This window comes from Amblyraja radiata, chromosome 13, assembly GCF_010909765.2.
Source record: "Amblyraja radiata isolate CabotCenter1 chromosome 13, sAmbRad1.1.pri, whole genome shotgun sequence".
Lineage (NCBI taxonomy): Eukaryota > Metazoa > Chordata > Chondrichthyes > Rajiformes > Rajidae > Amblyraja > Amblyraja radiata.
Window position 1 is genome coordinate 56,005,987 of NC_045968.1, and position 220,951 is coordinate 56,226,937.

At 42.1% G+C, this 220,951-nt stretch overlaps 3 protein-coding genes across 16 annotated transcripts; 1 reads left to right on the forward strand and 2 right to left on the reverse strand.

Moving 5' to 3' along the window:
- Positions 1 to 822: 822 nt before the first annotated feature.
- On the reverse strand, positions 823 to 67,275 carry rnpepl1 (arginyl aminopeptidase like 1). Of its 2 annotated transcripts, XM_033032135.1 has the most exons (11): positions 66,504 to 67,275; positions 50,368 to 50,508; positions 23,975 to 24,126; positions 22,917 to 23,033; positions 20,234 to 20,469; positions 13,754 to 13,867; positions 13,079 to 13,191; positions 12,037 to 12,145; positions 9,078 to 9,302; positions 5,070 to 5,212; positions 823 to 4,050 (listed from the first exon to the last, which is right to left on the reverse strand). In XM_033032135.1, the coding sequence occupies exons 1-11, from the start codon at positions 66,957 to 66,959 to the stop codon at positions 3,814 to 3,816; spliced, it is 2,043 nt and encodes a 680-aa protein (XP_032888026.1). In that variant the 5' UTR covers positions 66,960 to 67,275; the 3' UTR covers positions 823 to 3,813. The 2 variants fall into 2 exon arrangements, with proteins under 2 accessions (XP_032888026.1, XP_032888027.1); XM_033032136.1 differs by lacking the exon at positions 13,754 to 13,867 and having other exon boundaries at positions 66,504 to 67,248.
- A 5,456-nt stretch (positions 67,276 to 72,731) lies between these two features.
- abcc5 (ATP binding cassette subfamily C member 5) lies at positions 72,732 to 176,580 on the reverse strand. Of its 10 annotated transcripts, none has more exons than XM_033032140.1 (30): positions 176,170 to 176,580; positions 166,256 to 166,411; positions 159,804 to 159,967; positions 157,883 to 158,038; positions 150,161 to 150,308; positions 141,813 to 142,046; positions 140,997 to 141,170; positions 139,876 to 140,023; positions 137,673 to 137,821; positions 130,678 to 130,785; positions 124,781 to 125,125; positions 122,431 to 122,502; positions 115,800 to 115,924; positions 113,136 to 113,208; positions 112,609 to 112,812; positions 110,430 to 110,573; positions 107,625 to 107,724; positions 99,826 to 100,010; positions 99,287 to 99,433; positions 96,869 to 96,998; positions 96,553 to 96,706; positions 82,965 to 83,093; positions 81,518 to 81,704; positions 81,237 to 81,326; positions 80,239 to 80,428; positions 79,908 to 80,067; positions 78,932 to 79,010; positions 77,879 to 77,992; positions 75,785 to 75,949; positions 72,732 to 73,706 (listed from the first exon to the last, which is right to left on the reverse strand). In XM_033032140.1, exons 2-30 carry the CDS (start codon positions 166,364 to 166,366, stop codon positions 73,605 to 73,607), a joined length of 4,287 nt encoding a protein of 1,428 aa, XP_032888031.1. In that variant the 5' UTR covers positions 166,367 to 166,411; positions 176,170 to 176,580; the 3' UTR covers positions 72,732 to 73,604. The 10 variants fall into 10 exon arrangements, with proteins under 10 accessions (XP_032888031.1, XP_032888029.1, XP_032888032.1 ...); XM_033032138.1 differs by having other exon boundaries at positions 166,256 to 166,416; XM_033032141.1 differs by having other exon boundaries at positions 176,119 to 176,580.
- A 10,039-nt stretch (positions 176,581 to 186,619) lies between these two features.
- Positions 186,620 to 216,272, forward strand: ttc14 (tetratricopeptide repeat domain 14). Of its 4 annotated transcripts, none has more exons than XM_033032150.1 (12): positions 186,620 to 186,860; positions 193,942 to 194,063; positions 194,939 to 195,138; positions 195,679 to 195,763; positions 195,866 to 195,995; positions 199,938 to 200,093; positions 202,007 to 202,078; positions 203,693 to 203,812; positions 209,506 to 209,628; positions 210,284 to 210,401; positions 212,909 to 213,012; positions 213,842 to 216,272. In XM_033032150.1, exons 1-12 carry the CDS (start codon positions 186,715 to 186,717, stop codon positions 214,812 to 214,814), a joined length of 2,349 nt encoding a protein of 782 aa, XP_032888041.1. In that variant the 5' UTR covers positions 186,620 to 186,714; the 3' UTR covers positions 214,815 to 216,272. The 4 variants fall into 4 exon arrangements, with proteins under 4 accessions (XP_032888041.1, XP_032888038.1, XP_032888040.1 ...); XM_033032147.1 differs by having other exon boundaries at positions 213,872 to 216,272; XM_033032149.1 differs by having other exon boundaries at positions 186,620 to 186,750; positions 213,872 to 216,272.
- The last annotated feature ends 4,679 nt before the right edge of the window (positions 216,273 to 220,951 follow it).

Here is a 220,951-nt window from a genome sequence, read left to right on the forward strand (position 1 = left end):
TCAGCACAAACAAAACTACAATCAATGTAAAAGGAAGGTGATACTGGAACATTCCAAACTAAATTAACAAATTGTGTGGGATATTTTTAGACCATTTCTTCAAATGAATTGTGCAGAATGAATAGATTCTATCACTACAAGGCGATTAAATAGTTTAGTTTTTTAGTTTAGAGATACAGCGCGGAAACAGGCCCTTCGGCCCACCGAGTCAGCACTGACCAGCGATCCCCCCACATTAATATGATCCTACACGCACTTGGGACAATTTTACATTTATACCAAGCCAATTAACTTACAAACCTGTACGTCTTTGGAGTGTGGGAGGAAACCGAAGATCTCGGAGAAAACCCACACGGTGACGAGAACGTACAAACTCCGTACAGACAACACCCATAATCAGTATTGAACCTGGATCTCTGACGCCACAGTGCCGTGGTACATTGCCCTTCACCAGTCAGGGTACTGAGTATAGGTGTTGGGATGTTATGTTATGTTACTGCTGCACACGACGTCGGTGTGCTTGCATTCCGAGTATTACGTTCAGTTTTGGTTACCCTGTTTTATGAGAGATGCCTTTAAGCTGGAAGTGCAGAGAATATTTACAAGTGCGTTGTCGAGTCTTCAGGGAAATGTCAAAGAGATATTACCTTAGTCATTTTAATGTGGCAATAATGGACCAAGCCTAAGGCACAAAGAGTGTGAGAATAAAGATCCAATGTTTTCCAAGTCCACAAATTGTATGTACATATCTATCGACATCAACATGAGAAATATCTATTCACATCAACATGAGAAATAAAAATAAAATCTCGTACCATATTAAATTGCTCAATATACAGAATTTATACATTTAATGCATACATGTTTGTGCTCTCCACTTTTCAGATCTTGTGCCCATTGTCTAGTTTCATTTCTACTGAACATTCACTTCCAACACAAGTAGTTCTGCTGAAAGGCCTGTTAAAACATTTTAGCTTTGCTAATACATTTGAACTCAACAAGTATTCACATGTTCTCTTACAATTACTTTTCAAGTACTTAGTTGCAGGGTTTTTTTCCAATGCCAAGTTTCAACGAATGTTCAGTCCCAGTTTTATTACTTCCTAGTCAGAATAACTTCCCATTCTCCATTGTACTACTTTACTGACATATATAAACATTTGAATCAATCCTGGTAACATTGTTAAAACAAGAAAAGGCATCAGACCAATCTGTTCACACATTGTTTAAATACTGGCCCAATAAATCATGGTTACCTTGTTTATTTTTGCACATATTCATATTCTTTACAATATTAGTACTTGCAATGTATTGGATAATCATCAGCCCTTTGCTATAAAGTCTAACATTCTGTTTAAAAATATTTGCAGACATAAGAACACTTCAAATTTTTAGTTGGTTTATAGAAATATTTTCATCTGTAAAAAAACAAGTCGAAACCGAATTCTGGAAATAGGAAGGAACAACAGAAGATGCTGGAGTAGACATTCGGTCAGCTGGCAACTGAGGGTAATGACATTTTATGATGTTTTGGATAGATGCTCTTGATTGGAATTTCACTCTGCATCCATAATCAATTATCATTATTTATTTTTTTTAAACATAAGTCTGAAAACATCATCCACACAAACTGTTTGGCAAATAGCTTCTTCAGTCTCAGGAAAAAATATCTGTGACATAAGCCATTTTAACACCATGAAAAATATTGCTATTTATAAAAAGAACAAAGCTAAACCATTTGTGTTACTAAGTGTATTATTCGGGACATAATAAAATAGTTCTGACTTACAAAACATTTTTGTAAACAAATTAACAATATATTTTCTGAGGATGTGTTTTGTTTCATTTTTGTAATAAAGCTTCTGTTAAAAAGATCAGAGGCTTATGATCATAGACTCAGTAGAATACTGTTGAGAAAGGCATCACTGGTTGCACTTCCTGAGAAAGGTACAGTCACAAAGTTTTTGTGCAAATCCATTACACAGTTGTTGGCCCCTTAACAATATTTTTTGCATACACTTGTGAAACACATTTAAACAAAAAACAGGAAAAAGTACAAAAATTGCATCAGATCATTAATATTTTTGTTAGTGTGCTTATAGTGTTGATAAATTGTACATCTCATAGTCATCTTCATCAACTGGATCTTGTCTAATGAAATGCTGACTCTAACCTTCCCATGACAAAGCAAATAACATATCATCAAAGTGAGAAACAGAGGCATTCTATCCAAATTGAAACATTGCACTAAGGAACTGAAAATACAGAAACTGGAGAACAGTCAAGAACACCAAGTTAATGTGGCATTAGCCATTACCAGCTGCACAATGTCCCTTTTTTGGAGTTCCGAACTACATCTGAGAATTTAAATAAGCAATCAGTGATGGCAACAATCAACAATGAACTCAAATACGTTTCATCCCAGCTCCTTAACATCCTGTCCGTCATGGAACACCAGCCAAATACTCCAGTTTGTCTACCAACACACCTTGTTGTCTAAATGGTTACACTTGAAACAGAAATACAATGGAATTGAAAAAGAAAAGCAGGTGGATGAACAATGCGAGTATCTTTAAGTCCACAATACAAAGAGCAAATTAACAACAAATATTTGTCCTGTGGATTAAAACTAAAATGACTCATTGAAACTTAAGTCCTTTTTAAAATAGACTGTAATTCTGATGATACGCTTCTACATAATACTAACAAAAAAGCCAATCATTTGGCTAAAATAAACATGTTCTAATTCCATGAGTTTTCATTTTCAAGATACCACAAGTGAATTCTAAGAATTCAGAAGTGATTCACTATTCCAAAAATATTCTTCGCAATAATTTTTGGAAAAAATATATTCTATAAGAATATGGTGGATAACAGAAATAAACTCATATTGTCCATTGTAAAGGTAAAAGAAAACATTAAATTATGTTTGGAGAAAATGCAATGGTTAACGGAAAACATTTTGAAACATAGATGTGAAACATTTTAGTCATTAGCTTCACATCTCTATCTTGATTGAATCCTGGTGTGAGCCAGATTAATCAAAATATGTGTAATGAATTTGAAAGTTCACTTTGTTACAGATGAAACTTTAGGAAACCCAGGAAGAAACAACTTTACACTAACTAATGAACTTACAAACTTTGCCTCGAGAAAAATGTTGTTGCTAACAAACAAAATTAAATTTGCACTGTAAAACCCATGTGAACTAACCAAACTTATTTGTTCCGAACACACTTTGTACAGATGTGTTCATCAGAAATTTGTTCTTGTTAACTCCTGCTCTATTCAACTGAGTATAATTAGTAGGCACGGCGCAACCAGCTCAACAGCACCAACCAATCGTTTTGGATCGTTTAATTAAAATTTACAATTTGGCTGAATCTTCTTTCCTGATTACTTAGTTAGCACCAACTGTTCTGTACTATATCAACTATTCTATTAGAGTTGAGAAAAAGTTTTTTTTTCAAGCATCTCCTCACCGAAGAGTCCGAGTGCCCGGATTAGCAAAAATGGTACTCAAAATATGATTCTAGAATCTACATTTTACATGTGTATCAAACATACAAGTGTGACAAGATTTCTGCAACACGGCCCGTGTTTCAACAAAATTCTATCTTGTATGAAGCACTTATGGAATGCTGGTTTAGGCTTCTCCATTCCCTGGAAGAGGTCCTTAAGGTAACCAACATAAATCCTGTGAAGAGGACTGAATTAGAAAGTCACAACTTGGAAACTTTTTCGTCCACCCTTCCTCAAGCAATGACCCGAATATGTAGTCACAGCCATTATACAATAGCATTGGTTGATCAGCTACGCGGAGACATTCACATTCCTGAGTGAGATGGGGGTGGTTGTATCTGATGGTTTATCTTCAAGCAGTGTCATAACAGCAGCAGGGTTCGCACTGTGTGCAAAAATCTGTTGGATTGCTCTCCTCAAGTTCACATGCAGTCTGTTCTGCGTCAGGTAAAATGTCTCCATGGCAATAGCCTTCATTGTTCCGGCACACAGATCCTCATACAAAGGACCCGTGTACATTCGTGAGGTCTAGAAGAGATGCAATGCAGGGAGTTAATGGGCTTCTTGGTTATCAAATTAAATACTAAAAAAAAGACTATAGGTAGGATACAAAGTAAACCAAGCTTTTTGCTTTTAGTACAAATAGTTCATAGAATTAACCTAATGGCTTGAATACATTATTTTGTTGTCTGGAATTTAATATTTGGTTCAGTGCTGTAAAAATGCAAAAAGATTGTTTGCGACCCCTGCAGAATTTAGGTAAGTGAAGGTGCAGTTTATTAGACTAGAGGAAATCTTTCTGAGAAGATTTGGCATGACCGCAACGATTCTCTCATACTTCTACAGTTGGGTTATGTGTGTTAGATTGTATTCTGACTGGATACATCTCAGCCTAGAATGGCAAGTGTACTGCTCTCATCTGCCTAAACCTGGAGAACGGTGAATACAGACTCACTTCCTTCCATCCGATCCATATCCAGTGTGGTACATCAGGTAGGCTGGAAGTATGATTAAGACTGCCTGCCACCCTGGCCATTCCCTTTACTGTCTTCTACTTTCTTGGAGATGATATAGGAGTTTGAATGTTCAGCTGTCCAGACTTAAGAATTGTTTCTTCCCCACTGCTATCAGATTCTGTACCAATCACCTCTTTCATACCCCATTCCATGAAGTTCTGCCATGTACTCGTAATTCCTCCTCATTGATGAATCCATCAATTACTTTAATATTCTTTTGCACTCCTTGTTTTTTGCATTATAATTCTGTGCCATTCTGCTGTTTTGTACTCATTGATGTATTTATTGTTGCATTTATCATTATGTATACTCTATCAGCGTAATGTGAACAAGGATTTTCATTGCACCCTGGAGTTTAATGACATTAAACCAATTTATATACATTATTGTCATTGAGCTGAATGTTTTTCATTAGTATGCAATAGAAAAATGGTCAACAGCATCTCCAGTAATGTTAATAACTGGATACTTATTAAGATCAGGTTAACCTTCACCCAAATCAACCCATAGCTTCAAATATTAGTATCTTACATGGTTTTCCAGGAATCGTCGTACTTTGTAAAAGTCAGGTAAATAGTTATTTCGGACTACAATCTGTAACCATCTAATTCTTATTTCAGCATTCATTGAGTTGAGCAGCGCAGAGTAGCACTTCGAGAGCTTCATCATGACTTCTGACGAGACATAAAAGAAGAAATCTAGGCATCAAAAGGCATGATTTCAGGCATTTCAATTGATATAACTAAGCTATATAACAATGGAGCAGGCAGACCTTAGGAAGGGGATCCTCTAAGCTAGGTTTTGTCTCTATCTACAAACAACTTTTAAAGATTGGGCGGAAATACTGCACCAAACAACACCAATTGAAAGCCTGGTGTGTTGATTCATCTTGAATCAAATCTTCTCCCAAGCATCAGCACAATAATGAACCAGGAATGTTTTTAAGTGAATGAAACAAAAACCTATGCTTTTTAGTTTGATTGTAGCTAAAATTCATCTTAATTTTGCTGCTCAATATCCACACATTTATCCGTTTACTTTCCAAGACTAACATACTAATAAAGTGAGTCAGCATGATCCAACCGTCCAAATCCCAGAAGAACAATGAATAAATATCAAGGTGTTAAAAACTTGCCTATCAAATGATAAGTTTCAGTTTATTATTGACTTTTATTGGAACTAAATCAAACTCAGCAACTATTAGTGAAATAATGAAATGTAGTTAAGCAAGTTTCACTACACAATATGATCAGCATGTTTAGTTTTAGTTTAGTTTAGAGATACAGCGTGGAAACAAGCCCTTCGGCCCACCGGGTCAGTGGCGACCAGCGATCCACGATATTAACACTATCCTACACACACCAGGGACAATTTACATTTATACCAAGCCAATTTACCAACAGACATGTATGTCTTTGGAGTGTGGGAGGAAACCAAAGATCTCGGAGAAAACCCATGCAGGTCGCGGGGAGAACGTACAAACTCCGTACAGACAGCACCAGTAGTCGGGATCGAACCCGGGTCTCTGGCGCTGCATTCGCTGTAAGACTGCAACTCTGCAGCTGCGCCACCGTTAATTTGACAAACTTCTGAGTTTTTCCTGATACATATTAACTGGTGTACGACAATTTGAATACTTCAAAGCTTTAAACAATTATTTTACCATTTCCCTTGAGAATAACTTTAATTTTAACTAACACAGTTTTGTTTGTTTCTCTGTCAATCTAATCATTAAAATGGAGACAATTACAAAGAGATTCAATTACAAAAGCCTCCCCCATTCAATATTATGCACTCCCTCACAATATTCAAGCAGACTGTACGTGTGTTTGTCCAGAGTCATAACCCTAAAATATAATTAGATTGCATTGCAACATTAGGCTTGCAAAATAAATACAAATTTTGGCCTGGATTTACAGTTAGCGGTGAAACAACTTTGTTTGTTGCTGACTCGCCGAAAGTTGACCACAAAGATCTATAGATTCCTGTAGTATGAACGTTCTCATTTTAAGCGAAGATTTTTGTCAAGAGTCAGTTGAAGGAGACCCCTGGCATCTTGTAATTCACGTTACCTTCAGTGTAATGGTGGTAAAAGTTGCCCTTTAGCTATTATTGCTACCACAAAAATCTGTACTATAACTTGACTAATTCATGCTCAAAGTATATCTTTGTTTATTTTGATTTTAGGGATTTATTTACAGTGCCCTCCATAATGTTTGGGACAAAGACCCATCATTTATTTATTTGCCTCTGTACTCCACAATTTGAGATTTGTAATAGAAAAAATCACATGCGGTTAAAGTGCACATTGTCAGATTTTAATTTTAGGCCATTTTTATACATTTTGGTTTCACCATGTAGACATTACAGCTGTGTTTATACATAGTCCCCCCCATTTCAGGGCACCATAATGTTTGAACTTGAGCAGATAGGATGTGTCCATACACTTCAGAATTAATTATGCTACTACCATCAGCGGTTGTATCATCAATGAAGATAAGTGAGCCAGTACCTGACTCCTGAAGAGTGTTTCTGATCTGTCGGACAGGTGTTTGGGGATTTTTCTGTATTATGGAGAGAATTCTTCTGTCATCAGCTGTGGAGGTCTTCCTTGGCCTGCCAGTCCCTTTGCAATTAGTAAGCTCACCATTGCCCTTTTTCTTCTTAAAGATGTTCCAAACAGTTGATTTTGGTAAGCCAACGGTTTAGCTGATGTCTCAGTTTTATTCCTGTTTCTCAGTCTCATAATGGCTTATTTGACTTTCATTGACACAGCTTTGGTCCTCGTGTTGATAAACAGCAATAAAAGTTTCCAAAGGTGATGGAAAGACTGGAGGAAAGACTAGGTGCTGAGAACTCTCTTATACCTGCATTGAGGAGGCATTTAAACACACCTGAGCAATTACAAACACCTGTGAAGCCACGTGTCCCAAACATTATGATGCCCTGAAATAGGGGCACAATGTATAAACACAGCTGTAATTTCTACATGGCGAAACCAAAATGTATAAAAATACCCTTTAATAAAATCTGACAATGTGCACTTTAACCACATGTGCTTTTTTCTATTACAAATCTCAAATTGTGGAGTGCAGAGGCAAATAAATAAATGATGGGTCTTTGTCCCAAACATTATGGAGGGCACCATAATTGGCACATATTAAATATATATATATATATATAATTTCTGTTGCTGTTTTGTGAAATCTTGTTATCTACGTTAGCATACTTGTTTCATACTTTACAAAATGTCAAAGTTACAAAATAGCATTCAAAAGTATATCAGGACACCTTAAGGTTGTGATAAACACCATGTAATTGCAAATATAGACACAAAAAGCTGGATTAACTCAGCGGGACAGGCGGCATCTCCGGAGAGAAGGAATGGGTGACGTTTCGGGTTGAGGCCCTTCTTCAGATTAAATATTTATTTATTTACATGGTGCTTACATTGTAGAAGATATGTTAATGAAATTATATCTTAGCGATAACAGGTATGTAATACCTTGCCAGGGACAAAATTTAAAAGGACTACTTAAAGTTTAAACACAATTATGAGTTTTGTGGGAGTATTTAATGTGGGAATATAAAAGTGGTGGATTTACTGAAGGAATTCTAAAAATTATTCACAAGGTAGCTTAAATCAATTATGGGGCAATGAAAATGATTGTAAATGCATCTGCATGCAATGATATGGAAGAATATGAAGATTATACCAAGGATTTTAGACATATAGACATGGTGACTGAGAGGGTAGAGTGCAAACCAGAATAAGGAAAGCTTCATTTTTGTTGGTGGAATATTTAAGAGCATGGCAGTTCGGAGAGTTTTGGAATAATCAAGGCTGGAGTTTGCAGAAGCATTATCAACACGTTCAGTGTCAGCATAGAGAAGGAAACAACACCCATTGGTGTTAGGGAGGATCACTCCATCGGGGTCCTGATTTTAGATGATCAGCCATGATCATATCGACTCGAAGGGCCAAATTGCCTACTCCTGCACCTATTTTCTATATGGACAATGTATTCCACTGATTTCAGAGCTCATGTTAATCAAGGGAAAAATAAATTAGATTAAAAAAAATAAGGTCAGTTATCCAGTGAAACCTGTTATTCTGGGTGGCCTGGAATAGAATAAGCCTTCCTCTATGGAATATTTAAAATCATTGTAACCTACTAATATGTTTCGGAACCACATTTTTTGCTGTTTCACAACCCATGCAGTGTCAGATTAGGTCAGAGTTGTAACGACATGTTTTGAATTCACTACACAAAGGCAATGTGGTTTTTCAATACTGTACTGTTCCCGACAGTTACAGGGCAAAAAGATCTACAGCACTAAAATTGTCTCACTTTGAAACAAAGTCACTGTCAGATTTTAACAATAGAGAGATTTATAAAACATTTACACAAGCAATACACTGGTTTTGAATTAAAGTGAAAACTCTTCAAACTCAGATGTACAGCTACTAATGAAATTACTGATATTTAACAGTGAGCTTTAATAAAAAAATAGGGTAATGCCAGCATGTCATCATACCAGGGGGCAATGGCGATCTGTCGAGGAGTTTGTCCAACAAATGAACTATTTGGAATGTTTTCCATTTGGATATATCAATGTCTGTAATATGGTTTCCATCGAGCGTTTCCGAACTCCAGAGCTGGTACAGAGTTTCCACCGGTTTGATCAAACTGGATCCCTGAGACAAATCTGGTTCCAACAGCGGGGGCCCAGACGCATTCAGCCAGCGCTCAAACTCTAGACCTAGAAGCAGAAGGCAAAATAATCTGGCTGAAATCAATCTCTAATCATATAAATCTTGAGCTGAATCACGTGTAGTGTTTTCTACCTTGTTAAAGAAAAACAAGGTAATATGTGAGAATGTAATAAGCTATTCAATATGAATAGAAAGATTGAAATGAATAAAAAGAGTTAATGCATAGCTTAAAACTTGCAGCTTTACCTGCTGCCTTTGAACCTCACCAGAGTACAGAAGGACCACAGATTTTCAGTAGCCATACAGGGGAGAGAATAGGGGCTGACCTGATTTATTCAGCAGAGTGTCTTGCCCAACACAAGGGAAGGCAGGTTAGAATCATAGAATCATAGAAAGTAGGTGCGAGAGTAGACCACCAGGTCCGTCGAGCCCGCACCGCCATTCACTCATGGCTGAACACTAAACAGACACACTTACCCACAAACAGTAGACACAAGACACAGAACACAAGACACTACCCTCCCCTTTATACCGCTATCACCCCTCTCCACCCCAAGAACCGAGTCAACTTGGGGTGACAAATTGTCTCCATCATGTATACACAGCATGCTTCTGCGAGGGTTCTCTCACAGGCACAACATTGCTGATAATTTTCAAAGCAATAATCACATTGAATTTCATGCTTTATAATTATGGACTGTACCAAGTCAAATTATTACATAATTACACCCTTTTTGCCCTCTTGCAAAAAAATCCTAAGTAAAGGCAACATGCATTCGACTTTCCGGTTATGTTGGTGATGGCAATGCGCACTTAGCTCATACATCTGTATGGGCAGAGCCCACATTCTGCTTGTTAAGGTACTTTTCTATTCAATAAATTGTACAACTGTTGTTATTTGTCCACATTATAGGAAACTTCTTGCTTCGACAAAAAAAACGCATCAGCAATCTGCCTTACAAAAGACAACTGTTTATCTATTGTTGCTGATGTCCGAAGCAGCATTCTGAAAAGATTGCAAAACGGGAAATTCAATATGGTGTTCAAAAGGGAACTGCAGATGCTGGAATATCGAAGGTACACAAAATTGCTGGGGAAACTCAGCGGGTGCAGCAGCATCTATGGAGCGAAGGAAATAGGCGACGTTTCGGGCAGAAACCCTTCTTCAGAGTCTGAAGAAGGGTTTCGGCCCGAAACGTCGCCTATTTCCTTCGCTCCATAGATGCTGCTGCACCCGCTGAGTTTCCCCAGCAATTTTGTGTAAATTCAATGTGGTTATTGCTTTGTGGACTACTAGCAGTGCAATCATATCGAAAGAGTCCTGTTTGATGCACGCAGAGCATTCATTATGTGTCCCCTTCTTCAATCACCATTTTTGGGCATTGTTCTTCCAGTCATGAAGGAATGGATAGCTATTCTGCTTTGGATGTGATAGCAAGTGATACAAGAGAACCTCTGATGCAATTAAACTGCCTTACATCCCTCCATTTGCACAATTGATGTATCAATAGAATTCCTTACAGAGTCTGGCGGGGCACATAGGAACTGATCATAAGGATAACACCTCAATAATTGATGCAAAAGGTTCCTAAAAATCATTCACTGCCAAGTCAGTATTATTGTCACAGGTTATGAAAGTTATGGTCAATGCCTGGGAGAGGTTCATTAGATGCCAATGTGCATCCGTAGAATGTGCATCAAAATGCAACTTTTGTGACTGAATTTTTTTGTATTATGTTCAATGTCAAATGATTCTTGCTGGATGCAAAACTGTTCTAAATTAACAGATGCAATTACATCTAGATAGACCGACTTGTACTCGCTAGAATTTAGTAGATTGAGGGGGGATCTTATAGAAACGTACAAAATTCTTAAGGGGTTGGACAGGCTAGATGCAGGAAGATTGTTCCCGATGTTGGGGAAGTCCAGAACAAGGGGTCACAGTTTAAGGATAAGGGGGAAATCTTTTAGGACCGAGATGAGAAAAACATTTTTCACACAGAGAGTGGTGAATCTCTGGAATTCTCTGCCACAGAAGGTAGTTGAGGCCAGTTCATTGGCTATATGTGGCCCTTGTGGTTAAAGGGATCAGGGGGTATGGAGAGAAGGCAGGTACGGGATACTGAGTTGGATGATCAGCCACGATCATATTGAATGGCGGTGCAGGTTCGAAGGGCCGAATGGCCTACTCCTGCACCTATTTTCTATGTTTCTACACACATAGCTTAGAAGGTCTCTGGAGAATATGGCTGGGTGACCTTTCGGATCGAGACCCTGGTTCAAACATACATAGCTTGTTTGTTTTTCATTCTAAATATGTAAAAATACTATTTTGTAATGTTAAAATATTACCATTAATATTTAACCCAAGTGTTCTAGATTAATGATAAACCAACACTGTAATTTAATAAGAAGAAATATAGAAAAATGTGTTTTAGAAACCAAGAATAAGACTTGCATTTATGGGTCACTTGCTTGAACCTTTCCTTGAAGAGTAGTTGGAATGCTAAGCCAAGAAATGAAAAGCCTAAGGCTAATAGACTAGGAAATGCACCCACCCTAGTAAAACAGCACATTATACCTGTAACAATTGAATATCATATCAGCAAGCAATTCAATGTCAGATCAAATAATAAGTAAATATGGGTTTACATGAGACAACATAAAAGTATGCTCCACCACCATTTTGTTACATGGTAGTCTCTGTATGTACTTCAGTCGAATGTTATTCACGGTTAACGAAAGGATACTTAGAAAATGTATTTCAAACATCTCACCAACCTTTCTTGTTGTCCACACATTTCTCCCTCAGCTCAGGAAAAAAGCCCAAGAAGAATTCCAATAAATCACCTGCAACCACACTTGTAAACTTGAACTTCTCCACATAGGCCTAAGGAGGAAGTTATTAACATTAGCACATCGAGTCTCATGTTATTCATTTGTGCTTCTTAGTAACCAATTAAGTCAGAGGATGCTTTGCATATTTACATTAACGTGATTATGAATAGACACTATGGCCTAAAAAACGAAGGCCGTACACTGCAGGATGAACTTCAGGAATTTGTGCTGAGTTGTGTATAAGGTAGACAAAATTGCTGAAAATATTTGCTTTTATTAATTAATTTACAAAGAAATTAGAAGGCATGTTTACTTTTTTGGATAAAGTGTAGTGTAAAGCTTATACTACACATTGCACTTATTTAAAAAACAAAAACATTTCAATGATACAGTTGAATCGTGTCAGATGATATTTGATCTTGTCATTATTGCTTATAAATAGAACTCCTGGCTGCACTGCAGTTCACTGGAACAATCTGAGGATGAGTGTTTGTTTCTCAGGCACAGCCGTGGAAACTGAGGAGCCTGGGTGTTGGGAGGGGAGGCACAGGACAAGGCTTGGGCACAGCGAGATGGATGCCACAAACACCGGATATGGGAGTGAGATAGCCAGCTGAGGTCAGATACTGCGGGTTCCACAATATCACAGTTCAGGTAGAGCCTGATACAAAAGATATGTTGATAGCAACAGAGCTCCATGTGTGGGAGGAATTGCCTTCAGCAGCACAATATTCTGAAGTATTCCACTTCTGAATAAAGCCACAGAATAAAGCTGCCCATATGAATCAATCATCTGTGCAACAGAAAATGCATCTCTGAATCAGGGGTTATGGCATTTTATTAGGATACGCAGGTGGCAGTTCACTCTTGATGTTACAGTGATTAATAAAAATGAGATCAAACTGTTACTAACATGTTTTTGTTTGCTATTCATAAGGTAGACTATAAAAATAAAGTGAAAAATTAAAGATGCTTCTAAACTTACTCTGAGAAAAGAGTCAAAGCACTTTGTATCACCACAGAGCTGTGAAAGGTAGTATACAAAGCAAAATCCTTTTTCATATGTGAAGAGGTTCATCAGACTGCTGGGATTGACGCCTGTATAGGAATGTTGAAGAAATATTACTTATAGCTACACTTCATCACCAAAACATATTACAATCAAACTATTTATATGTTGGCCGAGTGGCTCAATAATGTTTCCTCCACATCAAAGACTAGTTTACAACAGCTGTGTGCTTGGCTGTATTACAAACTCGTATACAATTTCACACAGTTTTGACTCAGATTACAAACTTCAGTTTACAGCATCTCTTGAAACCTGTTGTAATGAAAGCAAAAGTAAATACAGGCATCCTAATGAGAAAATCCAATTTGATTAACAATTATATCAACACAATGAGGACTGCAATTCACTGAAGATCCATTCATCAACAATTCAAGACTATGAATCTACCAAGCAAGTTTATTAACCATTACTGTCTCTCTTTATTTACAGGAGCTAGACTGAAAGTGCCACACCGTATCACACAGAAACTGCCAAATACCAGTGTTTTTCACATAAATTATCAGTTATTAAAAATCAAAGAGTTGGTTTAGTTTAGTTAGTCAATGGAGCAGCAGATTTTATTTTAATTGCAAACAGAGGTAAAATGGAGACCTGGCTCAAACTTCACTTGTAGTCTGCTGACAGGACTCTCATCTCCGAGCAGTTTCAGCTGACGATGTAGTGCTTCCAGTCGGAAAGTGGTTTCAAGACAAGTAAAAGCAGCCCCTGAAAGAAAAAAGGGAAACCAGTTTTTTTTTCCCCCACCCTGAATAATATTTTCTTTCCTTGTGCTACCCTTTGGATTTTCTGCATCTGGTATCATTCCTTGAATGGGTTGACAGGTCTAGAGCCCATCCTACATCATGGATCTGGCCATTTGGAGACATATAGTGGTTAATCTCTTCACTGTTTACTTTCACTCTGCAACACAGAACCTTCCCTCACTTTGACATGTTCGGTGGCACGGACTAGTGTATAAAATGTGCATGAATGCCACTTGAATGAAGTGCAATAAGTTGCACCAAAAGCGTCTTTAAACCTGCAAATAAATGGCTTATTCATTAACAATATCCTGCATCAAATAGCATAACATTTCAGATTGTATTTGAAGGCGAGTTACCAATGAAGCAGTAAAATGAAATGAATTATATTTACCTCAGAAACAAAATGTGGTGGAATTTAAACCTCAGTGCAATTGCTGCTGCCTCATAATGCAAGTACTTTCAATAAGAGTTTAACATTTTTTAGTCAGAAACATGCCAGCCTATTATAATGAACAAAACAGTGAAAACATACCATAAAACCAGAAGCCTTTAGCCCTATTTAAAACGTTATATTTTCAACATTATTACCTCCACATAAAGAGCAAAATTGAAGATAAATAAGATTCCTCCTCAGCAGTCATCATTCCCAGCATACCAAGCTCCGTAAATAGTTCTACCATAACAACAGAGACAAACACCAGCCGGTAATCTATCCGCTTGGGATTTGAGATAAAACGAAAGCCTGCAAGTATGCCAGCGTCTGCACATTTCCCACTGACTTCCAGCTGACAGCAAAAAAAATCTCCTGAAATGGGCAGTGACTTTAAACGAAGCATCACATTGAATACTATTCATGCCATGTATTCTTCTCTTCTGCTGATTTGCCAGTGATGCTGGAATAAAATACATCCCCAATGTTGTCAGATGTTTAGGTAAAACGTTAATGTTGATTGAAAGGGACTTACAACTATTTCAAAAGGATTTATAGTGAGCATGTTTTGCATTTGATTTGGATTTCTTACATTTTTTATCACGGACAACAATTGATTTCCTTTTGCCTTCAAAGATATTTCCCAACCACCTTCTGACTCACATATTTTAAAGTCCATGCCACAGGTTTTCCTTTGGAAATGTCCCCTTTACTGTTTGATAGAAATAAGAGCTATTGGTGGATCAGCCATTATCGTGTTGAATGGTGGAGAAGGCCCAAAGGCCTAATATTGTTTCTATTTTCCATTTTTGTATGGCCCAACACTGCTCCTATTTTCCATGTTTATATGGCCTAATACGGCTCCTATTTCTATGAGGCTAGACCCATTCGGCAACAAATACATTAGTTAGCACACAGCTGCCAATTTCCCTACAACAAGAATAGAAATAATTAAGTATTTTTGCCAGCTTCTGGAAGAATAAGACATTCCTCTGCAGTCATGATTTAGGGCAGTTGGTTAGTTTATTTTAATTTAGAGATACAGTACGGAAACAGACACTTCGGCCCACCGGGTCGGCGCCGACCAGCGATCTCCGCATATTAACACTATCCTACGCACACTCGGGACAATTTACAATTATATCAAGCCAATTAACCTACAAACTTGTACGTCTTTGTAGTGTGAGAGGATACCGGAGATCCCAGAAAAAATCCACACAGGTCACGAGGAGAATGTACAAACTCCGTACAGACAGCACCCATAGTCAGGATCAAACCTGGGTCTCTCTCCCTGCAATGCAGCAACTCTACCATTGCGCTGCCCAGTGATGGCAATGTAGGAAGAAAAATAATTTAGGACAGTATAAATGGGTGGTTGATAGTTGGCAATAAACGCAATGGGACGAACGGTCGGTTTCCTGTTGTATCCCTCATTCCCCTATATAACTTAATCTTTAAAAGATGGTCACAATACGCTGGAATAACTCAGCGGGACAAATAGCATCTCTGGTTGAGAAGGAATGGGTGACGTTTCGGGTTGAGACCCTTCTTCAGACTGAGAGTCAGTGGAGAGGGAGACGAGAGATATAGATGGGTAAGGTGTGAAAACGACAGATCAAAGTGGATGGTGATTAGTTCATTGTTAGCTGAAATATGGTTACTCTGTGAAGATGCTGGAGGAGGATGGCAGAATCATCAACCTAAAGGGTAGAAAGATATTCATGCTGTTGAATACTGTACCTTTTGAGCATTGTGTTTACAAACAAGTTGTGCTGCTGCAGGTAAGAAGTTCATTAGTCTGTTTCTGTACATACGACAATAAAACACTCATGACGCTGGCTAATCTGATGTGATAAACCATCGATTTATGGATATATCTGGCCAGTTTATGAACAGTGCAGTTACATCAACTGCCTTTCCACAGCTGTCACAGTTATTATATTTACCAGTCACATTGCTTATAACCTAGTACCTCTGAGTAATGTTTGATCTGAATTTCTTTTTACGTGCGAGGTATATGGCCTCAGAGCATGTATGGCTGCCTGTTTTATCACAAAGAAATTTCCTGTGACTTAGCAGGGTGCAGGCATTTGAGAGAGACAATGGGAGCAGATATATGTACCAACATCCTGAGTGACAGCACCATCCTCATTCTGAGCATTCCATTATCTCCATGCTCGGCATGACTATGCCCCAAGGTTAAATAGACAATGATATTTATAACGTCAGTGAAACCCTTAAAGTCACAATATCAAGTGACTGGAGGATGGAGACCAGAAGTGAATGCCCTGTTCATTGCAGCAGACGACAGCAATATGAGCATGTGATGTCAAAGGAGAATAAATTCCCATCATCCTCTGGATCAGCTGACCCTGCCATGCAATGGGCCATTAGTAGTTCAGCGAAGCCCAATTTATTGGATATTTTTAAAATCTGCAGATGCTAGAAATTTAAAACAAAAGCAGAATATGCTGGAATCCTTTGCTTTCTCTCACTTCCCAGATGCAGCCTCTCACCTGTTACGTATATGTCGGGCATTTTCTGTTTATGACCCAGTTTGTTAAATAAGGGCCTGTCCTACTATGGCAACCATATTGGCGAGTTTAGGAGACTCTGCGCTCGCCACAAGCTCGCAACATGGCCGACACATGGTCGTAGGTGAGTCTCCTCCATAGTCGAGAGTAGTTCCCACATAGTAGTCACTTCTCGCGTGCTCAGTATGGTCGCGGAAAATACTGTTGAAAATTTTTCTGTGACCAAAAAGTGGTCGGCATGGAGAAAATTAATACATTTGTAGTCGTAGGTTTAGTCAAAGTAGGTCATAGTAGGCCAGCATGTTATCGTAGGTAATCGAAGGTAGTCGAGATAGTCGTAGATAGTGTTAGTATATCGCCTTTGCTCGTTTCAATGGCTCGTTGATAGTCAAAGCTAGTCTTCTACATAGTCGAAGGAGGTCGTAGGAGGTCTTCTACATAGTTGTAGGAGGTCTTCTAATAGTCGTAGGAGGTCGTAGAGGTCTTCTACATAGTCGAAGGATGCCAACTTTTCGGCGATTCAACAAGACCATGACAGTCTCCTAAACTCGCCAATAAGGTCGCCATAGTGGGACAGGCCCTTTACGGTGACAGCAGATTCTTGCATTTAACCAGATGCATGCACATCATTGAAGATGTTGACGTGAAAGGCTTGGATAGAGTGGATGTGGAGAGGATGTTTCCACGAGTAGGAGAGTCTAGGGCCGAAGGTCACCGCTTCAGAATTAATGGATTCTTTTCGGAAGGAGATGAGGAGGAAGATGAGGAGGAAGATGAGAAGGAAGGAGATGAGGATGAAGAAGTTGAGGAGGAAGGAGATGAGGAGGGCTAACCAAATTGGTAACAACACTGAAGAGGAGGATTTCCTGGAGTGTATATGGGATGGTTTTCTAAGCAAATATGTAGAGGAACCAACTGGAGGGCAGGCCATCCTAGACTAGGTATTGTGCAATGAGGAGGGATTAGTTGGCAATCTTGTTGTTAAGATTGAGCAACGGTGACCATAATATGGTAGAATTCTGCATTAAGATGGAAACACAGTTAATTCAGAGACAAGGGTCCTGAACTTAAAGAAAGATAACTTTGGTAGCATGAGATGGGAATTGGCTAAGATAGACTGGCAAATGACACTGAAAGGGTTGACAGTGGAAATGCAATGAAAAAAATTTAACGATTGTATGGATGAATTACAACAATTGTTCATCCCTGGTACAGACAAAATGCTGGAGTAACTCAGCGGGACAGGCAGCATCTCTGGAGAGAATGCGTGATGTTTCGGGTCGAGACCCTTCTTCAGACTTGTTTATCCCTGTCTGGCGTAAAAATAAACCAGGGAATGTGACTCAACTGTGGATAACGAGGGAAATTAGGGATAGTGTTAAATCCAAGGAAGAAGCATATAAATTGGGCAGAGGAAACAGCAAATCAGACGATTAGGAGAAATTTAGAATTCAACAGAGGAGGACAAAGTGGTTAATTAAGAGGGGGAAAATAGAGCATGAAAGAAAGCTTGCAGGGAATATAAAAATTGACTGTAAAAGCTTCTACAGATATGTGAAGAGAAAGAGATTAGTGAAGCCAAATGTAGGTCCCTTACAGTCAGAAACAGGTGAATTTATAATGGCAAACAAGGAAATGGCAGACAAGTACTTTGGTTCTCTCTTTACTAAGGAGGACACAAACAATCTCCCATAAATACTAGGGGACCGAGGATCTAGTGGGAAGGAGGAACTGAAGGAAATCTACATTACTCAGGAAATGGTGTTAGGTAAACTATTGGGACTGAAGGCAGATAAATCCCCAGGGCCTGATGGTCTGCATCCCACAGTACTCAAGGAGGTGGCCCTAGAAATAGTGGATGCATTGGAGATCATTTTCCAAAGTTCTATACACTCTACGGATGGGTAGCTAATGTAACCTCATGTTTTAAGAAAGGAGGGAGAGGGAAAACAGGGGATTATAGACCAGTTAGCCTGACATCGGTATTGGGAAGATGCTTGAGTCGATTATTAAAGAAGTAATAACAGCGCATTTGGAAAGCAGTCCAAATCGGTCTGACAGGATCGGTCAAAATCAGCATGGATTTATGAAGGGGAAATCATGCTTGACTAATCTTCTGCAATTTTTTGAGGATGTAACAAGTAGAATGAATAAGGGAGAGCCAGTGGATGTGGTATATCTGGACTTTCAAAAAGCCTTTGACAAGGTCCAGAGCACATGATATTGGGGGTAAGGTATTGACATGGATAGAGCACATAGGAAGCAAAGAGAAGGAATTAACGGGTTATTTTCAGAATGGCAGGCAGTGACTAGTGGGGTGCCGCAAGGTTCGGTGCTGGGACCCCAGTTATTTACAATATATATTAAAGAATTAGACAAAGGCCTAATTCTGCTCCTATCCCTTATGACATCTGGAAGAATCCAAAAAGTCCATCTTTTTAAAGCAGGACCCTCAGCATCTGAAGCAAAGGCACTTGTTCTAGAGGAAGTGTATGGTACGATGTATAGGGCATACAAGCAGCAGTCTAATTCTATTAGAAACTGTTTTATAGATGCACCTGATAAAATCATTAAACTTGGTACTGCCTGTGTAGAGTTTGCACATTATCCCTGTGACTATGTGGGTTTTCTCCGGGTTTCCTCCCACCTTCCAAAAACGTGCAGGTTTGTAGGTTAATTGGTATCTGTTAACTGGCCCATTGTGTGTAGTATGTGAAAATGGGACAGCATAGAACTACATCTAGTGTTCGGCTGATCGATGGTCAGCATGGACTTGGTGGGTCAAGATTTCAGGACCGCATGCTGACACAGCGGTAGAGTTGCTGTCTTACAGCGTCACAGACCCAGGTTCGATCCTGACTATGGGTGCTGTTTGTACGGAGTTTGTATGTTCTCTCCATGACCCTGTGGGTTTTCTCTGGGTGCTCTGGTTTCCTCCCACAATACAAAGATGTACAGGTTTCTAAGTTAATTGGCTTTGTTAAAAATTATGAATTCTCCCTAGTGTGTAGGATAGTGCTAGTGTATATGGATCGCTGGTCGTGTAGACTCGGTGGGCCGAATGGCCCGTCTCCATGCGGTATCTCTAAACTAAACTAAACTTTCAGTTTCTTGGCTTAGATGGTGCAGTACCCCTTCCACGATTCCTGGCAACCTTGGATCTTTGTAACCCAAAAGGTTTCCAGTTCAGTGTGCCCCTAAAAGGGTTGAACAATGAGTGACTGCAAGACATTCTTCTTTAAATGCTCTCTTCCTGGAAGGTTTCTCCAGAGAATAGAGGGGTACCATGTCTTAATGTGTATTATTGGGAATTAGATCCAACAATATTAGAAATAGTTGGAGATAATAAAAAATGTGTTCTCACCATAGGTTTCTGTGGTGATACGCCGCTGCGCATACGTTGCCAGCCCCTCGCTCAGCCACATTTCTTCCCACGTAGCATTGGTGACTGCATTTCCAAACCAGCTATGCGCGATCTCATGGATGACATCAATAATGAGAAACTCATCACTTTCCAATATGCAGGAAATAATGAAGGTCAAACAAGGATTTTCCATGGCAACAATTGGAAAGGAGGGCGGAAGGAACACAACATCATACCTGAAGCAAAAACACACGGTCACGTTCTACAAAATATTATTTGCTGATTTTGAAACAGCCTACAAAAACAAATTAACTCCAAAATTCTGTGGAGTTAATCTAAATATGGTTAGGATATTAGATTGATTAATTCAGCTTAATAATATCTAATCAAACATATGGTTACTCCATTCCCATACAAGAGAACAAATTGATTGTAATGGACTGTAATCATGTATTGTCTTTCCACTGACTGGTTAGCACACAACAAAAGCTTTTCACTGTACCTCGGTACACGTGACTATAAACTGAAGTAAAAACAAAATTAACCAGGCTTCAACCTCCTCATCAATATCCTGTGATCTTTGCTCGTAATGGATGGATTCTAAGGACAAAAAATAATTCTGCCTTTTGATGCTTCAATTGTGTCAGTCAAACCACACTGTCTGGAGTCCCAAGTGATGGATTATCACATGGATACACAACTGAATGTTTATCAGGCAACCGTTGAATCATACTAAATAACTAAATACTAAATCGGTGATCAGGGGGGAAAATAAATGGAGGAGATGGCAACAGCATCTTTTGTTCTTCTGCAAATCATTTTGCTTTGCATATCTTGCTGAGTTCTGGCAAAAGGTTGCTTTATTGCATGTATATTTCTCCTGTGGTTAGTCAATGGGGAAATGCCCCGTTGCACCTAATCATCCAGCCAAGAATTACATTCAAATATAGCAAATCTCTTTGGAGCTCAAACCAATGACCATCTGGTCAGGAAACAAACTATTCCTTTTGGCCAGAAAAACAAACATTATTCATGGTTTAGGTTTATTTTACTTGCAATGAATTTGTTATCTACAGGAAATATGAGAGGACTTGTTCCCAGGAAGCTCTGGTTCTACATTGTAAGCAACTGTCTGGATTTTGTCGCCATTTCATGCCCTGCTCTGATGCTAGACGTCATGGAGACCTCAAGGTCTCAGTGAGAAACCCTTGTTATTTAATCTGGAAAATCTGCTCTCGGATCATATGCCAGGTCAGACAAGGCATGGGATATTCAAGTACATTCATTTTCATTATTAGTAGTGCTTTCGCAAAGGGAAAAATAAGCTGATACTTTTAAAATTGTTGCGTTTATTACCTATAATTATTTAACTATGTTTCAGAGGTCAGTTAATTGTTGAAAATTAGTTTCAAGAAAATGTATATTTTTAAATAGTCTTTAATGGTTCTGAAAAGTTAGAAATATTGCCATACTTGAGAATTTTGATATTGGCTCAACGCTTTCAGAAATGTTTTGAGGGGACGATTGTTCTAGCTCCCTCTCATCTTCTATAGTGATGTTCCAAGCTCTGCAGAAGCATAGGGCCTTGCCACTCATCTCCAAGACCATACAACCAACAAATCAGCCCTTCAGACCTTAGTGTTCTGGTAGAGGAGCGATGAGAAAAAGAATTGTCTCTCAACTACTACTACCAACACTGGATTATGCTGATATTGTCTATCAGAATACATTTGATATACATCTTCAACCTCTCAATGTAGTTTATAATAGTCTTTGCAGATTTATTTTAAGGTGTCCATATATAACTCACCACTGTTCTATGTACGAAACTCTAAACTGGTTATCCCCCCACGCTCGAAGATGCTACCACTGGTTCCAGTTCATCTTTAAATGCATCCATCTCAATTACCCTTCTTATTTAAAACAAGACCTATTACCATACACACCCTCATACTCACTAAGACATATTCAGCAACCCTTCTTTTTCATTCCAAGAACTAACAAAGAAATTGGGAGACGTGCATTTAAATTCAAAGCTCCTTCTGACTGGAACACTCTGCCTAGTACTATAAGAACTATTAGCTCATTTCGTCTATTTAAAAATACACTTTTACGCTTCCTTATAAAACCATGTACCTGTTTCTAGTATTGGAGTCTTCAAGCTCCATTATCTAGCTTGCTCTGTGTGTGATCATTTGTGCTGTAACATATAACTGTTATTATTATTGGATATGTAAAGTCAATTGACAATTGTTATAAACTGTAACAAGTGGGGATGGAGGGGTTATGGGATTGGTGTGTGGGTAGGTGGGTCAATGAGAGCCTTTATGTATGTTATGTCTTGTGCTGTATGTTCTATGTTGGACCCCCTCGAAAACGAGATGACTGTCCATCTCAAGGGGTTATCCATGAATAAACTTGTTGAAACTTGTTGAAGTACACATGGAGAGTGCAGACAATAGGTCGCACTCAGAAACACGAAGGGCATTATATTCTTTGTGAGAAGTGCCCACTATCCACACCAACATCTTGGGCAGAGGGTACACCTCAAAAGTATTTTTAGATCTTGGAAGTAAGCCCTTATATCTTGGGATTGATGTCTTGGTATACTAATTTCCATCACACAGCTTCTGCCCCACATTCAAACATCTAAAAACATTCAAACTTTAGTTTCCTTTATTACCTTTCCCACATATAAGGTCCAAAGAGGTTCTCTGCAGCACTCAGCCACTGCTCCACTGTGCCATTGAGTTTTGCAGTTGCCATTTTTAATAAACAAGGTTCAGCCCAAACTCTGCTTCTGTAAATGTAAATTGTGTGATTTATAAATGTAAAAGGATGAAAAATCAGAAAAACCTAGGCACACTGTTAATTAATTCATAGAAAACTAAGGAAGATAAACCACAATTTAAACATAAAAATAACTTAGTTGGTAGGAAATTCCTAGAACTTCACCTAATTTTTATTACAAAATAATTGATGCAACTTATCACAGAAATAATCTCCGCACCACGCAGACCGTTGAGCCATTCATGCAGTATTGGTGGTCTGGCGTAGTTGTCAATGCTCTGGCCGGAGTTATCGTTCTTTGGGTGAAGACCCAGTCTATACTTGAGATCATAACTGGGCTGAGACTTTACTGCCGTGATCAGGTAGCTTGTCCGTAAACAATATCCATGTTCTATCAAAATTCACAATCTCACAAATGGGGGATTGAACTCAAGGGCCAACCAAAACTAGCAGTAGCACCCTATACACCAATTGCAAGGTTTGAGGAACCTGGCTATTGGGTATTGGAGCTATATGGCAAATGCAGCATTAGGAAGTTGTACTGTGAACTGTTGGAAGAGAGTTACTTGACCACTAACATGCAATTATGGATGAATGTGAAAGAATTAAGACCAATATCTTCATTAAAACCTGTGGAATATTCTGGTTGCAGTTCACAAAGACAGTCAGCACCAAACAGCTGTTGCAGCAGTGGTGCATGTGATAAATCCTAAGCCAATACGTCAGGTGGCATACTGTACATCCACATGAAAGTGTGTACAAAACATATTTAAAATATGCAGTATACCATTATGAACAATGCAGAATGATTCAATACATCCAGCTTCCTCAGGATTGTAAATTTCAATTAGAGTAGATATGGGTTTAGGGATTAGATTTAAATCTATAGTTAATTAATTGCAAATACGCTACTAAAATTAATCCTGAGTCCTAGAATGACAAAACACTTACCGTGGACCGATATCTGCAGAAATGAGATCTCCAGCTACCAGGGCCAGCAAGTAAGCAGGAACTGGATATTCCATTTGGAATCGGTAAATGTTCTCCTGTTCATCAAATGTACTCTGCGTTGCACTCATTAGTACTTTGATACCAGGTGGAACCTAAAAAACAAAAGAGAATAAATAGGGCTACTTATTCACCTCTGGCACTATGTTACATATAATCTGGGGATGAGAAGGACGATAAATGAACAGTTTAATAACATGGAGGGCCAGCATAAACTACAGAAACAAACAATGCAGCAAAAGAAACCACTTCACTTTCATCAACATTCCACACGAGAAAACATGCCAAGAACTATGTCAGCACCAGAACATACAGAATAGGCAAATTTGTTTGTATATTCAGCAAAAAACATTTAGCATGGCAGTTTAAGTAAGATACTTAGGGAAAGGCTCAATCACCAAGAGTCATCAAGATTGAGACAAGAATGTAAGGCCAAACTTGCTTTATTTTTCTTTATGGTTTGACAGTCATGTTGTCCTCAGTACTGCTGCTCTGTTAATATTGTATAAATTCATTACAAAATCCGCATTCCCAATTGGAGAAAGCAGGTACCAGCAGATTCAATTACAGCTCTTTCTCTGCTATTATCAAACTTGTGGAGGATGAATTCCCGATGTCCCAATCTACCTCTTTGCGGGCTTTGTACTTTTATTATCTGAACTTTCTCTGTAGCTTTAACATTATATTATGCATTCTGTTTCTTTTTCCCTCTTGCAGGACCTTGATATACTTATGCATGGTATGATTTGCCTGGATAACATGCAAACTACATTTTTCACTGCATTCACAGAAAGTTAGATATACTGTAGTCCTTAGGGCGAACAGAATCAAGGGATATGGGGAGAAAGCAGGAACGGGGCACTGATTTTGGATGATCAGCCATGATCATATTGAATTGCGGTGCTGGTTCGAAGGGCCAAATGGCCTACTCCTACACCTATTTTCTATGTTTCTATTTCAGTACACATGACAATATTAAACTATGACCTATTCTTCACTTTCAACGCCCATTAAATTGGGCTCTTGTAGGTTCGAAATGGGCTTCTTTTAAGCTTTGTGACAACTTATTTCAGACATGTATATTGTGCTTTGCATGGCTTTGCATTTGGCTTTGTCACCATGCTGATTTTTCTAATACAGGTGCACAACCTTTTATCCGAAAGCCTTGGGACCAGACACTTTTCGTAATTCAGAATTTGTCGGTCTTCGGAATGGAATTTTTTTAGCGTAGATTTTAATGGCTGGCTCAGTGGTAGGGTGCTCGGCTCATATCCGCAAGGTCGCGAGTTTGCGCCTTGATCCTGGCAGTTACTCGATCGCGAGTTTGAGTCTTCAATGTCGTTTTTTCTTGCAGAATAAATGTTTGTATGAAATACAGTGTAGGAGAAGTGTACTGACTGTGTGGGCAGAACTTTGGAAGTGATTGCCCACCAGTCTAAAAAGCCGCTGTGTCTCCCTGTCCCTGGGATAGCAGGGGGCGATCAAACAGCACAATACCCCCCTCCCCCAACTCCAGAGGAATCCGCTCCCCGATGGGCCGCTACCAAAGATCATAGAGGAGCTCCTCTATGATCTTTGGCCGCTACAGCGACAAGTGGCAGTTCGCCCACAGCCCGAGCTGCGCCCCCTCATCCGCCACCCCAAGAACAAGACGTACCTTGCACACCATCAGCTTCTGCCCCTACGTGTTCCTCTGGAGTTGGAGCGGGGCTGGGCTGGAGTTGCTGCTGGCTGTGGGTCTCTGGGATCTCCGTGCTTGCAGTGGGCCTGGGGGTCGGTGGGAGCTGTGGACCTATGGACCTACCTCCGTGGAGCTAGCCAGCTTCGGAGCGTGGAGAGCTGCGGGGGCGAGCTGCTGCGACCCGACTCCGGTGGATGGTGACACCGGGAGCTCGCGGGTCTCCGGTGGGAGACTGCTTTGCGGGGCACCGGCAGCGGCGACTTCTCCCGCCCGAATTACGGGGTTGAGAGCAAAGATCATAGAGGTTGAGAGTGACCTGGAGGGGGGCCTTACAACGCCCGGCGCGGCTGTAAATTGCCGCGGACTTGCTAGCGCCCGCCGGGGGCTCCAACATCAAGACCGGGGCAGGGCCCTACATCTCCCGGCGTGGCTTTGAGTGGCCGCTCCCCGATGGGCCCCTACGACGCCCCGAGCTGCGCCTCGTCATCCGCAACCCAGGTTCCTCTGTAGTTGGAGTGGGGCTGGGCTGGGCTGCTGTTGGCTGTGGGTCTCTGGGATCTCCGTGCTTGCGGTGGGCCTGGTGGTCGGTGTCCAATTGGTCCTGACGTCTCCGGTGACTGGCACGGTTCTGCTGCAAACGCCGACGTGAAGACAGTGCAAAGCCCCCGCGCCGGTGCAATGGGCGGGGAGCTGGAGAGGGGAGGGAAGGGGTCACACACATGGCCGGGAAGCAGAGGGGTGTAGGTGGGGTGATACTGAAGGGAGCGACAATCTGCTGCTGCCTGGCCCGCTGAGTTAAAAAGTTCCCACGCAAGACTCACGAAAGACTGTGTATCGTGAGTCTACCGTGGGAACTTTTTAACTCAGCGGACAGGCAGCAGCATATTGTCAATTATTAACCCTCCCGCGCAATATACCCTCATCTTCTCTTTTATGAATGGGGATTTAGTTCCCCTTTCTTCGAGGACCGACCGGAGGTTCCGCTGTCACCTCTGCGGGCCGCCCTCGGTGAACGTTTTCAAGGACCTTTCTTCAAGGACCGAAAAAATGGCCGCTATTCGGAGGTTTTCGTTATTTGGATCTTCGGATAAAAGGTTGTGCACCTGTATCTATATTGGCTTTGATCCTCCTTGTCCCACCAGACATGGCAAGCTGTTGATAAAATGTACCAGTTCTGCTTGTACAAGGAAACAAAGACACCAAGTTACAGATGCAATTTCCAAGACTTTGAATTTCCCTCCTGTGTACCACCAGAGAAATTTAACCAACTTCACTTTCATGGGGTGCCGACATTATTCGAGATGGTAGGTGATGAGATGTGAACCAAGTATTTTACAGTCTGAAATGCTCCAATATCAACTACAGCTGCTGAATTCTTGTTGCATACTTTGCAGGAATACCCCAGAAATTCTTTGACCCCTGACCCAAGTACAAACAAGTTTTTGGAGTTTTGTGTATGTAAATATGGAAGTCATCAACATTCCTCTCATATGAAGGACTTTCGAACACTGCCCAAAGCAACATCTCACCATTGAGTCGCAGGGCTGCCAACTCTCACGCTTTGAGCGTGAGAATCACGCCCTCAAGCAAACTCTCACGCCCTCACGCTGATCAGAAATTTCTCACGCTCTGCGGTGAGAAATTCTGTGACCAACCAAAATTTCAAAACTCAGATAAACTGCATGGTCCGCGGGTGTTGGAGAGCCGGGGCTGAGGGAGGGATGGAAGCAGCGGGCGGATACAGATGCGGGGAGCCGGGGCTGGTGAGTTTGCGGGGCTGATGAGTATTTGCGCGGCTAGCGAGTTGCTCGCTGCAGCTTCGGCCATGGAGCACTCCGGACAGTGCGAGTGTCCCGGGCCGTCGGAGGCGTCGGAAGCGCCGCTGCCGCGAGAGTCTCTGTGCCGAAGGGACAGACTATCAAAGGGAGGTGGAGAGAGAGAGGGGGGAAGGAGACAGGGAGACAGGGGGGAGAGAGAGGGGAGAGACAGAGGGGGGAGGGGGGGGGGGGGGTGAATGGAGAGAGCGAAGAGGGAGAGGAGGAAAGAGGTAGGGGAGAGAGAGGGGGGGACAGTGAGGTGGGAGAGGGGGGAAGGGAGAGAGGGGTGAGAGGGACGAAAGAGGGAAGAGAAAGAGGGGGTGGAGAGGGAGGAGAGGGTAGGAGAGAATGGGAGAGAGAGGGGGAAGAGAGAGGGGTGGTAAAAGAGAGGGGGGAAGAGGGAGAGAGGAGGAAAGAGAGAAACGGGGAAAGAGAGAGAGATGGGGGGGGCAAAGAGAAAGAGGAGATAAGAGACAGAGGAGAAAGAGAGGGGAGAGAGAGCAAGGGGGAGTGAGGTGGGAGGGAGATATGGGGGTGAGAGAGGGAGAGAGAGGAGGAGAGAGGAAAGGGAGATGAGAGAGAGACAGAGAGAGAGGGGGGAGAGAGAGGGGAGAGTGTGTGGAGAGGGAGAGGGAGAGAGGGGGAGATAGAGAGGGAGGGAGAAAGAGAGAGAGAGGGGGGGAGAGAGGGGGGAGCGAGAGGAGAGAGAGAGAGAGGGGGAGGGAGAGAAGAAGGGGAGAGAGAGAAGAAAGAGAGGGGGGAAAGAGAGTTAGGGGAAAGAGAGGGGAGAGAGTTAGGGGAAAGAGAGGGGAGAGTTAGGGGAAAGAGAGGGGAGAGAGAGGGAGAGAGGAGAGAGGGGACGAGAGAGAGGGGGGAGAGTGAGGCGGGACGGAGAGAGGGGGAAGAGAGAGAGAGGGGGGAGAGAGAGGGGAGAGAGAGGGGAAGAGAGGAGAGAGAGAGAGGGGGGAGAGAGAGAGAGAGAGAGAAGAGAGAGGGGATAGGGTGAGAGAGGGGTGAGACGAGCGACAGAGAGGGAGAGAGGAGAGAGAGGGAAAAGAGAGATGGAGGGGAGAGATAGAGGGGAGAGATAGATGGGGAGAGAGAGAGGGGGGTTGAGAGGAGAGAGAGTGCATACTGGAGGACAACCAGTGGCTGCTGGAAGTAAGTACCAAGCACTGGGTAGAAACGGTGGAGGATAGTGAACTTCAAATGGGGGTGTTTGTAGAAAGCATCCTGCTTGCCTGCTAGATTTTCACTTACTGTAACTGCAGGAAAAATGTTCCCGATGTTGGGGGCGTTCAGAACCATGGGTCACAGTTTAAGAATAAAGGACTGAGAAGGAGGACAAACTTTCTTCACGCAGAGAGTTGTGAATCTGTGGAATTCTCTGCCACAGAAGGCAGTGCAGGCCAATTCACTGGATGTTTTCAAGAGAGAGTTAGATTTAGTTCTTGGGGCTAACAACATCAAGGGATATGGGGAAAAAACAGGAGAGAGGTACTGATTTTAGATGAATAGTCATGATCATATTGAATGGCAGTGCTGGCTCGAAGGGCCGATGGCCTATTCCTGCACCTATTTTCTATGTTTCTATGCTTGAGTATATGGCAATAAAACTCGATCACTTGATTTTGAAGCATTCATGCATGGTGGAGGTATAATGTAGTCATAGAGTGATACAGTGTGAAAACAGGCCCTTCGGTGCAACTTGCCCGCACCCGCCAACATGTCCCAGCAATGCTACCTTTTGGTCCATACCTCCAAACCTGGCCTATCCATGTATCAGTCTAACTTTTTCTTAAATGTTGGGATGGTCCCTGCCTCAACTACCTCCTCTGGCAGCTTGTTCCATACACCCATCACCCTTTGTGTGGATAAAGTTGCCCCATAAAAAGTTACCTCTTAAAAATACTTCATACAAAAAACATTGAAATCATACTTCTACAGTACACTAAAACATGATTTTAATACATCAAATTTCAAAAAGTTCCTACCCTTGTAGGGGGGACCCCCTTCTACCACACCCTCTCCCCACTCGGTTGCTCCACTCCCTCACCAGGTACCCCCAAGGCCAGTGAACAGTGATCGCACAGCCTCCCCCCTTTCAAAAATGCTCCAATCCAATTTAAAGCATATATTTTGTATTCAAGTGTAAGTTAAAAGACTCGCTGCAGTATGCACCATATTGCACAATTCCAATGGGAGGGGGACACCCCCCTCCCACCCACCCCCCTCCTCCCACCCATTCTGGGCCATTGTCTGTCTCGTTGCATAGAACCCTAGAGGCTCATGAACATTGATTTTTATTTTGTATCAAATTGTTATGATTGGCACTGTCAGCCTATGTAATAAACACCACCACATGGTTCCTCCAGTAAACTATTGCAAATGAAATTGGATACATTCCTGATTCAGTGATTAATTTTTCAAGACATGGACACCCTTTACCGAATTCTTACAAGGATAATATGGCGCAACACAAATTTGGATTTAAATCCAACTATGGGTTGGGTGAGGTGGGCGGGGGGGGGGGGAAACGGGGGGCAGGTATATCTCCACTTTTTTCTTCTTTTTTTTCCTTTTCCTCTCTTATATCTTTATTCACTCTTGGGCCACACTACTTTGGTAGTCTAGGGGTCCTATCTTTTCACTTTTTACCTCTCTTGTTCTTTCTCTCTTCATTTCCCTCATTTTCAGGTTAAAAGGTCAAAATTGAAGCTGTACAATAATTGTATAATTTTACATGCCGAATGTTTTATTCTTGTACAACTGCTTCTAATAAAAATAATTTAAAAAAATTTATTTTTTAATTTTTTTAAAGCATTGTTGCCTAGTTAAAATGAAAATAGCCTGCACATAGCCTGTTTATATTGAAGGTGAATTAGGGGACTCAAGGACTATTTGACCTTAAAACGTATACTTTTAATGTTTAATGTTATAATTTTTATTGCAATTTTTTTATTCAGTGCTTTCGTTTGAAACCTGGTTGGATGTATGGGCTGGGGGTGTGGGGGACAGTGGTGGGCTGTGGTTATATTAAAATATTTTACATTTATCACTGGACAGCTACAGAAAATAAGAACTTGCTGCTTGGTCATTTGGTGTAGTAAACAACCAAGCAGTGATACTGAAGAGAACAGACCAAAGTATTGTCAGAACCTGTACTCTCATTTTATTGGTGATTTTCCACAACTTAAACCAACTTTCAGTCAACCTGCAGGGTTTCTGTCTAAATGCTAAAAAGGCTGACCTTGATTTGGAACCACTACAGAAGATTATCAATTGCGCTCATTATAATCCTCTTCAGCTAGATGAGGTGGCTAAAATGTCATAAATATTGTGGAATTATCTAGCTACCTCTTGTGAAGGCTTTAATGAGAACTTTCATTTTACACCTGCTAAAATTCCACCATTTCCTATTTTTTCATCAATTACTTAACTTTATTTATGTCCATTTAATATAACAAATATTTCAGAGATAAAAAAGGGACAATTTTGACTTGGCCTACCCAGTGGAACAAATGAGATCAGGTAAAATACTCCACATCAGACATCACTCTCCAATAAGTTAATAAAAATATTTCTTGTGCAGGGAAGAAAACCAACATTTTGCTTGATCCTCTGGTTTCCCAAGATGCAAATTAGGCTGGTAATGATAATAATAAAAGCAGTGAGTTTGAATTAATTTGCAGTTTATTCAAGACCAGACAGCATATGTCACAAAGAACAGAGAAAATGGAGCCGTGAGAAATGGTAGAGAGCAGAACCAATTGCGTGGATATGAAACTTTAATCAAGTACATGATGGCATTAAGGAGCAGTTAGTGTGACTGATTGTGCTCTGTATAAAATTAAGAGGCAATGATGGTGCAGCACATCCTATGGAAACCATTTGTGGAAGAATCTATATCTACACATTAAAAATGTGAACTATTCTCATTTTTATTTTAAAATAGAAAATTACTTTTTTGCTTCTTGCTGCATCAGATCTACTGACTAAAAATCCCCTTCTTTGATCAACTGGGTTTCTCGTTCCAGTTGCCATTGATCTAAATAGGATTCTGTGGGTGTCTAAATTCACTGATGCCTTCTCAAAGGAAGGCAAGGCAAAATGTAATCCTTATTTGAAGCAGGGTTAGAGATCAGAGTGCCAAATAACATGCACTGGCCAAATTCTGTTTAAATCATATATTGTCATTATTATAGATTACTTATATTTAATGGTTAGTCAAAGTTAAATACAAAACATGCAACAGAGCTTGTGATGTTAATATTATCATTCTACTCCAGACTAAAGGGGAGCAAAATGCAGAATTAAGATGAATTTCATGTTTCTTGTACTAAAAACGTACACAAATAATGTTTCAAGTACAACTTCACCAGAACTAGAAAAACTGATGATGAACAGTATGTAAAAATAAAATAAAGAAAATGGAAAGGCAAAACATACAGTGCCCTCCATAATGTTTGGGACAAATTTATTTATTTACTTGCCTCTGTACTCCACAATTTGAGATTTGTAATTGAAAAAAACACATGTGGTTAAAGTGCACATTGTCAGATTTTATTAAAGGCCATTTTTATACATTTTGGTTTCACAATGTAGAAATTGCAGCTGTGTTTATACATAGCACCCCCCCATTTCAGGGCACCATAATGTTTGGGACACATGACCTTACAGGTGTTTGTAATTGCTCATGTGTGTTTAATTGCCTCCTTAATGCAGGTGTAAGAGAGCTCTCAGAACCTAGTCTTTCCTCCAGTCTTTCCATCACCTTTGGAAACTTATTGCTGTTTATCAACATGAGGACCAGAGTTGTGCCAATGAAAGTCAAATAAGCCATTATGAGACTGAGAAACAAGAATAAAACTGTTAAGAGACATCAGCCAAACCTTAGTTTTACCGAAATCAACTGTTTGGAACATCATTAAGAAGAAAGAGAACGCTGGTGAGCTTACTAATCACAAAAGGATTGGCAGGCCAAGGAAGACCTCCACAGCTGATGACAGAAGAATTCTCTCAATAATAAAGAAAAATCCCCAAACACCTCTCTGACAGATCAGAAACACTTCAGCAGTCAGGTGTGGTTTTGTCAATGACTACTGTCCGCAGAATCTATTACTGGGCAACTAATATTAAAATTTTAATCTATTGGATGGATGATACATGTCAACAAGTAAACTGGTTAAAAATGGAGGGTCTTGGTGAGACCACACCTGGAGTATTGCGTACAGTTTTGGTCTCCTAATCTAAGGAAAGACATTCTTGCCATAGAGGGAGGACAGAGAAGGTTCACCAGACTGATTCCTGGGATGGCAGAACTTTCATATGAAGAAAGACTGGATAGACTCGGCTTGTACACGCTAGAATTTAGAAGATTGAGGGGGGATCTTATAGAAACTTACAAAATTCTTAAGGGGTTGGACAGGCTAGATGCAGGAAGATTATTCCCGATGTTGGGGAAGTCCAGAACTAGGGGTCACAGTTTAAGGATAAGAGGGAAGTCTTTTAGGACCGAGATAAGAAAATCATTTTTTACACAGAGAGTGGTGAATCTGTGGAATTCTCTGCCACAGTAGATAGTTGAGGCCAGTTCATTGGCTATATTTAAGAGGGAGTTAGATGGGGCCCTTGTGGCTAAAGGGATCAGGGGGTATGGAGAGAAGGCAGGGATGGGATACTGAGTTGGATGATCAGCCATGATCATATCGAATGGCGGTGCAGGCTCGAAGGGCCGAATGGCCTACTCCTGCACCTATTTTCTATGTTTCTATGTAGGATTGTTCGCCTTTCAATATAGGCGCGATTCTTCTTTCTCCAATACATCTGAATAAATCAATGTATGAGAAAAATCTGATAATTCATAGCACCCTACGAATTTGGAAACAGTTAAAATTAACCATCAAATTGAGAAATTTAACTCTCCTCTTACCATCGCCAACAATCCCTCGTTTAAACCGTCTACTTTAGATAAGGCATTTGTACAACGGGAAAATCTAGGAATTAAATCGCTTGGAGATCTTTATGAGAAGTCTTCCTCTCGTTTCAAGAATTACGGGTGAAATATCATTTGAAAGTTAGTAATTTTTTTAGATATCTGCAAATCCGAGACTATGTGAAAACACACACGCAAGACTGTCACTTTATAGACCCAGATATCTTAGACAAATGCATGAATAGAAAGGCGGATACAAGTAAGTTAATATCCTATATTTACAATACCCTTTTAACTGCACACATCCCATCTTCTGAAATAATTAGGCGAGCATGGGAAGATGAATTGGATTTATCAATTTCAAAGGATAGTTGGGAGGAATGCCTTTTATACATACATTACTGTTCTCTTAATGTTAGGCACTCCCTGATACAATTTAAAATACTGCACAGACTTTATTATTCAAAGTCTAAATTGAACAAGATCTTCCCAAATGCCTCTCCTATTTGTGATAAATGTCTCCTCCACGAAGCGACTATAACCCACTCTTTTGCTTCCTGTACAAAATTACAAAACTTCTGGAGGGGAATTTTTTATATTTTTTCCAAAATACTTAAAACTAAATTGGACCCCGATATAAAATTGATCACATTAGGTATGTCAGAGGCCTGTTCCAAGTTAACGATATTTCAAAGACGTTTCCTCAACTATGGCCTAATAACGGCGATAAAATTAATACTTAAATTTTGGAAACAGACAACAGTCCCTACAGTGAAGATGTGGATTGCAGATATGTCCGAGACACATTTGGAAAACATTAGGCTTGTCTTGGCGGAAAAACCAGATCAATTTCTTAAGACATGGACACCCTTTACTGAATGTTTACAATAGTATGGTGAAACACAAATTTAAATTTAAATCCGATACTATGTTGGATGATGCGGGGGGGGAGGGGCAAGGTATATCTCAATTTTTCTTATTCCTCTATCTTTCTGCTACACTGCTTTGGTAGTTTAGGGGACTTTTTTCTCGTTCTTCTCTACTCTATCCTTTCACTTTTTCCTTTCGTCCATTCTTGCTTTCCCTTTCTTTTCTTTTTTTCATTTTCACAATTTAGGTTATACGGTTAAAAATGAAGCTGTACAATAATTGTATAATTCTAGATGCCAAACGTTTTATCTTGGTACAATTGCTTCTAAAAAAAATAAAATAAAAATAAATAAAGACTGCTGTCCGCAGAAGACTTCATGAACAGAAATACAGAGGTTACACTGCAGGATGCAAACCATTGGTTAGCCTCAAAAATAGGACGGCCAGTTTGCCAAGAAGTACATAAAAGAGCAACCACAGTTCTGGAAAAAGGTCTTGTGAATAGATGAGACGAAGATTAACTTATATCAGAGTGATGGCAAGAGCAAAGTATGGAGAAGAGAAGGAACTGCCCAAGATCCAAAGCACCTGAAACACGGTGGTGGGGGTGTTATGACCTGGGCATGTATGGCTGCTGAAGGTACTGGCTCACTTATCGCCATTGATCATACAAATGCTGATGGTAGTAGCATAATGAATTCTGAAGCGTATGGACCAAAGATCATAGAGCGGAGCAAGATACTTCACTCAGCGAAAAAGCCGTAGTACGTCATGGCTAATTTTTCGTGCGTTCTTGATGTGCTCGCGATTACCGTCATGGTGTCCACATCTACATCTGCAGCTCACTGACTGAATGATACAGACGTCCTGACTGAAAATCACACCCTTCCAATCAATTATTTTAGGATAAGCCTTTCGAGAAAACATGCTACTTTTTGCTTCGCCCATTTTCAAAATATAGAATTTTGAATTTGGTGTTTGATTGGTACAAGTAGACTACAAAGCTTGTAATATCTATTTTTTTTACACTGTAACTTTCTACATTTCTACTTTTGGGTATGTATGTGGCAATTATGGCTCATGGAATTTTCTCCCACACTACTAGTTATATTCCTAACAACATATTTAAATACAAGTGAAATTTTCGATCTTTCCGAACCCCTTAAAAAATGCTCTTAAAATAAATTTGTGGTCAGCTGAAGAAACTACACGATAGACCACTCTGGAAGTGCACGTTTTGCTGTACACTTCATACAGTAGAGCACATTTTATACAGTGAATTAATGAGGTTAAATTATTATTTTAATCTAGAATTTAATCTAGAATTAATCGATACCCACCCTATGTATCTTATATCAGCATTATTGTATGAAACGTTGATAAATGCGGCGGCGCAGATGTCATTTACAATTATCCATATTGTTTATGGGTGTGTGTTTTCAATAGCTGCTGTTTCCAACTCTGACCAGATGTGACAGCAGTGATTGAAAACCAGGACTTAAATGTGTGCATCATAAACAGAGGATAGTTCGGGAAGCGGTAGAGACGAGGGACGTAAAGCGGTGGTCCGATCAGTCAGAGGCCATGCTGCAAGATGCACTGAGTGATGTCGACTGGAATATGTTCGGAGCAAGTTCCAGTGACGTCAGTGAGTTCGCGGAAGCAGTCACGGACTTCATCGCAACAGTAACCGACAACATCGTCTCCACGGTAAGGGTAAGCACCTTTCCGGACCAAAAACCGTGGGTAGACAGGTCTGTTCGTGTGGCCCTGAATGCTCGCACCGCTGCCCACAACTCGGGCCTGGCATCAGGAAACATGGACGTCTACAAGGCAGAGTCCTACCGACTGCGAAGGGCGGTGAAGGACGCAAAGAGAAGGTACAGAGACAAGATGGAGTTACAGATGGAGCAGCAGGACACCAGAAGCCTGTGGCAGGGGCTACGGATTGTAACCAACTACCGGAGCACCCCTCCCTCATCCGCAAGTGCCGGCACCTCCCTAGCTGATGACCTGAACTCCTTTTACGCTCGTTTCGAGAGGGGCAACACCACTCCAGGTCTGCCGACTATCGACAATACCGCCAGCGGGCTGGCTACCGAAGCTGAAGGGAGGAATGTGCACACATTCTCGCTGTCCGAGCACGACGTGAGGAGGGCTCTGACATGGGTGAACACGAGAAAAGCTGCATCTCGGGGCGAGTACTCAAGTCCTGTGCTACGCAGCTAGCTCCAGAGCTCACTACATTATTCAACCTCTCCCTGGACAAGTCCGTGGTCCCTGCCTGCTTCAAAATATCCATCATTGTACCGGTACCAAAAAATGCCTCCCCAGCCTGTCTGAATGACTACCGTCCGGTGGCCCTTACCTCGGTAGTCATGAAATGCTTTGAGAGGCTGGTGAAGAAACACATCTGCGCCTTCCTCCCTCGGAACATGGACCCGTTGCAGTTCGCATACCGTCCGAACAGATCCACGGACGATGCGGTCTCCCAGGTCTTGCACACCGCTCTCTCCCATCTGGACAGCCAGAAGGGGGGCTACGTGAGGATGCTGTTCATAGACTACAGTTCAGCCTTCAACACGATAGTCCCCACCAGACTGGCCGGGAAGCTAATGGAATTGGGGCTCAACACCTCCGTGTGCCTGGGTCCTGGACTTTCTCACCACCAGGCCCCAGGTAGTCAAGATGGGAGGGAATACATCGAAGTCCCTCACCCTGAGCACAGGATCGCCCCAGGGTTGCGTCCTCAGCCCCCTATTGTACTCCCTGTACACACATGACTGTGTGGCTAGGTTCAGCTCCAACTCATTAATTAAGTTTGCTGATGACACTGTTGTGGTGGGCCTGATCTCAGACAACGACGAGAAGGCCTACCGGGAGGAGGTGGCTGGTCTAGCACTCTGGTGCCAGGATAACAGCCTCCTCTTGAACATCAAAAAAACGAAGGAGCTGATCATGGACTTTAGGAGGGCACATCATCCGAGGACGTACACTCCATTGAGGATAAATGGGGATCCTGTGGATAGGGTGAACTGTTTTAAATATCTGGGAGTCCACATCTCCGAGGATATGACATGGGCATCACACGCCTCAGCACTCGTGAGTAAGACAAGGCAGCGCCTTTACCACCTCAGGCAATTGAGGAAATTCAGAGTGTCTCCGAGGATCCTCCAGTGCTTCTACGCAGCGGCGGTGGAAAGCATCTTGTCCGGGAACATTACCATCTGGTTTGGGAATTGCTCTGCCAAGGACAAGAAGGCTCTGCAGAGAGTAGTGCGTTCGGCCGAACGCACTATGGGAACTTCACTTGCCCCCCTGCAGGAACTATACATCAGGAGGTGCAACTCCAGAGCCAACAATATCATGAGAGACCCCTTCCACCCCTGCAACGGACTGTTCCAGCTGCTACGGTCAGGCAAACGCCTCCGTTGCCATGCGGTGAGAACGGAGAGGTTGAGAAGGAGTTTCTTCCCAGAGGCCATTCGGACTGTAAACGCCTATCTTACCAGGGACTAACCTCACTGAACGTTTTTCCTTCCATTATTTATTATGTAAAAGAATATGTGTGTTATGATTGTGTTTATAGTTTGTTTGGTTGTTTGGTTGTTTGTCTTTTTGCACAAAAGTCCGCGAGCATTGCCACTTTCATTTCACTGCACATCTCGTATGTGTATGTAACAAATAAACTTGACTTGACTTGACTACATATTGTAAAAGAGAAACAATGCTTTGCCAGCTTTGTTCTCAGCAAAGATCATAGAGCGGAGTACTCAGAGCGCAGCGCCACATCAGAGAACAAAATAATTTTGTTCAATGTTGCCATTTGACATCAATTTATGTTCAAACCCGTCCAGAGAAGACTACACGGGTACAATATTTCTTCGTTTTATGGGAAAATATGAGGCAAATGTTCAGTCTACAACAACCTGATTATGTTGTTAATATTAATTAGAAGCTAATGGCAAATGTAAATGGTAATGTATATGTAGCATGTAGGAATCGAAGTAGAATTCATAAACTCTGTTCAGTCCTATTTATTTTTAATCCAACCTAAGAACAAATAAAGGTGGAACTACAACTATCATGTTGTTCTTGTCAGAGATGTCTCAAAATAATTAATAATTATATTTTTATTCACCTAGTCACAATAGGTTATTGGATTTCACAGTTTACAGCTGAATTGGTTTAGGCATTTTTAGCTATTGAATGGATAGGATTATTATTTATTATATGGTAATAAGGGGGAGGGAGACTTTTTGCTGTCTCTTAAGATGTTTTTTCTAATCTCCTGGCGACTAATTTCATGCTTCATTGCAAGTTTGCATGACCATTTCCAATTCTACAGGATTATTAAGTTATATATAGTTTTATTTAGAGATATCCACTGACTTGGCCTCCACAGCCTTCGGTGGCAAAGAATTCCACAGATTCACCACTGACGAAATAAATGTATTCTCATCTCCTTCCTATAATAGCGTTCTTTAATTCTGACGCTATGACCTCCAGTCTTAGACTCTCCCACTAGTGGAAACATCCTCTCCACATCCACTCTATCCAAGCCTTTCAGTATTCTGTATGTTTCAATTAGGCCTCCACCTCATACTTCTAAACTCCAGCGAGTACAGGCCCAGCGCCGACAAATGCTCATCATAGGTTAACCTACTGATTCCTGGGATCATTCTTGGAAACCTCCTCAGGACCCTTTCCAGAGCCAGCACATCCTTCCTCATATATAGTGCCCAAAATTGCTCACAATATTCCAAATGTGGTCTTTCCAGCACCTTATAGAGCCGCAGCATTACATCCCTGTTTTTGTATACAAGCCCTCTTGAAATAAATGCTAGCATTGAGTTTGCTTTCTTTACTACCGATTCAACTTGCAGATTAACTTTTTGGGAATCCTGCACCAGCACTCCCAAGTCCATTTGCACCTCCGATTTCTGGATTCTCTCCCCATTTAGAAAATAGTCTACGCCTTTATTCCTACTACCAAAATGCATGACTCCACACTTTGCCACACTATATTCCATTGCCACATCTCTGCCCACTCTCCCAACCTGTCCAAGTTCTGCAGAGTCCCTGCTTTCTCTACACTACCAACCCTTCCACCTATTTTCGTATCATCTGCAAACTTGGCCAGAAAATCTTCAATCCCCCCCATCCAATTCATTCTTCTAAACTCCAGCGAGTACAGGCCCAGTGGTGACAAACGCTCATCTTACCTTCCACAGTTACATGAGTAAACTGAAACTGCCAGCTTTTATTTGGATAGTCAGGATTAAAGTTATGCAGGTAGATGCAAAATGCTGGAGTAACTCAGCGGGTGAGGCAGCATCTCTGGAGAGAAGAAATGGGCGAAACACTTCTTCAGGCTGATGTCAGGGGAGTGGGCGGGACAAAGATAGAATGTAGGCGGAGACAGTAAGACGAATGGGAGAACTGGGAAGGGGATGGAGAGAGAAAGCAAGGGCTATCTGAAGTTAGAGGTCAATGTTCATACTGCTGGGGTGTAAACTACCCAATCGAAATATGAGGTGCTGTTCCTCCAATTTGTGCTGGCCCTCACTCTGACAATGGAGGAGGCCCAGAACAGAAAGGTCAGATTGGGAATGGCAGGGGGAGTTGAAGTGCTGAGCCACCGGGAGATCAGGTAGGTTAAGACGGACTGAGCGGAGGTGTTCAGCAGTTCAGAAGTTATGCAGAACGACCTATAAAATAATTAAAAGAATAGCAAAGACTAATGTTGTATTTGTCCTATAGTATTAACATTATCTCTGTAAATCTCTACCATTCTCAAAACTTTTATATCGTAACGCTGAGTCAGGACCCAAAACCAACTATCCCTTTACGTGATTGGAGGTCTTATTCTGACTGGAGGTCTATAACCAGTGTTATTCCATGGGGATCAGGGCAGAGACCTCTATTATCTGTGATATACATTAATGATTTGAACAAAAATGTAGATGGGCTGATTAGTAGGTTTGCAGATAACATACACATTGGCAGAATTGCAGATAGGGAAGAAGATTGTCAAAGAATACAGCAAGCAAGTCTACCTACCTGTGATTTGAGCTTATGTGCCTGTAATGCTGCTGCAAGCAAAATTGTCATTGTGTCTGTTCCTCATTGTACTTTTGCATATGGCAATAAATGCTAGACAACAGGATATTGATCAGTTTGGTGTAGAAATGGCAATGTGACATTTAGTCTAGACAATTGTGAGTGTTTCACAATGGGAGATCAAATGTAAGACATTTAATGCAGGACTGAGGAGCAATGATATACAGTGATCTTGGGCTTCAAATACATAGCTTCTGAAAATGGGAACACAAGTAAAGAAAATGTATGGCGTACTTGCCTTCATTAGTTGGGACATTGAGTATTAGTGTTCAAAAGTCACGTTGCAGCTGTATTAACGTTTGGTCTGGCCACATTTGGAGTACTGTGTGCAGATCTGGACACCACACAAAAGAAACAACGTGGAGGTTTGGGAGAGGGTGCAGAAATGATTTACCAGGTTGATGCCTGGATTGTAGTGTATTAACTATCAGGAAACTATCGGGGGGCGGCACGGTGGCGCAGCAGTAGTGTTGCTGCCTTACACGCTTGCAGCGCCAGAGACCCGGGTTCGATCCCGACTACGGGTGCTGTCTGTACAGTTTGTATGTTCTCCCCGTGACTGCATGGGGTTTCTACGAGATCTTCAGTTTCCTCCCACACTCCAAATACGTACAGGTTTGTAGGTTAACTGGCTTGGTATAAGTGTAAATTGTCCCTAGAGTGTGTAGGATAGCGTTAATGTGCGTGGATCGCTAATCGGTGCGGACTCGGTGGGCCAAAGGGCCTGCTTCTGCGCTGTATCTGTAAACTAAAACTAAACTAAATTAAATGAATGTAGAATGTTTTGTCCTGTGCGTCAGAGGCGGTGCAAAGTATACAGTATAAATGTATGAAGAAAGTCAGTCTGTTTCCTTAGGTGGAAGTATCAAAGTCCTGTGGGCATAGTCAGAGGGGCCCACAGCATGGAAACCGGCTCTTTGATCAAACCTGTCCATGCTGACCAAGTTGCCTACCTCAGCTAGTCTTATTAGCTGGTGTTCTGTCCAGAGACCTCTAAACTTCTGCACACGTACCTAACTAAATGTCTTTTAAATTCTGTAATTGTACCTCCCTTAACTCCTTCCCCTGGCAGCTCATTCCATCAACCACACTATAAGAAAACATTGCCCTTCAGGCCCTCTAATTCTGTCCCTCCTCTCCACGTCTACTTTTAGACTGCCCTATCCGGGGCAAAAGACTGACCATTCACCTTATCGATGCCCCTCATGATTTTATATACCTCTATAAGGTCACCCCACAGTCTCCTTAGCACCATGGACAAATGTCCAGCCTCTCTTTATAATTCAAGCCCTCCAGCCCTTGCAAATCTTTTCTGTGCCCTTTCTAGCTTAAGATCCATCCGAGAACTTGACACGGTACCCTAAATGATTTATCACACAAGTATTTTTGTTACAGAGTGCCTGAAAAGCAGAAGAGGGAGAAGTGGATACAATAGCAACTTTAAGGGGCATTTAGACAGACATGTGAACAGGCAAGGAATAGAGGGAAATGGTGCACGTACAGGCAGATGGGAATAATGTAGATTGCCATCATTTTTGCTGCAGACATGGTGGGCAGTGGGGCCTGTTCCTGTATTATAGACACAAAATGCTGGATTAACTCAGCAGGACAGGCAGCATCTCTGGAGAGAAGGAATGGGTGATGTTTCGGGTCGAGGCCCTTCTTAAGACTCCTTCCTGTATTCTTTGTTCTATGCTTTCTTCAGGAATGACCCAAAGTACTTTTCTGGCCATTGTTTTTAGTTTAAATTGTTGGCTCAGCTAAAGTAGGTAAAAATAATTTTTTGTGGCATGATATTACATGGCAGAATTTCAGTGCCTATCCAAATTTAAATTTAATGTTGCTTCTTCAACCGTGAAATCAGACCTGAAACTAATGAAGCTTGTACAAAAATATTTAAATTGCTGTAAAATAATAATATCCATGAATAAGATGCACAAGGTTTACTCACTGAACAAATTTAACCATTGTGCTTTTTAGGATTGTTGAAAGGGCAGCAATATAAAAAAAAAAAAAGTAGAATCAGAGATCAGGATTCCATTACACAGAGATAATACTTTAATTCATTCATCATCGTTGAAAACATTAGCGACGCAGTGGTGCTGGTTTCCGATGGAAACGGTGACGGACGCACCACACATCTCTGTCCTCCAGTTCCTGCGGACTTCCGCCGCTGGAAGTATAGGAATTTGGTATGTGTGTGCTTTATCATCATTCCTTGCAATGCTATGTACGACAGTGATCGCAACTGAAGTGTGGATGGCCGTTGGCTCGCTAGAAGCTCATCCGCTCTTTGACAGGTCTTGTTTTTGGTCCTGCTGGGGGTCCACAGCCCCCTCTTCACCTAGCAAACCAGGTGGGGGAGACGGTTTAGTTGCCGACTATCCGACCATGGAGCAGGTAGCACGGGATTACAGGGTACCCGTGGCGGGGGGAACCCCCCCCCGACCTGACACTTTAATGACTACAGCAATGTTCCTGCACTTCTAAACATGACATGCAAGTTGGGATACTGGACGTTGTTCATTGGAAAATGTAGACCAAACACTGCATTCTGCACCAATGTGTTGACAATATTAAAGCTTCCGCACAAATTGGGAGTAAACCTCTTGTTTACAGTTTGGTCAAGGTTACTGCATACTTGGCTTTTTTCAGTACCAGTTCCATCCAATGCCATCCGTTTATGGACTGCATTCTTCTGTACCCAGCGATCATTCTTTTGATCTTTAAAATCACACATTGGGAGAAGGATAATTTTCAATTTGCAGTAACATTAGCTCATCCCGCAATGCCAACTGCCATGTATGACTGCTATTTGAAGTTGTTCCAGCTGCTACATATCAGAGTCGGGAATTTTTATAAGAACAAAAAATCCTGCTCATTGTAGACAGCAGCTGAGGTGGATTCACCAGGATATCAACTGAGGTGCCAAGTGAGGGAAAACAAGGCCAAGGCAAAACTAGGAAATTAAAGGACAGGTGTGGAGGAAAGCAAATGACAAGGGATGTTTGGAGCAAAGGCAGGAAGGAAAGTGGGACGTGAATGAGAATAAAGCCTAAAGTGTAGGGAAGAAAAGGCTTGGCCTTGAATAACATTTGTTAATTTATTCATTAGTGATTGATTCTATCCCACGCTTCTTGCAGCAGCAGTTTCACTATATTCCAAATTGGGATTTCATTTGTGATCTCTCGACACAGCTCACTTTTTTTCTCCTGTTCTAACTTTGCTCAATTTTGATGCTGCTTAATATTTTTAGTCTACATTTTAGTTCGTACATTTCTCTTGGACAAAACTGGCTTCCCACTTTGACTACACCTCAGGATTAGACTTCTCCATAACTGTCTGCTTCCTTTTCATTTTTATCCCACTTTCGTTGTTCTCCATCAAATTTGTCTAGCAATCTTTAGTCACATGCACTGCTTATGAATTTTGAGTGAGGAAGGCTTTGTTTCCACACCAGGTAAAGCAAAGGTATGTCAACAAGAACACAAATTGGAAAAGTTTTGGAACATTTCGGAGGATCCACAACATTGTGTAACCTGAAGTATTCTTCCGTACTAGTCAAAATCAACTATTCTGCACCGAAGGCTTCTCCCATTCACTTTTATTTTGGTTGTGTATCTAACTAAGATAGTTCAACTGAAGAAGGGTCTCGACCCGAAACGTCGCCTATTCCTTCGCCCCATAGATGCTGCCTCACCCGCTGAGTTTCTCCAGCATTTTTGTCTACCTAAGATAGTTCATTTGGTGTCTATCTTAGTTCATTTGGTGAGTGGGAAGGAGCCAGTCTAGATTAAACAACCTCTGTAAAAAATCACTGAACAGAAGCCGTCAATGCAATCTGTAATCTTTGTAATAATCAATGAAATGGCCAGGATAAACAACATGAAACATTGCTTACGTCAACTAGTGTTGCTAATTAAGTGTATTAAGCTAACATGACATTGTCAAACAACAGATGTATAGTGTTTTACCATTGCCAGCGGGCAGACACACACTGTAAAACTGGAATGTCAATACACAAGGGCACAGACAAACACCACAATGTCCGAATGTCATTACTAGAGGCCACTGAACAGCCAAAGGCACGGACATGTGAATGACATGTGCAATATTAGAAGCAAAACAATTTGGTGAATCGCAATTTGATGAGACACAAATCATTTACTGAGCAACTTTAATACAATAAACCCTTGTTATAACGGGCCAAAGTGTGGGGGGAGGAGGGGGGAATGGTGTCCGTTATTGCCAGTTGTCTGCTATAATTGCGTAAGGGATTACTGAGTATGTGACTATCATTGTACAAGTAGTAGGAACATAGAACTGCAGGTGCTGGTTAATACACAAAAGGACAAAGTGTTGGAGTAACAGCAGATCAGGCAGCATCACTGAAGAACATGGCTAGGCGACATTTTGGGTCAAAACCCTTCTTCAGACTCTCAGTCTGGAACTGTGCCTGGAATCGAGGTGAATTGAGGTGAGGATCAGTGGAGTATTTGGTGCAGTAAGGGTCGGCGATGGTGGCGACAGCAGCCGCGGCCTAGGAAGCTGTGAGGGTCGGTAGTGGCGATGGTGGATCTGGTCTGGAAGCAGCCGGGGAGGTGGTGTGGGCCGGCGTCGACAACTCCCACCTGGTGGTGAAGGTTCGCAGGTCCGACCTCGAAGTGACCTGGCTAGCGGTGGAGGCCAGGGGTGGTGTCGGCAGCCCAGCCTGGAAGCGGTCATGGAGGAGGCGTCAGCTTGGGGTGCCGACAGCCCCCCGGCTGGGAAACAACCAGGGAGGAAGTGGGGATCAGGGTAGCTTTGGCAGCCCGGCCAGCGGTGAAAGCCAGTCCGCTATAACCAAATTCCATTTTAAAGCGGTCTGTCATAACAAGGGTTTACTGTATATAGCACAAACAAGGTGCAGTACTGGAATGTTTCACTAGATGGCACAGAATGCAATGGAATGGTAGACATTATAAATTAAGCGGTGAACTTGGGAATCTTCTTTACCCAAAGATAACTAGTATGGACAAGCAGTTCAATCCTAAAATTGTTATGTAGATGGTAGCACCTCTACTTTAAAAATGATTCAGCATGGAACTGACTCTAACAAACTTCTACAGATGTTCTGTAAAAAGTATCCTGACTGGTTGCATCATGGCCTGATAAAGCATATTCCACAGCACAGGAATTCAAGAAGGAGCAAAGAGTAATGGACTTAGCCTGGTCCACTATCAAAAGCATCCACATGAGACGCTGCCTGAAGAAGATGGCATCCATCGTCAAAGATAACGACCGTCCGTAATCTGCCATGCCTTCTCCTGCTGCGACCACTGGGCAAGATGTAGAGAGGCCTGACGTCCCACACCACCAGGCTCAGGAACGGATACTTTCCCATAACTATCAGGCTCTTGAACAACCTGCACAACCCTAATCCTACTTCAACAAAAGAACATTACAGACCACCTCTTGCACTATTATGAACTTGTTTTCTAATTGTTTTGCACTAATGCCTTGTTATTTGCACACTTTATTCTTTTTGTTGTTTATGCGTAATTTCTGTATAATGTGTGTTTTTCTGTGTTGTCTGCATCTGTGTGCCCGTGATACTGCTGCACGCAAGATATCCACTGTATTGCACCTCACCATACTTGTGCATGTGACGCAACATAACGAGCAGAACACCGTACTGGAGGAACTCAGCGGTCCAGGCAGTATCTGTGGAGGGAATGAACAGATGACGTTTCAGATCACGACCCTTCTTCAGACTGATGGAGTAGGGGGCTCAAAGCTGGAAAAGAGAGGTGGGGATGGGACAAAGTCTGGCAAGTGATAGGTGGATGCAGGTGAGGTGAGGGTTTGAATGGCAGATGGGTGGAGTATGTGACAAAGGCTAGAGGTGGGAAAAATGGCAAAAGGTTATCAGATAAGGAGGAGAGAAATGTAAAGCTGGAGTGAGGGGCATGGTGGAAGGGGCCAGGGGAAAGGAAAGGGGTGGATAAAAGATGAGACGGGGGCTCGGAGATGGGAGATAAGTGTACAAAGGAAGGGAAAGGGCGACGGTGGGACTGTTGGGAGATGGTGGGAGAAATAGGTGTGCACCTGGGTGTGTGGTGGGAGAGCAGTATTACTTAACATTGGAGAAAGTAATGTTCATACCGTTGGATTGTAAACTACCCAAGTAGAATATGTTTGCGTATGGCCTCACTCTGGCAATGGCGGCAGCCAAGCCAAAACAATCGGTGTGTGAATGAGAAAGTAGGGATAAAATGGTTGGCAATCAGGAGATCCAGCAGGCCTAGGTGGATAAAGTGCGTGTTCAGCGCAATGGTCGCCTAGCCTATGCTTGGTCTCACTGATATAATGGAACCAATGTCCAAACTCGAAATGTTGTCTGATGATGACTGATGTCTGAGGAAGGGTCCTGGCCTGAAACATCATCTGTCCATCCCCTCCTCAGATGCTGCTTGACTCGCTGAATTCATCCAACACTTTGTGCTTTTGCTCAAGATTTCAGCATCTTGTGTCTCAACGTGACTAATATCATGCTGAACACAGCCCACTACCTTTTTCACTATCTGCCCTTCCCACCACCTGCACCTGCATTCCCCTGCTTTTGAAGCCCAAATAAGCCGATTCCACTCATCTGGCAAATATATGTGACGAGCAGAGAGGGCACTGAACGCAAGTAGGCCTTGTGTCCAGAGAGGCCCAAGAGCCTCTGACAGTTCATTACCTGGCAATTGTAGCAAAAGGCTTTATTATACTTTTAAATATTTTTGATAGAGACATTTGTTAAAAAATAATGTTAAATTAATTTTTAAGTATGCCAAGAATACGTTGAGAACAGATTAACTCGAAATACTAAAATAAAAAACAAAGTAAAGCATTCAGCCACTTCCACCAACTGAATGGTCTCATGTTAAATGAAAGGGATGACCTTTCATGTACCAGATATCTCTGGCATGAAGCTCAGTGTCAAATAGTGCCAGCACACTTCTGGGATTCTCTGTTCCACCAATGACGAGTTCAGCAACAATGGAAAATCAGTTGAGCAATCGTATCTAATCTTGTTTTTCTAGAACTTCTAGGTTTGGTGGAGAATGCAAACAGCTGAGAGCCGGCACTCGGCAGGATAATTGGGCCTATAATCATTTTTGTCAGAGTCATTCAATTAATATTGCAATAAGACATGCAGATAAAAGCAGAATGTTTTCATGACTGTGGCTTCTTCACACCTATGAACAGGTTGAGTAACTTTTCATGAAGACTATCAATGCACCTCAAGAATTACCAACTCAGCACACAAACTAGACAATGAATTTATTGTCTGCTGTCATTGTCTCACCAGCATTGGGAGCTGTAACTCGCTCAAGGATGATGCCAGATGCACCATATATTATGCAGGGTGACCACATTGATATGGGTGATGGAAAAAGGAGAGCTTATTCACATTTAATGATTTTAATTGCACATTGGCTTTTAAATGTGTTTCTAATAATTCTTGCAATAAATGAATATTTCTTCTTAAAATTATCGCCCATGCAAAAGTTTCATCTTCTTGCCAGCTGTTCATTCAAGCTGAACATGGCTATATGCAACTATTTGATAAAACCCCAACTCTAATTTCTTAGAAGTTTAAAGAGATTCAGCATGTCATCATAATATTAATTTATTAACCAAGTGTGTTTTACAACATATGAGGGATTTGATCTGCCACAGTCATACCAATAAAGAGCAACAAGACAACCAAATACATTTTTAACATGAACATCCACCACAGCGACCCCCCCCCACCCCCCCACATTCCTCACTGTGAGGGACGGCAAAAAATAGTTCAATCTTCTTCCCTTCTTTGTTCTCCCGCACTCGGGGCACTCGAACCTTCGATTGTCGGGGCGATTTTGGCTCCCGCAGCCGGTGGTCGAGCCCTCCCGCTGCGAGGGGACTTCCGAGTCGGGGCTGGTCAAACATCCTGCGGCTTGGAGCTTCCCGACATCAGTCTCTATCCGAGACTGCGAGCTCATCGATGTTGGAATCCGCAGGCCACGGTTGGAGCGTCGATCCCAGGCAAGGGATCGCAGGCTCCGATGGTAAGTCCACAGCCCCGCGGTGGGGCTCAAAGTCAGTCTCGAGCAAGGCCGCCAGCTCCATGATGTTAGGCCGCAGAGCGACCGGAGATACGATCCGGAAAAAAAATATCACTTCTCCGGCAAGGTAAAAGATAGAAAAAAGTTTTCCCCCGACCCCCCCCCCCCCACCTAAAACAAACCAGAGAACATTAACACATACTCTTTAAAACACACTAAAAATAACAAAAAAGACCAAAGACAAACAGACTGTTGACGCAATTCCAACACATAGAAACACAAAAGGCTGCCGAGAGTGCAGGACTTAGCCCAGTCCATTACGGGCACAGCCCCCCACACCATCTAAGAAATCTAATACGAGGAGATCCTCAAGACAACGGCAACTTTCATCAAGGATCCCTACCATCCAGACCATACTCCATTTTCATTGCTAACATCGGGCAGGAATTACAGAAGTCCCACACCACCAGATTCAGGATCAGCTAGTTTTCTACAACCATCAGGTTCTTGAACCAATCTGCATTGCCCTAGTCCGACCTTGGCAATGGAGTACTATGGACAGTATCATGGACTTGCTTTCCTATTGTGCTCTACATGAATGTTTTCTTTTTAGCATAGTCTTTGTCTTTTCAGACGTAGAATTTAAGTGCAATTCAAACGTAATTTATGTTTTGGTGCGTCTAGGTCTATGTCTATGTTCCTGCGATGCTTTTGCAAGTGAGATTTTCATTGTAATTATACTCAACGTTAAATTAAACAAATTTAATTTATTTCTTTCAACCTGCCGAAATGTTGAACAAAGTATTTCTCGCTTTCAAGCTCGATTACGCCACTCCACTCATTGCCATTAAACGTCCTATTAAACCTATAAAAACTTAAACTCAACCAAATCTTTATCTATCTTGACATGTTTTCATCTGCCAATCAACTGATTTTTGACAAGCACACAAAAACTCAATTCCCCAACTGATGACTTTTTGGCTCTCATTCATTTCTCAACTTCAACCTTGCAGTGCCATTAAACGTCCGCCATTGCATGCTCTTCCATTATGTCCATTTAGAAATTAATTTGCTTCGCTGTTACTCGCCATCCTATGGCAAAGCCTCGGCCATCTTTGACCCATCCTCACAAAATCTTCCTCCAAATCTTTCCATATGTTCCCCTTTTCCCATCCGAAGCTTTCCTCAAAGCCAATCTTTGTGATCATAATTATTTCAACTTTGTTAACATTTCACCTTTTACCACCACATATTTTCTACCTTTGCAAAGGCATTCTACTATTTATGGACAGTTCCTTGTCAGGTGATTTTAAATATTGGAGATTGTGCGGATAGGTTGGAGATGAATAGAAGTGCACAAATTGATAAATTAAAATGCAGCAAGATCAATGCAAGTCACTTCGTTCTTTGAAGACTATTTGTAATAAATTGTCTGCACACATTCTACACTGCTGAAATCAAACTGTCACAAATGCCAAGTAGGACTTCCACAACACACACTGTGAAGCAGAACACAGGAAGTGAAGAGCATCATCACCAGTTCAACAATAATTGAACCAGAAGGATTGCACAAACATTCTGATGAAAATCCCAACTTCAGCAGCTGGACCACACTGCACATCTCTGCTACTGGGGCAGATTACATGGTGTTTATGAACAAAGGAGTTGAATCAGGTTATAGCTTCTCTCTTTACACAGTCCAGATGCAAACTACCAGGCAGAAAATAAACGGATTTGTTGTCTGCAGGAAATCTTGCAGCATCAAGAATATGTTTTTCATACAAAACAGCATGTGGTAGCAATAATCAAAATTAAGTCAACAGCAACTTTCCTACCATGACTGTAGCAGAGTAGGTACTCTTGACTGCAGGTGTATCGAAACAGGGGAAGAAAGATCTGTTACACACTGAGTGACCATGAGTGAAGAGGAATGGTTTGGAGTTTCCACTTGTTAATTCTGGATCCAGCCACCAGATCTGTGTGAAAGAAACATAAAACTTAATCACAGACCACTTTAATGTCTTTTCAGCACAAGTCATTTACTAAAACTCAAATTCATGCTTAAAAGAGTCAGAAACACACTAGATATTTGACAGTCGCTCCTCAAACCTGCTGCTGTTATTACGGAGAGTCGGCATGTCAAGTAGGACTCTCTCTAACTTCTACAGGTGCATAGTAGAGAGCATGCTGACCGGTTGCATTGTGGCTTGGTTCGGCAACTTGAGTGCCCAGGAGCGGAAAAGGCTACAAAAAGTTGTAAACACTGCCCAGTCCATCATCGGCTCTGATTTCCCTACCATCGAGGGGATCTATTGCAGTCGCTGCCTCAAAAAGGCTGGCAGCATCATCAAGGACCCACACCATCCTGGCCACACACTCAATTCTCCGCTATCTTCAGGTAGAAGGTACAGGAGCCTGAAGACTGCAACATCCAGGTTCAGAAATAGCTACTTCCCCACAGCCATCAGGCTATTAAACTCCTGAAACAAATCTCTGAACACTAATAGACCATTATCTGTTTATTTGCACTTTATCTGCTTATTTATTGATGTGTGTATATATTTATATAATGGTGTATGGACACACTGATATGATATGTTCTGTATTCGTGCCTACTATATTCCGTTGTGCTGATGCAAAGCAAGAATTTCATTGTCCTATCTGGGACATATGACATAAACTCTCTTGACTTGACTTGGTCTTGACTGTTCAGAGTCAGACCTGAAACCCATAATTTTATGTACGCATCAGTAGTATGATAGAGACCAAATGCTCAGCCAGACAGGCAGCATCTCTGGATAGAAGGAATGGGTGATGTTTCGGGTCGAGACCCTTTTTTCAGACTGGAAGATTTCAGTTACGCCAGCATTTTGTGTCTATCTTCAATGTAAACCAACATCTGCAGTTCCTTCCTACATACTAATCAGTCTTTTTCTGTTTGTGTGCTTTTCATTGTCATTTCTTTGTGCTGTTGCATCATTTTCTTTGCATCAATAATCAGCCAGTGGAAATAAGCTTACATGAAATGATGCTTTGAATGCCAGCAGCAGACACTATTAAGAGAGAACTGGTACTGTAACATATTGTCTGAAGTGAACAGTGATTCACGCTCTTTACCTCATCTTTAAACAAAACCAAAAGCATGAATAGCAGATGTCAAAGATTAATATTTTATATGACATTGGGAGATATACTTCAGTTGCAGGCACACAAACATCAGCTGTGACATGCTGGAAAACCTGAGTCAATAAAGTATACACCAAGAGAACTAAATTCTGAATTATATCTTTTCCTTTGCTCTACCCATTATACTCGAGTTCGACGATTGTATCTATGTATGGTATATATGATATATGATCTGTTTTACATGTAAAACAAAGCTTTCCACTGTACCCCGGTACATGAGAAATAATAAAGTTAAACCTATAAGCAATTAGTTCAAAATGAACAGGTGTTACCCTAGTAACAAGGTTAAATATCTAATTATTACACGGTCCAAATTAAAAGATAAATTCATATTTTGAAAAAGGGTTTCTAGTTAAATCCGCTACTATTCGTGAGTATGTTTCATGTTTCCTGCGAAGTTTAGTAGCATTAACTAAGGCAGATTTCTTACACCATCAACTTCCAATTATATTTTTGTTTAACATAGCAAATATGCTAAAAGCAATACAGACAGGAACAATCAAACAAAATATGGTACAACTATTTGTAAAGAATATCTTAGATTTTCCTGCAAGATACCAAGACATGCAATGGCTACTGCCATTAGTTCTCACTGTACCTGTCAAGAAGGCCAGAATTCACCCTTGAAAATAGAACTCCCATATTTTTTACTGCCTCGCAGCGCTGGAGACCTGGGTCCTGTGTGGAGTTTAGGGCCTGTCCCACTTACGCATTTTTTCGGTGACTTGCCGGCACCCGTCATAGTCGCAACCAGAAAAACGTACGACTACTTTGGGCGACTACTCACGACATAGTCGCGGGGTGACGCCTGTATGGTCGTGAGTAGTCGCCTAAAGAGTCGCCGAAAAAAAATCACGTAAGTGGGACAGGCCCTTTTGTATGTTCTCTCTGTGATCGTGTGGGTTTCCTCCCACATCCCAAAGACATGCGGGTTTGTAGGTTAATTGGCCTCTGTAAATTGCCACGGGTGTTTAGGGAGTTGGTGGGATATCATGGAACTAGTGTGAACGGGTGATCGATGGTTGGTGTGGACTCGGTGGGCCGAGTAGTCTGTTTCCATGCTGTATCTCTAAACAAAACTAAATGTTTAAATGGTGGCACAATGGTAGAGATGCTGCAGAGACCCAGGTTGAATCCTAACTATCTGTTTGCTGACACAATGTGCACACTGTCTGTACAAAGCTTGGACGTTCTCCCTCGGGACCGCGTGGGTCTTCTCTGGGTTCTCTGGTTTACTGCCACATTATAAAGATTTGCAGGTTTGTAAGTTAATTGGCTTCTATAAAATTGTCTCTAATGTATAGAACTAGTGTACAGGTGATCATTGGTCAGCATGGACTCGGTGGGGCGAAGGGCCTGTTTACACTCTGTATCTCAAAACTAAACTAAATTTCCCAGTATTTAGTGGGAGATTTGTCCACTGAACCTGCTTCAGGATAGAAACAGGACCCACCTACTTTGGTTTAGCTTTAACATGGTGCAGGTTAAGACTACACTAATTTAAATGGCAAGGACTCTCTACGAGGCAATTGTTTTACACACTTTTGATACATTGTGTTCATTTAAATTTAACGCAATCTTGTTGAAGTTTTCTATTGTTTTCAAGCATTTTGTTTTTAATTTTAATTGTGAGATTAATTTTTTGTGGGTTTTGAAAGTGTATGAAAGTCAGGTATATTGACAGTTCTGACAGCTGCTAAACGTGTGAGAAAGACTTGGCTCTCAAGGGATTTCTATGGACGTTGTGCCATTTAAAATTGAAAGAACTAATCACTATGGAGGTGTCTTAATTCTGGAATATGCCATCAAAAAATTAATTCCAGGTAAGTGTGGGCCAAATTATAAAATATGGTTACGTGGTTTAAAAAAATGAGGAGCACTTTTGTTACGCTTTAAAACAGAAATGTATCAAAGCAGGTAGGTCTTGTAGAATTGTCTCAGTTCCTCTCAAGAAGTTGTGAATGTGTGCTCCACCCACACCAGACAGCACCATTGGTGGTTGCATTATACATAAAGAACATTGGAGTTTGATAAAAACTAATAGCCCTGTCCCACAGTACGAGCTCATTCCAAGAACTCTCCCGAGTTTAAAAAAAATCAAACTCGGGGTAAGCACGGAGAATGAACGTAGCAGGTACGTCAGAGCTCGGGGACGTCTCTTAGCGGCTAGTAACGCTAACGGCAGGTAGTCGGGAAGACTCGCTAACGGCAGGTAAGCACGGTAAGACTTGTGAAGATTTTTCAACATGTTGAAAAATGTCCACGAGAGCCCCGAGTACTGACAAGTGGCCATTACCGTAAATCTCCGAGTTCGAATCAGGGCAAACTCGGGAGAGCTCTTGGAATGAACTCGTACCGTGGGACAGGGGTTTATGGCTGCAATTCAGAAACGTGTATATGCTTGAATGAGTGCGGAGTGTTATAACGTCAACCAAGTGCCTTGCTTAAAAAAGGTGTCATTGGGTGACTGACATTATTAACTACTCCAAGACAAGAAAATAAAGAATATCACACAAAAATGTTTTCAGCACAAGCCTATAATCGTAACAATTACTCAAAAGCAAGGATCGCTTTTGAGTATTTTTATCATTATCAACTTACAAAAAACTGGAATAAATTGAAATTTGAATTACTCCACTTTGTCAAGAAATAGACAATAGACAATAGGTGCAGGAGTAGGCTATTTGGCCCTTCGAGCCAGCACCGCCACTCAATGTGATCATGGCTGATCATCCCCAATCAGTACCCCGTTCCTGCCTTCTCCCCATATCCCCAAACTCCGCTATCTTTAAGAGCCCTATCTAGCTCTCTCTTGAAAGTATCCAGAGAACCGGCCTCCACCACCCACAGACTCACAACTCTCTGAAGCTCTTCTTGTACAAAGGAAAAACAGCGCAAATAAATCAAATGCAACATTTCTATCAAATAGATCAAATTTACTTTGATGGATAATTATGCCACATTACCAGAGACAAATTGTCTGATCTCACAATTTTCATCCTATTTGCCCCAGAAAAGTTACAGAATGTATACATTTGCAATGAATGAGTATAGTAACTACATGTGCAACTCCAGAAATTCCCAGTGTTAGCGATCATGTCTTGTAAATGCTTACATCAAATCTGAATTTAATAACAAAGTAAAGCCCATTTTCTGCAACCTGTCATTAATTATAATTCTACACAAAGTGGATCAATCTGTCACTGGGATCTGTTTCACCATTGAGTTAGGCCATGCGAAATGCATCTCTTCTTCATTTAGCCAACTGATTATGTATCAGGCAGCATGATTTCTGCTTTCTACCCTTAATTAAAACAGAAGGGTCACAATCTGAACACAGTGTGTAATCAATCAGCAGTTTATAATTATAATGATGATATCATTAGGAAGATTTATGCTATCAGTCCCCATCATAAACTTTATTCCCAAGACATCATCCCTCTCCAAGGCAACCACCTGAAAATTAAGAAGATTATCTGCAACCTTCATATCATATTTAGTCAGAGCTGAGTTTCTGTCTACATTTGTTAATTGTACAGGAAGGAACTGCAGATGCTGGTTTAAACTGAAGATTTAAATTAAAGTGTTTGGCAACCGGGAGATCAGGTTGGTCCAGGCGGACTGAGCGAACGTGTTCAGCGATATGATCGCCCAATCTATGTTTGGTCTCACTGCTGTATAACAGTCCACATCTTGAACAACGGATATTAGAGTAGGTATGTTGCAAAGCCTACCTGAAGCGTCGCTGAAAATCTGTCGCTGCGGGTGTGCGCGATTTTGGCGCCGTTTAGAGGGGGGCGGGTTTAAAACGCGATTTTCTCTAGGCTGTTCAAATCGAAGATGTTCAGCCTAGTTAATTATTAACGAAAAATCGCTGGAAGACCCCGTCGCAAAAGCTATTATTAGTTTTAAAGGCCTCGTATAATAGTTATAGTAGTTTAAAAATCAATCTCTAAACCCGCGACCACCAGCAACCGCAGGGTCTCATAAAGCAAATAACTGAAGGTAGGCTGCATATTTTTACATTAAAAAGGGCTTCTAAAGATCCATTTATACAAAGTTTAATATTGCGAGTAGCTCATTTTGGGCCCATTATATCCCGCAGTATTTTTCTCGGCATTTGAGGGCACAAATCTACCGCAATGTGAACGTTCTAAACCAGCGCGTTCCACAGGGACCCACTGGAAAGCTGATTTAAATGGGCATTTATTTACAGCAATTGAACACTAAATTCCTTCCATTTGGTCTATAAATTAATGTAAATGAGATTTAAAAATCATGTTTTATTGTGAATTATTTGTGAATATTATTTGGACATTTAGGCTATTTAAAAATGTTAATCATTTATTAAGAAATGGATAGATGTTTAGATCTAGTAATTGAAGTCTGAAATTAGCTACAATTAGGTAACTAACTAATTATATGCTTTAATTTCAGGTCATCCAAGTAAGACTATTTTATATTTCTTTCAGAATGCTTCAATGTATGATAACTGAAAATTTCATTCAGTTCTCTTAATTTTTAAGAAAGTTATGGGTTTTTGACTGTTCACGATCACAGCTTTTTTGTTATGTCCATAGAAAATCAATAGGGAACAAGATGCTCATTTCCCAGTATGAAAATGGCCATAACTTTTTAAATACTTGAGATATGAAAGTGAATTAGGTGTCAAATTAAACTTCTTTTTATGCTTTATCTGATGGGATAAATTACAGACTTGATTTTTTAAATCTCAAAATTTTGTAACATTGCTAATTAGAGTCCAACGCATACAGTAGATGAGGTTGGAGGCAAGTGAACCTCTGCCTAACCTGAAAGAACTGTCGAGGTCCCTAGACAGAGTCGATGGAGGAGGTATAGGGACAGGTGTTGCATCTCATGCGGTTTCAGGTGTACCTTCCATTTGCACATCCTCCACCCTCATCTACTGTATGCGTTGGACTCTTATACACCGGCGAGACCAAACGTAAACCGGGTGATTGTTTCGCGAACACCTTCGCTCAGACTGTCTGAACCTACCTAATCTCCCGGTTGCCAAACATTAATTCACCTTCCCATTCCCACAATGACCTTTCTGTACTGGGCCTCCTCCATTTTCAGAGTGAGGTTAAATGCAAATTGGAGGAACAGCATCTCATATTTTGCTTGGGCAGCTTACAACCCAGTGGTATGAATATGGATTTCTCCAACTTCAAGTAACCCCTGCATTCCCTCTCCCTCCATCTCTCCCCCACCTAAGTCAGACTAGCTTCAAAGTCGTCTTGTTGAGTCTCATTGTCTGTACTCATTCTCACCTAACAAACAGCTAACAATATCCTGTTTCCTTTATCATCATTACTTTTTTCCATATCTTTCATTCATTCGTTCTATATATCTCTACATCACCATCTATATCTATCGTTTTCTTCCCCCTCCCACCCCCCGAATCTGAAGAAGGGTCTCGACCCAAAACGTCACCCAAACGTCCATTTCTCCAGAGATGCTGTGTGAACTGCTGAGTTACTCCAGTTACTTGTGTCTATTTTTGTTAATTGTACACCAGAGGACTCCAATAAATTCCTTAAACAAGGAACTGCAGATGCTGGAATACAAAAAAAAGACACAAAGTGTGTCTCAGTGGATCAGGCAGCATCTCTGAAGAACATGGATGCGTGATGTTTTAGGTCTGAAGAAGAGTCCCGACCCAAAACATCACCTATCCATGTTCTCCCAAGATGCTGCCTGGCTCTGGCACTTTGTGTCTTTTTTCCCCCCAGTGAATCCCTTATTCTACTTTTAATAAACTTGAGATCACCCAAAACTGTCATGGTCACATCATTCCGTTCATCTATCACCTACATTGGCTCCTAGTTAAGTAACACTCCTTTTTTTCAAATTCTTCCATGCTCTTGGCCATCCGAACTCCAATCTCCTTCAAATATAACGCTCCAAAATAATTCTGCTCAGAATTTAATCAGCCCACTATTGGCAGTCTTCCACTCAGTAATTTCCTCTCTGACCTTGTTACCACTTTGTTCCACTTTTTTTTCCCTTTAAGATTGTCATTTTTCCCAAAGCTGCATTTTCTAACTTCCATTTGTATGATAAATGTTATGGCACAGTAGGAGTCTGATTTAGCCCTTGTGTGCCTTCCCCCATAACCCTGCTAATTATTTTCCTGGTGCTAATCCAATTTCCTTTCCGTAGCTTTAACTGACTGTTTCCATCATCAGCCTGCCAAAGATCTCCATAATCAATGATGGCAGACAATGGATGGTGTCTGCTTGTATTTTAACAAAGTATATGATAAAGTTCCCAAGGTAGGCTGATTGAAAAGAGTAAGATGCACAGGATTTACCGTAACTTGGTCATATGGATTCAGAGATAGACACAAAAAGCTGGAGTAATTCAGTGGGCCAGGCAGCATCTCTGGAGAGAAGGAGTGGTTGACGTTTCGGGTCGAGACCTTTCTTCAGACTCGGTCTCGACCAGAAACGTCACCCATTCCTTCTCTCCAGAGATGCTGCCTGTCCCGTTGAATTACTCCAGCTTTTTGTGTCTATCTTTGGTTTAAACCAGCATCTGCAGTTCTTTCTTACACACATGGTTTCAGATGTTGTTTCTAACAGACAATAGAGGGTTTTGATAGAAGAAAGTTATTATCGCTGGAGGTCTGTGACCAGTGGAATTCCGCAAACATCTGTGCTGGGATTTCTGTTGTATGTGATGTATATGAATGACTTGCATGTAAATATAGGTGAGTTAGTTTGTACGTTTGCAGATGACACCAAGGTTGCTGAAGTTGTGGACAATAAGGAAGGCTGTCAAAGTATACAGTGGGATATAGATCAAATGCCAAAATGGACAGACTTGGTAGACTTTAATCTGAGCAAGTGTAAGGTATTGCACTTCGAGAGGTTGAATGTTCGGGGAAGGTACAAGTTTGATGGTTAGACCCTTAATAGCACTGATATGCAGAAAGATCTTGGGTTCCAGGTCCATAACTCCCTGGAAGTAGCCACACACATAGATAGTGTTAAAGAGCCTTGTGGTACGCTCAAGGCACAAGGAACTGCAGATACTGGATGAAATCTTGAGTAAAACACAAGTGTTGGAGTAGCTCAGTGGATCAGGCAGCGTTTTACCCAAGAACATGGACAAGCAACATTTCAGATCGGGATTCTTCTTAAACTGATTTTAGTAGGAGGGAGAAAGTTGGAAAAGAGGAGGGGCAGTCAAGTGATACAGTGGTACAGTGGATACAGGCGAGGGGGGCATAATTGGCAGATGGGTGGACAAAGGCGAAGAAGAGAGAAATGTAAAGCTAGAGGAAGGGATATGTGGAAGAGTCAGGCTGGGAGGGTTAAGAGGAGCAGATCGCGGGAAAAATGAGTGCGTACCTGGGTGGGGTGAGGAGGGGGGGGGAGGAAACAGGAAAGAGAGGGGGAAAAAAAGGGAGGTGCTACCTAAAATTGGAGAATTCAATGGTCATACTGTTAGGTTATAAGCTACCCAAGCAGAACATGAGGTGCTGTTCTTCCAGCTAGCATGTGGCCTCATTCTGGCAATAGATGAGGTCCAGGACAGAAAGGTCAAGATGAGAATTTGAAGGGGGGTTATAATGGTTAGCACCCAGAAGATCCAGCAAGCCTCCGTGGACCAAACGCAAGTGTTCGACAACACAGTCGCCTAATTTACGCTTCATTTCGACAATGTAAAGGAGGCCACATCAGGAACACCTGAGCAGGCATATGTGAACCTCTGCCTCATCTGGAACGACTGATGGGGTCCCTGGATGGATGCGAGGGAGGAGGTATAAGGACTGATGTCACATCTCCTGTGGTTGCCGGGGAAGTAACTGGGAACGAGGGGGTTGAATGGAAAAGGATAATGAACCAAGGAGATGCAGAGGGATTGATCTCTGCCGAAAGTGGAAAGGGGTGAGAGTGGGAAGATGTGACTGGTGGTGGGATCACGTTGAAGGTGGTGAAAATGTCGGAGAATGATGTGTCGGATGCAGAGGCTGGGGGAATGTGAGGACCTGGGGAACTCTATCCACGTTCTGTCTAGGGGCAGCAAGACCAGGAGCTGAAATGTAGTATACAAAGGCGACACGAATGGGAGGTCCAACTACAACGACGGTGGCAAAACCATGTTCACTGGTGAAAGAGGACCGGAGACAGAGAAATTGAGAGTGGGATGGTGTCCTTGAAGAGGCAGGTGGGAGGAGATGTAGTTCAGATACCTGTGGGAATCAGTGGTTTATAGTTTAGTCTAGGATGGAGACGAAGAGATCAAGAAAAGCCATTGAATATAAGAGTTAGGAAGACATGATTCGACTCAAAAATACTTTGGTTAGATTGCATTTAGAGTATTGCATCCAGTTTTGGCTGCCCATGAGGAGATGAGGAGAGCGCGCTAGAAGAGGTTTGCTAGAAAGCTGTCTGGATTAGGGGATATAAATTAAAAGGAGAGAATGGACACACGGATTGTTTTCTCCAGAATGTCAGAGTTTGAGGGGAGACCTGATAGAAGTAACTACAATTATGAGTGGCATAGATAGGATAGACAGACAGAATCTTTTTCCCAGGATGGAAAGGTCAAAGACTAGAGGGGAAATGTTTAAGGTAAAAGGGGCAATGTTTAATGGAGATGTGCAGGGCAAGTTTTTTTTCACAGGTACCTGGAACACACAGCCAGAGATGGTTGTGGTGGTAGATACGATAATGATATTTAGGAAGCTTTTAGATTGGCACATGGATATGCAGGGAATGGAGTGATATGGATCATATGCAAGCATTAGGTTATCTTGGCATCGTGTTTATCACACATATTGTGGGCCAAAGAGCCTATTCTTGTGCTGTACTTTTCTATAAGCGCTTCAAATATAATAGTAATTTTCCTCTCTGACCTTTCACCAAACACCTTGCATTTGTGCCTCTTTGTCCGCGGATAATTAGCTGATGGGAATATCTTCTCTGTACAGTTATCCTATCAGAACCCATGTACTTCCTCTGTAGCTGTAACACTAGATTCTGGCTTCTGCCTATTTTCTCTATTGCGCTGGTACACAAAAAAGCTGGAGAAACTCAGTGGGTGCAGCAGTATCTATGGAGCGAAGGAAATAGGCAACGTTTCGGGCCGAAACCCTTCTTCAGACTGATAGGGGGTGGCGGGGAGAAGGAAGGAAAAAGGAGGAGGAGGAGCCCGAGGGCTGGGGGATGGGAGGAGACAGCCCGAGGGCTAAGGAAGGGGAGGAGACAACAAGGGCTAACAAAATTGGGAGAATTCAATGTTCAAGCCCGCAGGCTGCAGACTCCCCAAGCGGAATATAAGGTGCTGTTCCTCCAATTTCCGGTGTTGCTCGCTCTGGCCATGGAGGAGACCCAGGACAGAGAGGTCGGATTCGGAGTGGGAGGGGGAGTTGAAGTGCTGAGCCACCGGGAGGTCAGGTAGGTTCTTGCGGACCGAGCGGAGGTGTTCGGCGAAACGATCGCCCAACCTCCGCTTGGTCTCACCGATGTAGATCAGCTGACATCTAGAGCAGCGGATGCAGTAGATGAGGTTGGAGGAGATACAGGTGAACCTCTGTCGCACCTGGAACGGCTGCTTGGGTCCTTGAATGGAGTCGAGGGGGGAGGTAAAGGGACAGGTGTTGCATTTCTTGCGGTTGCAACGGAAAGTGCCCGGGGAGGGGGTGGTACGGGAGGGAAGGGAAGAATTGACAAGGGAGTTACGGAGGGAGCGGTCTTTGCGGAAGGCAGACATAGGGGGAGATGGGAAGATGTGGCGAGTGGTGGGGTCACGTTGGAGGTGGCGAAAATGACGGAGGATTATTTGTTGTATGTGACGGCTGGTGGGGTGAAAGGTGAGGACTAGGGGGACTCTGCCCTTGTTGCGAGTGCGGGGATGGGGAGAGAGAGCAGTGTTGCGGGGTATGGGAGAGACCCTGGTGCGAGCCTCATCTATGGTAGAGGAGGGGAACCCCCGTTCCCTGAAGAATGAGGACATTTCAGATGCCCTGGTGTGGAACACCTCATCCTGGGAGCAGATGCGGCGTAGGCGGAGGAATTGGGAGTAGGGGATGGAGTCCTTACAGGAAGCAGGGTGGGAAGAAGTGTAGTCCAGATAGCCATGGGAGTCAGTGGGTTTATAGTGGATGTCGGTCAGAAGTCTATAACCTGCGATGGAGATCGTGAGGTCAAGGAATGGTAGGGAAGTGTCGGAAATAGTCCAGGTGTATTTGAATGCCGGATGGAAGTTGGTGGTGAAGTGGATGAAGTCAGTCAGTTGTGTGTGGGTGCAGGAGGTGGCACCAAAGCAGTCGTTGATTTAACGGAGGTAGAGGTCGGGGATGGGGCCCTAGTACGTATTGAACAAGGATTCTCTATTGTGCTTCCTGATGAACTGTATGATTTGCCAGGATAGCATTAAATTATAGTTTATCTCTGTCTCAGCGCAATAAACGAATGAACCATCATGATCCTGTGCACATTATCAGATCTCCTCTCAACTTTCTTTACTCCAACTAGACGATCACCACCCTCTCCTGCCTCACCTTCCTAAATTAAATCCGTCATCCCAGCAAACATTTTTATTCATCTTTTCTGCATCATTTCTGGGACTTCCATATCGTGTAGTCACCAGAATTACCCCTGCTGTGATCTAACTAGTGATGTGAAGGTTTGACATTGTTGTTCTTCTTGCCTTATGTGGAGCAAAATAAGTTAAGGAAAATGTACAATCAAATCATACGTCAAAAATTAATCTCAGGGCAGCTGGAATATAAAGGGGAGGAAGTTAAATCTGAAGAATGGTCCCAACCCGAAACGCTGCCTATCTATGTTCTCCAGAGAAGCTGCCTGACCCACTGAGTTACTCCAGCACTTTGTGTCCTTTTGTGTAAACCAACATCTGCAGTTTCTTGTTTCTAAGATCTATTTCATTTGGGTTGAGCCTTGTCAGGCCCCACGTGAAATTTCACATTTTCCGTATTAAAACCATGGAGTAAGTGGGTACAATGCAGATTCATCAAAATAATGGATATAATGGAAGAGAGGTATTTACAATGCTATAAGAATTAGACAGGATGTATATTGAACAAAAAATGTTCTCTAGAGCAAATGACAGGGTAATCTATATTACTAAAAGTCTGATCTTGACCACTTCCTGTTGTTCTGTATATTGATTTTAGAAAAATCGCTGTCACTTATGGCTGTGATTTGTGGCCATCTTACTCAGAGTCCCCCTCCGCTGCGCAGGACAAGAGGATTTTTCCCATCGATGAAAAATAAAAGAGTTATTAGTGTTTAAAAAATGTTAAGGTTCTCTCTCCTGAAGGCCACGCCCCTTCCGGAGGGACTATAAAACTCAGAAGCGTTGAGTGCCTCAGTCAGTCTCTGCAAGATGGGGGAGTGAGAGGGTCACGTCTCTCAGTCTGAACTGTGAATAACACTGAACACATGCCTACTAAACTGTGAGCGGTTTTACTGAACTGTCAGTGTGCACAATGTGGTTTGAAAATATAGCTTGGAAATGCTAAAGCTGTGTTGCCTTTGGTTTGGAAATGCTAAAGCTGTGTTTCCTTTGGTTTGGAAATGCTAAAGCTGTGTTGCCTTTGGTTTTCGAAATGCTAAAGCTGTGTTGCCTTTGGTTTTCGAAATGCTAAAGCTGTGTTGCCTAATTAAAGTTGCCTGGCCTAATTAAAGTTGCCTTGCCTAATTAAAGTTGCCTTGCCTTTTATATAATTAAAAGTCTGATCTTGACCACTTCCTGTTTGCGCTTTATATTGATTTTAGAAAAAACGCTACCACGTACGGCTGTGATTTTTGGCCATCTTACTCAGAGTCCCCATCCGCTCATCAGGTGCCGAGGATTTTTCCCATCGATGAAAAATAAATGAGTTATTAGTGTTTAAAAAATATGTGATTCTCTCTCCTGTCAATCACACCATTATAGTCCCTCCCCCCCCCTTCTGGTGGGAGGGGGGGAGGGACTATAAAACCCAGAAGTGTGGGCGTGGCTCAGCCTCTGCAAGATGGAGGAGGGGGAGGTCACGACTCGCTGTCTTTAGTGGCCTTGCACCCTGCTTGAAATGGTATGAAACTGCACTTGAATTTGGTGGCCTTGCACCCCGTTTGAAATGGAATTTCAAGGAATAGCCGTGAGTCAACTGCCAGCCCACCAGCCGTGAGTGAGAGAGCTGCCAGCACAACAGGCTTGAGCGACTGAGCCTCCAGCCCAAGAATCCATTTGCCCCACAATGTCCATTCTAGCCCTCTGGAAACCAGTCCCTTCAGCCCACAACACCCATACTAGCGCTCCAGAAAGCCCCCCCACTGGCCACCAATATTGGAATTGGTGGAGAGGTGGAATATTGCGTTGGGGGACCAGCCCTCCCGTGTGATGCTGGGACCCAACGGGTCCCACTTAGTCTAGTGTATTTTAAAATTAGAGATAGACCAATGAAGAACAAAATTTGGGACCCCTTACTCACGCAAAGACTAACAAATTGGAATCCTTTCTATAACCCCGAGACAAGACCAGCATATGACGATATTAGAAGCTTTTGTCCAAGATTTGTTGCTAGGTTAGAATAACCAGAAAATGAATCAAAGTTGGGCAAACAGAATTCAAGCAGAAATACACTGATATACTAATAAAGCAGGTTCGAGGGGCAGTCCATTCCCCTACTCTAGTTATTTCAAGAATTTGAATAGAATTGTTTGTCAGTGTTGTTGCACGGCAAGACTCACACATGGAGCTCAGTGTATTATAAATTAGCACAATTGAGCCATGAAGGGGAGTTGGATAGTAGGCAGTTTGATTGGTTGTATTTCAATTTTAATATCAAACTAGTTTTCTAGGATGGTTAGTGAAGTAGGGAAGAGATGTCCATAGGATATCCTGATACAGGTGGGAACATTTTGAGTAATAGTCAATTTTCCCACCGCACTTAGTCAGAGCTTCTGGGTGTGGACTTCATGCTCCCCACAGTACAACACATCAGAATGAGGCCTCTAGTCTGGAAATATTACAATTAAAAGTGTTTTATTTAAGTCAATAGTTCAGATCGATTTCCAGTTTCAACATAATAAAATTCAAAGACAGAATTACTTTAGGATCACAAGAACCAAAGAAATATAATCAATAGACCATTTCCCCCCCTTCCACCTGCTCCACTATTCAATAAGGATTGCTGGTCTTTTATCTCAGCCATACTGCTATATTTCTAACTATATTCTCTCACTATCCAAAAACAGTAGAGCGCTGACACACTCATTGTGGATTTTTTTTAATGCACTTTCTTTGTACTTTAGCATAAAGTGTTAGTTGAACATGCAAATTCATCTTCACCAGGGGAATTTTGTTGTTGTCAAAAGCTTCAGAAGTTACCCATATTTAGATCTTTAAAAGTGTGATGTGAAGACAGCCTAATAAACTGGCCAAAATATTAAAAGGAATGCTAGGTTTTAGACACTGGATACAAAAGACAAATGCAAAAGGCATACACATCACTGATGAAGCAACAGATATAACCGCAAACATTTTGGGCATCGTGTTAGAAAATAAGGCAAGGCCTTACACATAGAACAAAAGGGAATTACTACAATGATACCAAGCCTACAAAACAAAAGAAACTGGGTTATTCCACTAGAATAGAGAAAGTTAAAAGGAGATTCAGTACAGATATTCAAAGTTGAGTAAAGAAAGACAATGTTCATCAACCAGGGGATAAAGGAGGGATTATAAATGGTATCATGCATAGGGCATGCAATCCCTGTAGCAGAATTGATAATAGCTGTCAAAGTAGATGTGGGTAAGGGTCTTCCAGGTTAAAAATAAAAAAGGAACTTTTCAAAAAGCTGACTGCAAGTGCGGCAGGCCCAGGGGTGCATATGGAAGAGTGCCCATTGGTCAGCATTGATGAGTAGGACCAAATGGTTTGTTTCAATGTTCCCAGGCTAAATAATTTTGCTCTTTCGTTGATGTAGCAAATTATGTTACTGAATAGCTGTAAAACTTATGAATTTGTGTTCTGACATAATTTAAAAATTACACCCAGCTATAAAACAAAGTGCCATCATTATGAAATATTAATGCTGCTGATAAAATATAATTGTATTCCCTCATGAAGTACTCCATCACGACGCAAATGTGTTTTTTAATTTATATAAAGGTAAATAATGGTTATAACTTGAAGAAAGATTATTTATTCTTTTCTGTTTGTTTTCAAATGTCAGTTGATGTTGCAAGTGCTACTACAGAAATGAATCTTCATAAGACTTATCTGCTTATTTATTGATGTGTATATATATTTATATAATGGTGTATGGACACACTGATATGATATGTTCTGTATTCGTGCCTACTATATTCCGTTGTGCTGATGCAAAGCAAGAATTTCATTGTCCTATCAGGGACATATGACAATAAACTCTCTCGACTCTTGACTTGACTGGGTATCGCACACTTGCCAAACTATAGAACTCAATAATGTGATAACATTGTACCGCAAGACATATTTTGGCATCCCGAGTTAATGTAACAAGTCATGCAAAAAGCAAGACAAGTTCCAGGCACAATTATACCTCATAGATAATATCTTAAAAGTTTTGTAAAAAATTGTCTTAGTACTAATTTTCCGTATTTTGGATGGGGTTTGGTGAAATTTGTTGCCACATCTCCAGAGTGTGAACGATAAGCAGTTATTTTTGTCCCTTTGGAGACTGGCTGGTGCTGGCTTGTTGAACAACCTGGTGTAAAGTGTAAAGTGTGCGCCTGGGGAAGTTGTGCACTGACTTACCGCCGGCCCGTCCGCCGTCGTGTACTTGATGATGATCTGGAAGTTGGTGTGCGCTTTGATGGCAGCCGGCAGCGTTATGACCAGCGACGAGCCATAGTCGGTGAAGGGGTCGAGCCTGTGGATGAGCGGCCAGCTGTTGTGCGCCGAGTTACACGAGCACTTGGCGCTGACGGAGCGGATGAGCAGCGACTGGTGGGAGTCGAGGACCAGGCTCCGTGTGGCGGGCTCCAGGCTCACCAGGTCCAGCACCTCCACCGCCTCGATCTGCCGCCGCACGAAGTTCACCTCCAGCTCCAGGTGCAAGTGCCGCAGCTCGAAATGCTGGAAGTTGGAGGAGGACGCGATGTCCACGGGGCAGGGGGGTCCACGGGGCCGGCTCCGCTCCTCGCTCTTACTCGAGCCCGTCACAACTTTGCGGCAGCAACAGAAAGTTGGCCGCTCGAAGGCAGCAGCCATGGTCCCTCCCGGAGAGAACAACAAGCAGAGAGAGGGAAGGAGGGAGGGAGACACCGGCGGGGGAGAGGAGTGTGTGGGGGGGGGAGGGAGAGCCGCCCCCGGCGCCGCTAACACACAACTCTGCAAAAATGGCGTCGGCGCCTCCACTACGTGAAATCCATCAGATCACCGAGTCCCGGAGACAAAGAGCGGCGGCAGCGACAGCGAGAGACGAGGAGAGGAGACGAGGAGATCCAAGGGGCGCTGCACCGAGTCCCGGCCCCACTAAAACAGGAAGTAAAGGGCAAGGCTGCAGCTGGCAGGGCAACCTCTAGAGGGCAGCAGCGGCGGCGGGACCTCACACTCCTCTAGTGGTGGCAGAGGGGCAATGGGCAGGGAGGGGGGTGGAGGGCAATGGGCAAGGCCAGTAACAGGGAGAGGGCAATGGGGAGAGGGGTGGGGGGGGTACCAGGGGCAGGGGTACCAGTGATGGGTGGGGGGCAATTGGCAAGGCCAGGGGGGCAGGGTGGGGGACACCAGTGATGGGTGAAGGGCAATGGGGGCAAGGCCAATGACAGGGAGAGAGTGGAGGAGAGCAATGGGACAGGGAGGAGGTCACCAGTGACCAGGAGCAATGAGAGGAGGAGGGCAACGGGGAAGAGCAGGGAGAAGTGAAGAGGGCAACAGTGAGCGAAGGGAGGCGGGCAATGGGGCAAGACCAGTGACCAGGATCAGAGAATCGCAAGGAGGGCAAGGGAGATAATGTTATCACAATAATGGGTTCTATAGCTTGGCAAGTGTGCGATACCAGAAGCCCAGTGATGGAGGTGGGAGGAGGACAATAGGGAAGACCCGTCGCCATGTCCTGGGAGAGGCGAGGAAGGAAATGGTGCAAGGCCAGTGATCAGAACGAGGCAAGGAGGGAAATAGAACAATACCAATGAACAGGAGCACAAAGAGGAATGGCAGGCAGCTGGGTGATTGTGTGTGGCTTTGAACCATTCTTTATATACATTATTTTTCAACATTCTATAAGTATTCTGTAACATTTTATGAGCCATTAAATCTCCAATGCGCCAATGCTATTGAAATCTGGAAAGAAAAGGGATGTTCAAACAATCAATGGATTACAAAATGTTGTTAACTTTAATTTAAGGACTCTTGCTTGGAATGTTTAACGACTGCATGTTCTATTTTGTCTTAATCCAGAGATATCAGGATCAGTAACAACGTCTCCTCACTGGAGACACAAGAAACTATTTTCTGCACAAGATTCCAGTATCTGCAAAGTGCTGAAGGAACTCAGCCGATCAGGCAGCATCTGCAAAGGGAATGGACAGACGTTTCGGGTTGGGGCCCTTCTTCAGACTGATGGAGCAGGTGTGGGGTGGGGGGGAGAAGCTGGAGAAGCGAGAGATGGGGGGACGGCAAAACCTGGCAAGTGATTGGCACATCCTGGTGAGGAGGAGATTGGCAGATGGGTGGAGTAAGTGTCAAAGGCTAAAGATAAAAAGGGGTGTCAGTTAAGGAAAGAAAGGAGGAATGAAATGTAAAGCATGAGGAAAGGATATGATGGAGGCTTTTTCTTTTCAGTCATATAGAATTTATGATTTTGTGTGTAGTCTGAGTCTGCTGCGAGTCGGTGCTGCTGCGAGATTTTCATTGTACCTGTACCTCACTGTACATACTTAAGCATGATAATAAACTCAACAGTAAATAATCATATCAATTTGCATAAAACAAACATAACATAACGTACATGCAGAGCAGAACATAAGAAATATAGCCATAACCATATCTGAAAATTAAAATTGATTCTTTTATCGATGTAATTTCTATCAGGTGGGTCTGTCCATCTGAGTTTCCAGACAATGCCAGATCCACATCCATTAGATTCATTAAATATATTTTCTGGTTGAAGTCTTGGAGGAAGGCCACTATACTTATTCATATTACTGCATTATTGGTTTATCAGTGTGACAGTACAAATTCATAAATGCCAGTGGTATTCACCAAGTGAAGTAGGGAGCCCACAATTAAATCAAGAGCACTTTATGCTGCACTGATGACTGGACTGAATATTTTCACTGCATCCTAAAAATAGGAAATGTCTGCATCCTAAAGCATGTCAGTATTTTGAACAGTGGGTCAGGCAGCACCCCTTGAGGACATGGGACGGGTGATGTTCCGAGTGGGGACCTTTCTTCAGATTGGTTGTGGTGGAGAGGAGAAAGCTGGAAGAGGAGAAAGGCAGGACAAAGCTTAGCTAGTAATAGGTAGAGGGAGGAAGGTGTGAGGTTGCTAGGCAGATGGTTGGCCAAAGGCCAGAGATGAAAAGACAAAAGCTAAAATAAGGATAGAAGTGTGAATTGTGAAGCCAGTGGAGGGAATATAAATGGAGGGAGAAACAGGTGCACGTCCAGGTGGGGCATAGGGAACAGCGGGTGATGGGAGAAGGGGAGGTTTGTAGGCAAGTTAAATAAAATTGGCGAATTCAATGCTCATACCATTAGGTTGTAAGCCACCCAAACGGAACATGAGGTGTTGTTCCTCCAGTTTCCATGTGGGCTCACTCTGACAATGATGGAGGCCTGGGACAGTTTGGGAGGGGGAGTTAAAATGGTTAGCACCCAGTAGATCCCGTAGGCCTTGTCGGAACGAGCGCAAGTGTTCGGCAAAATTATTGCCTAGTCTACCCTTAGTCTCGTCAATGAACAGGAAGCCGCATCAGGAACATTGGATGCAGTTGATAAGGTTAGAAGATGTGTACATGAACCTCTGACTTATTTGGAAAACCTGCTGGGGTTGTTGGATGAGAGTGAGGGGGCAGGTGTCCCATCTCTAGTGGCTTCAGGGGAATGTTACAGGGGAAGGGGTGGTTTGGGTGAAAAAGGAAAAGTAGACCAAGGTGTTGAGGGACGGCCTTTGCTGAACACGGAAAGGGGTGGGGGATGGGAAGATGTGACTGTTGATAGGATCACTTTGGAGGTGATGGAAATGTCACATGGCGTGAAGACTGATGGGGTAAAGGCGATCTCTATCCTTGTTGCAACGGGGGTCGGGGGAGCCACAGCAGACTTGTCTTTTCATCCATGACTTTTGCTCAGTCATCTGCCTTTCAATCCCTCCCCCCCCCCCCCATATTCTGTATCCACCTATGACTTGCCAGGCATTGTCCTGCCTCTCTTCTCTTCAAGCTTTCTTACCCCCCCCCCCCCCATCATGAGCCTGCAGAAGGTTCCCAACTCAAAACATAATTTAACCATGTTTTCCAGAGATGCTGCCTAACCCAGAGTTTCTTCAGCACTTTGTGTCTATTCTTGTAAATCAGCATCTGCAGTTTCTTGTATTTTCATGAAGTGAAGCCAATCCCATTGGAACAATTAAAATTGTTGCCAGTACCCCAGGAATCCTATGTCTCATCCTGTGCCAATTTACACGTGACCTTGATGGCAATCTAGGGACAACTATCTTTAGGATTTTGCTCCTTAGCACGATCCTTCTCCCCACCAGTGATGTCCTTCACTCTGCTATTGAGTAGGCAACAAACTTTGGGCTCATACTTGTTGCTGCAAAGAACTCTATCCTCCTGTCTATATTGGCCATCCACACCACCATTTTCTTTTTTATGCACCTTCTCCTGAATAGCCTGAATCACAGTGCATTTGATGGCCCATTTGATGAAGAAAGACTGGATTCATAGGAAGAAAGACTGGATAGACTCGGCTTGTACTCGCTAGAATTTAGAAGATTGAGGGGGGATCTTATAGAAACTTACAAAATTCTTAAGGGGTTGGACAGGCTAGATGCAGGAAGATTGTTCCCGATGTTGGGGAAGTCCAGAACAAGGGGTCACAGTTTAAGGATAAAGGGGAAGTCTTTTAGGACCGAGATGAGAAAAACATTTTTCACACAGATAGTGGTGAATCTGTGGAATTCTCTGCCACAGAAGGTAGTTGTGGCCAGTTCATTGGCTATATTTAAGAGAGAGTTAGATGTGGCCCTTGTGGCTAAAGGGATCAGGGGTTATGGAGAGAAGGCACACTCCAGAAGTGGCGGCGCTGTGATACGGCTGCAGCTCACCTGCAGTCTGTCTGTTTTTACTTTTTTGTGTTGTTTTTTTTTGTCAAGTTTAGTAAATTTTTTGGTTATTAGGTGGTGTTATGTGTGTGGGGGTGAAACAGGGCTTTCTGTCTCTCCCTTCGGGGGAATGCCACTTTTTTGTCGTATCCCCCTTCTCTTCCCCCGTATGCGCTGAGGCCTAATGGCGGAGCTGGCGGCCTCCAACCTGCGACCGACCTCGAGGGTCCGTAGGTAGAGCCAGCCAGGACTCACCAACGCGAGGCTGGCCGTCTTCGAGCTGTGGTGACTTCTGGGCAGCGGCACGACTCGGCGCTCCGGTGAGGGCGGACGGCGCGGGGCTGAGACACTCCCGTGCGGGTGGCACGGCTACCGGCTGTAAGGCGCTCCCGTGTGAGCGGCCTGGGTCCCGGCTGGAAGGCGCTCCCGTGGGGGCAGCCCGGTGCGGGGCTGAGACGCTGCCGTGTGGGTGGCCTGGCTACTGGCTGGAAGGCGCTCCGGTGAGGGCGGACCGGCTCCCGGCTGGAAGGCGCTCCCGTGGGGGCAGCCCGGTGCGGGGCTGAGACGCTGCCGTGTGGGTGGCCCGATGCGGGGCAGAGACGGTGCTCCGGCGGCTGAGGCGGCGTTCTGGCGGCGGCGACCTGGAGCTCCCGTTGCAACAGCTGCGTCCGCTGGACTGGAGGGCGGCAGCTTCGACCACCCCCGGGCCGCGGAGCTTGAACCGCGGGACTGATACCATCGCCCGGTGGGGTATCGCCTCGGCGCAGAGGGAGAAGAGGAGGGAAGAGACAGTAACTCTAAGACGTTTGCCTCCATCACAGTGAGGAGGTGTTTGGTGAACTCACTGTGGTGGATGTTAATTTGTGTTTATTGTGTTATTATTACATGTATGGCTGCAGGCAACAGCATTTCGTTCAGACCGAAAGGTCTGAATGACAATAAAGGAAATCTAATCTAATCTAATCTAATCTACAGGATACCGAGTTGGATGATCAGCCATGATAATATTGAATGGCGGTGCAGGCTCGAAGGGCCGAATGGCCTACTCCTGCACTTATTTTCTATGTTTCTATTCTTCTTACAACCTTTGTTCATGTAATTCAGAAAACAAATGACTTATACCCATTGGGTTTGCATCACACTATCTTGAGTTCTCACATGTTTTTGTAGTTTGTTTAAGCAGAAAATAAGGCCATATTTGTGATTCCCCACTGAAACAATCAAAATCTGCAGAGACTTTCTTTTCCCCTCACATTCCCAGCCCTTGCAATGAGAGCCGAAACGCTGGCTTGCTGATTAATTTCAATTTTCTGTAGGCCTGGAGTGGAATGTTTTTGGAGTGTTTTCCTCAGTTATGTGCAATATTGATCATTCCTATCAAGATGAATATTTTGGCAAACATGTTTTCACCAAATTTCACATATCCTGCAAGTATAGAGATGTTGACAGACATATCTAACAGATTCAAATCTTGCATGTTTAATGACAAGCTCTTGCATTAAAGGAATCGCTTTCACAAAGCCAACATTGCTGATCTACCTATTGCACTGGTGTTTGCACAACTATAATAATGAACACTGATTATTTGTGCAAGATTAATAATAACCAAGATGAAAGAAAGACTTCCTTTCAGTTTTATTATCCACTCTTAATACAAGTATTGTAGAAGTCTTATTGGCAATATTTATTGAGGCACAATAAATCTAAAAGGTATTAGGCGGAAAATAGTTTATTTATATTTAAAGATTTGACAAGGCATGTTTGCTTAGTTTGCAAAATCATGCTAAGGCTCTGACAAATACATGCAACAATAGTCTGGACAGGTAAAACAAGCTTCTATGGCATCAGGAATTACCACTTTCATGTGGACTTCAGAAAGTAACTTTTTACTCACTGTACAAATTGACAATAATTGGCAACAGTGCAAACCATACAGTAAAATGCACGTTGAACCTGAGGTATATTTTTACTCAATAACAAAAACTCAAAGAAACTAGTGCCATTCTAAAATCAGAATTCTATTAAATATATCCATTCAATACCATTACCCAAGCAACACTCAATGCTGTATGGATAAAACAGTCATGTATTTTAATCTGTTGATTTATGAATAGATGCACTCTTTATTCTATAGAAATATAGCTTGACATCAACAACTGTCTCACAGTTAAATAGCAGACTGATACAGTGCAAAACTGTACAGGATAGAATATAAAATAAAGCACAATATTAATAGTGCAAAAATAGAATACAAAGTAAAGTACAGCATGTAGTATGCATTTCAAATATTCTATGTACTGATTTATAGATCTGTAATGTGTAAAGCTTGACTATAGGCATATGGAACAATAGAATATCTAAGGCTCTCTGAACCCTACAAGTGCATTTAAAGTTAAGATAATTAACTCCATATGTTGTGAAAATATGAAAGGTGGTTTGACAGAGCCGCTAGAAGCACTCCGAATGTACATGGATGGTGCAAGGTGCTGTAAAACAACTGAGGTTGCATTGTCCCTGGATAGAGAAATGGAGGCAACTGCCACAGTTATCAAGTACTTGATTCTGGAGAAATTCCTGTAGATTGTATTAGCCCTTTACAGCAACTTTATTTTCAGCAGCGGCAAATATTGCACAAAATCTTGAGTTCTCATTGGCAAGAAGTACAGACGGCTTATCAAACTCCAGAACCTGAAAGAGAACAAATACTACTTTATTAAATTATGACTTGACACTAAAATATGCTCACAAACTGTATGTATTCCCTTCATAACTCAATTCTCTCTTAAACTTAAACAAAAAGAATAAATGTAGCTGTGTAGGAAAGAACTGCAGATGCTGGTTTAAATCAAAAGTCGACACAAAATGCTGGAGTAACTCAGCGGGACAAACAGCATTTTTGGAAAGAAGGAATGGGTGACGTTTCGGGTTGAGACCCTTCTTCAGACTGATGTCGGGAATGGGCGGTACAGAGATAAAATGTAGTCAGAGACAGTAAGACTGGTGGGAGAACTGGGAAGGGGATGGAGAGAGGGAAAGCAAGGACCACCTGATTCTAGAGAAGTCAATGTTCATACCGCTGGGGTGTAAGCTACCCAAGCAAAATATGAGGTGCTGTTCCTCCAATTTACGCTGGGCTTCACTCTGACAATGGAGGAGGCCCAGGACAGAAAGGTCAGATTGGGAATGGGAGGGGGAAGTTAAAGTGCTGAGCAACCAGGAAATCAGGTAGGTTTAGGCGGACTTAGTGGACGTGTTCAGAGAAACGATCGCCGAGCCTGCGCTTGGTCTCGCCGATATGCAAGAGTTGACACCTGAAACAGCGGATACAGTAGATGAGGTTGGAGGAGGTGCAAGTGAACCTCTGCCTCACCTGAAGACTGTCGGGATCCTTGGACGAAGTCGAGGAGGGAGGTAAAGGGACAGGTGTTGCATCTCCTGCGGTTGCTAGCGAAAGTACCTGGGGAGAGGGTGGTTTGGGTGGGAAGCGACAAGTTGACCAGGGAGTTGCGGAGGGAACGGTCTCTGCAGAAAGGGGTGGAGATGAGAAGATATGGCCAGAAGTGGGATCCCGTTGGAGTGGCAAAAATGTCGGAGGATTATATGCTGTATGCGACGGCTGATAGGGTGGAAGGTGACAAGGAGGACTCTGTCCTTGTTACGAATAGAGGGAGGGGGAGCAAGAGCGAAGCTATGGGATATTGAGGAGACCCGAGTGAGAGCCTCATCTATAATAGAAGAGGGGAACACCCGTTCCCTAAAGAATAAGGACATCTCCGATGACCTGGTATGGGAAACCTCATCCTGGGCGCAGATGGAGGAATTGGGAGTAGGAGATGGAGTCTTTACAGGAAGCGGGGTGGTAAGTTGTCTAGATATCTATAGGAGTCAGTGGGTTTGTAATAGATGTCAGTCGATAGTCTGTCTCCTGTGATGGAGACGGTGAGATCTAGAAACAGTCGGGAGATGTTGGAGAAGGTCCAAGTGAATTTGAGTACAGGATGGAAATTAGTTGTGAAGTTGAAGTGAGTTCTGCATGGGTGCAGGAGGTAGCACCGATGCAGTTGTCATTGTTGCGGAGGTTGAGTTCGGGTATAAGGCCAGTGTAAATAAATTTAGCTGATTACAAGTATACTAGAAAATATCCACTGTATCCAAAGAAAAATGTTAAATACGATAACTTTGGCACGTGTTCTGTATTGATCAACTCAGTGGGATTTTTGTATTTCCTTAAATATTCACTTAAGCACAAGGTCAAAATTACTAACTTTCCCCTGATGAAAGCCCTATTTGAATGTTAGCTGTGGCTCGTCAATCGTACTTTTGTTCGTCAAAATATGGTGGCTCGTTGTACGACAGAGACTTGAGTATAAAATAACACAAGTTGACATGCCACAGACTCAGTGTGCATTGAAAGAGAAACTCATATCGCTCAGACATGTAAACTGTGTCTCATCTACTCTCTTAGATGGATACAGATTATAACAAGATGATTCAAAGAAGGGCATAGAAATTGTCCCTGATCAATACTTAGCATTCTATCAACATCATAATACCCGATTATCTGGCCATTGTCACACTGCTGTTTGGAGTAGCACACTATGTGGAAACTGGCTGCTGGATTTCCTGTCACAGTGAATGCATTTCAAAGATCTACGTTATTGCCTGTAAAGTGATTTGGCACATCCTGAAGCAGAAAAAGCTCATCATAAATACAAGTATTTTTCATAATTCTCTTGGATGAATTCAAAGGTAGATATTTCTATTACCTGGCCCTGACTTAACACCATAACACGATCACAAGTGAGTACTGCATTCAAACGATGCGCAATGGTTAACATTGTACAGCCAGCAAATGATTCCCGGATTGTCTCTTGCACCAAAGAATCAGTTTCTGTATCCATGGCAGCTGTAGCTTCATCTAATACCAAAATCTGTAACATTGGGAAACAGAATTTTACACACAGACTGAAACACTTCAAGATTATTGTTCACCTTATTGTGGACAAGACATTCCACAAACAATCGATGGCTAAGTGTTGATTGGTGGAGCTGTACTTTTTGCATTGATTTGACCTGCATTTATTGGGACAAGACATATCCCAGCAATTTCCCACATTATTGGGTACTTGGCTTGGTGCATTACTGATTCTGGAATACAAGTTTACAGCAGTTCATCCAATATACTCTTAACTGTTTACGTGTGTTCCCCAACCATGGATGAACCATGAAGTGCACTCCCACGTTAAATCCAAGTCTGCAGTGTTCACGTTTAACCATGCCGAGCGGTATAAGAAACTAGACTAAGTGGGGCCCGTTGGGTCCCAGTCACACGGGGGGCCTGGTTCCCCAACGCAACCCATCCCCCAACGCAATATTCCACCACTCACCCACAGCCCCTAACTGCGCAGGCGCGGCTCATTTCCCCTCATCCCCAAGCACTCCCTACCCCACCTCTTCATGAGTGGGAGGGGAGGAGGGGAGGGAAGTGGGGTGTGTGGCGGGGGTAGGGTGTGGGGTGGGAGGGGAGGAGGGGTGTGTGTGGCCGGGGAGGTGTGTGGCCGGGGGGGGTGCGGGGGAGATGTGTATGTGGGGGAGGGTGTGTGTGTGTGGGGGGGAGGGTGTTGGTGTGGGAGGGGGGGGGGTGTTGGTGTGGGAGGGGGGGGGTGTGGGTGGGGAGGGTGTGCGGGCGGAGGGGTTGTGGGGGCGGGGGGTTGTGGAGGCGGGGGGGGTTTTGGAAGCGGGGGGGATGTGGGAGCAGGGGGGGATTGTGGGGAAAAGGGTTGGAGGAGGATAGGGGTAGGAAGAGGGATGGCGAGGTAATGGAAGAGGGGAGGGGGGAGAGGAGGTAGGGGGTGAGGGGAGGAAGCAGGATTGGTGGAGGGTGGGGAGAGGGAGAATAATGGAGGACAGGAATAGGGGACTGAAGAGGGAGAGTGAGATGCGTTCACATTGATCCTATATTTTACAGGTTATTGCCATTTTGAACTTTAAAAACCTCGCAGTCGCGTTCCCACTTGCCGGCCGTGCCTGCGCAGTTGGTGGAGGGTTGCCGTCACTCACGTCACAACGGGAACCCGTCAGCCACGCCTGCACAGCAGGGGGCTATGGGTGAGTGGTGGAATATTGCCTGGGTCCGCACCTGGTCTAGTAAAAATAAATCTGTTGATTCCAAATATTCTTGACACAAATCAACATGGCATGTTTGCTCCCATTTGTAGTCATCAAGGGAAGAGGTTAAATATGGTTGAAAATACAATCTGGGACAATTCCAGGAGCAAAAGAAAAAAAAAATTCTCCTAACTCCTGAAGACAAAAGAAAGTTTCAGGATCTAAGTGACCACGAGGTAAAATTCTAAAACATTTTGTTCTTGTGCAGCTTCACAGTGGGTGGGTAATGAGCAGTACATATATCATGGGCTGAATAGCCCATTTACAGAGTAATATAAGTGTATGGCACAGAAATGGACCCTTTGACCCATCACATCAAATTTGTCATATAAACAAACCCTCTTTTGCCTACATTACGTCCGTATCCCTCACTGCTTTGCCTATTTAAGTGCCTAGATAAATATCTGTTAATGCTGTGATTGTGACTCACCATCTCCTCTGGCAACGAATTCAAAATCTCAACCACGCTCAGGGTAAAAAAAAAACCTTCCCCTCAACTCCCTTTTCTCACCTTAAACCTACGTCTGCTTGTTTTTGTGCTCCATCTCTGCATGATTTTAGACCAAATTTTTCAATTCACTTTCAACTTCATTTTAGGAGAAAGACCTTGCAAAATTACTGCCCTGTAGAATATGGAATGATTAGGATACATATTCGTCCATCTAGATTCTGTCCTGCCCATCAGCTTTTACCTTACACCTTCGTAGTAGTGCTCTTGCCACACATATTAGCTGTCTTTCTCCAACTGAAAAATTCTCTCCATTTTCCACCACTTCAGATTCTAGTTTCAAAGGCAGTTGAGAAATCTATATTGTAGGTAAAACAGAAGGTTAGTAAGTTTGAAGCCACCTTACGACCAGGGCAATCTACTTTGAAATGGTTTTTTCCTACTTGCCATTTAAATGTGCAAGTGCTCTTTGCAGCTACAAGCTTCATAAAAGCTAGCTGTATTAAAAACAAAATCTTGAAATTTAGCTGTACTCCCGACGTGCCGTGGCTGTGGACTGGGTAGGCGGCCGGAGGACTTTATCGATGCGCCCAGGTCTCGATGCCTCCACGTAGAAGCCCAGGTCGGGGCCTCACGGGTAGAAGTCTGGGTCCGGTGAAGTGGCCGATGGAGCACGCGGATGGGGCCCGAGTCGGCACCATGGAGGCATGATGTGGGGCGTCGACGGTGGTGAGATATTGGCGGCGGCAGCGGTGAAGTCTCGCTGCGATGGGGCCACGGCGGTGGTGAAGCCTAGCGGTGGTGGCGATGCCTCACGGGTCGACCAATGGTCGACGGTCGATGAGAGCGTGGAGGACCACCGTGAAGGGGGAGAGGAAGAACAATGGAGGACTTGGGGTGGGGGGGAGCCGTGAGGGAGGTGGGGGGAGAACAATGGGCAATGGGGGGAGGGGGCCAAAAGGAGGATCCGGCGTACTTTGTAACTTTGTCAGTGCCGTACGTGGCTGCTATTTATATACATTGTGTATGCAAGCAAATAATCTCACTGTGCCTAGTCACATGACAATAAAGTATTCCTATTCCTCCTATATGCACTTATCAAAGCCAGTTAAAAATAGTACTTCATGAACATGTATTAAAAATCCCTGTACTTTGCCTCAAACTGACAGAAAACTAATCTGAAACTTAATTGCTGCAGATCTGTTACCTGTAGGTTAGCTGCATATTTACAGTGCTTCAGATTGTATGCATTTTCTTTTATAACCATTGCCAAAACAAAATTCTTAGATGTACTTACACATTCTTTCATGTGTGTTCTCTCCAGTGCATCCCATACCTGCTCCTCAGAGTACTGCTGGAAAGGATCTAGATTATATCTGCCAAAAACAAATTGTACGTGTTTTTTCAAGGCCTGTTCACAACTATGGTTAAATAACAGTGTGACAATATGCTTAACAAGTTATAAAGATTCTCAGTCCAATTCCAATTCATTCTATTATGAATTATCCTTTCTCAGTTGTGAAACTTGTGTGCTAGTCAGTTCAATTAGACTGTCTGTAACTAGAAATAACAGTGCTGTTTTCAGGACAATGAAAATGAAATTGGACAGTTGACATTTTCATGAAGGATCTCAACCTAAAGCGTCCACTGTCCATTACCTTCCCCAGATGCTGCCTGGCCCACTGAGTTCCTGCAGCAGCTTTCTTGTTTTGAAACAAAATGGAACCCATAATATCCTTGGAGTGCTTGATCAGAATGATTAAGCCAGTATACAGAAGGGTTCCGACTCAAAACTTCACCTATCCATTCCCTCCATTCATGCTGCTTGACTCATCACTTGGTGATTTGCTTAAGATTCCAGCATCTGCAGTTCCTTGTATGATCAGAAGGAGTAGCATGTTAATCCTTTCACTATTGTGGCATGCACATTTGTCATCCAATTGTCACTTTATATAGATGTCCTAATTAAATTGATTCTGTGGTGTTTGATTAAGATTTACTTTTGTTCGACCCTGGTTTATAAAAACATATTAATGTTCCAATGACATTAATGGAATTTAAATTGAATTTTCCAGCATTTTATTTTTTTGTTTTAGATTCAAGCATTTGCAATTTTATTTTGTTTTACGCAAGCCTGTTAAATCCGTTAAAACATTAGTAAACATGTTGTCATATAACAGCTCTGTAATGCAAAGATGCATTAAATTACTGAGTCTCTTTGCAGAAATGAAGATATAATTATGTAAAAAATCTGCAAATCAGGTGGACCTTACCTCACGGTACCTGTGAATAAAACAGGTTCTTGTGGAATAATGGATAGTTTACTGCGAAGATCAGCCAAACCAATTTCAGTAATGTTCACCCCATCAATGACTATTGAGCCACCCGAGAGTTCAACCAATCTAAACAGTGCTATTCCTAGCGATGACTTTCCTGCCACAAATAAAATAATGCAGATTTATTAGATAGCTGGTTACAAATTTAACCTAAACTCAGAGCGAAAACTCTTGAAGCCAACTTGAAAAAGTTCATTTACTGATCAGCCATGTCAGTCCAACTGAAAACCTCGTTTTATCTTGCTCTCGTTGGTAATACATTTCTTACCTGATCCAGTTCTCCCCACTATACCAATTTTTTCTTGAGGTTTTATAGTGAAGGACACTTTCTTTAGCACCAGAGGTAGATTCTCTCGATATCTCATCTCTACATTTCCAAATGTTATTTGTCCATGCTGAGGCCAGTCAGCAGGTGGAGTTTTATCCTTAACGCGAGCTGAAGCTTCCAATTCTAGAATCTAATTGAAAATTACAACATTGTAAGATTTCTTACATCTTAAATAAGCAAGGATGAGAATAGCTTCTTAGAAGGTCGTCAAAGTAAAGTTCATTAGGACAGGAATCTCAAATGCTTTGTTTCTCATTCCAACCTGGACAGCGGATACAGTGGACTGCAATATCCGTGCAGTTGTCATTAATATATTTTCCCAAGGAAATCAGAAGCATACTTCTGTTTGTGCTTTCTTTTGTTTGTTAACAAACAGTTAATGAATTTTATTTTTCTGGCAACTTTTTTCTCCTCACTATCGACCGAGCAAACATGGGAGAGGGAAAATACGTCATAGGTTTCATCCACATGGCTGCCTGGATATTTTTAAACTGTGCTACAACCCACATCTCATTTCTGTTTGCTATGTGGTCCTATCTCTAGAGCATTTTAATTTCATGAATAATTTCACTATTTTGAAAAGGTCTTGTAAAGCTAATAAGCATTTAAATATTCTTTCTCCAGCCAGTTCTAACAAGCAAAACTGAGGATAAAACATATATGCTGACATACATAAACATACATAAGCTTACCCCAACATCTTACCCCAACAGTGGTACAAATTTGTAAAACATTTTCTAAACACCACTTTAAATAATTAGTAACAAATTTAGACATAAGTTAGATATACATAGTACCGTATATACATAGTAGAATTAGGCCATTTGGCACACCGAGTCTACTCCATTAAATCATGGCTGATCTACCTTTCCCTCTCAACCCCATTCTCCTGTCTTCTCCCCATAACTTTTGACGGCCTTACCAATCAAGAATCGTACCTTTACATAATGATGAATTCTTTCAACAGAAGTGAACCTTGCCTCAGTCTCAGATGCAAGTCGGACAGTAAACTGAAATAAACCAGTCAGCTGCAAGAAAAACATCATAATTGTAAACAGGATTAAAAATCTAATTTTCTTAATAAACTATGGTGATATTGAAAGAATTAACTTTTTGTTACATTGCTGATTACTTTGCAAGCACAACCAACACAATTCAAACCATAATTCAACTTGACATATCAAAGAATGGTGAGACAATTTCATTGACTGGTACAAACCTGGACAGCGTACGAAATTGCAAGTCCTGCATAAGCTGGAGGAATATGACCATGCATTAAAACTATTATCACTGCAGTTATCCCAATAAGAACAATACTGACTACGTCCAGTCGCACAGCAAGCCAGCGCATTGCACAGGTAAACAAAAAGAACGGAGCCTGATTAGTATCCAGCAGTTCTTGGTATCTGAAAAGAAACACACTATTTCAGATTAATCATTAATGCACAAGCAATCATTAATACACATATGTTTAAGAAGGAACTGCAGATGCTGGAAAATCGAAGGTAGACATAAATGCTGGAGAAACTCAGCGGGTGAGGCAGCATCTATGGAGCGAAGGAAATAGGCAACGTTTTAGGTCGAGACCCTTCTTCACACTGATGTGGGGGGGTAGGGGGGGGCGGAAACAAAATAAGGAAGAGGCGGAGACAGTGGGCTGAGGGAGAGCTGAGAAGGGGAGGTAAAGCAAGGACTACCTGAAATTAGAGAAGTCAATGTTCATACCGCTGGGGTGTAAACTGCCCAGGCGAAATATGAGGTGTTGCTCCTCCAATTTACGGTGGTCCTTACTCTGGTCATGGAGGAGGCCCAGGACAGAAAGGTCGGATTCGGAATGGGAGGGGGAGTTGAAGTGCTGAGCCACCGGGAGATCAGGTAGGTTAATGCGAACCGACCGGAGGTGTTGGGCGAAGCGATCGCCAAGCCTACGCTTGTTCTCACCGATGTAGAGCAGCTGACATCTAGAGCAGCGGATGCAATAGATGAGGTTGGAGGAGGTGCAGGTGAACCTCTGCCGCACCTGGAAAGACTGCTTGGGTCCTTGAATGGAGTCAAGAGTCAAGGGGAATGGAGTATATATCCATATGTTAATACACACATGGATATATACAATTTTAATTTTAAATTTATTATAATTTAGAATGTTTATAGTTTGCAGCAACAATAAGATTCAACTGATGAGTCATTGTCAAATAAATTAAGTGTTGTGTTGATCATGTTACATAGAAACATAGAAAATAGGTGCAGGAGGAGGCCATTCAGCCCTTCGAGCTAGCACCGCCATTCATTGTGATCATGGCTGATCGTCCCCTATCAATAACCCGTGCCTGCCTTCTCCCCAGATCCCTTGACTCCACTAGCCTCGAGAGCTCTATCTAACTCTCTCTTAAATCCATCCAGTGACTTGGCCTCCACTGCCCTCTGTGGCAGGGAATTCCCTTTAGTTTATGTTCAAAATGCAATTAAAAAAATGTAACAACATATAATGTAGAAGTTATTTTCTGCAATGAACAAGGTGACCAATTTTCTTGTCATTGTAATGCTTTAAAACAAAATGTGATCGAGCAATCCATGCAAGAGTTGGACATTATCATATAATTGAGGTATCTTAAATGATGCTTTATTCCTCCTTTGCCATATACTGTTTTTTGATGTTTATTACATACCTGAGTCGGTATTCTGCTGTCTTGTTGTAGGCATGGATTGTGGTTAACCCCTGGATACTGGATGTGACATGTGACAGGAAAGGAGACTGAGTGATGTTGTCCAAACGCTTCAATTCTCTGATGAAAACCCTGCAGAGATTTTCAACAATACAAAATATTAAATATGGACTCAAGTTCCTTCCATTTACCCTGTTCAATGTCAAGATTCTTTTTCACTTGTATACTCTGACCTGAGTATGCTCAATGGTGGCACCGAACAGGTTAAGCTTTACATGGACTAACAAAATTGCATGTTCTTATTAATTATTCCATATCAAGAATGCTCAGCTATGTATAAATTAACTCAGTATTTTATGAGATATCGATCACTATCATAACCAAGTTATGTTCTTTTTTGACCTCTTTAATTTCAATTTATTTCATTATCAAAACACTAAGATTTAGTTTCAATCTTCAAAACTCAAAAAGAGGTAAAGGAAACTACTCGCAATATTTTGTCTTTCAATATCAATCTAATGAATCTGCACAATACTTAATTATCAACATTTCCTCCTTGAGTTATAGAAACATAGAAACATAGAAAATAGGTGCAGGAGTAGGCCATTCGGCCCTTCGAGCCTGCACCGCCATTCAATATGATCATGGCCGATCATCCAACTCAGTGTCCCGTACCTGCCTTCTCTCCATACCCCATGATCCCTCTAGCCACAAGGGCCACATCTAACTCCCTCTTAAATATAGCCAATGAACTGGCCTCAACTACCTTCTGTGGCAGAGAGTTCCAGAGATTCACCACTCTCTGCGTGAAAAATGTTTTTCTCATCTCGGTCCTAAAGGATTTCCCCTCTATCCTTAAGCTGTGACCCCTTGTCCTGGACTTCCCCAACATCGGGAACAATCTTCCTGCATCTAGCCTGTCCAATCCCTTAAGAATTTTGTAAGTTTCTATAAGATCCCCCCCTCAATCTCCTAAATTCTAGCGAGTACAATCCGAGTCTATCGAGTCTTTCTTCATAAGAAAGTCCTGACATCCCAGGAATCAGTCTGGTGAACCTTCTCTGCACTCCCTCTATGGCAAGAATGTCCTTCCTCAGATTTGGAGACCAAAATTGTACACAATACTCCAGGTGTGGTCTCACCAAGACCCTGTACAACAGCAGTAGAACCTCCCTGCTCCTAGCAGAAAAATGAATGTACTTTTCTCAATGAGGCCCTAAGAGCACTTCCAACTGAAGGAAAGGTTCCTCATGTTTTTAATCCATACCCGAGGTTATAATTTGTACCCATGCACTCTTTTTAGTGATCCATGCAGTCAGTAAAACTACAACCCATAGTTCTTATTCCCCAATTTCTCATAGCTGCGTAGCTTTCATGATAAGCACATTTGTGTTATGAAACAGATCACACAGGAAAGGTGTTGACCAACCTCCAGATTTTGGTTTGTCATTGGGCTCAAATATTGATGTTATAATAACCAGTTGCACAATTCCGGCCTGTATACCATGAACTGACTAACACGATGCACTATGTACAGTCACATACCCAGGTAGACTTTCAGGAACTTGAGTACCCTTTTGATTGCAATAAATAAGGGTCATAAGTGATCGGAGTAGAATTAGGCCATTCGGCCTATCAAGTCTACCATGCCATTCAATCATGGCTGATCTTTCTCTCCCTCCGAACCCCGTTCCCATCCCCGTAATCTCTGACACCTGTACTAATCAAAAATCTATCTATCTCTACCTTAAAACTATCCACTGACTTGGCCTCCACAGCCTTCTGTGGCAAATAATTCCACAGATTCACCACCTTCTGACGAAATAAATGTATTCTCCTTCCTTTAAAATAACGTCCTTTAATTCTGAGGCTACAACCTCTAGTTCTAGACTCTCCCACTAGCGGAAACATCCTCTCCACATCGACTCTATCCAAGCTTTTCACTATTCTGTATGTTTCAATTAGGTCTCCCCTCATTCTTCTAAACTCCAGCGAGTACAGGCCCAGTGCCAACAAACGCTCATCATAGGTTAACCTACTAATTCCTGGGATCACTCTTGTAAACCTCCTCTGGACCCTCTCCAGAGCCAGCACATCCTTCTTCAGATATGGTGCCCAAAATTGCTCACAATATTCCAAATGTGGCCTGACCAGCACCTTACAGAGTCTCAGCACCACATCTCTGTTTTTGTATACAAGCCCTCTTGAAATAAATAAGTTTGCTTTCTTTACTACCAATTAAACTTGCAGATTAACATTTTGGGAATCCTGCACCGGCACTCCCAAGTCCCTTCACACCTTCGATTTCTGGATTTACGCCCCATTTAGAAAATAGCCGACGCCTTTATTCCTACTATCAAAATGCATGACTCCACACTTTGCTGCACTATATTCCATCTGCCACTTCTCTGCCCACTCTCCCAACCTGTACAAGCCCTGCAGAATCCCTGCTTTCTCCACACTGCCCTTCCACCAACAGTGCCCTCCATGTTTGGGACAAAGACCCATAATTTATTTATTTGCCTCTGTACTTCACAATTTGAGATTTGTAATAGAAAACAATCACATGTGGTTAAAGTGCACATTGTCAGATTTTATTAAAGGGTATTTTTATACATTTTGGTTTCACCATGTAGAAATTACAGCTGTGTTTATACATAGTCCCCCCATTTCAGGGCACCATAATGTTTGGGACACATGGCTTCACAGGTGTTTGTAATTGCTCAGGTGTGTTTAATTGCCTCCTTAAAGCAAGTGTAAGAGAGCTCTCAGCACCGAGTCTTTCCTCCAGCCTTTCCATCACATTTGGAAACTTATTGCTGTTTATCAACATGAGGACCAAAGTTGTGCCAATGAAAGTCAAAGAACCCATTATGAGACTGAGAAACAAGAATAAAACTGTTAGAGACATCAGCCAAATCTTAGGCTTACCAAAATTAACTGTTTGGAACATCATTAAGAAGAAAGAGCGCACTGGTGAGCTTACTAATCGCAAAGGGTCTGGCAGGTCAAGGAAGACCTCCACAGCTGATGACAGAAGAATTCTCACTATAATAAAGAAAAATCACCAAACACCTGTCTGACAGATCAGAAACACTCTTCATGAGTCAGGTGTGGATTTGTCAATGACCACTGTCTGCAGAAGACTTCATGAACAGAAATACAGAGGCTACACTGCAAGATGCAAACCATTGATTAGCCGCAAAAATAGGATGGCTGGGTTACAGTTTGCCAAGGGGTGGGAGATTGCAACCTTCATGTGATCCGCCCTGTTTCAACTAATGCAATCAACCTGGCGTGCACAATCAAATAAGATCAAATAGAACAAGTTGTCCTCCAACTTTAGGCTGTGCACGCCATACGCAAGAAGAACTTTGCCAAGAAGTACATAAAAGAGCAACCACTGTTTGGGAAAAAGGTCTTGTGGATAGAGGAGACGAAGATTAACTTATATCAGTGATGGCAAGAACAAAGTATGGAGGAGAGAAGGAACTACCCAAGATTCAAAGCATTACCACCTCATCTGTCAAACACGGTGGTGGGGGTGTTATGGCCTGGGCATGTATGGCTGCTGAAGGTACTGGATAACTTATTTTCATTGATGATACAACTGCTGATGGTGGGAGTATAATTAATTCTGAAGTGTATAGACTCATCCTATCTGCTCAAGTTCAAACAAATGCCTCAAAACTCATTGGCCGGCAGTTCATTCTACAGCAAGACAATGATCCCAAACATACTGCGAAAGCAACAAAGGAGTTTTTCAAAGCTAAAAAATGGTCAATTCATGAGTGGCCAAGTCAATCACCTGATCTGAACCCAATTGAGCATGCCTTTTATATGCTGAAGAGAAAACTGAAGGGGACTAGCCCCCAAAACAAGCATAAGTTAAAGATGGCTGCAATACAGGCCTGGCAGAGCATCACCAGAGAAGACACCCAGCAACTGGTAATGTCCATGAATCGCAGACTTCAAGCAGTCATTGCATGCAAACGATATGTAACAAAATACTAAACATGACCAATATAATTTACATGACATTGCTGTGTCCCAAACATTATCGTGCCCTGAAATGGGGGGAACTATGTATAAACACTGCTGTAATTTCTACATGGTGAAACCAAAATGTATAAAATTGACCTTTATTAAAATCTGACAATGTGCACTTTAACCACATGTGATTTTTTTCTATTACAAATCTCAAACTGTGGAGTACAGAGGCCAATAAATAAATGATGGGGCTTTGTCCCAAACATTATGGAGGGTACTGTATTTTTGTATCATCCGCTAACTTGGCCACAAAGTCTTCAACCCCTCATCCAAATCATCAATATACAACTTGAAGAGTAGCGGCATCAGCACCGACCCCTGCGGAACTCTGTTAGTTACTGGCAGCCAACCAGAAAAAGTCCCATTTATTGCCACTCTTTGTCTTCTGCCTGCTATCCATCTCCAAATTGACTTTAATGCCATCTTACAATGCAAGTGGAATCAACATTCAGCAGCTCTGGGAAGCTTGCAGTCTAGGCAAATACATGAGCACACACTACTTGCTGTTCTTCCTTGCAGCGAGGAATGGCCATCAAACAAGCTCTTGTCAACAAACAAAACTGGTAGGGGAGAAGTCTTGAGATCATTACAACCCGAACACCAGATACATCATTCACAGTAGATTAGCTGCATTGCAGATGTAAAAATAAATTATGCTGGTGTTACATCACTGTTGCATGCAAACAGACATCATGACATGCCTGTTCTGCACAATTCCAATGGGAAAGAGTACTGCATGGGCCTCTGCCCTTCCTAATATTAGAGTTGATGCAATTAGGCAACAAGTATACATCTGTGCAACACATGCCTAACTGAAAACATATTGTGCATCTATATAGATTAAATAATTAGTCCTAGGCACTTTGGTCTCCAGCCAATATGTGGTTACAGATAGAGATTAATTTGATTAGAGCACATAGACACAAGTAAAATCTTCATGCTATAATTACACCCTACAATTAGACAATGCATGCAGGATCATTAAACAATTAACAGGGGATGGGATCAGTTAGGAGGAAAATAAATCAATGGTTGGAGGAAGGATGAAATATTATAAAACAATGTGAACACTGCATATATCACAGCATTAACTACTATTTGGTTGAGTCACAGCTGGCAGTGGCCGTAAACCTGAAATCAGAACTAAAATCATTTTAAAAATGATATTATTAAAACTATCATCTTGTTTGTTTGGCGAAATTCCGCCAAAACGGTACACAATAGCGCTACAATTTTAGGCCCACCTTACTCACCATTGTCCTGTAATGTGCATTAGTCAAGTTTCGTTCAGATTGATGTTATATTTTTCAAGTTATTGACATTTTAAACTTAAATTACCTGCGCAGTTGGGGCCTTTGACGATTTTCAGTTTGCCTTTTTTTTCTTTTCCCGTGTACTTGCCTGGCCTCACAACGGCAACACAACGGCTCCACGGGTAAGTTTTGTTCTATTTTACAAACGCCTCCATGGGTCCACTTTAACTTGATTTCTGCCGTCAACGGCACAACTTTGAACACGGCAGTCGGGTATGCGCAGTGTGGGTCCATCAGCCATGCATGTCCAATTTGGTGGACTATTGCGTTGGGGGAATGGGATCCAACGGGTCCGCACTTGGTTTAGTAAGAGCTAAAAGGTTCACAGAGTGGAGCATTGTAGATGATGATGATGGGGCTTGCAATCAGGAAGAGGATTGGCACGAGAGATGCAACTGTAAATCCGCCTTAGATCACAATTCTTTTGTAAATATCAGCAAATTCTTAGCCTGAAATTCTACTCCAGCTATTGCTCGCCATAGACCAGGATAGATCTCAGACTGCAGCATTTGTGGCGCTGCTCTGATTAAAAGTGCAAACAGAAAGCATAGACAAAAATACTGGAGAAACTCAGCGGGTAAGGCAACATCTATGGAGCGAAGGAATAGGTGACGTCTCGGGACTTTTCTTTCTTAAACGTGTCTGAACGTGTCCAAGAAATCCTGAAATGGGAGGGAGAGGAGCCTGAGGTTGTGGTACATATAGGTACCAACGACATAGGTAAAAAAAGAGAAGAGGTCCTGAAAGAAGAATTTAGGGAGTTAGGTAGAGAGTTAAGGAGAAGGACTGCAAAGGTAACAATCTCAGGATTACTGCCTGTGCCATGCGACAGTGAGAGTAGGAATGGAGCGAGATGGAGGATAAATGAGTGGATGAGGGACTGGTGCAGGTGGTATGGATTCAAGTTTCTGGATCATTGGGACCTCTTTTGGGGAAGGTGCGACCTGTACAGAAAGGACGGGTTGCACTTGAACTCGAGTGGGACCAATATCCTGGCGGGGAGATTTGCAAAGGCTACTGGGGAGACTTTAAACTAGTATGGTTGGGGGGAGGGACTCAAATTGGGAAAGCTAGCAGTCAGTGTGTGAGGCAGGAGGCAGAGAATGGTAGCACTCTGACCCAAAATGTAGGGGAGAGAGAAGAAAAAGACAATAAACAGAGAATAAGAGAGGGTGGGTTTCTTAAATGTGTATATTTTAATGCTAGGAGCATTGTAAGAAAGGTGGATAAACTTAGAGCCTGGATTGACACCTGGAAGTATGATGTTGTGGCGATCAGTGAAACATGGTTGCAGGAGGGCTGTGATTGGAAACTAAATATTCCAGGATTTCGTTGCTTCAGGTGTGATAGAATTATAGAAACATAGAAAATAGGTGCAGAAGTAGGCCATTCGGCCCTTCGAGCCTGCACCGCCATTCAATATGATCATGGCTGATCATCCAACTCAGTATCCTGTACCTGCCTTCTCTCCATACCCCCTGATCCCTTTAGCCACAAGGGCCACATCTAACTCATTCTTAAATATAGCCAATGAACTGGCCTCAACTACCTTCTGCGGGAGAGAATTCCAGAGATTCACCACTCTCTGTGTGAAAAATGTTTTCCTCATCTCGGTCCTAAAATATTTCCCCCTTATCCTTAAACTGTGACCCTTTGTTCTGGACTTCCCCAACATCGGGAACAATCTTCCTGCATCTAGCCTGTCCAACCCCTTAAGAATTTTGTAAGTTTCTATAAGACCCCCCCTCAATCTTCTAAATTCTAGCGAGTACAAACCGAGTCTATCCAGTCTTTCTTCATATGAAAGTCCTGACATCCCAGGAATCAGTCTGGCGAACCTTCTCTGTACTCCCTCTATGGCAAGAATGTCTTTCCTCAGATTAGGAGACCAAAACTGTACGCAATACTCCAGGTGTGGTCTCACCAAGACCCTGTACAACTGCAGTAGAACCTCCCTGCTCCTATACTCAAATCCTTTTGCTATGAATGCTAACATACCATTCGCCTTCTTCACTGCCTGCTGCACCTGCATGCCTACTTTTAATGACTGGTGTACCATGACACCCAGGTCTCGTTGCATCTCCCCCTTTCCTAATCGGCCACCATTCAGATAATAATCTACTTTCCTGTTTTTGCCAGCAAAGTGGATAACCTCACATTTATCCACATTATACTACATCTGCCATGCATTAGCCCACTCACCCAGCCTATCCAAGTCACCTTGCAGCCTCCTAGCATCCTCTTCACAACTAACACTGCCCCCCAGCTTCGTGTCATCCGCAAACTTGGAGATGTTGCATTCAATTCCCTCGTCCAAATCATTAATATATATCGTAAATAGCTGGGGTCCCAGAACTGAGCCTTGCGGTACCCCACTAGTCACTGCCTGCCATTGTGAAAAGGACCCGTTTACTCCTACTCTTTGCTTCCTGTCTGCCAGCCAGTTCTCTATCCACATCAATACTGAACCCCCAATACCGTGTGCTTTAAGTTTGTATACTAATCTCTTATGTGGGACCTTGTCGAAAGTCTTCTGAAAGTCCAGATATAACACATCCACTGGTTCTCCCTTATCCACTCTACTAGTTACATCCTCGAAAAATTCTATAAGATTCGTCAGACATGATTTACCCTTCATAAATCCATGCTGACTTTGTCCAATGATTTCACCACTTTCCAAATGTGCTGCTATCCCATCTTTAATAACTGATTCTAGCAGTTTCCCCACTACCGACGTTAGACTAACTGGTCTGTAATTCCCCATTTTCTCTCTCCCTCCCTTTTTTAAAAAGTGGTGTTACATTAGCTACCCTCCAATCCTCAGGAACTACTCCAGAATCTAAAGAGTTTTGAAAAATTATCACTAATGCATCCACTATTTCTGGGGCTACTTCCTTAAGTACTCTGGGATGCAGCCTATCTGGCCCTGGGGATTTATCGGCCTTTAATCCATTCAATTTACCTAACACCACTTCCTGGCTAACCTGGATTGCACTCAGTTCCTCCATCTCATTTGACCCCCGGTCCCCTGCTATTTCCGGCAGATTATTTATGTCTTCCTTAGTGAAGACAGAACCAAAGTAGTTATTCAATTGGTCTGCCATGTCCTTGTTCCCCATGATCAATTCACCCGTTTCTGACTGCAAGGGACCTACATTTGTTTTAACTAATCTTCTTTTCCTCTTCACATATCTATAAAAGCTTTTGCAGTCAGTTTTTATGTTCCCTGCCAGTTTTCTTTCATAATCTATTTTCCCTTTCCTAATTAAGCCCTTTGTCCTCCTCTGCTGGTCTCTGAATTTCTCCCAGTCCTCTGGTAGGCTGCTTTTTATGGCTAATTTGTACGCTTCATCTTTTGTTTTGATACTATCCCTGATTTCCCTTGTTATCCACGGATGCACTACCTTCCCTGATTTATTTTTTTGCCAAACTGGGATGAACAATTGTTGTAGTTCATCCATGCAGTCTTTAAATGCCTTCCATTGCATATCCACCGTCAACCCATTAAGAATCAATCGCCAGTCTATCTTGGCCAATTCACGTCTCATACCCTCAAAGTTACCTTTCTTTAAGTTCAGGACCCTTGTTTCTGAATTAACGATGTCACTCTTCATCCTAATGAAGAACTCAACCATATTATGGTCACTCTTGCCAAAGGGGCCATGCACAACAAGATGCTAACTAACCCTTCCTCATTACTCAATACCCAGTCTAGAATAGCCTGCTCTCTCGTTGGTTCCTCTACATGTTGGTTTAGAAAACTATCCCGCATACATTCCAAGAAATCCTCTTCCTCAGCACCCATGCCAATTTGATTCACCCAATCTATATGTAGATTGAAGTCACCCATTATAACTGTTTTACCTTTGTTGCACGCATTTCTAATTTCCTGTTTGATGCCATCCCCGACTCCACTACTACCGTTAGGTGGCCTGTACACAACTCCCACTAGCGTTTTCTGCCCCTTAGTGTTTCGCAGCTCTACCCATATTGATTCCACATCCTCAAAGCTAATGTCCTTCCTTTCTATTGCGTTAATCTGCTCTCTAACCAGCAACGCTACCCCACCTCCTTTCCCTTTCTGTCTATCCCTCCTGAATATTGAATATCCCTGGATGTTCAGCTCCCAGCCTTGGTCACCCTGAAGCCATGTCTCCGTGATCCCAACTATATCATAGTCATTAATAGCTATCTGCACATTCAACTCATCCACCTTATTACGAATGCTCCTTGCATTGAGACACAAAGCCTTCAGGCTTGTTTTTACAACACTCTTACCCCTTATACTATTATGCTGAAAAGTGGCCCTTTTTGATTTTTGCCCTGGATTTGCCGGCCTGCCACTTTTACTTTTCACCTTGCTACCTATTGCTTCTACCCTCATTTTACACTCCTCTGTCTCTACGCTCACACATTTAAGAAACCCTTTCCCTTTAACTCCATCCTCCACTATCCCATTCGACACCCCACCCCCCTTATTCAGTTTAAAACCACCCGTGTAGCAGTGGCAAACCTGCCTGCCAGAATGCTGGTCCCACACCTGTTAAGATGCAATCCGTCCCTTTTGTACAGTTCCCCCTTACCCCAAAACAGATCCCAGTGATCTAAGAATCTAAATCCCTGCCCCGTGCAACAGTTCCTCAGCCACACGTTCAGGTCCCGTATCTCCCTGTTCCTGCTCTCGCCAGCACGAGGAACTGGAAGCAAACCGGAGATAACAACGGAGATAAATCCTGGAGGTCCTGCTTTTCAGCATTTTTCCGAGCTCTCTAATTGGAGGGACAAGAAGTGGAGGTGTTGCATTGCTTATCAGGGAAGATATTATAGCAGTGCTTTGGCAGGATAGATTAGAGGGCTCGTCTAGGGAGGCTATTTGGATGGAACTGAGAAATGGGAAAGGGGTAGCAACACTTATAGACCGCCAAATGGGGAGCGAGAATTGGAAGAGCAAATATGTAAGGAGATTGCAGATATTAGTAGTAACCACAAGGTAGTGATTGTGGGAGATTTCAATTTTCCACACAAAGACTGGAAAACACATTCTGTAAATGGGCTGGATGGGTTGGAGTTTGTAAAATGTGTGCAGGATAGTTTTTTGCAGGAATACATAGAAGTACCTACTAGAGAAGGGGCTGTGCTGGACCTCCTGTTAGGAAATGAGATGGGTCAGGTGGCAGAGGTATGTTTTGGGGAACAGTTTGGGACCAGTGATCACAATACCATTAGTTTCAATATAATTATGGAGAGGGTCAGAACTGGACCTAGGGTTGAGATTTTTGATTGGAGAAAGGCTAACTTTGAGGAGATGCGAAAGGATTTAAAAGGAGTAAATTGGGACAGTTTGTTTTATGGGAAAGATGTGGAAGAGAAATGGAGGACATTTAAAGGTGACATTTTAAGAGTACAGAATCTTTATGTCCCTGTTCGGTTGAAAGGAAATAGTAAAAATTGGAAAGAGCCATGGTTTTCAAGGGAAATTGGACACTTGTTTCGGGAAAAAGAGAGAGATCTACAATAATTATAGGCAGCATGGAGTAAATGAGGTGCTTGAGGAGTATAAAGAATGTAAAAAGAATCTTAAGAAATAAATTAGAAAAGCTAAAAGAAGATATGAGGTTGCTTTGGCAAGTAAGGTGAAAGTAAATCCAAAGGGTTTCTACAGCTATATTAATAGCAAAAGGATAACGAGGGATAAAATTGGTCCATTAGAGAGTCAGAGTGGACAGCTATCTGCAGAGCCAAAAGAGATGGGGGAGATATTGAACAATTTCTTTTCTTCGGTATTCACCAAGGAGAAGGATATTGAATTATGTGAGGTAAGGGAAACAAGTAGTGTAGCTATGGAAACTATGAGATTCAAAGAAGAGATTCAAAGTACTGACACTTTTGAGAAATATAAAAGTGGATAAGTCACCAGGTCCGGACAGGATATTCCCTAGGACATTGAAGGAAGTTAGTGTAGAAATAGCAGGGGCTATGACAGAAATATTTCAAATGTCATTAGAAACGGGAATAGTACCGGAGGATTGGCGTACTGCGCATGTTGTTCCATTGTTTAAAAAGGGGTCTAAGAGTAAACCTAGCAATTATAGACCTGTTAGTTTGACGTCAGTGGTGGGCAAATTAATGGAAAGGATACTTAGAGATAATATATATAAGCATCTGGATAAACAGGGTCTGATTAGGAACAGTCAACATGGAAGGTCATGTTTGACTAATCTTCTTCTTGAATTTTTTGAAGAGGTTACTCGGGAAATTGATGAGGGTAAAGCAGTGGATGTTGTATATATGGACTTCAGTAAGGCCTTTGACAAGGTTCCTCACGGAAGGTTGGTTAAGAAGGTTCAATGGTTGGGTATTAATGGTGGAGTAGCAAGATGGATTCAACAGTGGCTGAATGGGAGATGCCAGAGAGTAATGGTGGATGGTTGTTTGTCAGGTTGGAGGCCAGTGACTAGTGGGGTGCCACAGGGATCTGGGTCCACTGTTGTTTGTCATGTACATCAATGATCTGGATGATGGTGTGGTAAATTGGATTAGTAAGTATGCAGATGATACTAAGATAGGTGGGGTTGTGGATAATGAAGTAGATTTTCAAAGTCTACAGAGAGATTTATGCCAGTTGGAAGAGTGGGCTGAAAGATGGCAGATGGAGTTTAATGCTGATAAGTGTGAGGTGCTACATCTTGGCAGGACAAATCAAAATAGGACGTACATGGTAAATGGTAGGGAATTGAAGAATGCAGGTGAACAGAGGGATCTGGGAATAACTGTGCACAGTTCCATGAAAGTGGAATCTCATGTAGATAGGGTGGTAAAGAAAGCTTTTGGTGTGCTGGCCTTTATAAATCAGAGCATTGAGTATAGAAGTTGGGATGTAATGTTAAAATTGTAGAAGGCATTGGTGAGGCCAATTCTGGAGTATGGTGTACAATTTTGGTCGCCTAATTATAGGAAGGATGTCAACAAAATAGAGAGAGTACAGAGGAGATTTACTAGAATGTTGCCTGGGTTTCAGCAACTAAGTTACAGAGAAAGGTTGAACAAGTTAGGGCTTTATTCTTTGGAGCGCAGAAGGTTAAGGGGGGACTTGATAGAGGTCTTTAAAATGATGAGAGGGATAGACAGAGTTGACGTGGATAAGCTTTTCCCACTGAGAGTAGGGAAGATTCAAACAAGGGGACATGACTTGAGAATTAAGGGACAGAAGTTTAGGGGTAACATGAGGGGGAACTTCTTTACTCAGAGAGTGGTGGCTGTGTGGAATGAGCTTCCAGTGAAGGTGGTGGAGGCAGGTTCGTTTTTATCATTTAAAAATAAATTGGATAGTTATATGGACGGGCAAGGAATGGAGGGTTATGGTCTGAGCGCAGGTATATGGGACTAGGGGAGAATACGTGTTCGGCACGGACTAGAAGGGTCGAGATGGCCTGTTTCCGTGCTGTAATTGTTATATGGTTATATGGTTATATGGTTAAACATAAAGCATGATCACTTTTTAATACAATCTGAAGAACACTCTGAACATTCCTGACTATCTTCCACTCGACTGATTTTGCAATTTAGGGCATGAACAAAATATATTGAATTATGAACGCAACATATGTGAACAGTGACCATCAGAATTTCATTTAATTTGGAAAGAGGAATAATAACATGGAACGATTGCACTTTACAGGACATTTTATCGTTAACTAAATCAATCATGGATATCAACATCATAATTCTGACACTCAAAAATAAAATCTTTACTGTATTGTAAATTTTCAGGAGTAAGGAAGAATAAATAACATACGTATCTTTCAAATTAATGTTACATTTATTGTCACATGCACCAATTGGTACAGTGAGATTTGAGTTAGCATACAGCCATGCGAATAAAAAGAACATAATACACGATAGAGTTTAACATAAACATCCCCACACAGCGGAATCAATGTTTCCCACTGTGAGGGAAGGTAATAAAGTTCAGTCATCTTTAACGCTGAATGCATATATTATTAATTAATTAAACGCAACATTTATTCTTACCCATACTCAATCTTTAGGCAAAGCTCAAGTAAACCTTTTGGTGTAGTCTAATTGTCATTGGCAGTAATTCCACTTTATGGCAAGTGGATGAGAAATAATCTGAAGATCTGCCCACTGCTTTATTCTGACCATAAGGGATGGTAACAGAAGGAAACAATTATCAAGTGCATTAATAAAAAACTTAAAGTTATTATTACCTTGACACCTGGTTGAGAATAATGAAAAGAATGACAAGAGGACCAAATGCAACCAGAAACCATGGGAAGACCGAACCAATGACGCCAATGCAGCAGAACACCAGGATGATGTTTTGAATAAGCATTTCTGCTTGTAAAGGAAGCCGTGTATCCACTAAAAAAATGAGGAAAAAAACATTTCAGATGTGGAGAAACATAATTGAGTTATAACTGGTTTATGCTAGTCTATGTTAGTTTTCATGACAGTATTATAAGACAATGGCTTAGCTACATGAGATTTACAAACAAGCTTTCTAAAATATCAACATATTTTTACCTTCATCCATATCTTTTGAGAATCTATTGAGTATTCGGCCAGCAGGAGTAATGTCAAAGAATTTCATGGGACCCCTGAGGATTTTGCGAAAGAGCTCATCATGAAGACTGGATGAAGCTTTGAGTGTTCCCTTCAACAAAAACATAGAAGCCATGAAGCCGATAATTATCTGTATTTTCACGTACTTCAAATATAATATATCTTTTCGCGGCTTTTTAGGAAAAGATTGTTGTGCCACAGTACACGTTTTCATCACAGACATCAATCAATGCACAAGATATTTTCTTAAGTTAATGAAAAAATCTATTTCAAATCAAATTCTGAGCAAAACAAATTTAAGTATTACATCTACTTGCACAGAATTGAATATGCCTCAAAAGTGAGAGACTGTCAAATTCTATTTCCTTCCCACCAATACTATTCTTTAATGGCAAAAATAGAACCAGATTGCAATCTTCCACCTAACCTCACCAAGACACATTGCAGCTGCAGCTGCATGGCTGTATCGTATCCAAAACCACTTGATTCCAGCTCCATAAATTGCCTAACTTTGCTCTGCCTCAGTTCAACTGACAGTGAAACAAACCCTTATCCATCCTCATGAAACTTCTAGATTTGATAATTCCAATGTACTTCATCTGTTCTCTATTCTTCAATTCTACAAACTTTTTATCCAAAGGTTTGGTGCCTAGGTCCCAAATAGCACAATATTTTATTCACTCATCACTCCCGGGCATTAGTTTTCAGTAGGAGAGAGGGGGTGGAAGAAAGGTCAAGAACAAAGGCAAAATCACTGATTGGGTGAATGCAGGCAGTTTAGATTAGTTTAGTTTAGAGATACAGCGCAGATACAGGCCCTTCGGCCCACTGCGTCCACACCGACCAGCGATCCTCGCACATTAACACTGCCCAACACACAATAGGGACAATTTTAGATTTATACCAAGCCAGTTAATTTACAAGGCTGTATGTCTTTGGAGTGTGGGAGGAAACCAAAGATCTTGGAGAAAACCCACACAAGTCACTGGGAGAACGTACAAAGACCGTACAGACAAGCACCCGTAGTCAGAATCGAACCTAGGCCTCTGGTGCTGTGAGGCAGTAGCTCAATCGCAAAGCCACCGTGCAGCTTAAAGATTTTAAAGATTACCGGCACTTAAAGATTTTATGTCTTTGTAATTGCTGGAAATAGTGAGAATGTGGAAACATGCCCAGCAGGCCACGTTACTCGGTAGAATAAGAACTAGGCCAAAATGACGAAAGGCAATAAAACCCAGTTCTGATATGGACAAAAAGAGAGCGTTACCTTGAGTTGGAGAATTTTGTATCGTGTCTAGAAGGCCACAAAGTCTACACATCATACAGTAGTTTCTCTTGCAACCATAGGAAATGCAACATCTATCTTTCCACATCTTCCCTTTCCACTATCTAGGACCTAACAGTTTTTCTAGAGCAAGCAGGAAATTCACTTGCTCTTCTTCCAATGTGGCACTGTATATTCGATATTCATAGTGCGGTTTCTTTAGTCGAGAAACCAAATGGAGGTTGGGTGAACACTTTGCGGATTAAAGGGGCTGTCCCACTGCGGCGACCTAATCCGCGAGTTCAGAAGAGTTTGCCCTCGACATACTCGCAGCATGGTCGACACGAGGTCCTAGGAGGTTTTTGTAACACTCCTTCATGCTCGAGAGTAGCCCCCGCATACTCGAGGCCTCAGCTAGGTCGAGGCATATTTTTCAACATGCTGAAAAATGCCCGCAAGTAAAAAAAGATCGCCATGGAAACAAAATCAATATATTTTTTTACTCGTAGGTTTAGTCGAGGTAGGTCGTAGCAGGTTGGCATGTTATTCGTAGGTAATCGAGGGTAGTCGAAGGTAATCAAAGGTAGTCGTAGATAGTCTTCAACATAGTCGAAGATAGGTCGAAGGAGATCGAAGGAGGTCGTCTTCACTCTCCACTATTTGGTTTCCAATTTCCTGAAGCTAGTCGAAGCTAGTCTTCCACATAGTCGATGGAGGTCTTCAACATGACACTTTTTCAAACTCTCCTAAACTCGCCAATTAGGCCGCCGCAGTGGGACCTGTGTTCGGTCCACAGGGGTGACTCTAATTTTCTGGTTGCCTTCCATCTAATTCACCATTTCACTACGACTGATCTTTTTGCCTGTGATCTCCTCCACTGTTACTACGAGGCCCAAGGCAAGCTTGAAGAGCAATATCTCATTTATTGTCTGGGAATACAGCAGTCATGTGTGTCAATAAAAATGAGAGCAGTCTTAATGCAAATTCACTATTTATCACAAAACAAATCTGAGGTATATCTTGAAGAGCTAACTAAGAATTCCTAATGCTAAGATTTCAGAAAAAGTATTAAAAGTACTTAATTACACCTTAATATCGTAAAATTACTATCGTACCTTAACAAATACAATGCCACGCACTGCCTTGATGATCAGAATTGCTACCATTGAAATTGCATAGATCCCTGCATAGTAATGCATATGTGGATTGTCCTTCATAGTCTGAACCACATAAGTTGTATTCTCTTTAATCAAAGACATATTCTGCAAAAAAGAGTAAGAGTCAACATTTTTGAAAATATTTCTAATACAAGAAGGGTGCTAGAATAATAATTTCTATAATTTATAGAAAAATAACAACGCTGAATGTGCTATTTAATGAAAAAGCCATCTTGTTTTACTTTGAAGCAATAGGAGACCTCCAGACAAATTAATCATGGATGGATAACACCACATCAAATTTGTAGATTGCACGATCGATCTTTAACTGCCTGTTTGCTACTTGATGACTAGCAAGAGAATTCGTTACTTTAAGAACAGCTATTATTATTATTATTTCAACGGTGCTGAAATGACTAAAATAATGATTAATGTCATCAATTTAAAGTTTGCTATAGAATGAAGTATATTGGCTTTATGATAATTCCAGTTCTTACCCCACTTCCTGCTTTGATCCAATAGCTAAGCCACCAGTTGTTAAAGGCAACACTTCCTACATTCATTATAAAAAGGATCATTATAAAGAAAAATGCCAGTGGGCCTCCTGCTGCTTGGATGTAGACTCCATATACAGACCATGGTAGAGAACCTTTCCCTTTTTCCTCTGATTGTCCAAGCTGATCTGGAGACAGAATAAAAGAAACAGATTATCCATTGTCAAGTATAGTACCAGCATATTCTCAGCCAGGGAAAAATAGCTTCACAGAACACAATATTTTTGGTGAGATTGTGTAATTCTGATGAAAGGTCACTGACCTGAAATGTTAACTGTTTCTCCCTCCATAGCTGCTGTCTGACCTGGCCAATACGCCCAGCATTATTTAAATTATATTTAACATTTCCCAATCTATAATGCTGTGTGTTTTGTTTCCTTGTGACATTATTGCCCATCAAATATGTTGCATTCCAATGTAACCTTTCAATATTTCATATTCTTACATACAAAATAGCTTTATGTAATACACCCTTATGTAGGACACCAGGTCAATAATGAATGATGAGCCACCAAAGTTTAAAAAATGACAACAGCAACAATATTTTTTATTGGATTCCTAAGATTACAGCTAACAAGTTTTACATTCAAAATAATGCTGGATCTGACAAGCAGAGAATTGTTGGGGAGAACCCAAGTGTCATATTTTGAGAAAAACACATAATCTGCTTTAAAATTTTACAGAATAATATGATTGAAACGAAGATAAGAGGGTAGAAATTCATTGGTGTGAGAAGCAATGCCTTAACATAAACATTGGGACAAAGTTGTGGGGAAGAAGATCTTAAACGCTTGTACCAATGGCATTTCCACCAGAAACCTCCACAGCAATGATCAGGGTGTTTAAACAACTTCACCGGCACTGCATTTTACATTCCAGCACAATAAGCAGAAGTAACCGTTAGCATCTAAATATAGGCAGTTACTTAGTTCAATCCTGCATCTTTGGATTTATAAGATTCAGATAATGTAAACCTATTCTCTGACCTACTCTCTTCATTAATCAAAATGTTGAGTTATCAATATCTCACACCATGCCTTTCACTTATCAGAAATTATACCTGACCTCATCCCGATAATTCGCAATATCCAGCCAGGTAAGTTTTAGTTTAGTTTATTATTGTCACGTGTACCGACATACAGTGAAAAGCATTATTTGCATGCTATTCAGTCAAAAAGACTATACATGATAACAATCAAGAGTACAATCAGTGTACAGATAAAGGATACAACATTTAGCGCAAGATAAAGTCTTATAAAGTCTGATTAAAGGTCTCCAATGAGGTAGATAGGAGGTCAGGACATCACTCTAGCTGGTGAAATGACCGTTCATTTGCCTGATTACAGATGGGAAGAAACTGTCCCTAAATCTGGAGGTATGCGTTTTCAAACTTCTGTAACTCATACATGATGGGAGAGGGGAGAAGTGGGAATAACCGGGGTTAGACTTGTCCTAGATTATGCTGGTGGCCTTGCCAAGACAGCGTGAAATGTAGTTGGAGTCAATGGAGGGGAGGTTGATTTGTGTGATGATCTGGGCCAGGTCAACAACTCTGTAATGTCTTGTGATCTTGGATGGAGCTTTTCCCAAACCATGCTGTGATACATCTCGATAACATTCTTTCTATGGCACATCTGTAAACATTGATGAGAGTTGTTGGGGACATGCCAAACTTCCTAAGCCTTATAAGGAAGTAGAGGTATTAGTGTGCATTCTTGGCCATAACTGATGTGGCTGGTCGAGGACAAATTGCTGGTGATATTTATCCCGAAGAACTTGAAGCTTTTGACCACTTCTACTTCGGCACAATCCATGTATAATGGGATGTGTGTACTACTTCACTTCCTGAAGTCAATCCCAATCTCCCTTGTCTTGCTGACAATGAAGGAGAGATTGTTGGCTTGGCATCAGGTTACAAGGTACTTCATTGTCTTCCTGTACTCCATCTCAACATTATTTGATATCCGGCCCACAACTGTGCGAAATTATAAATTGAGTTGGATTGGTATTTGGCTGCACAGTCATGAGAGTGCATTAAGAGTAAAGTTAGGGGCTGAGAACGCATACTTGCCAGGCACCAGTGTTGAGGATTATCGTAGAGGATGATTTGTCACCTCTCCTCACTGATTGTGGTCTGTTGGTCAGGAAGTTGAGGATCCAGTTGCGGTGCTGACGCCAAGCTCCACGAGTTTGGAGATGAGCTTGGTTGGGATAATAGTATTGATAGCAGAGCTGTAGTTCATGAATAGAAGTCTGACGTATGTGTCCTTCTTATCCAGTTGTTCCAGGGATGAGTTTAGTGCCAGGGAGATGGCATCAGCCCTGGACCTGTTGTGGTGGTAGATGAATTGCAACGGATCAAGGCTGCTTGGATTTAATGTGTGCCATAACTAGCCTCTAGAAGCTAGTGTCAAATTGAGTAATGTAAAATTGGCATAATGTTGTTAATATTTCATTACTCAATTTGACACTAGCAGCAACCAGTGAAGAGACTACTAAATCACATAGTAGAGCATAGGACATCAAGTGTCATCGAATGCAAGTTAAGAAGTAGGACAGTCATATTTCAGAGCCCAGGCGGGTGCAGCCGATCAAATGCAACAGAGGGGACTCGATCAAATTACAATAGGATAGGCTAGAATGGAAAGTCGATTTCTAGCAAAATCAAAAAGCATCATCAGGCCAACATGAAAGCCTACATCAGACATCCAAAAGCATGTGGCGTCTGTTGCAGTCATGCACATCAGCTCCACGTCAGAACCCAAAGATCCAATCATGGCGCAACTCACATGGATAATATGTCAAATGCTGAACCTTAGTCATTCTACGAGTACTGCAGTAGAAGTGAAGACCTCTGAGATCCAATCTCCGAGTGTTATCACCATAGCTCTGATTTCCACTGTTAGAATGAGCTCTGATGGTATTAGGGCATCCCAACCATTTGTCTTCCATCGGAATAATAGGATTGTTGATGTTCCATGCCGGGATACAAATCTGCTGCCTTCTCACTATCCGAAAATGTTATCACAGCAATAGTATCCCCAGTTACCCACCAAGCAGCTAGTCCAGACAGTTGTGGCTCAATGGCAAGGTGATTGTGAATTGCACTGGAATACACATCTACATTTTAAAAAATCATCTGCTATGTGGATGGATTTCTAACGATATCCATAATATGCCTATAAAAGTTTTGGGGGTGGGAGAAGAAGGGTATGAAAGCTTACAATCTTATCAAATCGCACCTCCAGCAGCTAATTCCAATTACAAGCAGGATCGGTGGCTGTTGCATTTGACCATCTAGTTATCTTAATCTCTTGGACCTGTCCTGAGCCCAACACAGAGATGTAATTACAAAGAAGGCACAACAACGCTTTCTCAAAAGTTTAAAGAGATTCAGTGTGTCACCAAAGATCTATCTCCTACAGATGTAGAAAGTATCCTGACGACTTGCATCATGGTCTGCTATGGCCATTCCAACGCACAGGAACACAAGAAGGTGCATAGACTGGTACCCTCAGCCCAGTTCATCACAGGCACAGCTCTCCTCATCATCAAAAGCAATTACGAGGCGCTGCCTCAAGACGATGGCATCTATCATCAAGGATTCCCATCGTCTGAGCCATGGCCTCTTCTCACTGCTACTCTTGGCAGGGAGGTACAGAAGCCTGAAATATCACTCTTGCATGTTAAGGAACAGTTACTTTCCTGTAATGTGTAGAAACAATGAACTGCAAATGCTGGTTAACAAAAAAGGACAAAGTGTCAGATTAACTCCTTGCTCGCGCCCTCACCCTCTCCACGAAGCAAGGATAGAATTTCCCTGGTCCTCATCTTTCACATCACCAGCTTTTGCATCCGACATATCATCCTCATACATTCCTGCCCCCACCAATGTGGTGATCCCACCAGCAGTTACATCTTTCCATTCCCCATCACTTTCTGCCATCCGCAGAGACCTCTCCCAATACAACTCTTTGGTTCACTCTTCCCTTTCCACCCAAACTACCCCATCCCCAGGTACTTTCCCCTGCAACCGCAGGAGATGCAACACCTGTCCCTATACCTAGTCTCTCACATCCATCCAGGGACCCCAGCAGTCCGTTCAGGTGAGGCAGAGGTTCATGTTCACCTCTTCTAACCTCATTTACTGCAACTGGTGTTCCTGGTGCCCTCCTTTACAACGGTGAGACCAAACGTAGACTTGACCACTATTTCGCTGAAAACTTGCACTGAGTCCACCAAGATCTACTGGATCTTCCTAATGCTAACCATTTTAACTCATCTCATTCCCTTACTGACCTTTATGTCCTTGGCTTCCTCCATTGATTGGGTGAGGTCACATGCAAATTGGAGGAAAAGCACTTCATATTGCACTTGGGTAGCTTGAAACTCAACGGTATGAACATTGAATTCTCTGATTTTGATTAACATACCAATACCTCCACCCCACCAAGTTCTCCCCTCCCTTTCTCCCTACATTCCTTCCTCTGGTTTCACAATTCGCAGCTCTTTTATCCTAATTTCAGACCTTCAGTCTTATCATCTCTGGCCTTTGTCCAACCATCTACCTATCCAAACCCGCCTCACTGGAATCCATCTATAACTTGTCAGGCTATGTCCTGCCCCTCCTCTTTTCCAGCTTTCTTTCCCACTCACCCCATCACTATCAATCTGAAGAAGGGTCCTGACCTGAAACGTCACCTATCCACATTCTCCAGAGGTGCTGCCTGACACACTGAGTTACTCCAACCTTTGTGTCTATTTTTCTGCAATGATCAGTTTCTTGAACTGAGCGGCATAACCCTAATCTTCCCTCGGCAACTGAACACTGTGGACCACCACATGCATTACCATGGTCTTTGTTTTCTTTCTCATTTCAACTTCTGTAAGTTGTGTATGATTTATGTTTCTGTGTGTTTTCTATGTACCTGTGATGCTGCTATAATCAAGATTTTCATTGTATCTGTACCTCACTGAACTGTAGAAATGACAGTCAACTCAACTTGATTTATTTTGAAATTCCAAAGCAAGATGGAAATTCATGCCTCGTCTTCAAAGTAATATTAACCTATGATCTGGACTTCACTGTTTCAATGATTTACTGCTGCAACCACTTTTTTTCACATAAACCTCCGAAAGAATGTTCAGCAGATCACTTTCCATTTGCTGTAATAAATTATTTTAAAATAAATCAGTTTTAAAAATTAGGATAAATCTACTACCTAAAGTGGTTGTTTAATATATTTGAGCAAATGTTTGTTACCGAATATATAATCAACCAATACAATAGTAACTAACCACCAAAGGACTTAACTTTGTGAAACCAGAAATATTTTGACACATTCTCCTAGGGTCGCCACCTTGTCGTGGTGGAGAGACTAGCGTGTGCCTAAGATCCTCAGAGCTAAACCATCTGCAGCTATGTTCCTAGCAGGGTCAGCCATGACAGGCAGGTCAAGGGGGAGGTGCCTGACATGTGTGGGCCAAGCATCACAACAACTAAGAATGCTGAAGCAGGTGAGACTCCCATCCATTGTGGAGTCTATGCCCTTGGACATGGGCCTGTCTTTGCCAAGGACTTTGTGCTGGCCATCCATGCATCACTCTCCCCATGTTAAATTGTCATGCACAGTGTCCACCAAGAAGGACATATCATCTCAAGACCCAACAGGAGGACAATCCAACTCCACTTTGATTGATCTCTGATGATAATTTTGACACCTTTTAAAAACAGTAATCGTTCATTCCAAAATCTTCATTCTGCAGCTCCATCTCTGGACAAAACTAATTTCAACTGATATGATTGATTGGCAGGAAACAAAGAGTAGGGATTAACGGGTCCCTTTCAGAATAGCAGGCAGTGACGAGTGGGGTACCGCAAGGCTCGGTGCTGGGACCGCAGCTATTTACAATATACATCAATGATTTAGATGAAGGGATTAAAAGTAACATTAGAAAAATTGCAGATGACACAAAGCTGGGTGGCAGTGTGAAGTGGATGCTATGAGGATGCAGGGTGACTCGGACAGGTTGGGTGAGTGGGCAGATGCATGGCAGATACAGTTTAATGTGAATAAATGTGAGCTTATCCACTTTGGTGGCAAAAACAGGAAGGCAGATTATTATCTGGATGGTGTCAGGTTAGGAAAAGGGATTTGGGGGTCCTTGTTCATCAGTCAATGAAAGTAAGCATGCAGGTACAGCAAGCAGTGAAGAAAGCTAATGGCATGTTGGCCTTCATAACAAAAGGCGTTGAAGCAAAGAAGTCCTTCTGCAGTTGTACAGGGCCCTAGTGAGACCACACCTGGGGTACTGTGTGCAGCTTTGGTCTCCAAATTTGAGGAAAGATATTCTTGCTATTACAATTACATTACAATTACAATTACTATTTATTTGTTGTCATTTGAACCTCATTGAGGTTCAAACAAAATTTGGTTTCTGCAGTCATACACACAAGAAAAAGAACCAAGACACAACACAATTCACACAAACATCCATCACAGTGAATCTCCTCCTCACTGTGATGGAAGGCAAAGTCTTATCTCTCCCCTGCACTCCTCATTCTCCTCCCGATGTCAGAGTCAAAGCCCCCGGCGGGCGATGGTATGTGTCCCGCGGCCATTAAAGCCGTGCCGGGTGATGCAAGTCCACGCTCCGGGTCTTGATGTTGGAGCCCCCGGCGGGAGCTAGCAAGTCCCGCGGCCATTTAAAGCCGTGCCGGGTGATGTAAGGCCCCGCTCCAGGTCATTCTCAACCCCGCAACTCGGGCGGGAGAAGTCGCCATTGCGGAAGCCCCAAAAAGCGGTCTCCCTGCAGGGACCCGCGGGCTCCTGGTGTTACTGTCCACCAGACCTGCGGTTGGAGCCTTCGAATCTCCGGAGTCGGGCCGCAGCAGTTCGCCACCACAGCTCCTCCCGCTCCGAACTCGGCCAGCTACGCGATGGTGGGTAAGTCCGCAGCTCCGTGACTGGAGCCCCAGGTCGTTCCGGTTGGAGGCCGCTCCATGGTGCTAGGCCCCAACGACAACGGAGACACGACAGAGAAAAGGTCGGGTTCTCCGTGCAGGGGAAAGATTTTAAAAGTACCCCCCCCCCACCCTCACACACATACCCAGTTTTTAAAAAAAGCACTTTAAACTACATTCAAACGAGACAAAAAATAAAAAAACGACAGACGGACTGCAGAGGCCGTTGCGATTGAGGGGGTGCAGGTAGGTTCACAAGGTTAATTCCCGGGATGGCGGGACTGTCATATGTTGATAGAATGGAGTGGCTGGGCTTGTATACTCTAGAATTTAGAAGGATGACAGGATATATTATTTAAACATAAAAGATTATTAAGGGATTGGACACACTAGAGGCAGGAGATATGTTCCCGGTGTTGGGGAAATCCAGAACCAGGGGCCACAGTTTAAGAATTAGGGGTAGGCCATTTAGAAATGATATGAGGAAAAACGTTTTCACCCAGAGAGTTGTGAATCTGTCGAATTCTCTGCCTCAGAAGGGAGTGGAGGCCAATTCTCTGTATGCTTTCAAGAGTTAGATGGAGCTCTTAAAGATAGCGGAGTCAGGGGATATGGCGGGAAGGCAGGAACGGGATACTGATTGTGGATGATCAGCCATGATCATATTGAATGGCGGTGCTGGCTTGAAGGGCCGAATGGCCTACTCCTGCACCTATTGTCTATTGACTGAGATGTACTTCTACATTAATTACATTAAATAGCTGTCGTTTCGAAGTACCTGTGGCTTCATTTGTGTTTCTTTCCTTCTTTACTGATCCAGTCTGGCCTTTGTCTTGGGCTTTCTTAAAGGAACTATTGGCGGTTTTTTTGTTGTTTGCCTGAAAAATAACCAAAATTCAGAAGAGAAACAAGTTAAGGCTCTCTTCAGGCACACTGCTATTAAATCCTCCTATTAAATCAGAACAAGTTACCTACAATTTAGTTTCACTATCATTGCAACATGATCAGTGTTCAAAGTCATTAGTTATGAAGATTATAGCATATTCCAGCATGACCCCACATGGAGTTTAATGTGGAAATCTAGTAATTGATGCCCAGTAACTCACATACACACTTGGGGAAATATATGATTTTACTGAAGCCAATTAACTAACAAACCTGTACGTCATTGGAGTGTGGGAGGAAACCGGAGCACCCGGAGAAAACCCACCCAAGTCACGGGGAGAACGTACAAACTTTCAACTCTGCACAGACAGCACCCCTAGTCAGGATCAAACCCAGGTCTCTGGCGCTGTAAGGCAGCAACTCTACTGCTGTGCCCCAATGACTGTTGTGCATTTTGTAGATGATAGCTAATAAAGTAATGATATGTTAGAGTGGAATTAATGATATGGTAGTGAATGGCCACTAATCAAGTGGACTCAACCAGATCCTGATGTGTCTTATTAATGTCAAAAGGCAAATCATTTGCTCCATAATATCCAGCTTCTGACCTGTTTTTGAAGACACTATATTTATGTGAGCTTCTGGTCATGCTGAGCTACGGGAGATCAGGTTAGTTAATGCGGACCGAGCGGAGGTGTTCGGCGAAACTATCACCAAGCCTACTCTTGGTCTCACCAATGTATATAAGCTGACATCTAGAGCGGCGGATGCAATAGATGAGGTTGGAGGAGGTGCAGGTGAACCTCTGTCGTACCTGGAACGAGTGCTTGGGTCCTTGAATGGAGTCGAGGGAGGAGGTAAAGCGACAAGTGTACCATTTTTTGCGGCTGCAAGGGAAAGTGCCCTGGGAGGGGGTGGTACGGGTGGGAAGGGAAGAATTGACCAGAGAGTTACGGAGGGAGCGGTCTTTGCGGAAAGCAGACAGGGGGGGAGATGGGAAGATGTGGCGAGTGGTGGGGTCACGTTGGAGGTGGCGAAAATGACGGAGGATTATTTGTTGTATGTGACGGCTGGTGGGGTGGAAGGTGAGGACTAGGGGGACTCTGCCCTTGTTACGAGTGGGGGGATGGGGAGAGAGAGCAGTGTTACGGGCTATTGAAGAAACCCTGGTGAGAGTCTCATTTATAGTGGGGGAGGGGAACCCCCGTTCCCTGAAGAATGAGGACATTTCCGATGCCCAGGTGTGGAACACCTCATACTAGGAGCAGATGCGGCGTAGACGGAGGAGTTGGGAGTAGGGGATGGAGTCCTTTCAGGAAGCAGGGTGAGAAGAAGTGTAGTCTAGATAGCCATGGGAGTCAGTGGGTTTATAGTGGATGTCGGTCAGAAGTCTATCACCTGAGATGGAGATAGTGAGGTCAAGAAAAGGTAAGGAAGTGTCAGAGATGGTCCAGGTGTATTTGAGTGCCGGATGGAAGTTGGTGGTGAAATGGATGAAGTCAGTGAGTTGTGTGTGGGTGCAGGAGGTAGCACCAATGCAGTCGTCGATGTAGCGGAGGTAGAGGTCGGGGATGGGGGCCTGATACGTCTCGAACAAGGATTGTTCGACGTACCCTACAAAGAGGCAGGCATAGCTAGGGCCCATGCGCGTGCCCATAGCTAAGCCTTGTATTTGGAGGAAATGGGAAGAGTCAAACGAAAAGTTATTAAGGGTGAGGACCAGCTCCGCTGGGCGGAGGAGAGTATCTGTCGACGGGGATTGGTTGGTTCTCCGGTCGAGGAAGAAACGGAGGGCTTTGAGACCCTCCTGGTGATGGATGGAGGTGTAGAGTGACTGGACTGAATGGCAGTGCTGGCTCGAAGGGCCAAATGGCCAACTCCTGCACCTATTGTCTATTGTCCAAGGTGAAGATGAGGGGATGGGGGCCTAGAGAACGGAAGTCCCGGAGACGACGGAGAGTGTCTGAGGTGTCTTGAACATAGGTAGGGAGGGATTTAACCAGGGGGGATAGGATGGAGTCAAGGTATGTGGAAATAAGTTTGGTAGGGCACGAACAGGCAGAGACACAATGGGTCTACCAGGACAGTCAGGTTTGTGGATTTTGGGGAGAAGATAAAATCGGGCCAGGCGGGGTTGGGGAACGATGAGGTTGGAGGCTTGGGGGGGCAGGTAACCGGAGTGGATGAAGTCAGTGATGGTGCTCGAGATAGTGGCCTGGTGCTCGTCTGTGGGGTCTAGGTCCAGGAATAAGTAGGCGGAGGTGTCTGAGAGTTGGCACGGAGCCTCAACCTTGTAGAGATCAACGCAGATATAGGTAGGTTTTCTTCTATTCTGCTACAGCTTATCTCAAATGTTGAATGCTGGGAATGATTTATCACTGTAGTGGATAGGTTTGTTTGCTTGAAATCTTGTCAAATTTACCGCATGTTATCTTCTTTCAGCCACAGATTTATTTTCAATTTGTCTGGCTTGAAGGATTTATTCTCACATGTAAACACATCGATCTTAATTTATTTCCTAAATATGATGCATTATAACATTATTTACCACGTTACCATACTCTCCTCAAATTAGTCAAGTTATGATCACTGTATCTTCCATCAACATTAGAATCTGCAAGATAACTTATTTATGGTATAATAAATAAAGAGATCCTGTACACATATTACGCTCTATTAGGTGATACTATACAATTACCTCAATATGCGGAGTGTCTCCCAACTGTAGATTATTGAACATTGCTGCATAATCCCCATTCAAGATCATTAACTCTTCATGAGAACCTCTCTCGGTTATACAGCCATCTTTCATTAACACCACTTCATCACAGTTGACCAAATACTGCTCAAAATAGGCAAACAATCAATCAGTTTATTTTTGCATTTTACATTTCACTTCACATTCTTTGAACAATCTTCTTTGCAACAATATTTTAGAGTGCAAAAGTATAATACCATAGTCTGTCAACACAATGCTATCAGAACTATCAGAAACCATCTTTGCAAAATAAAAAAACAGAAATTTACCAGTGTTGGTAAGTTTACTCTTGAAGTGTAAAACAAACATTTTCTGTTTTCTTGCCTTCCACCTCCATTTGGCCTAAGGTACAATTTTCACTTGACAAGCACCATCACTATACTGCAATACATATTCTTGAAAACAAACTTTTCTAATTAACATGCAAACTATATTTTAATGTTAATTTACCATTTTTGAAGACTGATTAATATAGTAGATAACTTTCCACTGTAAATTTTCACCCACTAAACTAATTTTGGCCATAACATAACAGTGGGATTTGATGGGAAAAAAATGGACTCAACACGCACTTAAAAATAAATGAACAACTGGCAGCCTTATCAGGAAGAAAACGCCTATTTAAAAAAATAACCATCAAAGTTAAAGCTAAAAGGGAAAGAAATGTTACAAAAAACAATAATACATTGTCAATTATATCAGAATTAACCAAATAAGGAAGCCGCTTCAGTGAAGGTTTAACTGTTATATTACATTGCTAATAATCAACATTCGTCCAAACTGCTCGCATAAACAAGTACAAAATGGGAATTCAGTTGAAAAGACTTACATTTCAAGTCAGCTTCCAGCCATCATGTTTCTGTCAGAGTGGGCAATCAAGGAAAAACTGCAATGCTTAACAATAGCAAGCAGTATGTTTTAAGTCACTACTCTGCAAATTGTATGAAGTTGAACCTGGCATTTAAGAATGTCACTGGTCCAAATATTAGGTGCTACACGAATTAAGTAAGTCTTATTTTACATATTTCTGAAGGAATTAGCTGTATCAGGAGATAAAGAAAGATGCACTTTATCATTTAACCAAAGGCACAAGTCCAAAGAAGAAATGTATAATAACAAAGATACTTTTCTAAAAATATAAGCTCATTTTCCAGTTCACGCCAACTAATTGATATTATTTCTTAAATCACTAAGTAACAGAATGCTTCTTGGGTATAATATCCTTCCAATGTTACTTTCTTGATGCAGAAGATCCAAATGATTCGAAACAGTGGGTATTTTGGTGTTCAGCAACATTCATTGTGGATATCAGTTACCTGAAGAAAATCTAGCTCCATTACACTACATCTAGGCTTGCAAAGTTTAACCACATATTTGAAAGTACAACAGTCCATGGTCATTTTATATGCTGAAAACAATCATCTAAGGACTTTTTGTCCATTTTCTCCATTCTTTGAAAATATTGAGACAAATTATATAACAGTGATCACATTTTAAAAATATCTTTACTACAACCAATGTTGTTGGGGAAAATAATTCTGCTAATGAAATAACATTTGGTAGTGTCTCCTGGCATTCTTATATGAAAAATCCCTTACCAGGCTTTTTGGATTAATTGTTAAAAATAAATGGTTATTCTCATCCCCCAGTAGAGATGGCGAATGTCTAGTTCAAACTTAAATTACTATTGCGTTTCAATTGCCATTCTTTTCATCGTAATGTCCTTCTGTGTCTTCTCTGGTTTCTCTTCAATATCAAACATATGCTTTTCATTCAATGAATGTCCCTATCATGCTCAACCTCCCAAAATAAAATTATATTCCTGTGTTTTAAGAGTCTGTCTGTAATTTCCCCTATTGCTTAATTATCAACTAACCGCTAATGCCTTATGAACAACCTACTTGATCTTTGTTTCCATTTTGTTTGGGTAAAATTTGCGAAATAGCAAACAGATAAAAGTAAGCAGCATTGTTGTACTCAGTGAAAATCACACTGTTAAAATCTTAATCTTCAATTGATCCAGTAGTAACAATCAGAAAGGGAAATTTTAAGTTCCAAGTGCCGGATTTGAAAATTAAATTTTCAGTAAATATACATACATATCCATAATTCAACGCACCTGAAGTTGGTGGGTGATAAAGAGAACAGTCTTCAAATTCAGTTGCTTTTTAATTACATTATTAAAGATGTAATTTCCAACATGAGCATCTAATGCACTGAGTGGATCATCCAAGATATAGATACTTCTGTCACTGTATAAAGCACGTGCCAAACTTATCCTCTGCCGTTGTCCTCCACTTAAGTTAGCCCCTCGTTCGCCTACCTGTGTGCCAGCAAATGGAGGAAAGCTATTAGGATTAGGTTTTTTTACATTATCTTTCAATTCTGAGACAGCTGTTTGGGGTGACGCAAGAGATTGCAGATGCTGGAATCTGGAGCAACAAACTATCTGAGAACTTCAAGTTTGGGATGGGGGTCACGTCCTTAAAAATGAACTTTTCAAGTCAAATACTTCATAAACTGCCAAACCAAATGTGTTCTGTTTTTAATTTCAGATTACCTGCATCAGCAGATTGTTTGATCTTCAAGTAACTCTGCAGTGAAACACAATACAGTTACAGTAAATTAAAACAGCACTTTTCATACCTGTGTCATATCTCCATTAGGCAATGTTGCAAGATCGGGCCTTAGGCAACACACAGCAAGAACATTATTATATCTGTGTTGAAATAGAGGACAGATTTAACATTGTTAAATAAGTCACAACTTTAAAAACATTTCAGATCTTCCCAAAAATGGTTGTTCCATATTCACCAATAAATTGGCACAAATATTAACAAATATTGCATGTATTAAAAGGGCTAATTGAACAAGCACTTTGTGAATTACTGTATACAAAATTCAGTGGAATTAAATACAATATAGGATGTTATAATATTTTATTACTTTCTTGCATCAAGTTTAAAGGTAACTTTTTCTAGCCCATGACTGGTCATCCAATTATTGTTGTTATCTGCTAAGTACCTGGAAATCTCAGCTTTATTTTCATGCTGAGACAAAATAGAAATCCACCTTCTGAAAAAGCAAAATACTGCAGCTCCAAATCCTAAATGAAACAAAAATTGCTGGTAATACTTAGCAGGCGAGGTGACATTTGTGGAGAGTGCCAATCAAAGGTCAATTACTTGAAAGTTTACTATTCCCTCTCGACAGATGTTGCCTGACCTGCTAAGTGTTTCCAGCATTTTCTGTTTGCTCATTCTGGGCTATCTCCAGGCTGATTTTTGGGAAAACTATTGTCTGCTGGAACTTTGATTTCACTATCTGGTCTGCTGCCTGTCCTTTGCTTTTTAGTCCTGCCGCCAGGAAAATTTCACTATGCTATCAGACAGATCTTATTTACTTGCTTATTCGCATTCAACTCTGCTTTATGGCCCATTCTACAAAATGCCAGTTGTTCTTCCGAAATGAGCCAACTCTCACCATCTCTATTCATCCCTCTTCCGGTGTGTTTTATCCATTTTTGACACTTAGTGATGGAACTATTTATCAACCTGCACAGCCTCACAATGACTCACTGTTCTCTGCTCTCCATGGTTTATGGAAAACATCCAGCATCTAAGTAATCATCTCAGTTTGTTCCTGGAGTCACTGAGGCGCAACAATCTCTAAACCTGTACATTGGCTAAATGGTACTCAGAATTAATTCCAACCATGAATTTCATTCCACATGGGGCCTTACTTTCAACTTTGGATTTTCGCTCATTATTTCCACCCTATGTTCCATTTACAAATTGATCCAATTACCTGGATCACTCATCCATTTTCACTCCAATCTACATGCAAACATTGGACTTCCATCTCCATTGCTTTTGTTTCATAATATAATATCACTTCTCTGCTCCTATCTCTTTCACTTGGTCATGGCTTCATTTATTTATTTCTTGTTGGATGCCTTGCACAATCCACTCATCCTCACCACACAGATCTGTGCTTGAAAGGCAACAGAGTAAACTGCTGTTTTTATTCCTCTTCCTAACCATTCTGACATGCAGATTTAATGGGGAGACAATAGTTTCAACTCACTCCAGTAAGTGCATATTATGGGCTCAACCAGTTGATCATCAAATGCTATCACCCTCTGTCCAGATTGGCTACCAGGAATACATTTGAATATCTCCTTAACATCTGGATCTTGCAGATTCCACATACTATCAATGCCTTCAAGGTGATGGTGTGCTCATCATTAAATCTCACCTCCATTACATCCAATGCTCCGATGACACCTCAATTTTTCTGTGAAAACCACTGCTTTCCATCAATGCCCAAATCCTCAGCAGCTATTTCTCTGTGTGAAAGCTAGGATCTTTCACATTTAGACACTGGCTGGAGTAGCTCAGCTGGTCAGGCAGTATCTCTGTAGAACATGATAGGTGACACTTGGAGTTGGGACCCTTTTTTAGACTGATTATGAGGGGGGGGGGGGAAAGCTGGAAGCAATGTCCTTTCATCTCTAGCCGTTGTCCAACCATCTGCTTATCAAAACACCCTCTCGCCTGTGTTCACCTGTCAACTTCCATACTTTGTCCTGCACCTCCTCTCTTCCAGCCTTCCTCCCCTTCCCCCCATCTCCAGGGATGCAGGCCTGACCTGCTGAGCTACTCCATCAATTTGTGTCTTTTTGTAAACTGGCATCTGCAGTTCCTCGTTTCTGCTATTTCACATTGTTGGATTCTGCACCAAGTAAGTTGCACATTCTTAGGCTATATGACTACTGACAAAGCGCAATTATAGTGCAGCTTTAAATTTGCAAAGAGACCTCATTGCACAAGAGCATCATAAGATAAAATATCCAGAGAGGGTGCAGAGCGAGGAACAGGGAGGGACTGTGCAAGGCAGAAGAAGGTAGTGGAGTGAAATTGGAGAGAGAGAAAAAGGATACACAGATACTTTTAAAAAGCATGATGTCTTTCCAGAGTATGCCGACTTGCTGTTCCCACATTGACCCTCCTTCATCTTGGAGTCTAGTGGTGTGGTCCACTGACTGCAGATGCAGAGGCCCCAACCCCAAGTTACCCTGGCAGCCAATAATACTGGGCAGAATGGCAGGCCTGGTGCTTTTCCACTGTGAAGCCTGTTGGTTTTAATAGCATTTATGTGTCAATGCTAATCAAATATTAGCATTGACTTTTGCACAGTTGCAACCATAACAACTGATTATATATAGCAATTTCTGCATTTAGCCAATTGATACAATACGAAATACTTCAATTTGACTAACAATTTCCTTATTAATTCCAAAATTGTTACCTTTCTTCAATGTACGCGTAGTTAAACAGAATATTCTCTCTAATTGTGGCACTCTGAATCCATGCTTGTTGAGCCACATAGGCAAAATTTCCATCAACTGCAATACTTCCTTCCATCAGGGTCATCTGGATAATCAATGAAAAAGCATATTTTCAATGGTGATGTTAAAGTGAAGGAGTAAGAAAAGACACATCTCATTCTTTTCCCCTGGTTTCTTTACCATTCCTGAAGTAGCTATAAAGAACATGAGAAATCCATTTCCAAAATGGTATTGATACTTTTCAAAACCAATCACACCACAATTTTTCATACTTGCTAAAATTTAAAATCGCGGCACTTAGTTTAGGATTATTATTGTCAGATGTACCAAGGTCCAGTGAAAAGCTTTGTTTTGCAAGCTGCCCAAACAGTTCAGATATACCATACAATCAGTTCAAACTGGGGTCAAGGAAGGAGCATTCACGTCGCTCTTTCCACCACTACGCACAAGAAGCGCAATAAATGCAAGACGCCATTGTATGCAGATGCCGAGAAGTGTGTTCAGCTCTGGCTGAACAATTTCTAATCTTGTTATGTGGGCTCGATAAGAAGTTCAAACTCGAGTACAATAGATAGAGCAAAGGGTAGATAGAGAATATAGTTCTCAGCATTGTAGCGCATCAGTTCCTTGGACATAGTCCACTGCCTTCACTGGGTAGAGGTGAACCAAATAGTACCCTAGCTTATGGAAGGTTCATTCAGAAGCCTGATAATGGAGGGGGAAAAAGCTGTTCCTGGGACAGTGGTGTGAACTTTCAAGCTGCTGTACCTTCTGCAGAGGGGAGAGCAGGGAAAATGAGGAATGACCAGGGTGGGACAAGTCTTTGATTACTATATAGGAAGGAACTGCAGATGCAGGTTTACACCGAAGATAAACATAAAATGATGGATTAACTCAGCGGGACAGGCAGCATCTCTGGATACAAAGAATGAGTGACGTTTGGGGTCGAGACGTCGTCAGCCTGAAGAAGGGTCTCAACCCGAAATGTCATCCATTCCTTCTATTCAAAGATGGTGCCTGTCCTGCTCCAGCATTTTGTGTCTATCTTAAATCTTTGATTACGTTGGCTGCTTTTCCAAGGCAGCGTGAAGAGTAGATGGAGTCAATGGTGGAGAGTCTGGTTTGTGTAATGCACTGGGTACATCTACAACTCACTATGCAATTCACCAACATTAACTAACTCCAATGATTTCTGGAAATGCTAATTGTAGCTCCTAGTTTCTCTGAGCTAGAGATCTATTAACAATTAGACAGGAAATTCAAGCTTTTCTCATCCTCCTACTTTCTCCAGCCACACAATTCACAACGTTTCTATCCCCGAGCTTCACTCTTCACACCTGTTGTCACCTCTGGCCTGTGACCTACAATCTGCCTATCAAAGAAAAACCCTTGCCCGTGTTCAAGTATTAAAAGCCATGCTTTGTCCTGCTCCTCCTCTCTTCTAGCTTTATTTATCCAACCCCCCCCACCTCAAATCAGTTTGAAGAAGGGTCCTGATCCTTCAATGTCATCCATCCATGTTCTCCAGTGAAGCTGGCTGACCCACTGAGTTACTCCAGCACTTTAACATGTATATCAATATCTTTTCTTGAATACAGCTACAAGAACTGCATCATATTTCAGTTTTTTCATAAATGTTTTGACATGTCAATTCCAGAATTGCCATCTCACACTACCTAGATACTTTCAAAGGGTTAATCTACAATCATATCATCCTTACTCAGTGCCACCACCCAATTTGTCTTGGTCTATATCCATTGATAATACTTTCACATTATGTGTTTGTATTTATTATCTGATTCATTTTTTTTCTCATTGCCATCTGACTGTCCTGGAATGATCTGGAACATCTGTGGAATCTAAGTTCCTTGGAACCATCATCTCCAAGGCTCAGCACTTCAACTCCCCCTCCCATTCCGACCTTTCTGTCTTGGGCCTCCTCCATGGCCAGAGTGAGGTCCTCTGCATCATCACTAATTCATTACTCTTGTAACCCCATCACCACCACCGACCAAGAGAACTAGATACTTTCTAGTTACTCTAACTAGGCCCCTTATAATTTTATACAATTGAAATAAAATTGAATACTCTTTACTCTCCCTACACCACCGACTCCTCTGTTAAGCTTCATGTTTGCGGACGACACAACCCTGATTGGACTGATCCAGGATGGGGAGGAATTTGCCTACAGACAGGAAGTGACACAGCTGGCATCCTGGTGCCTTTGCAACAACCTGGAGCTCAATGCTCTTAAGACAGTGGAATTGAAAGTAGACTTTAGAAGAGCTCCCCCTCCTCTCCTCCCACTCACCAGCCACATCTGTGGAGTCTTTTAAGTTCCTTGGAACCATCATCTCCAAGGATCTGGAACATCTGTGGAATCTAAGTTCCTTGGAACCATCATCTCCAAGGCTCAGCACTTCAACTCCCCCTCCCATTCTGACCTTTCTGTCTTGGGCCTCCTCCATGGCCAGAGTGAGTCCCATCGTAAATTGGAGGAGCAGCACCTCATATTTTGCTTGGGTAGTTTACACCCCAGTGTATGAACATTGACTTCTCCAAATTCAGGTAGTCCTCCATCCTTCCCCTCCCCCCCACAGCCCACTGTCTCCGCCTCTTCCTTTCTTCTTTCGGCTCCCCCCACCCCCACATCAGTCTGAAGAAGGGTCTCGACCCGAAACTTCACCTATTCCTTCACTCCATAGATGCTGCCTCACCCGCTGAGTTTCTCCATCATTTTTGTCTATCTCCAAGGACCTTAAATGGGGAGCCACCATCGACCACAGTCAAAAAGGCACAATAGAGGATGTACCTCCTGCGGCAGCTGAGGAAACACAATCTGCCACAGGCAATGATGATCCAATTCTATACTGCCATCATAGAGTCTGTCCTCACCTTCTCCATCATAGTTTGATTTGGCCCAGCCACCAAGCACGATACCAGAGGCTGCAGCAAATCGTTCGATCAGCTGAGCAAGTTGTTGGCTGCAACCTTGACAAGCTGTGCACTGCAAGGGCCAGGAAGCGAGCGGGTAAGATCATCACTGACCCCTCACCCTGGCCACAAACTCTTTGAAGCACTTCCCTCTGGAAGGCGACTCCGAACTGTCAAAGCCGCCACAGCCAGACATAAAAAGCTTTTTTTCCACGAGCAGTAGCTGTAATCATCAACCAAACGTCTGTAGCCTCATTTTGCTCTGGTATTTTATTTCATTCACATGTTTAAACTATAATACAATACAATACAATTTATTTGTGTCATTTGAACCTCTTTGAGGTTCAAACGAAATTTGGTTTCTGCAGTCATACACACAAGAAAAAGAACCAAGACACAACACAATTTACACAAACATCCATCACAGTGAATCTCCTCCTCACTGTGATGGAAGGCAAAGTCTTATCTCTCCCCTGCACTCCTCATTCTCCTCCCGATGTCAGAGTCAAAGCCCCCGGCGGGCGATGGTATGTGTCCCGCGGCCATTAAAGCCGTGCCGGGCGATGCAAGTCCACGCTCCGGGTCTTGATGTTGGAGCCCCCGGCGGGCGCTAGCAAGTCCCGTGGCCATTTAAAGCCGCGCCGGGCCATGTAAGGCCCCGCTCCAGGTAATGTTTTATTCTTAATGTTTCATGTTTTATTTTTAATTGTTTACTGTATGTCGTGTTGTTAATAGCGAGCGGAGCACCAAGGCAAATTCCTTGTATGTGTACATACTTGACCAACTTATTCATTCGTTCATTCAGGTCTTCTCTCACCCTCCTCCATTCATAAAAAACAGCTAAGTACAATTTTAAAGTAATCAACAAACTGATTGTTATCATGTACTTTCTGTGTTCTACCATAGATAAATATGATCTATCCAAAAACATAAAGACCTCAGCTGTATCCACCTATCACTTGCCAGATTTTGTCCTGCCCCTCCTCTCTTCCAGCTTTCTTCCCTCTCTCCCCACCACAATCAGTCTGAAGAAGGATCCCGACCCAAAACGTCACCTATCCATGTTCTCCAGAAATGCTGCCTGACCCACTGAGTTACTCCAGCATGTTGTTTCTAAGTATGGTCTGCAATGTTTTTGAAACTCCAGCTACTCTCAGATTGAATAGTTTAGTTTGGACTCTTATCAAGTATTTGAGCTAACTTTTGAAAGGATTGCCATAGGCTTAAGAATGACTTAGATAACTTCAAAGTCTGCTGAATTTTCCATGTTGCCTTTGTACTTTAGACATTTAATTAGATCCCTTTAATTGCCCGAACCATGGTGAATGCTAGTAAACCAATAACAGTGCAAATGAAGTGGAGTGGGATCTAAGTGGTGATTAAACACTCCTGTAATATTCAGACACCCTTAGAGTCTTAGAGGGAAGGGAGCAAATGGGAGCCGAGGGGGAGAGAAAGCTGAAACTTGATAGAAATCAGAAACCAGCACAGTTGACTGTGGCTGTTCAATTGCTAAACTCACCATTGACCCAGTAATGGAGCAGCAACATGAAAAAATGGATTTGGATGCATTTTACACCCAGTCCTCAGAGTACTGAGAACATGTGGATAAACAGCAACTCAATTCATTTGACCCCAAGGAAAAAGGCAAGTGCAAACACTTTCATTTATCTTATATCGATGCTTTTAATTATATATTGGAGTTTTAACATGCTTTTAGTCATTTAATTTTTTATGTTATTATTCAAATCCATTTGACTAGTTCCTAAATTAGTCTGATTTTCAGAGAAATTTAATAATGTATGAAGCCTTTGTCAGCCAGCAAATTATCAAAGATTATCACCACTCAAAGCCACCCATGGTACACCAGTCATTGAAAGTAGGCATGCAGGTGCAGCAGGCAGTGAAGAAAGTGAATGGTATGTTAGCATTCATAGCAAAAGGATTTGAGTATAGGAGCAGAGAGGTTTTACTGCAGTCGTACAGGGTCTTGGTGAGACCACACCTGGAGTATTGTGTAGAGTTTTGGTCTCCTAATCTGAGGAAAGACATTCTTGCCATAGAGGGAGTACAGAGAAGGTTCACCAGACTGATTCCTGGGATGTCAGGACTTTCATATGAAGAAAGACTGGATAGACTCGGCTTGTACTCGCTAGAATTTAGAAGATTGAGGGGGGATCTTATAGAAACTTACAAAATTCTTAAGAGGTTGGACAGGCTAGATGCAGAAAGATTGTTCCCGATGTTGGGGAAGTTCAGAACAAGGGGTCACAGTTTAAGGATAAGGGGGAAGTCTTTTAGGACCGAGATGAGAAAAATATTTTTCACACAGAGAGTGGTGAATCTGTGGAATTCTCTGCCACAGAAGGTAGTTGAGGCTAGTTCATTGGCTATATTTAAGAAGGAGTTAGATGTGGCCCTTGTGGCTAAAGGGATCAGGGGGTATTGAGAGAAGGCAGGTACAGGATACTGAGTTGGATGATCAGCCACGATCATATTGAATGGTGGTGCAGGCTCGAGGGGCCAAATGGCCTACTCCTGCACCTATTTTCTATGTTTCTATGTTTTTCCACCACCAGATGCCTATTGGATGCAGGGAAAGTGGGGATGGGGTGGAGGTCAACTCATCCAGCACCAAGTATCTGCAGAAAATCCACACAAGCAGGTGAGTGACAACCAAGGGCAACAATTAGGGCAGCACGGTGGCACAGCGGTAGAGTTGCTGCCTTACAGCGCTTGCAGCACCGGAGTCCCGGGTTCAATCCCTACCACTGGTGCTGTCTGTATGGAGTTTGTACGTTCACCCAGTGACCACATGGGTTTTCTCCGAGATCTTCGGTTTCCTCCCCACACTCCAAAGGCGTACAATTTTGTAGGTAAATTGGCTTGGTATAAGTGTAAATAGTCCCTAGTGTGTGTAGGTTAATGTTAATGTGCGGGGATCGCTGGTCGGTGCGGACTCAGTGGGCTGTAGAACCTGTTTCCGCACTGTATCTCTAAACTAAACTAAAGTCTGGGCAACAGGCTGGGTCCAGAATGATGTGGCTCAATACTTACATATCTATGTTTCTAACGCAACCCACCCAAGTCGCACCAGCTTCTCGCTCACACCTAGCAAACAGCTAACAATGGCCTGTTTCCTTTATCATCGTTACTTTTTGCATATCTTTTATTCATTTCTTCTATAGCTCTCTTCGTCTATATCTCTTGTTTCCCTTTCAACTGATTCTAGTTCAAAGAAGGGTCTCAACCCGAAACGTCACTCATTCCTTCTCTCCAGAGATGCTGCTTGTCCCGCTGAGTTTCTCCAGCATTGTGTCTATTTCTGATCTGTAATTATCAGACTCATTTAAATCGACATGAAGCATTAGAAGAGCAATTATGAAAATCAAATTATACATTTCACTTTCAATGATCCAGGATTAAAATGTTTACTCCCATGCTAAAATGTTTATGAAAATTAAATTGTATATTTTGCTTAGTTATTCAGAATTAAAATGATAATGAAAATCAAGTTTTATAGACGTGATTTTGCTTTATAAGACAACGTCAAGGAAATAAATAAAGTGGTTAAATAAATAACCTTTAAGAAAAAAGTGTTATAATTCTACCGATTGCAAACATTTTATTGATCATAAAAACTTGAAAATACACTACCTGGCCTAAAACAGCAGAAATCAGGGACGTTTTGCCAGATCCCACGCTGCCACAGATTCCAACAAGCTTCCCCTGTCAAAAATTGCATTGATCAGTTTGGCATCTACACAATGAATATTTGTCAAGAGGGTTAGCAAAATCAGTTTAAACAAATTACAAAAAAGCCACTAATTTATCGTATTGGTTGTTCAAACTATAAGCTTTACAAGTTGGTATATTTGATAAAACTATAACTATTAATAGATCAAGTGGGACCCGTTGGGTCCTGTCCCCCAATTGGGGGGGGGGGGGTGCGAGCAGCATCACAGGGGAGGGCAGGTCCCTGAACGCAGTATTGCACCACTCACCCATAGGTCCCCCTACTCAACACTCCCTGGAGGGGGAGGGGGCAGAGAGGGAGGGTGGCAGAGAGGGCGATGGGGGGGGGGGGGGGGGGGGAAGAGAGAGGGAGGGGGGGCAGAGAGGGAGGGGGGGCAGAGAGGGAGGGGGGGGCAGAGAGGGAGGGGGGGCAGAGAGGGAGGGGGGGGCAGAGAGGGAGGGGGGGCAGAGAGGGAGGGGGGCAGAGAGGGAGAGGGGGGCAGAGAGGGAGGGGGGGCAGAGAGGGAGGGGGGGCAGAGAGGGAGGGGGGCAGAGAGGGAGGGGGGCAGAGAGGGAGGGGGGGCAGAGAGGGAGGGGGCAGAGAGGGAGGGGGCAGAGAGGGAGGGGGGCAGAGAGGGAGGGGGGCAGAGAGGGAGGGGGGGCAGAGAGGGAGGGGGGCAGCAGAGAGGGAGGGGGGGCAGACGAGGGAGGGGGGCAGGAGGGGCAAGAGGAGGGGGGCAGAGAGGGAGGGGGGCAGAGAGGGAGGGGGGCAGAGAGGGAGGGGGGCAGAGAGGGAGGGGGGCAGCAGAGAGGGAGGGGGGCAGAGAGGGAGGGGGGCAGGAGAGGGAGGGGGGCAGAGAGGGAGGGGGGCAGAGAGGGAGGGGGGCAGAGAGGGGAGGGGGGGACAGAGAGGGAGGGGCAGAGAGGGAGGGGGCAGCGGCAGAGAGGGAGGGGGCAGAGAGGGAGGGGGCAGAGAGGGAGGGGGCAGAGAGGAGGGGGCAGAGAGGGAGGGGGGGCAGAGAGGGAGGGGGGCAAGAGAGGAGGGGGGCAGAGAGGGAGGGGGGCAGAGCAGGAGGAGGGGGCAGAGAGGGAGGGAGGGCAGAGAGGGAGGGGGGCAGAGAGGGAGGGGGGCAGAGAGGGAGGGGGGCAGAGAGGGAGGGGGGCAGAGAGGGAGGGGGGGCAGAGAGGGAGGGGGGGGGCAGAGAGGGAGGGGGGGCAGAGAGGGAGGGGGGGCAGAGAGGCGGGGGGGCAGAGAGGGAGGGGGGCAGAGAGGGAGGGGGGGCAGAGAGGGAGGGGGGGGCAGAGAGGGAGGGGGGGCAGAGAGGGAGGGGGGGCAGAGAGGGAGGGGGGCAGAGAGGAGGGGGGCAGAGAGGGAGGGGGCAGAGAGGGAGGGGGGCAGAGAGGGAGGGGGGCAGAGAGGGAGGGGGCAGAGAGGGAGGGGGCAGAGAGGGAGGGGGGCAGAGAGGGAGGGGGCAGAGAGGGATGAGGGTAGAGACCCCACCCCATCTCCCTCCTTCTCATTTCCCTCATCCTCCCATTCCCTGCCCCGGCACCTACCCAGGTCGTAGAGCAGCTCCAGGGCACTGGAACTCGGCCTGGTTCTCGTACTCGGGTCGGCCATGGCTGTAGATTGCAGCCGTCAGCTCGGCCATCACTTAGGCTGCAGTCCAGGCCCCGACTTCATCTCCGGGCTGGTCCCTAACCCAGGCTGGTCCTTGGTTCCACGAGTGTCTTCTTTCTCAGCTCCGATCACGGCACCATCTCGAGCCCCGGGCTCGGCCCTCACTCCAGCACCAGGCCCAGACCCGAGCGAGACCGCAGACCCGGGCGGGAGTGGACTCGAGGACTGCGACTGGGCCACGCCTTGGGGTGGTGGTTTCCAGAACATCCAATCATGGCGCCCCCCCCTCCCTACTGCGAAGAGCCGGAGAGTCCCGTCCTGCCTTGCGAGTGCATTGTGACATCATTCGGATTTGTTTTTGGGCTGTTTTTAAAACTTTAAACGATTAAAAACTTCGGAAATATAGGTGGGGATGCGACGAGATTATGTTTATTGTCTCGACGGGAGAAATGTGAGTAGAATGTGTGAAAATGGGAAGGCTGTGGCCTAGCTTTTGGAAGAAAATGGGAATTAACCAGATATTGACACACACACACACACACACACACACACATGACAAAGAGTTTTAGTATTATAGAGATAGTTTAAAACTTTGGCTATTTAACATATATGGACACCTATCATTTCTTGTGACAATTGTATTTTTCTTACCTTTTCAATGCTAAGATTGATCTTGTGCAGTGCCCTCTGTAATCTTGGATTGCTCAAAGAAATGTCCTTCTCATCTGGGCTGGGCTGTTCATCATTGTTTGTTAGAAGACATCCATTCTGCTCAGTTAAAGGACCATTTTGTTCATTCTGTTGAATTTTCTTTGTTTCTTTTTTCCCTTTAAATTCACGTTTGTCCTTTTTCAGTTTGGGCGTCATCTTAGGTGAGGACTGAACACTGGAGTTTGGGGAGTCCCAAGCCAGAGTAGCATTCTGCAGTTCTATGGCAATTTGGGAACATTCTGGCTTTTTTCTTATGATGTGAAATTCTTCCATTAGAAATAAACTCTAAACAGGTTGAGGAGGTGTAAAGTTATGACACCTAGGCAATGCACAATAAGCCAATGGCACAGGCAGCAATACACAGCAGCAGGTTAAAGGAAGTGATGCTGAAAACCAAATGTAGCTCATTAGGAGCAACTAACTCCATTACACCCTAGCAAGGTTCAAACAGATGGAACATCATTAAAAAGGTGTGCTTATCTACTTTTTCCATTGTAATAGAACATTTGATACATTTAACTGCACTTAATGTTTTGATATGTGTCTGCTTACGATATAGGTAAAATTAGCACATATTAGACGGAAAAAGATGTGTTGGGATCAAAAGCAAGAATGATTTATTTCCAAGAAAGGTCACTGAATGATTTACATAATTATATGCGCTAGTCTGAGCATGTGTGAGAATGAGTACAGCTCATATGCATAGATTACATGGATATTATCACACTTAATAAATTAACCACACTGTCCTAGTGGATACAAATACCTATTTTAGGTCAATCCTCCTTGTGTTGTATCCCACTTACTACATGGGGTATTTTCAAAAAAGATCTGACAACTCAAAACCAGGCATCCACAAAATATTGTTGACTCTCAACAGTAACAGAAATGTACAACGTATAACATTATTGTCCAGCACAATCCTCACTTTACCATGTGTTGGAAGGAACTGCACATGCTGGTTTAAACCGAAGATAAGACACAAAAAGCTGGAGTAACTCAGCAGGACAGGCAGCATCTCTGGAGAGAAGAAATGGGTGACGTTTCGGGTCAAGACTCTTCTTCAGACCATTTACCTCAGTTTACCATTATCGTTAATCTCTTGTATCAACCCTGGTTCAATGGGTAGTGCAGGAGGGCATGACGAGAGTTAAACCGTGCAGACACAAAAACAATGAGGTTTCAGCCTCATGCACCTGTAATACAGGATTATGTGCATTCTAAACCACAAAATCATCAAGCAGTAGGCAGAGCTAAGGGATCTCACAACCATCAAATCAGATTGACATTTTGCAATCCCACTACACCAAGCCATCAAATGTGGTGGACAATTGAACAGTTAACAAAAAGAGGCAGCTCCAAGAACATCCCCACCCTCGACAATGGCAAATGCCAGCATGCAAGTGTGATAGAAACCACATTCAGCCAGAAGTGCCAAATAAATTATCCATCTTAACCAGTTCCTGGAAAACCATCATGGAGGCCAATCTTTAACCAATTCAATTTACTCTACATCATTTTTTTTTTAAAAGGCAAAGAACATTAGATACTGAAAGGGGTATGGGTCTAGACAACATCTCAGCCAAAATACTGCAGATACCAGCTCTACAATGAGCTCTCTGTGCTAAACTGCTCGAGTACATTTACAACACTGGCATCTACTGGTCATTATGGAAAATTGCCCTGTTCACAAAAAGAGGACAATTCCAAACCAAGTAATTACTGTCAATCTACTCTTCTCGACAAAAGTGATTTCAACCAGTGAAGAATGTTCTCATTAATTTCAATTATACCTCAACTTCCTGATGTCTCAACATCAAATGTTGTCATTATATAATTGGCAATCACTCATTTACCACCTCTGAAATTCAGCTCTCATTATCATTTGGATCAAGACTGTAATTAAGTTTAAAGCATAGTGATCTTGACAGAACTCCAAATGTATATCAATGAGTATCTTCAAACCACTGTCTGAGGATGTCCTCCATGACACTGTTGATGACGGAGATAGATTGATGAGATGGTAACTGGTGAAATTAAATTCATCCTGCTTTTTGTGGCCAAACTTGAGCAATTTTGCATATGGTCAGGGAGATGCCACTGTTTTGGTTGCACCAAGGCTGGTGGTGAGACTAGTTCTGGAGCAGCTTGGCTACAGAACCTGGTAATTGCAGACTACAGCCTTTGCTGCATCCACTGTATTTAGTTATTTCTTGATATCATGTGGACTGAACAAAATTAGCCAGTGATGGGGCAGGAAAATCAGGAAACAGAATTGCATTAACCACCTAACACTCTTGATTGCTGGCGGTTGCAAACTGCTCAACCTTTTCTTCGTACTCAAGCATGGCGTTTCCTTCTCATGTTAATGGTTTAGCTGGTCACCCAAACTCACAACCAGATATGGCAAGACTGCATGATCATCTGACCCAATGAATTGGGATCGCATAGTTGTCTAGTGTATGCTGCTTCAGGCATACTATTCTGCATTTGTCATTGAACCAAGGTTAATCCCCAGTAATAGTGCAGTAAGGGATATACGATGCCTGATAACACATTGGTCTGAATTTAATTCTGATATATTGTAGTAATTCACCGAAGCCTAGTTTTGAGGAGGTCCAAAAGACTGCAGATGCTGGAACCGTGAATAAAAAATTGAACTGCAAGAATTCAGTAGGTCAGACAGCATCTGTATAGAACTTTGAAAGCACGCACCACCAGACTCAGGAACAACTTCTTCTCCTATGTTATCATTCTTCTGAACCGTCCTTTCATAAACTAGGCTACTGCTGATTCCCCTCTATCCCAATTGTGGACACTGCACTTTGTCTCAAGAACAGGTGCACTGCAATGCTGAGAACTATATTCTGCACTCATTAACTTCCTCTTTGTTCTACCTATTGTGCTGGAATTTGATATGGTTGTATTTATATTTGGGATTATCTATCTGATTGTATAGAGTGCAAAACAAACGCTTTTCCCCTCGTGACAGCGGTAAACCTAAATGTGTAGAGGGAAGTGAACAGACATTTCTTGATGAATGTCTTGAAGAAGGGTCATGACCAAACACTTTGTCTCTACATTTCAATCCACAGATGCTGCTGAACCCACTAAAGCCCCCATCAGTTCGTTTTTTGTTCTAGTTTTGAGGAGCTCGATCCATCCTGAATCTGTCCTGTTTAACATAGTGGTGGTAGCACATGGCAAGAGAGCTTTATTAATGTGAAGATGGAATATGATCTTCACAAGGACTTCACAAGGTGGTTATTCCCAACACTTAAGATCCTCTTAATTTGCAGCAGAAACATTGATTAAAAAGGTCCAGTAGGTTTATCTTTCACATTGGTACCCCCATCATCTCTGTCAAATCCTATCAAGCAGCAATGTAATTTAGATTTTTGGTAAGTCTGTCAGTAGTGGTACTCACCAACAACCTTTTATAAGGACATTTGATTAAGAAGTGTTTAATATTAAATGATTCTCCAAATATTGAACCGTAACAATTTGATTTAAAATAACAAATTGGTTTTCTAATACTGCAGTAATCTTAGACAAATCTTAAATATCTATAACCATCATCCTTCAAAATAGTACAAATGATGAGGAAAAACTATTTTAAACATGTTCTGATCTGAAAATGCCAAATGCTACAAATGTAACTCTTTTTAACACAATGATTCAAATTTATAGAAACTTTACTTTACTTTGAGACATTAGAGATACAACGCGGAAACAGGCCCTTTGGCCCACCGGGTCCGCGCTGACCAGCGATCGCCCCCATGCACTAGCACTATCCTACACACTGTGGACAATTTACAATTTTCACCGAAGCCAATCAACCTACAAACCTCTGGAATGTGGAGGAAACTAGGGCACCTGGAGAAAACCCAAGTGGTCACAGAAGGAACATACAAACGTACCACGTACAAACTCCGTACATACTGCACCAAAAGTCAGGATTGAACACAGGTGTCTGGAGCTGTAAGGCAGCAACTCTACCATTGTGCCACCCAAAAAAAAAATTTCCAATACATATAATCTTCACAAAAATTAGATCATTTGCGATGCACTTAAACCTATTCTTTTTGCTCCAAATGAGAAAAAGTAAAGTATCAAAGATCTGATCAACGGAACTTATTACCATTTTGGTGTCATATTAAAAAAAAAATTCTAAGAGCTTTAATAAAATTCCAAGATGATCGTTAGTTTCACACAAAATAATCAGCAGGAAGTTGCTGTATAAATGCAATCAATTGATCTACCATATTTCCAATTGTTGAAATGTTTATTCCTGGATTAACTGACCTAAATCTGCTTAATCCTTGACTGTGGCTAACAGTTTGACTGACAGATTCCTCATCACACTTCATTCCTTTGGGGTGGAGGAGTGCATGTGACTGACCTTTATAAACCATAATGACACTTGTTCAAAATAAATATTCTATTGTGTTAATACTGCAATTGCCAGAGTCAGGAATTTATGATTGCAGAATGTATTCCAGCCAAATAGAAACTCTTACATGCACCCACACCTCTCTACTAAAACCTGAGTGAGCTCTGCATTTTGTAGTAGTATTTGGCATCATTTGTCTACTTTCAACCTAGTGTGTAAGGATATAAATCGTCTCTGTGATTCTGAATTGAAGTTGAAATATTATTATCAATATCTTAACACACCATAGATGAAGGAAGCATTCGATCCTTTAAGTTGTCCTCTTGATTTGACATTTATTCCAATTGCACTTGACAACTAGGATTTGAAATATTCAGGGGTCCAAAAAAACATTGATAATATGGTGCATTGAACATTGGGATGTCAATGTTGCGGAACCCCAGTAAACTCAACTAGTAAATTGAAAATGTACTATCATTTTAACAATCCTTTCCAAAATTCTCTATGTGTGTTTAGAGTTGGCTTAATAAATTATTTTTGGCCTATGAGGTTGTCAAAAATGCAACATTCAACAGTGGGAAACTTGTCACTGTTATTTTGTAGGAAATTGGCTTAGTTATATCGCAATATAAAAAGGCGCAGTTTCAGTACTTGTATTTTTAACAGGCTAAATACAGTCTACTACTTAGAGCATGAATTCTAGTCAAAAGTCCAAGAGCTTTACAATGGACAAAATAGTAAATCTTAGAAATAGATGTGTAGAACGTTTAACAACTTACTAGAGAGAGTATTTTCTTTAATAATCAATTCAGATCCAGGAATATCTTGACTATCATATAAAATAATATTTAGAGTCATTAGAGGGAAACAATAGACAATAGACTGTAGGTGCAGGAGTAGGCCATTCGGCCGTTCGAGTCAGCACCGCCATTCACTGTGATCATGGCTGATCATCCACAATCTATGCCCCTTTCCTGTCTTCTCCCCATATCCCTTGACTACACTATCTTTAAGAGTTCCATTTAAAACCCTCCATTCCACCTAGCTGACACTAATCATCAAGCACCCCTTATAGTAATCATTTAAAAAAAAAATCTCTACACATTGCATCAACTTCTCTCAGTCTATTCACCAACAGTATTTTCTGACAGGATAGTTGCCATGTAAGACATCACAAACACAAATTATATGCATGCAAACTTCAATTCTAAAAATCTGATTTACACTGATAGTTGTGATGTTGTACTCCAAATTGAATCCACATTTAACAAATCATTTCAATCAACCCTTCATTTTTATTGATTTTGTTTTTTACTTTTCAATAGCAAAGTAGATGTTGATATAGTGGAACAGTTATTCCAATTGTCACATTGGGTTTAATCGAAAGCAACGCTTCCACTTAATTTTTGTGCAAAATGCTACATATTGACGAAGAACAACTTACTTTGAATCTATCCACCGCCACCGATCCCTCAGAAAGTGATCTCACGGAGAATGGAGTGACTTTAAGGGAAAAAGTCATAGCATTGAAAACAGTCACCACAGTAAAAGCCTGAAATTAAAAAAATTATAGCAAAAAAGCTGAAAATACAAACATCACATTAACCGAGCTTTAAACATCTAAATTAAAAAGACACAAATATTTTGAGCCAGGAAGTCTATACCTTGGTTAAAAATTAAAAGCTAACTTCCATCCACCTTTCATAGTATCATGAAGTCAAAAGTTTCAAGCCACTAACCATATTGCTGACAGATATGTGTCTATCATTTATTATTCATCTGGAATATTGCTAATGTTATAGAATAATATATAGATTCAGGCATTAACATCTGAATAAACTAACCAGCATCATCGACATACACTGGTAGACAATTTTTCTTAACAATAAGCCATCGGAAACTAATCAAGTCATGGATTGTTTAAAAAACATTTTGGAAATTTATTTGCTGTGATTTCTGATTTGACTTTCAAGTACAACCATTTCAGAACAGGAAGATGAAAGGAATGCTGATATGAATATTGTGCAAGAAGGAACTGCAGATGCTGGATTAAACCGAAAGACACAAAATGCAGGAGCAACTCAGCGGGACAGGCAGCATCTCTGGAGAGAAGGAATGGATGACGTTTCAGGTCGAGACCCTTCTTCAAACAAGTCAGGGAAAAGGGAAACGAGATATAGACAGTGATGTAAAGAGATATAGAACAAATGAATGTAAGATATGCAAAAAACAGCAATGATAAAAGAAATAGGCCATTATTAGCTGTTTGCTAGGTGAGAACGGGAACCTGGTGCAACTTGGGTGGGGAAGGGATGGAGAGAGAGAGAATGCAGGGGTCACTTGAAGTTAGATAAATTAATATCATACCACTGGGTTGTAAGCTGCCCAAGCAAAATATGAGATGCTGTTCCTCCAATTTGCGATTAGCTTCACTCTGACAATGGAGGAGGCCCAGCACAGAAAGGTTAGTATGGGAACGGGAATTGAAGTGTTTGGCAACCGGGAGATCAGGTCGGTCTAGGCGGCCTGTCTACCAGGCACGTGCCGTTAGGGTAGACAAGGTAGGCACTGCCTCCCCTGACGAAAATTATAAAATGGTAATCTATATATTACTAAAAGTCTGTTCTTGACCGGTTTTGGCGATCTGTGCTGCGATTTCCGAGAGCACGCCGCCACCTACGGCCGTCATTTTTGGCCACCTCGCTCAGAGCCCCCCTCCGCCGCATGTGTGCCGAGGATTTTTCCAGTCGATGAAAAATGACAGAGATATTAATGATTTTACAAAATTCCCCATTCTCTCTGCTGCCCCCCGCTGGCGGCAGGGGGGATGGACTATAAAACCAGGAAGTGGTGTGCCTCAATTAGTCTGCAAGCTGGAGGAAGGCAGAGATCACGTTTCTCTGAGCTGTGAATAACACTGAACACAACTGTGAGTAAGTACCCTTAATGTGGTTTGAAAATGAAAATATGGTTAAAGTAAAAAAGCACTGCCTGCAAATGGTTGCTTGGGGGGTTTGGGTGGAAATAAAAAAGGCACTCTCTCTCCCCCTCCCCTCACCTCACCCAACGGCTAAATCAGCAACCAAAAACCCAAAGCAAACCTCCCCGACAAAAGCCCACCCACACTCCTCTCAACACCTCGCTTTTCTCAACAAAACTCCCACAACCCCCCACCGTCCATCCCCTAAACCCACCCCCCTCCACACACCCCACCCACCACCCCCTCCACCATCCTGTGCTCACCACACCTCCCCACCTCACCTCTTCCCCCTCTCTCCCCCTCACTCTCACCCTCTCTCTCCTCCCCTCCACCCGCACCTTTCCCCTCTCACCCACCCTCCCTCTTCTCATCCTCGCCACCCCCTCTCCCTCTTGCCCCTCTCTGTGTCTCTGCCCCTTCTCTCTCTGCCCTCACTCTCTACCCCCCCCCCCTCTAGATGTGACTGCAAGTTGGGGGCTATGCGTCAGTAGATAGGGTGGTTATGGGGTAAAAGGAGCAAATTAATAATATTAATATAATATCAAGGGGGGTAATTAGCGTGAGTGTGGGGGGGGGGATAGTTAGTGTGTGTTACGCTGCATGCCGCCTCCCCCCCCCCCACAACCGCACGTTGGGGGAACAGACCCAACGGGTCTGCACTTGGTCTAGTAACTAAATATAAATAGTAAAGGCATGGGAGAATTATGCCTATCTAAAAGATCGATCTCTTAGGTATGCATGATTCTCCGTGCCTTTCAACCGCAGCGCTTGTAACCCTTGAAGCTCTGTGCAGCCCACATGCCGTCAGCGCTGCCTGAAGCCGTCAATTTCAAGCGGGGCTGAAGGCAGCAGAAATTCTGCCTTTGCAGCACTGTGCAGGCGCAGCAGCCTACTACGCATGTGCAGCGCTAGTTTCTTGGCGGGGTTTTCAAATATGAATTGGCATTATTTTAAGTGCATCTTAGGAAACAGAGAGAGAAGAATGAGCTTGTGTACCAGTGATGTGGTAAGTAGATTTCTTGGTGATGTTTTTAAATACCGTATTTCCCGGGGTGTGGGGAGAGTTCCTTTCACAGCGTTTGGGGAGTCTGACCCAGGGGAGGGCACGAATGTTGGGAAGAAGGGGATCTGGATAATGCCACTTGCGACGCTCCTTGCACGGAGCCACCGCATTGGGGGGGGGGGGGGGGGGTGAAGCAGCTCGGGTGGCTGTGAGCAGCCGCTGGGCCGAACATCGGAACCGTCCGCCACCTCAGCGCCTTCTGCCGGCCCCCGCTCACCTCTGGCAGCTCTCCGTCTAAAAACCTCTCTCCTGCCGCTCGCTGACCTCACTCATGTCCCGCAAATCCTTAAATTCCAACAGCGCGATTGAGGTTACTCGGCTGTGGGAATTTAAGGATTTGCAGGAAACGGCTGACATGAGAGAAGTCGGCGAGCGGCAGGTGAGAGGTGTTCAGACGGAGAGCTGCTTCTATCCCCGGCTACAGTGCAGTGGCTTTGCGCCCGGAGCGCTGCGGCAGCGGTGAGTGAGTTACTGGCATTATCCCTGACCCCCTCCTTCTCAACGCTCCTGCCCTCCCCGCAACTTTACCCCTGGCACAGACTTTCCACACGTTGTGAAAGGAACTCTCCCCCCAATTGGTCTCTTGAACAAATGTTGTCATTCAATAAGATGACAACTGATTCAACTTTTCCCTGTACTCCCGTTTTTCCCACCATCTCTCCACCTGCCATCACCCTTCACCCCCCCACCCATTCAGTAATTAAGAATAAAGGAGACTAGGAAGCCATGGGCAAATTGAATTGTTACTGTTTTTATTTTTACTTTTTATTTTTATGTAGTGAACAATCTGCGGTTTAATTTTTAATTTTTTAAAAGCCGACCGACTGCCTACCTTGAGTAATTACTCACAGCACGTGCCTGCTGTCTACGTTTGGTCTCGCTGAGTCCACATTTTGAACAACGGATACAGTAGATGAGGTTGGAGGAGGTGCAAGTGAACATCTGCCTGGCTTAAAAGGTCTGTCGGGGTCCCTGGACACAGTCGAGGGAGGAGGTATAGGGACATGTGTTGCATATCCTGCGGTTGCAGGGGCAGGTATCTGGGGAGGGGTGGTTAGGGTGGGAAAGGATCAGTAAATCAGGGAGTTGCCGAAGGAGCGGTCTCTGCAGGCGACAGCAAGGGGTGGAGATGTGACGTGGTGGGATTCCGTTGGAGGAGGCGAAAATGTCAGAGGATTATGTGTTGTATGTGACAGCTGATGGGGTGAAAGGCAAGGACTAGCGGTCTCTGTCTCTGTTGTGACTAGGGGGAGCGGGAACAAGGGTGGAGTTGCGGGGTACCGAAGAGACATGTGTGAGGGCATAGAAACATAGAAATTAGGTGCAGGAGTAGGCCATTCGGCCCTTCGAGCCTGCACCGCCATTCAATATGATCATGGCTGATCATCCAACTCAGTATCCCGTACCTGCCTTCTCTCCATACCCTCTGATCCCCTTAGCCACAAGGGCCACATCTAACTCCCTCTTAAATATAGCCAATGAACTGGCCTCGACTACCCTCTGTGGCAGGGAGTTCCAGAGATTCACCACTCTCTGTGTGAAAAAAGTTCTTCTCATCTCGATTTTAAAGGATTTCCCCCTTATCCTTAAGCTGTAACCCCCTTGTCCTGGACTTCCCCAACATCGGGAGCAATCTTCCTGCATCTAGCCTGTCCAACCCCTTAAGAATTTTGTAAGTTTCTATAAGATCTATGATGGAAGAGGGGAAACACCGTTCCCTAAAGAATGAGTACATCTCGGATGTCTTGGTGTTGAACACCTCATCTTGGGCGCAGATGCGGCATAGACGGATGAATTGGGACTAAGGGATAGTCTTTGCAGGGTGGGAAGAAATGTAGATGTGGGAGTCAACATGGTTTGTGATAGGTGTCAGGCAATAGTCTATGGGAGGGTTCAAGTGAATTTGAGTGCAGGATGAACTCTCTGAGTGCAGGATGGAAATTAGTGGTGAAGTTAATTGGCTGGTTCTTCAGTCGAGGAGGAAACGGAGGGCTTTAGGGCCTTCCTGGTGGGGAATGGAGGCATAGAGTGACTGAACGTCCATAGTAAAGATGAGGGAGTGGGGGCTCGGAAAGCGGAAGTCATTAAAGAGATGAAGGGCTTGTAAGGTATCTTGTTCAACTGATAGAGGATTGCAAACCTGGAAAATGCTTAAAGCAAAATTTAATACATTGAAAATGTTGGTATCTCCCCTGACAATCTTATACAAAGTTCCACCAAAACAGGGTCAGCTTTTTCCACTTCAATGTTAGTAAAAGAGCAAAGCACTGAAGTTTACCCTGAAAAAATTCACAAATCACTACCCAAACCTTTGCTCTCGCAGAATGTGTGAAAAAGTTGAAAAATTGATTGTTTTTCAACTAGCATTTCTATATGCACTTGAGATGACGTGGCTTAGCATTACAGAAAATCTTCAGAAAATGCAACCGTCACCAATACCCGAACATGGACCCAAAAGGCCTTTTCTTTATATTTAACATATTGTATAAAGACAAGTTTTATTCTTATTCACGTGCATTTCAATCTTTTCATGCTGACCAACACAACCAAGTGCACAAAATACTGTGAACATTTTTGAATAACAAAAACACAAACATCTCAAGCACTTTCCGTAAAGAGTAAAAGTTAATATTTCAGATTGATATGCATCAACTTGAAATATGGGATCTTGCAATAAGCTGCCCCAGATTGCCAGAAGAACGCTATGTGGAGTACACCATTTCTACCAACGGGTACCAAAACATTCTTTCAATCAGAATTTGGCTCCCAGTGGCCTGGTAAGACCCAGAGCAATCTATGGTCTTTTGTGACTGTTTATGGCCAGTTCCGTTTCCAAATTTCACTGTGGTTCTACCAGAGCCAGAGAAGTTGCTAAATATTTCGAGGGCTAGAGAAGTCAGTGGGAAGGCTGGAGAAATACTGAAAATAAAAAGGGCTCAGAAAATTTACTGGACATCTTGGGATCCGCTGAGGATCCAGATATAGGCACAAATATATTCTGCATCTGCCCAGAAGTACTGATGTGCACAGATCCAGTTTAGGGCGCGATATAGGGAAAATGGTGGATGTGACAATAAACAATAGGTGCAGGAGTAGGCCATTCAGCCCTTCGAGCCAGCATCGCCATTCAATGTGATCATGTCTGATCATCCCCAATCAGTACCCTGTTCCTGCCTTCTCCCCATATCCCCTGACTCCGCAATCTTTAAAAGCCCTATCTAGCTCTCTCTTGAAAGTATCCAGAGAACCGGCCTCCACCACCCTCTGAGGCAGAGAATTTCACAGACTCACAACTCTGTGTGAAAAAGTGTTTCCTCATCTCCGTTCTAAATGGCTTACCCCTTATTCTTAAACAGTGGCCCCTGGTTCTGGACTCCCCCAACATCAGGAACATGTTTCCTGCCTCTAGCATGTCCAAACCCTATATATGTTTCAATAAGATATCCTCTCATCCTTCTAAACTCCAGAGTATACAAGCCCAGCCTCTCCATTCTCTCAGCATGCGACAGTCCCGCCATCCCGGGAATTAATCTTGTAAACCTACGCTGTACTCTCTCAATAGCATAAATGTCCTTCCTCAAATTAGGGGACCAAAACTGCACTCAATACTCCAGGTATGGTCTCATGGGGCCCTATACAACTGCAGAAGGACCTCTTTGCTCCTATACTCAACTCCTCTTGTTATGAAGGCCAACATGCCATTCACTTTCTTCACTGCCTGTTGTACCTGTACCATGTGATGGACTCATTACAGATATTTCAGAGAATTGGCCTATCACTAAGGAGCAAAGGATGAATCCTGCTCCTGTAACTAGATTAGGGCTGCATCTCCTCTAGCCAGAAGAACGAGGGCAGTAGTACCAATCTCCAAGCCATTACTGCTGCCCTTCTCAATATCTGATTTTTGTTGAACAGTAGCTGAAGACTGAGTAAGGATAGCAATGACTTTTCCACTGCAACCATGAGGATTCTTCTGAGAACATTAAATTATATACTTCCTAGCTTTACAAGATAACAGCCCTATATTTTCTCTCAATCCATTTACATACAAATAATAAAAAGGACTGAGCCATTTATTCTGCCATACAATGAAATGATGCTTGATCTGATTGCAATCTCAACTCCACATTCCCATTTCCTCTCACTAAACATCCACTCTCTTTGTCTAAATGAAGAGTTTCATAAAGATTCATGAAAAACTAAGGAAAAGTAAGGGGTGCATTTCATTTCATCCTTATTTTTTAATAGCGACCCCTAGTTTTATATTCCCTCTCAAGAGGAAACATCCTCTCCCCATTCATGTGACACCTTTTAAATATTCATTCTTTTCAAAACTACAGAAACCACAACATGTTCTTTCTTCAAACGTTAATACATTTCTAGCATGCAGACTAACCTCAGCAGCAGTAAGATCATAGCCCAAGAGCATGTGGGCAGAGAAAGTCATTACACTGGCTATAACCACGACAACTGGAGCAATACCCACGGTGATGCTTTGAAAATATCCAGCATATTCTAAGATTTTCCGTTCTTCCTCTCTGATTTCTAGAAAGGTAAAAAAAACATTGGGAGCAATAACAAATGAATATTTAAGTTCAAAATTGATGCAATGACATGTAATATTAATACTTAACAATATACATTTTAGTGAAAACATAAAACCTTTGTTAACTTCTAGAAAAATACCTATATCATGGTTACCACAATTCAGAAGACAGGAAGAGTAATGCTGCGTAATTTCTGTAAATCATTTTAAATATTACTCATATTTGTAACACAAGAAACTGCTGATGTTTCTTATGTCCTCATTTTACTGCCACACAGTAAAATCTGCTCAAAGTATGCCAACTGTGAAAAGTTCTCCTCTCGCTGACGCATGTTCTGTAAGACTTTCTCTCACTGCTCCCCCTTTGTAATTCTTGCTGTTGTTCGTCCAATTTCAAATAATAGCCCCATACCCTCCCTCGCCTGTGCTCCCCACACCCAGATATGCAGGCATTTCTTCTACAATCCCTCCCCCCGCCGCATCATCCTACTTCTTTTCTCTCTATCCTACATCTTTTTCCCCTCCTTTTATATTATATTTCCCTGCTTTTCCCTTTAATACTCCCTTTTCCCCTGCCCCCCCCTCCCCCCTTCTTCCCATATCTCTCCCAGTCTTTACATTTCACTCATCCTCTCTTTTGTCTCCTTTTCTCCCCCCTCCAACCCCTCTTCTCTATCCACCTATCACTTGCCAGGCTTTGTCCCCCCCCCCCTCCCCCCGCACCCCGTTCCACTCACCCAACCCAAAATGTTATCTGTCCATTCCTTCCACAGATGCTGCCTGATCCACTGAGTTCCTCGAGCACTTTGTATTTTACTCATATTTTTAATGCCTTTCCAACATAGAGTGAGGCCATGTAGCTTATTTGGGTTTTGCTGGCTCTCAGACCATTCTCTTTTATCCCACTGCACCACAATTTTCCTTTAATCTATTTTATCTTACGTGCCCATCAATAGCCCTGTTCATCCTGCCATCAGAACTAAATAACAGTAGCAAATCAACCAAGATACTTGAGAGAATATACAACCTTCACACAAGAGATAAGGGCTGAATTCAGGTTGCTGGGGATGTGAGGCAGCAACACTACTTGGTGTACCATTGTGCCATCCCAAAATTGTTAATACCATGAGAAAAATCAATAACAAAATAAAAATTCAAGTTAATCATTGATGTATCTTGCTAAACTTTAAGGAGCTATGACAAGTAAACCTCCCACAAAGATCTTACAACCTCCATGCTGAGAAATACCACATATCCACTTGCTGTCATTTGCTGTCAAATATCAGTTAAAAAGTACTTGGCTTCTAGCAGCTGAGACATCATCAAGTTAGACATCGTTCTCACAAACAGCAAATCAAGAAGGAAAAAATGGAAACTATTTATATTTAACTTTAGAAACAATTTTTAACCACATATAATTTGGGTACAGCTGAAAATAGCACGTTAAAAATATATTTTTAGATAAGATATAATATTATGTACACAATTAGATATGTTCAGGGACAAAATGTTTGCTTTGTAGGAATCATGCCTTTAGAATTCACTTAGCCATTAAACAACAAAGATATTAAGCATACTTTAGTCACAAGTTCACGTTAAGTCACAAGTCTCGACTTTTGAAGGAGTGTTTAAAAATTAAGCTTTATAGAATTACTTTCAGCAATGCTTTGGATTTCCACATTAAAACTATGTATTCCAAAGATGCTTACGGAGTAATTAAGACAAATGCTAGTTGCATTGCCATCATTACCACTGCAAAATTCAGAACAATGATTTGCATCCAGTGAAGAATAGTCTATTCATCTATAAGAAGAGGTTGAAAAAAAAAAGGATTCATGGTTAAAAGATTTAAAGATTTAAAGCCAAGATGGAACCTACTACTAGTCTTCAAAATAAATTAAGAATTTGATGAGGTAGACTTAAACAAGATGAGGTTGCCTGAAATTTGGATTGTAGGTTGAAAACAGTCGCTGATAGTCAGGAATAAAATTAAATCAGGGCAAGAATATTTGGAATTGAAGAACTTTGAAATTCTGTGAAACGCAATACTCACTGAGAATGCTCTGTGAAAATGCCTTTACCCAGGCATACATTTTAATAAATTTTATGTAAGAGATGACTTCATTCATTCTTTGAATACGTTTGTCAGTCACAGAAATACACTTCCTTCTGAAGTATACCGTCATTCGGGACACGATCATCTTTTACAAAACAAAACAAGGTTCAGTATGAAACGTTATTCCTGATTCACAATTGTTGTAAGTACTCCAACACACAAGAAGCAGAGAGAACAAGGATATCCTAAATAGAAAGTCAAAGTGTGAAAATTAGAATACAATTTATTCATAAAAAATGATTGTGAAAAGGAGAGAGGAGAAAATATGTTGAAGTTTACGAACTAAACAAGAATGAGTGCAATAAGTGAGCAAGAGTGGAAAACAAAGAAACATTTGCCTTCAAAGATGATTCTATTAAGCAAAGGGAGACAATATTTCCCATAGTAATTATTTACTCGTATCATATATTGCAATTACATTTTCTATGATAGACCACAAGAGTAAAAATAATAAAAGTAAAAATGTTTCAACTGAAAAATGTTGAAGTGGGAGAGACAATATGGATTGCTTACTATAAAGAAACAAACTGAAGTTCCTCCAATACAGAATGGGTAAAGTGGGTTTTCATTCAATATGTTTTGAGAACAGCTGACATCAAAATTTAGCATAGAGGTTATTGTCTCTAATGATCTACCCCATAATCATTCTATGCTTACAGGATACGAAGAGTTGAAAAAGTGAACGTCAAATTAAAACCACCAATTTACACAAATTATGCACTTTCAAATGGAAAGAGATGGTACCTAAACTGTAAAAATAAGAGCAAAATTTAAAATCCTTAAAATACAACATGTAAGCAAACAATACAGGAGAAATTAAAATAATCTATGTTCAAGCTGATACATGCTTAAACCATATTTACACATTCATAATTTGACAAATGCCATGACAAGAAGTTTATCAAAGCAATCACAGTCATGCAGTGCCTAACTCAATTCAATGATTGTTTCAAGAATAACATGACCACACAATAAACAGTGTCATGCTCCATCTTCAATAATTAATCACTCATCACGCTAGTTTTATTTTAAGCATTTAAAAGCTGGTAATAACTCACCATAGCTGGATAGAAGAGTATAAAAATCATAGAACCGATGAAAGCAGTGGGACCCAGCAATGTGACATTGTAAATCATTCCCAGAATAGCTACAAGGGGTCCACCTGCCAACAAACTTCCAACTGCAATAGCTTCGAACAGTCGCTGTCCATCACTGGTGCAAATATTGACAAGCTGAGCAGAAACACAATTTATTTTTAAAAGATGGGTTTCAACAGTTCAAGCAAAATAAATAGTATACTTAGCACATCCAATTTTATTTTGCTACTAATCTTAAAACACACACCCAGTTAACTAATTGCACATTTCTGTTATCTTTGTTCATTTGATTCTTGACATAATAGACTAGGTCCTGCTGATAAACACATAGTTCTCAAAGTAAACTCTAACAACAACTTGCTTAGGTGAAAGTAAGTCAGGAACGTCACTGCCAGAATAACTGAGAAACTTAGAACATTGCATCTGTTAGCTGAATCCACCACAGCAATGCTCCATCATGTTGACATACCTTAGCATTTATGCTTTTGCATGGAGGGTGATGCCCATTTAAAAAAAATGCCTATGGTAATCTATGTGGGAGACTACTTGATTTTATTGGGGATAATATGACTGACAATATGAAGCCTAGGGCTAGTTATTTTTAGTGCAGGAAGGAACTGCAGATACTGGTTTAAACCGAAGATAGACACAAAATGATATTGGCTTGAAACAATCTAACTTTAGGTCACTTTCCAATTCCACGTATTTTTTTTATTTTTTTTAAATTAGCGGACTACTGCATATTATTGCTTAACAAGACCTGTACTGGGAACATACCTCACCCAGAGATTTCTCCTTTATGTTCTTAAGTTTCAGAATTTTGTCAAATGCCATGGTAAGAGCAGCTCCTCTCAGCCTGGCAGCAGTGCGGTAGTTCAATGCCCAGGTCATTGCCAACGACCAGGAACGGACCACTTCGGTCAAAAACAGCCCAAGACTCAACAGCAAGCCATACTGCAGATTGGACTCTTTCAACGCTGTATAATCCAGCAAACGTTTCACAAGAAAAGCCTAGTAAAGGAAAACACTTGTGTGAAATTGAAAATGTTTTCATCATTTGTTCTTCAAAAATTTGTAGAATATACATATTTTGAAATTTGCATTGCTTAATTTACCATATTCCATTGAGTCAATCAGAACAATGTACCTACAATTGACTGAAGAAGGAAGTGGCAGTGTTTGCAAAACACACCTGAAAGTAAACAGTGGGAGTTTAATCACACCAAACCAGGAGAAAAACAGAGAGATGCTCACATTGGAATACTTTGTGGTAATCATTTCATGACATCCAAAATATTTAGCTCCAACACAATCAACATTCATTTTTTTAAATCATATTATGAATTCAACTCATTTTGAGGGGGACACTTTTATTGTATTTTCAAATCATCTCCAAAATATCCAACTACAATAAAGCTCACATTAAAGTACAAAAAAAAATTATGCAAGAATGTAATGGATTTGAACAAATTACTTCATTAATATAAATTAAATTTTATATGCTTTATCTACATCCCTATAACATTACGGCATAAACCTACCAAAAATCCACTGTGATACAATTAATTAAATAAATTACATCACCATGGCAATGAGATTTTACAAGAAGTTACGTATTTTGTAGATAATTGGATGCCTCAGAACATCTATAATAATAATAATAATACATAATCAACATTGCCATTCCAGTGCATGTAATGTTTTCGTTGGAAAATAATAAAGAAAGCAGAATATAATTCTCAAATATTACTGTCAGAAGATGCTATATGACTTAGGGTCATTTCCAATTTAAAAAAACAAAAACCTATGAGAATGCAATTCCATCACAAGCAAGAATGTAACACATAGCCACAGTAAGATGGTGTACAGAAATCCTGAAACACCATTAACTAGCCTACTTGACAAACTACTACTATTCCATACAATATGTATGCTTCTCCCTCTCAAATTCCAAACTTGGTTCAATAACTAATTTGTACAGTCAAAGTAGGCCATCTTCATCTGATATTTTTATATAGACATAAAACACAAGATCAAATTTGCATTTAAAAACCAAATATATATAGATAAAAAAATATACACATCTTTTAAAATATGAGCAATTCATCAATTAGTTCAATTTTTTTCCAAAACAGGCCAAAGGGAGCAGTTAAACATTTGTATGTATCACACAAGTGTTCATTTAAAAAATATCCAGTGTACAGAAAGCCAAAAAATAAGCATTCACTTGCACCCAAATATCAAAACTTTAGGCAATGTTGGAGGATAATTTAAGGTAAACTTTTTAGTAAAGATTTAGAAAGACATGAAACAGCTCTGGAGAAATTACAGAAACTGTTTGCATCCATCAGTTCAATCATAGTCTCATTAATAGTGCCAATTTGCATGTTAAACTTAACTGCAGTCCCAGCATTTCTTTTTGATTGATTCACACAGGAGAATTGACCCTAGTTGGAAGCACGCTGTGATGCTGTATCGCTCTTCTCATTTTCACTCTGTGGTGATTCCATCACGTTGCTCTTTTCAGCGTTGATTCACCATATGAAACCAACTGTCCATTTCAAACTCCACTGCACGAGTCACATGTGAAATAGCTGCTCTTGCCAAACCTCCAGTCAATGTTTTAGAGATCATATAAATACTTCTGTACGGATGTAAATTCCAGTGCAAGAATGAATTTGTAAGGATTCGGACCTTACACCTCGGCAGCTGTAAATAATGAATTAGTGAAGGTACAAGGAAAGAACATTTCTCCTTTCATGAAGACCACAGTGGTGCTCAGACTGCACAAAGCATTCTAAAGGAAGACTGTAATAGAAGTGGCTAATGTTTTGGATCGAATCCCTATGTTCTGAAATAGTATATCAATCTGAAATCTCAACCATTCCTCTGCCTTCACAGATGCTGCCTGCCCACTAAGTTCGTTCAGAAATTATTTTTTTCCTCCAGTTTACAGCATCTAGTCTCTTGTGCCTCCACTGTAATAGGAATATCTTAGATTATTCATCCTAAATTTCATCTGGCTCAGCATCATCATGCAAGTCCTGTCCTAAATTTAAAATACGACATTTGCCTTCTAAAAAATGTCCACATTTTTCAACAATAAAAAGCAATAAAATTATTTTCCCACATCATGCATTGAATTATTTCCAAATCAAGCTCAGTAAAAACTCAATGGAGGACGTTGCTCTAAAAGTATTTAAGGAATGATGAAACTAAGATTGTCATCAATTAACTTGTAGTGTGAGGTAAGATAAATCCATTGTCTCTCTTCTTCATCAGTATTATTTTGCACAGAAATATTCATTTCTAACCAATATTAAACCTAGGAATAACTGCTGGCTGGTATAATAAAACTAAATGAAAAAGCTTTAAATGGCAATGTTAACATTACTATTTGTAATCACTACCTTACCTTAAAGCATGATGACCATTTGCGAATGACTTCTTATCTCATTCCAATGCACCTTTACATGGCAATCCTATGAATGCTAAGAATAGCTTATATTGTGCATTTCACGACAGAGAACTTCAGGTTGTAAATAAATGACACTGTTAATGTAGTGGGCATTTCTCCAAAGTAACTAATTGTCTCACCTCTTCCATCTTTTGTCCACCAACAAGAATCCTAAAGTATGACAATGAGATTCTTAGAATTGATTTTACTATCAGCAAGCCTCTAGTTCACGATCCTGGTTTTTAAAACAACAATAATAACACCAAACAACCAAATGTTCAGGTTTTCTTCCTCCACTTCCTAGGCCTAACAAAAAGGTTTCCACGGATGTGGGATTTCAGCATTGTTTAACTGCAGAAACGATGGTTGCTATCTTTGCAGTAAAGATTTAGATTTTATAGATGTGTACAGGATAATGATTGGTTTAGTTAGAGTAGATAGAGAGAGGCTGTTTCCATTCATGGACAATTCAAGGACCAAGAGGCAGAAAATTCAAATATTGGCCCATGATCAAGAATTCACTGACAATGGGGGCCATGGAACAGGAAACAATTTGAAAAGCACTTAGAATAATTGATTTGTTGGGGAAAGGAATCGGACTGATGTGGTTATTTACAGTGCCCTCCAGTATGCTTGGGACAAAGACCCATCATTTATTTATTTGCCTCTGTACTCCACAATTTGAGATTTGTCATTAAAAAAAAAAATCACATGTGCTTAAAGTGTACATTGTCAGATTTTAATAAAGGCCAGTTTCACCATGTAGAAATTACAACAGTGTTTATACATTGTCTCCCCATTTCAGGGCACCATAATGTTTGGGACACAGCAATGTAATGTAAATGAAAGTAGTTATGTTTAGTGTTTTGTTATATTCCTTTGCATGCAATGACTGCCTGAAGTCTGCGATTCATGGACATCTCCAGTTGCTGAGTGTCTTTTCTGGTGATGCTCTGCCAGGCCTGTATTGCAGCCATCTTTAGTTTATGCTTGTTTTGGGGGCTAGTCCCCTTCAGTTTTCTCTTCAGTATATAAAAGCCGTGCTCAATTGGGTTCAGATCGGGTAATTGACTTGATCACTCAAGAATTTACCATTTTTTAAGCTTTGAAAAACTCCTTTGTTGCTTCAGAAGTATGTTTGGGATCATTGCCTTGCTGTAGAATGAACCACCGGCCAATGAGTTTTGAGGCATTTGTTTGAACTTGAGTAGATAGGATGTGTCTATACACTTCAGAATTAATTATGCTACCACCATCAGCAGTTGTATCATCAATGAAGATAAGTGAGCCAGTACCTTCAGCAGCCATACATGCCCAGGCCATAATACCCCTACCACCGTGTTTCACAGATGAGGTGGTATGCTTTGGATCTTCGGCAGTTCGTTCTCTCCTCCATACTTTGCTCTTGCCATCACTCTGATATAAGTTAATCTTCATCTCACTGGTCCATTAGACCTTTTTCCAGAACTGTGGTTGTTCTTTTAAGTACTTCTTGGCAAACTAACCTGGCAATCCTACTTTTGTGACTAACCAGTGGTTTGCATCTTGCATGACTTCTTCTGTGGATGATGGTCATTGACAAATCCACACCTGACTCCTTAAGAGTGTTTCTGATCTGTCAGACAGGTGTTTGGAGATTTTTCTTTATTATAGAGAGAATTCTTCTGTCATCAGCTGTGGAGATCTTCTTTGGCCTGCCAGTCCCTTTGCGAGCTCACTGGTGCTCTTTCTTCTTAATGATGTTCCGAACAGTTGATTTTGGTAAGCCTATGGTTTGGCTGATGCCTCTAATAGTTTTACTCTTGTTTCTCACCCATAATGGCATATTTGACTTTCATTGGCACAACTTTGGTCCTCATGTTGATAAACAGCAATAAAAGTTTCCAAAGGTAATGGAAAGACTGGAGGAAAGACTACATGCTCAGAGCTCACTTATACCTGCATTAAGGGGGCAATTAAACATACCTGAGCAATTACAAACACCTGTGAAGCCATGTGTCCCAAACATTATGGTGCCCTGAAATGTGGGGGACTATGTATAAACACAGCTGTAATTTCTACATGGTGAAACCAAAACGTGTAAAGATACCCTTTAATAAAATCTGACAATGTGCACTTTAACCACATGTGATCGTTTTCTATTACAAATCTCAAATTGTGCAGTACAGAGGCAAATAAATAAATGATGGGTCTGTGTTCCAAACATTATGGAGGGCACTAACTGGAGCAGAAGATAGCTAAAACGTGATGGGCCAAGAAGCCTTCTTCTAAACCTCTACAATTTAATCTCTTACTTACATTTATCTGTCATCTGGAAATGTGAAATACTTTAATTTTAATAAATATTTCCAGAATATTTTCACTAGTTGTATTTAATTTTATGCTAAATTAAATTTTATATTCAACAAATCCAAACTACGGAACTTTTTAATATGTTTATTAATTATATTCAGCTATCATGCTGTTAAAGAGGATTTAAATAGAGATCTTAGCATTAGTAGTTTAAAAGTTTACAATATGGTCAGGGTAAAACAATATCGCAATATTAGTTAATTGGATTGGAGGGATAACATATTAAAGTTTTTGTTCTTCAATATCCAATGTTTGGTTTATTTTAATTTAGAACGAAGAAAAAATCACAAGTATTTATCTCAACCACCGATTGTGCTCCGTTTTCCGATGCCATTGCAAGTTTAATGGCTTAATGAACTCTGTAGTGAAATGCACAAAATTCTTCTTATATTTAGGAAAGAACTGCACACTTTGTTTCAATTTCAAGAAACGTTAGAGAGTTGTTGGAGGAATCAAACTAATCAATATAAAATTACACAATTAATAAGCAGTCATTTTTTCTACATATGAAGATAATTCAAGTAATCTGCTTCTTCCCTATTTTTTCATTTTCAAATGCCAGTTAACAGCAAGCAATTTTCCAGAACCTTGAAACTGCTCCAAGAGAATTCAACACCATTGTAAAAAGAAAGGTCAGAATCACAATTAAATTAGTACTCTTCAGTGAACTGGAATGGATTATGCAGAACTATGCATTACAATAAAAAAAACATTTTATAACATAAAATTTCCAAAGCTTGAAACTTAGCTGTACCCTTCATCATATCTTTTTATAAGAATTCAACATGAGCAAACTATTAAGTTAGAATAAAATGCACCCTCCATTTCTACTGATGCCGATTTCCTTCGTCTGTACACCAATATCAAATTGAAAAAGGAGTGGTCTGGAGATTCTTCATATTTGCATCAACCCAGCTAGATCAACCCAAATGCACATGTGCAAACTAATTCACTTTCTTATAATAGAGCACTTTTCCTCAGTCTTAGCATCAAGCTATGATTTAAATACAAGAAAAAGCAAATTCAGTAGAAATAAGTTGTTTTCAGTCTTCTGTCGTCAATAGAACTAATATAGTACGAGAACTATTCTATTCAATGTGCCATTTACAAAGCTCATAAATGTCAGTGAGTTATAGTTCTCTTGAGCCTCACTGGAATTTAGAAATCAAATTTGACTTTCATGTTCTGGTCAAAACAAGTGCTACCTTTACCCATTGCTAATCAAAAAAACCTTTTCCTAACCAACAAATGAAAATGTATGCAAAGGGAAGACATTTTGAGGAGACAAGGAAAAAAAGACCGAAGTGTACTGCTTTTGATTTACATAAAAGGCGAAGTCTTGAAATAGATCCAACTGCAAAAATGATGTGGCGGAGACATTTTCTAATTATGTTCAAATTTTTGACTCACTAAAATAACCCACTGTGGCAGGGACTGGCAGGAGTCTAGCCAAAAACTATTCGGTCACAAGTGTGTGCTCTAGACGTGTTTATTCTTCTGCATGCAGCTCCCTACTCCTCACTGACACGGGCGTTGCCCGGCCTTAAATAACAACTCAGATAACGACCCCGTGACTCGCGCCTCCCCCACTAAGACGCCGTCCTCTAGAGCCGGTGGTTCGTCGTCACCTTGGGTTGCTATCAGGTGCCGCCACACCACTAGTTATTTTGTCAAACAAAATCCAGTAAACGAAAATGAAGTAATTTCTTAAAATGCTAATTTCAGTAAGAAATCAGATTCACTTTCATCAAACCACAGAAACACCCATTCCAAATAAGAATATTGCTTAGTGTGCAGGAAATTAGGTTAAATTAAATGTTCAAGATTTTCTTTGTTGCTCCCAACCTCAATTGGTTTTCTAATTTGGTTTGAAAGAAAATATTAAACCATTTCAAAGAAACAACTGAAATCAAAGGTGATAGAATGTGCACTGCACAAATCATAATTGTATCCAAATTTACATTCATATTTATAACAGCTTCATAGAGCAAGTCTTGCCATTTGCGTAAATGAGAATTTCGACTAAGGCCACTCCCAAAAACTAAATAATTTGCTCACTATCTCATGCAACCACCCCATATTATTTAAATATACACAGGAAATTAGTTAAAACTGGCCTTAAGTTCTTCACATCACTGACACTTAACTAACATCCCAACACCACCACCACCCCACCATGAAATAAAATTACCTTGAAACCTCGTCATCTTACTGTTCTTTTCCCATAACAAGTAGATATTTAATCCTTCTTCCAATTCTTAAGTTTTTATGCAAACCAGATAGATCACCAATTTTAGTTTTCCAAACCCTAAACTTCAGACATTTCCTGCCAAAATACTGCCAGGTCCTTCTTGTTTCATTTCCCAGCTTCCAGCTTCCCCACCCCAGTAAAGTTGATACATACTGTACTACATATTTCTGGAGAGAGCAGCTTTCTGCTGGAGGAGATTCCTTTTCCACAGAACTTTAAAGATGTCCTTCCAGAGCAAAAACAACATGGTTAGAAGATTCAGTTCAAGTGACTACACACATTCGCACACACACACGCAATTAACACAAACATTCACAGTAAGTCAAGGAAAATAAGCATTCTGATGTATACATTATGCCTCTCCTTAAATATTTCCAATCAAAATTCAATCAGACATAGCTCTATTATTTATTTCCTGCAGTAATCATTTATCATGCTCCAAGAAGGTAGTCCATATATTGCATCAGAAAACAATCACACCTCAAAACTCAAATGAACCTATACTTAAAAATGATGATTTTGTTTTTTTGTTTACTGGCACATCTGACTGATTCTAGAGAAAAGATTTACTCAGATACTCCAAAAGTAATGTTCCTGGATAGGGAAACAAGAAATGTTACAACTAATGAAAATGGATTAACATCACACTTCTACTAGTTTTACACAATTCAGAAACAGTTACCCGCCATCTTATATTCTGAAGTTTTTTTCGTTTTTTTGTACAAATGTCAAGAAGCATCTTTCAAATGATACCTTGTCATTGGCTTTAAAAACAGACACAAATGAAAGCAGTACAACTTAAAAGATTGAATGAATTACCTAGCTGTTATTTCTCTTCTATGCTTTACCTTCATCCCAACAACTTATTTCTTGGACCCTTACTAATGTGCCATTAATCACTTACTTCAGTGCAGAGACAATTATTCTGAAGCAAGGTCATAAAGAATGAAAGAGGAGAGCTATAATCGTGATGCATACCAGTGTTAGGAAGTTTTTATCCTCTCTTCCCTACCAAAAAAAAGACCATGAAAGTTAATGAAAATTCATAAGTCATAGATAACTTACTGGTCCGCAGAAGCCGGCCACCATTGTAACCATCAAGCAGATCACAGAGATGACCAGCCTTGTCTGGCAAAACCTCCAAATCACTCTGTTTAGTGAGGCATTTTCCTGGCCACATTCTTTCAATTCTGTTTGCCACAGCCGTTCTAATCTGGAGAAAAGCAATATATATTGAATTTGAAGACACAAGCAAGAGGTCAATGAAAGAAATGTTTCCCAGTCATTCAAATTTCCATTATTAGGACTTTATTATTCCTGGTGCCGCTCTATAGGACTTTGGTTAAGCCGCATTTTGGAGTATTACTTGCAGTTCTGGTCGCACCATTACAGGAAATATGTGGATGGAGGCTTTGGAGAGGGTGTAGAAGAGGTTTACCAGAATGTTGCCTGGTTGGAGGGTTTCAGTTACAGGGAGAGGTTGGATAGACTTGGATTGTTTTCTCTAGAACATCAGAGCTTGAGGGCAGCCAATAGAAAATAAAATTATGAAAGGCACAGGTAGACAGTAAGAACCTTTTATTCCCCCAGGGTGGAAATGTCCAAAACTAGAGGGTATAGCTATAAGGTTTGAGGCAGAAAGTTTACTGGAGATATGCGGGGCAAGGGCCAGGATCACACTGCCACGGGTGGTGGCAGAGGCAGATAATAGTGGCGTTTAAGAGGCTTTTGGATTGGTACATGGAAGCGCAGTGGATAAATGGATATGGATCACGTACAGGCAGATGAGATCAATTTTGAACTTGGCATCATGATCGATGCAAACATTGTGGGCCGAAGGGCCCATTTCTGTGCTGTCCCGTTTGTGTTCTACGACAACAAAGAAATTAATCCAGCCAGCGAGAGGAAAATATTTCAGTTGCACAAAAACAATAAGCACATTATAACACATGCAAGATTTCAGTTTTTGGTGAAGTTTGAACATTTCTCATAGCTTTTAACAGTGGTTTACCACCATTGAAAATTAGGGTAACAAAAGATTTTTATTATTTATACAAATCAGATGATTGAGATAATTTAGACATCTTTGAGGAATTGGTAGCTAATTTCCTACAAATGCAGTCCAGTAGTCATAATTAATTATTATCAAAATTTAGTTCACTGTAGAAAGAATGTAACAAATTACTTCTTACGCACTGGAGGCCATTCAGCCCATAAAATTTACAGGTGACACCAAGATTCCTGGCGTCGTGAGGAAGGCTATCAAAGTACACAGCTAGATATATATCGGCTACAGATATGGGAGAAATGGCAGATGGAGTTTAATCCATGCTTATACGAGATGTTGCACTTTGGGAAGTCGTAATGAAGGGGAAAATATACAATTATTGATATAACCTTTAACAGCATTGATTCATGGAGGGATCTTGGGGTCCGAGTCCATAACTTCCTGAAAGTTGCAACTCAAGTAGAGTGGTAAAAAATGCATATGATATGCTTGCTTTCATACATCAGGCATTCAGTATAAGACTCAGGAAGTCATGATACACCTTTATAGGACTTGAGTTAGGCCCTATTTGCAGCATGGCGTGCAGTCGCCCCATTATAGAAAGGATGTGGAGGCTTTGGAAAGGCTGCAGCGGAGGTTCGCCAGAATTATGCCGGTAGTAGAAATCACCTTCCGTAATCTAAAATCCATTGATCCCCACCATCTCTCTGAACTGCTCTCCACCACTCTCCCCCTGGACTCAACCCCCATCTCACCTGATGATCTCACAAACCATCTCAACTCCACCTTGTCTACCTCCCCTAACACTATGGCCCCCCTCAAAACAAGAACCGTAACTTTCAACTCATCTTCACCCTGGTACACACCTGCACTTCGTAAACTGAAACAGACTGGTCGCCGACTTGAACGACTCACAAATAAATCATCTCTCACAGTCCACCTTGAAGCTTACAAACTCCACCTCACTGACTACAAAGATGCCCTCATTGCTGCAAAATCTGCCTACCTCTCCTCCATATTCACCGATCCCTGCCTGAACCACAGAACCCTCTTCTCCACAGTGGGCAACCTCCTCAAGCCTCGAGCCAACACTCTCCCTAACTCTACTCCGGTTCTCTGCAACTCATTCCTCCACTTTTTCGCTGATAAAATCAGCACCATCTATCAATCTTTATCCCCTGTACCCGACTCCCCAGCATCTACACCACCTACCAAGGCCCCTCCTTTCAACATCTCCACTGACCTCCTTACCCCTCCTCCATACTGCTTCCTCTCCCAGTTTGACCTGGTCACCCCTATTGAAATCTCCAAACTCATCAGCTCTTCCAAACCCACTACCTGCTCCCTCGACCCTCTGCCCACTCCCCTGCTGAAGTCCTGCCTCCCCGTTTTCTGCCCCTACCTCACTAATCTCTTCAACTCCTCATTGTCCCAAGGAATTGTCCCCTCCGCTTTCAAAACTGCTGCTGTCACATCAATCTTAAAGAAACCTGGTCTTGATCCCTCCTCTCTCATTAACTACCGCCCAATCTCAAACCTCCCCTTTCTTTCAAAAACCCTGGAGCGTATCGTTGCGTCGCAACTTCATTCCCACCTCCTTGCGTATAACCTACTTAAACCCCTCCAATCTGGCTTTCGCCCCCTCCATAGCACAGAAACTGCTCTCCTCAAAGTCCTCAATGACCTCCTCACCTCTGCTGACACTGGTTCCCTCAACATCCTCATCCTCCTCGACCTGAGCGCAGCCTTCGATACAGTGAACCATAACATCCTGCTCACCAGACTCAAAGACCTTGGCATTGAAGGCTCTGCACTCAGCTGGCTCCGTTCCTACCTTTCCAACAGATCCCACTTCACACCTCTGCTACAGCCACAGTCACTCAAGGCGTTCCCCAAGGCTCCGTACTCGGCCCCCTCCTCTTCATCATCTACATCCTCCCCCCTTGGTCAGATACTCCGCCACTTCAGCCTGGACTTCCACTTACGCCGATGACACCCAGATCTAACTCGGCACCAAATCCCCCCACAACCTCCCTCTCCCATATCAACTCCTGTTTGTCAGCTATAAAAATCTGGATGCAACATAACTTCTTCAAACTCAACAGCGATAAGACAGAACTCCTCCTCATAGGCTCCAAAGCCACACTCAGCAAAATCAATAACCCCACTCTCACCATCGACGGCACCACTGTCTCCCCATCTCCCCAGGCCTGCAACCTTGGCGTGATCTTTGATTCCACCCTCTCCCTTGAGCCTCACATCCGCCATGTCATTAAAACCTCCTTCTTTCATCTCCGCAACATCGCCAAACTCAGACCCTCTCTCACACCTCCAGCTGCTGAAAGACTCATCCATGCCTTCATCTCCTCCCGACTGGACTATTGCAACTCACTTCTCCTTGGCATCAGCTCCACCTACATCAACCGACTCCAACTGGTCCAGAACGCAGCCGCCCGACTCATCACCCACACCAAATCCTGCCATCACATCACTCCAGTCCTCAAACAACTTCACTGGCTTCCCATCTCCCACCGGATCACCTACACAATCCAGATCCTCACCTACAAAGCCCTCCACCATCTGGCCCCCCCATATCTCACTGAACTCCTCTCTCCTACCAACCCTCACGGTCCCTCAGATACACATCAGCCGGTCTCCTCTCCATCCACAAGTCCAACCTCCGCAGTTTTGTGGACAGAGCCTTCTCCAGGGCAGCTCCCAGGCTCTGGAACTCCCTCCCCCAACTGATCTGCAATTCCGTGTCCCTCACCATCTTCCAGTCCCGCCTCAAGACCCATCTCTTCACCTCTGCCTATCCTTAGCCCCACGTCCCCCTCCCTTTTCATCTGTGCATTAATTGCCTCATATTGTGTTTTGAATTGAATTCTGTCTTTACTTTGTGTACTAGTCATGTCTCTACTATTTATTTCATTCCCCTTACATGTTTTTCCTCTATCTGCTAAATTTTTGTTAGGTGTTCTTGAGACTTGAAAGGCGCCCATAAATAAAATTTATTATTATTTATTATAGTAGCATATAAGGGAGAGATTAGAAAGGTTGCAGGAGGTTGGAATGTTGGACGTTGCAGGGAAACCTTATATAAATATATGAAAGTATGAGGGGCATAGATTCGGTAGACAGTCAGAACCTTTTTCAAATCGAATATTAGAGGACATAGCTTAAAGGTGAGAGTAGCAAAGTTTAAAGGAGATGCGCGGGGTAAGTTTTCTTTCTCCCCGAGAGCATGGGAAGTGCCTGGTATGTGCTGCCGAAGATGGTTGTTGAGGCAGATACAACAGTGGCATTTAAGAGACTTTTGGATAGGCCGGGAACGGAGGGATAATGGATCATGGGCAGGCAGATAAGAGAATGTCTTGGCATAGACATTGTGGGCCAAAGGGCCTGTTCTTGCGCTGTACAATACTACGTTCTGCGAATCCCAATAGAACAATTCTATTCCCCCCATTTTTATTTACCTGTAGCTATCCAATTTATTCCCTTTCACATATCCATCAGCAACCCCAACCCCTTTTGATTGCATAGTTATTATGACAGAGCTCAGCACAGTACAGAAAAACAGCAGAATGACTAACTGTGTCGGTGTCACTTGGGTATTTGCTCAACACTATTTCATAAAGGATTAGAGATATTTTGCTCCATTCAGTTATTAATTCATTAAGATTACATAAATGTATGACATTTCTATTTGTTTTTCCATTGATTACAATGAAAATAATAAGGGAGTCATGTACTCTATCAAGTTACTGTTGAGAACAATGATGAAAATAATCCCTTAAATATGGATCAGTCGTCGTGAAGTGTCAACTGCTTCTGACTCCTCTAAAGCAGTATGAATATTTATGCTTTTGATCCTCCTTTCCTAACAATTCAAAGGGTGAAACAGTTATGAAATTCCATTACTTCCTTGGTTATATGTCCTTCATTCAATTTACAACACAATATCAGCCTGGTCTTACAGGTGAGGTTGGTGTATGAATTAATAATTCACATTTAATTTGCTCAGAAAGCAGTTTATGTACAAAGAAAATTGAGGTACAATAAGTTATATCTGCAAAAAAAAGGCAATTTCTCCAGAGAGAAAAAAAAACAAAATAGTGGAGCATGATAAAATCCATGAAGTTAATTTCAGTCATTTTGGAGGCACAGTGGCTCAACGGTAGAGTTGCTGCCTTACAGCGCCAGAGACTCGGGTTCAATCCTGACTATGTGTGCCGTCTGTACAGAGTTTAAACATTCTCTCTCTAACAGCGGAGGTTTTCGCTGGGTGCTCCGGTTTCCTCGCACATTCCAAAGACGTGCAGGTTTGTAGGTTAATTGGCTTCTGTGAATTGTCCACAGTGTGTAGGATAGAATTAGTGTACGGGTGAACGCTGCTCGGCGCACTCTCGCTAATTGAATGTGGCGAGGAAAAGCACTTCAAGATTTCTGAAGAAGGGTCTCAACCCGAAACGTCACCCATTCCTTCTCTCCAGAGATGCTGCCTGATCCGCTGACTTACTCCAGCATTTTGTGTCTACCTTCAAGATTTCATAATGTACTTTTTAAAATAGGTGTGCAATTAGGCCTGACAAATGGCAAAGAGAATACTTGCTGTTTGTTGAGAAAATAAAGCTATTCTGAACAGGGATGAACTTCAAAAAGGTGTGATATTTAAAAAATAAACATACCATTTGAACAGAGCGATTCAAATTTTCATCTCATCTAAAACTGTGGCACAGCCAGCGGAGTTGATGACTCAAAGGTTCAAAGGTCTTTTATTGTCACGTGTACCGATTAGGGTACAGTGATATTCGATAGCTCCAGTAACTCGGGTTCGATCCTAATCTCTAATGGGTCTGTGTAGAGTTTGTATGTTCCCCATTATTGTGTGGATTGGTATACTCAATGGTAATTGTAAATTGTTCCTAGTTTGTACGCAAAAGAAGAATCTGGGGGAGGGTTGTGGACAGTTAGAGAAAGAGTTTATAGGATTGTGAATACAAATGGGATTAGCATTGGATTAGTGCAAATGAGTAGTTATAGGAGTAGTGTGGACTCGAAGAGCATGTTTCCATGCTGTGTCTCTCTAATGTTGCTGAAAGACAGCACCTTGATATTGCACTGCGTCATTAAGTGCAGGCTAAAATATTTTAATATCCTGTATGATGTAAAATGGAGAATGACAAAGGAAATTATGCATGATGGAACTGTGGTAAATATCCTATTTCAGAGGGAAACTACCCTTCCTACTCAGGAATTTTGTCATATTTTGTTGGCTATATGTTATATGCGCATTATTTCAAGATAAAGCTTCAAGACATTTTGGTAATGGACATTATTAAATGAAGTTTGGAACACAAATGAATACATCTGCGCAACCCACTGTACAAGCATAGTGAAATTTCTTCAACTATGAATTCACCAGTTTTATGGAGTAAAAAGGGGAACACAAACTTAAGTTTGCAATAATAAGACTAAAGGATTGAAGAGTTGTGAATCGTGAAGCAGGAGGAGGGAATGTTGGGGAGGGGAAGAGGAGAAATAGGTGTGAGTCCAGAAGTGGGGAGTGAGACAAGGGTCGGGAAAGAAGGGGGGGGTTGTAGTTACCTAAAATTGGAGAATTCAATGTTCATACCATTGGGTTTAGTTTATTTTAGAGATATAGCACGGAAACATGCCCTTCGGCCCACCGAGTCCATGCCAACCAGCGATCACTGCACATTAACACAATCCTACACACACTAGGGACAATTTACACATACACCAAGCCAATTAACCGGCAAGGTCTTTTGAATGTGGGAGGAAACCAAAGTTCCCGGAGAAAACCCATGCGGTCACAAGGAGAATGTACAAACTCCGCACAGACAGCACCCGTAGTCAGGATCGAACCTGGGTCTCCGGCGCTGCAAGGCAGCAACTCTACCATTACACCACCGTGCGTTGTAAATTACCCAAACGGAATACGAGGTGCTGTTCCTCCATATATGTGTAGCCTCACTTTGGCTATGGAGGTGGCCCAGGACAGAAAGCTCAGTATGGGAATGTGAAGAGGAGTTAAAATGGTTAGCAACTGGGAGATCCGGTAGGCCTCAGCAGACAGAGTTCAAGTGTTCAGTGAAACGGTCAGTGAATCTACACTTGGCCACGTTGATTTAGAGAGGGACCATCGTGAACAAGGGATGCAGTAGATGTGGTTAGAGGAGGTGCACGTGAATCTATGTCTCACCTGAGAGGAATGTTGGGATCCCAGGAGGTGAGGGAGGATGTATAGAGACAGATGTTACATCTCCTGCGGTCATGGGGGGGGGAAGTACCTGGGGGATTGGGAAGGGATGGGTGAACCGAGGAGTTACGGAGGGAGCGGTCCCTACGAAAGGCAGAGGGGGGCGTGGATAGGAAAATGTGACTACTGGTGGGATCACGTTCAAGATGATGGAAATATTGGAGGATGATGGGTTGGATGTGGTGGCTGGTGGAGGCAAAAAACGAGATCCAGTACTGTACTGTACTGGATATCATATATAAAAATCTTATGTGACTGCCTGTCTGCAGCTTTATATTAAAAAAATCACCTGGATATTCAAACTGCATCATAAACATATTCAGACGTCAGCACAGATTTTGATTCTCGAATTTCCAACATGCCTGGTCACATGACACATCAAGATAGCAATATTTCATATCTACAAAAGCTCCACATGAACATAGGAGAAAATCTATAATGGCACAATAATTGTCTAGGCAATTCCAATACAATTGCTTTGAGATCATACTCATACCTTCTACTATTGAGTTCAGAAGATTCATATTTTGACAAAGGCCAAACATCTTCCAACAGAAGCTGCCCTTTTTTATAAGCCGTAAATGCCAAAGTTGTCATCCAACTGAATGTCATGAAGGAAAAGAAGCCCGCATTGTCCACAGGATGCTCTTGTCTACATATATAGGAAAAGACAAATAGTAATTATGGAACTAAACACAAGGATGTAACTATCATATCCAATTCCCCTTTTGAAAATTACTTTCACATGCTCTTCAGGATGAGGTGGCATCTTAATTCTGCCTTCCTCGTTGGTTCATAGGCTTTAACATTTTTACCCTGAAAGCTGTGTCACAAGCAGACAGGGTGGCGAAGAATGATATCCACACACTGGGCTTATCAGTCATCCAGTATTACGTTGTAGTCGTACAAGTTGTTAGTGAGACAACACTTGTGGTATTATGATCAGTTTTGGTCACCCTGTTACAGGAAAAATGCCATGAAGGTAGAAGGAGCGCAAGAAAGATTGACTGGGATTTTGCCAGGACTCAAGGTACTGAGTTATAGGGAGAGGTTGGAAATGCTAGGATTTTGTTCCTTGGAGCATCGGAGACTGTGTGATCTTACAGAAATGCATAAAATCATGAGAGGCATAGATAGGGTGAATGCAGAGTCTTTTTCCTCGAGCTGGGGAATGATGAACTTGAGGGCACAGGCTTAAGGAGAGAGGGGAAAGATTTAACAGGAACCTGAGGGGCATTTTCTTTTGTTGCATATGTGTGATGGTAAATATATGGAATGAGCTTCCAGAGGAAGTGAAGGCACAAGGAACTGCAGATGATGGTTTACAAAGTGCTGGAGTAACTCAGGAGGTCAGATAGCATCTTTGGAGAAAGTGGCTAGATGACATTTCGAGTTGGATTCCTTGTTCAGACTAACTGAAGGAGGGGGAGAAAGCTGGATAGAAGAGAATGAGACAAAGTCTGCCAAGTGACAGGTGGATACAAGTGGGGGGGAGGGGTTGATTGGCAGGTGGGTGAAAAGGCCAGAGCTAAAAAGGAGACAAAAGAGCGTAATGGGAGAAGGGTTGGGAAAAGTGAAGTCTGAGGAAGGGATATAGGTGGAGGGGGATGGGAGAGGGTAGGGAAAGGGGGTCTGGATAGTGGGAGTAATTAGTGCGCACTTGGGTGGGGTATGGGAATGAGAGGGGGAAAACAAAAGGTGGGGGTTGTTACCTAAAGTTGGAAAATTCACTGTTCATACAATTGGGTAGTAAGCTACCCGAGCTGAATACGAGGTGCTGTTCCTTCACTTTGTATGTGGTAACATTGTGGAATGAGGGAGACCCAGAACAGAGAAGGTGATATGGGAATGGGAATAGGACGGGACCTAGGCAGATCGAATGCAAGTGATCAGTGAAATGGTCACCTAGTCTACCCTCGTTCTCACCAATATAAAGGGGGTCAACTGCAGGAGCACCAAATGCAGAAGAAGTGGTTAGCGAATGTTCCCATGCCCCATTTAAATTTAACCAGAAATTATAATACCCTGTAACATTAATAGAGATAACCAAAATATGGAATGTATGACAGTTTGATCCTCAGCATGCTGAATTATGTTTTGCATAATTGGTATAAATGGGAAATATTGAAAAAGAACAGAAGACATTCCATCGAACTTACTTGCTGAGATTTGCTGGAGAGGAAATTACAATTCAACCAATTTTTAAAAATGTGATGTAAAAGCATTGTTATAGATTTTCCCTTGAATTCTAGCTACAGTAAATATCAACTTTCACTCTGCCCTGAAATCTAAGATTTAAAAAGATGGATCAAAAAAGTTAAGAAATGTGGATGTGTTCAGTAAATACCGGGAGGTGCTTTATTCTATTGCAAAATTATTTCTAAACTGGCATTAAATAAACCAATATAACCACTCACTTGGCAGAGCTGCGAATGGGCTTTAACAGGTGTAAACATTGGTGATACTTTCCCTTCTGTTTTTCTTCATCCATGATCTGTACAGAGGTATGGGTTGAAACATCCAATGACAGGCCTTCCACCCGGCCTGCAGCTTCCAAAGCATTTTCACACAACTCTCTCTTCTGTCATAATGAAATGGGTGGGGGTGGGGAAAAACAAAAGGAATATATATCAACAAAGCAGTTAAATATTTGGAAACCCACAGTTACTATCTTTTGCCCTGATCTCTAATCCTGTTCCCTCTCCACAAATTTCTATTCTGTCTCTGGCCACTTTCTCAGACTGCTCAATGTTCCATTTCACTGTGAAATGTGCTTCAGATCATATATTATTTCCATAACCAGATTACTTTGATACATGTGTAGGACCAGCACCTCATATTTCGCTTGGGTAGCTTATACCCCAGCGGTATGAACATTGACTTCTCTGACTTCAAATCGTCCTTGCTTTCCCTCTCTCTCTCTCTCTCCCTCTCCAGCCCACCACCTTCTCTCACCAGTCTTACTGTCTCCGACTACATTCTATCTCTGTCCCGCCCACATGCCTGACATCAGTCTGAATCGTCCCGAAACATCACCCATTCCTTCCCTCCAGAGATGCTGCCTGTCCCACTGAGTCACTCTAGCATTTTGTGTCTACCTTCACTTTTATTGCTTGTCCCCAAGAGAGCCTATGCAGCTACAAATGAAAGATTCAGTCGTCTACATTAACTCAAATGATTGCTTGTCATTTTTTTGCTCAGCTTCCCATCTTTGACGCTCCCTAAATTTCAGCTCATCTAAAGATCTACTGCTCATAACTTGCACTGTCATTGTTATCCAGCACTTTTAAGCGTGTTGATCAATGTAAGCAAGAGATCAGCAATACATTTTAAAATTCCTCTCCACTGTTCAGATCTATCCATGCCTTCTCTTAAGTTCATAAGTTATACGACCATCAAGTTTACTCTGCCATTCAATCGTGGCAGATCTATCTTTCCCTCTTAACCCCATTCCCCTGCCTTCTCCTCATAATCCCAGACACCTGTATTAATCAAGATTCTGTCAATCTGCATCTTAAAAATACCCAATGACTTGGTAATTAGTTTCACAGCTTCACCACCGTCTGACGCGTTTCCTTTCTATAGGTAGGTCCTTATATTCTGAGGCTATGGCTCGTGGAAAATCCTCTGCATATCCACTCTATCCAGGCCTTTCACTATTCGGTAAGTTTCAATGGGGAACCCTCTCATCCTTCTAAACTCCAGCGAGTACAGGCCCAGTGCCATCAAACGCTCATCATATGTTAACCCAATCTTTCTTGGGATCATTTTCTTAAACCTCCTCTGGACCCTCTCCAATCCCAGCACAGCCTTCCTCAGATATGGGGTCCAATGCTGCTCGTAACCGCTCATGGGGTAGCTCGGTTGGTGAGGAACGAAATTCAGTCCCTTCCAAGGGGTGACATTGAAACAGAAGATGTGGTCAATATGGATAGAACTAAGGAATTGTAAGGGTAAAAAGGCCCTAATGGGACTAATCTACAGATCCCCAAACAGTAGCCTAGACATAGGAGGCAAGTTGAATCAGGAATTAAAATTGGCATGTTGTAATGCTGTGGTTGTTATGGGAGATTTCAACATGCAGATAGACTGGGAAAATCAGGTTGGTACTGGACCCCAAGAAAGGGACTTTGTAGAGTGCCTTCATGATGGATTCTTAGAACAGCTTGTATTGGAGCCTACCAGGGAGAAGGCAATTCTGGATTTAGTGTTATGTAATTAACCGGATTTGATAAAGGACCTCGAGGTTAATGAGACATTAAGAGGTAGTGACCATAACACGGTCAGGTTTAATCTACAATTGGAGAGGGAGAAGGGTAGAACGGAGGTGTCAGTGTTACAGTTGAATAAAAGGGACTATGGAGCCATGAGGGAGGAGCTGGCCAAAGTTGACTGGAAAGATACACTAGCAGGGATGACAGTGGAACAAAAATGGCAGGTATTTCTAGGAATAATACATAAGGTGCAGGATCAGTTCATTCCTAGGAGGAAGGAAGATTCCAAGGGGAGTAAGGGGTCACCATGGTTGACAAGGGACGTCAGAGACAGTATAAAAATTAAAGCGAAGAAGTACAACGTAGCAAAGGTGAGCGGGAAGCAAGAGGATTGAGTAATGTTTAAAGAACAACAGAAGATAACTAAAAAGACAATACGGGGAGAAAAGACTATGTACGAAGGTAATCTAGCCAAGAATATAAAGGAGGATAGTAAAAGCTTCTTTAGGTATGTGAAGAGGAAAAAATTAGTTAAGACCAGTTGGGCCCTTGATGACTGAAAAAGGTGAATTTATTATGGGGAACAAGGAAATGGCAGATGAGTTGAACAGATAGTTTGGATCCGTCTTCACTAAGGAGGACACAAACAATCTTCCTGATATTGTAGTGGCCAGAGGATGTGGGATGATGGAGGAACTGAAGGAAATCCACATTAGGCAGGAAATTATGTTGGATAGACTGATGGGACTGAAGGCTGATAAATCCCCAGGACGTGATGGTCTGCATCCCAGTGTACTTAAGGAAGTGGCTCTAGAAATCGTGGATGCATTGGTAATAATTTTCCAATGTTCTATAGACTCAGGATCAGTTCCTGTGGATTGGAGGGTAGCTAATGTTATCCCACTTTTTAAGAAAGACGGGAGAGAGAAAACAGGGAATTATAGACCAGTTAGCCTGACATCGGTGGTGGGGAAGATGCTGGAGTCAATTTTAAAAGATGAAATAGCCGCACATTTGGACAGCAGTAACAGGATCGGTCCGAGTCAGCATGGATTTACGAAGGGGAAATCATGCTTGACTAACCCTCTGGAATTTTTTGAAGATGTAACCTGGGAAAATGGACAAGGGAGAGCCAGTGGATGTAGTGTACCTGGACTTTGAGAAAGCATTTGATAAGGTCCCACATAGGAGATTAGTGGGCAAAATTAGGGCACATGGTATTGGGGGTAGAGTGCTGACATGGATAGAAAATTTGTTGGCAGACAGGAAACAAAGAGTAAGGATTAACGGGTCCCTTTCAGAATGGTAGGCAGTGACTAGTGGGGTACCGCATAGCTCGGTGCTGGGACCGCAGCTATTTACAATATACATCAATGATTTGGATGAAGGGATTCAAAGTAACATTTGTAAATTTGCAGATGACACAAAGCTGGATGGCAATGTGAACTGTGAGGAGGACGCTATGAGAATGCAGGTCAACTTGAACAGGTTGGGGGAGTGGACAGATGCATGGCAGACGAAGTTTAATGCGGATAAATGTAAGGTTATCCACTTTGATCGCAAAAACAGGAAGGCAGATTACTATCTAAATGGTGGAGTCAGAGGATATGGGGAGAAGGCAGGAACGGGGTACTGATTGGGGATGATCAGCCATGATCACATTGAATGGCAGTTCTGGCTCGAAGGGCCGAATGGCCTACTCCTGCACCTATTGTCCATTGTCATTCCAAGATAAAAGAATGACTTTTATGGGGAAATTTGACTGGTGCAGCTGTGTGTGCCCTGATAATCTTCCTTGTTTTTATTATATACTGATGTACATGTCTGATATAACCAAATGGCATGCAAGGTTAATTCAGAGGACAGTTAAGAGTTTACCACAATACTAACAGATCAGACCGCATAAGGAAACAGATTTCCTGCCCTTTCGGAAATGAGTGAAAAGAGGTGGATTTAAAATCATGATCTAATAGTTTCATAACAACAATCACTGAGAAACTTTCAAAATTACAGATTCCAAATCAGTATATTGGGATTCAGATGTCCCTCCAAGTTCTGAGAATATACTCCTTCTGCACTGCAACAGTATGCGGCTGATTATTTGAAACTTCCAATGGTCAAGCAAATGCTTTGATGCTGATGCTGGTTGATGATATTGTAAAAAAAAAGCCTGGTTCGATAGCACTAACTTTTACCCATTTCAGAAGGGTAAAAGTGTACATATACTGACAGCCTTAATCTGGCATACACAATCTCTGCTCATAATTCTGTTACAAAGCTGCGTGGTTGGAAGTGCTACCTTTAGAACAAGATGTTAACCCAGGCCTTATTCAATTAAATTCAATTCAATTCAATTCAACTTTAATGTCATTGCACAAATACTAAGTATGGGTACAACGAAATGCAGTTTTGCGTCAGTCCATAGTAGTAGTGCATATAGAAATTAAAAAAAAAGAAGTAGTGTACCTGGACTTTGAGAAAGCATTTGATAAGGTCCCACATAGAAGTTATCCACTTCTGTTAAAGAGATATATTGAACCCTAAGGCCTTTTCCCCCCCAAAGCTCAGGAGGTTTTCATAACACAACCAACACGTTCTTCAACAGAGACTTCTAGAAACTTTAATTGCATAGAATTTTGCTGCATTAAGTTCAGCTGTCAAATTATGATATCAGTCCCGACTTAACAACACTCCTACCTCAGAATTTGAGTGCATAATCCAAAATGACAATCCAATAAAGGGCTGAGAAGTGCTATATTACAGAAAAACTTCACTGGCTTCCCATCTCCCACCGGATCACCTACAAAATCCTGGTCCTCACCTACAAAGCCCTCCACCATCTGGCCCCCACATATCTCATTGACCTCCTCTCCCCCTACCAACCCTCACGGTCCCTCAGATCCACATCAGCCGGTCTCCTCTCCATCCACAAGTCCAACCTCTGCAGTTTTGGGGACAGAGCCTTCTCCAGGGCAGCTCCCAGGCTCTGGAACTCCCTCCCCCAACTGATCCGCAATTCCGTGTCCCTCCCCATCTTCCAGTCCCGCCTCAAGACCCATCTCTTCACCTCTGCCTATCCTTAGCCCCACGTCCCCGTCCCTTTTCATCTGTGCATTAATTGCCTCATGCTGTGTTTTGTATTGAATTCTGTCTTTACTTTGTGTACTAGTCATGTCTCTACTATTTATTTCATTCCCCTTACATGTTTTTCCTATACATGCTCAATTTTTGTAAGGTGTCCTTGAGACTCTTGAAAGGCGCCCATAAATAAAATGTATTATTATTATAAGGAGAGATATGCCGTCTCTAACCCATTACACAAATAAAATATTTTTCAAGAAGGAACTGCAGATGCTGGAAAATCGAAGGTACACAAAAATGCTGGAGAAACTCAGCGGGTGCAGCAGCATCTATGGAGCGAAGGAAATAGGTAACGTTTGGCTAAATGATAGAAATGGCTAAATGATAGAAAACAACAGTATTTTTAGAATGTTGTTTTTCCCCCAGAGATAACTATTATTTCCTCCAGAAAAATAAAATGCATTGTTAAAGGGATAAATGGTCCAAGAGAGAGAATAGTATATGCAGAGTTAATAATTTTGAGGTGCAAATTATTGGAAAGAAAGCAGTCAAAACATATAGGATACTACAATATCCAATGAAGTTGTGATGGGGTTAATGGCTAAAATTTAGTGAATCTATAAAATGAACATTAGCCATTACTTTTGCTCACTCGCGATTGTAATGAATGAAAAGTATAGAGCTTCAATTCTTTTAAACAAACTGGGGAGAATATGGAACTCTCTACCATGGTTAAGATGAATTTAAGAAAGATCAAACAAGCAAAGGAGTGAGAAGAATCCCACTGAAACATGTGATACAGGTAGACAAGGTGGTGAAGAAGGTGCCAGGCATCCTTGCCTTCATTAGTTGTGATAATGAGCACAAGTTGTCATGTTATAGACGTATAAAAGGATGGTTGATCTGCAGTTGCCGTATTGTGTGCAGTTCTAGTTGCCAGGCTATAGGAAAGATGGGATTAAGGTAGAAAAGGTATAGAAAAGATAAAGGATGTTGCTGGGCTGGAGGGTTTGAGTTATAAGGTGACTAGATAGGCTAGAACTTTTTCCTGGAGCAAAATAAAAAGTGGAGTGATGACAATAGATCTTCTGGAAGTTTATAAAATCATGAGGGCCAAGGATAAAATGGGCAGTCATAGCCTTCTCCCGAGGGAAGAGTCATCGAAGGTATGAGGAGAAAGATTTCAAAAGGATCTAAGGAGTGGGTTTTCCTACATAGATGATTGTGGGTACACTGAATACGCTGTCGGAGAAAGTGGTAAAGGCTGAAACATTAACAACATTTAAAGGACAATTGGACAGGTGGCTGGATGGGAAATATTTAGAGGGATATGGGCCAAATAGGGCCTACTCAGGTAAGCTCCTTGGTTGCCAAGGATGAGGTGAGCCAAAAGGCCTATTGTCTGTACTGTATAACTACATGAAATGTGAGGATTATGTCAATAGGAATTTAAATTAGTGGCACAAGTCCGGCCATTTGTGCTATATTTGTTATATAACAAATTTCATCCTTAAAAAGCAAACACAAACTATGGTATTAAAACCTTTTCATTAAATTAAACATACAAGTCTAACCTGTGTTTCTCCTTGATTTTTGTGCGTTTCCAAACGTGGGGATTTTCTATTCACTGTTTTACATCCAGGCTCGGGAATTACATATTCTATTCTGACATCAATATCCTTCATGTTTGCATCTTTACGAAATCCGGCCAAGGTTTGTTGGTATGTTTTCTGCACTTTCAAAAATGAGGGAAAGACAATTATAGTAAAGATTCTACAGACAGACACTGATCAAAAAAAAATAGATTGCACATACACTTGAAAACAAAAAGCTAAAATACTTTCAAGGATACAGCAAGTTGAGCAGCCCATGTTGAAATGTCAATAAACATTTCGGGTATTAAGATTATTCCAGGTATTTCCAAACCCAAACATTTTTTACCTAAACCCTCACAGTGGCGCAGCTGCTAGAGCTGCTGCCTCATATGGCCAGAATCCTGGGTTCAATCATAACCTTGGGCTCTGTCTGTGAGGAGATTGCACTTTTTCCATGGCCAAAGATGTGTGGTTAATTGGCCTGTGTAAAATTGCCCCTAATTTGTATCGGGTGGATGAGAAAGTGGAATAACGTAGAACGAATGTGAATGGGTGATCAATGGGCAGCATGGTGGGCTTAGGGTCTGTTTCCATGCTGTATCTCTAAACTGAACTCGCCCCATCTATCCCTTCTTAGAAAGGAGGATGGCTTTAAAGGAACAATATAATTTCCTTGCTATGATTAGTTCAACAAAATAATAGTAACAACAGGATAAAATAAGGGACAAAAAACTCTTCAACGAACTTAACAGCCCAATTTCCAGTACAGTTTTGCTATTCTTTCAATGCAATTTTAAGCATCGTAACCCAATCCATACTTTCAAACCTTCAATCAAATTTTGAAATTTGCATGAATTGCCAAGCTATACTTAAACCATCACCAATTTTTTTTCCCCTCTGATCTGTGCTTATTCAGTCTGCTACTTTTAATTCAAAACTATATTCTAAATACTTCATGCAGCCTTGCACTAAATCAAAGCAAGGGAAGTGCACACAATTTAAATACGGACACAATGCTATTTGTGTATGTGATGCCTCCGGGAAGTTAGAGATTATTCCAAAGCACAAAATATTACAAAAGACCATTAACAAACGGTGGCGCAGTGGTAGAGCTGCTGCTTTACAGTCCCAGAGCCCCGGGTTTGATCCTGCCTACGGGTGCTGTCTGTACGGAGTTTATACGTTCCACTCAATGAACACTCACCAAAACTGGTTAAAAGATCAAAATTAAAGGTTTTAATAATAATAATAACTTTATTTGCATAGCACTTTTCATACAATTGAATGCAAACCAAAGTGCTTTCCACAAAAACACAGGTCTAAACAAAAATACAATTTAAAACAGTAAGGACATAGGCAGTTAATAGCATATAAAGCACAGATTTATATAAAAATATAAAATTGAGTGTAAAAGAACAAAAAACAAAAACACAGGTCAAATACAGAAGAAATAAAGTCAGTTTGATTGATTGAAAAGATAAGTTTTCAGCTGCCGTTTAAATATGTCAACTGAGTGGGCGTCTCTTATAGCCCTGGGTAGGGTATTCCACAGCTTGGGGGCGTCATTGAAAAAGGCTGCTTCACCAATTTTCTTATAGCTGCGGCATTGGGAGGCTAACAGGAAAAGAGTAACGGACCAAGGCAGCTACCTTGTGCTACACTAAACGGTATATCATGCAGCTATCACACATGGTCCCAAAGGCTAACCAAGTACTTCTTTCTACTAAAATACAGGGCTCTTTTTTCCCCTGTTATTTCTATTTCTATTTCTGCTTCAAATAAAGTCACAAACTAAACATATTCAGCAATCAAGACATGATATAAACCACAATGACATGCAGCAAAATTGTAATACAGTATCTCAACTCTTTTTACACGTTGCAATGAATGCAATTTCTATTATTTCTTTCCACTTCCAAACAAAAATGTGGTTGGATTATTCAGCGTATGATCAACCTCGGTGAGACCAAGCGCAGGCTTGGCGATCGCTTCACACAACACCTCCACTCAGTTCGCAATAACCAACCTGATCTCCCGGTGGATCAACACTTCAACTCCCCCTCCCATTACGAATCCGGCCTTTCTGTCCTGGGCCTCCTCCATGGCCAGAGTGAGGCCCACCGCAAATTAGAGGAACAGCTCCTCATATTTCACTTGGGTAGTTTACACCCCAGCGGTATGAACATTGACTTCTTCAATTTCAGGTAGTCCTTCCTTTCTCCCTCCTTCCCCTCCCATTCCCAGCTCTCCCACAGCCTACTGTCTCCGCCTCTTTCTTTCTTCCCCCCCCCCCCGACATCACTCTGAAGAAGGGTCTCGACCCGAAACGTCGCCTATTCCTTCGCTCCAGAGAAGCTGCCTCTCCCGCTGATTTTCTCCGCCGTTTTTGTCTACCAACGGGATCCTACCACTTGCCACATCTTCCCATTTCCACCCGTCGGCTTTCGGCAGAGACCACTCCCTCCGTAACTCCCTGGTCAATTTGTCCCTTCCCACCCAAACCACCCCCTCTCCTGGCACTTTCCCTTGCAACCACAGGAAATGCTACACTTGTCTCTTTACCTCCCCCCTTGACTCCATTCAAGGATCCAAGCAGTCTTTCTAGGTGCGGCAGAGGTTCACCTGCACCTCCTCCAACCTCATCTATTGCATCCGCTGCTCTAGGTGTCAGCTGCTCTACATCGGTGAGAGCAAGCGTAGGCTTGGCGATCGCTTCGCCAACACCTCCGCTCGGTTCGCAATAACCATCCTGATCTCCCAGTGGCTCAGCACTTCAACTCCCCCTCCCATTCCGAATCTGACCTTTCTGTCCTGGGCCTCCTCCATGGCCGGAGTGAGGCCCACCGTAATTTGGAGGAGCAGTACCTCATATTTCGCTTGGGCAGTTTACACCCCAGCGGCATGAACATTGACTTCTCCAATTTCAGGTAGTCCCTGCTTTCTCCTCCCCTTCCCAGCTCTCCCTCAGCCCACTGTCTCCGCCTCTTCCTTTCTTCTTCCCGTCCCCCCCGCCTATTTCCCTCGCTCCATAGATGCTGCCTCACCCGCTGAGTATCTGCAGCATTTTTGTCTACCTGTTCACACAAGTTCTGTCATCCCACTTTCCTCACCCATTCCCTACACATTAGGGGCAATTTTACAGATACAAATTAACCTACAAAACCAATGCGTCTTTGGGATGTGGAAGGAAACCCACATGCTTGCAGGGAGAATGTGCAAATTCAACACAGACAGTACCCGAGGACAGCATTGAACACAGATCTCTATTGTGTGAGGCCGAAAGTCTACCAGCTGTGCCACTATATTTTGTTTTCCAACACATAAAAAATTATACGTTGATAAATTTGGTTACTAAAAAAAGGAAACTATCCATTTTCAGTCTTAAATCTCTAAGTGATGCTATGTCCCCCTTTACAGCTACTGTATGTTTAAATTCAGTTCAAGACTATGGGGCAGTACATTGGCCATAAAGTTGCTGCCTAAAAGTGCCAGAGACCCAGAATTGATCCTGAATATGGGTGCTGTCTGTATGGAGTTTGCTCCATTTCCATTTGATTGCATGGGTTTTCTCCAGGGGTGCTCTTGTTTCCTTCCACATTCCAAAGGTGTGCAGGAACCTTTTTCAGACCCAACCCAAAACATAATACTTTTGTCCAGAGATTCTGTCTGAATTGTTGAGTTACTCCAGCTTTTTATGTCTATCTTCAATTTAAAACAGCATCTGCAGTTCTGTTGCGCTGCTGCAAGTATGGATTTCATTGTTCTAACTGGCACGTGCGAGAATAAAACACTCTTGACTCGCGTCGCTAATGTGTGGGATGGAATTAGTGTACGGGTGATCGGTGGTCGGTGTGGACTCGGTGGGCCAAAGGGCCTGTTTCCACGCTGTATCTTTAAATTAAACTAAAAACACTAAAATCAGAGGGAGTCTAAAGAAGGGTATCTACCCGAAACGTCACCCAATGTCTTCTATCCAGAGATGCTGGCTGCTCCATGGAGTTCCCCCGCACAATTAATGCATGGAATAGTCTTCACCCTACCATAGTTACCCAAGCAGACGCAACTAATATTAGATTTTATTGTCATCTGTCCCAGATAGGACAATGAAATTCTTGCTTGCTGCAGCACAACAGAATATGGAAACATAATACAGAACAGGAGATAAAAGTTCAGTGTGTCTATATACCATAGACCATATATATACACAATAAATGAACAGATCAAGTGCAATAGGCTGTTATTGTTCAGAGTTTGGAGTTTGGTGGTGGACCCTTCACCACTATTTTTGGAGTAACTCTTGCTCCCTGAAGCAAGAGTTACTCCAGGGAGTTACTCCAGCTCCAGGGAGTGATTCTCCATTGGTTTTCAGCGGTCGCAGCGAGGCGGCGACCGGACAGCAATGGCGACCAGATCTCCCACAATGCAAAGGGACAGAGAAAGTGCCCGGCGCCGACCAGTTGCCGTGGCAGTGCGCATGTGCAAGGCGGTCGTGGTTGAGCGTGTGTGCAGGGGGAGGGTGTGCAGGCCGTGGCAGTGCACATGTGCAAGGCGGCTGGCCGTGCCGGCGGATAAGGAGCTGGCGGAGAGCGGAGACCCGGCCAAAGATCATAGAGCGGAGCCCGGTGGCCCAGACACGGATGGTGGGCGGAGATGGATAGTGACAGAGAGAGAGAGATGAAGAGGGAGGCCCTCTCAGAGTTGAACTGCAGGTATCCCGGGTGCTTGCCAAGCCGGGCAAAATGGCACGGCTTTTAGGTTGCCAGGCGGGACTTTTGGTGGCCATTGGCACCCGTAGAGTGCTGACATGGATAGAAAATTGGTTGGCAGACAGGAAACAAAGAGTAGAGGTCCCTTTCAGAATGGCAGGCAGTGACAAGTGGGGTACTGCAAGGCGCGGTGCTGGGACCGCAGTTATTTACAATATACATCAATGATTTGGATGAGTGGATTCAAAGTAACATTAGCAAATTTGCAGATGACACAAAGCTGGGTGGCAGTGTGAACTGTGAGGAGGATGCTATGAGAATGCAGGGTGACTTGGACAGGTTGGGGGAGTGGGCAGATGTATGGCAGATTAAGTTTAATGTGGATAAATGTGAGGTTATCCACTTTGGTATCAATAACAGGAAGGCAGATTATTATCTAAATGGTGTCAAGTCGGGAAAAGGGGAAGTACAACGGGATCTGGGGGTTCTTGTTCATCAGTCTATGAAAGTAAACATGCAGGTAAAGCAGGCAGTGAAGAAAGTGAATGGCATGTTGGCCTTTATAACACGAGGAGTCGAGTATAGGAGCAAAGAGGTCTTTCTGCAGTTGTACAGGGCCCTAGTGAGACCACACCTGGAGTATTGTGTGCAGTTTTGGTCCCCTAATTTGAAGGACATTCTTGCTATTGAGGGAGTGAAGCGTAGGTTTACAAGTTTAATTCCTGGGATGGCGGGTCTGTCGTATGCTGACAGAATGGAGTGGCTGGGCTTGTACACTCTGGAGTTTAGAAGGATGAGAGGAGATCTTATTGAAACATATAAGATTGTTAAGGGTTTGGACACGCTAGAGGCAGGAAACATGTTCCCGATGTTGGGGGAGTCTAGAACCAGGGGCCACAGTTTAAGAATAAGAGGTAAGCCATTTAGAACGAAGACGAGGAAACACATTTTCTCACAGAGTTGTGAGTCGGTGAAATTCTCTGCCTCAGAGGGTGGTGGAGGCCGGTTCTCTGGATACTTTCAAGAGAGAGCTAGATAGGCCTTTTAAAAATAGCAGAGTCAGGGGATATGGGGAGAAGGCAGGAACGGGGTACTGATTGGGGATGATCAGCCATGATCACATTGAATGGCGGTGCTGGCTCGAAGGACCAAATGGCCTATTCCTGCACCTATTGTCTATTGTCACTGACTATTTTTATCAGGGAAGTCTCAGTGCTGTAATTTGCTCTGAAACCAGATTGAAACTTCTCTAAAATGTCATTTTGATTCAGAAAGTCTTGTATTTGGTTGAATACTACTTCCTCCAGTACCTTGCTGATAAAGGGTAGATTTGATATGGGTCTATAATTACTCAGTAGCCACTGTCTAAATTTGGGTTCTTTAGCAGAGGTTTTACGACAGCGTTTTATAAGAATCTGGGAAAGTTCCAGTCTCAAGGGAGATGTTCATAATTGTAAGCACAAAACTGAATAAACCGTTAAAAACATTATTTAAAAACATTGCAGGAGCCGCGTCGAAATGACAGGTAGTGGATTCGCTCTCAGCCACAATTTTACAAAGTTCTGAGGTAGAAATACTTATGAAACTGCTTATTTTTGCCTGCGCCTTACTAGGTCGGCAGCAGAGGACGGTAGAATGTAAAGGGATACCAGCTCTGATAGTCTGAACCTAATCTTTAAAATAATCGGTAAACAGATCATGCTTTTCAGCAGATGCTTGGCTTTAAAAAAATCAGGGGTTGAAGCAGAGTTTAGTAATCTGCCAATGGTGGAGGAAAAAAAATCTTACTATTTCCACCACTTTCTGCGATAATTTGAGAAAAACGGGTCCTCCTTGCAGATCTTACAGCATTACTATAAGTAGCAACAGTTTCTTTATAGATGCCAAGATGTACTTCTAGTCCTGTTTTTCTCCACTTTCTTTTGGCTACTCCACATGATTTTCTAAACGTATGGACAGAGTTATTTAACCATGGAGATGTTTTAACCCTTACTTTCCTTTTAACCTTGAGAGGTGCAACTTTAACAAGTGTCGTAGCTAGGTTACTGTTAAAAGCTTTTATCATTTCGTCAACAGAATCTCCCTGATTGAGAGGAACGGATGTACTTACAAGCTCAGAACAATTAAGTTCTGCTGCTGGATCTAAAAAGTGCCTTTTACATGTAGACTCGAAAGGGCGTCCAAACAGCTTTAAAAACACATCAAAAAACACACAGTAATGGTAAAAAACAGTAAAATCAGACACCAGGATGTTATCAATTTTTAACCCTCAGGATATCACCAGGTCCAGTGTATTTCCATGTTTGTGAATGGCCTCATTTACATGTTGAGTAAAGTCGAGCATGTCTAGTAAGCTCAGAATCTCTGTCGCCTCGAGGTCTGTGCTGTTATTTACATGAATGTTAAAATTTCCATTTAAAATCAGTCATATCAATTGAGGTCAATTCAGAGAATTCTATATGGAATAAGGATAGCTGTCTAGCTCCTCTGCAAGTTTTAACTTGGATGGGAGCAGAGAGGACAATTTCAATCTCCAATTTCAAATACTCCTGTACCCCCTCTTTCCTATGTCCCACCCATCCTGGTGCACACCCATTTCTCCCACCATCACCCTGATCCTTCCCCCTCCTTTGTATACCCATCGCCCAAGCCAGAGTTTCTCATTTCCCCATTATTCCCCCTATCTTACTTATATCCCTCTCTCTGAAGTTACCACTTCATATTGCTTCTCATCTCTTTACTTTTCGGTCTTCTTTTCACATCCTGCCTTCGTTACTTACTCTATCCATTTTTCAATCAAACCCCTTCTCAGCCTGTATTCACCAATCACTGATGCAGTTTTGTCCTGCGCCCACCTTTCTTTTCCAGCTTTCTACCCCCCTTCCCCCCACCGAATCCATTAGTCTGAAGAAAGGTCCCAACCTGAAACATCACCTGCCCATTCCCTCTACCGATTCTGCCTGACCCGCTTTATGATTTTCTCAAGAGGAGGAGCAAAATGTAAAACCAGAGGGAAGGATATGGGTGGAATTGGACAAGAGGATGGGGAAATGAGAGTATAAACAGGAAATAGAGGGCTTGGGGGTTGGAGAAATGGAAGAACAGAAAAGTTGGGTTGTAGTCTAGAGAATATCGTCGCGCTGGGAGGGTGTGTCTGTCATTTGTCTGACATTTCAACATTTTTTTGTTTTTTTAGTATGTCTAAATGTGTGTGTTAATGTTTCTCGTTATATTTTTATGTGGGTGGGGAATAGAGGGAAACCATTTCCAGTCACTTACCTCGGCGAAGATGCGATTTTCTCCTAGTCGCATTTTCACCTTCCTCGCGGCCTAACAACTTGGATTGGTGCGGCATTTCCCGGAGACGGCCCAGAGCTTCAGCAACAGGCGCGGCGCGTACTTCCATCGCAGAGCCAGAAGAATGGTTCCGACCACCGGCCTGCTGACTTTAACATCGTGAAGCCGCGGTCTGCGGAGCTTCTAGCCATGGGCGTGGAGTGGACTTTACCATCCTGGAGCATGGGATCCCTTGCCGGGGATCGCCAGAGAAGAGCTCTGACTGTTGGTCTGCCTGCGGCCTATAACATCGAGAAGTCGCGGTCTCCGGTAAGAAAGTGGCCGATTCAGGCACTCCAAGCCACGGAGTGTGTTCCATCCGTCCCGACGTCGGAGCTTCGATCATCCCGATGAGAGGGCTTGTACATTGGGCCGTCCGTAGAAGCGACTACAGAGGGTCAAGGCCCCAAACACGGGTGAACAAAAGGAGGAAGACTGACTGAACTTTATAGCCTTCCATCACAGTGATGGATGTTTATGTTACGTTCTATCGTTCTTTTAATTGTATTGTGTTCTTTTAATTGTATTGCTGCAAGGCAACTCAAATATCACTGTACCTTAATTGGTGCATGTGATTATAAATGTGAATTTGAATTTGTTGAGGTGCTGTTGTTCCAGTTTTCATGTGGCCTCACTCTGATAATGGAGGAAACCAAGGACAGAATGGTATTTATGCAAATTGGGACGGGAGTTAAAATGGTTTGGCGAAAACGTCGGGTCGTCTTTGCTTGTTCTCTCACCTTTGGAAAGAAGCCACTTCAGGAGCACAGAATGCAATAGACGATGTTGGAAGAGGTTCACACAGACCTCTGTGTCACCCGGGAAGGCTGCTGGGGCCCATGGATGAATATGAGGGAGTAGGTGCAGTGACAGGTGTTACATAGCGTGCAGTTGCAGGGGAATATGCCTGGAGAAAGAGAGGGTTGAGTAGGAAGGGATGAGCAAACCAAGGAGTTGTACAGAGAAATTGTTCGTAACAAGGAGCTCTTGCAGGCCTTGGCAGACCAAGCACAAGTGTTTGATGAAATGGGAAGCAGAAATAGTTGGGAACGGGCTGTGACTGATGATGGGATCATGTCAATGGTGGCAGAAATGTGGGCGAGTGTTGAGCTGGATGTGGTGAAAAGTCAGAGCTAGAGGAAATCTATCCCTGGTCCATCTGGGGGAGGGGTTTGCAGACCTGGTAGAGACAGAGGCGACAACAGGCGAGGGGTCCATCCACAACTGATGGGGGACAAACCGCGTTTACTGAAGAAAGAGTACTTCTTGGATGTCCTTGAGCAGAAAGCTTCATTTTCGGAGCAGATGTGACAGAGATGGAGAGATCGAAAGTAAGGGATGGTGCCCTGCCACCACACCCTCCCGCCCCCACCCACCAACCACCACCACCACCACCACCACATATCATCCCCACCTGCTCCTTTTCCCTCTTCCGTACACTCATCTCAGTCTCACCCCTCCTGAAATCATCAACTTCTCTTTTAATCTCCCACTTCGCCCTTCCATCTCCGCTTTGAACCACCACCCCCTCCTCCCTCAATTCGTCAATGCAGTTCCCCCACTTGTGTCACTCAGTTTCCCCGATCTCCACCTCACCCCAGATATTCCGTCTGCGCTCCCCATCCCGCCTTCGTCCTCGCAACTCGAGATATATTTTATTTTCCTGGCTCAGATAAACGACTATGGAGCTGAAACGTCAACTGTGTTTTTCTCTCTCTCTCTGACCCGAGCATTCTCGCTATTTTCTGAGATTATTTCCGATCTCCAAGATGTGCAACGTTTCACTTGTTATCAAAGTACCTCTATAATCTTTGATTGTTATTGCTGACAAACAGACGAAGCTCTCATTACCGGCAGCGACTCAATTAGCCCGGTTGCCTTTCGAGGTCAACGCGCCCTTCCGCAGTTTCAGCTCACTCCAAATTCACTCGCCACACAATTCCTTTGCAATTGGACGACTCCTGTTTTCAATTGGGGTTAAGGTCGCGTATTTCCAGCCAGATGTTATTCTTCTCGTGGAATCGTTGCGAGTTTTTTTAACCTGATGTTTAGGCGTTCCTCGCTGAACGACAGCGGGCGGTTAAATGACTCCCTTTCATTAAAAAAAATAGTGCCATTAATATTTGTGGGAGGGAAATAGACGTTTCATCAAATCACCTCCCTGTCTTATGCCTCACGATAACGTCCAAAGATCCTACAGCAATAGGATCTTTGATTACGTCTCTCCCTCTGGAAATAAATTCCGCAGCGGGCGGGGGAGGAGTGTGCAAAAAATATATTGCTCCGCTCCGCCGCTGCGTCAATTCGCCGCTGTGCACGCCGGGGATTGTAGTTCCACTCGGATCACCCCGCAGTGCACGCCGGGGATTGTAGTTCCATTCAGATCACCCCGCAGTGCACGCCGGGGATTGTAGTTCCACTCGGACCCCCCCCCGCAGTGCGGTGCTTCGACAAAGACTGCACCCCCCAGCATACACTGCGCCCGAGAGGTTGCCGACCCAAAACGTCATCCATTCCTTCCCTCCAGAGCTGCCCAAAGATACTAGAGGAGCTCTCTAGGGTCTTTGATGCTGCCTGTTACTTAGTTACTCCAGCATTTTATGTCTATCCATGGTTCATTGTTAGCTATGGGGAAGGTGACAAGAAGGCATACAATCAGCAAAAATAATCAGAAGGGTTTGAAATTAGTTGGAGAACTAGAGTGGGGGAGGGACAGAGTGGAAAGGCAAGGGTTATTTGAAGTTAGAGAAGTCAATATTAATACCGAAGATAGAGACAAAAAGCTGGAGTAACTCAGTGGGACAGGCAGCATCTCTGGAGAGAATGAATGGGTGACGAATACCGCTGGGTTGGAAGCTGCCCAAGTGAAATACGAGGTGGTGTTCTTTCAATTTGCGTTAGGCCACACTGTCTATCTTCAGTGAAATTATCGCAGGAAATAATCAGGCGCCTGAGTTATATTTCTTTACAAGAAAAATACTGCAGACACGAGGAATGTGTGAATAAAAATTCCAACATTTTGGAAAGCACTGGGAAGATTATGCACCAACTGTTATTTCACTCTGACCTTGCATCAGAATTTCCTCAGAGCAGAAGGTTGTCACTCACGGGATAAGTTCTGCTTCTCGGGCAGAGCTGATTAAAGAAAACCACGAATTTCCTCATGAAACCAAGCGGATTCACTCCAAAGATGCTCATGAAATCTCAAATTCACTTCAAAATAAGTTCATAATAAATCGAGTTGTGTATCTAAAAATAGATAGGTATAGATGCGCAGTCATCTTCATTAGAATTGAAATAGGAAAAGGACAAGCTAATCAGCCCCTCAAACTGGCTCAATTTTTCAACTAGATCATTGCTGATCTGTACCCAACATAAAAACAAGGTTGAAGAGAATAGGAAAAGATCTCTATCATTGTACCAAAGAGTGAACCTATTCAAAGTGCATTAAATACAAAAAAATATTGCTACTCAAACATAGCGCAGCAATAAAAAGACTTGGGAATATGGACAGCAATAAGTAGAACCAAAGGTCATTAGAAATAGAAGGAAAATCAGACCACATAACAGCTTGGAATTTCATTATGAACACAACTAATTTGACGTTGGACTCAGTTCCACTTTTCTGCCTGTTTCCAGAATCCTTGAGTCTCCCATAATTCACAAAATTGTCTTTCTCAACTTTGAGAAAGCATTCACAGCCCTTGGTGGGACTTAACGCCAAACATTAACCATCATCTAAGAACATAAGTTCCTCCTTATTTTTGTCTAATACGGGACAAGGGCGGTCCCATATGGGAGAAACCAATTTCGCCCAATATACGGGATGTCCCGACTAATACGGGACAGTTGGCAACCCGAGTGGCGGAGGGACAGACAGTGAGGAAAAGCAAGGGTTACTTGAAGTTAGAGAAATCAATATTATTACCGAAGATAGACACAAAAAGCTGGAGTAACACAGTGGGACAGGCAGCATCTCTGGAGAGGAGGAATGGGTGACGAATACCGCTGGGTTGGAAGCTGCCCAAGTGAAATATGAGGTGCTGTTCTTCCAATTTGCGTTAGGCCACACTGTCTATCTTCAGTGAAAATATCGAGTAAATGATCAGGCGCCTGAGTTACATTTCTTTACAAGAAAAATACTGCAGACACGAGGAATGTGTGAATAAAAATTACAACATTTTGGAAAGCACTGGGAAGATTATGCACCAACTGTTATTTTACTGTATGACTTTACATCTGAATTCCCTCAGAGCTGAAGGTTGTGACTCAGGGGATAAGTTCTGCTTCTTCGGCTTCCTGCATTCGGGAGTGTTACGACTCCTGAATGCAGGTACTTCAGAGCCGCGTAACATAATTCAAAAACCAGGTTCAAGTTCAAAAATAGTTTTAATTATTCAATGGAACACAAAACCCAAACCTGATTCAAACAATCCAGTCAAGGATATGGATGGACTGACAAACAATTTAACAGTGCTCCAGCCAGCCACGTGATGGACCGTTGAACCGGAGACTCTAAAACCTGCCTAAAGAGATATAACCCTGAAACAAAATACACGAAAACACTAAGGTCAGCCCTTATCCGTCCCAATTCAATATTTGTTAACAAGTAATGGTGAAAGTACACAAAGTTCTATGCCATGTGGCCAGGCCTTCCACAGCTCACACCAGCAGTCTGCTCACAAGTCAGGGTCGACGAAGAAGAGAGAGAATCCTGGGAGACTCTGGTATTTAAGCTTCAGATGAGTCACCCGTCACCTGACGCAGCTTGGCCAATCGGGTACAGGAGCCTTTTAACCCCGTGATTCCAGACTCACAGCCACGAGGCCTGCACTCGGGAGAGAAACAGAGAAAGGTAAGTACATAGCATTCACCAGGGGGGGGAGCGCCTAACAGGCAGGCGATTAAAGAAAACCACAATTTTCCTCACAAAACCAGGTGGATTGACCCCAAAAATGCTCACGAAAATCTCAACTTATCTTCAAAATAAGTTCCTAATAAACCGAGTTATGTATCTAAAAATAGAATAGATATAGATGCGCAGTCATCTTCATTAGAATTAAAACAGGAAAAGGACAAGCTAATCAGCCCTCAAACTGGCTCAATTTTTCAACTGGATCGTTGCTGATCTGTACCCAACATAAAAACAAGGTTGAGGAAAATAGGGAAAGACTTCTATCATAGTACCAAAGAGTGAACCTAATCAATGTTCATTAAATACAAAAACATATTGCTACTCAAACAAAGTGCAGCAATAAAAAGACTTGGGAATATGGACAGCATTAAGTAGAATGAAAGTTCATTTGAAATAGAAGAAACATTAGACCACATAACCCCATGACAGCTTGGCATTTCATTTTGAACATAACTAATTTGACATTGGACTCAGTTCTGCCTGTTTCCAGAATCCTTGAGTCTCCCATAATTCACAAAATTGTCTTTCTCAACCTTGAGAAAGCCTTCACAGTCCTCGGTGGGAGTTAATGCCAAACATTAACCATTATCTAATAACATAAGTTCCTCCTTATTTCTGTCTGTAATAAGTGATTTGTTATTTTGAAACTAGGCTGCCAGACTTCTAACACTTCTCCCACAAGATGAAACACCCTCTTAACCTACTTTGTCAAGACTCACAATCTTATGTAATAAAATCACTTTTCATTCCAATGAATTTAGTGTAAATCACTTTACGTCTGTGGAATTCTCTGCCTCAAGAGGGCGGTGGAGGCCAGTTCTCTGGTTACTTTCAAGAGAGAGCTAGATAGGGCTCTTAAAGATAGTGGAGTCAGGGGATATGGGGAAAAGGCAGGAATGGGGTACTGATTGGGGATGATCAGCCATGATCACATTGAATGGCGGTGCTGGCTCGAAGGGCCTATTCTCTATTGACCAATCCTTAATCCTGAAAATCAACAAAGTGAATCTTCTCTGAGCTGCTTCCAACGCAAGTATATTCTTCTTTAATTAAAACCAAAACTGTACAATTGAACCTCAAATGTAGTTTTGTCAACATGTCCAGTTGTAGCAGGATTTTTCTGTTTTTACAAAAAAGGCCAATGTTTCATTTGTCTTCCATTTGTTTACCTTGCACCGTTGCATGTTTTACTGTGCACCTTTAGCTTTTATGTTTAGTTTATTAACCCACTTTCTCATTGCTTACCTGCACACTATGGGGTAATTTTACAGAGGTCAATTAACATATACATGCACATCTTTGGGATGTGGGAGGAACCGGAGCACCTGGAGGAAACCCACGTGGTCACAGGAAAAATGTACAAACTCAGCATGGACAGCACCCGTCAGAATTCAATCCGAGTCTCGTCTTTGTTCTCATGCCCCATTTCACCTTACCATGATCCAAGTTCTTGTGATCCCTTCCCACTCATCCGGGGCCCCATTCCCATGCTTAGTTTCTGAAACTTTCTGGTGAGTCCCTAGGATTGAAACTAGGGACTCACCAGAGTCCCTTCTTATAATGCCATGTAAAATCTAAAAAAGTTAATTAAATGCATGTTGGGTTATCAATAGAAATAACATTCAATTGAACAGAAAATCTGTCAATCGAGTACCACAAATATCCCAGATTAGGGATCAGGTGGCGCAGCGGTAGAGCTACTGCCTTACAGCACCAGAGACCCGAGTTCGATTCTGACTATGGGTGCTTGTCAGTACGGAGTTTGTACATTTTACCCCGTGACCTGTTTGGTTTTTCTCTGATATTTTTGGTTTCCTCCCACACTCCTAAGAAGTACAGGTGTGTAGTTTAATTGGCTTGGTATAAATGTAAATTGTCCCCAGTGTGGGTAGGATAGTGAGTGTTAGTGTGCGGGGATCGCTGGTTAGTGCGGACTCGGTGGGCTGAAGGGCCTGTGTCCGCGCTGTATCTCTAAATTAAACTAAACTAACAGAGTTGTAAATAAGCTTGTTATGAAGAGGGAAAAATAAGTTATAACGGCGTGAATAGAAAATACATTGTTTCTAAAAAAGAATAGTTGTGACAAGCTTTTTGGGCTGCAGGAAATGTATAATGCAGTTCCACCCAGGCAGAGGACCATGGCTTTCGTAACATAGATTCATCATTTGAATGCGGGTGTACAGGATATGATTTCCAAATCTGCAAAAGGAGGATAATACTTAAGGGAAATATAGGCAAATTGGTAGAATAGCTGACAGAGGAATCATGAAATTTAACGCTGAGAAATATGATGAGTATGTTTTAGTCAGAAATATGAGAAGGGGAAATTGATGGCACAAATGGAAAGCACAGTGAAATTTGAGTTGGATATGTTTATAGCTTGTTTAAAGTGGCAGGACAGGTTTTCATCTCCTATCTTTTCCAGTTCCACCTCCTTTTCTTTTGGCATTGATTTGTTAGACATTTTTTTTCCTTAGTATCATTTTCTTTCTCACTGTCATCCCCAACTTCCCTCACAATTTTCTCATGACTTTCTTAAATGTTAATTTACCATCTTCCCTCCCTTTCCATCATCACTGTCCATCCATCTTGCTGCCTTCCGCCTCTATCCTCTCTTTACTTGTTTCTTTCCCACTTTCAGACACGCAGTACATAAAATATAGAACTGCACAGCACAGGAACAAGCCCTTTAACCCAAAATGTCCGTGCTGAACATGATGCCGTTAAACTAATCTCCTCTGCCAGTATCTCTCAATTCCCTGCAGGCCCCATAGCAGAAGTGTCCATGTGGTGGGCTGGAAACTGGAAGTATCCTGAGCTAATTCTGCTATCACCATCATCTATTGCAACAAGTGATGGCTCCCATTGAATGTCGCCGGAAGCTCGCGTCCTTTTCAGGATGGACCATGACAGCGATGTCAACATTTGAAACATGGATGATGGACACGATAGAAGAAGAATTCCCTGCATATCCATTCCCTGCCTCTCTAAAAGCCTAGTAAATGCAACTGGCTTCACCAGTGGTACTGAAAGAGGTGGCTTTAGAGATTGTGGAGGCATAAGTAATGATCTTTCAAGAGTCACTAGAGTCTGGAGTGGTTCCAGATGATTGGAAAATAGCAAATATTACTACGCTGTTCGAGAAGGGAGTGAAGTAGAAGAGAGGAAACTCTAGACTGATTACCCTAACTTTTCTGATTGGGAAGATTTTGGAGTCCATTAGAAAGGATGAGGTTTCTGAGTACTTAGAAACACATGACAAAACAGGCTGAATGCAGCATGTTTTGTGAAGGGGAAATCTTGCCTGACGAACCTATGCTTTGAGGATATAAATAGCAAAATAGACAAAGGCGAGCCAGTGGAAGGAAGACACAAAATGCTGGAGTAACTCAGTGGGACAGACAGCATCTCTGGAGAGATGGAATGGGTGAAGTTTTGGGTCGAGACCTTTCTTCAGAGTTACTCCAGCATTTTGTGTCTACCTTCGATGTAAACTAGCATCTGCAGTTCTTTCTTACACGGCGAGTCAGTGGATGTTGTTTAACTGGATTTTCAGAAGCCCTTTGATAAGTTACCGCACGGGAGGCTGCCAAAGAAGATGAGAGAGCATGGAAGATACTAGCATGGATAGCAGGTTGGGTGGATGGCAGAAGGCAAAGAGTGGCAATAATGGAGGCTGTTACTGGTTGGTTGCTAGCGACTTGTGGTGTTCCGCAGAGGTCGGTGCTGGGGCTGCTAGTCTTCACCTTGTATATCAATCATTTGAATGAGGTAATTGAAGGTTTTGTGGACAAGTTTGCAAATGATATGGTGGAGGGGCAGGTGGTGAAGAGAAAGCAGGGACTGCAGGATGATTTGGACAGATTGGGAAGGTGGGCAAAGAAGTGGCAGATGGAATATAGCATAGCAACATGTGGAGTTATGCATTTTGATAGTTGGAATAAAGGCGTAGACTATTTTCTAAATGGGGAGAGGTCGGAAATCGGAGGTGCAAAGGGACTTGGGTTTGCTGGTAAAGGATTCCTAAAAAATTAATTTGCAAGTCAAATCGGTAGCCAGAAAGGTGAATGCAGTGCTAGCATTTATTTCAAGAAGACTAGAATATAAAAACAGGGATGTAATGTTGAGGCTTTAAGGCACTGGTCAGACCGTATTTGGAGTATTACAATAGACAATAGATAATAGGCGCAGGAGTAGGCCATTCGGCCCTTCGAGCCAGCACCGCCATTCAATGTGATCATGGCTGATCATCCCCAATCAGTACCCCGTTCCTGCCTTCTCCCCATATCCCCTGACTCCGCTATATTTAAGAGCCCTATCTAGCTCTCTCTTGAAAGCATCCAGAGAACCTGCCTCCACTGCCCTCTGAGGCAGAGAATTCCACAGACTCACAACTCTCTGTGAGAACAAGTGTTTCATCGTCTCCATTCTAAATGGCTTACTCTTTATTCTTAAACTGTGGCGCCTGGTTCTGGACTCCCCCAACATCAGGTACATGTTTCCTGCCTCTAGCGTGTGTCCAAACCCTTAACAATCTTATATGTTTCAATGAGATTCCATCTCATCCTTCTAAACTCCAGAGTGTACAAGCCCAGCCACTCCATTCTCTCAGCATATGACGGTCCCACCATCCCGGGAATTAACCTTGTAAACCTACGCTGCACTCCCTCAATAGCAAGAATGTCCTTCCTCAAATTAGGGGACCAAAACTGCACACAATACTCCAGGTGTGGTCTCACTAGGGCTCTGTACAACTGCAGGACCTCTTTGCTCCTATATTCGACTCCTCTTGTTATAAAGGCCAACATGCCATTCACTTTCTTCACTGCCTGCTGTACCTGCATGCTTATTTTCATAGACTGATGAACAAGGACCCCCAGATCCCGTTGTACTTCTTTTCCCAACTTGACGCCATTTAGATAGTAATCTGCCTTCCTGTTTTTGCTACCAAAGTGGATAACCTCACATTTATCCGCATTAAACTTCATCTGCCATGCATCTGCCCACTCCCCCAACCTGTCCAATTCACCCTGCATTCTCATAGCATTGCAGTACCCCACTAGTCGCTGCCTGCCATTCTGAAAGGGACCCGTTAATCCCTTCTCTTTGTTTCCTGTCTTTTCTATCCATGTCAGCACTCTACCCCCAATACCATGTGCCCTAATTTTGCCCGCTAATCTCCTATGTGGGATCTTATCAAATCCTTTCTGAAAGTCCAGGTACACTACATCCACTGGCTCTCCCTTGTCCATTTTCCTGATTACTTCTTCAAAAAATTCCAGAGGATTAGTCAAGCATGATTTCCCCTTCGTAAATCCATGCTGACTCGGATCGATCCTGTTACTACTGTCCAAATGTGCGGCTAACTGGTCTATAATTCCCTGTTTTCTCTCTCTCGCCTTTCTTAAAAAGTGGGATAACATTAGCTACCCTCCAATCCACAGGAACTGATCCTGAGTCTATAGAACATTGGAAAATTATTACCAATGCATCCACGATTTCTAGAGCCACTTCCTTAAGTACCCTGGGATGCAGACCATCAGGCCCTGGGGATTTATCAGCCTTCAGTCCCATCAGTCTATCCAACACCATTTCCTGCCTAATGTGGATTTCCTTCAGTTCCTCCGTCACCCCCAGATCCTCTGGCCACTACTATATCAGGAAGATTGTTTGTGTCCTCCTTAGTGAAGACGGATCCAAAGTACCCGTTCAACTCATCTGCCATTTCCTTGTTCCCCATAATAAACTCAATTTTTCGCTCTTCAAGGGTCAAACTTTGGTCTTAACTAATTTTTTCCTCTTCACATAACTAAAGAAGCTTTTACTATCCTGCTTTATATTCTTGGCTAGCTTACCTTCGTACCTATTCTTTCTTCCGTATTGTCTTTTTAGTTATCTTCTGTTGTTCTTTAAACATTACCCAATCCTCTTGCTTCTCGCTCGTCTTTGCTATGTTGTACTTCTTCGCTTTAATTTTTACCCTGTCCCTGACGTCCCTGTCAGCCATGGTCGCCCCTTACTCCCCTTGGAATCTTTTTTCCTCCTAGGAATGAACTTATCCTGCACCTTCTGTATTATCCCTAGAAATACCTGCCATTTTTGTTCCACTGTCATCCCTGCTAGTGTATCTTTCCAGTCAACTTTGGCCAGCTCCTCCCTCATGTCCCCATAATTCAACTGTAACACTGACACGTCTGATCTACTCTTCTCCCTCTCCAATTGTAGATTAAACCTGATCATGTTACGGTCACTACCTCCTAATGGCTCATTAACCTCGAGGTCCTTTATCAAATCTGGTTCATTACATAACACTAAATCCAGAGTTGCCTTCTCCCTGGTAGGCTCCAATACAAGCTGTTCTAAGCATCCATCATGAAGGCACTCTACAAAGTCCCATTCTTGGGGTCCAGTACCAACCTGATTTTCCCAGTCTACCTGCATGTTGTAATCACCCATAACACAGCATTACTTTTGCTACATGCCAATTTTAACTCCTGATTCAACTTGCACCCTATGTCCAGGCTACTGTTTGGGGGCCTGTAGATTAGTCCCATTAGGGTCTTTTTACCCTTAACATTCCTTAGTTCTATCCATACTGACTCCACATCTCCTGATTCAATGTCACCCCTTGCAAGGGACTGAATTTCATTCCTCACCAACAGAGCAACCCCACCCCCTCTGCCCACCTGTCTGTCTTTTCGATGGGTGCTATACCCTTGAATATTCAGTCCTGGCCCTCTTGCAGCCATGTCTCTGTGATTCCCACAACATCATTTGCTTTCCCTCTCTCCATCCTTCCCAGTTCTCCAACCAGTCTGACTGTCTCCCTGATTAAATTCTATCTCAGTTGTCACCTCCTCCTGGCAAACAATTAACTATTCTACATTTTCCTTTATCTCCATCCCTTTTGATGTCTAATTCTCACACCTTACGCTTCCTCATCTGTGTCTCCCTCTCCCCTGACTCAGTTTGAAGGTCTCGACCCGAAACGTCACCCATTCCTTCTCTCTAGAGATGCCTTACTACAATATTGTGTCTGTCTCCAGAGATGCTGCCTAACCCGCTGAGTCACTCCAGCATTTTGTGTCTATCTCCAGAGATGTTGCTTGACCTGTTGAGTGACTCCAACATTTTGTGTCCGTCTCCAGAGATGCTGCCTGACCCGCTGAGTTACTCCAGCATTTTGTGTCTAACTCCAGAGATGCTGCCTGACCCGCTGAGTTACTCCAACATTTTGTGTCTAACTCCATAGATGTTGCCTGACCCTTTGGTCACTCCGGCAGCTTGAAGGTTGCCGTGCGTGTGCGCATGCACAGTGGGCGCCGAGCGGCGGCGATTGCGCAGGCGCAGTGGGCGCCGAGCGGCGGTTGCGCAGGCGCAGTGGGCGTTGCGAGCCGCTGGGCCTTGGCCGTCGAGTGGTGTCCGCAGCGTGGCAGCGCAGGGCAGCATGAGGCGCCCGCTGCTCAGTGCCAGTTAGATTGATGTTGAATATGAACAAGGATCTCATGCACCAGGCGGTGGGTTATCACGGGCCCACCTTGTTATCCCTTTTGAAAAGTGAGCAATATGAGAACCCAGACATTCAAAGCGTTTCGGCCGAGTTCTTGAAAACAGCGCTGCATCACAGGTAAACGGTATCCGTTTAGCTGGGCTTCAGCATCAACACGGCTTCTTTAACCAGCAGCACCACAGCTTCGCGTCGTGGATCATTCAGTCGTAAACAAAATGCCACCTATTAAATTATCGAACCCAAAGATTCCGGATAGGCCTATTGCTTGCTTGTTTGCGTGCGTGTTTATTTCCTGTCAAGTTAAATAGATGAAGTCACGGACACGCAGCTTTTCGGCCAGTTTTCGGATTTGTTTTGCGCGTCAACATGTTGCTGTAAAATTAACGAGTCACTCTGAAGTACTTTATTTATTTTTTTAACTACAGAATATATTAACGACAAGTAAGTCGCTTCACTAGTTTTTCTGGTGTAGGCCAGAATGTATATACTGATGAATTGTATTCAATTCCTCAATGTTTAGCAGTCATATTATAGTGGTTTGTATCTGGAGATACAGTTCCAGAAAATATGTAATGTCAAGGCAACACAGGTTAGAGGATGGTGAGCCAGCAAGCTTGATGGGTGACTGAATCCAAGTTAAATTGGTATTCACCATTAGGATTTACAGTAAGTGTTGTAATTTTGTTTTAGGATCCATTAGAATAACCATCATCCATTATTCTCTATCTACTAAAAGAGTTATGTGACTAAAAATCTTTTAAGAAATCTCTCTCTGTGCAGTCCCACTTGCTTTTCCTCATAAAAGTTCTTGTATAGACATATCTTACTGTAAGAAAGAACTGCAGATGCTGGTTTAAATCAAAGGTAGACACAAAATGCTGGAGTAAATGGTCGGGAAGGGTCTCGACCTGAAATGTTGCCCATTCCTTCTCTCCTTAGATACTGCCTCACCCGCTGAGTTCCTCCAGCATTTTGTGCATATCTTACTGTAATTGTGATGCATTATTACTTGTCATCCTTCTCAATATGTCTACAGTTCTTGACACTTACATGATGTCTAATGTTGTGTCAACCTGCTTCCACTTCTAACTGTCCAGTTGTAGCCAGATAATTTTCTGCAGTATTTTCTCTCTTTCATTTCTGGAGACTGCCAAACATGTATCCAAGGCCTCCTTTTATTTCACATATTTGCAACCTTGGCGTTCACTTCCTACACTTGTCTCTGAATCATAAATAATTTATATGCCTGGGTTAACCCATCAGCATTTGGAATCCTGTTTCATATCCTTGCACCTTCAGTCTTGATAATCTCAATGATATTGCAGCTGTCTACCAATTACCATAGACTCAAACTGATCTAAAACTCTGCTGTTAGCTTAATTGTGCTTTTCTGGTTTTTATCTTCTCAGATTTGTTTTCTTTGTCCCTTTTATTGTTAGGTGTAGAAGTTGATTCCTGCCAGCAGAAGCTAGTTTTCATCCATTTGACCTGGTTTAAATTGACAAATGCGGTCAACTTTAATAACGGATTGATACATATTGAAATGTGATAAATATCTCAAACCATCAAAGAGGTGTTATGAAAACATGAATGCAGAGACAAAAATAGAGTGGCTGGGAATGATGAATGGAATCATGATGTTTGAAGTTGGATCTTAAAAGTGGAGAAGTTAAAGAAAAAACAAATTGTGAGGTCAAGGCAACTTTGGACCACGACCAGAGTTGGATTGATCCAGAAGGAATTTGGTTGATCAGAGGTCCAGAGTTTGGTCCATTTTCCAGGGATTAAGATGTTACAGTAGAGTGGAGGTGAAACCATAAAGAGCTTAAAATTTAAATGTAGCACTTTAACGTAGTTTTCAAGCACAGCTCATGCAATTTGTAAGAAAACTCATGTAGCTGTACTTTTTGGTGAAAACATTTGTGAAAGATGTGGACAAATGGAAGAGTTTTTAATCAGTCATATCTGGAATTAATGGATGCGAAGGTGACGTTTGAGCAGGAGTTGAACCGAGATATGTGTAGTATCTTGTGGGCGAAGGGGAAAACACAGATACAAAGCTTGATTGAATTGGACTCGAGTTATTAATGATTTTGCTAAAGCTGCATTTGAAACTAGGGAGGATAATGGTTTGGATTTTGTCAGTTGATCACAGCTTGATAACTTGAAAGCACAGCACCACAGTCATAGAGAATAATAGGGGGTGTGCACGTAAGGTCACTGGGTCATAGGGCTTGATGCACGGAGCCGCTCAATCCATCTGGAGGACATCAGTAACTTCCGGTATATGTTATTAATGCAAGAAACACGTACTTTCCAACCTGTTAAAAAACGCCAAAATGTTGAATTTTTGCGCTGTGGAATTGTGGAAGTCAGGGTAAGTGTGAGAGACATGTACCCAACGTTAGAATTCCAAAAGTGAAGCGAAATGAAGGTAAAGGGAAGCGAGAGCTGAAGGGACAACAGCAGCTAAAGTGCTTGGCGCACACTGGCCGTGCAGATATCGGAATTGAAAATAATGGGAATTATCGCGTTTGCTAACTGCATTTCATCAACAGTAAGGCATTATTTGTGGTTTTTCTTGATTCCTTTGGTAATTGGCCAGATTTATCACTTCTGAAACTTTTTAGATGCCAAAGGAATAAAAAAAACACAAATAATGTCTTAGTTGATGAAATGCAGTGAGCAAACGGCCAATGTTCGCCAAGCACTCTGGCTGTTGTTGTCCCTTCAGCTCTCGCTTCTATCTACCGTCATTTCTCCTCACTTTTGGAATTCTGAAGTAGGCTAAATGTCTCTCACGCTTATCCCGATTTCCATAATTATTTACAGCGCAAAAATTGACAATTTTGGCGGGTTTTAACGGTCCAGCTACGCTGGAAACAATGGTGAGTGCTTACCTGCAGTTCATCGCGTGTACTCCACTTGACGTAGCGTAGCGTAGACAGGGTCGTGACCTGACTACTGTGAAACCTCCCTATACAAGGTGTGCTTTCTGCTTTGCCGGAAGCAGATAAGCAATTTGATAGCTTCAGGTGAAGTGATGCAAAAATAGAGAGTGTTTGGTAAAGTAGTGAAGAGATTCTATTAATGAAAACAGAAAATGCTGACATAGCACATATGGCAACATCCGTGGAGACCGAAACAGAGTTTCAGGTTCATGTTTAGAAGAAAGATCATGACCTGAAACATTAACTCTTCTCTTTTCACAGATGCTGGTTGAACTAAGTATTTCAGTATTTTCCTCTCTCTCTCTTAGAGTTCCAGCTCCTGTGTTTTTAATTTGCTTTTCAGGTTGACTTAAGGAGTTGTTTTGAAAGTCATGAGGAACCTGGTGTTGGATAAGTGGTAGCAACAGTTTGGAATGGCAATTTCTGATGTGAGGTTAGCATGTACTGTGTAATTCAGTTGAGAGTTAAACAGTTTCTTGATTAACAGTTAAATAAGAATAGTCTTAATGGACCAGAACCAAGTCAGTCTGCCAAGAGCTTAATTTTTCAAATACTTCACAACTATTTTTTAAGTGCACAAAGTCGTTAAAGACCTTATGACTTTACCAATGATACATGTCAGGAATCTACTGGCATAGTTTCCATTCTTCATCCTAACAGCCTATTAAAACTCCTTTCTGGCAATTATTCTTTGGTTGCACATTAAACTCAGTTGTTCCCTGTGGCTGGTGATACAGTTTTATTGTGAAGCAGAGCAGTTTGAATTGAATTTAAGCAAGCGCAGAAAGAAGGAATTTGATGAGGTTAATTAAAAACTTACAAAAGTCCGAGAGAAAAATGAAATCAATGGTAAATCTGTTTGCTACAATACAGATTTTCTTGAATGATTTCAGTGCTATATTGACACAACTAGTGGAGCTGTTGTGTAGGAAGGAATTGCAGATGCTGGTTTACATCGAAGATAGACACAAAATGCTGGAGTAACTCAGCAGGACAGGCAGCATCTCTGGAGAGAGAGAATGGGTGACATTTCATGCCGAGACTCTTCTTCAGACTGAGAATCAGGGGAGAGGGAGACGTAGAGATATGGAAGGGTAAGGTGTGTAAACGACAGATCAAAGGGGACGATGATAAAGGAAAATGTAAAATGGTTTATTGTTAGCTATGGGGAAGATGAAAACGAGGCATACAATTAGTAAAATTTAATCTGGATGATAATGAAACTAGTTGGAGAACTAGGATGAGGGGAGGGTTGGAGAGAGAGGGAAAGCTAGAGTTACTTGAAGTTAGTGAAATCAATATTCATGGGTTATAAGCTGTCCAAGCGAAATATGAGGTGCTGTTCCGCCGATTTGCATTGGGCCTCACTCTGAAATGGAGGAGGCCCAGGACAGAAAGGTCAGTGTGGGAATGGAAGGGGGAGTTTGGCAACCGGGAGATCACGTAGGACTAGGCAGACGGAGCAGAGGTGTTCAGTGAAACGATCGCCGAGCTTGCACTTGGCCTTGCCGATATATAGGAGTCCACACCTGGAACAGCGGATACGGTCGATGTGGTTGGAGGAGGTGCAAGTGCACCTGCTGTTTCACAGCTCTAGTTACCTGGATTCAATTCTGACCTCAGATCCTCAGGGATAGTTCATGGGAATGAGGAGAGAATAGATTACAGGGACGACTATTGGTTCATTATGTCACAGATGCTGCTGTCCAGGCAAACATGAGTACATGATGAACTGCAAATGAGAAAAATAATCAGAATGCAGAAAAGAGTGTTACAGCTGCAGAGAAAGTACAGAGTTAAAGAAAAGAGCAGGAGCTGCCACAAAGTCGAACAGAAGATCAGGAATTCACCACTGCCATATGAGCAGCAGGAAAGCAGCAGTTCTTGAAACTGTTAGGACGTGCTTTCAAGCTTTTGTATCTTCTGACAGGCAGGGCACTGGAGAAGGGAGAATGACTGGGGCGTCAGTGCTCCTATATTATGTTGGTTGCTTTCCTGAAGCAGTGTGTAGTATAGATGGAGTTGATTGGGGGGGAGGGACGGTGAAGTGTGGGGAGGAGGCTGTTTTATGTGATAGACAGGACTGCATAAACAACTCTGAAAGTCAGTAAGACAAAGGAACTGATTGTGGACTATGGAAGAGGAAGAGCGAGGATCCACAAACCTGTCTTCATCGACGAGATGGTGGTGGAGAGAATCAAAAGCTTAAAATTGCTGGGTGTGCATCTCTGAAGATGTGTCCTGGACTTAGCACATTGATCCAATCATAAAGAAAGCCTGTCAACGCCTCTACTTCCTTAGAAGATTGAGGAGATTCGGTATGTCAGCGAATACTCTCTTCAACTTTTACAGGTGTATGGTAGAGAGCATATTGCACTGGTTGCATCACGGCCTGATTTGGCAACTCGGACGCCCAGGAACGAAGAAGATTGCAAAAAGTAATGAACACAGCTCAGTCCATCACGGTTATAGACCTCCCCACCACCTCTACAAGATTCACTGCCTCCATTGGGCAGCTAGCATCATCAGAGACCCACACTATCTTAACCATGCTTTCACTTCACTCCTGACATCGGGAAGAAGGTATAGGAGCCTGATACTGTAACATCTAGGTCCAGGGGCAGCTTCTTCCTTATAACCATCAGGCTATTAAACTCTACAACTTCCAAATAGGCTCCAAACTATATAGACGTGGAGATATTATTTTTGACTTTGCACTGTTATTGTGTATTTATTTGTTTTTTTAACATGTACTGAACTTGTTTTTGTTATGGGATTTACAGAGTACTATGTTTGCTTATCTGTGGTGCTGTTGCAAGTAAGAATTTCATTGCAACAATAAAACACTTGACTTGCTCTGCAATGTCTTGGGCAGACGAATTGTAGAAATTGTTAAGTCATTGGAGACGTGCTGAATTTCTTTAGCCTTCTGTGGAATTTGAAGCATTTGTGTGAATTCTTGGCTGTAGTGTCAATGTGGTTGGACCAGGACTAATTGTTAGTGATATTTGCTTCCAGGAATTTGAAGTGCTGAATTGTCTGCACCTCGGCATCATTGATACAGACTGGGGCATTTACACCATCCCTCTTCCTGAAGTTGAGGACCAACATTTTGTTGACATTGAGGGAAAAGTTGTTGCCTTGACACCATGCTACTAAGCTCTCTATCTCCTTCCTGTATTTCATCTCTACATTGAGAACCTGGTCACTATGGTGGTGTCATCTGTAAATGGAGTTAGAGCAGAATTTATCTGCACAGGAAGTAGCTGGTAACTCAGCCTTGCTGGGCATCGAATTTGAGAATTATTGTGGGGAATATTGTGTTGTCCTTGCTGATTAAAGTCTATAGGTCAAGAAGTCAAGGATCCAGTTGCAGTGTGGTGTGTTCAGGAGATTGATTGGAATTATGGTATTGAAGACAGAGTTATAGTAAATAGTTTGACAGAGGTGTCATTATCATTCTGCTGTTCCAGGGATGATTGTTTTGTGAGCTAACGTGAACTCAATGGGCCATCACGGCCTCCTATATTGTCAGGAAATACAGAAAATATGATGTCATACCAAAACTGACAATCTCTTGACCGTATTTAATTTTCACAAGCGGCTGGGGTTTTTTTATCTTTGTGGCCAGGCCATATTTATGAAAAGGAATCTGGCCTTGAGATATATTTGAAATATTCTGGATTATACATCACTTTATTTGTGATGTATGCAAATAGAAATAGACGAAATGCATTGAATGATCTTTGGGACAGTTGTGCTTCTGCAGTTAGAACAGGATGTCTTTGGGAAATTGTTAATATTTAAAAAAAGATATATAAAAAAGATATATAATGAAAATGACATTCTTCCAGAGTCTTGATCCAATTTATATTCTTGTGAAAAATACTGCTTTCATCTTCATTTGAATGCTTGAAGGAAATGGTGAATTTTTGCAATATCTTTAACATGATCAAAATCCGAGTCAATTTGAGTAAAAGTATCGTGCATTCCATTTTGCCTAAAACTATTTTATAGCCTGAAAATACAAAATACTCCACATGTTAAGTGATCACTATTTCATCAATGTAGGGCAGCATATTTAATGCCTTTTATTGCTTTTATTTTTTCCATGTACAAATTCATAAACTTTGGGATGAAACAAGTTAATCTGCTCAGTCATGGTGTGCAAATTTTTAATTATGCTTGTATGGGTAGCATCAAAATACACATAATTAATTGTGATATAAAACACTCTTGTTTTGCAGAAAGGATAGAAGAATTGATAATACTGGTATACAGCAACTCATCGCGAGAAAAGCAGACCTTCTGTTTGCTCCATCGTGGAAATCAACTCCCAGCACTGAACTGAATGACGAAGAAACAGAAGGTGATTTGTATGCAAGAGTTATCTGAGCGTTGTTTCTTTTTGCCATTTCCACACATTAGGAAAAAGCGGAAAACAAATAAATATAATAGTCTATATCATATTATTTAAATAAACACAAAATATTTTTCCCCTCAACACTATTTTGACAAATTAATGCTTCTTTCCTCCTCATAGACCCAGCAAAATTTCCTGATAAAACTGTTGGAATAAGAGCTAGTCCTCTACCTCTGCCTTAAATATCTTGAAGTAAATGAGTGACTGTCCAAGAGCATTCTGAAATCATTTTGGTGTCAGGTGATTCTAGTGGGTCCAGATACAATTTCAGAGGTATGAATACATAAACAGGATGTGTATTTGTCTGGAGTACTGAGGGAGTGATGCACTATTTGGTGTGTCCATTTTCAGACAAACTTAGTTCAATGCAAATTACATATTTGCAGAATGTATTCAATCTTTATTCCTGAGCCAGCAACAAAGGCAGATCATCTGTCCGTTTATTGTTGCGGAAAATTAATGAATGCATTTACTGCATGGACAATGCTGACAACACTTCCAAAATTACTTTATTTGCTGTTAAGTATGTACAGAAAGGCAAGTTATTTGTTCATTGAATTTCTCCAGATCCACAAAAATTCAAATGCTTTAGTAATTAGTTTTTATTAATTCTGCTTTGTCAGATTGAAAATCAGTAATAATTCAGAAAATAATTTAGCTAACTCATTAGAAGTTTTATTCAAATTAAGTGATTTTTTAGAATAAATATTATGCTCCTTATTTCACTTGGAATTTGCTTTGGGATAAAAGTATAATTAATTGGTTTGTGATATAGAAATAAATATTCCTAAATATCTCAATTTCTTTCCCTTTTTTTCCAGATTATTATGCAATTATGCCTCCTTTGGAACAGTTAATGGAGGTTCCAAATGAGGACAAAAGACAGTACTTCTTCCGTGATATTGAGCGTGGGGATATTGTGATTGGACGAGTTGCATCTATTCGCGAATTTGGGTTCTTTGTAACATTAATTTGTCTTGGAGGGGACCTTGTGCGGGACGTTGAATCCTTGGAAATAACTGTAAGGTTATGATTCATATGCCTTGTATTATCAAACATAATATTGCAATAACGATGTATTGAAGAATAAATGGATCAGTGTATGTTTGACAGGGGTGAGAAAATACTTACCAATTTACCCACATATAGGATCCATTTACTCTTTTTTTTAATCTTATACATAGCTTGGGATATAAAGGAATCTATCGCTTTGTGATAAAATTAGTGTACTTTACATTTATTTCATTTGATGAGTTGAACATTAAGGTATAATACCCACACGGATGACTTCAGTCATCCTAAGGCTTCTAATTGCATGGTCACCACATAATGATTTTTTAATTAAATTAGGTTTTATCTGGCTTGTAATAATTTAAGAAAAATGGCAATTGCCTGATTTTTCTTCAGATAGATGTAAAAATTTGAACTCAGCCCAGATATTTAAGTACACAGTTATTTTAATCAAACTTTCCTAACTTGCCCAGCTTTTACTTTAGAAGTCTGCCTTTACACAAAAGGAAATTGAACAAGCATTGATTAAGTGCTTAAAATGTTGTTACAGGCACTGTGTCCTGTGAGAGATGTACCATCACTTGGAAAACACGAAGACCCTTTGTCTTACTTTCAAGTAGGAGATCTTGTAAGAGGTATCAACGATTGATATGAATACTTATTGAAAAATTATTGTTGCTGAAATGTTGATCTCAACTTTCACCTGTTTATTTGTTGTAAAATAATTTGTTTTACAGTTGTTGTAAAAGATGTTGATCGATACCATGAAAGACTTGCAGTAACTTTGCGCCCTTCAGTTCTTCCGTCTCGCCTTTCTCATTGGAAATTGGGTGTTATTAGTAATGAAGATCTTCCTACATACTACAGGTACTAAAAAAATCCTACAGTGAGAATCTTTATTTAATCTTCCCCTCTGTCAAACTGAATAATAGAAAATTTATATTGTTGGCTTCTCCATACGGTTCTATGTGTTTAAACTGTTTCTATGTGTTTCAAACTGTCATCTGAGACCTGCACCCTTGTGATTACAATCTGTAGACAAGATGCTGGTCTAAAATAGAAACCAGTTAATAATCCATGGTAACTTCAATGTCAGACTTAGAACTGACACAATCTTCAGGAATGCCGATTTGCAATGAAGGATTAGAAAAACCTAACTCCATTTGCATGCTCTTCCCAGCGAAATGTTTGGAGTAGGGCCTTGTATCAACACCTTGTCGGTGGGCAGCGCGACTCTCGTCAGCAGCGGCCTCTGCAGTCCGTCTGCGTTTTTATTATTTTATGTCTATGTTTTTATGTAGTTTTTGTTATATTTTGTTGGGGTATGTGTGTGGGGGGGTGGGGGTGGGGTGGGAGGGAGGGAGGGGGTAACTTTTAAATCTCTCCCTGCACGGGAGACCCGACCTTTTCTTTGTCGGGTCTCCGTTGTCGTTGGGGCTGCAACGAGGAGTGGCCTCCAACAGGAAGACCGGGGTCTCTGGTGCCGACTACTCACCTCACCGTCGCGGAGCTGGCCGAGTCCAGAGCGGGTGGAGCGGTGGTGGAGCGCTGCTGCGGCCCGACCTCCGGAGTTTCGGAGGCTGCAACTGCGGGCTTGGCGGACGGCGGCACTGGGAGCCCGCGGGTCCCTGGAGGGAGACCGCTTTTCAGGGCTCCCGCAACGGCGACTTCACCCGCCCGAGTTGCGGGGTTGAAGAGCTCCTAGAGCGGGGCCTTACATCATCGCCCCGCGCGGCTTGGAATGGCCGCGGGACTCTGCGAGTGCACGACGGGGGCTCTAACATCAAGAACCCGGTGTGCAACCTTGCATCACCCGGCGTGGCTTTAATGGCCGCGGGACAGTTCGCCATTGCCCGCCGGGGGCTTTGACTTTGACTCTGACATCAGGGGGGAGAGTGCAGTGGAGAGATAAATTTTTTTGGCCTTCCATCACAGCAATGTGATGGATGTTTATGTAAATTATGTTGTGTCTTGGGTCTATTTGTTTGTAATGTATGGCTGCAGAAACGTCATTTCGTTTGGACCTCAAGGGGTCCAAATGACAAATAAATTGTATCGTATCGTATCGTTTCATCAGAGAAGGTGGTAAGAGATCTGCAAACTGGATATTGCAACCTGTTAGATTTAAGGGCCTGTCCCACTGTACGAGGTAATTCAAGAGTTCTCCCGCGTTTTCCCGATTTGAACTCGGAGAATGTCCGTAGCGGAGTTTGTGGATGTCCCGTAGCAACTCGTAATGCTAACGGTAGGTACTCGGGAAATCCTGTAAACCCGTGACGTTTTATCAACACTGAAAAATGTCCACGAGTAAAGAAATACTTGTGATGAAAAAAATTGTTACTTTTTACTCGTACGAGCCGCTACGAGACATCCACAAACTCCTACGGACATTCTCCGAGTTCGAATCGGGAAAACTCGGGAGAACTCTTGAATTACCTCGTACAGTGGGACAGGCCCTTAAGTCATTGAGCAAGGACCATAAGGACATCCAATCACTTGCCCGATGACATGTACAGGCGACCTTCGCGTTGGGGCCATTTGGGCTATGGAATTTAGTTCTTGCAGAATTCGTAAATCACTACCCCAAAATTTAAGATATTTCTGTATGGGGAAAAAAAGTAAATAATTCAATGCAAAGTGTCTCCTTTTCTAATTCCTGTCTCTGGACTCGTGCAATGATGGCACGGCTTTGCTTTCTGATAAATTGCAATTATGGGCCACTTGTTTGGAATGTAACTCCACCCATCCTGTGAAACGGGTTGCCTCAATCAAGACACCTGTCTTTGATTCCTCCGAGAGTGAACTGTCTGTGACAGTCAGCACTTCCGCAGTTGAGCAACGGGATGAAAAGGCAGTTGAAATACAAGGTGATATCTGGAGCAGGCAAAATTTCTGCCAAACACTTTAACATGGTAAAGGAAATGTTGTGGTGTGAACTGCAGAGATATCACCCTGTTGTCTGCAACAGCGAAGATAGTTGGAAAGATCTTCCTCCGCTCCCACTTCTCAGACTCAATGCAAATTCCAACAAGCAAGAACAAAAATGGAAATTGTTTTCGTTCTGTGATAAGTACACGAAGAGCATACAGAGCATCACCAATATGTGGACATTTATTGGCCTAAAAAATGTATGACTATCAATCGAGGGATTCTGTAGTATCTTTTTCAAATTTGGCAATGCCTACAAATGTATTACTATGCTTTGGATACTACCTGGTGTTATGCAGATTGTGATCCTGCCCATCAAAAAACAATCCCAATGGAGGCTGGGGCCAATCAAAGCTGTGTCATAGCACCAAACTTCTCACCCTGCCGATCTGCAGTACTGCATCGTACCTCTAATTTCCCTGTTGGAATGGAGCTAATTTGCAGAACAAATGGAAAACTATTCAGTTTACCTCATCCCCTCTCCATAACCAAGATTGCTGTAACCACTGACATTGAATTACATTACTCAGACAATGCTTGAAAAAGTTTAATGTTCAGACACTAAGCTCCAAGTCATTGTTGAAGTTTGAAGCTAAGAAATTGAAGCAGGAGAAGGCTATTTGACCTCTCATGTCTGCATTGTCATTTACCTCTCACTTTCCTACCGGGGAAACCTCTACCATCCTCGACTCCAATGAACTGGCTAAGATGAAAACAGTTTAGTTTAGAGATACAGCGCGGAAACAGGCCCTATAGCCCACCGTGTCCGCACCGACCAGTGATCCCCCCACACTAACACTATCCTACACATACTAGGGACAATTTAAATTTATACCAAGCCAATTAACCTATGAACCTGTACATCTTTGGAGTGTGGGAGGAAACCAATGTTCTCTGAGAAAACCCACGCAGGTCATGGGGAGAACTTTCAAACTCCGTACAGACAAGCACCCATAGTTAGGATCGAACACGGGTCTCTGGTGCTGTAAGGCAGTAGCTCTACCGCAACACCAATGTGCCACCTGTTGAGCTGTTTCAAAAATTTGATACAAGATGCAGGTTGGTCAAGGTTGTCCTGAAATAGTTAATAAATAACAATTAGTTAACAATATTTTTAAATGTTCTTTTAACTTTCAGAGACTGATTTTATGAAATATTAACTCCTATTTTTATTTTGCCAGAAAATAAATAACTTTCCTTCTGTTGTGGCTTTGCTTTCACATTCCTTTTCTGCAGATTGTATACGATTTACTGCTATCAGATTATGTAGCATATTGCTACTTTACTCCTTTCACTGTCTCGCTAATAATAACCCAATGTGATCCATCCTGGCTGACAAACTATTCTGCCTTGTGTTATGTGGATGGTTTTATGTTCATTTAAGAATATATTTCACATAGTACCTTTAACCCAAAGCACTTCAAAAAATATGAAATAGTTCTGAAACATAGGTACTTTCACGCGGTTCAATAAAGTTAAGTTTAAATCCAACCACCCATGAGGATATTTATGATTGAAACATCTCTTCAAAAAGACAACATCTGTCACAGAGAGACAATCCTTTATGTTCAATATGTGTCATTTACTTCTCATTTCATCAAATAGGAGAAGATGATGACGTTGAGATTCTTTCTGGTCTGGTATGTTCCTGGCCTAATGAGTACAATGGAATGGAATACTTTATTGTCACATGTGACAAGGCACAGTGAAATTCTTTGCTTGTCCACCCAATGTATACAAATAGCAGCCACCTACGGCTCTGACCAAAGATACAAAGCACGCCGGCTCCTCCTTTTGTTCAGTGGCACTGTCAGGCAACATTTGTAATGATTCCTGCTCTGACATTTAACATTTTATAATAACTTGTTTTCTTGACTACAGGCAGAATTCAACGCTGGATAGTCATGTTATGGAAACATATGACAACGTTTTGCACCAAACGCTTGGATTTGCTAATCCATCAACAGTTGAATATTTATTGGGCAAACTTGGAATTAGTGAAATTGAATCATCGTCTCTGATGAGAGGATTACAGAGGTGATATGTTCAGAATTAATATTTAGAGGCTGCGTTTCAGAAGATTAATTGTCTGAAGTAACAATCAATTCAGATTGCAAAAAAAAAAACATTTTCAATTAATTGACAACATTTTTGTCTTTGTCTCCATCATCACCAAATATTTAGTTTTTCTCCTTCACAAACAGGTCAAATTTGCCTATATAATCCCTTTAAAGATGGGTATAGAGGAGGGATATATTAGGATGCATTGCCAGATTGATGGAAGAGAGATTTAACAAGGGTTTAGAGAAGTGCTTGATAGAGCAACAATCATGCTGCTCTTGTCATTGGTCCAGCGGAAATCATGCAAATATAAAACAAAATTTGGAATTGAAAGGATTGTCAAGATTGTTCAACCAGAATTGAGGAAGGATGCGGAGAGAATTACGAGCAAAAATTTAAAATATGTAGTTTGTGAAGATCAGGCAATGTGGCAGAATGCTGGTGATACTTCAAATTGTTAAAAATTTCGAGGATGAAATGAGGCCATGTTAGAGGTAGGTTGACACAAAATGCTGGAGTAATTCGGCGGGTCAGGCAGCATCTCTGGAGAGAAGGACTGGGTGATGTTTCTGGTAGAGACCCTTCTTCAGACTTCTCTCCAGAGATGCCTGACCTGCTGAGTTACTCCAGCATTTTGTGTCTACGTTCGATTTAAACCAGCATCTGCTGTTCTTTCCTACCCATGTTAGAGGCATGCAGAGTTGAAAATGGCCGAGGCGTGTGATGGAATATGAACAGCTGAAGAATTGAAGTAGGGGAAAATAAAGAATATTTTTAGACATGTTTGTATTTATTGTTTCAAAACATGAAATTTCTGGATTAATTAAGAATTCAAATCTGGACTCTTATTTTTCGCCAGTATCTGGGAAAAAGAACACATGCCCTATTTCTAATCTTTTTCCAGCTGTCATAATATTCCTGCTTGATTTGCTCCTCTCCACCTTCAATGTCTGTTTTCCCTCTGAAGGCCATTACTATTGTCCATTATGCTACTATGGTTCTACCCTCATCTCCACCATTACAACACAGGAACATAATAAAATAGAGGCAGGATGAATTCAATGATCGTAGACCAGAATAGATCAAGCCATTCACCAACTGCTCTGGTGGATAACTCTATTAATTTTAGGTTGTCTGATGAAAGCTTCATTTTTCCAAGTTCAACTTGACTGGGTGAAATCTGCATCAACATACCAACAATGACCAGCCAAGCATATACTGTTGGAAAAAAAATGGAACTTTAAAAAAACGCGAGTTATTCAATATTGCTGATATGAAAGTGCTTTAGATCGGTGGCACAAAGTTATAGTATCAGCATCACATAATACTCAAGCCAAATGAAAGTAGAACAGATACCATTTAAATAATGTGTTGTTGATGGGTTTAATTTTGGAATAAAGCCAACTTGTGACAAGAATGACCCAGTGGGTTGTTAGAGGCTTTTTGAACTTGACATTTATAACATTTTGCTTTTCATTAACGTAACTGCAACTTGTTTGTTGCTTTTGGTCATTAATGATTTCATTTGTGTTGTGGCCTTGGATGCAAAAGTGAAATCATACATCATTGTCGCGTATCCATGATACTATCCCTGCAACAAAATATAAATGCTAGAAATCTGAAATAATACAAAAAAATGCAGGAAATATTCGCTAGATCATGGAGTTTCAAATGCTAAATGATAGTTGATAAATTTGTGACTGATCATAAATTTTCACTATTGAATGACTACTTACTGATGACAAGTAAATATTAATCTTCTTGATTTATGCTTCAGTTATTTAAAGTTTACTCAAACTGGTGAACAAGTCTTACAAATGCTGCTGGAATTCCAAAATGGTATAACGATAATTTAATGAAATTTGATGAATCTTTTCTTCCTTCAACAGTAAAAATTTTAACGGAGATGATTATGCTCCAGCCTTAAGGAAGAAACAATCGGCATCTTGGGCATTCAAGTGGTACGTGATGACAATTTGGTTAACTATTAGGCCAGAAAATGAATTGTAGTAATTTAACCAAGTTTCTCTAAAATATGTATAACTGTTCTGTGGACAAACCAAGGGACCAAGTGCTGGAGTGACTCAGCAGGTCAAGCAGCATCTTTGGAGAACATGGATAAGTGATGTTTCAGCTCGGCACCCTTCTTCAGGCTGATTGTGGTGGGGAGGGCGTGGAAGAAAGCTCGAAGAGACAAGGACAAAGCCTGGCAATAGATTAATATGGGGGGGGGGGGGGGGGTTAATAGGCAGGTTTAGGTTAGATATACAGCACTTTGCCTCACCAGCACACTAGTTCCATGATATCCCACTTTCTCATCCCACACACTAGGGGGAATTTACAGAAGTCAATTAACCTACAAACCTGCACAAAACCTTTGGAATGTGGAGAAAACCCATGTGGTCACATGTGGAACTCTTAGCGGTTCTGTCTGAGGGAGGGGCAGTGAGAGCAGAACTAGGGGATACAGGTTAATTGGCTTCTGAATTAACGCTATTGTGTAGCAGTGATAATGTGTACGGATGATCGATGGTCGGCATGGACTCCATGAACAGAAGGGCCGGTATTTGTGTGCCCCCCATGTTATAAAAGCGATTTACTATGGCTGCCAGTGCCCCAGGCCATCTGTCCCCGCGGCCGGGGAGGGGGAGTGTGTGTGTGTGCGTGTGTGTGTGTGTATGTGAATCACCCGGTGTGGGTGTCGGGGGGGGGGGGGTGAATCTCCCTGTGTGTGGGTCAGGGTGGTGGGGGTGAATCAACCTGGTGTGGGGGTCGGGTACCGATGGCGGTGTCCCGGTCAGTGACTGGGTAGGCGGAGGGACCAGACTGTCCCCAATTCTGCTACAGCTGATGGAGCATTGCTCTAAGAATCCATCATGGAGGCACTCCACAAACTCCCTTTCTTGGTGTCCAGTACAGACCTGATGTTCCCAGTCTACGTGCATGTTGAAATCTCCCATAACAACCGTAGCAATACCTTTACGACATGCCAATTTTAACTCTTGATTCAACTTGCACCCTATATCCAGGCTACTGTTTGGGGGCCTGTAGATTACTCCCATTAGGATCTTTTTACCCTTACAGGCTGCAATACAGGCCTGGCAGAGCATCACCAGAGAAGACGCCCAGCAACTGGTGATGTCCATGAATCGCAGACTTCAAGCAGTCATTGCATGCAAAGGATATGCAACAAAATACTAAACATTACTACTTTCATCACATGACATTGCTGTGTCCCAAACATTATGGTGCCCTGAAATGGGGGGCGGGGGGGAACTATGTATAAACACAGCTGTAATTTCTACATGGTGAAACCAAAATGTATAAAAATGGCCTTTATTAAAATCTGACAATGAGCACTTTAACCACATGTGATTTTTTTTCTGTTATAAATTTCAAATTGTGGAGTACAGAGACAAATAAATAAATGATGGGTCTTTGTCCCAAACATTATGGCACTGTATTAAACAAAATGCTGTTGATTAAATATATCTGCATACATTTATGCATGGGAAGAAATATGTTCACAAATATCTGATCCCGCATTGAATTGAATTTCTGTTTATTTCCCACAGTGTCAAAGCTGGGGTGGACCATTTTAAAGCAGGACGTCATGTAGATGCCATGAATGAGTACAACAAAGCTCTAGAAATAGACAGCAATAATGTTGAAGCACTTGTGGCTCGTGGTGCCCTGTAAGTATCTGCAAAATTGCAGATCATTTGAGAAGTATTTTAATGGACATTTAGAAAGAAACATAGAAAATAGGTGCAGGAGTAAACCATTCGGCCCTTCAATCCAGCACCACCATTCAATCTGATCATGGCGGATTATGCAAATTCAGTACACCGTTCCTGCTTTTTCCCTATCCCTTGATTCCCTTAGCCCTAAGAGCTAAATCTAACTCTCATGAAAACATCCAGTGAATTGGCCTCCACTGCCTTCTGTGGCAGAGAATTCCACTGATTCACAACTGGGTGAAAAAGTTTTTCCTCATCTCAGTCCAAAATAGCCTACCCGTTATTAAACTGCGAGCCCTGGTTCTGGACGTGTGCGGACGTGGCGTCGAAGGACGAGATGCCGAAGAGAAGAAGTGGAAGCCAAATAACATGAACAGAAACAACACCAAAAAGCCAAATAACCAAACGGACGCAATGCCAAAAAGCCAAATAACCGAAAGGGCGGGACGCCTAAAAGCCAAATAACTGAAAGGGCACAACGCCGAAAAGCCAACTAACCGAACTGACGCAACGCAGAAAAGGAATATAATGGACATGATGTCACCGTGGGGCAGGACCTGTCAGCGATTGGTCCAGATCCTCTCGTCCATCACATCCCTGGCCGGGGGAGATGGGAGGGTGGGGGTCATTTTCCCCACACAAGACCGCCCGGGGCTGGAGGGTGACTGGGCACTGTGATCCTGAGCACCAAGGTGTAAGCGGCCGAAGGAGCGCATCCCTCGGGACAGCCCCCACTCTCCGGCAGTCTGTCAGCGCTGTCCGGCCATGGCCGCCCACCGATTCGTCTCCCCCGTTCGGCCGCACTGTGACGGGCTGTGGGTCGGCAGCGCACGCACACACGGGGCCGTGTGGAGCGGGGCTGTGTGGAGCGGGGCCGCGGCTCTGGGCAGCGGATACACAGGGACGAAAACCCGGCAACTGCAGCAGAGTTTGTGACAGTCTGATCACTCCGCCTACCCAGAGTCACTGACTGGGACACCGCCACCGGCACCCGACCCCCACACCAGGTTGATTCACCCCCTTGGACCCCGACTCACACACGGGGTGATTCACCCCCACCACCCTGACCCACACACAGGGAGATTCACCCTCCCGATACCCACATCGGGTGATTCACACACACTCCCCCTCCCCGGTCGCGGGGACAGACGGCCTGGGGCACTGGCAGCCATAGTAAATCGCTTTTAAAACATGGGGGGCACACAAATTCCCTGGCGGGCCAATGACAAGTGTGCATGACAATGAACAACTTTATCTCCTCCCACTTCCCTCCCTTGACAAGAAGCACATTATATTTATTGTTTTAACACAGTAATACCGTCTGGTTGCCTGCGTAACGCACACAAGAAGCTCCCACGCACAAAACACCAGACAAAACGGTATTTTTCAGTTTATTTGCTGTTCCCTTGTTTTTTTGAACTGTGTGCCTTTAACAGTGCCATTTTAGCAGCGATGTCGAGTAAATCGCACTCCCCCCCCCCCCCCCCCCCCCGCAGACGATACATTACTCTCAAATCACGCACCTTACCTCTATTTCCCCTCTACATAAAAACAAAGTGTCAATGCTTCTTCAAGGTCTACTAATCCACCCATAGTTTCAGTTGCAGGTACAGCTGAAGAGATTTGGCGCTCGGAACAATGACGGCATTAGAAGATCATCTGAGCATCTTGAAATCAATCTGACGCGCACGAGTGAAAGATAGCCGAGCGAAGCGGTATCGATCAGCGCACGTCGCACAGAGTGGAAAAGGATGAAATAGGAATTGCAAATAATTCAACTGTGACAATTGCGACTTACCCCCTTCCCCAACACAAAGGCCCCCTTTCTTCTGATCATGCCTTATGCAATATTCAGGAAGCCATCCTGGACAATTACTTTGGTGTGACATTTGTGTAGGAAGGAACTACAGATGCTGGTTTTAACCGAAGATGGACACAAAAAGCTGGAGTAACTCAGCAAAACAGGCAGCATCTCTGGAGAAAAGGAATGGGTGACGTTTCGGATCGAGACCATTCTTCAGACCTGAAGGCTGAGTCTGAATGGTCTCGACCCAAAACGTCACCCATTCCTTTGCAATTTCCATTTCATTCGTTTCCACTCTGCGATGTGGGCTGATCGATACCGCGTCGCTCGGCTATCTTTCACTCGTGCTCATGAGATTGATTTCAAGATGCTCAGATGATCTTCTAATGCGGTAATTGTTCCGAGCGCCAAATCCCTACAGCTGTACCTGCAACTGAAACTATGGGTGGATTAGTAGACCTTGAAGAGGCATTGACACTGTTTTTATGTAGTGGAGTAATATGTGATTTGAGAGTAATGTATCGTCTGCGGGGGAAAAGTACGACTTACCCGACACAGCTGCTGAAATGGCACTGTTAAATGCGCAAAGTTCAAAAATACAAATGAACTGCAAATAAACTGAAAAGATTCAGATTATCTGGAGTTTTTTGCATGGGAGCTTGTTATGTGCATTACGCAGGCAACCAGACGGTATTACTGTGTTTAAACAATAAATAAAATATGCTTCTTGTTGTCAAGGGGGTGTGGGGAGTGGGAGGAGATAAAGTTGTTCATTCTCATGCACACTTGTCATCGGCCCGTCAGGGAATTTGTGTTCCCCCTCCCCCCCATGTTTTAAAAGCGATTTACTATGGCTGCCAGTGCCCGGTGTGGTTGTCGGGGGGTGAATCTCCCCGTGTGGGGGTCGGGTGGTGGGTGAATCGCCCCGTGAGGGGGGAGGGGGGGTGAATCACCCTGGTGTGGGGGTCGGGGTGGGGGGGGAATTCACCGTGTGTGGGTCGGGGGAGTGAATCACCCTGGTGTGGGGGGTGAATCTCCCCGTGTGGGGGTCGGGTGGTGGGTGAATCGCCCCGTGAGGGGGGAGGGGGGGTGAATCACCCTGGTGTGGGGGTCGGGGTAGGGGGGGGAATCTCACCGTGTGTGGGTCGGGGGAGTGAATCACCCTGGTGTGGGGGTCGGGGTGGGGGGTGAATCTCACCATGTGTGGGTCGGGGTGGGGGGTGAATCTCACCGTGTGGGTCGGGGGAGTTAATCGCCCTGGTGTGGGGGTTGGTTGGTGGTGCATCGCGGTCAGAGACTCTGAGTGGGCGGAGGGACCAGACTGTCACCAACTCTGCTGCAGCTGATGGGGATATTGCTGGGTTTTCGTCCCCGTGTGTCCGGTACCCGGAGCCGGGGCCCCGCTCCACCCGGCCCCGTGTGTGTGTGTGTGTATGCTGCCGACTCACAGCCCGTCACAGTGCAGCCGCATGTGGGAGATGAGGCGGAGGGCGGCTATGGCCTGACAGGGTTGTCCCGAGGGATGCGCTCCTTCGGCCGCTTACACCTTGGTGCTCGGGTTCAGAGCGCCCAGTCACCCTCTAGCCCCGGGCGGTCTTGTGTGGGAAAATGACCCCCACGCTCCCGTCTCCCCCGGCCTGTGATGTGATGGACGCGGGGGGTCTGGACCAATCGCTGACAAGTCCCGCCCCCCGGCGACAACATGTCCGTTATTTGGCGTTACAGCATTGCGCCCTTTCCGTTATTTTGCTTTTCGGCGTCACGTCCGTTCGGTTAGTTGGCTTTTCGTCGTTGCACCCTTTTCGGTTATTTGGCTTTTCGGCGTCATTTCCGTTCGGTTATTTGGCTTCCACTTCTTTGCTTCAACTTCTCGTCCTTCGACGCCACCTCCTGGTACCGGTTCAACATGGAGAACATACCCCAACATGGAGAACATTTATCCCTGCATCTAGCCTGTCCAATCCTTTAAGAATTTTATGTTTCTTTCAGATCACCTCTCATCCTTCTAAATTTTAGTGAATATAAGCCTAGGCGATCCATTCTTTCATCATATGTCAGTCCCGCCATCCCGGGAATCAACCTGATGAACCTACGCCGCTCTCCCTCAATAGTAAGAATGTCCTTCCTCAAATTAGGAGACCAAAACTGCACACAATACTCCAGGCGCGGTCTCACCAGGGCCCTGCACAACAGCAGTAGGACCTGCTTGCTCCTATCTCACAAATCCTCTCGCTATGAAGGCCAACATGCCATTAGCTTTCCTCACTGCATGCTGTACCTGCATGCTTTCAGTGACAGATGTTCAAGGGCACCCAGGTCTCGTTGCACCTCCCTTTTTCCTAATCTGAACCATTCAGATAATAATCTGCCTCCTTGTTCTTGCCACCAAAGGGGATAACCTCACATTTATCCACATTATACTGCATCTGCCCACTCACCCAACCTATCCAAGTCACCCTGCAGCCTCAGCATCCTCCTCACAGCTGACACTGCCTCCCAGCTTTGTGTCATCCGCAAACTTGGAGTCTGAACACACTTAAATATTTTTAAGTTACGGCGTTGGTCTCTTCAGGATCTATAGGATAAACATATTACATGATATTGCGTGAGTCCTGAATGTGAATGACACTGCAAGTTTAATATTTGGCTTTAGTGTTCCTCTGTTAGAAAGACTAACATTTTAATTGTCCCTTTATTACTTCTGTTTACCCATGTACATGGGTGGTATGTGATATTGGATTCTGCTGTAGCGATCATACGGTTCAGAAGTCTATGTTCTAGCTTTGACTTGAATGACTGACTTGTGGAGCATGGAAAATGAGGATCATCTTTCTGCTGAGGACGGGTAATGGTGAAAAGCAGGAAAGAAAATGAAATCACTTTGGCTGCATTGCTGAGGATCCACAATAAAAAACAAAAATACTTCAAACAGTAGGCCAAGCAATATCTGTGGCCCTTCATCAGAACAGGGAAAGAGAGAAAACATGATGGTTTTAATGCAGAAAGCGTAGAGGGGGAATGGTTAGGACATGGGGAATATCCAGTAGATCGACACAAAGTGCTGAAGTTACTCAGCAGGCCAGGCAGTATCTCTGGAGAAAATGGATGGCTGGCGTATTGGGTCAGAACCCTTCTTCAGACTGAAAGGGTGGAGAGGGGGAGGGGGGATACTGGAAGTGGAATAGGCCAGACCCAATGATCAAGGACGGGTGGAGCCCATAATGGACCATTGTTGGCTGGGGAAAAGGTGATAACGAAGGGATACAGGGTTGCGATCAGTGGAACTAATACAGGCGTTACTTGCAATTAGAGAAATCAATATACCACTGGGTGTAAGCTGCCCAAGTAAAATATGAGGTGCTGTTCATCTAAATTTGCGTGTGACTTCACTCTGACAATGGAGGAGGCCCAGGACAGAAAGATCAGAATGGGAAAGGTTGGCAAGTGAGAGATCGCGTAGGCCAAGGTGTACTATGCGGATTACCTCGGAGAGCTTTGGGTGCTCGATCATTGAGTATATTCAATGCGAGATAGAATTTTAGACTAAGAGAATGCAGGAATCTGGAGATCAGGCCACGGAGTACCTATAGTTAGAGTGGATTTCATTAATATTTGTTTTTTCAGCTATGCAACAAGAGGTAGTCTAAGCAAAGCTATTTCTGACTTTGACTCCAGAAACCTGTCCAACACAGAGGAATATCTCTCCCCTGTTTCAGTCTGAAGAAGAGTCTATTCAACGTGGGGAAAAATTTTGGAATAAGAATGGAAGAATCTGGATACCAGGCCACAGAGTAGCTGTACTTAGAGTGGATCTCATTTATATTTGTTTTCCTTTTTATTTCAGTTATGCAACAAAAGGAAGTCTAACCAAAGCAATTTCTGACTTTGACTTGGCTCTGGAAACTTGTCCAACGCATAGGAATGCAAAGAAATATTTCTGTCAAACTTTAGTGGAAAGAGGAGGCCAGTGAGTGTGAAATTATTGTATTTGATTTTGAATGTTATAGATAATGGCGTCATACAGCACAAAAACAGGCCCATTGACTCAACTTGTCCATACTGACCAAAGTGGCCCATCTACACTTGCCTCACCTGCCCATATTTGGCCCATATCCCTCTAAACCTTTCCTATCTATGTACCTGTCCAAATGTCTTTTAAATGTTGTTATAGTACCTGCCTCCACTACCTTCTCTGGCAAATTATTGTTGATAAGTTACATGTGCCATGGAGTACTGTTTTATTACATTCAATAAAAGTTAAAACCATGCATACCTTTCAGGTGAGAAATGGGTTTGAGGACAGAATCATTTCACTGCAACACAGGCATCTAATTAATCTCAATTTTTAAGCACGTCCTGCCGGTGGTAGCAGTCTAATGCAAGGAGTGCCCCCAAAGGCTACAACGTGAGCTACAATAACAGCCGCGCTAACAGGATCATACAATGAGTGAAGAAGGGCTCGCTGGTGTACCTTGCGAGTCGGGGGTGGTGTGGGACATTTAGTTTGCTATGGTGCCTTTGATGCTGAATTTAAAGGATAAAATGTCACTCTTAAATCAGTTGATATTTCGTGACATTCGGTGTTCAGGAAAGAAATGTGATTGTTTAAACTATTTTAACAGGTTAGAAGAAGAAGAAAAGTTGGTGAATGCTGAGAACTGCTATAAAAAAGCCCTGAATCTAGATGAAACCTTCAGTGAGGCTGAGGAAGCTTTACAGAAGTTAAGAAAACACATGCAGGTGATTTACTTAGTTCAGTACAACACTTATCGCAAACAGTTACCATTGTTCTTTTGTCGGATTGACTCAGAACTACGATTAGATACATTACTTTATCAAATAAAGCAAATGGCATGTTTGTGTAAGATGTATGTTGTTACTTTTCAACATGGAATGGTAAGATATTGCCCTTCAATTACTACATGAGCTGCCAACCTGTTGGCCATTCATTGGGAAGAGTTTACCAGATAGGAGGGAACATAATTGCCACATTGATCAGATTTACTTTTGATCAAGGCTGGAGGGTGGATGATGCATAATTTATTCTGTGGTATTATTTTTGTCACATGTTAAAATGTGCATTTAACTTTTTTCCACTGAGATTACAAATGAAAATAGCTCTTGGAAAAAGGTGATTTTTCTTATTGATGTTGGAGATTAATATTGTGTTTTTGCTAAGTTTATATTGAGAAAACTAACAACATTGTTTGCCTCTATAACATGCAGTTACACTAAGGACATACTTTCCCAATTACATATCCTCTGTACAATTAAACTAAGGGATTGTTACTCAGAACATGCAGGAATTAAGTTTTAGGACATTTTTGAAAATGTATTCAACTTAATATTAGAAGAATTAAAATGTTGAAGGACCAGAGGTACTCTCCAGCTTTGAATTTTTGTCGTGCTCCCAAATTAAAATGTTCCTGGCAGATCCATTGTTTCTCCCTGCACCAACCCCACAGAACACGTATCCATATACCTCGATTCCATCTTGTCCCCCCCTTTGTCCAGTCCCTTCTGACCTACATCTGAGACACCACATACATTTTTCAACACTTCAATAATTTCAATTCCTAGGCATATATTTCCTCATGTTTAGCATGGACATCCAATTCCTTTATATCTCTATTCCTAGCTGGAAGGTCTGAGGGCCCTCCAGTTATTCCTTGAACAGTGATCCAATCAGTTCCCCTCTACTAACTGTCTCCTACACCTGGTGGAACCTGTCCTAGCCCTCAACATCTTTTGACTCCTTTCAATTTCTAGTGTCTGTCAGCAAAGGAAATATAATCAAACGTAATCAATATTACCATTACATCAGTGTTTCGAAAGGCAAGGAATCGATGATTTGCTTGAATTTTACTGCTTGTCCTATTGTATGTTTTGTGATTTTTACCAGGTTTTACATTAATTTTCATCCAATGTATATCCATAGATCTATTAAAACTATTCGTAATATAATTGATTAAAAGCAACATCGTGCTTCTGGTCATATATACATATTAAATACCTATAGTGCTGTTGCAGATAGATTCTCTCAAACCAATATTACATGTATGATTGCACATTTGCTTTAGTCAAGAATACTCGGTTTCCAATAGGTTCACAGATATGAAAATAAAAGTGCTCACTCTTGCATTAAATTCAAGACGTTTGTAATTTAATCACCAGGAAATTCTGAAGATCTTTTGAAGAGTAATGTCTACTGTAATATAAGAAAGGCAGCACAGCCAACGTCTGATGAAGCAACGTGTTGAGAACTAGATAGTTTTATGTAATGATGATGTTTGAGGGATAAGTGGGAAAGGATCACGTGCACCTTTCTAGTTTGTTCAGAATTTAATTCTGAGACTAATGTTCCCCCACTCCCCATGTGCTGCAAAGCTCCTCCATTGCATTTCTCTTTCCCATTCCTTCCCAGACAATATGATCATCTTAAATTTGATGATTCCATTTTTTCAGTCATTGATAAGACATAAAAGGTCCACATTTTGTACTTTTGCTAAAGTTATTAATGGGAGAACTTCCTTTGTGCATTAGCATAGTTTTTAATATTTTATACTTTGTTTTTAGTTTGACAGTTGATGTACAATTTTCTTGCATTACTGATTTTTTTTTCCTTGTTCTGTTTCCTTGTGTGCATTTCCTGCCCGGGGCAACGGCTGCTGAAATTTGTTACACACCTGATTTGAACTGGATTCTGCTGCACAAATTTGGTTTGTACTTTGGTCATTGGGGAACAACTGGTAATATACGGTGATTTTGGTTTGTTTTCTGAAACGCATTTGATAAATTCTACAAATACTTTGCTTGCAATGATCACAATTAAATTTGTGATGTTCTGTGACACCCTTGCTTTGTTGATTGCGTGGTTTACTTTTCTGTTATTTGAACCTTGTGCTTTTATTTTCCATGGGTTCACAAACTGATCATCCTTTTATTTAAAAAAAAAACTCAATACAAAATGTTTTAACTTGTTTCACATACTTCCTTACCTTTTTTGTTGCTCATCTGTTATTTAAATTCATTTTTAAATGTGTATCGATGCTTTCATTGAACATAATGTGTTATCTCTTGTGCTCTCTTGATTATATACAATTATACAATTCGTACTATTTTTATTACAATTTATATTTGGTTATTATTGTGAATATGGTTTTCTGAACGCAATTGTTACCAATGGTGTTGCCGACTGAAAACTGAATGCAATTTTGCCGCAATTTCATGATGACTGGGTATAAAAGAAATCACTTGATGAAAAAAAATCTAAAGAAAGTAGAGAAGAGGAGAAAAGAATCGAGGTGTCAAGTGCAGAGAAATTGCGTAAGCTGTTAAAAGAAGAAAAAAGGTAACTTTCTCAATGGAGTATAGGTGTTTTGCAGGTGTTTGACATCCATTGCGAAGCTGACGTGAAAGGTAGGATATCAAATCAGTGAAAATTTTACATTTTACTGGCATGCACTTGATCACTGGTCACAAAGTTAAGCTGTCTTTTATGGATTTAATTATTAAAAAATAGCAGATACAATATTGTTTAATACAAATTGGTATCATCCCTTTACCCCTTAGAAGCGTTTGAAGTGAAAATACATGATTTGTTTTATAATCGGATGAATCCAGAAAGATTACATTTGCTGCTTGGTTACTTAGTATTAAAAAGTGTTCTCACAATAAACTAATTAGATGCCAACTGCAAAGGCTTGGATATATAGTTTATTTTTTTAGATGGAGAGCAACTACACATCATCTGTCTTTGTGTGTGTCTTTGATCTTATATAAAACCTAATAGCACAGGAAATACTTTACCTACCAACAGCTTTGTATGTAATTCATTTTATTTAGTTGTTCTGCAAAATTGAGGTTTAGATACTTGCATGTTATTAAAATGCTCAATTAATTGAAGTGATTATATGATTGAAAGCTTGATAACCATGGAGATAACATTTAACACTTCAAACCTTATTATCGAATAATATTTAATTATGGCATGGTTTGTCATTGACATATTGTACATTTAATCAAAAGTACAGAAAGTTGAGAAAGTCTTATTCTTTAAGTAGCAGCTTTTCTCTATGACTCAAAAATGAATAGCTTGGATTCTGAGTTAGCAAATTTGAGCTTTCAAAATAACCTATTCATTAGGAAAAAAAATTCTGGCACTAGATACTGTATCGTAGCAATTTTATGATCTGTACCTTTCCATTTAGAATGAAGAGAAAGAGAAAAAGGTCAACATCTTCATCTGATTCGCCTGAATCGTCAATGTCTAGTTCTTCATCCTCATCTGAATCTTCCAGGAAACACAAATCAACTAAGAAGCGACAGAGAAAACGTTCAGGTTCCTCACGTAGTCAGAAGAGGCGTTTAAGTAAAGGTTCATGTGATGAGAAGATTGATCATATGCATTCCGATGAAAAGGAATGGTACACTCCTCCAGCTGATACTTCGGCTTCCTTTCTGAATCAGAAACAGGAAGTAGCAAAGTTGCTGGAGAAAAATGAAAGTTCAGTGGACCAATGGTCAGAGATCATGGAGAAAAGAAGGTACCGTTCAATTTCTTCGTCATCAGTTGAAATCTTAGAACCTCTTGAAGGTAGGTCTGAAGATAACAGAAGCTCTTTATATAGTTCAAGAACACTTGATAGTTATCGTCAGCATGACAAAAAGCACAAAGCAGATAAAGACAAAAAATCAAATGATGAAGGCAAGGTTTGGAAATGGCATCAAGATTGTGAATTCGGTCATGAAAACATCAGTAAAACATGTGAAAAAAGTAATAGGAGCTACTCCGAGTCTTCATGGTCAGAATATTCACATTTGTCAGATGACAAATACCAACGTGAGGGGAAAGTTTCTGGGTTAATTAATTCTAACAGCAAAGATGACGGGTGTGATTTTGGAAAGACTGGAGATGATAGAGAGGAGCATGTACATGAAAGGAGATCCAAGGATTGGAAAGAAGAAAATGTACGTAGACATTGCAGGGATGGTAAAAGGGAGAATTCTAATGAAAACCCTCAAAATCATAACTCTGTAGCAGGGAAGGCTGTGAAAGGTGTGCCCCAAAACCTGCTGCAAATATTCAGTCAGATTGCAGAGTTTGAGAAAGGGAAAGAATCTGGAGCGGAATGCAAGCAGAAAAATAAATAGGTGGGCACTGTGACATTTCCAATTTCCAAAAATGCATATCCTTGTGAAAAGAGATTGAACACGTTAATGATAAAAACGCCAAGTTGGAATGGTGAATTCACTTTGTTATTATGCTCTTACATTAAATATGCATTACCTGATTTATTTGGATTACATAGGTGAGTTAACTTATTTACTGAAAGTTTGCTTAGGCCGTTGTTTCCATAGTTGTTTAATTATTTCTTTGTTTACTTTGGCCGTGATCACTAAGAAGAGGTTAGTATTTGTCCACATATTTTCCTTTAAATTGGTTTCAAATATGCATTGTTAGTGTTGGATTGAATGTTAGGGTATTATGTAGAACAGGAACTGAGAATGTGGAAGCACTGAGAGGATCAAACTGTTTTTGTGGGGAGACAAGGGCAGAAGAAATGTTAGGTCAGTGGTCCTTCTTCATAACTGAACAAATGGTAAACAAGCATGTTAGATTGCAAAGAGGTGGAGGGCAATGTGCATCTCTGTGATAGACCAAATTTGTCAGGGTTACAATGACTAAAATGTTGGAGATAGAAGAGAAAAAGGAGAGAAGCAAATTAAAAAAAAAAAGATAAAAAATGGTGGCTTTTTGAAATTGTTATGTTGTGTCTGATAGTGACATATTTCAGTTTTACTAAGGGTAAGATGAAGGCAGGCATACTTTTAGACGTCACCACCTTCAACCTCAGTATAGTGTGCATCTCCCCCCACCCACTTTGGATTCTTTGTTATTATTCTCGCATTGGGGAGGAAGATACGTAGCACATTAGGGTAGTACATTTGTCAGTTATAAGGTGCATTAGGTGGTACATTTATCGGCGGTATAGTAAATCGGCAAATTTTGTGGTGGGGGTTTTGTTCAGAGACATATGACTTAACCCTAATGCAAAAAAAACTATTGCCATTAAGAAAAATAATTACCATTAAGAAATTTGATTTACTGCAATCAGCCACAATGGATTTTAGACTATTTATGTCCACTATATAAAGCACAAGAAAGATTTACTTAAGCCCTTGCTGAGTGAAATGGGAGGAATGAAGAGGGAAAGGGAAAAGAGTTAAATGGAAATTTTCTTTCCACGCAGGTCAGTGTCTTAAAAACATTTTTATTCGATTAATGTGCCTCTAATTTTGGTTCTCATATTACACCTGTAACAGGCCCTGCATACTGTACTGCTGCATTCAGTTAAGCAAGTAATTTGAAATTGTCCTTTTCTCGGAGCATGCGTATTTCAAAGTACATCAGTCCTATTTGATCCTTAATTAATAACAAGTGCATTATCATTAATTAATAGTGTCACACTTGGCTAAGGATGTATGAACATTGTATTAAAATATTCCTGCATAATGCAGACTATATTGTGCCATGCTAAAAGTTTACTTTCATACATGGACTGTTAAATAAAATATGCACTGTGTGCTAATGATGACGGTCATATAAAAGAGATTGTGTTTTTGTTTTACATTTTGTGATAGTTAATACGATTTCCTGTTTTAAATCATAACATAATCATTTTAGTGTCATGGAATTTCTATATGCCACGAAGACTCCACATTGCAATGAATAATTATTCCATAGAATATTGTCCTTTCTGAATATATCTCTCAAGTAGAAAGTAATTCTAAAAGTAATTACCTTTTATTTTTTCAGTTTTAATGTTGATAATAATATTGATAGGTCTGCTAATATTTTATGATAACCATATAAGCCAAAACAAAGCTGGTGTATACAATATCACAGATAATTTAAGATCAAGATTGTTCCCTTACATTCTAAGTGAACTAGGTCCTACTCTTCACCTAAACCCATTGATGTGTCCTTTTCTTTCTTCATTATTTGCTTACCCAAGACTAATGTAAAACTTTGGTTTCTGTCAAAGGTGTGTGTCCTTTAAACTATTCATTTTTTTAATGTAAGATATTAGAAAACTACAAAATATAAAATTCATTAAAAAAAACCTCAAAACATTATTAAACCAAATAATCAAGAGAAGATGTGCTATCGCCATTCTCCAGGCCCATAAATCTTTTTGAAATTAATGGTGACTCCAATTCCATGTCAGGTTTGACTTGACAAGCGATTGGAGAGGTAATCCCCTTGTGGAGTCCAGTGACCAGGCATCCATAGTCCCCTCCACAATGTTTGGGACAAAGACCCATCATTTATTTATTTGCCTCTGTACTCCACAATTTACGATTTGAAATAGAAAAAATCACATGTGGTTAAAGTGCACATTGTCAGATTTTAATAAAGGTCGTTTTTATACATTTTGGTGTCACCATGTAGAAATTACAGCTGTGTTTATGCATAGTCCCCCCATTTCAGGACACCATAATGTTTGGGACACATGGCTTCACAGGCATTTGTAATTGTTCAGGTATGTTTAATTGCCTCCTTAATCTAGGTACAAGAGAGTTCTCAGCACCTAGTCTTTTCCCCTGTCTTTCCATCACCTTTGGAAACTTGTATTGCTGTTTATCAACATGAAGACCAAAATTGTGCCACTGAAAGTCAAGGAAGCCATTATGAGACTGAGAACCAAGAATAAAACTTAAAGACATCAGCCAAACTTTAGGCTTACCAAAATCAACTGTTTGGACCATCATTATGAAGAAAGAGCACTGGTCAGCTTACTAATCACAAAGGGACTGGCAGGCCAACTGATGGCTGAAGAATTCTCGCTATAATAAAGAATAATCTCCAAACACCTGTCTGCCAGATCAGAAACACTCTAGGAGTCGGGTGTGGATTTGTCAATGACCACCATCCATAGAAGACTTCATGAACAGAAATACAGAGGCTACACTGCAAGATGCAAACCACTGGTTATCTGCAAATATAGGATGGCCTGGTTACAGTTTACCAAGAAGTACTTAAAAGCGCAACGGCAGTTCTGGGAAAAAGGTCTTGTGGACAGATGAGACGAAGATTAACTTATATCAGAATAATGGCAAGAGCAGAGCATGGAGGAGAGAAGGTACTGTCTAAGATCGAAAGCAAACCTCCTCATCTGTGAAACATGGTGGTGGGGATGTTATGGCTTGGGCATGTATGGCTGCTGAAGGTACTGGCTCACTTATCTTAATTGATGATACAACTGCTGATGGTAGTAGCAAAATGAATTCTGAAATGTATCGACACATCCTATCTGCTCAAGTTCAAACAAATACCTCAAAACTCATTGGCCGGCGGTTCATTCTACTACAAGACAATGATCCCAACCATACGGCTAAAGGAACAATGGAATTTTTAAACGCTCAAAAATTGTCAATTTTTGAGTGGCCAAGTCAATCACCTGATCTGAACCCAATTGAGCATGCCTTTTATATGCTGAAGAGAAAACTGAAGGGGATTAGCCCCCAAAACAAGCATAAGTTAAAGATAGCTGTAATACAGGCCTGGCAGAGCATCACCAGAGAAGACACCCAGCAACTGGTGATGTCCATGAATCGCAGACTTCAAGCAGTCATTGCATGCAAAGGATATGCAACAAAAATACTTAACAAGACTACTTTAATTTACATGACATTGCTGTGTCCCAAACATTATGGTGCCCTGAAATGGAGGTACTATGTATAAACACTGCTGAAATTATTACTTGGTGAAACAAAAACGTATTAAAATCTGACAATGTGCACCACATGTGATTTTTTTCTATTACAAATCTCAATATACAGAGGCAAATAAATAAATGATGGTACGTTGTCCCAAACATTATGGAGGGCACGGTGTTACCAATGTGCCCTGTACCTGTAGCAGCTCTGCACAAGCGGGTGTTATGGGTGCACAACAGCTAACACAGCTCTTGGACCTCAAATTCAAGAATGTTGATGCTGAATTTGTATTCTGTCTCCGTAGAATCGATACATTCCCCTTTAACCAAGCGTTTCTTTTTGACGCTGTAGTTTTCTCTTGTGTCTTAGATACAGTGTTAGATTAATTGGAGACTAAATTACTTAAAATCAAGATTTTTTCTGCTTTTCAATTATTTTCTTTTATAAATGATGCTTAGTTCTTTTGCATAGTCTATTTCAGATTCTTCTATTTCCACTATTTAGGTATGTGATTTTAAGCATACCTTTCTATTCCCACCAGTATAAATTATTTTAAACAACTCTATCTGTTTGTAAAGTGCATATTGCAATTTACTTTCGGGATTTCTGTTATCTCGTTATATGGTTATAGTGAACCATGTGACCAATTTAGCATTTGAGAAATCCATGCAGGTGTGGGTTTGTAGTGCAGAGACTAATGTTAAATGCTTTGGTTTAGCAGTCCTGCTAAGTGATGTTTATATAGCTAATCCCACAGAGATAATCTAACATATATAGTTACTGAAAGTCAGAAAATGATATAAATCCGTGGAATCTACAATAGAATCTTCGGCCCAACTCGACAATGCTGACCTAGATCCCATCGAAACTAGTCCCATTTTCCCACATTTGTCCCTGGTAACTTTCCTATACACGCACCTATCCAAATGTCTTTTAAATATTATTGTACCTGCCTCAACCACTTCCTCTGGTTGCTTGCTCCATTGATGTACCACACACTGTGACAAATTTGCCCTTCGGGTTCCTATTAAATCTTTTCTCTCTCATCTTAAGGCCCTCTAGTTATTGATTCCCCAACCATGGAAAAAAAAGACTGCATTCACTCCATCTTTGCCCCTCTTGATTTGTACTTGAAGTCTCTGTACTTGAGCCTAGAAACCGTTTAACCTGGAAGTGATGTGCTACCACTTATAAACAGCTAAAACATTACTTACGTGATATCAAGCCTTTCCATATGTACACTTGTGCTTTATGCAATGCACAACTGATAAAAATCAACATTTTTCTCAGCATACTTTCAATTTCACTACAATAGCAATCTAAACTAGTTACTGTCAAGAAATGCAACACCTGTCCCTTCACCTCCCCCCTCGACTCCATTCAAGGTCCCAAGCAGTCGTTCCAGGTGCGACAAAGGTTCACCTGTATCTCCTCCAACCTCATCTACTGCATCCGCTGCTCTAGATGTCAGCTGATTTACATCGGTGAGACCAAGCGTAGGTTGGGCGACCGTTTCGCCGAACACCTCCGCTCAGTCCGCAATAACCTACCTGACCTCCCGGTGGCTCAGCACTTCAACTCCCCCTCCCATTCCCAATCCGACCTCTCTGTCCTGGGTCTCCTCCATTGCCAGAGTGAGCAACAGCGGAAATTGGAGGAACAGCACCTCATATTCCGTCTGGGGTCCTTGCGTCCCCTTGGCATCAACATTGAATTCTCCCAATTTGGCTAGCCCGTGCTGTCCCCTCCCCCCCTCCCCCCCTCCCCTTCCTTCACCCTCTAGCTGTCTCCTCCCATCCGCCCGCCCTCGGGCTCCTCCTCCTCCTCCCTTTGTCCTTCTTTCTTTCCCCACCCCCTATCAGTCTGAAGAAGGGTTTCGGCCCGAAACGTCGCCTATTTCCTTCGCTCCATAGATGCTGCTGCACCCGCTGAGTTCCTCCAGCAATTTTGTGTACCACTGTCATTTACTTGTCTCCTTAACCATACAGTCAAGTTCTCCATGGTAATACATGAAAACAAACTACATTCATAACTTCTTCTCATTGTTCAATTATTCAAATAGCATTTTTTATTTTGATCATACATATTAGATCTTTCATTAAAAAAGCAGCATTGATTTGATTTGGGTCCCCTCGATGGAATTTTCGATATAATGTGGTTATTTTCATGGTGGTGGTATGATGCACAGAACTCTTTCTTTTTCAAACTCTAAGTTTTAAATTAAGCGAGTATCTTTCTGATCTTTACAAATGTATTCTCTTCATGTTAGTAAAGATGAAATACTTTTCCCAGAACCTTTTGCTACTTTGTTCCAGAGGACAGGTGTGAGCCAATGTTGTAAATCAAGAAATATTATTCCACCACCAGCTATATCACAGTTGGCCATTTCCATCCTAACCTGATGTCCACGCAAAAGGGTAGTTGTTCAGGAAAGGAAACCTGTCATTTTATACCTACCCTCCTTAAATGCCATCGAGCATACGTTAAGCAGCCATGACAGTACACTGGCCCTTGCAATGGTGTACTTAGGAAAAGATCTGTCATTTGTTTTCAGGTGCCTGGCATTT

Coding starts and splice junctions, on each gene's coding strand:
- rnpepl1 (XM_033032135.1), bottom strand. CDS start 66,959: ATGGCTGCTGCCTTCGAGCGGCCAACTTTCTGTTGCTGCCGCAAAGTT. Junction 24,127..50,367: donor CCTACTCTGCTACAGTCATG/GTAGGAAAGTTG, acceptor TTTGTTTTTTAG/GTTCCACCTGGTATCAAAGT. Junction 20,470..22,916: donor GGACCTTATATGTGGGAAAG/GTAATAAAGGAA, acceptor TTTTTGCTTCAG/GTATGATGTTGTGTTCCTTC.
- abcc5 (XM_033032137.1), bottom strand. CDS start 174,388: ATGGAAGTACGCGCCGCGCCTGTTGCTGAAGCTCTGGGCCGTCTCCGG. Junction 158,039..159,803: donor CCCATTCGCAGCTCTGCCAA/GTGAGTGGTTAT, acceptor CTATATATGTAG/ACAAGAGCATCCTGTGGACA. Junction 113,209..115,799: donor TACGCGTACATTGAAGAAAG/GTAACAATTTTG, acceptor ATTTCAACACAG/ATATAATAATGTTCTTGCTG.
- ttc14 (XM_033032150.1), top strand. CDS start 186,715: ATGTTGAATATGAACAAGGATCTCATGCACCAGGCGGTGGGTTATCAC. Junction 209,629..210,283: donor TTAGTGGAAAGAGGAGGCCA/GTGAGTGTGAAA, acceptor CTATTTTAACAG/GTTAGAAGAAGAAGAAAAGT. Junction 210,402..212,908: donor AGTTAAGAAAACACATGCAG/GTGATTTACTTA, acceptor TGGGTATAAAAG/AAATCACTTGATGAAAAAAA.